This window comes from Uloborus diversus, chromosome 1, assembly GCF_026930045.1.
Source record: "Uloborus diversus isolate 005 chromosome 1, Udiv.v.3.1, whole genome shotgun sequence".
Taxonomy (NCBI): domain Eukaryota; kingdom Metazoa; phylum Arthropoda; class Arachnida; order Araneae; family Uloboridae; genus Uloborus; species Uloborus diversus.
The window spans coordinates 207854802-208143159 of NC_072731.1; the positions used below are offsets into that span (position 1 = coordinate 207854802).

The 288358-nt window shown below is 33.8% G+C and overlaps 1 protein-coding gene across 2 annotated transcripts; it reads left to right on the plus strand.

Annotated features, from left to right (window-relative positions):
- The first annotated feature begins 13838 nt into the window (after window positions 1-13838).
- LOC129234146 (syntaxin-binding protein 5-like) lies at window positions 13839-231628 on the plus strand. Of its 2 annotated transcripts, none has more exons than XM_054868044.1 (29): window positions 13839-14139; window positions 166142-166239; window positions 167809-167887; window positions 167972-168072; window positions 168445-168579; window positions 179261-179324; window positions 181054-181137; window positions 185637-185766; window positions 186473-186548; window positions 188354-188508; window positions 192208-192280; window positions 194079-194229; window positions 198077-198144; window positions 198230-198270; window positions 199383-199588; window positions 200907-201035; window positions 204762-204919; window positions 205040-205128; window positions 209273-209376; window positions 210593-210686; window positions 213244-213378; window positions 214745-214867; window positions 218136-218255; window positions 219230-219409; window positions 219551-219656; window positions 222939-223046; window positions 223934-224058; window positions 226851-226969; window positions 227149-231628. In XM_054868044.1, exons 1-29 carry the CDS (start codon window positions 13948-13950, stop codon window positions 227284-227286), a joined length of 3381 nt encoding a protein of 1126 aa, XP_054724019.1. In that variant the 5' UTR covers window positions 13839-13947; the 3' UTR covers window positions 227287-231628. The 2 variants fall into 2 exon arrangements, with proteins under 2 accessions (XP_054724019.1, XP_054724020.1); XM_054868045.1 differs by having other exon boundaries at window positions 210596-210686.
- The last annotated feature ends 56730 nt before the right edge of the window (window positions 231629-288358 follow it).

Genomic DNA, 288358 nt, shown 5'->3' on the forward strand with positions numbered 1-288358 from the left:
TAAGTGACAAAAACAAAAGATACCTCATATTTGGGGTTATTACCCCAACGATGTTTGAAGTTTGAAGCAGTAGGACATAAGCTTGGAGAAATTCCGCTTAACAAAACTGACCATTAAATTTACACCTAGGGGGGAAAAAACTTTTGTCGTGCAATTAATTTTATAAATTTTAAAAAACATTAGCTTTGAAATTATATTTTAAAATTTACTTTGAAACATTTATTGTTCTTATTAATGTAAAATTGTACTTATTCTTTTGAACAATTACTTACATTTTTCTTCCTGCCTACAACTGTCTGTAAGAATAAATATTTTCATACTACTGCCCTTTCACAGAAAAACATGAATTAGTTATACAAGCACCAGCCGCTTAGTCTAACGTTGTACGGTCTACTTGAAAATAAAAATTGTGTCAAGTGACACATGTTCAACAATCAGGCTAAAATAAATGAAAAAAAAAGTGCAAAAATATCCGTGAATGTGTACAAAAAATTCCGTTATTGTTATTAATAGGCGTAAACATTCCATTTCTCGAATTTTCTGACGAAAACCCCCACCCTATAATGGAGAGGAAATAGGAAAAAACATATCAAAAGACCTTTGCTAAATTTGGCAAAGATCCGGCGTTCAGTGTGGCTTTGCACAAGAAACACACACGCACAGCCATTTATATATATATATATGTATATATATATATATATTCGTTGAAGCACCGTAAATACGGGCTACTTGGGCTTGGAAATTTTTCCTTGTTTCCCTAATAATTATGTTACTATTCCTGTATCTGAGCTGCAGTAACCTTTTCTACGCATCTGAAGGGATATATTTATTTAGTTTTTGAATAGTTATCTTTTTTTTTTCAACGTATTATTACCGTTTTTAATTGTTTTTTATTTGGGTCTATGTTACCCTTGCGTTTCGGTTACTTTTAACCAAGATGATTTCCCCTGCTTAAAAGCAATGTACAACTAACTGGAATCAAACAAAAACATGCATTCATACGAAAGTCTATGTATTTAAAAGAAAAATCCTTTTTATATGAACTTTCAGTCACACATATTTGTTTTAAGGCAAGTTATTTTTTTTTTAATATGTGTGTAAGAGTAAGCCTAGTTATTGTCTCATAAATTGCAGACGGAGAACAATCTACTTTTCATCAAGTTTGTAGGTTGAATGATTTCGTTAATAGAATATCATTTTTAAAACAAAGTATCCTTAATTGTTGGCCACTTCCAAAACTTGCTGGTGAGTCCCACGGATTCAACAACAGCTCCTTCTCCTCTCACATCAACAGCTATCCCTGGAAACATGAGCCCATTTCATTCTACAACAGCAAAATTCCCTAAACTAACCAGCTAATTTTTTTTAAGTTTGTATGACGTTGATGCAACAGTGTCGACTTCTGGACAGCCTATACTTCTTCCAATTCCTCTTGATCAACCGTAGTAAAAACCATGTCTCCGTGGCAGGGGCGGACTGGATCCCACAAGAGGGCGTCAACCTTGGCCTCCAAAGGATGCAAAAAGAAAAAAAAAGTAATCAAAAAGAGGTGAAAAAAAAGAAAGAAAGAAAAGAAATTAAAAGAAAGAAATAAAAAGAAAAAAAACGATGGTATAATGGTTTACGAGTTTAAAAAAAAGAAAAAAAGGGAAGAGAAGTCGTACAGGTTTGTGAGCAAAAAAAAAAAAAAGGGAATTGCACCAATGTATTTAAAAAATAATAAATGAATTTAAAAAAAAAACTTTTTAAAATAAAAAAGGGGTTCAGGCTTGAGGGCGCATCGGGCCGACGGGCCGATGGGCCGTTGAGCCAGTCCTCCCCTGCTCTGTGGCCTGACAAATAGAGATTTTAATCACATTCTTTCTGTTGATGAGAATTACCAATTTTTTTTTATGTTTTTCCTGTTCAGAGTTGCACTTATAGCTTTTCTTCTTTTTTTTCCAAACTCCTCTAACGAATTTTTTCAAGTTTTTATGCTGGGCCAAAGTTGGTCGTAATTTTTAAGGTTGGAGATGTGTTGTTATTGTGAAATTTTTAAACAAAAACATTAACGGAAATTAGAAATACAACTACACTACAGCATAAAATATTAAACAATGTTCATAAATAGGTATTTAACAAACTTTAAGCAGATATAGAACTGTTCCTACATGGTAAAGTTTTTAAGAGGTTATCAAGACACGTGTTAACACAAAGTGAACAAAACCACTAATAATGCTTCCTGTGGAGAGCTATCAATCTGCTTCGCAAAAATTACTGCATGCTTGATGCGGATCCCTAGCGCAGAAGTTCCCAAACTGTGGTCCGAAGTTAAATGGGGTCCGCGAGCTCATGCCAGCAATGCTAGCCAGCTAAAACGTAAAAAAAATTGAGATTGAAGGACGAATAACGGTATTTTAATTCAAAAAGAAAGCACATTTATGAGAAAAAAAAAAGTACATGCAGGACGCAGCAGCCCCCCCCCCTCTCGGAACTCTCTGAAGTAAACACACTACACATTAACTAATTTCGTGTACATGATGAAGTCCATATTGTTACGAAACTATATTAAGTAAAATGAAAATACTTATGCACATTTTTACAGCTGAGATATTACTTTAAATAAAACTTTTGCTCCAAAATTTTCAAGATTAAATTTAATAGTTAACATCCAAAATTACAAGCAAAATCGGATACAGATCAAATGCTATAGATTGCAGTTGATTTTAATAATTACGGAGTACCACTGTTTTATAAATTTGATGCATAATATGCTTGCGTTTATTCAGCAAAATCATTTGAACAGAAAGTAAATGTTTGACGCTTGAGATTTTCATACAGTCACCAAATTTTGGGCAATCATCCTTTATGGCTGAATCGCCAAAGCCTAAAATATTTAGAGCACAGAATATATTGCTATTATTAGCATACTTCATACTATATTGAACCCTCAACTGCTGGACTCTGTTGACAGTGGCGCACTAGGTTTCGCAGGGCCCTGGACAAAGACTTTTGGCGGGACTCGCAATTAAAAAATATAAATGATTGTATTAATTACGGGGATGTCCATCGCAAGAGTGATGTCACCACTCCCCTCCCCCCACGAACGAGACCCCTCAAAAGAAAGGGGGGGAGGGACAATATCTCTAGAAACAGCCCTTTAAAAATTTCAATGACTCCGTTTTAGCCATTCCCCCCGCCTGGTGGGAGCACTCCTGTTAATTTATAAATAAAACGAATCTATATTAATACTATAACTTAATCCAAATTATATCTAATTAAGATTAACGAAACATTTTGTTCTCGATAATATCCCCGCACATATACGAGTACTTTTAGGATTGACCTTTTGGAGGGAGGGAAGCATAAAGAAAGTGATTCAAATGCGAGTTCCTTAAATACGAAATAAAATATCCTCAGTGTGAGAGGGTCCAGAGGTTTCTCCCCCGGGTAAAAATTTTGAAAAATAGATATAAATTCCTGCGTTTCGAGTCCTTTATGAAGCATATTTCGAAGTGGAAAAATGTCAGAAAAAAAATTGCAAACCAAACCTTTTTACAAGTTTCACTCTTTTACAAATTAAGAAAATACAAGCCAATTTTTCTTTGGTTCGACAAATCGTTCACATTGATCGACGGAGAGAGGGGAAAGGACAACGCATTGTCACTTGCTCACATCGGCTTTTGGTAGAGTTAATTTTTGATCGTCTCTCAAACTCAATGACAAACAAAATGATAACTTGTAAAAAATCCATAAATCTCTTAAAAGAAATAGTGCTAGAACAGTTAAACGTATGTAAATCACTTCATTTGCACTTTCCAGTCTCTGACATTTTAATACTTGATTGCAACGTTTTGCCGAATTGTTCTAAACTTATAAGAAACTTCTGTTTTAAGGGTTTTTTTTTTTTTTTTTTTCAAAGACTGATGTAGATTTTTCATTACAATATTTTTTCGCGTACAAGTAGTGTGTAAAACGAAATAGAATAGAGAAAGAGCAATATTTTGTTCCTGTGCTAAACAAATTATGTTGAAGTAAGATGAAAGCAAGCAATAACATAATAACTTCTAAAGTATTGAATTTGAGATTAAATAATTAACAAGGTATGAAACACTGTCATTTCTCTTTGCACGCGCCGCGGGGGGGGGGAGGTCCGCGAAGTTTGTAATTTTTCCCTAGAGGGTCCGCGGAGGTCTGAAGTTTGGGAACCTCTGCCCTAGCAGAATCAGTTTTAAAGGTTATCACAGAACGTTGTATTTGTTTTTTTTTTTTCTCAGTTTGGGCCAATGAAGGAGCCAAGAGTCAAAGTAGCCATCACGGAACAGAACAGTTTTTTAAGAAGTGTAGATCAAAATAAAAAATTTATTTGCAAAGCAGTATATGGGGCATTCCAAGGTATTTTTGACACTTATGTAAAGTCCGTAACGTGACCTTTTTTGCCATAACTTTTTAATTTACTGTTTGATTAGCATATTATTTTATTTTGATCTTTTCCTAAAAACACACTAGCTCAAATTAAAATAATTTGCAAATTAAACAGTAAATTAAAAAGTTATGGCAAAAAAAGGTCACGTTACGGACTCTACATAATGTCAAAAATACCTTGGAATGCCCCATATACAAATCAGATCTCACTGTTTTAATTTAAATTTACGTTTGCACCGTTTGTTCTCAAATACAGAGAAATAAGCTATTTATTTCGTCTTATTAATCTAAAAACCTTTTCTGATTCTCAAAATATTCCAATGTCTGCATGAGTTCGATTTATCAAAAAAAATTACAAGAATCAACAAAAAGGAAAAACAAAGTGAAATTATTGTTAAAAAGAGAGAGAAAAAAACATGCTTTGAATTAAAAAAATTTTTTAAAAAATCTACGATTGTTAATATTATGTTCAGCAGCGCTAACATATCTTACAAATAAGCATAACTTATTTTTTTTTCAGATTAAAATGTTAAAATTCAATCACTGACCAAACAATCAAGTTTAAGGTAAAGAGAAAAAAAAGAGTGGAGTGCTTAGCATCTATATATATTAATAGGCAAGCTGTTTCCTTTCAGTACCATTTTCTCCTTTGTCTGTGAACCGATTTTCTTCATTCTTTTTTGTTCAGTAGCTTTTGCCAAAGTTTAGTGTCATCAATGAAAACTTTTGAAATCAGACGCTAATTAACGGAGATATTAATTAAAAATGCATTTTTGTACTACAAGGGTCTTTCTACGCGAATGGATGGTCCAATTTTTCCGAATTTGATATGGTTGGTAAGGTCTTTAAAAAATACTCCGAACGAAGAAATTGTCTGAGCGCCCTAGGTCCAATAACCTAAATTCACTAGAAAAAAGCTATAAGCGTTTTTTGATTTGAGAAACTCATAATTTTAAAGTTTAACTCTTTTTCATTGTTGAAACTCATCGTTAGAAGCGTGAAACATTAAATTTTAATTGATTTTTTAAAACACTCTTTCTACACGAAAAATACATTTTAGTGCTTCGATCTTGGTATGGTTGGAAAGATCGTAAAAAGTACTTTGAAACACGTTTATCTTCGCTTTACGGTTAGAAAACGCGAATCCGCTAATTTGACTAGAAAAAACTAGAAGCAATTACGAGAAAACTAAAATTAATTTTATTTGCTTTTTCACGCGACATGGCATGAAGAAATTGCAGGATAATATTATGTGATGTCATTTCTCACTTGAGTGTTAAGAAATGAAATTTGTTTTTACAGAGGTTTTACGTATTAACTGAGTTTTGCGGTATCCTTTCATTCAGTAATACAAATACAAATACAAAATTAACGACCAGCAGCAGGCTCTGGGCCCAGCTAGACTAGTCCTAGTCAATTTACAATCCCCAGTGAAAATCAATGGCCCTCTTAAAACTATCTACTCCCGTGCTCATTACCACCTCTTCCGGTAAGCTGTTCCAAGGTTCCACTACCCTGCTAAAATAATAATTTTTCCTAATATCCGTGTTAGCCTGAGATTTAAATAGCTTAAAACAATGACCCCTTGTCCTGTTTTCAGAGCTAACTTCAGCCAGGTAACATCTTTCATTTTAATAAATTTAAACAACTGAATCATGTCCCCTCGATCTCTTCTTTGCTCAAGACTGTACATTTTTAGCCTTCTAAGCCTGGAATCATGGTCTAAATGAGAAAGCCCATTTATTACCCTTGTAGCCCGCCTTTGAACCCTTTCCAATACATTAATATCTTTCTTAAGATAAGGAGACCAAAACTGAACAGCATACACTGTTAAAACTACAGGATGCATTCGGCACCTTTCAGGGGAGAAACGCTTGTTCACCAGCGACACCCAATACGGAGCCGAAATCGCACCTCTAAATAGGGTGAAAAACAGGCACCTTTTAAAAAATAGACAGCCGGAGTGAAAAAAAGGAACCTTTGGAGAGAGAAATGGCACCCTTACTATAGATCCTCCTCCTCCTCCCCCCTCCCCCGTATTGTGTGCGTTTTTGAACACAGTTGTGGTTTTTTTTTTTTTTTAAGTTTCGTTTTGATTTATGATATTCTTCGTTTTGGACATTTTTCACATTGAACTCGATACTGGAAATGATTAAAACATGTAATTACAGCATTTGATCATATTTCAGAGTTTTCAACATAGTTAAGAAGTGCTCATTGCTCTAACTCAGTGTTTCTCAACCTCTTTTGACTCACGGGCGCGGTAAAAGCAAATGAAAAACTTTGCGAACCAGTGAAATCTTTATCATTTTCTTAAAAATTCATAAAATAAATAATATTAATAATAACTCTGGGGCCGTTAAAAACATGTGAAAAATTCAGAGTTCTGACGAGTTTTTTTTTTTTTTTTTTACAAAAAGTAATGTTAAGAATTAATAAAACAATAAATATCTACTCCTTTACTTGGTATCAAAGATGTGTCACAAATCGTTATAATTTAAAGACGAGTAATTATTTAAATAATGTGAGAAATTATACATTTACTAAAACCTTGACGCATTCCGAAAATGAAGCATAGCTGTACTTATGGATTATTTACATGAAGAGCCAAAAATATTCAGGGATATTACAGTTACGGAAAAACAAAATCGTTTCATAAACGTTAATCAAGAGTAACAAAATAAAATGCACATGAAGTTTTTCGATAGTTAAAAAACCAAAAGAAATTTATAACGTTATCCAGACATTAACCGCTAACAGGAAATGATTCTAACACTTGAATGAAAAAGCCAAAAAAAAAAAAAAAAGCTAGACTGAGAGATTTTTTTTTTTCGCTAGCTTTCTGTTATAATCTACGTAGCACAAGAATCATTTTTATTAAGATTCTCACTTGTTGATTATTGATATCTTATACCTTTTTTTTGGTGATTAATAAAAGCTGCTTATCGAGTACTCAAGAAAATAATGACAGATATTTTTAGTAGCGTTTTGAATGATCGAAATTTCCCGATAGTAACGGACACAGTAAAGACAGTAACGGTAACTGAAAAGCCATAAATGCACTTTTAACCACTTAACTATGTTTGAAAGCCCTAAAAGCTACAAAGTGATCAAAAGCTGTACTTACTTGTGATTTCGGATAATTAATCCAAGAAAAATTGTGTTTAAATCCAATAGTGTACTTCATTCAATGTGAAAGACACACAAACGCAATCATCATTTGCCCGCCATATTGAGGTGGTTGAATGTATGTCTAAGGCAAAAGCGCATGCGCAATGAGTCTTTTTTGTGATTGCATGCTGTTTCGGCTCCTCTGCTCTATTTTCTAGCGTGCATTGCACCTTCAGGCACTATGCTTTCACCTTAGAGGGAATATTTTCACTCGTCTGGAATCCCTGGTTATAACAGTGTACTCCAAATCAGGTCTTATCAAACTTCTATATAAGGGCAGAAGAACTTCTTTAGATTTGTTTGAAATAGATCTATTGATAAACCCAAGCATCTTATTGGCTTTGCTACTAGCTATGCTACATTGTTGGCTGAACTTTAAATCCTGACATATTAAGACGACCAGATCAGTAACTTTTTCTGCCTGACTAATGACTGAACCTTGCAAATAATAACTTGTACACTTATTTCCATGCCCTAAATGTAGCACTTGACATTTCCCAACATTAACAGCCATACCCCATTTATCAGCCCACTCCGTAATATGATAAGATTTCAATTTTTCTAGTAAATTGGCGATCTTTATCAACTGGCGTCAAATTTTTGGCAGCAATGCCAGCGCGACAATTGTTTTTCCTTTGCATACGTAAACAAATAGTAGAAATATCTATTTGCATAGGGTTATCACAAAGCAGCCTGTTGTCTAAGAATGAAGTCAAAGTATACAGTAGGGAGAATGTGACATCACGCTTTTTTAAAAAATAAAAATGGCATTTGTCACGCTGTTTTTCATAAACGAAGAGAGGGAGGGTATGGTGAAGCATAAAACTTTATGACAAAAGGAGAAGGGGGTCAAATATGTCGAAAAAAAGTATGACATCAAATATGCACTGCCCTTAACCATAAAATAACCACAAAGACAAAAATTTTAAAATTGTACTATTATTACAATGTCCAGTGTTTTCGAATGGGCAATACTTAATGCAGCAAGAAGGGTTGATTCATTTTACAGTTTAAAATTTTATACCTCTAATGTCAAAGATCAAGTTTATTGTCTTAATCAATAATAGTCGACTTTTTATAAAAAGTTTTTTTGTGCAGAAGTTTTAGGTATGAACTGAGTTTTGCGGTATCATTTCATTCGGGAAGATTTCGATAATTGGGAAATTGGCGATCTTTATCCATTGTCGTCAATTTTTTGGCATCAATGCCAGCGCAAGAAATGTTTTCCCTTTGTATTCGTAAAAAAAGAGTAGAGAAATATAAATTTGCATTGGGTTATCACAAGGGAACATGGTATCCAAAATGAAATTATTCACGCCAAGAATTTGACGACCACGCTAATTTCCCAATAATCGAAATATTCCCTTTCATTCATTTATTTTGAGATTAACATGCAAAAAGCTTTGTTTTATTGTTTCTTTGGCGCAAAACCGTGATTAATAGGCTATGCTACGTCAACGTCACATGCAGAAAGCAAAACTGGAATAAATTATTACTGTGTGGTATTGTGAGTACATGTAAAAATTATGCGTTCCCAGATGTACACTACACGGTATTGTAAGTACATGTAAAATTATATGTTCCCAGATTTACACTAAACGACTGTATAAGAGTAAGAATAAAAGTGTTAGAAACAGGAAAAATCGTGTAAGTTTTCTTAAATATTCAGCAATGAATATGATCAAATTTCGACCGCTGGGTGAACATTAGTTTCTATTAATAAGTTAAAATTTACTCAATTAAAAATGTAACTAAAGAGCAACCCACTCATTTTTTACTTTTTTTTTGTTTGCTCGATGATTTTGTTCAAGGTTTTTTAAAGTTAGTTATCATCTCGCATCAGCATTTTTTTTTTTTTTTTTGCTTTTATGTGGTCCGTATGACAATTTCGACGGCTTAGAACTGTTTTCGGAACATAAAACAATGAGCAATTCTTCCGTTTGTTGCAGTGAAAAGATGAAGTTACGTTTTGCATTCGATCATTTTAGAGTGCGAAAAACAGATATATCGACTAGAAAGTTAGCAAAAATAATTTTACGAAACATGGTTTTTTAATGGCCGTAAAAAAAATATTTTGACCGCAGTTGGTGTTGGAAAATCAAACTTTTCTCAATTACCCTTTCAGCAGTCTTTTTCTGAAGAGAACTTCTATTATATTACTTCTTTAAATTCAAGATATAAGAATTTAAAGATACCTGTAGTTCCTCTAGAAGTTTCTCTAGAAATTCTAAGTTTATGCAAAAAATTTGTCGTACTTAACTTTCCGCCACCGTTTTATATCCCTTATGCATCCTGGAAGACCGATCACTCAATGAGTGCCCTATTTTCTCATGTAAAATGTTTTCTTGGACTTAATGATCAACACTTTAGTCTAGCCAGCTAATGATCTATTTCGAGTTTTTTTTTTCTTCTTTTTTTTTTCGCATTTGTCTATTCTTGATGGAGGAAATGGTCCAGCTTCAAAGCATCTCTTCAGAAGTCGAAAAAAGTTCAATTTTCCAGTACCAACCACGGACAAAATATGTTTTACTGCCATGGATATGTGCATATTAAAAACGATTATCATTGCTGACCTTCTAGACATTGTATCCATTATTAGCACAGTTAAATTAACGAATGCAAAACGTATTTTCCTCTTGTCTCAGAAACCAACGGAAGAATTGTTCAACGAGCCCATCTAAACCAGCTCTAAGCAGTCAGTTGAAATCCTCATCCAGACAACATTGGCAGGCAGAATTGCTTCGTGGGACCTGCTGGAACTAACTGCAACCAACTTCAAAGACTGAAAAACAACTTTATTACAATTCAATTTGAAGAGTTTTGTACAAATGCATATTCTGCAGCCGTCTTAAAACTGGAAAACATTTAGTTGGGATTTTGCTAGAAATGAATGACCCACTAGCATAATTAATCGACTGCTGTTTATTTAATTCCAAGAAATCTCCAATTCTCTTTCCAAATAATTGGCGCATTTGTCCACTTCAAGAAAAAACAAACCTCACTTCAGACAAAAACAAACAAAAAAAAAAAGGAGGAACGAAGTCGAAAAGGAACGAATAAAAACAGACCGGTTGTGTGTGTAGTTGCGTGTCCTCTCTTTCTCTCTCCTCAGCCATTACACCGAGAGTGGACTGCGTATGTTCACCTCCCGGTATGGGGAAAAGCAAAACAAAACGCGGCACAAAGTCCATTTCTTTTCTCTGGCCGCCAGATCTGATTATGGCGAGCCAAAATCGGGTCAGTAGGTACGGGAATTCCGTCGCCAAAAAGGCAACCCAGAGAGCGTGACGTCTTTCTGCTGCAGCTCGCTGGTAGTTCGCTCTTGATGCAGGATTACTCTGGGCCGCCATTTTTATAACCGGATCGGAAAACGCATTGGCGAAGTTATCGCCTCGTTTCCGTGGTGTTAATATGCTCCCAGATCCGTCATTTCAAATTTTACCAGAGGGTCGAAGTGCAAATTGAATCGTAATACAACAAAAGCAACACATATGCATTGATTTCTGAAAGCTGGTGGGGGGGGGGGGGCGGGATCAGACCCGTCATAAAGGATGATAAAGAGAGGGTAATAGATCCCCCTCCTCATTTTTTGATAATGGTCGATTTTTATTTTAAACATAAAAGTTTTTTTAAGTAACTGTTCGGCTCAAGATTATGTATTTTGATCTAAATTTGACTATCCGGTATTCAGACAAAACATTTTCCGTTAAATCCATACATAAATAAATGGATACCTCTCTCGGATGCAATTGGTCTGTAATAGACCAAGAGCTGGCTACACAAAAAAAGTCATCATAAGGTACATTAAAAAATTTTGCTTGAAGAGAAAGTACATACATGGACAAACATTTTTCACCCGGTCTGCCAGGGCGGGCAGGGAACAGAGCGGGGTGGCGGGTGGTCAAAGAACGCAAATTTTCTGCACAAAACCTGCAGGTTTCAGCATTAAAACTGCACTTTTTTAAAAAGTAACCACCTCAAATCTTTAAAATATCTTCAGAACTCTTTAAGATTTCTGCAGATGTAATTCTGCAGATTTTTTGAAGAAAATTCGGCACATTTGTTTTTTTCTGATAAACATTAGGCTCTTTCGCAAGAAACAAAATGTGATGCTGATAAGATGACATTAGTTACATTGATGCATTCACATACATGCATTTTAATTACAATTGAGTCATGAGATAAATGTATTTCTACGTATATGGGTCTGTTTTTTCGTCTGTACATCACACCCACATAACAACATAACGCATAACACGTGTTACACCGTAACACATAACAACTACATAACACGTATGCAAAATAGGCCCATATACGTGTAAATACATTTATTTCATGACATAAACGTAATTAAAATACATCAATAAATACACCAATGTAACTAATGTAATCACAGAGTCACATTTTGTTTAGTGCGAAAAAAACCTAGTTTTAATCAGAAGAAAGCAAATGTGCCGAGTTTTCTTCAAAAAATCTGCATTTACATCTGAAGAAATCATAGAGAATTCTGAAGATATCTAAAGATTTGGGTGTAACTTTAAAAAAAAGTGCAGTTTTTATGCTGAAACCTGCAGTTTTTGTGCAGAAAATTCGCGTTCTTTGACCACCTGCCACACAGCCCGGTCCCTTACGCGACCTGGCAGGTCGGGCGATAAATGTTTGCTTATGTATGTAATTTCTCTTCATGCAAAAATTTTTAATGCACTTTATGATTGCTTTTTTTTTTGTCTAACCAGCTCTTGGTCTATAAATAGAGGGAGTCAATACGCAGCTCATTAAAAAACAAGCAATTTTCCAAATCAGCATTTGCCGTTTAATCATTACTAGCTGCTGATACAAATTTTCAATGAAATATAAAAATTATTCGATTCTTTTAAATGAAAAAAAAAGATAATTTTTGCTTATGAATTTAGACAGGAAAATGTATCTTAGTGTCAAAAACCTAATTAGTGATACTTCACTTTCGGTGAATATGTAAATTACTACTAGATACGAATGTGGTTGACTTGCAAATGATGAATAAAAACAGATAAGTGTCTAAACGTTTTTTTTTTTTCTTTTTTTCCTTTTTTTTCGAAAAAAATGCTGTTTAAGTGACAATACATAAATTTAAGATTTAATTTAAATTATTGGAAATGCAAAGATGTTAAAAAGTCTTCGCCTTTTACTCATAGAAGTAATATACTTCTTGCAATGATTTTGAAAAATAAATAAATATAACATTGCAAATCTAACTTCATGATTAGCGCTCACAAATCACAAGGAACAACAAGGTTTTAGTTATCCTTAAAATAATAATCTATTATATTATACATTGTTTTCTAATTTTAATGCTTATAACATTTTTGGTAACGATTCCCCTGTTTCATTACCTATTCCGGTTAGAAAGCAATCTTACCTATTGCATCAACAATCACACAATTTTCAACTAAAACCTCCACACAAAAACAACGTAAACATCCTCCACACAAAAAACTTCTAAGAGTTTAGCAGTTTCGTCAAATGAATTTTTGTTTTTTTACAGTTAGTTATTTGTCCATATTTAAAATTTTTCAAAATGAACTTTGGATATTTTTGTGCTCTGGGGAACACATGATAGAATTTTCGAAGGGAGGGAAATCTTGCCCCACTCTGAGTGGCAGTCATAATCTTACACAAGTCCTATAACTATCCTTTCGAATCTTTCTATAGGGGGTATACACAATTCAGTTGAAAGGAAAGAAAGAAAATACATGCAAAAATGCATTTTTACGTTCTGTTTCTAAAATCTAGGAGGGGGTGGGGGCGATGAACCCCACACCAGGCCCGTCATTTCAAAAATTTCCAGGGAAAGGGGAGGGGGGGAGGATTTCTATTCAACACATTTCATTGGGATAAAAGAACAAAACATATAAACAAATGCAGAAACACATTATGTTTCTAAAATCCAAGGGGAGGCAAATGCCCCCTCCCCCCTTGATCACCCAAATGACGGTCATGCCTACTACCCTGATTGCCTAAATGACGGGCATGCTTTGTAACAATTTTCAGGAGTGTAAATAAAGCACATACCCGTACGACGTCGGTCGACTTTTAAATGGTAGACGAGCGGCTCGTGCATTGCCGAGGAGCCTTACTCACAACGGAAGCGGGGGCGGCCGGGAAGGAAGGGGGGGGGGGGGCTGCACCTGTGGCGGGCGCTCGCTCGCGAGTCACGTGCCTCACCTCCTCTCCGCTTATTGATTGATCCGGGCCCTTCCCGGCATTCCCTCCTGCGAGCGAAGGGAGGCAGTGCGCTGCTGCTGCTGCTGTTGCGGTTGCGAGATATCCGAGCTCTGTTTTCTTGTCATTGCTCTCTCAGGGGCCGGACCCCCCGCGATGCGCGCCTGAGCCATGAAGAGGCTGAAAGGGGTCCTGGACGGCCTACGGCCCGGATCGTCCGGCTACCAGACTCCGAAGGATAAGTCGGACCACCACTCGACCCTCGACAATGCGGCAGAGTCGGGCTCAGCATCAGGCAACGCCGCTGCTGACATCGACACGGTACAGGAGCAGCTGCGGCCGGACCACTTCAAGCTCGCAAAGGTACGTGGACTCTCTCTCCCTATCTGTCCGTCTGTTGACGTTTACACGTTATCAGCTGCCCGATCCTCGAATGTCAAATGCATGCATCTGGTGCTACGACGAGACCCTGATAAGACACCACTAGTCCATGAACCAGGCCCCACTAGAGGCCATGTCAGCCTAGTCGGAAACTAAAGGTCCAGGCGGCTCGATTTGGAGTAGTATAAATTTCATAAGTTTTATGGTCGTAAAAACCCGGTGGTCAAACTGACAGGGGCCCGCCTTGGCTCTCGCCCCTGGCCCTGCCATGGACTAGAACCCCCCGTTTGTTTGGAGACTCACATGCATGACCCCTACAAGAGGGGAGACAGGGGATACGACGGTAATGGGGCCCGGGGGGGAAAATTAAAAATTATTTTCTACATTTTTATTTCAAACTTGGCAAAACTGGGAGAGGATTGCGGCATGATCTGTCAACAGAGGGGCCTATGATAAATCAGGAAGCCATGCACATATATCTTATGCTTTCAGGTAACTGATAGTACCTTTTTTGCTAGAATTGTAATGCTGATTGATGTCAATCCTTTAATCTTGTGCTACTTGTTTTGCGCTTGAAGAAGAAAAGCATCTTTCAGCACATTTGCAGTATTCATACCCAATATGACAGTAGCGTTGGAACGGCGAGGGGGACTGAGGGTCAACCATCCCATTCCAGAGCTCTTGATTTTAATCCATATTACCAATCCTAGCATGCTCCTACTATGTGTACAGTACATGTAAGAACTGGATGGTCAACCACTCCCTACATGAAAAAACGCTATCGAGTTGTGATCTAACTCCACTCTCCCCCAGAGAAAAATTCTCTCTTTACCTTAGTGTATTGTAAAAATCAACAAATCATGCAGCAATCTACTCACACTTGCTTTTTACTAGGCCCCACTTGTTCTCTTTCTATTTATGTATGCTTGAAATAGCATTTTGAACATGTAATACATAGAGAAGGATTGAGTAATTCTAATATTTTCCATTATCCAACCCCCAACTTTCATTTATGTGCAGTTTTTCACTTAATGCTAAATTACTAGGGCAATTAAACCCATTCAAAAAAGCAATCACTCTACTTATTTATAACTACATTTTCTGTGTAAGAGCTCAAATACAGCATTTCAATTTGATCCAAAAAAATTTGATCCTCTTTTTTGACTTATCGAGTAAGTGGCTGAAACTCCCTGGGAGACGAAGCAATTGTAAAAATATCCTTTTCTATTGTCTCATAGTTGTTGTTTTGATTAGACTTGAAACTTTTTAAAAAGTAAAATGTCTTTTGAAATAAAGTAATTAAATAATCATTGCAAAGCATGCGATTTATTTAGTCAGTTTTTTAGCAATAAAGATTGTAGACTGTAACAATGTTAATTAATACTAATTGCTCAAATCAAAAGCTGTGCTTCACTGAATTTTCTCGTGTACTTTTAAAACATGCTTACCTGATGAAGGGAGATTATGTAGTAGTTTCGATTAACGCTAAAATCTTTTATTTGTTTATCAACAAATTATTTAATTACAATTAATTTTCAGCATATGCTACAGTTGTTTAAAATACCAAAAACTTAACATTTTTCTTGTATTGTGTTTTATTTTCATTATGTGTAATCGGATTTTCTTAAAATTACGAAGACACACAAGTGACGTTTTCGTTGAAACTGATTTATCTCTATATTTAAGGTAAAGCTTCTAACTAGAAGACTATATCTGTCATAATACTAAAGGAAAAAAATTCTAGAAATTAAAAACTTTCATACATTTAAAGCGAAAAAAAAAAAATCCCATTGTGTACGATGGAATTTATGAATTCGATTTTTCAAAATTCTGTAGGATTCAAACGACCTTAGGGGAGGGGGAGGGGAACAAGGATTGCAGCGAATACTTTTAGTACTCAGCTTTTTCTTGGAAATACATGCAGTTATCATAAAATGCGCAATGATATTGAAAGAAATGATATATAAACTTCAGTTATCTGTGTTTCTCTATCAGTTTTTTTAATAGAAAGAGATTAGCTTTAATAACTTCATACCTCTTTTTAACTGTCGATGTTATCATATTTTTATCATTTGTTTATTGCTATTTCATCTTGTTCTTTTAAGAAAAGATGTTGGTGTTTATGTTGGATTTAAAAAAAAAAATCTTACATTGAATATTTTTCTTTAAACTTACACGGCATTAAAAGTGAAGATTTTCATTTCGTTGTACACTTTCGAGTACATTTAAGAACGAATTTTGAATAATTAAATGTTTTTGTGTTGTACGTTATAAAATGCATTAGCATATTTTCAAGAGAAAGAGCTTGATTTTAAGCGAAATTTGCCTTAAATAAACAACAGAAGTACTACTTTAAATAAAGCGAGTTTGATTATTGAAGGATTATTGAGATAAATATGTCATATGGTTGCATTTTCTGCAGTGTGTGTTTTGGATAATGCAGTGGGGGGAAGATAACAGCTGGTGTTTTACCTCGCCTACTTGACGCAAAAGCGTTCCATTTAAATCTAAACCATATGTTAGATTGTTTAAAGTCATTCTCAAATGTTTTTCAATCCCAGGTTGTTTACATTTAGTTGTTGCATTGTTATTATTGCGTGTCATTTCGATGAATGCGATATCTGAGTAAAAATTGAGTTGAAACTTCGACTAATATTGAAAAGAAAAATTCTTATGTAGGCAATCCCACAGAAAACGGCCATTTCGTCTCGCACGTGACAAATCATTTGATTAATAAAAAATAATAATTTAAAAGGGTAATGAACAAAATGTTGTTACTTAAGAAATTACAAACGTATTTGTGATTTCTAAAGCAAAAATTTCGTCATGACTTTTTTAAATGATTACTTTTTAATGATATATATGAACTGTCAAGAGCGGGACAAAATGGCTATTTTTTCGTGAAATATCACTATGCATAATTTTTTACAACGGTTTAAATTATCATTTTTTAACAAATGGGATATATTTCCTTTACATTAAAACCTTAGTTTTCAAATTTTTATTTGTTTCGTCATTGCTTTATTATAAGAGAAATTATATTAACTAATTCATACAGCAAATTACAAGAGTTTGATTTTCGATGTCCCGCACGTGACACAGGTAAAAAATTAAATTTAAGAAAATTATTCAGTAAAAATATAACAATGTCAAAAGTATCTCTGTGTCAAATATAAAGATTACAAAATTTGCGGACTCCATTTTAATAAAACTATAAAGATCTATAAAAAAAAAAGTGTTGGCGAAATTATTGAGTCTAACTGTCCCGCACGTGACGGTGGAATAGCCCATATAAGAATTCAAAATGTTCTTGTTTATTTCCTTTTAACTGTGTATGCTAAAGTATCACTTGCGTATATGTTGCTAATTTAACTTGTAAAATATCTAATGTACATTTCTTTTTCCATGATGCAGAACCAAAATCAACCTATTTATGTAAAAATGTTGCTTCAAAAGCATGAACTAATATAATATATAATTAAACAAAAGTACCGGAAAGTTTGCAGATTGATATTTTCATTACTAGATTGCGAGTTGAATCGCATTTTTGTGCACCACGTTTTTATTTTTTCAATTTCCCTGATCGCACTTTCCCTTTTGTGAAAGTTAATTTCGGTTGTAATTTCAAATGTTGTATTTGTTTAAATTATTCCAACCATCAATAGCAGTCTTACTTTAAGGTATTTTCTTTAAATATTTGTCTCAACTGTACTGAGTTTTGACAAAAAACTTTTTCTTGTTAGTAAGATAAATGACAATTTGTTGTCACAGGTATTGATTTGTTGCTATGTCTCGTTTTATACTTGGCAAGATAATGTTTAGAAATTATGTAATGCCCTGAAAATTTGCATGAAGGTTAAGCATAATCATTTGAAACATATTTTCAGATATTCACACCAAAAAAGGTTTAAAATTGCGCTTTTAGTTTTTCATTACGGAAAACTTCGGGGCAGAAAACCCTATCATCACGGTCTTCCCCATTGTCACCGAAAATAACTAAAAATAGCATCATTAAGACTTAAATTTTGAAATATTTCCGGAGAAAATCCACCTTCCTGCTACTACTCCCCTTATTTGCTTAAACAGTCTCAAATGACATTTTAAAGACTTCAAATTCGAAAATTTTAGAAAAGGGGGCTTTTACCCTCTGTTCCTCTTCTAAAGTCGCCAGAGATAGGTTTAAAATGGGTTTACAGGAATGAGAACTCCCGAATTTCTTACCAATTAATCAACCTAACATCACCAAAGATAGATTAAAAATGCATTTTAGCTTCTTAGTATCGGGACAATTCCAGAGAGAGCGCTGAAGCCCTTTTCTTTTCCATAACTAATCTAAAATGCATTTTTAGGCCTTCAAATTTCGGAAAATTTCCAAACAAGAGCACCCACTCTTTTCTTCTCATCTTGACACACTTTCTAAAATTGCGTTTTTAAAACTTCAGTATCAAAAATTTCAGCGGACTGCCCACGATCCCCGAGTTTTCTCCTAAAGCCACCAAACGTAACCGAAAAAGCATTTTTTTTTTTACACTTTATATAAGCAGAATTTGTGGGAGGGATCCCGAACCAACAACCTTTCTCTAACATTACTAGCAAAAGTAACCAGAAGTTGAGCTTGTAAGAATTAAGTTTTCAAAGTTGCCCAAGGGAGATCTTTGGCAACCTCCTCACTTTTTTTCTGTCTTCAACGATGGACAGAAATTGAGCATTTATAATTTTAATTTTGAAAGTTTTTTGATTCCTTTGCCCTTCTTTCTCCAAACCAGCCTACAGTTGTTTTCAAGTTCGAAACAAAAAAAAAAGTCTTCTTCCTTTGTACTCTATAGTTGGGAAACATTACTTCTAAAATTGCGTTTTAAAGAGTTTAGGGTCGAAACGTTTATAGAGCCAGCCTTAAAACTTCCTCATCCTTTTAACATCTCCAAAAAAAACCAGGAAGATGAAAAAGGGGAAAGTTTCAAGTCTTTGGAGCACTTTTTGGAAAAATTGAAGACCCGGGACTGCTTACTATTTCTATAATGCTTTTTTTTTCCGTTTTTATAAATTTTTACAAGATTCTTTTTTCGAAACGTTTTTTCTTTTCCCCCTTAATCTGAAAAGGCATTAAAAATTATTTATATTTTAAATCCCGGACGATTTAAAATACGAGTTGGCGGCTATTTTTTTTTCCAACAAGAATCGTTCAGAAGCCATGTTACACTAAGCTGTTCTATAAATACAAAGAAATATTTTGACTGGCGCACAGTGTGGAATAGTGGGCAAAAATCCACCGAACTCGCGGGTTTTGAGCTAGGATTTTCTATTATGGCTCAAAATGCGGCAAAATTCTTCGACTATTTCGTAGTGGTGCTACAATTTTGAATTTCTTAACCCCCTAAGCCCCGCAGAGCTCAGAATGGACCCAAGTCGCGATTTTGAAAACTAAAAAGTATGACCATATTTTTTCCCTGATATGTGGCTCAATGCTTAGTATAAATCGAGGAATTGGATGATAAAACACAACTTTTGATTGCTGCCGGGTGTTTAGAAATGCTTTTTTCCACCGTATAAGTCATTAAAAACATTATTTTTCAGGTTTTTCCGTTGAAAAAATGGGTTTTAACGGTCTTCACACATCTCCCGCGCAAGAACAAATATATATTTTAATTCTAATCTACAAGTTTTCAATCATTTTCCAAAGTTCAAAAGGCAAAAACCTCCCTAAAACACCGAAAAATTGCTCAAAGTCCGAATTTCAGCTCGAGATTCTACCATTGTCCACGGAAATACATCTGTGCAATAGCGGCAAACAGCTTATTTTATATGTATACATTTATATGTATACATTTTGAGAATAAATCGTCTGCGTTCGAATAAAGACCTTTACATTTAAAATTTCCGAATGCTTTTGATGTTTTTAAGAAAATTTAATGTATTAATGTAACAGTTGAGCAAATGTGTAGACGCAATATTAGTATGTTTGTCTATTTCCTTGGATTAATTGTAATATTCGAATTGTAACAGATATGTTCACTCTTTTACATAAGTATACAAAATAGAAAACTTTGTCCTCTGTTACATAAATAAGTATTTAAACAAATTATGTAAATTAATTTTTTTTAAAATTAGTTTCTGTGTGTAAGACCAACAAAACAATATAAATTTTAATATAAATTCAATAAAACTTTATAATAAAGTTAAAATAACATGTCTTTACTGTTTTTCATACAGAAAGTGAAAGCTAATGCATATATATTTGTGAATATTTGTTTTTTAAATTAAATAGAGTGAAGTAAAATCATATAAGTTCATTAATCCTTTCATCCCTACCTTAAATTTAGCTGTATTATAACCTATAAATGATGTTGTTAGGAACAAAACTGGGCTAAAAGGGTTCATCTGAGCATTAATTGTTTAGTTTAAAACACATTAAAATTTTAACATGTGTTTTTACATTTTAAGTAAGAATTCCAGCAAAAACACTTACGTAAAAGAATGAACATAGAGTTACAATTCAAATATTACGATTATTCCGAGGAAACAGACAAACATACTAATTTTGCGTCTACACATTTGCTCAAATGTTACTTTAATATATTAAATTTTCTTAAAAACATCAAAATCATTCGGAAATTTTAAATGTAAAGGTCTTTATTCGAACGCAGACGATTTATTCTCAAAATGTATACATATAAATGTATATATATAAAATAAGCTGTTTGCCGCTGTTGCACGGATTCATTCCCGTGGACAATGGTAGGATCTCGAGCTGAAATTCGGACTTTGGGCAATTTTTCGGTGTTTTAGGGAGGTTTTTGCCTTTTGAACTTTGGAAAATGATTGAAAACTTGTAGATTGGAATTAAAATATATTTGTTCTTGCGCGGGACATGTGTGAAGACTGTTAAAACCCATTTTTTCAACGGAAAAACCTGAAAAATAATGTTTTTAATGATTTATACGGTGTAAAAAAGCATTTCTAAACACCCGGCAGCGATCAAAAGTTTTGTTTTATCATCCGATTCCTCGATTTTTACTAAGCATTGAGCCACATATCAGGAAAAAAATATGGTCATACTTTTTAGTTTTCAAAATCGCGACTTGGGTCCATTCTGAGCTCTGCGGGGCTTAGGGGGTTAAGAAATTCAAAATTGTAGCACCACTACGAAATAGTCGAAGAATTTTGCCGCATTTTGAGCCATAATAGAAGATCCTAGCTCAAAACCCGCGAGTTCGGTGGATTTTTGCCCACTATGCCACACTGTGTGGCGCCTCAAATTTTTTCTTTTTCCTAAAATTTTACAATTTTTGTTGGTCTCTGTATTATATGTATGATATACCATTAAACGTTTTTAACGTATAAAAAAACCAAAGAGTATCATATGTTTGAAGTTAACTTTGTATCGTTGGAGTGATGTTATCTACCAGACTTCCGTGACCCAGATCAGTTTGATTGTTTGCTGTACTTAAGACAATTGTGCTTGGTGCAGAAATCAACTGCCGTAAAAATGTTCGTCATGATTAGGAGTTAAGGTCGCATTGCAAGCAATATGTCGTAACATCATTTCCTCCGATTATGCGTCGCGTTGTTGTGCACGACAGGAGGGCTTTTCTGTTTGGGAATTCTAAACGATAAATATTTGTAATGAATTTAGGCTTGTAAAGAAATTATGTCGAAATCCTTAGGTAGGGGAGACCGGGACAGGTTTTCGCGCTTTTTTAAAATTATTATTATTTTTTATTTATTTACCTAAGTTTGAAAAAATTGTACTACACCATTCAGAGAAACCTTGGCTACAACGTGGAATTACTTACGTCAATTAATTCAGCTTTGTTTTACAGAAAAATAGTTTTAAGTGTCGTTATGTCACGTGCGAAAATGTGCCCCGTGACCGGGGCAAGTTTTCGCATGCACTTATATCAATATAATTTAGGAAATCAAACAAAATATTTTCAAGGTAGGTTATTTATTGATTTTCAGTAAATATACATTTAAAAAAACTCATCACCAACTTGGCTACTTAATAATTTTAATACATGTAGGACTGTTAAAAACACTAAACGTCATCGTCACTGTCACAATTAATGCATACAAAGAACATAGGGTTTCCTTTGATGACTCGCAGGCCCCTCTTTTGCAACGAGTGCACTTGACCCATATCTCTTTAGCCTTAGATTTACTGTACAATTCTAAGCAGTAAAGCACAGTCTTCCTCCTCTTCATCACTTGATTCTTCATTTTCTTCGTGCTTGTTAGGTTTTACAATTCGTCTCTTAAATAAACTCTTTTTTTACATTTTTCTTATCTTTCTTTTGTCTTTTCATTCTCATTTTTCATATGTGTTCTCTGCTTAGCTTATTGCTGCTCTAGTCCAAGCTGCTCTTTGACCGTAGTGTCGGTCAAAATGGCAGACTTTCTCTTCTTTCTTCCTTTGCCGGTCTGTTTTCTTGGACTCGCTTTTTCCAGAGGTCTCACTCCTTCTGGGGTGAGACAACCTACGTTTGGCTGTGTTGGAACTTGAGTATTAGCCTCTTCGTGATGCCCTGTTATAGGCAAGAGCACAGAACTGTCGTGGAGTTTCAGTTACCTTTTCAGAGGTTAACTTTCTACAATAATTTGCCCAAGTCCTGTCGTACAATCCGAACTCTACCGCTACACTTTTCATACTTCTTCGTTCTTTTACTTTGTTGACAGCTTCTACCATAGTCTCTATGGTGTACTTGCCTCTTTCAGACTTCTTTTTGTAGTGTCGTACCATGACAAATCTGAAAACCCAACACACCGATCAACATCAAGTTATAATGATCAAGTCATTATGAGAATATATCAGTTTGATGCTATTTTTATAAACACTTATGCCTATTTTGTTTTAACATGTATCTCTCATGAATGATTCAGATTGTGACTTATTTTTTGTCTGCTTTTTTTTTTAAAAAAAGTTGTCAAATAAGAAACTTACATGTGTAAACTTTTCATGTGTATTTAAATATTTATGCTTCATTTAAGAGTAAATAATATAATAAACGTCGATAAATAGTAGCGATCGAAGGGGGCGGGGCATATTTTCGATGCGACGGGGCACGTTTTCGATGCGAAAATATGCCCCGCTTGGTGTTCGAAAACGTGCCCCGTCGCCATGTTTTTCCTTTAACTTCACGCAGACGTTCAAAAAAGAAAAATAATAATAATAATAAATAAATAAATCAAAAAACAATTTCAGGGACAAACTATCACATCACTGGTAACTCCTAAATGTGCTCTTTCGAAATATTACAACAGTAAAAACTTAACTTAAGACGTATATGTTTGTTTTTAGTTTAAATGAGGTCATCAAAATTTACTTACCTGTATAAAAACAAGTGAAACTGACGTTACGCAACGATGTGAACAGCCATCCAACTGAAACTCTCGTAGTTGTCGTCTAGTGGCGCTGCCTTTCAAATAATCTGGTCGGTGCTTCGCTCTACCGGCTAAGTAATGAGTTCAAGTCAAATCGAAAACGTGCCCCGCGCGAAAACTTGCCCCGGTCTCCCCTATTTAATTCATTCACCCTGTGTTTAACATCATACAGCACTCGTGCATCACTTTAATAAACCTTGTGAATGTAAAATCATGCCTGGAAACAAATACTGACACAATATTTTATGCGATTACTAAATACTTCATAAAATGGAATTTGTAATGTATTTAGCTCTAAAAAATAGTACTTAGTGTAAAAGAATGTGTTGAGCTCGAAAAGGATATATTACCGCTAGTTCTCTCTCTCTTGAGCTATATGAGTCTTGCTGTGGAACTGAAAGACAACTAAAAAAGACCTATCTGGAAGAAAAATAAAGTGCTAAAAATGCCATTTTATATGCAATCATTCAAGGTTACTTTGATCCGCAATTTCTCCATCCTTATATATTTAAATAGTGTCATTGCTATTGCATATATTGCCATAAAACTGAAGAAAAGAATTCTAAAATAATGTCTAGTTATCCGGGGCATAATAAATATAAAACACATTTAAAATAATTGTTACTTCAAAGCTATTTCGGGCAACTTTGAACTGAACCATGTAAAAAATATGAGGCAAAATAAATGATTTTAATGAAAGTAATAGCCCTGCAAGCTTAGGCCGAAAATAGGCTCGATGTACTACCAATTTATAATTAGCTGAATTTTTCAGGATAACCTCTTGAACATAGGAAATTAGTTGAGTTTTTAGAACTTCACTCTACATTCTATGAAGAATTATTTTTGAAAATATTTCTTAAATTACAAATTTGTGGTTCAAAAAAACCCTAAATTTCTTGTCCATAGTGCAACTTATTATTACTTCATTTGTTACAATCACTATAGTTTATGGGTTTAGGCATAACTGCGGCCCCTATATAGATACATATGTAGCGGCTCTAGGTGAAACTAACCTGGAAGCGTCGTACGTGTCGTCCAATCCTGGAACCTAACCCCTCATCTTAATTTAATTACGACCTCATTTAATTTATTTAATTGACGATTCACTATTAAAAATTAATAACAGAGTTAAACAATGAAATAGTTCCCTACTTGATTTAATTAAAATAAGTTGTTCTCATCACATCAATATGCCAAATAATTGTATATTGGAAAGATATCCCATGTACCTTAACCACTTTTGTTTAAGGGGGAAGGGGATTAATAAATCTTTCGAGATCTATATGATTAATTTTGATTTCATTCATGTATTCCAATGATTTTGTTACAATAGATCAATAGGTTATTTAAAGCTAATACAGAAGATTATGTATATGTTTACCTAGCAGTACCCTCACGGCGACGGTAGTCCGTCGAATACCCCCCCCCCCTCCCTCTGATGTGAAATGATCATTTTTCTTCAACTAAAATGTTTGCACACCTTTTCAAAAAACTCATTAAAGTCCCTTTGGAATTTAAAACTAGTCACCAAAACACATAAAAAGATTAACAGTACCTTTAAAACCCTAAATAATCCTTCAACTGTATAGTTCATCGGTTAAAACGCGCCAAGCAACCACGCTACCGTAACCCTGTCCTTTAACGAGTGAAGTGGGTTTTTTCTGCAATTTAAAATGTTTTGCCATATAAACAATACTATAATAAAAACTTTGTAAAGAACAATCACAATTGAACAATACGACAAATCAAATTATTTACTTTGAATAAGTAACTATCTTCAACTATAAGAACAAAAACGTTGAAGAAATAAGGAAATCAAAACCCAATAGAACTATCCTACAAAATCAAATTATGTTCCTGAATATCGAAAAAGAAAAAAAAAACACATTCAAAAATCTGTTCGCTGCTCACAACAGTCTCACAATAGCGTAGCCGATCACGCGTCTGGCCCGCGCGGCATGGTTCCCTCACAGCTATCGAAACTGTCGGCCAGAGCCCTCTCGTTGAGTTAACTTACCCCGCCATCTGTTATCAATTAAGGGAACTAAACTCACCCCTTCCATCTATTAGAAATTTCTAGAACTAAACATTTAGTTTCACATTTAATTTGCAATTACAAATATTTCGGTAAATCTGATTTTTAAAAAAAACCTATTGCCTTCCTTAATTCATAAACTATTCTACACAAAAAGAATTTTTCAATTTGAACCAGTAGTTCCTGAGATTAGTGCGTTCAAACAATCAAACTCTTCAGATTGTGGGGGAAAAATCTGAAGTGCACCCTTTATAAATAATCCATGTCTTTTCGCTAACTCAAAATAATATATGCGAGTTCTCATAAACGCGTATTCGAAATAATACTTCTTAATTTTATATTTTTTGACTATAATAAAAAAATATGTTAAATGTAGAGTTTGACCCTTTCAAATATGAGAATTTTGATATTTTTGTTATTGTCAGGATTTTAAATTCTGAAGGAGACCGCTGTATTATTTGAAATAACTAAGAAAAAAATGAACACCGGAGATACAGCACTTATTTTGTACAATTAATCAATAAAAAATTTAAAAATTTAATTTTTCAAGTAAAATTGGAAAAATGAATAAATCTTTACTAATAATAAACTGAAAGTTTGTCCTGGATTTCTGTCTGTCTGGATGTCTGTGACGCGCACAGCGCCTAGACCGTTCGACCAATTTTCATGAAAATTGGCACAAAGTTAGTTTGTAGCATGGGAGTGTGCACCTTGAAGCAATTTTTCGAAAATTTGTTCTTTTTCTATTCTAATTTTAACAAAATTTTACTGAGCAAATTATCACAACGTGAAAGAGTAAATTACGAAATTATCATAACGTGGAACCGTAACATTGGCGAACAAATGAACATATAGCAAATTGGCGAAAAATTTGTAAATATACAGGTGAACCAAATGATCTTTTAATTTTCAACTACGGGCAAAGTAGTGCGGGTACCACTACTAAATAAATAATATAGTAATAATAATTTTTCCAGAAATAAAAGTATGACAAAAAACATTTTTTGGAATGGTTTTTGTAAATTTTCAGAGATTATGTATTCCTACTTGTTGCGCATATAGCTAGGCTATTTGGAGGGGGGAGCAGTGAGATGAAGGTACTTTCATTCTGATGAAAAGAACATTTCTTGTTTATTCATTGTTTTTGCCTTCAAACTCATTTCATCGCTCGACCACATTGTTGAATGTGGACAGAAAGCTGCTCCCAAAGTTGGCAAGATCGACCCCCATTTTCTGCCTCATTGAGTAATGATATGCTGGAGACAATCCAGAAGATTTATATTTAGCAAGTGCACTCAAAATGACCTGCAACTCTCGTGTCCATTATGTTGCTATCACTGGAGTTGAAAATCGTGTCCTGCATTCAATAGGAGGCTTTAAGAGAAACTTCTCATTTGGTGGCAAGTTCGCTTTGCATTGTGTTATGGCATGTTTTTGCACTTTTTAACATTTTATTCGCAAGCAAGAAAAATATCTGTCAAGTCTCCGTTCTTTGTTTTTGTTGTACTTCGATACTGCATCTGTATAGGTTTATTTGTTCGTCTTTTGCTACCGAACATGTTGCTACACCTGAGTTTCTTCCAGCATTACAGTGCTGGCCAAATTATTAGACGAAGACCGTTTTCAAAACAAATTCTTTATTGATTACGTAACTATAGACACATTAACGAACAGTGAAATAATTATCTAATATTTAATATGCATTCCCTTGTTCTTATTAGCATTTTTTGTCTTTTTGGCATACTTATCACAAGGTTTACACCATTTCTTAACTTTTTAAAAACGGAGGTAAAAAAAAATTGTTTATACTCGCTATTATATATGCTCACATACTCACTAATTACCCAAAACTAACTTTGAATATAACAGAACACACTAACAAAAAGAACTAGTGAACTGTTTCAGCTGATTGAGGTTATGTTCCTGGTAGGCAGATAAGCAAAGAACATAAACAAAGCAGACAGTGTTGTCTCCTGCAAACATTAAATTATGCTAAAATAAAATCAGTGTACTATACAGTAAAATAAATAGTATTTTAGTGCAAATAGTGTACGAAAAACAAAAAAAAAAACTCTTTAGTCTAATAATTTGGCCAGCACTGTATATGGATGCCTCACTTACCAAATCGATTAACTCCATAAAACAAAAAGTCGAGAAAAGTGATGAAGAAGATAGTGTTATTCAATAGGAGTGAATGGGCCCTCGTGTTACATTTTCTGCCGTCACATGGTCAGAAATGTACTGAATTAAAACTTTAATATAAATTCACATGCTAAGCATCGATAAAGCACTATTAAAGCAGAAATGAGGATTTTTTTAAAAAGTGGTGTCAATCGAATTGGCAATTGAGGCATCCATATATCTCGTCGCCTCAGAGCAACAGTAAGATATCGAAGTGATATTTCTGGGATTAGATATCTTACTGTTGCTATGATCCCAGAAATAACACTACGATATCTTACTGTTGCTCTGAGGCGACGGTATGCTACCTCCTACTATGGGCATGTGTAGGAAAATTAGATATAATTTCCTAAATATTTGAAGGAATTTGTTTGTATCTTGGTCATTCCCTGCTTTAAAAAATGCACTAAAGCTTTGTAGTCTCAAGGTTGTTCAATGCAATCCTTTCTTTTTCCAAAAGAAACTTATTTTACAGACGTGATTTCCACAATCCTAAAAATTTTAATCAAATACGTTTTAAATATTTTAATGATTTTAATCCATCTTTGAAAGACTTGCTGGGGGACCCACCCCATCGCAATTTGAACTCCTTCCTCCAGGAGATTGGATTCTCCTTTTTAATTTAATGTTTGCCTCACCATTACGTGTTTTCGTCCTTTCCTTATTTTTCAAGATATTGTTTTATCCTTTTACCTTATTTGTTTTTAACTTTTATGTGTTTTTAACTTTTTTTTTACTTCAAAATATACTTACTTTTACTTATTGACTTATTCTTAAATGAAAAATAGATAGTAAATAATAAAAAATCGTTTGGCGCAGTATAACCCTCAAGGGCTCTTGCGCCAAAAAAAATCCAATAAACCGACCAACCAACCACAATCCTGAAATTCCTAGAAAAATCTAAATTTCTTAAGATTTCATATTTGATGAAGATGTGCTTTTGGTTTTCCCTTAATAATCGTCAAGTAAATTTCACTCTCTGCATCAAGTACTTTATCAGTTACCAGCTATAAGGTTATCTACCGTTTAGGCTAAAATTATTTTTGCATCGTTTGGACTAGTGTAAGAATTTTTTTTCTCTCCTTCGCTCTCATCTTTCGACCTCTCTGCCACCGAAGACACCTGCATAGATTAAGGCGTTATTTTTGTTCTGTTACCGTTTTACTTCTGTTTTATACTAACCTGTATTTTGCAATTTTAATTTAGACAAGTTCGTGCAGAAAGCGAAAAAAAAAAAAAAAACTTTCCAATTCAGAAACAGTCTGCGGACCTCTTCAAGAACCTGCAACGGGCTACTGGGACTGTATACACTTGAATGCCTAAACAATTATTTTTTTTTTTAAATGTAAATATCTTGTGTTAAAATAATGTTAATTAATTAGCATAATATAGTTCAACATCAAGAGCATTTAAAGACTTAATTTTGTAGCTCAATTTTCAATTACTTTCTAAAAATATAATACCATCCCGATTGATTCATGTAAAATTTAAACTAGTCAGATATGTTATTGATGTTGATAAGATTGTTTTTCCAAAAAGAGTTTTATTTATTGATTACTTATTTGCTTAGCTTATCTCTATGTTTACAGCATAACTTTTACACAACGAAGCTCATTATTGAAAACCCATTATTGAATTAATATGCAGCCTAATACTGTTTGTGAAACAAAACTAATTATTGAGAACAGACATTCACTTTTCGTTTTCTTATTGAAAATTTGAGGTGAATTGATGTTAATTAGTCATACCCATGAGTTAAAACTTCTAATACAATAAAACGTATCACCTAATAATGTAAACGTATTATCGCTTATAAGTAGTTTCTTTACGATCGTTAAAAGTAATTACGAATCCGAAAGTTCAAAGCATTTGCATTCACATTATTGCACCCTATTTTTTAATTTTACTCATAGCTTAAAAGATTGAAATTAACATAACACCACGTGAAAATCTTTAATCGAGTAAAATTCTCGAGTATAATTCTAAATAACTCAAGAAAGACATGCTTTTGTTTCAAAACAGGATTTTTGTTTTTATCATTCTAGCTGACCTATGAGAAGTTATGTCGTAATTTTTGCCTCATCAATCATTTAACATGTTCTACTATTGACGAACTACTGCTACTAACTAAAACGTCTTGATGAACTTTCTTCAAAATATAATACTTAGTGTAGTACATTTCATTTTACATTAATATTTGTTATTGATTTACTATTTATCGTCCACACTTATTTAGTGCTCTAATGTTACCTTTGATTACTTTTACTTTGCTGTCGCTACATTCCTCTTCTTCTGTGATGCATTTAATGCTTACGTAACTCTGCATGTAAATTGTCTATATGTTTTTGTTGCAAATAAATACTGCCATCGAAAGGTAAAGCGCAGTATCTACAATTTTTTTTTAGTTTTTTGTCATCAGTTGTAATTTAGCTGTGTTGTACAATAGTATGTTTCTCAGGACTGTCACACATTATCCCAAGAACTGTGACTGTACAAATATAAGATACCTAAAGTCACCACTTTGATTTTAATGGTTATTTAAATATAAAAATTAAATGTTAACAACTAATGTTCCAAATTCCTAATGTCATTAAGAATTTGGAATTCGTTTTATTGTTTATTGTCCTATTGCACTTCCATCCTATTTTCATTAAATCTTTTAAACTCTCGGCTGTGTTACCCGCCACCAGAAACTGCCCTTCTCTTCAAACCAGTGTGTCTGCATTTGTCCCTTTAAAAATCTCTTCGTATTCAAGGTAGGCGAACTGAGCAGCCAGCCATTCTGAACTCCTTTTTGGAGTTTTGCCAGTGTCCTATTAGGTAGTTGCACGAACTCTGACGCATTTAATATGTGCAATCCAGCTTGTTTATAGGCCAAGATGCATGTCCCATGCTTTCTTCTATACTCGAAAACTCCTGTATGTTGTACGCTTATATATATATATATATATATATATATATATATATATATATATATATATATATATATATATATATATATATATATATATATATATACATACATACATACATATACAGTCAATTCGCGATAACTGAAATATTACTATAACTCGAAGTTTTTATCAAGTTTCGACCCCTTTGTCTTTATTTCCATGCTAACTATTCTCAATATCTCGAAGTTGACTTCCTTTAACTCAAAGTTTTTCAAAGATGGCTCAAAATTTATTTCGAAAGAACGAAAAAAAAAAAGAAAGAACCAAGTGTCTATAAGAGAAAAATTAATTCATATTCACTTGCAATTCCTGCACAAAAGACCTCTAAAGCAAAAAGAGCACCTTTTGAGCCAAAGTGCGATAAAAGAGTTACACGTGCGGAAATGAGTTAGCTTGTTTTTGAACTGTACTGTTTACACTTTGACATGTTGCTGGACTAGGAATTTGCTTTAAAACTGTCAAGTAGACAAGTCCACTGATTGTACCTTTATTAAAAGGCTGATCTAAGTTAAGACGCGTTCCCCTTCATTCTTTTGTTCGATCATTTGCTGATAAGTTCCTGAAAGACATAGTGAGTTTTCTTTACTATTTATTAAAGATGTTAAAGCAAGTACTCTGTCAGTGATATTAAAATAAAAAGGGAAACTTCTAAAGCGATTGACTCCATGAATCCGAATTTGAAACGAATGAAGATGTGCACCTTTCCTGAAGTAGAATCAGCTCTATTCAAGTGTGGTTCCAGCAGTATCGAAATCAAAACTACGTTTTTGATTTTTTTCTCTCCATATTTTTGATTGAACTGTGCATATTGTGCTTAAAAACTTTTAAGTTCGGTAGTTTTGTCTGTTATATGTATATATTAATTAAAATATTAGATGATTTTTCTTTAAAAATATCGAAACTGGCGTTAAGTCGAACTTTCGATAAGTCGAAGTGTTTCGTCGGTCTTATTTGAGTTATTGCGAATTGACTATGTATGCATGCTTTCGTCGCAAATTATTCAAACTTCAATTCAGTGAAATTTTTGTAAGGAAAACGGGGTTGTGATATTTTCGCCATTTTTTATATTACCGTAATATTCGAACTGAGGTAAAACATTTAGTATCAAATCACTAGAATAAATCTTGAGCAGTATATTAATAAAACTACTATTGACATTATTAACATTTTTCAAATCATAAAATGCATTCTGAGTAAACTAAAAAAAGTGTCACACTTGCTCCATACGCAGCTAGCAGTGACATGCTTGAAGCACATTGTAACACATAAATAACACAGAAAAATGAGTTGTGATATGTACAAATTCTGTAAGAACGGCAATTAAATGAGATACTTAGAAATCAAGAATAAGAAATTTATTCATTTATAACATTCTGAAGACAATTAAAACTCTAATGTTTTTAATAACTCTGTAAATGAAATGAAACTAAAATAGTTAAATTACTAACGCTTGTAAACTCTTTTTAAGACCCTTTAAAAAAGCTGCATTAATCAGGGGAAAAAAATAAAACGTCGACCAACACTAATCTTTGGACATATTGATCTATGACTCGGTACAACGTATAGGCCCATATACTATAGGCCTACCTATTTTTATTATCACTCGTTATCAGAGGCGATGATTGGGACTGAAAAGTGGGGTCGGGGGGTGAACAAAAAAAAGGAACAACTAAAAGCTATAGGACTTTTCAAAAAAAAAAAAAAAAATGAACAAAAAAAAAAGAGAGAGAGAAAAAAAATACAAAATTTTGTTGCTAAGTCTGGTTTTCATCTTAACTGTTGTGAAAGCAGATGAGTGGTAATTGAGGTAAATCTAATAACTTAACTCATGTTTTTCTTAAGGTCTTGAAGAATTATGTACACAATAACTTTCTCCGAAGTAACACTCAGACATGAATAAGACTTACATTACTTACTCCAAAGTATTTTGAGATGTCACAAACACTTGGTAATATTTTCATTAAACAATTATGGCTTGTTTCAGTAAAACAATTGATTTACTAATATCTAAACAATGAATACATAAACTAAAAGTTACAGTTTGTGCCAAATAATGTTTCGTAAACAGATATACAAACTAAAACAAATATTGAAAAGTTTGACATTGCTGCTTTTTTTAGAATTTCTGGTTTTGGTTTCGGAATTGGAAAGATAAATAAATAAATGAACCATATAAACTGAGAGGGGCTGCCCTTCTCCCCCCCCCCCCCCGAATCGCCGCCACTGCTCGTTATCATCGGTTGCTTCGGCGTCTCTTGTGCAGTTAATATAAATGTAAAAAGATTATTTTTTGGTACATTTGACATGAACCTATTTTTTACATGCAATGCAATGAACGCAGTCTTCTCCGGGTCTAATTTCCATCATTTGATTCTTTTGCTTTTCCATTTTTTTTTTCAGTAACGTAAGTGTAACTTTTTTAAAGCAATGTTTAACCTCACCATACATTTTCTCTATTAGTTTTTCTTCTTCAGTTTGTTTCTGGAGATATCTTGGTTTTTTTCTGGCCGATTTTTTTCTTTACAGATGCGATTGCTAGAATGGAATATTTCAAACATTTACGAGCGGAGTGCTTGCACTTTCAAGGTCCTGCTTTAGCTCTTATCTCTGTAAGACTTACCGCTGATGCAGTGTTAATATCATCTGTCGTCTCTTTTAGTTTCGCACCATTTTTCACTGAAAATGAAGTTAACTTTGTCAATGTCATACTGTTGACATTATTAATGTCAAAAGTCATTGAATCATCTAATTCAATGGGATTCCTCACTTCTGAAGTCAGTCCTGGGAGGTCATTCCAAGCTCGTCAGCTTGCGAGATCGAGATTTTTGCTCATGTGATCGGTTGTGACGTAGAAATGTTGCAAAGTAGCATTTTAATCTACTCGAACTTAGCTTGCGGCTAGCTTGGAATGACCGCCCTGCAATCTTACCATCATTGACTTAATGTATTGTTGAACTGCTTGGTTTGTTAACAGCTTCATAATTATTATATTTTTCATTTTCATTCTGGTCATCAACGCTCTCATCTCTAACGGATAACAGTCGATGAGTTATATTGTAGATCGACACAATGCTTCTAGGATGCGTTTTAACCATCCACATAACCATCTCGTTGTAGAATTTTTGGAATTACACATCTACTGACACATCAAAGGGCGGTAACTGCAAAATTTTCATTTTTTGCACTTTTGTCATCTATTGTACGTTAGCTTTATTCAACAAGCTTGCCTATCTGACTTCCACTGGAAAAAACGTCTAATTCCAACATTTCTTTACTGTTGGTACTGAATCCAAAACGGGTTTCTTCAAATATATAGAAAACTAATTTCTGCAGACACTGCCGTTTAACTATTCAATATATATTTTATTCCTTATATTCGTGTCTTGCGTTCGTGCAAAACTGTTGCGCATTCTTACTAAAATTCAATTTTTTTTTTTCACCTGCTTGCCTCACAGTGGCATACGAGGTAAAGCAAGAAGTGAAGATCTTTTTGATATATTGACGTCTTGCTAAAAACCTTAGCCAAGGACGGAGATCTTTTAGATATATTGACTGCACTTCTATCAACCGTGTTCTGGTGATTCGGAGCCCCCTTTAAGATATCCATAAGAGCACCTAATGCTCAGTTTGTTTTGCTGGTATAAGAATTCCGTAAGATGGGTCTAGCTTCTAAGCTGCAACCGACGTATTAGCAATAGAGCTAGAGCCCCTGAGCGCCAGACCTACGTCACAGTATAAAGACCCAAAATTTTTCTACATAGTCACATCACAGCAGGTAAGAAAGGTTCGCTATCATTTAAGATGAATCGCGCTGGCTTTGGCAGGAAACAGGTAGCAAAAGGTGCGTCAAAACTGAGTCATTCCATGTCACCACCCGACCTTCTCCGATTTAAACGAAACTTTATAGAGTCGCAGACATGCCTTTGAAACTAATGTATGTAAATTTTCAGCTTCCTAGACCGAAATCCTGAGGATCTAAGATCAATAAAAAAAAGGGGGCTCCCAAATGGCGAATCAGTTTCGTGAAACGAATTGTCATGTTTAGCACAGTTCTGCCATTGGAGGCCATTTAGGAGCCCACTTTTTTTTTCTTTTTGAGTTATCCTAGATCCTCACGATTTGTGTTTTGGAAGCTGAAAACTTGCATAGGTTAATTTCAAAGGCATGTCTGCACCTCTCTAGAACGTCCTCCAAATAGGAGATGGTTGGATGGGGACCACCAGATCACTTGACATGGAATGAATCTACGATGTTTAGTTTTATGAGCAATTTTTTCGCACCTTTGCTACTCGTTTCCTGCGAAAGTCAATGCGACTCAGCTTAAATTATAGCGAACCTTTTTTTACCTGCTTTGATGTCCTTACGCAGCAAAATTGTGTGCCTTTATACTATGACGTAGGTCTGGCTCTCGTGGGCTCTTGTACTACAAGGAATGTAATACAAAAGCTGCGGAATCCTCATACATAAAATAGCCAATGATCGAGTGACGTTCTTGACGTCATCAACAATGAAACTCGAGCTACAGCATCTTTTGATAATATGTTTTGGTAATGTTTAAAATGCAGGGAAAGGCTTTATTTTGACAAGGCTGGTCTGGATCCGGTAACTGTTTTACTGGTAAGACTGTGTCATTTCAGGGGAATGAAAAAACCAAAGAATAGTCAACGATGAACGCTATCTACCGGAGTTTAGGGTTAATCAACTGGAGTGAAGGTTAAAATTTCAACTATAAAATATCATCAAACGGGCAATTGCTTCGTTCTAATGCAGAAGAAATTTTCACCCGTCATAACTTGACGGATGATTTTCTAGTATTTATATAATCTCATTCATAATAGGACCAAACAGTACGAATTCAAGTACTCTTCACAGGAGTCAAAAACAAATTAAAAGATAAGTAAACATTACTTCTATTCTGGGGCGATTTTGTTCTTTTGCTCCCTGCTTCATTTTTCTAGAGTTTGATTGTAAAGTTATTTTTCTGTCTCAAAAGCATTTAAATAACTTTTATCACAGGTAGGCGTAATATGGATGTGTTTCGGTCGTTGTAGATGTAAATAAATACTTTAAATTTCAATTCTGCTGAGTAGATTGAAATTCTACAACAATCAAATAACATTTTTTTTTCTAATATCAATGTAGTAAAAACAATACCTTTTGGGTGATATGGTTTTCATACATGGCAATAATTTTCTTTACAAGAAAGTAAACTGCATTCGATTTAGCATCCACGCAGAAAAAATTTCGTTTTACCGATGCTTGTCAAGACTCGATTGTATCTTTATTTTTGAGTTCCATAGTGCATAAAGCGGCTGGAATTTGTCCGTTAATGAGTTAATTTATACTTTGAGTTATTTCGAACGAAGTTGTTTCTAAATTTTCTTCTTCCAAAGAGAATCTATCGCTCCGCTGCTTCTAACTGCAACATACCATTCTAAGACGTCGACGACTTTACGTCCCAGAAATTCGTTTTCTGGCCACGCGCGAGAGATTATTTCTTGGGAGGCAAAATAAATATGCTCGGCATGAACATTTTGGGAGCACAAAAAAAGAGGGGGGGGGGAGAGAGATAGCGGAACATAAGGAACAAACGTAAAAATAAAAAAGGAATGTTTTGCCTTAAAATAATAGAGAGAAAACTATCAGCGTTATAAAAGTCTTGAGGCAAAACCAAAAAGGAGGGAGTAATTCATTATGCAAATGGCGTCTTCGCAGCTTCCAAAATTATCTGACCTTCATTAAAGGCGAAGTTGAGGGAAAAGTTCTACGGGGGGAAAAAAGAAAACGAAAAAGATTTCCAGTTTTCCGAGCGATTAGCCTTTTGCTTGGAATGGCCGTTCTTCATTAAAAATAAATTTGTAAAAAGGAAGTAATTAATACCGGGGAGTAATTTGCTTCCTCGACACCTTGGCGCATTATGTCGTTGGCCCTCTTCTCTTTTGCAGCTGCTCCGGCTCAGCGGTTTCTTAGAGAAAGTGGAACGTAATAAGCAGGATTGATGTCGTTGTGTGGCTTTATTTCGTTCGGTTGAGCTCGCCAGTGAGCAGCAATACCTGTGTGGTAATTTCCTCGACACGTTATTGTGGCTTGTTGAGCGAGGATAATAAACATTTTTGAATTTAATGATTAATTCGGTTCACACAGTTTGGTTAACGTAATCGTAGCTAGTTTTCATGGAGAAGTTTCGTACGCATTATTAAGACGAAGTAACGGAACTGCGTTTGTGGGCAAGAATTTTTCAAGTGAAGGCATGCCATTACATGTAGCAATTTTGTCAATAATGTCCTTCTGCATGATACACTTGTCCCGCCTCTCTCCATGTCTGGAAGGCGTGTTCGAACCCATGTTTTGATAGTGTTCGGGTGGGGTTTAATTTACATGGAAGCTCAGCTCTCTTTGTTGTTCTCGTATTCGAAGATACAGTGATCCTGTGTAAGTTTACCACCAGCGGTGTACTACTTTAGTAGTCAACTTAAAGAGATGGTCAACTTACAGAAGTTGATTTTTATGATAAGGGGTAATTCCGTGCCCGAAAAAAGCGGTCCACTTAGACAGGTGGTCAACTTACCAGGGTGGTCAACTTTACAGGTTTTACTGTAGTGTATGTTGGAGAGATATAAAGAATGATGGAAACGCAGTGCCTTTAATTTCTTCCGAAAATCTTGATTATTGTCTTCGCTAAACATGGTGCATTAAGAATGTACAGGGTCTCCCGTAAAATGTCTGTAATTGAAAGCAATCCTATTTTGATAATGTTTGCGGTAGCTGCTGGGCACTTATAAGATATGGTTGGGCGCAAGTTGGAATCCGGGCAATGTTTGTAATGTGCATACGATCTTTAGTTGTCCGGATGGATCTTCATGCCTCGATAATGATCTGTTCTAAGTCTGGCAATGGTTGATGAAATACTTCTAAGGCAATCATTTTCTGTTTATTTTTTATTTTATTCTTTTTAAGTTTGAGAAAATAACCTGTGTCTAGCCACTGCATTTGCATCTGCGAGTGTAGTAGTGGAATATTTCTGGTCAAGGTTTTCAGCTCCTGTTCTTCTCAATTTCATTTGAATTTTTACGTATAAGATGTAATTTTGGCTATTTACGTGTAAAAAATATGCTATAATTTTGTTACTTGAGCGCATCCGCTGATTTAAAAAAAACAGTGCCACTTGACTTAGACGTCAATGATAAATGCATTCATATTTTGATTAATGTTAGATAACAAATAAACTTGATTGATTTTAAATGATCAAGTAGGTGTGTGGACATAATGAAATTAACTTTTTTATCTAATTCCAACTGCCTTACCTTCAAAAATAAATCCACATACTCTGAACCTTGTTGCAATTTTTTTTAGTTTATGTGGATTGAATATTTTCAAAAAAAAAAAAAAATCCAATTAGTCAGCGGCTCACAACACGGGGACGTGACAGTTAAATCAGTGACGTTAACAGAAACTATATGACTAATTTTTTGCCTCTGTCGAATTTGTGTGAATTAGCCTTGCATTCAGTGTCATGCCGCTCTAATAATGGACTTAATGAAAATTTAGTTCAGTAAAACAATTCACCATTCACTCAAAGTTGAACGTTGATCAAAAAATAGAGCGTTCGCTTTTCACGGAACCACATGTTCTTGAGACTACAAAGCGTGGAAACCAGACGTCAACATGTCTCTACGTATAAAGATTGTTTATTTGTGCATCACATACATCATTAGATTGTTAATTTAGACCTTTAAAAATTGCAGAGATTTTTTCAAAGGTCTTAATATGAATTTAGTATAGAAAGTATAGTAGAAAAAAATAAATAAGATATTCATAAGCCCTAAATTAAAAAGCGAGTAAAGAGAGCCTTTGATTTTACATGATCGTCTGGTCTAGACAAAAGAGAAACTGAAATCTGAGATACATCGTAAAGTGATCTGGAATCAGACGATTTATAAAGATGGGATTATATGACGCCGAAAAATTTAACGCTTACAGCTCATTTCACAATCAGTTTTAAAGAGAAAATACAAGAAAACAACTATAGCAATTTAAAAAGAAGTTAAAGGCAAACAACTAAACCACTGTTGTCATAATTGCTCCATCAAAAGACGTTCAGATGTTAATTATAATTGCTTCAAGTGCTTGTAACTCTTTTCGTGTGATCAGAATTGACACAAAATTACATTTTTTTTGTCGAGTAATTATAAAATCTCTTTAAGACCGAAATAAATAAAAGATCAGTTTTTGTCTGTATTCAGAACAAGTCAACCCCCCCCCCCCCTTAAACCATTAAAAAAAATTTAAAGAGGCATAAAAAAATTCGAAAGAAAAAAGTCACAGGTGGTCAAGACTACCCCAACTGTTCTTAACTCACATTTCCCCCTTCGAGTCAGTGCATTAAAACGAAACAGAACACCACGTTTGATTTATTTTACAATTATTAAAACCGTGACTTAATAGCCGCTTGAAGAGTAAATGACATGAAAAAACAATTCGCAAATTTTATAAATAGTCGTTGTGAGTTCTTCCATCGTAATATTTCTATCACAAAAAATATAACTGGGCAATTTTCGTTGCACATCATCAAAAAAAGCTTAATATTTCCGGGAAATAATTATAACCTCAAATGTACTTCAAAAGTTAAAAATCATTATGATAATAACTTTCAAAACCTCTAAGTTATTGAAATCGTCTGTAGTTTCTGTGTCATTTAAAGTGGCTTAAAAAACATATTTAAGGGAGGAAAACTGCCCGAAAAAATGCTAATAAAAGCTTTCCCAATCATAAAAAAAACGAAAGCGTTCCTGTTATTTTAAAAGAAAGGTGGGTTTCGTAACGCAACGATCCTCCCCCGTTTCTTTTCTCTGCCGTCTTTTATCGAGTCTATTGTAATCCATGATTTATGGCTTTCAAAGTGGTTGAAACTAAAGATGGGGAATATTTGTTTTTATAACTCGGGAAAAAATGAAAAATAAATAAATAAAAATAATGAGGCAGTACAAAAGAAACTGTCTTGAACTTCTTATGAAAACAAAAATAAATGGCTAAGACTTTTTTCATTTCCTGTTATTGATCGAAAATAACGCCGTGCCTCTATATGCGGAAAAAATGTAGTTTTTTTATTATATGTTTATTACATCTATTTATTTGTCTATTGAAGAGGCGGGGGGTCTTTTTTTTTCGGGAGAGCTTTTTTTTTTCTTTTTCAAGTGAATGTGAGGGTGGACATCCGAAATTAAGATATGCTCCTGTATTCCAACAAATTTTGATAATTTTTGAATGCCTTTTTTTAGGCTTACAATGAGTGCTTTCGGACTTGATGAAAAAAGTTCCGAATTACACAGTTGCTTTTGTCAAAAAATAATGTACATATTCACTAATATGTCACCCATGAAGTTTTCTCAAGCAGCCCATACAATTTAAACAGACAAGGCCAAAACAATCATGTGCTTAAGAACTGATCTTCTGACCTTTCTGGAAATGTCAAATTAAAAATAGTTTATGTAATATGGGGGGGGGGGGCAATTTATTGTGTATATTATGTACTTACTACCTTATGGTGTCAAAACATATTTTTAACGCTTCTGATCTAGAGTATTAACAAGGGTGTTTTTGATGCACTAATACTTCATCTCTTGATGACGCGCTACGGAATAAGTGTTTGATTTTGTTAAGTATCTAACAAAATATTTTAAAAAGCATTTTTTGTGTAAAAACGTATTGTAGTCTGTAATGTATGTAGTTTTTGTTGTCTTGTGCCAGGCTAAGCTGGCAATGTGGGGGCACTGCTTCACTTTTTCCAACTGTATAGAGTAAGCAACCATTCATACAAAGAAAGGACAGAAAGTGCATTCATGCCAGAGCCGGGATTCGAACCCAGGAACGTCAGACTTCTTTGACCACTAGACAAGACGATCGGCAACGTATGTAGTGATTACACGAAATATCGGTGCTGCTTTTTGTACGAAAAACGGATTGCAACATAGTTTAGGAAGAAAGATGCAGAAATAGTTTGTAACACATTGAAAGTTTAAAAAAAAAAAACTGATTAATTGCCTTTCTAGATAAGCATTTAAATCGTAGTTTTAAGTATTTTTTTTAAATTTTGGCTTACAATGTCTGATTACGATATTTATCTGTTGAAAAGTTTATATAACGTCGTTTGTAAACTGCCTGTTGTTATAATTTATTTTCAAAGCTCTTGTGGACTCTATTCGCTTGATTTGTTATCGAGCTTTAAAAAAACGTATTTCGGGAAGTGGAACAAATATCGGGGATGGTTAATTTCTTCGTCTTCACAAACATATGGAAACTGCTGTAGAAGGTACGTTAAAGCTCCAGTGGAGGAGAAAATAGTAGCATATAATTGCTAAGCCCATTCTCAGAATTGCCTTCAAGAATGCGAAATATAATTCGGCTATCTTAAGCCCAATTTGGCTTTTTAGTAAAATGTTTTGGCTTGATTGAAATGCAATAAAAGCTCAGGAAATTTGTTTGGAATTACAAGAAGTTAATTTGCGGTAACGTAGTTCAATATGTTTCTGGAAACAAAGAATTGCACAAAAAATATTTTTAAGTATGCCCTCACAACATCTGGAGGTCGTCCACAAATGTGTCCCTCTTTGAGGGGGAAGGGGGGGGGGGTCTTCGAAATTGTGACAGCTTGCGACAAGGAGGATGGAGGGGTAAATAAGTGTGATATCACGCATCTTGGTCCAACTAAAAATAGTTAAGTGTCAGATTTAATATTTTTATTATTTTTTTTATATTTATATTTTTTGTCATCTTACATTTATTTTTAAAAGAAAAAAACGCTTTTTCTTCAGATGATTTTCTTATGTTCTGATTGCTTTTATTTCGTAGCGGAAAACATTGGTGCAAAGTAAGGCTTTACATAAAATATTCGTTACCGGTTTTAATTTTCAAAGATTGAATTTAACCTGTTTATTAGTATATTGTGTTCATGAAGTAATAAGTTTCAAAGCAGATTCTTTAAAATTCAAAAAGGATGTTGTTTTCCGTTGCTCTTTCATGCGGATATTAAATTACTATTGTATGCTAACTATGCTTTTTTGTTTGAGCCGTAATATTATTTCATACAAAACACATAAAACCATTGTTATCGGTTTGTTTATAGATATGTAAGGGGAGTTAAAACACACAAAGGTTTAAAATAAAATTCTGAATATGATCTGTAACATTGTGCTTTGTTTCTTAGCTGAAAGTAAATGTTTATGAAATGTAGCTTAACAGGTGACAGAGGCAAAGAAGGGAGTATGGTGAAATGTAGCTCTTTATGATAAAGATGACTCGAAGGATAAAGCCTATTGGGAAAAAGTGTGATACTATTTATGGATGAACCCATAATTTACTGAAATTAACTTTCTGCTTCTATTTGCACACGCTTCGTTGAGTAAATCTTTATACGTTTTTTATGCGCGCTTTACTTCGACATGAAAATATTCTAAATTGCTACCCCTATTCTTTTGCAATATAAATATACTAACTCAAAAAAGAAATGAAATATATGCAATAAAATATTCGTGTAGACAATCAAATTCAAATTTAGTAGAAGATAATTTTACAGGGTATAAATGTACATTTATTTTTAGTAAATCAAAGAATCTAAATATTCCCCATTTTTCATTACGGTTGAACTATTTTTTATGGTAGGTTTAAGGTTAAAAAAAAGTGCAACAACCCAGTGAATGAGCACAACCAACCAGTGGACAAAAGCAAAATTTTCTTTACATTTTCTTTTTCTTTTTTCCTTTTCCTTTTTTTTTTTTTTTTTTGAAGGAAGTTACTTTGCTAATCCTTATATATACACAGAAAAGCCAATGATCGAGTAACGCTCATGACACGCGCCACGGCATGATAATTTGTTAATATGTTTAGGTAATGTTTAACATGCCGGGGAAGGCTTTATTTGGACAAGGCTAAACTGGATCCGGTAACTCAACTGCTTTACTGGTAAGAGTGTGGCATTTCAGGCTAATGAAGAAACGAAAAAGTGGTCAACAATGAAAGCTACCTACTGGAGTTAAGGGTTAATCCAATGGAGTTAGGGTTAAAATGTCAACTATCAAAGTATCACCAAACAGGCAATTGCTTCTATCTAATCACCAAACAGGCAATTGCTTCTATCTAATGTAGAACTAACTTTCACCCGTCATATCTTGACGAGCGATTTTCTAGTTCAACGAAGAACAACTTTTTGAAGTATTATTTTGAATAACAAATTATTACAACATGATCATTCGCTCGGAGGTTGTTTATTTTCTGTTCAGACTACCCTATATATATAATTGGCTTTTCGCCTGGTTGGCATTGTTGCGTGATGCATCTAGTGCTTCCGAAAAAAAAAAGTGTGGCTGTCTCATATAAAAACTATCGTCTCTTTGAAGCAAACGACTCTGGGGAAAGGTTACCCCCTGGAACAATAAACGGCCGAACCACTTACTTCTACGACCATCATCAGGCGATCCGTTTTAATGCGAGGAAAAGATAAAGGCCTGTCATTAAAACCGCTTCATAAAAAGAACGTTAAGCTCAAATTATTCTGACGAAGGGAACCAAAGGATGAACAGGCCCCGATCGAATATTTGCTGCAGTCGTAACGAATCCCATTAAACGAACGAGCCCCCTTCATCAGAATTTAATTAGGACCCCAAAGCAGATCCCTAACTTCATTAAGCCCCCGTAAAAAAAATCCGGTCTCCTGCATGTTACCCGAAACAAATGAAAAGCCCGCAGTGGTTATGCTTTGTCTGGTTAAGGGATCGTTGGGAGGTCACGTGAGCGAGTTATTTGTTTAGTGCCCGAAGATGAAACGCATTTAATTGTTGGAAATGGAATTCCATTTCATTCGCTACTTTAGATATGTGGGACTAAGTAGATTAGATGTTTATCACAGTTTCGATTAACGGGAGAGTGCCTACGGGTGACGCGAAACTCGATTCGAAGTTCGAAGTGCTTTTCTCTTAAAATAAGAAATAAAGTTGAAAGAATGGCCTCGTGGTATTTCGTACATCCATTTTTCTCTCCCTCTACGCACCTACACACACACATATTTTTGGAAAGAAATAGTGAAGATGAGAGAGAGAGAAATATAAGTAGATATACAGAGATAAAAAGGCAAAAGGCCTGCAACATAAAAGTAGAGGATGCTTTATCTCTCAGCCCGAGAATAAAATACTAATTACAATTCTCGAATTGTTAGCAGTTTGCACTGAACTTCGTATTTAGTCACTTTTTAGATGTTGCCTTATTGAAGCTCATTTTTGTCATTCATTTTGTAATGCATTTTGAGGTTTTGTTTCATTACAAATTTTTCATAGTTGGTGGATAAAGCAGCATAGATAAAACTTCAGCTTTTAACAACTAGGAGAAGTTCTTCAGACAGAAGTAACAAAAAAAAAAAAAAAAGCGAAAGAAGGAAAATATGTATCACAGTTATTCAGTCTCACTTGTGTGACTATGAACTTCTACTTTTTGTTTTTGAAAATTTTGTATGCGGTTTGATATCCGAGAACTTATCAATTAAAAAATTTGAGTTGAATGTGATAGAGCAAAACTTCATTCTCCAAGCTGTTGTATGGGTACTTGACCCAATGCTCGACTTGTGTAAAAAATATATTTCATTAAATTCATTATCCAAAAAGTTGAGCAACGGTTTTCAACACATCATTTCAGTTACTAGTTTAAATTTAAACGAGCTGATGTGATCATCACATGACTTCCTTTTACACCAATTTAATGTTATTTCTCCCATTATTGCAATTTCAATGTGATTCAATAGTTTACTCTCTAAATATCACCAACAGTAGTTAAACTGAAACCTGATTTTAAAAAAAAATCTCCAAATTTGTCACCAAGTTGGCGACAAAACTTGGCGACCAAAAGACTGGCGATATAACGCCAAGTGTCCGCCGAACTATTACACCACTTGAGTTTGCATTGAAATTAACAATGATTTCCCCCAAAAAAGGTGCAAAAGACCCCTTTAGAAACACCCGAATGCAACCAAAAGGGGAGGTGCACAACTAGACCCCATTATGAGTCTACGTACAAAATTTCAACTTTCTAGGACATACCGTTCTTGAGTTACGCGACATGCATACGCACATGCGTACAAACGTACATACGTAAATTCGCACATACATACGTATATACAGACGTCATGAGAAAACTCGTTGTAATTAACTCGGAAAACGTCAAAATGGATATTTTGGGCGCCTATACGTTTTTAAGTATATGCACGTGTGGTCGGGTCGAAAAAAAAAATAAATAAAAATTAATTTGAATTTTGTCATCTTGAATTCAAATTAGTGTGTGTGTATGTATGCGTATGTGTAGGTGTGTGTATGTATGTATGCGTGTGTGTGTAGTCTATGGACGCAACATGGAGACGGTTTTCGCTATAGGAGCAGCATCGTGAGGATCCGGTCGACGGTGATGCTGCAGAAGGCGGCGATGACGGGGGGGGGGGGGGGGGGAATAAAATGATAGCACATCAAAACGGTCAAGTGAGAACAATAAGCGATCGTGATTGCTCAAAAAACATTCATTCGGGGGTGAGCAAAATGGAAATTAAGGTCGATTTTCGAGTGATTATTTTTTCGCGAATACAATACTTCCTTTTTTGTAAAAGAAAGTAAAAATACTTGAATTGAAACTTTAACTTAGTACTCCATGTGGTCCATGTGCAAAGTCGGATGCCTTGCCTTCAAGAACTCAAGAAAAGAGAGAACGAAAGAAAGAAAACGGGGAGGAGTAAAAAAAATATGGATTAAAATATCTGTGATTTTTTAGTACTCCAAGGTTACAAAAGTTGGCTCTTACAGTTTTCTCCCCCAAGTTAAAAGTTTACCATTCCAGTTAAGAGTGGGAAAAATAATTTTATATGACAGGAAGGAGTGGATTTGTTATAATTATTGCAAAAATAAAAGGGGAAAATACAAATAGGAAAAGTTATTTTTGAATCTGCAAATTAGTTCTGTATTGAACCATCGCGAGTTTTCAAATTTATCAAACGAAACCAAAATCATGTTGTTTAAATTTGTAAGGTACTGGTTTTGGAATATAATTTATTTTAATTTAGTTTGCATATTTTTTTTCTGCATAAAATGTTTGGAATTTAGCAAGAGTGCTTTACTGTAAGTACATGAAAAGTGGCTGTGAGTGGTCGATCAAGTGTTCAAGGCGAACAGCTTTTAGTTCAGAGTGAGTGAGATTCCTTTCTGAGATGGAAAAGTCTGGCTGAACTTGAAGTGTCTGGTGAAGCTACTGCGTGATCGTATACTGTAGATAGATATGAGATTGAGGTTCTTATACATATAGAATTAACAGTATTTCCCTTGTATGTGTTATCTTTAGTGAGTGTTATTTGAATATTGTTTCATTTAAATAATTTCTATAGTGTATTTATAGAATAAACACACAATTCACGAAGTAAGTTTCTTGATGGAATTTTTTTTAAAAAAAAGGAATCTTCACAAAAAAATCAAGTCAACAATTAATTTGAATTTTGACATTTTGAATTCAAATTATATGTTTCGCAATCACGAGTTGCGACAGGACCCTAAAATGTTTCTAGAAACGCCTTCTTCTCCCCCCTCCCCCCAAGCCTGCCCTTCCTTCTGGGCATTTATGTATGTAAGCTGTGTCTGTAGGCATGTGTAGGCGTGCGTAGGATTGTGTGTGTGTGTGTACATAGCCCTGTGTGTATGTGTGTAAAGGCGTGTGTGCGTAGGACATGGACGCCTTCGCCCAGTAGAAGCCGATTCTGGGAGCACCAGAGAAGCCGCACCTGCAGAGGCTCCCGGTCCAAGCTGAAAAAGGAACCACAACGCCACGAACAGTCAAATTAAAACAATTAGCAATCGTGATTGCTCAAAAAAAAAGCATTATTTCTCCTGAAACCTTCAGTCTTGCCTTGTTCTTTGTCTGAAAGCCTTGCACTTCAGGTTTTGCCTTGCTCATCATTAATAACGTAGTAATAAGGTTAAACGATCCTAAACTAGATTCAAAAGATTGGCAAATAAATTTTAGCAGTGCATTTCATATAGCTTGTTGAAATATCGTTTCACTGTAACCCAGCGGTACAGCTAACGGGAGGGAAGCTGTTGTTCTTTGGTTATCCGACTTATGTTTAAGTGATAAAACAACTTTTGTCGTCATATTATCAAAAATAAAAAATATTCCTTTCTACCGATTGTGTTCATCGATATTTGTACTCTTAAGTTGTAAATGCGTGTGGAAAACGTAGTGGATTATTTGATTATTGTTTTAAAGGAAAACATGCTCACTGTTTTATATGTGCAAGCTCAAACCTGCTAAGATTTTGTCGAATAATTCTCAAAAAAAGATTTAATTGACACCACGAAGATGGACGATAAGCATATTTTTGTTAAGGAACTAAAACTAATATAATTTACTGTTTTAAACATGTAGATTTAAACAATGATGTGGTTAAAGATACTCAAAACAAACAAGTATAAATTTTCGCTTTAAATTTTGATTAGAGATTACGCGATCTGAAAACAAAAATGCTAACTACTATTTTTTTATTTGGAAAAAAAAAAGATTACAAACATCATTATTCAAACTCTTTTTTTTTTTTTGTATTATGTATAAATATTTTTTCTGTGTTGTAAAATCTATATAAACAATGCATTTATTATCAACAGTAAAAAATGAGTCTTTTCACCTGCAGCACCTTAAATATTAATCCCTCTATTGTACAGCTGCGAGTAATATCTCGCTCGAGCAACGTAAGTTATGTCGTTAAAAATGTAACACTTCTTTGCCGGATAGCTCCTAGAATCACCTTATCCGAGCGAGAAATGTGAAGTGTTTAGCGAAATTTTTCACCACAGTGGTCTAGAGGTTAGGCTGAGGATTTATCATCGTTCTGCACCTGACATTATTTGAATATGATGCATGATAATAACCTCCATGTTGCACTTTCCCTTGAGAAAATGTAAGATTTATTCATAAACTAGAGCGCTAGAATCTTGTTGGAGCTTGTGGTTAGATATTATAGAGGATAAATAAACTGCATATAGTGTACGTGAATGTTAAATATATCACTCGATTAAATATTCCCTATTTTGGTTCTTGTTATTTTGGAGTTTGTGATTTCGCACATTTTCTAGTTTCATATTTAGTACTTATTGACTTTTCATCATTCAGTCAATGTGTTTCATTTAATGTATCATTGAATTCATTTGCACAAAACATGAAAGAATCAATTATATGTTCGTTGCAATCGAGTGTTTGCTGCACCGGTGTGATGTGGGATGCATGTTCAATAGATCATTCTAATTGTAATTATTAGCTATTGTGATACGGCGTAAATGATTCCGTTTGAATAATTACAATGTTCAAATGCATATTCAAAGATAATGCTGTTGGAATCATTGCGATGTTGTAAGGCCTATTTCAGACATGATTTCAATTGGAAGCAGTCGATATTTAGGCTGTGTAGCCGAAAATATCCGAACATTTTGAGAAATCAATATTTTTTCAAATTTCAAGAAAAATACCAGTGAATACGTAGTGTTTCTGAATTCATTTAAAAAGCATACTTGAGTTCACATTTTTTCTTGAAAAACAATGTACCAGGCATACCCATTATGATCTAAAAATAACAGAACTTTTTAGCTATAAAGTAAAATAAGCGTGGTTATATGTTTTAAAGCTAGTGCAATCGAAGTCACTTCTAACGAGCCCTGATTTAACGAGAACCCGGATTTAGTGAGGAAATCAGAAATACTTGGTTGGTACAATGAAGGTCCCGTTAAGTCCTATGGGAATATAACTCCCTTTAAAGGAGCAAACTCTGCTTAAAGCGAGCAATATTTTTGTGATTCGTAAAATTTCTATTGACTTCCAGCTCAGCTCATCCTTTTTTTGTAAATTTTCATTAACATTCCTGAGTCAACCTAAGTTAGTGATCAATCATAAATCCTGAGAACAAGCGATGACAGTACTTTTTTTAATTATTGGAGACATTGGAGTAAAAAAAAAACATTTAAAAATTATTTGTGTGTATGTGAATTACTCAAAAACAGTGGCACAGTGAAGGGGGGGGGGGGTTAAAGCACCCCCCACAGGCATTGGTTTTAGCATAAATGCGTATTTTAATACAGTAATTTAAACACATGAAAGGACTGTTTTGATCAAGAGATCCCCTTGAGAAGTTATTTTTGATCAGAAAACCCCCTCCCGAAGGTTTTCTGGCTACGCCAGTGCTTAAAAACAATGACTGAGAAAGAGGCATTCAGACAGTTCAAAGTCAAGTTACCAGCTTGTTTATAAGAGATTTTAAAGAAGATAAAAAGCAACTGTGGTGAATTTTTATGATTTTTTTCACGAACTCGCTTTTTACGAGCACTCGGTTATAACGAGCAAATATCGCGCTCCTTCTGCGCTCGTTATAAACGAGTTCGACTGTATTTCTTCAAAATAAAATTTATTGAACTGAATTCTACGTTTTGAACTGTCAATCAGTTTATCTATAGACTTTTTAAATTCGGTTTTGGAAATGTTCTGTAGCAACTGTGTCACGGCTGCTTTAACGGCTGGAATATCATCGTCAAAAGCTACTTTCATTGCAGTTTTCAGTTTCAGAAATAGAACACGGTAGCTACGGGGAATGACCGAGAGCACAAATTTATTTTCTGTTCCCTGAACTTTTAGGAACGTTTTATTTTCAAACGGACAGTTTTGGGGGTTTTGTCCCCATTCGAATTGGATTTTTCGGTAACTGTTGCCCTTTTTTCTGACAAAAGCTTTTAACGGAACCGTTGATTTTATTTATGAATCATTGTCCTCAATCTAATAGTGGTTTTTAGATGTTGTTGTTCTCACGCTAAGGAAGTTTTATTATTATTTTTTTACAGAACAAGTTTGGTTTAATAATGAGAATTTTGGGGGGTTCCCCTCATTGATAACTGTGGTCCTTCTTTTCAATAAAGCTTCGTAGGTTCTGTTGACGATATTTTACGACTGTTGTCTTTGTTTTAATGTCACAATTTTGGCTATATTTCTCCTTAATTATTCAGGAGAAAATTTTAGGCATGTTTCACCCGACCATAGTTCTTTTCTCCGTTAGGGAACGGTGTAACAATTGAAGTAGCCCTCGCAGCAAATTTTGATAGGGATTAGCGCAGACTTCCTTAAGAGGTTTTCCACCTCCAGCTCATTCACTTCCTATGCTGGGTTGTTGAGTGCTAATAAGCACGAAACTGCAGTCCTCGGCTGGAATTGACTGAGATGGTGGTGTATTTCATGTATTTGTGCCTTAGCCCTGGCTATAGGGCGGTAACTTACTGAATATACCACATTTATTGTTTTGTGGTTGTATGTATGTTAAAATTCAGAGTTAAAGTTTCTGTGGTCTTCTAACGGCCACTTTTTAGATCCTCTCTTCGATTAACTGAAGAGGCTGTGGTCCCAACCACTTTAATTAAGGTTCTCTTGCATTTGTAGTTAAAGTTTTCTGCAGGACATTGACCACAACAAGATAGTGTCGAATAACCAACTCACGAGGCAGGGAGAAGCACAGGAATGTAAGTGGTTTTTTCAATGTTTTTATTAAAACGCGTGCTAAGTCACTTACCAGGGCTATAGTGCGGCTGTGACAAGTTGAACTACGACTTTCTCAATGTTTACTTCTTTTTCGGGGAGGAGGAAAGGGTAATTGAAGCTGAGTTTAGTTTGGTGACTTTTGTAATAGTGTTGCAAAGATATTCGAACTCGATTCTTTTAACGTTTCTTTTTCATTTAACTCCCCAAAACCAAGTGAACATTTTCAAAGTCATAGCTTAATTAACCAGAGCTGCTCTCTCCACAGTGAAATTCCGTTATAATGAATAACAATACAACGAAATATCAGTTTCAACTAAACAAATTTTCAGTCTCAATTCCATTTCCATTACATTGCGTTAATTCCATTAGAACGAAGGTCCCGTGCCAACGAGCGAAATTTGCAGTCCCTTGAAGTTTATTGCAACGGAACTCATTGTTGTAGAACCATCTCTTGCCCCAAAACAGAGGAGAGAGTCTTCTACCTTTTATAATAGTTATATCCAAATTCTTAATTGCGCCACTTGCACTGCTGTTCTTCTAGCAACTTCATATAATCGATTAAAATATATCATTCTTAAGAATTCGAAAACACTCTATCCCTTCACTTCAGCACTCGTCGAGCCCTTTAAAAACATCTTTAAAATCTCGTCTTTCTTGTTAAGCAGGCGCTTGGAACTTCTTACAAAAAAAAAAAAAAAGATGTTATAATTTCCCCATAAATTGAGTAGAATTTCCAAGGCCTTTATCAAAGCAGTTAATTTCCGTTTTATGGCATGGTCCTGCGGTTAGAATCTCTCTCCACATTTCAATTCCCTCGTCATTTTTTCTCGGTAATTCAGAGATTAGGAAACGGCCGGTGGCATCACGCATAAATTTCGCACTTCATTATTGACATATGGCAACACTCACGCAATGATGCCACGCCGCCATATTAATTCACAAAGGGAACCGAGCCATAATTAAATTCAGTGGCGCGAAAAGTTCCCCGGGCATATAAATGCCCTTTAGCGGAGTAGTTTCGGAAAAAAGTAAATCGCTTCTTCCGTCGTTAAGGCTCGGCATTCCAAATTTATCCGAGGATGCTGTTAAATGTTTCTTGCAGTTGAAATCCGGGGAAAGATTTTGGATTTTATATGGCTACGGGATTCCACGCTTTTTCCAGTTATGGGTATTAAGGATTGAAAATTTGCGGTTTTATGTGCGTCTGTGGCTCACCATTTGTTTTTATCCATCGCCTCATGTTTATTGCTCGGGTTTATGTGCCGGGATGAATAGCTGTTTAAAATGCAGAAATTTTAAAATCTTTCGCAACCACCGTGACGTCGAGAGAAAGTCGTTTCCCATCGAAGTAGAAGCGTTGTTAATGAATTTATTTCGAAATCCGAAAGGGAACAATTTTAGCCCTTGCGCCAAGAAAATGACCAAGTTAGTACATTTCTTCTCATTTCTTTTTTGAAAATGGAAAGATCAGACATAAGAAGTTCCATCCAGAACTAAACAAACTTACTTTCCTTTTAGATACTTCGATTTTGTATTATTTGCTAACCTATTTTCTCAGCTATATTAGGATGCAAATTATTTTAAATAATTGTACCTTTCTTAGAGTTAAAAAAAATTTCTAAAAACGAAATAATACTGATTTTACATTAAAATAAATTTATTAGTTAATATTGAAGCAATATGGATTCTTTCTTTCAAACTGTTGGAATATTTAGTTATAGTTTACTTTAGTCCAAATACTTCAGTAGTAAGTTCTAGCCGATTGCTTTTTATTCTGATTGTTAAGTGCTCCCTAAATAAGTACGAATTTATCTCCAGAATTTATATCAGTATTTTACATAGATCTTAGTCTGAAAATTCTGTGCCTGAAGTTTAAAAGAAATCAGACATTGCTTTGCAATGTTCTAAAATACAAGTTTGAAGGTACGTCAATGCAAAACGAAAATAGAAACTGCATTACTAGCTGCTTCAGGTAAGTGCACGTTTTCTGCATCACCATAGAAAGAAGAGCGCTTTTTTAAACGAGGAAAAATGTCTCTTTAGAAGCGCCAATGTTACTGCAAAGAATTTTCATCAAAAATATTTAGTTTATTTCCGTGATGTTTGCAACAATGAGAACTTTTACGCTTAATGGGGTCGTTTCCAAAATTTTAAAAGTATTTTTTTCTGAAAGAGCATGATTAAAAACATAGGATCTGACCATTTTTTAAATAATTTATTTAAGTTTAATACTTTTAAAAAAAATTCTTAAATCGGAGCGCTTTCATTGTTTACACTTCTGTTGTGTGACATCACAAATGATGAAATGCCATTCAATGTTGCCATTCACAGACAAAATATTTAACTCGCATCTTTACTCACGTGTATTGGCAACGATATGGTTGATAGCAAGCGTAGAGCGCAATTTCAATTCGCTGCTTGATTATCATAACGTGGAAACGTAGTAGAAAGATGTGCCAAATTGCATCATTTGTGACGTCATAAAGACCACGCCTTGTTTGAAAAATCGGACATTTTAAAAAATTAATTAAAAAAAAACTGTTGGAAAAAGGAAAGTTTTCTGGGTTCATGTACTTTTTTTGCTCATTCCATCCATTTGAATGACTAAAAGTAGTACTTTTGACTGAAGGAAACCACCCCATGGGGTGGTTTCCTTCCCTGGTTGGTTCCGACGTCACACAATGCATTGTGTGACGTCGAATAGGAGGCTAAAAAAGGGAGACAAGAAGTGTAGCGAATCCTTTCAATAACGGACATTTGTATAAATCCACAGTAGATTCTCTCTATTCTGAATACTCATGGTACCAAACAAAAAAAGTTCAGATTCTAGGGGTTTTCATTATGGACTAAGACTGGATAATGCATAATTATTCACTGACATCTTCAAAATGTGTTCAGAATGTCGGGATGTTCACATTGGGGAGTTTTCAGATCGAGTCCACTGTGCAATTCTCCGCGTTTGATTGGCATTGGGGTGTTTAAAGAAGCGCTTTATTGCATGCAAAAAAAAAAAAAAAAATCTAATTACTTTTTAAATTTGCTATTTATCCTTACAGTGTGTACTAATATTGTATGCTTCTAGTGACATCAATAGAAATTTTATCGGAGGTATTTTTCCGTTGCAAACCAATGAAAACTCGTTTTAGAGGCAGGCATAGATTAAGGTGGGTTGATTGTATTAATTTGGATTTTAAAGCACTGAGAGAGATGAGATTTGGCAGACCCTGTAAAAGAAGAGCCATCGGTCACCAAGGGTTGTCGAACCAAAGAAGAAAAATGTTTTGCTTTTGATTCCAAATGACTTTCACATGAAATGTTGGCTTACACGCAATACATATTGCAGTAAACGTTTATATTTTTCATCTCAAATCTATGGAAATCAGAAAAGCCGCCCGCTCAGCAAACTCAAGTTCAAGATGTACCCCCTTGTTCAATATTTCATGATTAGATACGCATAAATATCGATTGAGTTTAAGATTCAAAAAGAGCCCTACGTTTTTACGTGAGAAATTTCATAATGCTTTATCAATATATTCTTGCGCAACGAGATATTTTCCAATGTGTGTCCTTTGTCATTCCACTTAGAGTTCATACCCAACTCCGCCATTCTGAAGAATTCCTTTGTTTCGATTTATTTCTTCCAACTGAGGTACGAAATATTGGTCTCGCGAACGCTGGAGGCAAGCATTCTACCACTTTTCGCAGAGGAACGTATCGAATTTTCGATCGAGCCCTTCAACAGAAAATCACACTGAAAACATTGCCGACCATAAGCTTAGCAGTTATTCCGAGAATTCTTTCGATTGCGAAATAATCAATTGATACTTCCGTTTGAGTTTTTTGCGATGGATTTTTGGTGGTTGTCATGCGTATCTGTTCGGTTTCCCTCTCGTTATATTTGTTTTTATTTGCCTCAGATAATCAATTTTGTTCCTGAAAATGAAATTAAATGCTTGTTTCTATCTAACCGTGCAGTTTTTTCAAAACATATATTTAATTAGATCGCTTTTAAAAACAAGTAAATTGCAATAAAAGAATTAATCGAAAAAATATCGATCCTCCCTTGCCTTTTTTTTAATTTGTTTTTTAAAGTACTCACCGAACGGTACTAAAGTTTCTATACAAGTTTGGAAGGTCTTTCTGGTTTTACCAACCTCTGTGTTGGCTTTCTATCGGAAAGAACAGCAACGAAACTCACATTACTCAGATTTGTTGCAGCAATGAAACTGCCAATATTCAGATTTGATGCAGGAATAGCGCCTCTAACACAAGCCTACGTTACATTGTAGAGGGTTTTGCGTGAAAGTTTTGAGAGAGAAAAATTGAAATTTCAAAACGCCAAATATTTTGCTTTAAAACATTTTCCTTTTTTAATGAGCCTGTTTGATAATGGTTACTATAAATATTTATCCAATCACAGACTAAATTTGTTTAAAATTTCTTTAACTAGCATGTAACAGACTTAATTATAAATGCACAAAAATAACTGAAGAATAAATTTTCAAACAGTTTAACACTAAAGCTTACTTTTAAAGTCTAAATTATTAAAGAGCATTGATATTTATGTCAATAAATTAATTACTAGATATTAGATTAATTACAAAGCATGTAAAAGCCTCCTCGGACCTGGACAAGACAAGATGTTAAAACCTCAAAAATAAAAAGTGTTCTCTTCACTGAATCAGTCAAACTTGTGTATAATCTGAATTAGAGTTTAAATATTCTTTTACAAATTAGTTGCTGCATTTGAATACTTTTGTACTAAATATTTTAATTGATGATTTTATTATTTTGTTTGAAAAATTATCAGAGATTTCCGATTCAACATTTTTTTAATTTCAATTCTCCCTCGCCCCCTTTAATGTATCAAAATGCCAAATTCGCCCCAATTCTCAAGGACTCTCCCGCCCTTAATGGCATAGAACTAGAAATCAAACTGGTCTTACATGTACACTGGTGGTAGAGTCCATACAAATGCGGAGTGTCTTAAACTACTGGATTAACTCTTCAAACTCTGGATTTTTGACACTAATGCGGTACTTATTAAAGAAGGGAATGATTAATAAGTAAATGTTTTTGATTTATAGTATTGCACACTGAACGCTCTAAAAAACGTAGAAGCAACATCATAAAATTATTTTCCATATCATGAATCGTGAATTCATTAAAAACCAAACAAATCTTACCGGTATACTGGTGGTAGAGAGCTTATAAAATGCAAAGTGTCTAGAAAATGTTCAAACTCTGGATTTTTGAAACTAATGTGGTACTGATTTTAAGAAGGTAATGTTTGTTAAGTAACTGCTATTGATTGATAGCATTGTACACTGAGCGTTCTAAAGAGAAGAGGAAGCAAAGTCATAAAATTATCAGTATGTATCAATAATTGAATGGGTCCCTAGAAAAAGGGCATACGTTAAAAATTAAAAATTTTACATCAAAAACTAAATATTAATGAAGATCAAGTGTAACATATGCCCTTCTTCTAGAGACCAATTCAACTATTGATACTGATAATTTTATGACATTGCTTCCTCTTTTCTTTAGAACGTTCAGGGTGCAATGCTATCAATCAATAACAGTTACCTTAACAAACATTACCTTCTTAAATCAGTACCACATTAGTTTCAAAAATCTAGAGTTTGAACATTTTTAAGACACTCCGCATTTTGTAAGCATTCTACCACCAGTATACACGTAAGATCAGTTTAATTTCTATTGAATTCAAGATTCATAAGCTAGAAGATAATTTTATGCCATTACGGGTGGGAGAGTAACAATGCCCAGTGTAACATCTGTACCTCAGAGCCAGAAGGACGTAAGTCACATTATGATAATTTTATAGGGGAAAGGAAAAACTTCTTTTTCTGGCCAATGCAAATGATGGGACAAGCGTTCTTTTAACTCTGGTAAAAAATTGAAAAGGATTCCTTTTACTTCCTTTTACGAAAAAGGAAGTATTGTATTCGCAAAAAAAAATGTCACCCAAAAATCGGCCTTAATTTCTATTTTACTCACCCCCGAATGAATGTTGGGGGTTTTTTTTTTCGACTTGACCGCACGTACACTGTAAAAAAAATTCGGAAACGTTTCTGAGTATATCGTGCAGCTGCGGTTCATGAAATTTTCGAAAACGTTTCTGAGTATTTCGGAATTCTCTTTCTGTAATGTCCGGAAACGTGTCTGAGTATTTCGGAATCCTCTTTCTGTAATGTCCAGAAACGTGTCTGAGTATTTCGGAATCCTCTTTCCGTAATTTTCAGAAACGTTTCTGAGTATTTCGGAATCCTCTTTCCGTAATTTCCAGAAATGTTTCTGAGTATTCTGTGCAGCTGTGGTTCATGAAAGTTTCGAAAACGTTTCCGAGTATTTCGGAATTCTTCAAACAATTTTCAAAAACGTTTCCGAGAGTTTCGGAATCCATTTTCCGTGATTTTTTCTAAAATATAATTCTTTATTATAGTATTGCATACCATATCAGTTTCAATTCTTTCATATCTAAGAGCAATAATACAAGCAATTTTAGAATCATTCGTGGATTTTTTATTTTTTTTTTTGGAATTTCTAATGACAAATAGCATGGTTAACAGCATAACATATGCACAGTTATAAATTTTTAAAAAATTATGAAATAATCTACTAGTTTCACTCCTAATCACAAAATCGTCGGGGAATTGGAGTGGGGGTACCTTCTGAAAAGTGGGGATTGTTTGTTAAACAATCTTAAACTTCAGTTTTTCTCTCAATATTTCCAAGACAAAACTATCAACATATTGTATTTTTAATGCAGAACTTAAAAACATATCTTGTATCAAACTTGATAGCTTTTATCTTCGGATAAAATTTGACAGGACTTACCTACCCTTCGCGTTCCGGAATTCGTTCACCTCAAGTCAATTTCTCTGACGAACAAAGTGTACCGAAAAGTACCAACAGAGAAATTGATGAATTTAAATATGACACCAAGTCCCCCTGCTGGAACCATTCGGGTTGATTCTTCTGTTCTTGCCCTTTTCCAGCTCATCACAAATATAAATACTTATTCAAAATAGGTTACAGATTTTATTTTTACAGTGTGCGCAAAATGCATTATATATTTTATTTATTAAAACATTGAACTCTATTACATGATTATTCCATTTCATATATACGAGAATACCCCCCCCCCCCACCATAAGAGTGATGGTGCACCCATAAAATGCTATGAAGCACCCCCCCCCCCCCTCGAAAAAGCAACATCATATACATTATAAATCAAAGTATCATATACATTATAAATCAAAGTATCATATGAATTATAAGTCAAATACTTTAATATGGTGTAAAAATACAAAATTATTTTATTAAGTCTTTTTTTTTTTTTTTTTTTTTTGCTTTTGGTAAAATTGAGGCTCGTAAAACGAAAAAAATGAAGACACTTTTAAATACATACATGTATTTATTTGTTAAATAAATTAATACACATTTAACTAATTTAAAGCGTTTCGCTAATGCAAATATTTAAAGAGATATCGTCATTTAGATAATACTGAAGCACTATGTTCCTAATTACAAGAGATAGTTTTTTTTTTACTTCATACAATCTAGCTACACTGTTTACAAGAGAATGAAAACATGCAACCTTAAAGACGAACTATCAAACCTGACAATTTGCATATAATAACATTTAATTCATAATGCTTGATACATAAATGTTCAGCCAAATATTAACTGAGATTGACACATAAAAACAAAGTACACAATAACACTTATTTAAATTTTTTTATATGAACTAAATCTCTTTAAAGTAATAGAGTTGCAAAGCGACTTACCTATTCGTCGGTGGTGGTCTTTTGCAGGCTTTGGTCACCAAAAAGGTGATTTTTATGACAGAATAAAATTCTGCCAACAAAAATTACCCATTTGGTAGAAAGAAGAAAAGTATCCAAGAAAAAAGTAAATTACCTACACAAGTTATGCGACGCAATGAATTTACATGGCGTCCTCTAGGCAGTTATTTGGTTTTTAATTTCAGTTTGTATTCCTTCCGCGAGCATGCGTCGAGAATTTGCACTTCGTACTTAAAAATAAGTGACATAGCTTCAAATTCAATCTCATGACGATACATAAGCAAGAAAATATAAGACTTTAAAATTATCTTCAGTGAATTCATGCGAGGAACAAAACTTCTACTAATCCCCTTGATGAGTGTTACTTCGCATACATGAGTCAGCACTTGTTTTCATTGCGTGCTTTCGAAAGTTTTAGTTTAGATTTGCTGCTGGACTATAAAATTGCCGTGTAATCTGCGCATGCGTCGACTCTTACTTTCTTGCTAAACGGGAAACGTTTCTGATTATAGCAGAAAACTGCGGAGGGCGTACGAATCTGTGTATTACGGAAAACTTTTTTGTATATTCAGAGAGTTTTCCGAGATTTTTTACAGTGTAGATATATGCCTAAGAACGTACAGACACCCGAAATATCCATTTTGACGATCCCCAAGCTAATTACAACGAGTTTTTTCGTGACGTCTGTATGTACGTATGTATGTGCGCATGTGTGTATGTATCTCACATAACTCAAAAACGGTATGTCCTAGAAAATTTAAATTTGGTTCGTGGACTCCTAGTGGAGTCTAGTTGTGTACCTTCCCTTTTGGTTGCATTCGGATGTTCCTAAGGGGATCTTTTGCCCCTTTTTGGGGGAAAATCATTGTTAATTTCGATGTAAACTCAAGTGGTGTTATAATTTGGCGGACACTTGGCGATATTTCGCCAGTCCTTTGATCGCCTAATGTCGTCAACGTGGCGACAAATTTGGCGATTTTTTTTTTTAAATCTTGTTTCAATTTGGCTATTGGATGTGATAGTTAGAGAGTAAACTATTGAATCACAATAAAATTGCCGGTAAGGGAAAAATGACATTAAATCGGAGTAAAAGGAAGTCATGTGAAGCACACATCAGCTCGTTTAAGAATTATGTCCACATGTTTCGATGCGGAATAGGTTTCTACATACATTGCACTAATAAACAGAAAACCGCAATTTTCGAACTTAGTCACTGTGGCTTTGAGACATGTGCCCTTCTTCTAGACACCCATTCAATTATGTAATCAGTACATAAATATTGAAATGTAGCAACTCCTTTGAGGTGGAGGGAGCATATGTTATCAAAACTTTCTGTTTTGCGCATAACGGGCAAACATTGAATTGAAAAAAAAGTTGAACATTCTATCCAGTGAAACAATCTGGAAAATTATTTGGGCAAGCTTTACTTAATTGCTTCTCCACTGCTGTCATTTTAAGTGTTACTCAAATGCATAATCTGTGATAAACATGTGAATCAAATTTTGATGCATATACTGTTCCTAATTTAAGCCGAATTAATTAACTCCTAAGCATAAATTTCCCCCTTTGTTTTAACTTTCATGAACTTTAGTTTCCCATGAATATAATGGCCGCACAGCTGAACATTACTTTGCTAGTTCATCGTTGCCAGACTCTCGATGCATGTCAGGTAATCCCATTGGAGATTGCGTCTTTCTGAAAGTAAAGAGAGGGTCTTTTTACAGCTGAAACGTTAACTGGTTTTAAAACAATCCGATTATGTGCCTGAAGTAGCGCTCTGAGCCTCGAGAGATTCATTTATCTTTTATTCTTAACAGCTTAGGGTGGGGGGGGGGGGCGCTCCAATGTTTTCTTGAGCGCTGATTGGATGAATCCCTGGAGGATGAGGCACGAAATTTGTTCCCATCTTCCATATTCATGTTGATATATGAAATGAAGGGTGTTCATATGAAGTAAGAGAGGTTTTAATTACTTTCAGGTTTTAATTAAAATGTCATCTTGGAATAATTTAAACGAGGCGTATTACTTTGAAGAATAATTCTATTTCAGGCCATTAAATGATAAAGTGGGGGTCTCGATTTTGTTCCGGAAATTGAGGAATATGAAGTGAAACTAATTTGTACTCAACAAATGCCCATCATGGAAGGAAATCATACTCTTTTATATTTAAAATTTATTTTGTCCCTCATGGTTATTTCCTGTTGCCAATCTTATCTCTAAGTTACTCTTTTAAAATGTCCAGATTTAAAGAAAATGATTTTTACGCTTTAAATAACTTGATGCGTGATTTTCAGAGCATTAAATGTAATTTTCATGCAATACGATGTTTGGTTGGTTAAATGGAATGAAGTCATTATTGTAATGAATAATGTTTTGAGCGTATGTGTTTGTAGTAAAACATTTACTCTTGATGTCACATTAAAATTTAAGTATAGAGTGAAGTAATCATCGCTCTTGTTAATTAAACTCACTTCGAAACTGACTGTGTAGATATAGAATTAGCTAATAGTTCAACTAGGTGTTGCTGTTAGTTAAATACTCTGGGTTAGAGAATTAAAATCTCTGGAAATTTTAAGATGGTTCGCTGTTTTTTTTTTTCCCCTGAGCAATCACGATTGCTTATTGTTCTCATTTGACTGTTTTTGATGTTACGCTGATTTTATTTTCCCGCCAGCACCCTCTGCAGCATCACCATCGACCGGGTCCTCACGATGCTGCTCCTCTAGCGAAAACAGTCTCCAGGTTGCGTCAATATCCTACACTTACAGGCATGCGTACACAACTACACACACGCACACAGACATACACCTACACACACATACACATACACAAACACATTCGCACACAAACACATACACACACGCATACATACAGACACCTACACATACACACACAAACTCATACACACAACTACCCACACATTCATGCCTGCACACAGACACAAACACATATGCCTACACACACATACACATACCCCGCCCCCACGCACACAACTACCAACACACCAAAACTCATGCCTGCACACAGACACAAACACACATGCCTACACACACATATACACCCTACACACAAACACACATACACCCCCACACACAAACACACACGCCTACATACACACACACTCGTGATTGCGAAAAACATAATTTAAAATCCAGACGACAGAATTCAAATTATTATTTTTTTTTTCTGTTAGAAATAGGAAAAACTGCTCTGGAAATGCCTAAGTCAATTAAACTAGGACGAAATTTATAAGTGCTTTAGTTCGAATTTCGAAGGCTTTCCTTAGTTCTAAGCTCTTCTATTTTTCTTCTTTCTTCTATTTTTATTTTATGATATATTAATTATTAATTTTTTTTCCAGCGTACGTTTTGTATCTTATTACTTTGTTTTTCTCACACATTATTTACTGGCGTTTCGTTTAAGTTAACCCAACGATATTTTATACTACTCCTTAATGATTTGATTTTTTACATTTTCGTATTTATTTTTTTACTTTGCATATTTTATTTAATACAACAATTGTGCTCCTACTTGTAGTTTTTTTACTTGAGAAATTAACTCAGGTTTCCGTTTTTAACGTATGAGCAGCCAAGAGCTCACCATAATCAAGTTATAGCGGAAATGAATAATTATATTTTACCATTTTGATCAAGGTATGAAACGCGATGCCTTGGGAAAAGTCACGTTTATAGTTTCGGTTTCTTTGAGTAATTGTGTCCTTCCGTCATATCCCAACTACTTAATATAAATAAAATGGCAGATTTCACCCCAGTCATATCATTCAGCTCAACACTTTTTTTTACTCGTGCGCGACCCAAAGGAGGGTAATGTATTTATGAATCTATCTATGTATGTATGTCTGTTCCTATGTGGCCCTATAAGGGCTAAACGCCTTGACCAATTTTGATGAATCTTAAGTCAATCGATTTGTCTTTACCCTGGGAGTGTCGCTAAACATATGGGAGTGATCAAAGTTCACCATATCAACAGCCAGTTGCCATATTGTCAGATCAGCACGCTACCTGCGTGCGACACATGCAGGTAGCGTTTTCACTGCCTCAATTTTTTGTGCTTGAATTTTTTGTTCACGTCTACTAATTCAATTTTCATCTCTAACATGCTGCATTTGTTTTTGTTGTGATTCAGGGGACTAAATTTCGCGACGTGTACTTTCTTGACGGGCTTTTTCAGTTTTGCGAGAAAGATCTGATAGACGACGTTTCCGAACTCTCGTCATCATGCGTTACCCAAGTTGTTTACATAGCTGTGGTTGACTTAAATTCGGCCATTTTTGCTAAAGATCAAGCATATGTATTTTAAAACCGAGTTAGGTGCTTAAGAGGGACTAATAATGAGTAGTTTATACCACCGTACGTTACTTCATAATCCTCACGATTCAAACTCTCTCAATAAAATGATAATATTGCGAAACTTACCGTCTTCTATTCATAACTAAGTCAATGAAAATTAACTAAAAAGTGCAAAATAAAAAATATTTATTAAATAAAAACAAAAAACACGACTGCGTAAAAACCAAAACAACTAAAAAAATATGTATATATATACTCCTGTTTGTGAAAATTGCAATACCGCGAAGGACTTACGCGAGTGAGCTCAGAATTGCAGGAAATGTAAAGTAGGGCATGATATGCAGACCGGTAGCGCATGCGTATGCTGAGCAGCGTCCTCAGAACGGCGGATCGAACCGAATATAAATAGACGGCTGTAGCGAGGCGTGTATGATTATCGGTGGTTATATGCTAGAGTAAACGTTAACTGAATCTTTACTATGACTCTTCGACGAAAGAAAGCGAAATTTGAGCAAATTTCGGAGTTTGAACGGGGCAGAATCGTCGGTCTTCGAGAAGCTGGATTGTCTTATTGCGCAGGAACGCTCGTGTGCAGCTTAACAGCAGCACACTCATGCGTGTTTGGAAGCAGTGGACGGATGAGGGTCGTACAGCTCGAAAATCCGGGAGTGGATCCCGAAATGTGACGTCAGCTCGCGATGACAGACACCTGGTGCGTATGGCGCTGACGAACCGCACGGCGTCTTCTAGACAGTTGGCAGCACAGTGGTCAACAGCTACAGGTGTTTTATTGTGTGCTTCATCAATTCGGAGACATCTGCTGCAGCGTGGACTGCGCGCAAGGATTCCTTTATACAGGATTCCTCTCACGCAAGACCATCGCCGCCTGCGGCTACAATGGGCCAATGTGCATAGGAGCTGGCGTGCTGATTGGCAGCAGGTCGTTTTTTCTGACGAATCCCGCTTCAATTTGTGGCACCATGATGGCCGAAATCGTGTCAGGCGCTATGCCGGTGATCGGCACATTCCGGAGTGCATTATCGAACACCACAGTGGACGAACACCCGGAGTTATGGTCTGGGGTGCCATAGCATATCATATGCGATCACAAGTGCTACGAATTGTGGGCAATTTGAACAGCACCCGATACATAAACGAAGTTTTACAGCCCCAAGCTATTCTTTTCCTGCAAGGATTGCCAGGGGCTGTATTCCAGCAGGATAATGCCCATCCACATGTCGCCAGGACTGTCAAATCCTACCTTGATTCGCAGCAGGTACAGCTTCTTCCTTGGCCTGCATATTCTCCGGATATGTCACCGATTGAACATGTGTGGGATTTCGTTGGGCGGCGTCTCGCTCGTGATCCTCGTCCTGTTGCTTCGATAGACGAATTTTGATTGCGCATACAAACAATATGGAATATTCTTCCGCATGAAGATATTCAAACTTTGTTTCACTCCATGCCATGTCGTGTAGCAGCTCTTATTGCGGCGTGTGGTGGCCACACAAAATACTGATTTCTATCTCTTTTTATTGTTTGTTTAGTTTGAAAATGCAATCATTTATTTGTACCATTACCACTCAACTGTGTATTAAATTTCATTTAACTATGATGCTTCCTTCATGGTGTTGCAATTTTCACAAACAGGAGTTTATAATCCTAGTAGTTTAGAATTTTATTACGTACTACTGAATAACTACACCATTGAAATACCACACACCATAGTACTTAATAACATTCTAAACTACTGCGCTTATATAATTTTCTTTTTATTTGTTTTGGTTTTTACGCAGTCGGGTTTTTTTGTTTTTGTTTAATTTTTTTTTCTTTGAATCAAACGATTTATGTTCCATTACCTTCTACTTTTGCAGTTGCCGTCATTAACCCCTTGATACCTAACCTAGTTTTCCTTTTTATTTTTCAAGAACCAGCGTTCATATATACTAGCGTATAGTGCACATTTTTATTTTCACATTTTGCTATAAAAGAACTGAGAATATTATTATGCGCCATTTATTTATTATTTATGTCTTAAAATACTGTTTATAATCTCGTTAGTTGTCTGTCTTTATACACCTAACCTCACAAACGCACGACTGGCCACACCTGTGCACGTGATCGAATTTGAGAGATGAAGGGTGTGTGAAAGGTCTAACGTTGCCAGTTGTCTCTTCGGAGCAGGGAGAACCTTTCTAGAAAATGAAAAGTAGCAGCTCATATACGGATAAAACAGGACTTGCACGTTGTATGTCTGGTTGCAGCCGTCTATGATAAAATCTGAACGTACGTGTCGTGTCAAAGGATTAAGTAACCACGGGGGAAATACTGCATACTTTTTTTTTACTCTATATGTTTTAATTGATCTATTTGTGATTCTGTTTTCTGTTAATTAGACCTAATTTTTCTTATGTTTATGAGATTTGATGTTGAAAAACTTTGCTTAAGTGTTAAAATTTTCCAGTTCATCGAAATCTCTATAATTGCAGCTTATACTTAAACTGAAATATGACGCAATTTGAATTTGGAGAGTTAATATGGTAGTTTTCGCAATACCTTTCCATATGAAGGGCCACGGAGAAGAATGATCATAGTCCACCATGCTCAAATTTTCCTCATTATGTTTGCGAGCTTGAAATCTCGATTCTTTTCCAAATTAGCCTCATTCTTCCCTGTTAAAACCCACTCACTATGATGATTCTTGCCTGAATAATATTTCTCTTGAATACTGTCTGTAATAATCTACGTGTTCCCAGAGGTTAACCAGAGTTTTTTAGAAAAATGGACTTTGGTCGTTTTTCCCGGTAGCCCTTCATATATTTTTAGCGCTCTGCAAGTGTATTTCATTTGTTGAAATGAAACGGATCTTCAAAATTTTGGAATGTGGGGAAAAGATTTTCAATATAAGTTAATGACTCTGACTATATTAACTTTTGTCAGTAGTGCAAACAACCTAAATGTAAAGCAGTCATATTGCACCGCTTGTCAACAAGAAAAATGGTATAGTAGTGAAGTACAATTTTGAAGTAGGATGCGACATTTTAGAGTCACGACGTCTCGTGCAGTACAGGGTCAAAAACAAATTGAGTTGATTTTGATATTAAACGTTTCATTTAAAGTAACTTTTCTTTGGCAACTATATCCAATTTTTCATGTCGAAATATTATTTATTACATAAATCAACTTCTGTTATGCAATGATTTTGTTTACTTGAATAAATGTTATCAATTTCTTTCCCTTAGAAAACCTGAAACTTGTTGTTGCTAGGTTTAAAATGAAGACTAAAAGTATTGATATAAAATCTATCGTCTTCGATTTTTAACTTTACTTTAGTCGTAAAATTCTTTTGCATTCAAAATAATTGAAACTTTCCTCCGGAAGGGCAAATACTGACCACTTAACAAAAGTTATAAACAAAATGATTCAACTTCAATACATGTTAACAAGACGTCATTCATAAAAAAACGTTCCGTCTTCTTCAACCACTTCCACATTTTTTTTTCAAATCGTCGGGCGATTTTCTCTCCTCCCTCACTCTGGAGGGCGGTCCCACCCCCTCCCCCCGAGTGCCATCCGCAACATCTGCTGCCCCGTCCGAAGTGATGAAGAGCTGCCTCGTTCCTTCGGCGGTTAACCATGCGACCCAGAAAAACCCTGCCAAGATGGCGAGTTGCATCGGTATGCCATCGAACAGCGATCGATTTTCAACTCTCTCGGAACGCGCACACGTCCTCTCCGATGTCGACGAACTGCCGTTCGGACATCTTTGTTTGGAATCTCTGGCTTGCACAACACGCGAGAAGTGGGGTAAGCAGTGCGTAGCTAAGGGGGGGGGGGGAGAGACTCCTCAGCAGCACTGCGCCAGTCAAAAACTTTCTTTTCAAAAAAGTACATTAACCGTCTACCTATTTATCTAGCATTTGTCTATCTATCTATCAATCTATTTGTATATCTTTTACTATCTATATGTTTATTGAATTTATATCGCAAGGGTACCCATACCCCCCCCCCGAGGGCAATGGCTCACCCCTCCCTCTAGATGTTACATAGACCCCCCAAGAACAAGAGCCTCCTTAAAAGTGAAAAAAAAATCCTTGAACCCCTCCCCCCTAAAAATTTCAATGGCGCAGTCTGCGCCATGACCCCTCCCCCCAGGGGGCACCTCAGTATATCTTTTATATTTTCCTTATCTATCGCCTGTCACTCCCGTTTAATAGAATAGCCAATTTACTGTGAAAAATTATTTTAATAAGCGAGACATTCCATCACCCGGGATATTCCAATGGTTTGGTGCATTGAAAATGCATTACACTAAATGAGATATTCTTTCAACTGTTACTTTGTACTTGGGGGTACCATTTTTCTTTTATGCACTGATGAAGGGGTTTGTTTTTATAACCTCGAAAGAGCTGTTTACAGAGTTTTTAAAATATTTTTAATTGATTTTATTTGTACATGCATATACGTTTTCGTATTTTTACTCAAATACCTATTGTACTTGAAGTCAAAAATATGTAACAAAATTTTATTGCACAAAATTACAGATTACTACATTCCCTTGTTTCGGCGTTGCAAGGAACTTTTTTTCAGTACAACAGAATTGAGTTTATGGATGAGAAGAAATTTGACAATATTGGCTTCGTTGGAAAAATTATTTTTTTAGTGGCTAAAATGTTATATTTTATTAGAAAACATAAAAAATGTTAAATGTAAAATATATATATATATGTATAATCCATATTATTTTTTCTTTGTACAGTAGACGCCGGTTAATTGAATCACTGGTTAGTTGAATTAATCGCTTTAATGGGGGGGGGGGGGAATCAAATCGTTAAAAATAGAACAAAATCCAGCTTGATTGAATTAGCTGCTTTATTGAATCAGCCGCATTATAGAATCTAAACTGCTTAGAACAAACGTGATTCATCTAAGCAGTGATCACTGTAACAGAAATATAACAGAGCAAAAGTAAACTTTTAACCAACGTATTAGGAAAATTAGCTGGTAGTTTTCAGTAGTTTTCTCTCTGTTCAAAATAACAAAACGTATCGAAATTATTCTAATCAACCTTCAACCTGTTTTATGAGAAACATAATTTTCAACGATGGAATAAGTAAAATGCAATGACAATGCTGGAAAGATTTATAGCGTGTTTTGATTACTTAAAAGTTTAAGAAGAATCGTCTTTTGTATCACCTGAACTTAACAAAAACTAGTATTAAATTAAACATTCGAAAACAGCGGGCTCAATTGACTGGTAGCTAAGAACACTCTCGATCGTCACCTGTCAAAAAAAAAAAAAACTGCAGCGAAATACCAACGTTAAACTTATTACCCACCTCCTTTTCGCTGCGTGGGATAATGAATCAATCTTACTGACTGTTGTCTCAAATTTAGCGTTAAAAATGTTTGCGTCAATCTGTTGGTGTAGCAGGTATTTTTTGTCCCGGTAGGTCGTCCGTTACAGGATATTGGATTTAAAGACAAAATCTAGCATAATGACTATCGCCAACTTAAGTTTGAAAATAATTTGAATGACAAACGACATTGTGGATTGTTTGTTGCAAATAATCAAAACACTATCCGTCTGATTCACCGACAACCCTGACGTGATGCCTGACAGCCCAAACCGTTGGTGGAAACCATCTTTAACTAATAAGAAGGCTTTCATCTACGGTTCAAATATCTGACCGAGAGTCAAATAGTAGGACGAACCAGGCCCTAAGTGAACATGAGTAAAAGGCATAAACCTGGACAGAAGCGTTAGTACTAATGTTTTTTATGATAAAGGGGGGGGGGATTACGTTCATCAAGTTCTATTGTGTGTATATATAGCTGTATTAAAACTGGAAATATAGCGCGATGTCTAGAATTCTGGTTTGGATTTACCCTAAGCACCTTACTGTCTTTAGCACCTGATTCATGCACTGAAAAATTATGAATGGTGCTCGAATGAATTGGAGAATAGTCCAAGCACTGTTCCTCCAAACTTACGATTCATTTTTATACTTTTTCTCTGATAGAATTTAACTTTAAAATTGATTTAATATTCATAAAAACGCTCTCATAAACCGTTGTTAGAGTAATATTTGCAAACTTTTCTACGAGTAATGGTTTTGACTGTCTCTAAACAAGTTTTCTAAATGCTTTTCATTTTATTACTTGTTTAACATTTAATAAAACTTTTAATTAATGATTGGTGACTATAAGATTGCAATTTTGCCCTTAAGTGGTATTAGTTTTAGTCTGATTTTAGTCTTTAAAATAAAAATTAGTTATGACTTAGCTCTATTACTATTGATTTGTCCTAATGTGCATGAAATTATTTATTTGCATTAGTTTAACCTTAGGATTATATTTTTTTTAAATAACACTTTAGCAAATCATGAACACTAGTGTGCAAAATTAGGAAAATTTTCACATTTGGTCAATTATCTCCAGAACTACAGGACCGATTTTAATGAAATTTGGTACAATACAAAACATCCAACAATTAAAATACACACGCACGATCATAAACAACTGCTGTTGGAGTGTGATGGTATGAAACAGCGGTTTAAAAAAAGAACAAAAAAAAAGGGTTGCCTCTACCAGGTATACCGACTTCGCAGCGTGATTCCTTACTTGAAATGAGGTAGTTTTTGTATTCTTGAGGCAATTTGGTCCCCCTCGCTCAACAACGCTATTCCCAGACCATGGATGGCCCTCGGAGGGAGGCTTCGAGTTAATGTTGCCCCGAGAGCGTCCCAGACTTGCTCTATAGGGTTGAAGTCGGGATATCTGCTTGGCCAATCCATCTGGCGAATATCCCCCTCCAAATTCTAAAAATTCGTCGACCAGAAGAGCTCTATGTGCCTCACATTATCGTCCATTAAATTTTATTCAGGGCAATAAGCAGTCTTGAAAAAGACAAACCTTGGGCTCCAAAACCTCTTCCCTATACCTCACAGCTGTGATAGAACCTCTTTCTGAGACATGGAGAGGTGTGCGGCCATCGAACATCATACCTGTTCAGACCATCAAATCTCCGCGCCATAATGGTTGATTTCGCATACATAGGAGGGTAGGTAGCGGGTTTCTGTTTCTCTCCATATGAACTTGTGACGATAATGGTTAAGCTTTACCGGGACTCGTCAGCGAAGAGAACGGTCGCCCTTTGGTCCCATACTCCAACCTCTATGCTGTATGCACCATTCTAAGAGGGCTCACCTGTGCGCAGCAGTGAGCGGGACGAAACCAGCAGGTCATCTTGCAAACAACCCTCTCTCATGAAGTCTTTTGGAAACAGTCGACATTGAAACTCGGTTTAACGTGGACGCATACAAATCACGAGAGAGATTGTTGCTTTGATTGCTTTTTATACCAGTCGGTAAACCGTGCCCGTGTAGCAATTGCTAATCGATTTCAGGCAGTGAGGAATAGCTTCCATTTTAACGAACACCAATTAGGTGACAGTCCGCATTGGCTCAGACTGCTCACCATAGATTGCAGCACTATCAATCGACATTTCGAGATTTAGAACCAAACCGGAAGCAGAAAAAATATTGGTCCAGTACTCCCCGTTTTATTGATTCACGTGGAGGGCAACCACGACACATTTAACGTGCCCCATTCAGGATCAGTGAACATAGAGGATTTTCCATCCGTCTGGCATCGAATCCGGAACTTTCCAATTACAAGCCCGGGGCCATACCGATTAGGCTACCACGGCATTTACGAGAGGGGTGAGAAGCTGTTACATCTCTGTTACACCTCGCTCTAATGGACAAATGGCGATTTCTCTGGCCGTCTGGCTTCTTGGGCGATCTTGCCCAGCCGTTCTCTCGATGGATTCTCTATCCTGAAAGTCTTCATAAGTTGCACACGACCCTGGGAGTTTAATTGAATTCTCTACCAATCTGGACTTGAGCTTGGTCTGTTCTAGCTTTCTCACATTCGCCTTTTTTTTTTCTTTCCATCATCCATTGCTATTAAAATCGAAGAATACTGATTTCTGGCCAAAAGAAATAAATAAATAAAACACCAAGAAACTCCCTGAAGTGTTCCAGCGAACAAGATGCACATTTTGTCGCAATCACTTATAAAGCTTGTTCTTCTACTGCCTCCGCCGACACACACGTGTGCACTTAGGTATTCGACGTGAAAACGAGATTTGCAATTTTTTTTTTCTCGAAGCAGTTGTTTTACTTTTCGTGCATTTCTTTACATGAGATTCAACAAAATATGCAAAATCTCTAAATTTTGAACACTAGTGTAGTAGCTCCTAAGTTTTTCACAAATATATGTGATATAACGATATTTAAGAGATTAGGGATGTGTCATTCATGAACATTTTATAGTTCTCTCTGTCTTTTATTTTATTTCCTAACTTAGTTTATTTTATTTTGGTCTTGAAATTACTTTCATTTTGCACACATTCAAAATGATTTTATATTTCATTTTCACCTACAAAATGTTTTATAAAATGGTATTCAATGATTTTTAATCCATGAATTTTGCAAATTATTTTGACGTCGCGTCAATTTATTAAATTTTTATTAAATACTAGTGGTACCCGCACGGCTTTGCCCGCAATAGAAAATTAAAAGGTCTTTTGGTTCGCCTGTATATTTACAAATAATGTATGGTGAATTTTCTCGCCAATTGGCTTGTGCCCATGTTACGGTTCCACGTTATGATAATTTCGTAATTTACTCGTCCATCTTATGATAATTTTGTTCTTGAAATTGGAATAGAAAAAGAACCACATCGAATTTTCGAAAAATCGCTTCAAGGTGCACATCCCCAAGCTACAAACCAACTTTGTACCAAATTTCATGAAAATCGGCCGAATGGTCTAGGCTCTATGCGCGTCCCAGAGATCCCGGCCGAGAGAGATCCTGACAGACAGAGAGACTTTAAGCTTTATTATTACTAAAGAAAATGTATTTATTTAATTTTGTACCACGCTGGGATTGAACCTACGACTTTTTTGGAAATGAACCACTCTTACCACTCGGTTACCGAAAAATAGCAGACAAAATGCATTATCACAAATTGTTTCTTGATCAAATTTTTCTTGAAATATTTTTTACTGTGGAGTAACTTTAGTTGATTTTTCTTAAAATGATATTTTTCAAACTAATGAGCCATTTTCACGTAAGAGAATAACCTTCAACATCTTTAAACGAACGAAGTCGTTTAAATGTCATGAGTTCAGTATATGGATAAAAAAAAGAACGATCCTCTGATGAACGGATCATTAAAAAGATGACATTGTTCATCTTTTCAGAGACATTGAATTTTTTTATCAGTTGTAATTTATTAAATTATTTGTTTGAATAAGATATTAACCCTGTATTTACCAAATTATGATAGAAGTGAAAGATCAGTTACATAGATTTTTTATTCTTTCTGAAAAGAATATATAATGGGGTCGTTTCCAAATTTTTAAAAGTATTTCTTTCTGAAAGAGCATGCTTAAAAACATAGGATCTGACTATTGTTTAAACAATTTGTTTAAGTTGAATATTTTTTAAAAAATTACTTAAATTGGTGCCCTTTCATTGTTTATGCTTCTGTCCGATGACATCACAAATGATGAAATGCCATTCAGTGTTGCCATCCACAGAGCAAAATATTTAATTCGCATCTTTACTCACGTGTATTGGCAACGATATGGTTGATGGCAAGGGTAGAGTGCAATTTTAATTCGCTTCTTGATTATCATAACGTGGAAAATGATAGAAAGATGCGCCAAAGAGCATCATTTGTGACGTCATCAAGACCACGCCTTGTTTGAAAAATCGGACATTATAAAAAATTAATTAAAAAATAACTGTTGGGAAAATGAAAGTATTTTCTGGGTCCATGTTATTATTATCATTTTTTTTTTTACTAATTCTATCAATTTCAGTGACAAAAAGTATTACTTTTGACTGAAGGAAACAATTCCATTGACATGAGTGATAAAAGTAATATGTTTTTCTGTATTATGCTATTTAAAAACATTTGTACGAGGTGGTACAATAAAGAACCGCTGATGAGAATTACACAACACTTGAGAGAAAAAACTAATTTTCAAAGAATAAAAAAATTAAGATAAAGAAAGCACGTACAAATACATTTTAAGATTCACTAATTCCAGCATTGACGTAGAATTGACAATTTTCTATCTCTTATGAGCCCTTTTACGTTGACCAAAACGGTAGCTAGTTCATTACAAGTACCTTAAAACCGCTATGAAAAACTCTTTGTGAAAGGTATAAAGAGCACATAATTGTATGTAGAATTTCAGACCTAATTTTTACCAGGGGAAAAGTAGGATAATTCGGAGGAGATATTGGTTGGATTGCAGGTTGCAATGTAAGCGGGTGCTTTCGTTTATTTCTACTCCTTAACCTTAAACTGGTTCATTTCATTTCGTTTGTAACCGCTCTCCAGTCGCGTTTCCATGAACCTTTTCAACCCCGGAAAAAACTTGCTTTTAATCATATTCTGGTTATTTGCCATGTAAATGCGGAACTTTCTTCCTCCTGCTATCGGCTGGAGTTAAAGCGGGGTTATTGCCTAGAATACACTTCGCAAAACAAGTTTGTTTACTAACAGGGTATAGCCGCGAAGGATCCTTGGTAAAACCGTTTTCTCGGATACAGGGTACAAGCTACTTTTGCGTGCGAACGGCTTATTTTCCATCCAGTTTTTTCCATAACTGGAGCGGGGAAATGAGAGGTACAAAAGTTTCATGTAAACGCAGCTTCTATGTCACTGTTATCTGATGGAATATTATCTAACAGGTGTAATGAACCTTTAGTGATAAATCCCTTCTTTTCTCGCTTGAGCAAAAACAGAGTTAGGATTACACACACAGACGCACACAGATTTCAATAGTATAGATGAATTGAGTATTTCGGTTACACCTCCTATTTCCCCTTTAAGAAATTCGAATGACGATCCTGTCTCTATAATTTAAATGTCAACAGCTTTGTGATTACAGTAAAAATCGAAACGAATCTGAAAGGAAACCCAAAATGGTGGTTACATGTGGTCTGCAAAGAGTGATGGCTGCTGCTCACTGCGCATTCTCCAACTGGGTCGCCAGCTTCTCAAAACATTTTCCTCCGCGTAAGAAAGTATCGTCCTTTTCTCCTTTAGAAGTTCGCCGGGAGTTTTCCTTCTTTTTGCTCCGTTTCGAAAATCTCCTCTTTTTCGTTTTGGACATGAGCGAATTTTCTTTTCGAAGTATCTTAGTAAACCACTCGTTTTCACCTTGTTTTCCTTACCGGTGTCTACTCGAGAATTAGTTCTTATTTTTTCTCGTTTTTTTTCATTTGTTGTGTTCAAAACATACATATATCTTTAAAACGTGACGTTGAGTCAAAATGGGCTTACCCTCGTTGTCTTTTTAAAGCTTGTAACTGCAGCATGTCATTATTTGAAACAAATTTATTATTTTCATTTTACTTCTCCGGAGTTGCTCGGTTTGGGGCGTTTTCCTCCCTTTTATTTACATTGGCAAATGCAAATTTAACAGGTATTTTTCGTATCTCAAAACCTGTCAATTTGTCGATAAACATCAATGGAGTAATATAACCATAAATCTTAAGATGCCATGCCGAATATTCAGGAGTTTTGAATTTTTTATTTGTTATTGTGTTTTTTGTGTCCGCCGATTTCCGGCAATAAACCAGTTCGCCTTTACATCTCCTCGGTGGCAAAACTACATTAGCTGATATAAAGAATCTTCTTCAAACCAAAACATAGATTTTTAGAAACCTTCTGTCCTAAAAAGTAGTTCTAATATTCTTTAGTTATGAACTACTCTCTAAAACCTTTAATCTAATAAAAAGTTTATGTGAGTGAAAATGTAAAATAAAGTCATGATACAGTGCCAGCAATAATAATTTCTTCATTTAGAAATATTTATTTTATTCAAATTAACTTTTCTGTGTTGGCATATTTTTGTAATTTTTTTAAACATATTTGAACAAAAAAGTAATAATAATAATTATTATAACATAATGTAGATTTGTTAGGTGGTATAAGGTAGAAAAGAATTTCGATTGCTTCAAATGACGCGTAAAAGTGTTTTATCATTGAAAAGAGTGTCTGTGCAGTGAAAACAACTCTTAGAGGGGTTGCACTTAGCCGGTGAGTAGTTTAAAAGCTTATTTACACAACAAGATTAAATATATCAATCGTAACTAATGAATGGTTATTATAACTTTGTCTTGCAATGAAACCGACATTTAATAATATTTTGATTAGATTTTTTGCCCTGAGAAAAATTAATTTTACGAAAGCATATCGGATCCTTATTACTGTCATCGCAAACTGTGTTTTTAGACTGTATCCAAACTTTAATGATATCTTCAACAGCGATGATTTTTTAATAGAAAAAAAAGGACGTTTTGGACGACACATGTCTTAGTTATGCATTTTTTGAAGGTGACCTAAGGTACCCCGATTGCTTAAGTTCCCGATTTATAAAACATAGTCCCATTAAAGACTTTATGTACATAATGAATTTCACTCAATAACTAACCGTATCTCTCCCTCTCTTGCGTACAACTTATGATACTCCCGCCCCCCCCCCCCAAACCACCGTATGACTATGTTTTTAAATTTTTAATGCGTGAGTAATATTAGGAGTTTTATTTATGTTTTTTTACTTATTTCTATGCTTAAAATTTTTAAGGACAGCATACAGCATCGATGTTGATATGAGGCAAATATTAAATAAATAAATACCTAAATTATTCAACCCCGTGATTGAAATAATATGCTCCAAAACCATACGCTTAATATTTACAAAAACAAACATGACAGAATTATTATGGTTCAAAACGATAAGCTCAATTTTGACGAAATCCTTAATAGCGTGCTTCGGAACCTCAAATGTTGTGTAAACAAACATGGTCGAATTATGTCTTAAATCTAATCAAAAGAATTATATCGCGAAAATGTTAACTATGGCATGTTATTATATGCCAGCAATACCATAGTTTCTTCGTTTATAAATATTTATTATTTTATTCAAATTGATTCTGTGGTCAGTTATATGTTATATTTTATACATATATATTTGTTTTTGACATACTTCAACAAAAAAATTAACAACAATAATTATTATTGTAACAGAATGTGGATTTGATAGGTGGTATGTGGTAGCAATTCTTTTCGGTTTGCTTTAAATGACGCGTAAAAGGGTTTTCTCGTTGGAGAGAGTGTCTGTGCAGTGAAAACAACTCTCAGAGATGTTGCGCTTAGGCGGCGAGTGACATTTTAAAAGCTTATTTACACAATCAAGATTAAATAATTCAGCCGTAACTAATAGTGGCTACTTAATTTAATCATAACGTTGTCTTGTAACAAAACCGAAATTTAATAATGTTTTGATCAGATTTTTTCGCAAAGAAAAAGAAAAGTTTTTGAAGGCATATCATAACCTCAGTGTTTTTGGACTGTGTCCTAACTTCTACAATAAAACTATAAACCATGTTGATTTTTTTTAAGCAAAAACAATTAAATAACGTTTTAAACGAGACAAATCTTAATAATTCTCTTTTTGAGGGGGACCTAATGTTTGTCTGACTGTTTGTTCAACCGATTGTTTAAGTGCCCTATTTATAAAACTTATCTTATTTAAACAGGCATGTGATTTTGCAGTATTTTTATTGAATTCAGTATTTTTTGAGAGAGCAAAATATTGTGTGTAGAAAAAAAAGAAGGGTAATTTGAAGCTAAATTCAACATGCTGCAGTTATTTTCATGAATCCAATAAAAATAGTCTGCTATATAGATATAAAAATGCATGGGAGAGCTTTCAGGTGCGGTGAACTATACTAACAGTGTTAGTTCACACAGCCATGCAATTTCAGTATTTTTCATCTTGTTTGGGTCACATGTCTGAAAAGCTTCATCTACGTAATAAATTTCACTCAATCACTGGCTCCAATTACGTACAACTTTAAATATTTTCTCCCCGTATGGCTATGCATTTGTAATTTTTTAATGCGTATATACTATTCGACGCCTTTTTTTTTTTTTTTTTTTTTGCATATTTCTATGTTTGAAATTATTAATGAAGAGCATACAGAATAGATGTTGATATGAGGCAAATATTAATTAATTAGTATCTAAATTACTCAACCCCGTAATCGAATTAGTATGCTTAAAAAACCGTAAGTTTAATACTTGAAAAAGCAAACGTTTGTTGTTTATTCAAGTATGTTTCAGTCCTTGGGCGAAGTTAACGATAAAATTTTGCGTTCGTATTAAATTTGGATTTTCAATTGGTTTTTGGCTGATGTTTTCGGCAGGAGAAATTAGTGACGAAAATAATTATTGAAGTATTTAGAAACGTTTTGTTTCAAAGTTTTTAAGCCTGATAAGTTTCGTGGTTTTATATCTACATTTTGCTTTCAAAAAAATCTCATTTCCAATCAAAATAGCGCTTTTACAAACAATTTGTCCCTTGCGTTCATTAGTCTGCCTCTTTCAATTGAAACTCAAATTTGCAGATTAATATTTTCATTTCCTTCGACTACAATTTTAGTTAATATTTATGATTTTGTGACTTCAATTTATGTTTAAGATAGCTGGATATGGAATGAAATAATGTCATTGACCTTTACCAAACAAAGTTATGTGATATTCAAAATAAATTTGTTCTTGAAAAAAGTAGTTATGATAACAATTGTTTGATGGATGTAATTCTGTACGATTAAAAAGTACAAATTAAATTTTCAACACAGTTCTTAGTTCAGAGTTTTTTTTTTATTTTATTTGAGTCATTGAATCATATACTCCAGTTTCGAGTTTGTATATATTACTAAAGAAAACTCCGTTTCAAAACCTTCTAAACGAATCCTTGAGAACTGTAATGAAAATAATTCCTAATGTCTTTTTTTTCCAGTCCCTCTTTTGTCTGTCCTCTTCGGCAACTTTCCAAGTAAAGTGTCCTCGTAATATTTCATCTGGTCTTTTTCAAACGTCGCTTGTTCTTAGCCTAAAATGAGATGACATATTGTGTAGCGGAACTCCTAATGGAGAATGGCAGAAGAAGGGATGGGGTAGAGACAATGTCCGCCTACACGAGGCAATGAAGAGTTGTTTCCTAAAAAGATCACGTCCATAGTTAAACTATTTTCGGTTAAAATAAAAAAAAAAGACTGTTTGTTGTCGAGATAATTCTGATACAAATACTTTTCTGAAATATTACGCTTTTTCTCACTTTTTTTTTTGGTAAAAAATGTGTTCTACCATTTTAAATTTTGTGATACTATGTTTGCGATAAAGACAAAATTTAAGGAAAGCGTCTCCTACTCCCAGGCCCGACGAGAGGACATGTCAACCTAGTCGGAAACTAGGGGCCCGGGCCTTGGGGGATGCGGCGACACTGACACAAGAAAAGAAAGAAAGAAAAGGGGGGGGGGGGGAGGACTCTGAATAAGAGAAAACGTAAAGCTTAAGTAAAATTTACTCTTTTGATATTTACTCTTATGGCACTTAAAGTAGAGTTAATTGTTTTCTAATAAGCAGCCTTGGCTGTCTGCGACCCTGCCTGCTCCTCTTTTTTCTATATTTCTTAGAATGTTTTTTGTATTTCAAATTACTAACACGCTAAACCAGGAATTTCTAAACTTTTCCAATTCGCGGAACCGTATGAAGAATTAGAACTTTCTCGCGATGTCCAAGTCTTTTTATTGTAAGAATATATCAATTTTCAATTTGCTTGAGTGAATGCATTCCAAATCGGTTTGTACCCTGATAGTATTCACCAAGAAGTATCAAATTTCTAGGAAAAAAAAAATTTAAGTTCATGGATTCAACTGACTTTGATATGAGGGTCAGTCAATAAATAACGAGGCAGAGGCTATAAAACACTCTATTTGACATTCTTCAAAAATACTGACCGATATTGTTTAAACACTTATCCTTTTGAAAAATTAGTCGCATAATTCCATGCCCATAAAAGTCTTTTGACTGCTGTTGGAACCAAGCACTCCTTTACTTTATCGGCCGAATGAAATCGTTGTCCTCGAAGTGCCTTCTTGAGTTTCTCAAAGATGTGGGATCATTTGGGGATAGATCTGGACTATAAAGGAGTTGGTTCAAGACTTCCGACTTAAATTTCCGCAAAAGTTCCTCAGTTGCATTCTCTGTCTGTGGTCTAGCGTTATCGTGCAACAGGATGACAGCACGTGAAAGTTTACCGGAACTACTCACAGCCAATGCAAAAAAAAAGGACTTTTGCAGAAATTTAAGTGGGAAAACTTGAACCACGCCCTTTACACATAAAGCTTACTTAACTTATTGCAAAACACTCCCTTTATAGTCCAAAAATATCCCCATATGATCCCACATATTTGCGGAACTCAAGAAGGCATTTCGGGGACAATTTCATTCGGACGATGTAGTAAAGGAAGGCGTGCGGAATTGGCTCCAACAGCAGCCAAAAGACTTTTATGAGCACGGAATTATGCGACTAATTTCCGAGAGGGATAAGTGTTTAAACAATTTCGGTCAGTATTTTTGATGAATGTCGAATAAAATCTGTTTTATAGCTTCTGCTTCGTTATTTATTGACTGACCCTAATCCTAAAAGCCTGAACTGAAATAGTAGGAATTCGGATAATCAATGACATAATCTGCTCTCAAACGGTCAGAGTCATCTTCGGTCAGAAATGTACCTGCCTAATAGCTTATTGGAAAAACTGAATGGATGAGAAAGTTTTATTCTAAGATGAGCATAAGAGGCTTCAACTTTCAAACGAAGCACTTTTCTTGTGATTGCTAGACTTCAAGTCGAGATATTCAGTTCGGTTCTCCTACGCTTCGAATTAACTTCCCTATAACTTTTCACTCGGCCAAGTGACGAATTTGATATCAAATTAGGAAATCGAATGCAATTGCGTCAGCGTGACTGATCGAAAATGATAGAGGGGTAGGGGGGAGTTCGAACTGTACGAAAATCGTCCTAGAATTCATTCTAATGAACCTACGTCATTGAAACTTGGTGTACATGTTGTATTGGCTAAGAAGTATGTATTAAAAAAATACTAGCTCATTTTTTTTATTTGAAGAAGTGCTTTGCTTCTTTATGAATTACAATTATTATTGCCAAGTTAATGCAGTTGGTTTAGAAACCTTTCGTACTTCTGTTCGACACTCTGCAACAAGCTTTGAACGTGTGATTAAAACAAATCAGTAAAACATTGAAAAAAAAAAAGATTTTTACTCTTAGATTGTTATTTCTTCTTCATGTGCTCCTCTCTCACCTGGAGGTTTAAATCTGAACTGATGTTTTCTTATTCAATTTTTTTTTCATGGTGTGTATAACGTGTTTATTACGTCCTATTAGACTATAGTAACTTTCAGTGACTTATGTCTAATAAGACGAGCTACAACAGGGTAGCTAATTATAACCATCCTGTAACCAGGGTCGCGTAGTCGGAGTCGGTAGTCAAAGTTTTAAAACTTGGAGTTGGAGTCGTTTGGAGAAAAGGAATCGAAGTCGTAGTCGAAGGCTTTTAAATTACCGGAGTCGGAGTCTCATTTTCCCTCCAACTTCTCCGCATGCATGTAACCACTGATAAGATAATGATAAGTTTTATTACATTTTAAACTTAAAACCTTCTTATGTTAACGCTACTATGTCGTGCAAGAAATACTGAATCAGTAAAAAAAGTAAGGCAATGAAAATTTCTTTTAATCGAATACAATAAAATTTCATTGCAGCGAATTATACCAATTCAACAAAACATTCGTTTCAGTCGAAATAAATGTCCAGTCACATTTTAACTGACCCTACATTGATTGAATTCCGTTATAACGAACAGAATTTGTGGTCCCTTGAAGTTTGACGCAACGGAATTTAACTACATTCACTTTTCGAAAGTTCATCTTGATTCATCAAGCTCACTATTCAGGATTACCAGGCTACAATATTAGATAGATGTTGAGTTTCTTGTAAGACGACAGTATTGAACTAGTTACCTGCTCTTTTTTTAAATAGTAAGTGCATTTGCTAGTTAGCAGTTCATACTTTTGAGCCAATAGTAATAAATATTTTCCCCTAAACAAAAATTTTGAATAAATGTGTCATATCTAGATACACTTAAGCTACCTAAACTAGTATATATTCTCTTCCCTAAGAATGAACTAAAGCTCTTCAAATAGAAGAATGTGTCAAATATCTTCGCCTGTTGCCATTTCCTTCCAAGAAATGAAGTGGAATGAGAGGAATTTTGATAGAATACCTCAATTATCTTCCTACCTTACGAGGAAAGCAATAGAATAAATGTACTTTCTGCTCGACACATTCGAAAGAGGTGGGGAGGCAAAGAGGTCCCGCATAAGTTCGAAATCGAGAGATAAATTTAGTGCCTTCTTCCTGTTCGGAGTGCACTTGAAACTTTTGTCGCTTTGAGGAAATTTCGTATTTCCGAAGCCGGATCATATTTTTTTTTCTGGTTTAAAAAAAAAAAATTCGCTTTTTGTTTTGGAAGAAAATGGCGTTGGGGAAGTAAGAAGAGAGGGACTTAATGCTTCTATTTATTCACTTTTCCCGCTGTATTTCTGTATTAGTTTTTTTTTCAACAGCCACCATGTTTGGTCAAGTAAATTTAAAAGTTTTGTATGATATACTTATCGCACTGTTTTGCAACAAATTGGGTTGAAGCGTAAAATTCTTGGAACTGATAAGCTGATGTTTTGGGTGTATTTCTCGGAAGTGTGGCAAATAAGTTTGGCAGTCATGAAAGTGCCTGCAAAATATTTTTGTAATTGTGAGACTTGAAATCATAGTCGTAGTAGAAAGCTTGTAATTCCACAATAATTATGCAACAGTCACTAAAACGTTTCCTAAAAAAAATTAAAAAATTGAATGAACCATCATTTGATTGTTTATTTATTTTAAACCGACTTCAAAAGGAGGCGGTCATCAGTTAATAGCGTATGTATGTTTTTTTGACCATTTACAGCGTCTCACCTGGTGAACGATTTCGATGATTCTTTTTTTAATAGATAGGAGATGGCTCAACTTAGGTCCAATTACTTTGTCTGACCATATTTGTTCTTTAGAAAACAAGTTATGGGCAAAAAACAGTAAATTTTATGCAATTTCCCTATTAAATGATTAAATATAAAACCCATTGTTACAAAAGTTTGGTGCCATACAACAGTAATATTAATAGCAATTGCAGCGATAATTTTGAATGAAGGCTTCTCTGTATCAAGTTTTTTTCAGTGTCATTGCTCTATAGTGGGGGTAGGTAAACCATTGTACCATAGGTATGGTAAACCATTGAGAAGGAATAGATGGAAAGAGTGCAACCCTACTATCCCGATACGGCAACAGTACCATGTGACCTGGTGAGCAATTTCGAGTTGACCGTAACCGCTGAAGATGTTTTCATTAGCTGAAGCCATGCATGATAACAACCTTTAACTGTAGAAGGGAAAAATTAGATTTATAGTAATAGTGCAGTATTCTGGCATTGTAAACTGTGAGGGAAAAGCCACACCAGTAGGTCCAGTAACTTTTCCCTAGCACGTACGAATGTTTTTTACTTCTAAATAAAGAAAAAATAACATTTATATGCATTCAACGAGTACATATTTCACAGTTGCCTATAATTTTTAAATTTTTGTACTTATTTTACCTATAAATATTGTATATCTTGTAATTGTATATCTTGAGTGCAAATAACATTTTAGTTCCATAAAAACACTTTTTACTGAACTAGTAATTATTTTAACGACTCTTAAGCATTTTGTGTACATTTGCTTTGTTGGCGAGTATCTTCTCGCAAAGCTCCTGTGAACAGCAGATGCGTAAGAATAAAGATTTGCCACTTTTGTGCTTCAATTTAAATACTAGTATGCTTGCGTATGAAATGATTTCAAAACATTGATTACAATACAAATGAATTCATAAATTTTCAGTCAACAACAGAACACTTTAAACTATTTGTACATGTCCGTCATTTTAGGGAATAAACATCAAAGTACACGAAAAATGCAATTACATTATATTTTAAATCCGGAATGAAGTGGGGAGAGGGAATTTGAATGATAGGCCTGTATTTGTGTCCGTTATTTATTTATTTATTTATTATTATGCGGTAAAGGAGTTGGAGCCAGAGTTGCTCTGATTTGTAGCCCCGACTTCATACGCCGCGCCGTCGCGTCATCTGAAAAATATTTAATGCCAAAAGAGCGATTGCGTGCCAAAACGCGACAACTTCCCAGCTAAACAAGTCATCTGACCTGGGAAACATTGGGTCCCAACCTTATTCCACTGAGACATTTGCTGTGGCTCCCTCCATTAGTATTCCTTCTCAATGGGGTAAACCTAACCTGGAAGTCAGATAATGCAGTGATTAAGATCTGTGTAGCCTTCACAACGCTACCAGTTCCGAGCTATTTTTTGTGGCATTTTTATCGTTATCGTCTATGCCAATAATAGATAATCGGGGTTAAGTAAGGAAATACAGGATTGCATCACAAGCAATCTGTATGCTGTGAAATGTAAATTAATTAGGGAAAACGTAACATTTAAATGGTTGAAATTAAATTGACACACAAGTGAGTTCCAAAGAGGAACAAAAATACATTTTTAGTGCCAATCGCTTAAAGATGAAAGCGTGTTTATAGTTTTTTCTTTCTTTTTTTTTTAGGTTGGAGCATTTTTATGAAAAAAATAAGCTGAAGTTTCGTGATTACATTTACACTAAAAAGAATGAAATAAAAAAAAAAAATTGAAAAAAAAAAAAAAAGAACCGACATCAAAATTGCTCTAAAAAGTGAAAAATAATTTTATTCTTCAAACGCCATCGATAATACTTTTAAATATAAATTTTGAAGTGGGCATAAAAACGATAGATAAAATCATTCACAGCCATATCTCAACTGCAACTATAAATTTAACCAGGCCCAATTTCTTCACTACCACATACATTATGCATTGATGACAACATATTTGATAAATAATGTATATATAATGTTTCGTTCCTAACTTTGAATGAATTTCTGAAAAAAAAAAAAAAAAAAAAAAAATATGAACGAAGCATGGTTACATTGGATTTTACTTTTTGTTTTTGCGCCAACTTCAAAAAATATGTTTAAAAGTGTTATCGATGGTGTTTAAAGAATAAAATTATTTTTCACTTTTTAGAGCAATTTTAAAATTGGTTTTTTTTTTTTTTTTTTGACACAAACATTTTAATAATAGCTCAATTCATATTGATTGAAGTTTTGCAATTAGAAAAGTTAAATAAAAAATAAGTTTTCACTATGCGACCTAATTTCTCATTTAACAAAAGATTTAGCTAGGCAAGGTAAATAATTTCAATTAAAGCGAATCAAATGTAATCTACCGAATTCGAGACGAAAGGAACGCCTTCCGTTTTTACAGGCACAGTACAGTACACACCATTGGACCTAATAGTACTCTGCAAACGGAACTTCGACTTCAACTCAGAGAACGGAAGAACCGTCTAAACATCAGGTTTCTTTGTGAGGCCATTTTAATAGAAACTGAAATTGTAGGATATTTTCGCAAAAATATTTTTATGACAACAATATGTATTTGTATGAGAATATTTCGTTGCTTTCTGAAAATGCGGGACTTCTTGATAAATTTATTTCGATAGTAATTGAATGAATGAAAGTTCTATACGTAAGTGTTTTGATATTAATAGGTGTCGTGAGACCTCATTGTAAAATTAAAATTATTGTAATGTCAGTTTTTTACACAAATAATTTAACAATTGCGGAGAATACCAGGTTTTTGTGAAAAGTTTGATTAGGAGTCAGATTTGTCTATTGCACTAGGCAAGTCAGAAAAGTTTACTGAAAATTATCAATGAATAAATTTTACAGCCTTATTAGGAACATTTATCTCAAATTTGATGAACATTTAACTTGGGACGCTCATATTTCGCATATCAGAATCTTCACTCAAAATTTTATGAAAAGTGGTCTAAAATGGCTGCCTATAAATTTGTCCAATTTTCCGTTCCTGAAATATATCTTAGAAACCATTTCAGTTTTCTCCTCCACACCGGCATACTTCGTGTGGAAGAATATTTCGTAGCTTATTTTTTTCTCGCCCTCTCCTCGATATACCTGGTCAGTGAAATGAAGACTGGGTGGAATGCTGAGTCGAGTTGAGTAGTTCTTTTCTGCTGGAAAAATGATGAACCATTTTGTAAACCTGATCACAAGGTCACGAGAAAGACGTCAAGGCATGAATTTGTTCCTTATGCAAAAGAAAGATGTATTGTATTGACGAATACATTTCTTTTCAAATTTTCCTCCATCCCGTAATGATTATATTTTGTTAGCGTTCGTACGAGCATATGAGCTTCCAAAAACTCCGTTTTGGCGATTTTTGAATTATTTTTTTTGGCGAATTTTGTCGTGGAGTCTGTATGAGTGTATGTGCGTATGTATGCATCTCGCATAGCTCAATATTGGTTTCTATGGAAGGTTGAATTTCGGATGTTCCATTGGGGCTCTATTCGTTGTTTGGAGGGAGGGAATAATTGATGTTAATTATAAAATTATTTTCAGCATATTTCCTCAAAGGCATCGCTCAATCCTACGTCATTTTTAAGATTTGGCGCGGTTCTGGGACAACAAAAGAAATTGTTGCCTAAGAAAATGTGCCACCAATGTAAATTCAAAACGCCATTTCATACGAGAACCTCTTAATTGCAATCATATAAATGAATAGCATTATCGCCAGCTAATGATCAGAAGCTTAATTGGTAATTCAATTACAGCTGTGTCACTGTGTTCAAATATTTAAACATGGTACAAACATAAATTCTTAACACATAATCGATCCTTTAATGTAAGTGTAATATCTTGAAAACATCATGTCATCATAATCGGATCTCCTTTAGTCGACAAATTAATCGGTATCGTTTTCCTCAGTTTGTTATCCGTCGGGCAGTAATGGATATCTTGTTATCGGTATTATTGAACCCAGAAGTCGGATGTTAAATCTTAAAGGTTTTTAATTATTTTGATCATTTTGCTGTGCTTAATTAGATAATGATGTTTGTTGGTGATGCAATAGACGGGGATATTTCTATAATTGGGAATCTGGCACGGTCGTCTCATTTTCGGCGTAAATTATTTTATTTTGGTAACCCCACTGATTTATAGCAACCGTATGTGAACAGATGTTTCCGTTCTCTTTGTTTAGATTTGCAACGAAAAATACCTCTCACGCAGGCGCTGGAGTCAAAAATTGACGCCAATGAAGAAAGATCGCCAGATTCTCAATTATCGAAAACTTCCGCAATAAACGTATTCATGAAGTAAATTAGTAGTCTATTTCGATGCAAAAATGTAAAACCGTATTCCTACTAAATACTTTGCTTTCGTGACAGATTTTTATTTTGCATACGAAGTAAAGGGAGTATCGAATTCAAAAAGCTTCCCACCCAAATTTCAACCTAAATTTCTATCGTAATTACCTTTGAGTTAAACTTGATTAGTTTTTCGAATGTTTATTTGGGAAAATATACGTATACTTCCGTATGCTCGTTCGAAATTTAAATTTTAACTATCCCCGTGTGCATTTTAACAAGGACTTTCGTGACTTGTTTATGTATAGGGTTTGTCCCAAAAGTAATGAAGATCTTTTTTTTTTTTTTTTTTGCCACGCGAATATACCGCGTATACCTTTATGACTGGTTTGGAAATGGTGGAGGGGACTCTAAGCTTTTCAGAGATGCCTAGTTCAGTCGCTTACGAACTCTCGGAGCGATGGGAGTGTGTTTCTAGTGAATCTCCGCGCAGAGCCTCGTCGGGATGTGTAGGATGAGGATAACTTAGGAGCAACGCTATAAAATAAAATTTTGCGTCAAACTCCAAAAAACGGGGATGGAAATGTTTGGTTTGTTCACTCAGACCTACAAGGATGATTGCTTTCCATACTAGCAGGTCAAAAAGCGGCACAAGTCGTTCAAAGAAGGCCGGGAGGAAGTAGCCGATGAGGCTCCTTCAGGGCGTCCATCATCATCACGAACGGACGATAATTTCACTCGTGTGCGAGATTTGCTGAACAAAGGCCGCCAATTGAGTGTTCGTTTGATTTCAGAACAATTAAATTTGTTGAAAATAGATGTTCATCGAATTGTTACGGAAGACTTGGCTATGCGTGACATTTGCTCGAAACTTGTACCAAAGTCTTGTCTGACCGCCTTCATTGTCAGCTCCTATCTGACCCGGATTGGTGTTTTAAGGGTGCCACAGGTTCCCTATAGCCCAGGTAGAATTCTTCTTGTTCCCAAGGGTGAAAAGGGACCTGAAATAAAAGCATCTGGAAACCTTGAACAACATTCATTAAACTACGACGAGTTCTCGGCGCGGAGGTTCACTAAAAACGACCTCCCACCGATTCTAGAGTTCGTAGGCGACTGAACCAGGTATCTCTGGAAAGCTTATAGAGTCTCGTCCATCATTTCCGATCGGTCACAAAGGTATGCGTGGTATATTCACGTAGCAAAAAAAAAAATGAGGCTCATTACTTTTGGGATAAACCCTGTATTTATTTATGTAAGGCAGGTGTCTCCAACCTTTTTCGCTAAAGGGCTACATTGTAAATTTTTAAATGCAAGGCGGGAATAATTCAACATTATTTCAGTTCAGATGGTTTAGCCTTTTTTTTTTTTTTTTTTGTCAAAAGAAAGGAACAGGTTAGCGACAATCTTCTAGAAATTTTTTGAAATTAAAGTCCCAAAATTGCAATTTTAAACTATCTTTAATGACTTTAGGGAGGAATTAAAATGTTTAGACTCTCTTCTAAGAAGAGACAGTTGCCCCTTTCTTCCTCCCACTCACTACGATCATGCTTAGTAGTGGTTTTTAAGATTTTCTTGCCTTAGTTTTCTTTTAAAATGCTTTAAAAGAAATATATCATTAAATTTAAAAAATGTGTTTCCAGTTTGTAAGCTGCTCGCTGGCCAGAAAAAATCTGCTCGCGGGACGGATTTGGTCCGCAGGCCGTAGTTTGGAGAGCCCTGATGTAAGGCACATATATAAGTATTTCGAGTTACTCAGAAACGATTAGAAGTGAAAAATTGAAATTCGTATATAGGATCTTGACAACTCCTATTCGTATACTTCCGTTTTTGTTTGTACTCGGATAATCCAAAAAATTCTCGAAGTCGCTTCTCACATAAAGAAATTTTTCAAAGGCATCACTCAATACATCCCTATTGTTTCGTGCCACTTTAGCTAGTATTGAAGACTCATGCTTCCCATTACCTATTTAATATTTTATTTTACGCTGATAAAAATGTTTTGTTATCGCAAAAAAAATCAATTTTAGATTTTAACTGTAACTATTTTTAGTAATACTTCTTTTGGTGCGATGAAGGTAAAGTTTCATCAAAGCAATGAACCGGTATGCAAGCAAACGTGACAACATAAATTGGCAACTGGTTGGCTATGCGTTTTAGCCAGGGTTGACTTTCTGCCGGCAGAAACTAGTTTTTGCCGAGCCAGTGGCAGAAACTGGTTATAACCGGTAAAAACCGGCAGAAACTGGCAAAAACTTAAAAATGTCTTAAATAACTCAAGTAATTAGTAAATGATATTTGTTTAAGTACACTAAAAAATTAAACATCATTTCATCATTTAAAAAAATAAAATCTCATGCTATAGCCCTTGATTTAGTTCAGAAAGGGAACTTTCCAATTGCAGAGATTCGTAGTATTTAGATTAATTTAACAACGGATAAAAAAAATCATATAGGGGTGCATAGGAAAGAGGAGTGATATACAGAATTAAACAGGCATTACTGATTGTAATTTGCTCACTTATATGCTTCCTCTAAATTGTTTGTGTTTGAAATTATTATGTCCTGTGCTTCAAGAAGGAAGTGCCAGAATTTTACTTGATAAATTTTGTACCTAATGTCACAACTTTGCAAAACAAATTGACCCCATTTCTCAAAACTTATTTTTCCAGTCAAATTTTTACCCAATCCCAGTTACTGCATGGTGGATCAGTTATACAATCGATGAAAGTTTCACGAACATTGCTTGCTCCTTGATGCATTGTCTGCTAGCTCTTCTGTTTTAAGAAAATTCTAAAACTTCTCATTTGTGCGTAGTAAATTGAGAACCTGTTTAGATTTTTAAAACCACCTTTTCTAAGAGGCAATTGCAGGGTTCAAACAATGTAACATTTGATTTTGAATTGTGATAATTTTGTAATAAAATTACTGTATTTTGGTTAAAAATTAATTATATTTTCCATGGATTTTCTGTTGTATATCAAGAAGTAATTTTTCATTTTGTGAGTTTTTGCCAGTTTTTGGCAGAAAGTGGTTTTTGTCATGCCAGTTTTAACCGGTTTCTACCAGTGGTTTTAACCGCCTCGGCAGAAACTTGCCAACCCTGGTTTTAGCATATTCGCACCAAAAGTTAATACCAATTCTTGGTCAATTTGGCGATAATGTCAAAATTCGACGACACTGATGCAACCTGAATTATCTTATGAAAGCATAACAAGTCAGAGTTTTTTACTGTGCGGAGATTTGGTCGTAATAGTTCTGGAATTTGTATCTGTAACTGTGCTAGCATTGGTAAAATGGTTCAAAACCAATGGTTCTAGGAAGAGGTTAACCCCTAGGATCATTTATTTTAAACCATTTACCAATACTGAATTTCACTGATTTTAAACCATGCTTAATTTTCAAACCGCTTTCTCTGCGCCCCTACGGTGATCCCCCTACCCCCTAGTGCCCTTCGGCGAGATTCCCATGGAATTTAGAACCTACTTTCAGCATTATCGATATTCGATTCTTCTTTCCTGAATCTCAATAAAACTCTTTCCTGCAACAGTTCGCAACAAACTCAGGGGTGTGTAAGTTTTTAAATGTTCTTTCAAAGTGTGCTGCTCACTTTTAAAACCTTTTTGCCCCATTTTTTCCCTATTTAAACATTCCACTGAACTATTCTTCAATTTCAGATCTCTGGCGCTAACAAAATATCAAATTTCGGAGTAGAAAAGTGTCTTATAAATTATAAAAGAATTGGCAAAATAAAAAAATCATCATTCATTTGAGAAATAAAACTTTCCTTTGAAAGTTTTCTTAGGGATTGTCCACAAACGACGTCACGCTTTGGAGGGGGGAGTCGTTAAATTGTGATACAGTAAACTCCCAATTATTCGCGGAATAGGGTGGTATGGAAACCGCGGATAAGCGAAAACCGCGGATAAACCGAATAATAGGTAAAAAACGATACTACTGTATACAATAGCAAAAAAATATGAATAACCCTCACACATACATTTAAATTATAGCTAAAAACATTGCTACACCCCATATATTAACATTCAATGTAAAAAATATACATATGTAAAAGCCAAAATCGAACAATAACACAATCATAAGTTCAAAAAAACATTTAATGACCGTTGAGAAAAATAGTGAAAAGACCCGCGGATAACCCGAATCGCGGATAAACCAACCGCCGATAATCGGGAGATTACTGTAGTTTCTGAGAAGGATAATAAGAAGTGTGACGTTGTGTATTTTTTATAAGAGTATGTTCTTGAAAAATAGCGTGATATGGAACAAGGAGAAGAGGGGGTTAAACTGAAGTGCGACACGTTGTGACAAAAGAGGGGGGCTGTCCAAAATAGTGAAAAAAAATTGACATCATTTTTGGACAGTCTCTTAATAGTAACAGTTACGTTCGTGTTCACTTTATTTTCTTTTTCTTGTTTAAATACTCAAGATCCCAACACAAAGTTTCAAAATAGACTTTGCAGTTCAAAATTATTCTAAAATTATTTTACAGCTTTACATGGTTCATCGACTTGCAACCCTCTAATCCAAAATTCTTTGAGCCTATGATTCAGGGTTCGTCGATCTAAATATAAGTTAGGGAACCTGGGGCCCGTATAAAAAGTTACTTCTTTTATTTTTGACTCGGTTTTATTTTTGCTTCAAACTTTCAATATCTTAACCCTGCATCTGATTTTGAACACTTTTGCATTTGGAAGTATGCATCTAGGACTAACAGTTGTGGAAATAGAGGCCTTGCCGGTTAAAACGGAAGAACACCCAGTATATTACGATATTTATGCGTTTTTTTTTTTTTTTTTTAAAATATGATATTTTGATATTTTCAATATTTATTTTTCTAACTGCGATATTTGCAACACAAAAATTATACCTATTAGTCATATTAATTTTTATTTATTATTAAAAAAATAACCAAAAAGTGAACAAAAAAATGTATAGGATATCAGGGTTCGCCGATATATATCAGTCGATATATATCATGATATATATATATCACTATATGTAACCGATAATTAATTTGAAAATATTATGATATTTTGATATTTTCGATATTTATTTTTTCGAGTACGGTATTTTTAATATAAAAAGTATATTAATCATAGTAATATTGTTCATTTATTAATAAACATAAACAAAAGGTTATTCTCTATATTTTTATGATGCATAAATATATCAATAATGTAACAAAGTAGTACAGTATTCCTTTTTTACTTGTATTTTATACTAGCTTTTACCCGCGGCTTCGCTCACGTTGATGTAGTTTTTTTCAATCGATTCAAGTTATCGGTCAACACAGGCAGAGGTCAAATAATTATCAAAAAATGGTTTGTCTCCAGTTTCGCTGACATTTCAAATTGCCCGCCCCTTTAAATGTATCAAAAGGTATGATTAAAACTGAAAATCAGGGAGAAAGGGGATAAATGAAATGTCGGCGAAACTGGGAAGACATCCAAAAAATCACACAAAATAAATCACGAAAACGTTCAGGAGTTTTAAAGAAGTTAGTTTGTGAAATTCTCAAAAAATCCTATTCGAGTGAGGTCAACTATTCTTAAATAAAGTGAAACAGTTTCCTTATAATCCCGATCAAATAATATCCAGCGCTACACCGGCTATATAAATTATTGTAGAATGTATAGCTTCTTACTGGAGATATCGTCTCAAAATAGGATCAACAATCACTACAAATCCTGATTCTAATAATGTCCCTTTAGAGTGAGAACATCAAACCTTTAAAATCCCCATTAGAAGGAAATCAACTTTCTAAATAACGTAAACGGTCCTGATTACAATACCAAAAAGTTCAGAGTGAAAATACCATTAAAATCAAAGTAAGGACAACAGTTTTTTTTTTTTTTTTTTTTTTTTAAGTTCCCGTTTAAATGAGGACAATAGTACCAAAAACTTCTCATTTCGCAAAGAGAAAAATCCCCAAAAGTCTCTATTAAAATAGTATCTATCAGCGTTTTCAAATAACATTTCCCTCTGATGATCTCAGTCATGGTTATTTCCAAAAATGCTCATCAGTACAGGTCCGATAGGATAAAAAAACAAAAACAAAATAAAAGAAAGACCAATATTCTCCATTGTCGCCATTAAAATAGGGACATTAATTCCACAAAATTCTAATTAGCATCATTAACCCTTAAAAATACAAATACAAAAAAAGAAAATGAAAAGTTTCACAAAAATTTTAAATAATTCGCCAATGCACTAACGTAGTCGCCTGGCAAAACTGGAGATAAAAAATGAATTTGGTGGATTAATTTACATTTTAATAGTAGTTTTAATGTTATTTAAGAGTGTTATTTCACTACTTTGGCGGATTAATTTTAACTTCAATACCTCATAGTACTTAATGATCTTTTTACCAAAATTAATTTGGCGGAATTTTTACATTTTAATGCAACTTTTGTAATGGCTATAGCACCAAAATTTTTGAATACTCGTCCCGAACACGTTATCATAACTCTTCCTATCAAATAAGTTTTTAAAATGTCATTTTGTTTAGTTTCATTTTATATTTTTGAAATTAAAAGCAGCGTTAAAATGTAAAATAATAAATCAAAATCCATTATTAATCGCCAAAGGATCACTGTACCATACATTCGCCAGAGACTTGCCAAGTTAATGAAACTGCGTAAAATGTTTTGTTAATCTATATTCATAAGATATGATTTTTAATTCCGAACAGAAGATGCTATAAAGAAAATGTTTGCATGTATTTGGCCGTTCCTGGCGAAAAATAAATCTTTGTTCGACGGTAACTGGGGCTAGGGGGGCAGACTCTATTTCATAACTTTATTTAGTTACTAGATTATTGTACGTAGCAAAAATACCCGGCGTTGCCTGGGTCTGTAATAATTATGAGAAACAATCGCTACTTTTATTCGTTCTCTGCTGTAACTGAAATAACTCAAAACAAACCGCTTTGACGTGATTAAAAATAGAGCTTCTTCCTAACCCATAAAAGTAAAATGACAATAAGTATGAAAAAAAAATAGTACTCTTTTAGAAACGAAAAAACAATACTTAAGCATATACAAATTTAAGGAATTTCCAAAATATGAAATTAAACTTCACTTGTTTAAAAAGATTTATCTTTTTTTTTCGAACATTGTCGAAAAACCTTCTCTCTATATTACTATTGAAGTACAAACTTTTAAAAAACGTAGCCGACCGTAATTCCTTACTGCGATTTAAAATGTTATTAAAGTTGCATTAATCGTATTGGGATACCTTAAATGAGGTTCCCCCTCCCTATTTTGTAAAACTGTGTGTTACTCATTTTAATCGAAGAGATAGTGTCGCCAAATACTGAGATACTTCTGGTGATTATAAAATGTTGCTACCCGAAATTTTTCCAATAAATAGTAAAAATTTGGCAATTGTTTGAAATTGTGCGCAAAGGGAAATTAATGGAAGTTTTTGAGCTGTTTATGGAATTGCTTGATTTAGTTGGAGAATAATTTTACGTGTTAACAAATTTAAAGAAGGAAATATTAAAGAAATGGCGATATTTGGTTACATGGTGAAAACCGAGAAACAGTATTGCGTTCTCTTTAGCTTCACAAATAGCGACAGTTGAAAAAATTGTCAAATGCCTTAGCTATTGAAATGATTCCACAAAAAAAAGTTTGGCTAGATTCCTGCTGATCGATTAAATACACAGTTAACACAAATAAATGAAAAAAAAAAAACGCATTAATTGCTCAAAGTTGCATTAAAATGGAAAATAATCAGCCAAATCCTTGTATTATTAAATCCTTGTATTATTTGCCAATATCAAAAATCTTACTTCGAGATTTGACTTGAGAAAAGCCTTGAACAGTCACGAAAAGCAAACATCCTAATCAACAATACAACAATTGTCGCTATCGACAGGGAGTTGAGATGATACACTAAATACTGTATTGAGTTGAGGAAAGCCTTCGAACATGGAACTAAAAAGCTCATAACTCGTTTTTTATTCTATTTAGAAATTTCGGACAGGTGCCATCTTCAGCAGAAAAATCAGAGCTTTCGATAGACATATAATGTAAATAAGTGCAAGTATTTTTTCATCCCCATATAAGAGAATTCATACGAAAATGGTGTTTTGTTGCCCCCCTAAGGGGGTTTTGCCCCCCATAACGGGACGAAAACTACCCTATGTGTTATTCTAATGCATAAGATATATTATTATAAAGTTTCATCAAAATCCGTTCAGTAGCTTTTGCGTGAAAGAGTAAAAAACATCCATACAGACAAACTTTTGCATATATAATAGTAGTAAGTCCATACAGACAAACTTTTGCATATATAATAGTAGTAAGATTCATAAAATTATTAGTAATGTAACAATTTTAATTCGTATTAGGTGCCTAATTAAATATTAAACATTGCCCAGAAAAAAAGTAAATGTCTTATGACTATGAACTGACTAATGCATATTATTTATTTCTGATGAAAATATCGGATATACAGGGTGATTATAATTAAAGTTCCACTTTCAAAACGCTGTAAAAATAAAACCACTGGTCAGAATGACCTCAAATTTGCACAGAATATTATCGAAGAAAGGGGAAAACGTATGGCAGAAGAAAAATAAATAGTTGGAATTTAATTCAAAACACCTGTCATGCGCACGACTCATTGAAGTTGTTATAAAAACGCCAAATACACATTTTTTTCCTCATTTCGTATCTGAGAAGTTCACTATGACTGTCTCAATGAAAGACTTGGCCGTCCCGATCACCTGATCTTAACCCGTGTGACTTCTGCATATGGGGCTATCTGAAAGCTGTTATGTTTAGTGCTCCAATTGCAAACTTTGCTAAGCTGAAGGCATGCATGGCGCAACACATTCTAAACGTGACCCGGAAACACTTCAATCAGTCATAGAACATGCTGTTTCTCGATTTCAACTTGTTACAGAAAACGAGGTACATCATACTGAACATCTTTTGCGGCAGTCTCACGAAAATTAAAGACTGATTTGATTTTTACTGATGCTTTTTATGCGGTTTTCGGCCTCAGGACAATTAAAAACCGATTTTTCCCATCCGATGTGATATGACCTTGCCGTGTTGGATGGGCTTACTTGAAATTGGTCTAGATCCGACGTAAACTGAATCTGTATAGGGAACATACACACATATAAATAAACATACCTACACATATATTCTTTGTTTTTTTATGCTGATTTAATTAGCTATTTAATTTCCGTTAGTAAGTCAGTATTTTTACTCGTGTATAACATCTTATTCATTATAAATTGATTTCAAAAAATGTAATTTCAGAACACTCAGAAAAAACTTGTGTAATGATTTCAACTGTCAATCCTGTCTAAAAGCAGTGGCATTTTGTTAGTTCTGTCATTTTCGGTACCTTAAAAGCTTACGAAAAGTGCCGGGGTTGAATAAAAAAAGCTTAAGTCCAATTACATTTTCGGGCACTATGTTATGAAAACATTTACGTGAAACTTATGACCGCTATGGTACCTCTTGAAAATTTATACATTGACGACTCGGCCTAATGCTAATTTGAAGTTTTAAGGCGTCTTATTTACCTGAATATTTAAAGTAATAATCGTAAAGAGTGATTTTTGCTCGGAGGAGCAATTTATCACCTCCGAGAAAACCTCAACACCCTCTGGCTTTACCGAAGGAAGTTCGCATGATTCCGAAATTGGTTCAACCCCTCTGCAGCCACGCAAACGAAAAGAATAAAAAGCTGAAGGAGGACTAAAAAAAAACTGCCTTCTTCTTTGCTTAATTATGCAGGCTTCTTCCCTAGAATTAAACCGAGTGTAGAAAAGTTATTAATGCGGCTACATTCTGGCAATTTCCGGAGCCATTCTCACTCTCGGGATTGGCCGAGAGCATTAATATCGCGCCAAAAAGTATTGACGTCATTCCCGCGTTCCCGGGAATGCCGCGGCCAATGAAGAGCCACGGTGAGAGAAACGTCCAGGACGAATTAAATTAATTACAGCATCGGGAGTTGGCTAGGAATGCCGGATTCCTAGCCGGTGATGAGTTCTTAGGATTGTGCACAAAAACATCTCAGTTAAACATCGTCTGTGACGAACGTTTGTACGGCATTTTAAAAAGACATCAAAAAATTCAGGATAGAGTTTTCATCTTAGTAACTAAATATTGTTTGTTATTACATTTCACGTATTATTAGTTATTGTAATACAATCCAAAAAATTGATTTAAACCTTTGAAATCAGAGACATGTTTTATAATGAAGTTCATCGGGTAATTGATATCTGTGCCTTTTTTCTAACTCTGGGGCTAAACTTTTTTACTCTATTCAGAGGTATAAAACACTAAGTCCAATTAGTAACTTACCTAATTCCTATTAGTAAACAAGACAGTTCGTAAAAAATTGCACTCTCTGACACATTTCACTCGCTGGTTTTCATGTAAGCGGACTTTAAACACACCTGATGAAAACTAATGTTCTTTTATCAGTGCCCTTTACCTCCCAAGTACAGATTTAAACAAAGTATCAAAAAGCACGTAAATATTAAAGTTTGTGTCAGAAAAAGATTCAAATCATTTAAATAATTGGGATAAATATTGACCATTGAATAAAAGCATACATGAACGACAGAGTACAAAAAAATTTAGTCCTCAGTTGATGTAAATCAGTGGTGTATGGCCTACGGCCCACGAAGCCGACTCGTTGTTTTGCTCAATGTCACAAATCCAAAGGCTCGATTAGTAACACAGACACAAATTGCAAATATTCAGAAATTGGTTTTTGGGAATCAGATGCTAACTCTGAATTAATAGAATAAGTACCAGTGGTTCTCGGGGAGATAAGGCTTAAGACAGAGGGACGGGCTTAGATTTTAATATCATGGAAGACTAACCGCTACTGCAGGTTGGTGTACAGTACATTGTCTTCAGCAGTGTACTTCTTGGCCTTCACTCTTCCTTGACGCCTACGGCGAGTTGGTGTACATCACCTCAGACTAATCCTTCGGAAGTTTCTCCCCTTCTTGTCACTGCACTTGGAATCGCGCGTCTCACTTAAATCACTTTCTATCTGACCTGGAATTATAGGCCCACGCAATCATCAGGTGTTTTCTCCCGAGTCTACTCTATCCACTTTCGCTCGAACCAGAGAAAGGAGCTATGAGCAAGCCTCCAGCTGTTTTCGGAATTTTCGGAGCGAGTTAGAAGTTACCTGGGGTTGACATTTTAACGAGTACCTAAGAAGCTAATTAAAATCGCACAAAAATGAGACGGAGCGTACGAGGTTCCTCGAAAAATTACGAATCTTTCGTTACCTGGACCGAGTCTCAACCCGCTTCTGTTCTCGAGTCGTTAAGGTTACAGACAAATAGACACACAGTCCCACACATTTTTAAAATAGTAAAAATGTTATCTTTGATGTACTACAAAATATTCGAGTTTGAGCATTGTATTTAAAAAAATAACTTGTGTAGTTATTTACTGTGATCTTCAGAGATAACCGATTTGTAACTGTACGTGTTTAATAACATAGCTGAAATATTTCGAGATAGTTTGCGCCGCAAATTGAGTAAAATATTTTGCTATTTCCCTTTGTCCTGCCATATCACGTTGCCCTACATTCCCTTCTAATTTTTACTTGTTCTTTTATTTATTTGTCTTTTCTTACTGAATTATACGTATTTTTTGTGCTTACAGTTATTTATTTGTATTTATTTTTAATTATTTTTTATTTGTTTATTTATTCATACATTTGTGTTTATTTATGTCTTCTTCTTCCACTCGATGAAATTTTGTGTTAATAATTGTCGGTTTTTCTAAAATAAAATGACTTTCTTATCTATCTATATTTAATTATTATCACTGAAATGATGCTTTTAAAGTTTTATAAAGAGATTTATATTTATTCTTTTTTCTTCCAGGTAAGGAGATTCTTTCAATGAACTAGTAATGATGGGTAAGACTTTTTTTCTTTACAGATATTGATTTCTGAACATCATTCATTCTTCTTGAATTTTTAGAAACATCTAGAATCCTTAACCTCTTAAAAGTACGATATTCATTTATTGACGTGTTTTGCTGTTCTTTGTCTTTTTTATGGCTGTTTCTTAACAGTATTAATGATCATCAATGTTACCAACTTTGGTGACAACTTTTTAGATTAGAACTTTGAAGTATAATCTTTCTGTGTTATACAATTATTGATTTAGAATGCTAATTAGGAGTAACCATTACTTACAACATTATTATAAAGTAGAACATCGCCCGTCAAGGTATGTCGCGTGAAAATTGCTTCTACATTTCAACGAAACCATTGCCTGTTGGGTGATATTTTGATAGTTGAAATTTTAACTCTAAACTCCAGTAGATAGCGTTAATTGTTAACCTCTTTTTCGTTTCTTCATTCTCCTAAAGTTACATTCTTACCAGTAAAACAGTTGAGTTACCGGATTTAGTTCAGCCTCGTCACAATAAAACCTTCCCCTGCATGTTAAACATTATCAAAAAATATTGTCAAATTATCCTGCTATAGCACGAGTTTCATTGTTGGTGATATCAGGAGCGTTACTCGATCAGTGAATTTGCTATTATATGCATGAGAATTGAATTTGGAAAAATTGGAAACATACTATATCATTTACGTAGAACGTTTCTCACTTATTAGTGCGCTGCTAACCTTGTTAGAAACGTTCTACATAACTCGTCCTAGGCCCATTCCATGTGACGGAATGGGACATTTGGTGTTGTTTTGTCAGTAGATTTTGTTACATTAATGCAAATAAAACAGGGTAGAAAACTTTATTTTTGGTAGAAAGAGTGAAAGATTAGTCATACGAATACAGAATGGGACTCATACGAGTCCCATTCGGTCGCAGGCATTTTTTTCCTTATCAATCAATCATTTTATTTTGAAACTAGCTGTACCCACACGGCTTTGCCCGTAATAGAAAAAATTAAAAGGTCATTTGGTTCGCCTGTATATTCACAAATAATGGGTGATGAATTTCTCGCCAATTTGCTATGTTCATTTGCTCGCCCATGTTACGGTTTCACGTTATGATAATTTGGTAATTTAATCGTCCACGTTGTGATAATTTGCTCGGTAAAATGTTCCTAAAACTGGAATAGAAACAGAACAAAATCGAATTTTCGAAAAATCGCTTCTAGGTGCATACCCCCATGCTACAGACTAATTTTGTGCTAAGTTTCATGAAAATCGGCTGAACGGTCTAGGCGCTATGCGCGTCACGGACATCCGGACATCTAGACATCCAGACATTGCGCTTTATTGTTAGTAAAGATAATAACTTTTAATGTTCTGGGTAATTCTTATGTCAAATCTTTACTCTTGCTATTAAAAATAAAACTTTCTAGCCTGTTTCATTTGTATTAATGAAACAAAATCTACTGACAAAACTGCTCCAAATGTACGGTTTCGTCACATGGAATGTGGACTCCCAAGAAGCAATGCTCATAAACCAAGTTTTATGTTAAAGCATTACTCTAACTTGAAACAATAGTAACTTAAAGAAAAAATGACTTGGAACTATTGCGACTTACAAAAAAAAAAAAAAAAAAAACATAGAAAATTAGGCTATTGCAACATTTTCCACGAATATTGGTTCATTCATAAAAATTTCATGTATACCTTCTAAATTCAGATTTCCAAATTTCATTCTAAAATTTCTGCTTTGAAATTTTTCGATTTAGTTAAAAGTTGAGTAAGAATAAATATTCGTTTCATTACGAAAGACATGTCTTTACAGAAAACTGACAACCGCGAACACGGATTTCTATTGAATATTCTTCCAACAGAAACCCATGTTCATACTTCCTTCCGTGAATTTTTACATAACTTGATGTTTGAAAAATGTTCCACCATGACATTTCCGATTCTTTTTTTCAAGGAGAAAAAATGGTCTTTTCCCGGTAAAACTACAGCTGCGCCATTTTACAAACCATTTGCATTTCACTCTTTGCCTTGATAATTGAATGTCGTTTCTTTGCACAGAGTTTCTTGAAGAAAACAGACGACTTTTTTTCTTTTCCTTTTAGTTCGGAATGGATGTTTCGTTTCACCTTATTCAAATGTCAGCGTATCGTGTTATTTAATTCACTTTACTTTCGTATTCCAGTTGTCGTTTTATTTTTGAACTGTAAGCCAGTTAATATTAAAAGTGACCGAACATTTGGACCATAAAATGCTGAAGTGCAAGGCAGAAATCAATATCGCAAATAGCAAAACGTGAAACATATGCTATTAAGATCAAGCAAAAAGAAAATTTGCTGACTCCCCCTCCCCTAACTTGATTACGTCTTGATTAGTAAGTTTATAAATTTCTATCGTCTTCAATTGTAGTCGTTTTCTTCTTTTCCTTGATTGTTTTTATAAAAAACATGGTTCCCTATTCAAGCCGCATACAATACAAGTAGCCTTTTGATTTTCGGTTCCTCTTTTCTTCCGTTATTTTAACCTTGTCGACTTTCCATAAAATGATTTATTGGTGCATTTCTTTCTTTCGAACATTCCTAGCGTGAGAGTGTACCTATCTCACTCAAGTGCACGTGTGAAGCGGCTTGCGCACTTTTCACGTAAATGTTATATCGAAGTTATATAGTGCAGCTCTGGTTAGTTAAGCTGTGACCTTGACCATGTTTACTTGTTTTAGGGGAGTTTAGTGAAAAATAGACGCGTTATTGGCTCGGATTTTAGCTGGAATGTTTTCGAAAAACTACTAAGAAAATTTCTGAACTCAACTTGGCGCCAATTACCCCCCTCCCTATGTACTCAACTTCTCAGAACCTCAGAATACTTGATGACGCTTTTTTTTTTTTTTTCAAATACCTCATCTATTATATAAAACTAGCAAAAATACCCGGCGTTGCCTGGGTCAGTAATAATTATTAGAAAAAATCGTTACTTGCTTTTGTTTTCTGTTTTAAGTGAAAGAATTTAAAACACATCTTTTTGACGTGATTAAAAATCGAGTTTCTTCCTTACCCATAAAACTAAAATAGCAATAAGTATAAAGAACAAAGTAGTATTGATTTAGAAACGAAAGCACTATATTTAAGCATATACAAATTTAAAAAACATGAAATTAATCTTCTCATGTTTAAAAAGATTAATCTGTTGACACTTTTTTTTTTAACATGGAGTCTAAAACCTTCTCTGTATGGCTAATGAAGTACGAAGTGATTAAAAAAAAGTAGCTGCGCTCGTAATCCCCTTATACTTGCTTAAGTTATTTCGGGAAATTTCAATCTTTGTGGCTCTTGGTGCGATTTTACCGAATTTGCGAAAGTCGTTTCGAGGTACCTTCGATGATGCTCCCCCATTCTTTCCTTACTTTGTAAAACGATATGATATTAATTTTCGTTACAGAGATATCGTCGCCAGATGCTGAGATATTTTTGGTCACCATAAAATGGTGCTAAACAGTTTCATCCGAAATGTTACCAAAATAAGTAATAAAATTTGGTGATTGTTTGAAATTGTGCAAAAAGGAAAATTAATGGAAGTTTTTGTGCTGTTTATGGATTTTCCTAATTTAGTTGCTGGATTATTTAACACAGTAAAAAAAGTCTTTTGAAAATTCTTTGATTGGCGATACTTTGTTTACATGGTGAAAGCTGAGAAACATTATGACGTAGTCTTCGGCTTCAAAAACAGCAACGTGAAAAAACTGCCAAATGCATCAGCTACGGAAATCTTTCTGCAAAAATTTTGGCGATCTGCTGGTTGTTTGGATAATGAGTAAGTGTTCAATCAGCATAAATAATAATAAAAACCATTAATTACATTAAAGTTCCGTTTAAATGGAAAATCATCAGCCAAATCATGTATTATTTGCCAATCTTGTGCAAAAATCTTACTTCAAGATTTGACTTGAGAAAAGCCTTGAACAATCACGAAAAGCAAAGAAAGTCAACAATACAACAATTGTCGCTATCGACAGGGAGTTGAGATGATACACTAAATACTGTATTGAGTTGAGGAAAGCCTTCGAACATGGAACTAAAAAGCTCATAACTCGTTTTTTATTCTACTTAGAAATTTCGAACAGGTGCCATCTTCAGCAGAAAAATCAGAGCTTTCGATGGATGATATAGTGTAAATATGTGCAAGTATTTTTTCATCCCAATATTAGAGAATTTATACAAAAATTGTGTTTTATTGCCCCCCTAAGGGGGTTTTGCCCCCCATAACGGGACGAAAACTACCCTATGTGTTATTCTGATGCATAAGCTATATTATTGTAAAGTTTCATCAAAATCCGTTAAGTAGTTTTTGCGTGAAAGAGTAACAAACATCCATACATCCATACATCCATACAGACAAACTTTCGCATATATAATATTAGTAAGATATAAATGTTATCACAAAAAAATTCACTTAAAACTTCGCTTTATTTCTTTACTAAATCCTTCTACCAAAAAAAAAAAATCCAGAACTTTTTTCAGTTGTGTTCTCCCCCCCCCCTAGATCTCTGTTCCACAATCCTTAACTGGTGAAGTGGGGTGTCTTACACCGCAGGCAAATTGAACTTATGCATTCAAACCTTTTGAGTTGTTTACATTTATGGCTTGAGACCAGTGGCGGCGATTTGGGGAGGGGGCGATGGTTCATTTATTTATTTTATTTTTCAATTTAGAAGCCAAAACTATAAATTATTTTTAAAAAAATTAGAAATATCAAAATTTTAGATCATAATTACTAGTATTTGTTTTATTTTGTGTATCTATAAACGAAACATTATTTAGCACGAGCAGTAACTTTTAGTTTTTGTATTCATTGTTTAGATTTTAGTAAGTCAATTGTTTTACTTAAACAAGCCATACTTGCTTAATGAAATTATTACCAAGTGTTTGTGACATCTCAAAATACTTTGGAGTAAATGATGTAAATCTAATTCATGTCTAAACGTTTCATCGGGGAAAGTTATTGTGTACATAATTCATCAAAATTTTAAGAAAACGTAAGTTAAGCAAGCTGTTAGATTTGCAGCAATTACCACTCATATGCTTTCAAAACCAGCCTTAGCGAAAAAAAAATTTTTTTTTTTTTTTGATTTCCTATCCTATGGATTTTTGTCACCAAATAAGAATTAAATATGCAAGGTTCTGAAAAGTCCTTGACATCTTTTAAAAAATCATAGAAAGCAGCAAATTGTCGTATCAATGTGCGGATTGAGCCATGACACATGACAGGTCCAAGATTTTTTTATGACATCGTGAAAAAAAGGAAAACAAAGAAAAAAGAAATTAAGTAATGTACATTGACGGCTGTATGTGTGTATCGTTACAGTAAGAAAAAACAGATTCGTAGTGTAAGAATACAGCCGTGAATTTAATTCTATATAAATAAAACAGAGAATATATGAGCACATACACCATATGACAAAAAGTATTAGGACTCTTTCAAAAATTCACATTTTTAGATTTCTTGAGAAATAAGAGAACTAGTTGCTGTGTAAATTTTTTTCACGTAAAAGGTATACTCAAGCTGTCATTTTCCATAAAAGTTAAGTCTAATTTTCATTTAGGGGACCAGCACCAAATTGAGAAAACTAAAAAAAGGGTTTTTATCATCCTTCATTGTAAATAGTTGGAAATAAGGTATGAATTTCAGAAATAAGTTAACGAACTATGTAGAATTTATTTTTATATTTTCGTGAAAGTAGCTTTTATACCCACGGAGAAAAAAGCATTTCTTTCGAAAATACAAATTTTATTTGAAGGTTTTCGATTCATAACACGCAGAGCTTTCCGTCAAACGTTACTAAACTTTCAGAATATTTGACTTCAGAATATTTGATTGATTGAAGAAACAAAATAAATTTGAAGTTTAAATATAGAAAATTTGATGAAATATGAACGAATGAAGCAACAGAGTTTTCACTGCACGTGCGTAAATGATAGTAATTTATAACCTTCATAATACAAAGCCCAGATATATCCTACACCTCGTAAAAAAATTCCACCTTGATATCTTTAAAATCGAAAAAGTTACCAGCAATTTAATGAGCCGAATTTTAATAATTCTTGGCTAGACGACGAATCGTGAGGGATTGTTCGCAAATAATCCGTTCTTATCACGAATCACTCTGCAACAATATCAGGAATGTGTTGCTGGTTTGCGAACGACCCTTTACAATACCTCGCCTATCCAAGAATTATTGAAGTTCGGCTCATTAGATCGTTGATAGCTTTTTAAACTTTAAAGATATCAAGCTAGAATTTTATTATGAGTTGCAGGATCTGCTAACGCTTTGGATATATATGTATGTATGTTCCATATACAAATCCAGTTTGTGTCGTATCTCGACCAAGGTCTCGACTCTGTGAGGTACTTTGACACCCGAGAAGAAACGTAGGGGGTTTTCGAACGCCCTAAAAAGTACAAACCGTTCGAACTTTAATTTTAGGACCCGAAAATGCCTATTTTCTAATAACTATGAGGGGAAAAAAACTCGCAAAAATTAGAATAAAATATCCATAGAAACACCTGATTTTTCTGCATCAGATAAAATTTGTTAAAATGATCCAAGGTTATTAGAACATGAATTATAAATCTTTTCAACTAATTTCATGCTAAAATGTAGGTAAGCCTTCAATTAGAAATTCATTGTTGGTCACGGTCATTGTTGAACAATGCCTTTATTAAAATTTGTTGCTTGAAGAAATTCATGAAGAAGAAAGATCTGTTGCCATTTTTTTCTCGAATATCAGCAAATGAAATTCTTGCTTTCGTTTTAGGGCTTTTCCTGTAATCGGGGGATTTAAAACATTTTCCTTTTTTTTTTTTTTGGTTCAAGCCTGATTGTTAAGCACGTGCACTTGACGTAACTTCTATGTTCGAGGTAGACCGTGCAATGTCGGGCGAAGCAGCTTGTTACTTATAATTGAAATATTTTCTTTTCTCTTATTCTTTTCTTTGTCCTTTTTTTACGATGTCACTAAAAATTTTTGAATTTATGAATTATTATGGCGCAAGCCGCATATTGATACGATAATTTGTTGCTTTTCTGTGAATTTTTAAAATATGTCAAGAACTTTTTGAACACCCTGTATAGTTCCTTAAATCATCTATTTAAATTTGAGATCAACTTGACTATAGACAGTACTTAATGAAAGATTACAGAAAAAAGTGCTACATATTCGAAAACGACATATAACTAAAAAATACGGTACTTTCGCAATATTTTTAACTCAAGAGACTCTAACTTTTGCAGTCATTCGACTGTTGCCAGTTCCTAAAACCACTTCGCTTCCCCGGAATGCCATCTCCAAAATCTCTTTGGCGTAATCAGAGACGAAATGAGAAGAGGTCTAATTAAAAGCCTCGTCTTAATAAAATCTTCCCTCCGCTTCTTAATCGCGTCATCCAATCAGACTGCGCCTCTTAACGCCGGGGCTTATTTAAAAGCGGTGTAACGAGAGGGTGGGTTGGCTCGTTAAAAATTCAGCAATCGCTGAAAAGCCGTCGTTATCATAACGGAGGAGTGGCAGATTGAAAAGTTCGCATTTGAAATCAAGAAAGAAATGTGGAGGTTCCGTCTCTCTCTCTCTGGAGCATGCATAAATTACGCAGATCCACATTTTTCGCCAACTGATGCATTCACATTTTTTAACTAAGTTTATTCATGTGTTCGAGTTTTGCATATTTAGTTCTGACTATCAAGTGGACAAATTTTTATTATGTTTCACCTATCTAAATAAGTATTTACTTAATGTAAGAACCCATGCCAACTTTTAACTGAAGCCTTCTTTTCTTTTCTTTAAAGTTGCGTATTGAAAAGGCCCACTATCTCGCCAGAATTTAAGTCCTGGTGGGGAACGGGGGGGGGGGGGGCATGACAGTTCTATATGCAGATGAAATGCTATTTTAGGACTGGCAAAATGTGTTAGAACCAAGAGTTCCTAGCGGTTGATCCCCCCCCCCCCCCCAATACTCCCTTTGCTGCTCGGGACCATATTACACATGGGACTCACTCGATATTCATTGGGGATACTTTTGATCCTTTGGACCCTTTTTCCATCGGGGGCCGTGCCGGTTAACTTGGCTTCTTTTCATCTTTTTAGTATACTTTTTAACACATTTTGGAGACCCAGTGCTGCAAAAAGTGATGAAATAAGTTTTTTGCTCTTTATTTCGCAAAGGAAAAAATGGCAGTATGGGCACGTAACTAAATGCATCAGTCAGTAATTCTGAAGTTACTGATTGGAAGCTATTTTTGAAGTTGTTGAAAGTATTCTTACTACATTCTATGAAATGAATTAAATGCTTGATATTTTTTGCTGTGTGTTGTGAAGTACAAACGGGGGGTGGGGGTAGTGTATTTCAATGCTTTAAAGTTGCACTACTTTTACTAAAATAATTTATTGTGTATCCTATTTCTAACGTGGAACAAAGTTACCCTGAATTTGGATAGCTTTAAATTGGGCTAATAATCTATTTTAATCGATTTAATAAATAATATTTCTCAATTTTGGATAACTATAAGCTACTTAAGGGTTTTTTCCTCTGTTTTATACCAACGAAACAATGCCACTATTAATATATGAGTGAAGTAGTTTGAAATTGTGACCCAATCTGAACGATAGTACGTTTTCCGCTTGTTCGGGTTAAATTTCAACTATTTTTCTGATATTTTGGCAAAGTTCGAACAAAATTCCTGTGAAAGCACTGCCGTTTAGTCGTGACAAATTCGAGAATTCTCACGAGTAATGGTGTTACCGCAACCATTCTGGTTGTTTAGTAGGTAACCCCGTGCAGTTTTTTCAAGAAAGTCTGAACGCTCCTTCCAACATCAATTTGGCAATGTACAGCGATCAAAGGATAGTTGCTTCAACGAAAGTAATCAAAACGTTTTTACCTGTTAGATTTAAAATGTTTATGGGTATGGGTCAGTCTCCAAAATGAGTAACTTTTGAACAAAAATATTTCGAAATATCAAAACCTTTCGTTTCTTTCTTTTTTCATTCTTACGTGAAACTGTTACTAGAAGTATCCATAAAAAATGACCCAACTGAATTCCAACTGTATAATCTAGGAATCTTTTGGTAGAATGTCTAAAATTGATTTATTACTACTCCATTATTTATTCTCACCTTCGTGACAATGACATTGACAAGGGCTATCACAGAGGTGAGATTCACCGATAATTAATTAAATCACGAATTAAAAGTTTTGACTTTGATTTTTCCGCACGTTACACTTGTAAATATATTTAATTAACGAAATTATTTAATAAAATTATAACCATTTGTCTGCCCTCTCGGTTGCTTTGGAATTGGCTAACATCCAGTTAAGACGGGTCTATCTGAATGAGGGGGAAAAGTAAAAATTTGATGCGCGTGCGTTAATTCCAATATGGCTAGCTCTGCTTAATTAAAAGGTTAACACACATTTGTAAAAGCTGGCATCCCTGAAAACTAAAAGATGCGTCAATTTCCTCCTGTGAATCGGATGTTAGTCTTTCCGTGGTCGGATTGTGTTTTGTATCAAATGTCAAAATTAAAAAATGTGTTTATCCCCGTCTAACTAAAATATTCAGATTTATGACAAAATATTGGTGAAATTATAGAGTCTGATTCTCCCGCACGTGACGGTAGAATGGCCCAACTCTAGACTTATTTAAATGATGGATTTTTTTTTCCGTAAAATAAAGAGTAGAAAACTGATTTTATAACTTGCTAAGAGAGTGTAGCACTGGACCTTCTTGTGTTCTTAACAGTAAAACATAGCTGAATGTGGGGCAAAAATGGATACATTTAATGTGACTTACTTTTTTCAAAATGAACGAATTGGGAATTTGCTCTGAAAATTACGATAAACAAAGAAAGAACAACATATTTTATAACAAATCTTGCATTGAAACAATATTTTTTCATTTTTTGCCTCGAAAAAAGTTGGAAATTTTGGTTCTTTTATTTTCATGGAGCAAAGTGAAAAATAAAATATTTTTCTAATAAAATATTTTCTATTCGATTATTAAAGACGTTTTTATCGAATAAATGAGTAAATAAAATAATGAGTGAATAAATGAAAACGAAATAAACAATAAACAAATACATAAGTACATAAATAGTTAATACATGAGAAAAAATAATGGTATAAACTGAGTTGATAAAACAGTGAATGAATAAGAAAATAAGTGAATGAATGAATAAATAAGGGAATTATTAAATGAAGACTTATCTCTATACTAATAATATAAAGCTGAAGAGTTTGTTTGTTTGAACGCGCTAGTGTCAGGAACTACTGGTTTGAACTGAAAAAATCTTTTTGGGATAAATAGTCCATTTATTGAGGAAGGCTATAGGCCATTTAATATCACGCTATGACTAATAGGAGTGGATCAACAATACAAAAATGTTATGAAAACGGGAACAATTACATCATAATATAAAATGCTCGGAACGGCGATTAAATGTATCTACGGTGGCTCCACCTGAAAGTGCGGGCTTGGCGATCCAGTGGGTGTATGTTCGAGACAGCGATGAGGTAAATCTCTTGGTTCCTTAAAATCGAGCTAAACTTTGCCTGATTGTTATAGAAAATCCCAAACGATGCTAAAAATGATTTGTAAAAAAAAATTACGTATCATTGTCTTAATTTTCTGATTAGTTATTAATTAACTAACAATATAAAGCTGAAGAGTTTGTTTGAACTCGCTGATCTCAGGAACCATTTAGTTGCCCTTACAAATAATGTAAATAAACTACTAAATAAGTGTTCAACTGTATAAAAGATGCTGTTTTAAAATAATACATTTATTACGTTTCTGTTAGAATTTTCTTATTGCATTCGACTGTTGCTGATTTAAAAGTGAGTAATCCTTGTATGTGATGCAAACTGCTAAGCTTTTTCTTCTTTTCTAAACTGCCTCCAATTCCACGTTATCTTCTTTGAAATCCTAAAGGCCGAATTCAGGAGGCGAGAGAGACCGTTTCGACTGCATTGATAAAATGAAACTTGAGAAGACGGACCATTTAAAATTATTATTATTATTTTTTTAATGTTGAATAGTCTATTTATTGAGGAAGGCTGTAGACTATATAACATCACGCTATGACTAATAGAAGTGGAACAGCAATAAAAAATGTTATAAAAACGGGAAAATTTTTATCTATACTAATAAGAAAGGCGCACCAACTGGTCGCCGCAGTAGGCTATCTTTTTATGTGTTTTGGCGAATAGTTTCAAATTCCAAAGAGAACTTTAATAGGTTTTTGAAAAGGTGTGTACGCATTTTAGTTGAACAAAAATGACCATTTCACATCAGAAGGGGGGGGGGGATGGCGTGGATTTTTTTTTTTATTCAGCGAACTTCCTTTAAATTATTTGCACGAACATCGCCGTGCGGGTACTGCTAGTGGTTTGATAAAAGATTGAATTCGTAAATGAAATGAACTGTTTCATTTCGCCCCATCCTCTTTGCCCCGCGTGCACTTTACTAGCTGTAATATCCATTTAAAATACAAATAAGCTTAATATTAAACAAATAAATACTACACCGGATATTAATAGGGCTCAATTCATATTTAAAATGTTAATAACAAGAACTTTATCATTTGATAATTACAAAATGATTTTTGATTTACAATAAAATATTACAATATGAGTATCAATTTTTGAAAATGACTTGTATTATCATATTCTTTGATTTTCAGAGGAAACTTTTCCTTGACTGGAAGAGACTTCAAGTGTTATTAGATAGTTAAAATATTACTAGATAGGTGGTACTAAAAGCAGGATAACTACTTCACCATTTCACTTTACACCACATTCCCCTACGACAAAATTTTAAATGGCCTGCAGTTGAGCGATGTGGTTCTGAGTTGCCCTTACAAATAATGTAAATAAACTACTAAATAAGTGTTCAACTGTATAAAAGATGCTGTCTTAAAATAATACATTTATTACGTTTCTGTTAGAATTTTCTTATTGCATTCGACTGTTGCTGATTTAAAAGTGAGTAATCCTTGTATGTGATGCAAACTGCTAAGCTTTTTCTTCTTTTCTAAACTGCCTCCAATTCCACGTTATCTTCTTTGAAATCCTAAAGGCCGAATTCAGGAGGCGAGAGAGACCGTTTCGACTGCATTGATAAAATGAAACTTGAGAAGATGGACCATTTAAAATTATACCTAAAGCGAGCGAAGCCATTTTACATCTCTAGCATTTATTCTGAACGTTCGGCCATTTAATTAGACTCGAGGAAAACGGACTCGCCGAAAGCATTTCCTTCCAAGATTCCTCGAAATTAAGTGGTGCGGTCACGTTTTATATCACCCGGCCCTCTCCAGCATATGGCTCTTTCTTTCTAAGAGCTTTAAGAAAAGGTAAAAGTAATGGCAACAAGAAGCGATTTCGAGAAAGCAAGAGAAGTAATGGCGTGTGAACGCTGGCCAAACAGAAAGCGCTGAGGCTGGATTTAAGTTTTTTTTTTTCTCCTTTCCAACTTTTCTCTTTTATTGTATTTTCTCTGCTCTGGTTAATACTATTTCGAAGCTGCTGGTGGAAGTTCACGTGAATTCCGAAGAAAATAGTTCTGTGTGATTTAGACATACGATCGTTTAAATGGTTTTTAACAAAAGAGCCCATGGTAGAATAAGGTTTTAGAAAGTATAAAGTTTTCATTCTGTAGTGATACAAATTTTATTTGTATTCTATGTTTAGGGTTGTTATTGAAACAATGTATACAAACGTTGAACATGATAAATGCAAAACTTTTATCCCTGTTCTCTACATCAATGCTATATTAAGTTAATCTACGCATTTTTAAGGTTTTTTTTTTCTTTATAATTTTTCTGTTCTCAGTGCTTTTAATCCTGAATAAGTAGATTTTTTAGTTTAAACATTAAGTAAACTTCTTTGATTTATTAATTAATACCGCTTCACATCTTTTCCCAAAACTTAAAATCTGGACATTTTTCTATACGCATAATTTTTTTATGCAATTGATGCCAAACATAAACATTGAAAATAATATTTAAACAAATGTTTAAATTGATCTTTGAAAGTTCTGTTTTCTTATGAAAAACCAAATACCTTATACCATAATTTCTAACTCTTTAATTTCTTCCATGAAAACTTAAAAAGAAAAGTTGGGTATCCTGCTTTTCTTTGTTAAAGATAATGAGAATAATATTTTTTAAATTTTTTCTATGACTTGAAAAACTTTCAAGTGTATTTATTAAATTTTAAAATGAAAATTTTTAATTTCTAGTCACATGAAGTGCTTAATTGTGGTGTCATTTCTATTTAAAGCTCTTGTTTATTAAATTACATGTCACTCTTTTGAAATGACGCGTTTTTGTTTGATTTCAAAATATAACACTCTGAAGATCACATTGTTTTAGAATCATATTAAATCTTAAATAAAGTATTTATTTATTGCTTTAAACTTCACCAACCGCCACTGTTTCTTCTCAAACGATCGATTCCTATTCCGGGTACTTTAGAGTCTTCGACTCCGACTCGTGACAACCAAAATCGATACGACAGAGAATCTGATTCCGCAACCCTGGCAAAGTTGTGGACTTGAAGAGAAAATGACAGACTCCGAAGCTTGGGATTTTAAACCCCTCAGCTTCCGACTCCGCACCGCTGTACACAAAATTGTACCTTTTGGATACAGCAATTTTGCAATACTGCCGTGGTAAGCACAAAAGTGGTATCTGCACTTTTGTCAAAATTGAGTTATTGTCACCAAATGGTTCTTTGTCACATATTTTATCCAAATACAATGTTTTATGGTCATTTGTCGATGGGAAGTATTTTTTAAAAAATTCTAAAAAAAAATTTCATCTGAATCAAATATATGGGGCCACACAACTTCAAACGGGAATTTCTCATTTTGAACTCAGCTGCAGATACCACTTTTGCGCTTAGCACGGCAGAATACATGTAGAAACATTAATTTAAAAAAAAAAATAATAAACAGCAAGTAAAATAATGAATAACTTTAGTGAATACTAAAACTTCAGTTTTTAGATTTAATTTCGATTTTATAATGTTAATTATAGTGGCAAACCTAGCCTGGCAGCATTGTAAGGGCTACGTAGATCCTAATCACAGCATTACGACGCAGGTAGGTTAGGTTTGCCCCAACTATAGGCGTTTTCATCTAAGCTGTTTTGCGAAGTTTCCTCTGAATCAGTGCCTTTTATACATAAAATGTGCGCTTAAGGTAAACGACAAGGTTAAAAAGGTGATTTTTGACCAGAATTCACATTTTTTTTAAAAATAGTCTCATTGCAAAGCCCCATTTTACAATATTATTAAACTTTTTGGATTTTAATTAAAACTCAAGTTATTAGCATTTGACTAATAAGTATCTGCAGTATAACACATTAAACCTAATCTTCATTTACGTATTTTGAAGCAATGAATTTTTCGCATGTTACTGACTACGAAAAACATGATTTTGCAAAATTCTATTCAGTATTTAAACATGAAATTTGGCATGCATGTCTTGTAAGAGCTTGTGAGTGAATAGACTGTTGGTTATGTAAATGATAAACTATTTTTTGATTTATAGCCTTTCTGCGAAGAAAAGGTGAATAATTTTAAAGAAATTTTTGGGATGAATTCACTTAATTTGTCAAATCTTATAATTCTTGAAATATTTCTAAACATGCTGTCTATTATATTTGTAACATTTATGCATGTAAAAAATCCAAGCAAATTGTACATACAGTTAACTCCCGATCATCCGCAGAATAAGATGGCATGGTAACCGCGGATAAGCAATTCCCTCGGATAATCTACAAAATATGTTTAAAAAAAAGAGAGAGAGATGGTAGTGCATGCAGACTTTAGGTAAAAACAATAATAGCGTATGAAAAAAAAATGTTTGTAAAAGCTAAACAAAGATCGCTCAGTATTGCAAAGTGATTATGCACATGCGCGAGCAAATCGTGCAAAGAGATTATCTGAAACAGATTTAACTAGGTTATACCAAAAAGATACAGGAAAACGATGCGGAATTTTTTTCGATCGGATCTGGTCCGGTCACTGGTTTTGCACGAAAGTAGTGTGTATCTAAAAATTCAGTGGAAATAGTGTAGATTTAAAGCAGTAAGTACTGAATATGGTACATCTAACAAATAAGTTTCAACTTGTCAATTTTCGGTGACCTGTAAAGTTTTATGTCATTAGAAAGGGGGGAAGGGAGAGAGAGGAATGTCTAAAAATAGTTTTTTCACTTCCTAAATTCCTATGGATGCATTTATCTACATTCGGTCAATCAGTACCTTTTTTTTATTTTGAAAGTAGGAAAGACTGCGGATAATCGAGAGTTTACTGCAACTCGTTATTTTTTTTTTTATTTATAGCGTTTCTCCTAACTAGTAACTTTAAATCATTCTTTCAAAAAAAATCATCAATTAAAAAAAATTTTATCGATTTTTTGGTTTATTTTGAAGTAAAATACATGTTTGCAGGTCCTTCTGTTTCTTAAAAAATATAAATATTTTTTCATAATGAGGTTTAAAAAAAACGATTCAATCTTCAGATACCTTAATTTTAAAAAAATGAAAAGATTAATAATTGATCTCTATAAACGAATAAACAATTGATGGCTATATATACATATTATATTACAAACTCCTGAACATATATACTGGGGGATATTTGGATTTCATATGCCTATCTTTTAAAAATATCTAATGGATGTATAGATACTTTCTTTGCAAAAATAATTAAGCTGGAGCGGAACTTTTTTTTTTTTTTTTTTGAAAATTAGAATTTAATGATTAAGCTTAAACAAAACCGTTTGATAAACCCTTTTTTTTTCATCTGTAACATACATGTAATTTAACAATTTTCTTACTGAAATTGATGTATTTATTTTTTAATGTTCAAGCGACGGCAATAGCGATGCCAAAATATATCTAAAATAAGCTCTTCTAAATTACTGCATATCCTTCTTAGCATAAAGCTTTTCAAATATTCTGTCCCTCTCTCGTCCTCTAAAGATATCTCATCATTTCCTCCCCCCGGCCTTCCGAGGACGCCTCATAATCAGCCTCTAAATGAATGACAGCCTTTTGAGACGTTGCTTTCGTGAATTCATTTCGGTGGGAGGTTCACTTTTTGCAGTCTTTTTCGAGAAAATGAGCGTCGGGTGAAGAAACTTGCGTTTCTTTTCCTGCTTCATGAAAAGAATCGATTTGTCACCACGTCTTTAAATAAAGGTTAGCTCGCGAACGTGAGCCGATTAATAAAATGGTGCTGATAGTCTGACCTGCCGGAAAAAGAGGATGTCGTGTGTGTAAATGTCAGAACAATCAGCATGATTCCGTACGCTTCGGATTAAATTTCGCTATTGTTTTCGACTCGTTCACGTGACGAGTTTGACTTCTGATTAGTGAATTGGATGCGATTTCGTCCACGTGACTGGTCGAAACGGCGTCGAAAGAAGTTTTTGGATTGGTACGAATCCGTTCATTTGGTTTAGGTTATAGTATGTCCGACCAGGTTTCTCGAGGAAAGTTGGCAACCTGAAATAAGTGGAGAAACCTATTGAATCAGCCTAGGAGGAAGAAATGGTGTTCTTAGTTCATGCAATGTACTTAGTTTGGTAAATAGTGAACATTGTTAATTTAGAAATTATGTAATTTTTTCTTAGTTTTTTGAACAATTACTTATCCGAATAATCGCATATCCAAATCGGACTGAAACTGCAAAAACGCAACATTCGCAGGGCTGCCTTTTAGTTTGTATTAAACTAAATTTAATATTTTATCTGCAAGTGTAGTTAACTTAGACTATTGACTACATCAATACTATTGACTATGACGAGCCTGCTTGGCTTTTAATATAAGTCTGAACTTATAAGTTAAAATATACCGTTGCAGTAATCGGAAAGTACTTAGATTTAATATATTTCTCTTCGTTTAACGCGTGTAACATATCGTTATTCTCAAAATTCTTTTTTCCTCTATACGTAAGGTTCATTTGTGAAAATATTTCCATATTCATAGCTAAGTAACAGTTAGGAAAACAACGTTATAAATGCACAAATTTGCAACAAGTTTACATATTTCGGGGTTTTAGGAAAAGTCTTTTCCAATCCAAAAAGAAAAGTTAACTTATGGATGTAAGGGACCAATTATTAATTACGTAAGGGTCCCAAAGAGGAGTGAGGTCGAAAAATCTCTTCATACCCTTACTTTAAGGGGGGAGGAGGGTCCAAACCCATTATTCCGTACTATTTTCCAATTCGATATTTTACAGGGTGGTTATAAAATAACGTGAAGTGTTTAGAGCCCTATTAGGCTGTGGGACGAAGGCATAAAAGATGCTTAAAAACATGGTTTCGTTTGCCAACTTCGGAAACTACAAAAAGTGATATTTTTCTGAATCCTTAGTGTCTACAGATGAAAAAAACCCAATGTTCACAAAAAAATAGTGTCTCATTATTTTTTTACAGACCATTAGAAATACAAGACAAAATGAGTAAAAATGAAAAAAGGCGAGAAAATTTTAAATACATCAAAAATATTATGCAACTACAATAAAAATACTATGCTTGTACAACATTAAATTTTTTTTTTCAAGAACCAAACATTTCCTTCATCAGGGGTGTCAACCTAGGGACCTAGGGGAGGGGTCATGGCGCAGACTGCGCCATTGAAATTTTTAGGAGGCGGGTTGTTTTAAGGGGTATTTTTCTCCTTGGGGGGGGGGGGCTCTTGCTCTTCGGGGGTCTTTGTGAAACTTAAGGGGAGGGGTTATGCCCCTGCTTTTAGGGTGGGCACCCCTGCCCTCGTCCTTAGTAAAAATTTAATTTTTTACAATTTCTTTTAGAACATACAGAAGGAGAGCAACAAACCAATAGTTCAGCAAGTTGGCCAAAAAAAGGCATATATTTTATAATTTAAATCTACTTTTTATACATACTAGATTTATCAAAAACTAATTCTAAATGGATTATCATATCTAGAAAATTTCGTCCTTTATTCTGGAGTATCATCGTCAGAATCACTTATTTCATCCATCCAATCTTCATGCATAGAACTGATTTCTTCTTGGGAGTTAACACAGCTGCTGTCACAAGAGCAAAACTCTGTGCATGAAAAATTTTTCATTTTGCATGTACATCTCTTCGAGGAGCACTTTGTTTTCTGGCATGCGCAGGAGATTTGTTTTTGTATAATATCTGGTGCAATTGGAATAGTGTTCCATTGTATTTCGATGTTGCCAGCATTTACACTCCAACCATGTTCTGATGAACTAGGAGCATTAATTAAATTTTGCAAGCATCGGCGATGAATATTTGCTTGATAGTTACTTCTCTTGATGTGTAACAGAAGAGAATCAAAATTTGGAGGTAATGATACATATAGTCTAAATTTTAACTTAAATATCAGGTAACGAACTTCATCAATGTGCTTCAAATGAGGATATCCGTACAGTGCACAAACAAATGCTTGAAGATCTTTAACCAACGACTCATTCACTTCCCATGAAGAACCCAGTTCTTGAAACATTTTTAGGCTATTCAGTTTAGACTGCATTAAGGAAAAAGGTTTGCTTTTGCCTTTGCCTTTGAAAGCACTACATGTGTCGCAGCCAGTAAATATATGTAACCCGATCAATGCTCTGCAAAGATCGTTACCTAACATCTTAGCAATGACGAGATGTTCTTTAATTTTAAACTGCATGAAGTGCCCATTAGTAAATAGGTATCAGTTGCAAAATACTGATTCATTGCTAAGGAAAGAATGAAAACATCTGTGTCTGAACTCTTTGTCAAAACAGTAGCAGCAGAGCTTTTCGATGCATAAAAAGCGTGGAAAAGAAGTCTGCTGTCAGCCTCTTCATGGTCAGACCTTAATTCTGTAACTCCTCTCACATCTAGTTTGCTCTCTGTAGGAGTTAGACGGTGACATTCCTGTCCATGTGAAAGAAAAATGGACACGCCTTTAAGGACAGCAGAATCGTAGGATGTCCATTGGTTGAAAAGGAAATTCACTAGGGCTTCTTTGTTATGACCATGTGCAAGGAACTTCTTAAACTATTTCGATGTTTTTTGATTAGGGTTTCTGATGTTAATAAAAATTTCGCTACCAAAATTTCTTCTTTCTCTTTCACTTGCTTTAATACTAATCGGAGGGTATGTATCTGTTACAAAATGTGCAGCTGTACAATTATATTTTATGCTTATATTGACGACATATTCGATAAGAGTGACTGCTAATTCTCCCATTGTATTTGGTATATCTTTCATTTGCTGCAGCACTGCCATCCCATCCAATATTATTACTCCATTTCTTGGAATTTGACTTAGGTCGGCATTACTGTCAGCCAGATCCAGTACCGTTTGGATCAAGGATGCCTTGTTTGTTTTAACAAGGCATTGTCCCATTACAATTATGCGAGCTAAAGATCTGTGGAACTTTTAAGAAACTTCTTCTCAGACTGCTCTTTTAATGTATGGTTTTTTTTTTTCGAATCTGAAAATGTCAGCAGCTTTTGCAGCTTGATTGGAGAGTATATGACTGAATCACGTTCTTCAAAAACACGTTCTTTGCAGTATTTTTCATAAGCTTATTTTCCTATAAGCTTTGCGTTAGTGAGATCAGATTGTACAGAGTTAGATGCATATGCTCCACTTGAAATATTCACTAATGCTTCTTCGCTCCACGTAAAGGGATTTATCATCGAAGTTATAGTATTCATAGCACTATTTACCATCGCCTCATGTTTTCGAATTTGTGCGGGTTGCAAATCTTTTTTCATGAACTCCTTTATTGTTCTCCCAGCGAGTTGCTCACAAGATGAAGAGACATGAGCCCTCAAATGGTGTGATAGCATCCAACGATGCACAGCAGCTAGATTTCTGGTAAATCCTGTCAACCCACTTTTTGTTTTTGAGTCTCGGTTAGCTGTTTGCTCTATTACGTGATCCATGACTATGCCACAAAATCCATAGCTTGTTTGTCTTTGAGCCACAAATTTACCAGCACTTAGCTCATTGTGTGCACATGGATGTGTGTCAGGCAAATTCAGCATCTCATGTAAATAAACAGGTAAATAACGAGCATAGTTGATATGATCATAACTGAAAAACCAAGGTATTAATTCTTCAACAGTAACAAGATGTAAATCCCAGTCGGCGTTTCTTGTTGCTCGTAAAAATCTCAACAGACAGCCAACCATCTCCAAGTATGATATCCAAAATGCAAATGTCATGTTGTTTTCACAGTTTTCAGCAACAAACTCATTAAACTTCTTCATAGTCAGAAGGAAATCTTCAGGAAACTGGTTTTCTTTTAAAATTTTCAGTTTAAAACTTTGATAGAGATGAAAAGATATCTTCAAACAATCAAGTTGCTCTTTGACTGATAATGAATTTAGAAATTCAGACCTCAGAAGTCTACTTAATGCTTCAAAGATTATTTTGTGGCAGCGTATGCTACGATTATAGTGCTTACCACTCAGAACACCATTTGTTGATCCTTCAGCAATGATTCCAGACTCAATCATAATATTGCAAAGTCCTCCATTCTTGAAGCGTTTGCCTATCACAGAGAGAAAGGACAGGGAAGTATGAAATTCACCAAGACGTATTACTAAATGGTTGAACTTTCCCTCCTTCCAACGTATTTGTTGTGCCTTAGAATAAATTGCCTGATCAAATACTAGAACAATTTCTTGTAATTCCAGTTTTTGGCACAAATACGCTCTTTTTTCCAGAATTGCATTAACTGTAGAAAATTCTGTTGGGTTTGCTTCTAACATAGGGAGATATCGTATTGTTGATTGAGAAGGTATATTTTCTTTATTCAATGTGCAATTGTAACCAGTCCAAGACGGGAAAATTTCTTTATCTTTCATAGAGAGTTTCGAAAAAATGTAGGCAGCATCTGCAAGTCTTGCATTATCTAATTTTACTCTTTTATAGTTGCATGAGAGGGTTTGAGAGATTTGAGGAGAACAACGTTGTCCAATGGAATAGTTAGATATATGTATTACTGGTGGATCAATTTTCCTTTTCTTCGATTTTTTCCCAGTTTTAATATACATTTGTGGACTTTGGGAGGAATCTTGTGCTTCTGTTTGTACAATTATACCATTAGTGCTATGAGTAGTGCCGTGTCCAGTTACTGTTTCTTCGTAAAAGTCAATATTATCCCAAACCAGAGTTGCAAACATTTTTGGAACAATACCTATGGGAAGACTATTTGTTGTGTTTAACTGCATTTCTGCTAGTTGAGTATCATACTCAAGTACAGCTGAATGTGAAATGCAGTGGCTCAACCCATTTAAAATGTTGACTACACGTGCTGATCCAGTTATATGCCTCATTGCCATTGCCAGTGATATGTGCTTCGGAGTCTGTTTTCTTCCTGCTGATGTAACATATATCAAATCTTGAGAAATAGAAAAAAAGTTTACGTTTAACCTTTTTTGATGCACTAATAAATTCGACAATTTCCAAATCTTCGCTTTCACCAACGCACCATGCTAAGAAATTAAATAACACTGGATGAATCATGCGTTCAACAGAAGCTTCATTTAAATCTTCGGCAGTAGGAGGCCATGTGCATTGAAGAGCCGGTGAGTTCTTTATTATATTATGTAGAATTAATGCTGCTTTATACAGAATATTAATTTCTGTACTGTTACCATTTGTTAAATCATTTGATGGTTCAATTATATCTTCATCGGTATCTGTTGAGTCATTGGAGAATGAACTTTTTTCAATTAGTACAGGTTGCTCATATTTATTGCACAAAACTAATTCTGGAAGATTTCGTTGCTTTGGCTTCACAAACACTAGCTGAGGAAAATCCCTCTGTAACCATCTTTTCAGCTGCCTGTTACTTATATTTTGCTCTTCTGTATTTAAACTTTCTGCAGTGCTTAAATATATCTGTGATAGTTTGTTCATAGAAAGAATTTCAGAATTTCTTACGATTCTTTTCTCTACTATGTCACAGAAAGCAGAATATGCTGCTGGCTGGTCAATTTTAGAAGTGGTCTGAACGCTCACATTAGTGTAAGATCTATAGCAACTCTTATGATATTTTGCTCCTTTTGCAAATAGATCAGTATCTTGAATTTGAATAAGAAGTCGTTGATCATTTTTCTTCAAAGAATTTTCCAGTAAAGACTTACTTGCAATGAATGTCTGGCACACACTTAGTTTTTCCTTGCATTTTTTCCCAGAACATTTCTCAGAGAAATATTGTTCTTTACTGCAGATCAGGCACAGATCGGGGAAAATGTCTCTTCGGTCAGCAGTCTTAACTCTTAGCCGTTTTGGACGATCCGGTATTTTTGGTGGCTGAGCTTCACCTTCACAGGTTTTCTTTTCGAATCTTTTTATTCTAGTTTTATCTATAAATCGCATGTAACATTTTCGGTGGTAAGAGTAGCGATTTTCATAACATTTTTCATAGCATGCGTCTCCACGAAATCTTTCCAACTCCTTCAACTGCTCTGCTGCATCTTTCTCTTTGCATTCACTTAGACCTATCCATTTCTGCATGTACTCTCTTATTTTCTCAAAACTTTTTTTGAAATAAGAATCATACCTTCATTTGTGTCTTCCGTGACATGAATACAACAAAATAAAGGTAATTCATCAGCCATGATTGTAATCCAATGAAACAAAAAGCTCAAATCCAACCAAAAATGGTGTAAACTAAAACCATTGAATTGTATTTGGTGTTAATGTCAAATAGAATTGTATGCGAACTTGTAAAACAGTCATAAAAATGAACTTGAAATATCGTCTGTTGCTAAAAAGCAATATTGTTAGAAAAGAAAGGTATAAAACCATAGACTAATAATAAGAATAGACCGAGCTATGGCAACCCTTTTGCTGCTCATAAACCAAATCATGTGACTAGTGGATATCCTAGCAACAGCGGGCGTTGATCGTAGCAGACGATCTAAATAAAATAAATAAAAATTGATGGAACACGGAAGAATGATCTTTTATGGAGTCCGATTTGTAAATTTGTTATTCTAAGTTGTAAATATTTTGTTAATATAGTGACTTTTTCGTTTAGAAAGTATTGTGCATTTTCTTTAGTCAATTTCAATAACTCTCTAAGCAATTAAATATTCAAGCGCCCAAAAAGAATCAGCAAACGGTAAGATTTTTACCTACAATTTCAATTTAAGATATCGATTAGTACATTTTTGCGTTAACGCAAAACGTTTACGCCATTACGTTTACGCCAACTCTGACGTAGTAGTTCCAAATGAAATAAAAGTTACTGAAAACTGTGACCAAAAACTATTACTAGTGTCAAAATAATGCATAACTAAAAAAAAAAAAACTGTTCAATCTCTGCACTTGGAAAATTTTTTTAAATGAAAACACATTGTCTTAAAATACATGTCGAGTGTCAAACTATAGATAATGCTGCCATCTAGCAACCATGCTGCCAAAGTCTTCGCCAAGCCCTTCCACTAGTCACATGATACATCTATGAACCAATTTTCTTCATCAGCAAGAATGAAAAAGCTCGGTCTACTCTTATTATTAGTCTATGTATAAAACAAATTGATAAGAAAATGAAATATGCTTTTTAATTTTTAATTTTATCGTCTGCTAATGTTTAATTTTATATTTCCTAAACATGTCTTGGCATCGATTAGAGTTGTTGTTTATATTCTAAAGATTTTGTACGTCGGTTTCTGCTATTCGGCGATCTACAAATATGTTTTTTGTGCAGTAACGTTTTTGTACTTTGCAATGTTTTTCTATGCTTGCGTTAGAGTAATAACCGAAACCCCCGAGATGAAGAGCACGCAGACTTGCGGATGGATACAATTTTCGGTTTCCTTTTTGTATTTAATCACAAAACAAATATAGTAAATTATTTAAAACGTATTAATATATTTTGCAACAAAAAAAAAACAAGTAAAAAAGTAAATATAAGGTTGAAAAACAGTTTAATTAATTTTTTGATTATAAATATTGCGTCTAATAGCGCCATCTGGAGACAAATTTATTTGTGTAAGTGCTAACAGTCCACGGAACATAGTTCCTATTTCAATTGCATATTAAAACTTAATGAGACAGTTCCAGCTTGTGAACATTGCATTTTTCTATTGTGTTCATCATTTATAATAGATTTCAAGCAAGTTCACGTAGTTCCTAAGATTGGTAAACGAACCTGAACGATATTTGCTCTCGGCCCATAGACTATATAATGAGAAAAGTATTGGACGAAACATTGCCAAATTTATTGGGTGCACACAGTAGATCATCGGATTTCAATTTCTGAAATAAAAATATATAGTACCAAAATCGCCACCAGGGGGTAATTTTCGGCGTTGAATATGTGTGTTACTGTAAATATTGAAGGATTAAATGGTAACTGACAAAATATATGCATCTATTTTATTCACAAAATGTGATTTTTACTTACAAATAAGGTTCAGTATGACTAACACCGAGATTTTTCAGGTACTACATGTAATGCACAATATTTTTCACACATCCAGGGGAAGGAGAGGGTTAATTTCTCTTACCTGTAACGTTATTAAAGTTTTCAAAATTGAGATATCGGGAACATGTCGTAGATACACAACACCGTTAAGTAATCCCCATGGCCAAACGTTACATGGTGAAAGATTGGGCGACCGTGGTCACCATACCGTAGGAAATGAATGACTAATAAAACTGCGATAAAAGAAGTGTTGCCGCTATACACTTAGTACATAAAGCACAACGTGAGGTGGTGCACCATCTTACTTGAATATTATCCACAAAAGACATCCTTGCTGAGGAGCTGAAATTTCTTCGTGACGACTTTTGGTATTGTTCTTCTCTTGTTACAAATTGAAATCTCTTTTTGGTTTCATTGAACCTCATTTGTAAGCAATAAAAAATTATAGTAAAAAATCTTGATTACCAGCTGCATTTTTTGGCATTTAATTCATTAGTTTTTCCAAATAATGCACTTTTACAGCGACAACATTCCTCCTGGTAGTGATTTTTGGTACTATTTTTTTTTATTGTAGAAATCGAAATCCCATTGTCTGGCAATTGCCGCCCATAAAATTTAGCAATGTTTCGTCCAATGCTTCATTTGCTAGAGGGCTCTGAACACCTCACGCTATTTTATAACCACCCTGTATATTAGAAATCATGCGGACAAGTGGTTTGGCTAGGATCATATTTCACTTACGTCTGGAAGGGAAAAACTGCATTAGGATAAGCTGTTTTTCACTTGTTTTACAAAGAATGAATTGTGTAAAATATAATAAAAGAATCGCACCATGTATGGCATGTTTTATTTTTAATTAATATCGCATCAATGTAGTCGCTATTTATTACAAAATAAATAAATAAAAACTATACACACACACCATTTGAGGATTGAACGAAAACATTCAAAAAGTGGTTTAGATTAATAAATTGGTTCATTTGAACATGGAATATTACCGAGAACTATTTATTCATTCGTTCCTTTACTGAGCCAATATGTCTTTCAAAACACCTTTTCACGATTTTTACGAATATTCGCTGCAAGAAAGGATTTAAAATTTGAAAGAGTTCAACCTTCAAATTTTTAATCCTTTCCTAACAATTGGTATTTAATTCCAGAAACGTAATTCAGCTACTTGAAAAAATTTTGAAAAAAAAAAAAAATAGAACCGACTTCAAAATTGCTCTAAAAAGTGAAAAATAATTTTATTCTTTAAACACCATCGATCATACTTTTAAACATAATTTTTGAAGTTGGCGCAAAAACGATCGATAAAATCATTCACAGCCATAACTCAACTACAAGTATAAATTTAACCAGGTCCAGTTTCTTCACTACCACATGCATTATGCATTGATGACAGCATATTTGAGTAACGATATAAATGTTTCGTTCCTAACTTTGGATGATTTTTTGATAAAAATATGAACGAAGCATGGTTACGATGGATTTTACTTTTTGTTTTTGCGCCAACTTCAAAAATTATGTTTAAAAGTATTATCGATGGTGTTTAAAGAAGAAAATTATTTTTCACTTTTTAGAGCAATTTTGAAGTCGGTTCTATTTTTTTTTTTTTCAAAATTTTTTTATTTTATTCTTTTTAGTGTAAATGTAGATATTTCAGTAAAAGTAAGAAGATACCTTGTAAGTTCGGCTCTATATCACTGTATTGCTTTAGAAAAGCCTTTATTCAAAATTATCATTACAATTAATGTTACTGTTATATGGCACCGAACTTTTATAACGATGAGTTTCATCTTGTCGCGTAGATGAAGATAGCGAAGACAATGTGAAAGCCAAATGAAGCGAATACTCGTTAGTCTCAACTCGAGATCTTTATTCAGAACCACGAATGAACGTTACACCCCCTTATATACAACTTGAGAAAGTGCTGGAAAGATACAGAAATTAATAGAACATTCGAGAAAATACGGGAAACAGTAGAAACGAAATTTCAGTAAAATTCACAGTGTCCTAGTCGGGATTTGAACCCGGGTCGCTCGTGTGGGAGACGAGAACTCTACCACTGGGCCACCGTTATCCTTGGATGAAAAGTGCGAACTTCGCTACAATATCATTTTAATCATTCAATAGGGAAATTGCATAAAATTTACTTTTTTTTGCCAATAACTTTTTTTCTAAAGAACAAATACGGTCAAACAAAGTAATGGGACCTAAGTTGAGCCATCCCCTATCCATTAAAAAAAGAATCATCAAAATCGGTTCACTAGGTGAGACGCTATGAGTGGACAAACAAAAAAAAAACGTACATACGGTATGAACTGATAACCGCCTCCTTTTTGAAGTCGGTTAAAAATGTAAATAGATGCAGTAATAATTTCATTTAAATTTTACATAGACATACATATATATTTTAAATTGAGTCAGATGAAAAAAAAACATCTTTTAGACAAAAAAGAAACTTTCATTTTTATTGTAAGGGTTAATTTTATAGGAACTTTATACTTTGTAAGAACAAATTAATTAATTTTGAGCATCGAGCTAGGGGTCCGGACCTGGTAAACTGAAATAAAATCTTTTACAACTTTACCAAATAACCTCAAAAACTAACCATTTTTTATTATTGACTTTTATTGCGTTAATATATCAACACTTAATCAGTAAAAAAAGAAAAAATAAGGAAATAGGAAAAATATCCCAAATTGTATTAGTACTTATTTATAATCAAATATTTAAAAAAAAAAAAAAAAATCCGAAATGTGAAAATTTACTTTAATGTGCAATTTAAAACTACAGTGGACTCACGCTACAACTCGATTCGATTTTGCAAAAGGGCTATATGGCGAGTTTTTCTCGAGTAACGAATTTTGAAGCTAACGCGAATTCCTCGAACCCGAAAAATAAATAGCTTTATCTCATTGTACCCCACGCCTCACTGTGCCCCACCCTCCCCTATTTAAAAACTTGCTTTTAACTACTGAAAAATGATATTCCAAACACTAGAGATTTATCTAATAATATAATGGTAATATGTAATTGACAGCAATAAAATTATTTAACTTATCTGTTGAAAAATAAAAATCTTTGGTTTACGTTAAAAAGGGAGCTTTAGTGTAACTGATCCTTTTCTAACGATTTTTTTAATTTTGAAAAACGAAATGGAATCTTACGTAAGAATAGAGGGAGGCGTTTGAAAAATCTCTCGCACCTTTAAATGGGGGTAGGGAGTCAAAAAATGCCAAAACTATTCTTATGTAATTAATGAATAGCCCCTAACGTCATTCGGCAAAAAAGAGTCGCTTGAAAACCCAAAGCAAGCGTCTTCACTTTGTTGCAAATGTTTACATTTTTTAACTTTTACCTGTTTTTCTTCTTGTTACATGGTAGCCCTTCTTTTTTTATTATTATTATTTGTAGCTGTTAAAGTTTTGCTTTATAAAAAAAAATCGTCCCGTTTATTTAAGTAACATTTTTCTTGCTCAGGGAAATTGCAGTTATCCAATATTCGTAATAATTGAAATGCTTCGATGCTCAATACTAAAGATCGTATGAATTTGTTGGTTCCTCCGCAATAAAATCAAATCGTAAAAACCGCAGATTATGTGCACTTTCTTTATTTCACTGACACAAATTTATTTTCTTTGTGTCCAACGTGACTCAACTATTCTCTGCGAAGAAAAAGATTTCTTTTCGAGTACAAATGAGCTCTTTCTTTTCTGAACGCGGAAGATTGACAAAGGCTTACAAATGGCCGTGACGGTTGGAAATCGATCCGTCTTGTCTTGCGAGTTCGAAATGACTGTAGATAAAAAACGATGTTCCAGTTTTATTTTCAATATTTCTGATCAAATAAATCTCGTAATGGTTAGGAAAGGTCTCAATCAAAACGCTGAGGTTATAAATGTGTTATCACCGCTTGTGCAATTTACATTAAGTTTAGAAGTCGTTTTTATTGATTGGAACACTTCCCAACTCTTTGTTTGAATTCTTCCACGGCTTCTTCTAAAAAGCTGAAAGACATTTTTGCATAAAACTACACTAATTGAATAAAATATTGGAAAATTTGTTTAAACCGCAAAGACAACTTCACTAATCAAATATAGCTAAACTAACCAAATAAATGAAAATGAATTATATGGTGAAAACCCCTTTTAAAAATGCTTTTAAACTGATGCCTCAGTTTCAGATGCCCGTAAGTCTTCAATGTTATCAAAAATTCATTTCATAATTCACTGGTTATTCATTTTTGTTTTTCTCAACGTTTAAAAAGCTTGTCCCTCCAACTAACGACCGAGTACGTATCATAAAAACTAATAAAAAAAGGCAAACTGAAAGGATGCAGTGTGTAATGGGGGTGATTCCTTTAGTCAAAAGTACGAATTTTTGTCACTGAAATCGATAGAATAAGCAAAATAAATGAAGCCAATAACATGAAGCCAGAAAATATTTTTATTTTCCCGGCATTTAATTTTTAATTATTTTTTTTAGACGTCAGATTTCCACAACAAAATATTTCGTCGTGTGACGTCACAAATGAAGACAGCCATCTTGAATCGTAGCGCATGGTTGTCTTTTCTGGCCAGATATCGCCTTTTGGTGATTTTTCACTGCGAGTAATAATTAGCGGAACGAGAACTGTTAGTTGAATAAAATATTCATTTGACTAAGTTTGGCAATGTCTTGAAACTTTGCTCTGGTAACCTAGCGACTTGTTCACTTGTGACGTCAGTAACGAAAAGGAAAACAGCGATTGAATGTCTTTTATGATTTTTTTTAAGAGAGAAAAATAAGTCAAAATTATGAAAACAAAAATAACTCACCCACGTTTTCTTTCATGCTCTTTCAGGAAAAAAAAAACTATTTTTTGAAAAACGAGAAACAACCTGTTTTTATGCTCTTTTATTTGTTTAGGTTAACATCAAGAATTTTTGATAAATGAGAAACAACCCAATTTTATGCTCTTTTAGCTGTTTAGGTTAATATCAAGCGTTTCAATAAAATGTGCCTAGCTTACGAGCATTGTGGAATTATCTTAGCTTTAAAATGTGAACACCTTGTCTATGAATATTTAGTGAACATTTCTCGCTTGCTTGAACAATTTTATTGATAATACAAAATTTTTGTGAGCAGTAGAATTTTTCATGCATTGAAATTTTTCTAAAAGTCTGTAAGATATGTTCGATGCTCTTCTTTTAACATCTATACTTAATACTCACTAATAAGTGGGCTATAGTTTTCTTTAAATGTATTTAAATTTTTTGAAACATTTAATCAGTTCTTAATTTATTTAGTTTCATTTATTTATTTATTTCAAAAATCAAATGTGCTTGTAATTTTTTGTTTCCAATAAAGTATGGGAAACCGGGGATAGTATGCAAAGGGGTAAGTGTGCGAATGTTAAATAATTTTCTCGTTTTTGATTTGACAGCTCTGAGTGAGCTGTCACGTAACCACCTACTGTCAAGTGTTTTCAGTGAAATCAGCCAAACCAAACGTGTTGCTCAAGAGAATGTTGTTTTTTCGCAGTGTTAAGTAGTTTTTTTCATCCTTAGTTATTTTCTTATAAAACATATATTAGTAGAGTAATTTACCAAAACTTATTAATATTGAATAGCCCATGCTTCTACGCAACAAATGACGGCTTATTTGAATTATTTTATGAAACAATTTTTAAACCAGTGTAACTTGATTTCGATACGGCGAGTTCGGGCTAGTAAGCGAACTTTTTTCGGGGTAAGTGTGCGAATTTGCAAATTTAAATTCTGTAAATTGTCAATTTAATGAAATAATTGCATTAGTTACACTATTCTTGAGCTTATCATTTGTTATACACATGCTTATTCAATTGCCAACATACATGCTCTTCTTCCCGAAACTGAGAAAATACAAGAGAAAAAACAAGAAGTTCTGTCTAGAACTAGACGAGCCTACTTTCCCGTATACCCATACTACTTTCTAGTACCTGATCAATATTCTCAAAAATAGCTAAAATCACAAATTTTTTCAAACATATTTTTAAAATACTTTAAGCTGATTTCTAGTAAAAAATAGCAGCAACTTTTAAACAAAGCAGCTAATACACTTTTTTCCATTAAAAAAATCTTTAACAGCTTTCAAAACGAAAAAATAATAATTAAAATTAATAAGCTCATTGAAATAAATACATCAAAAAAAATCGTTTCTTTTTCCCCTGTTGCCAAAAACAATGTTTTTAATGAATTAATGCACTTACCAAAATAAATAAAAACAATAAAATGTCAACTTAAAGAAATAATTTTCATTGTCCAAAAAAAAAAAAATCGTCTGCGCATATCTTTATGTAGAAACATAAATGACTTCGAGTTTATTCGCCGAAAACTGAATACCTAAATTAAAACTTTAGCGTAAAAATAAAAACAAGTCAGATCAACAATAATTATTTCACAATCAAAACCATAGCTGCGGAGTCGGAGTCAATCTCATTTTGGGGTAAAGGAGTCGGAGTCGAATATCTAAGAATCGGAGTCAGTCATTTGTCCTCCGTGTATAAATTTTTGCCAAAGCTACGAAGTCAGAGTCTAAGTCGGGGAGTCGGAGTCCAATTAATTGTCGGGCATAGGAGTCGGAGTCAAGTGCCCCTAAATTCTCGGAGTCGAAGTCTGTAGTATGGCGTCAAGAGCTATTTCCAACAAAATTTGTTTGAAAAAAATCCGCCTTCAAGTACAGAATCTACATTGACTTTCAGTTTCCCCGTAGGCTCTAATGTTAAGGGATTTGAACTGTTCAAAATTGAACGGAAAATTGTTCAAATCAAAGAGATATTTTATATACAAGTTTTTCATCAAATGCTTTTTCCTACAAAGTTTGTTTGAAGCAAATTCGCCTCACAGTTCGGAATTGCCTTGAATTTCCCCGTAGGCGCTAATGTTAAGTTTTTTTGAACTGTTCAAAATTGAACAAAAAATAGTTCAAATCAAAAAGTGAAATATGGGAATGAGGTGTCCTCGCCGAGATCTTTCGAACAAAAAAACGTTTGTTCGAAACGAACTATTCATTCAAAAGTTATTAGGGGGGACAGACAGACCGACAGACATTTTTCCCCATCTCAATACCCTACTTTCAAATTTTTAATTTTTCAATCCTTATATATTATTTCTGTAACCTGTTTTTGGTTTCTACGCCAAATTTCCCTCAATTCTTGATCGATTTCTTTGATTTACGGCTAATTTTATAGCTTATGGTGCTGGCTACTGACGAAAAATAGACCCAAGGTCTAAAAATTGTTTTTTTTTAGCCGAAAAACCTGTTTTAAAGAACCAGAATAAGGTTTTCGGTCAAACTTATAACTTTAATTTGCGCTATGACCGACAGAGCTGAATAGCTTGATCGGCAGAGCGTTCTCTTCGTAACCAGGAGAATGCGTGTTCGGGCCCACGTCCGGACAATCTGCAACAAAAAATTAGAGAAATATCGCGCATTACATGAACACTGAATTAAATGAATATCAACTATGAGGGAATAGAATAAATGAGAAGGAAATGCTCCTTGCTGATATGAAAACATTCAGTGGTTTTGTGCTAAACTAGCTGCGTGCCCGGCGTTGCACGGGCTACCTAAAAAATGTAAGAGCAGTCCAGTTGATGCTTTTGTAGTACACTGGCACTAGTTTCTAACGCGTTAAGGAATAAATAAATGCGCGTAAAGCAAGGTTTAACTAAGGTTAGGTAACTAAAAATAAACTGCATGTAAATCACTCATTTACTTTACGACGTGCACGGTCCTCCTCGAAAATGAAAGTTATGTCATGTGACGCGTATTTAACAATCAGGCTTGAACAAAAAAAAAAAAACAGCAAAATTTTGCTGCAGATTACGGCAAAATAATCGAAAAGTAAACAACTTAAACACCCTGATTACAGGAAAAAGCCTTAAAACAAAAGCCTAATTTTATTTCTTTATATTCGAGAAAAAAAATTGCAACAGATGTTTCTTTTCAATGATTTTCTTCACGCTGTAAATTTTAATAAAAGCGTTCATCCGGAAAGTTGAGTTGAAGCAATGAATAATAATTTGCATGGAGGAAAGCCTTCGAAAAATAGTGATTTGATTTTGAAATCTAAGAGTCATAATTAAAAGTTTTTAATTGATATCTCCGCTAATTATTATCGGAGAATTATGTTAAATAGCCAAACATGAAGACGGGAGGATTACGAATCCATCGATACCTGGTTCGATGGTCAGTTCACTGTCGTTCGGGAGAAGAAGCTTGGACATAGATAGATAGATAGATACTCAGATTTTATATGTATAAGATTACTTCGAAATTGAAGCTTTTTTTGAAGCTTTGGCTCTGGAAAGAAAATTAAAGCATAATGTAAGCGAAAATATAAGTAACAGGTTTAAGATTTCAGACTACAATAGAATTGTTTTTTGTTCAGAAAAAAAATAATAAATCGTATATTGAAATATATATTCTTCTAATGAGTTTTTGACTCTTTGTACAAATAAATAAAATACTACCTCAATTTGAAGGGTAAAATATATATTTTTTCTTCTTTTTGCTAAAAAACAAATAGCTTATCACATTTTTACTACATTCGAAAAGCTACGCTTAAAAAAGAGCATAGTTCAATTTATTTTGTATTTTAACCGTGCTGTTAAATGATGAACACGTGCTGCCATCTAAGTCATAACGGTTCAAGCAGCCTGCGGTAACAAATTGTAAAAATTTTCAAGAATAAAAAATGTTTCTTCAATATCTTATCTTATATATTATTCCCTTCTCATTTTAAAACTTATCAGGCTGGCCAATGACGAAAAAAAGACTTACGGTCGAAAATTCAAGTTTTCGAAATCGCCTCTTGCTGTTTCAAAACCTTGATGCTGCCTGTAGTTCTTATGCATTTTTTAAAGCAAAGTTCTAATGCAGTTTTCCATTTTTTACGTCGCTTTCGGCAAAAAAAAAGCCTGTGTGTGTGTTCATATTTCAATAAAGCTTAACAGCACTGGACTTGGTTGTTCGGTTTAATTGATAAGTTTTTTTCGGTAGAGCATTCGGCTATAAACTATCTGAACTTCGGGCAAGCTTGGGCTGTCCGACATAATATCAAATTTATATTAGTATTACGCATTACATGTGCTCATAACATACACACCTAATAAAACAAATCCAGTGGGAATGCTACTTGGTGTTTCGACTCCTTTATGCAGGCTACAGTTATCATTCGGATAAGTTGATTGTTAATCGAACTGTGTTCTTTGACTACATCCAGACCACTCAACATAATGTAAGCATAAAAAAGTATTAGATTTACCTAAAGAAATCCTTTTTGTGCAGAAAAACATTTTTATTGTATGCTAAAATGTAGATGTTTCTAATAGCAGTGTTCGACCTTTTGTACAAATGAAAAAATACTACGCCCGATTAAAACTACGAGTTTCACTCAATAAACCTTTAATTTTTTATTCGCGCGAATACGATATAAAGCATTAAAAGTATTATCAACTTCATTAGCAAGAAATTATTTTCTACTCCTCTGCTTTCTGCTGAAAAAAAAATACATTTTGTCTACGTTCGAAAAATTACACTTAAGAACGGACTCAGTTCAACTGGTTTTGGTTTTGAATTTTAAGTGTTCGATTAAAAGAGAAACATGTGCGGGCATTTAAGCCGTAACGGTTAAAGCAACCTTCTATGTGAAATAGTTCAGTATTCAAAGATAAAAACACTTATTTTCAATCAAATTTATTACTTCTCTAGAATGTTTGTTTCAATCGCTACGTGAGATCTTCGTCATTCTTTAATCAAATTCCATGCTTTGCGAATAATTTTAAATCGTATCATGCTGGTTAATGACAAAACACAGATGCATGATCTTATTATTATTATTATTTTTTTTTTTTTTTTTGGCAAAAAGCTTTTTTGCTGTTTTTTACTACGCAGCATTCCTTCAATGAATAGCTTTCGAAAAGGAAGGCGCAATTGCTAGGTTTGTTGGGGTGTCGGGCTGTTAGTTAGAATGGCGCCAACTCGAATACGTGCCAATAAATATCTCTTTAATGTTTCTTTTTTTTCCCGTCAGATGCTGACATGTGCAGGACTGTATTTGCCACAACCTGTTTTTTTCACATGCACAATTATTGCTTTTTCACGAGTCACCACTCAGCCACACTTTTAATGACATTTATGTTTGCATTGAAAATATGTACGATTAAAAGGGGAGCTATGATCAAATTATCACAACGTTGTATTTAACGAGGTTTTGTTACTGATGTCTTTAAATTGCATGCCTTCTCTTCTGCGCTTACTTTTTTTTCGGTTCTTCTTCATAATGTTCTTCCTTTGAAATTCTTAAAGAGCGAAATGCCTTATGAAACGATTTGAAGCACAGTGCGGAGTTCCGCACGAGTCGACTAGTATTTATTTAATTATTTTATTTATTTTTGACTTTTTTTTTTTGTTTTTTGCGATATTTTTAAGATGCATTAAGCCTTCTTTCATGTTTTTCTTCTTTTTCTGACTTTTACTGGGAAAGTAGGCTAACAACAACGGGAAAATCGCACCAGATGTAATGCTACATGTATGGTGCATTCCCTAATGTGTAGATGACAGCTGAAATGTTTCCAGATTTCTTAAAGGATTTTGCTAAAACACTAAATGTTCAAAGAAAAACCTCTGATCCCCTTACTGGACATTTAAGACTCCCACGTCAATAGAAGGGCTTTATTTTTGTAAGGAAACTACTCCACTACTAAAAACAATAATAACACTGTTTTCTTTTGCACCACATTGTAGTCGTAAGCTGCTGCCTCTTGATAAGAGTCTACATGGCAAGTTGAAAAATTATGTTAATTCCGCCTATGATTCTTGAATGATGAATAATCCAGGAAAGCCAGTGACGATTTACGACGTAATAACGGTGGTAACAATTGCTTTTTCACAAGAAGCAAGCCCCAGAAATATTATGAATGATTTCAAAAGAACTGATGTTTCCCTTTAATTCAGACATTTTGCAGGACTGAGACTTTATGCCAAGTTATATCACTGTTCGGTCAGACTCCTAATCTCTTGGATCTATGAGTGAATCTGTTTGTCGCAGCAGAGCAATCATGTTGGAAGAAGGTAATAAAAATGGATATACCTGTCCTAGAGCTGATTCAGTTGCTACTTCCTTCAATAATTTGGATTTAGAGTTTCTTATTGAAGATAGCTCTATGTCTCAGCTAAATCCACATTCGTCTCTAAGCATTACTCCAGATCATATAGGACCTCATCCTAAAGCTAGAGAGGGTCAGATCAAAAAGGATGTAAACGAAACAGGTCTACAGCAATACTCTTTAATACTCCAGTCAAAAAGGCTTTTCAGGACAAAAGAATCTTAGCAGAAAAACGCAAATCAACACAAAAAGTCCCCAAAACATACAAGAAATCTCTGAATCCAAGAAAAAAGGAATGTAAACCCAAAAGACACATAAAAAAGAAGAACGGTGGCAAAAATAAATAGTTCATTTCAAATTATGCTTGCATTTTTCAGCATTTACTTCGAAATCAGTTAAACTTTTTACTTGGCATAACATACCTAATTTTAAAGCAATTACAATACTAATTTCGTTTTTTTCATTCATTGGTGAGTTTTACTTGCTTATTTAAAGCATCATTGAGGCTTCATGTGAAAATTTCTATGTTTACTATGAGTTTTTCTCAATTCGCTAACTTACACCATACGGCTCGCCAACTTACCCCGTGACGAGGCAAGTGTGCGAACTCTGCGAAGGTTTACAAAAAATTATGTAAAAAATAGATAGAGCATAGTACTGTCAGAACAAAAATACGACTTTATTGCTGATACGATATAGAATATCAAAGCAGTAAAAGAAAACTTTTCTACTTTATTTACAAGTTTTAAAAAAATAAAGTTTAAAAAGTTCGCCGACTATCCCCGATCTCCCCTACTATCCTAGATCTGGTTCGTTCCTTTATGTTTTCAAATACTCTTACCATTTTGTGATCATAAATTGCTGCAGACTCAAAGTTAATACATAAAGCTTAATAATAAATTGTAATTTTAGTATCGTAAAAAATGGAATACTTCGTACAAGAGAATGTCATTTCTTTTACTAATAATGGCGAAAACTTAAAAGAAAAACTTATTTAAAGTATCACACGTATTTATGGAACTATGTACTGTGCATTCTAACTGTGCTTGAATTATTTTGTTTTGCTAATCAATTATTCTGCAATTTGAACCCTGTGTTCAATCTCTATCTCTCATCAAACAAGGTTTTGTCTGCAGCCCCTGTAATGTTGTTTGTCACTGGGGTGTGCTTGTGGAAATGAAGCATGTACAGAGTTATGTTAAGTTGTTATTCGTTTCTGCAGAGTGGCATGTAAAGTTAAACAAGAATGTTGACAACTTGATGAATTTATTTGCACTTATCTCTAATTTCCTTGCAAAATTTCTTACAATTGAAGCCAAAAATTATCATTGTAATTACTGAAGAAGGTTGATTCCGTGCATTTTCATTGCTTTCAGCAAAACTTTTCTCGTTTCATCATCTTCGTCTTTTGGTTTAATATTCATTTCCAAGAAACCTAACTTACTGATAACGAGAAAAATGATAGTTTTAAAAGTGAATTAGTAATATTTTGATAAGAAAAATTGTGATTTTTTTAAAAAAATAGTTTCTATGTTAATGATTAAGTACCTTTGCAAAATACATTTTTATTCAAAAATTCTGAAACAAGTTTTGACTTATAAGTAATTAAAATATTTGGATTTTGAATTAAGTTTTAAATAGACACTTGAAACGACTCCACTTTTTGAAAATTTCATGTTTCAATTGCGAAAGTACAGTACGGACAATAATATGTGAATCTAGCAGAACATTTTTATGAGCACATTTCTGGACACGCAAGGTAGAAATTTTTACAGTAAGAAACCTGATTATCTCCGTCTAAATATCTCTTTTTTGCTTGTGGGCCATTCCACAAAAACGGTGCTTTTATCCCGCACGTAACGCTTCATGCATTTCATTTAAAATAATAATTTTAAAAGGTAATGAGCAAATTTTTGTTGTGATTACGAAATTACAACCGTATGTGTGCCTCGTTAAGCGAAAAAGTCGTCACAATCTTTAAAAATTATTTCTTATTTATGAAATATAGTAATCGTCACGTGCGAGACAAAATGACCGTTTTCAGAGGAATGGCCATATACATAATTGTCTTCAACGGCTTAAATTATTATTTCTTAACTAATAAGATATGTTTCTTTAACGTTAGAACCTTAGCTTTCAAAACATACAATTTGTTTCGTCATTGCTATACGAGTATTAATAGAGCAAAAATATTAAGTAATGCATATAACAAACTACAAGAGGTTGACTTTTGATGTCCCGCACGTAACAGATGCAAATCAATTAAATTTTATGCAACAAAGCTACTTATTAAAAATGATACTGTGTCAGGAGTATTTCTTTTTCATCAAATTTAAAGATAAAAAAAATGTGCTTACTCCGGTTTAATTAAGATCTATAACAAAATGTTGGTGAAATTCTCGAGTCAGATTGTCCCGCACGCGACGGTGGAATGGCCTTTGTTTGTTTTTTTAATTTACGATTTTTTATTCTACTTAGTATATTGTTATTCGTAAGGCCTTTTTGTAAATGTAATTTCTATACCTTTAAAGATTTTTTTCTGGGAGAAATCTCTAAATTTTCTGCCCTGAGTTTTCTATTGTTCAATTTTTAGAAACACCTATATTTTTCACCTAATTGCGATGATATTAGTAAATGAAGTGCTGAACTTTGAATTAAAATATTTTTTTCATTATATTTTTTTAATTATAATGACAGCAATAAAATGTCATTAATTGCTTCATTTTTAATATAAAAGCTTCTAAAATGTGTGTTCATATTCTTGCATATAATAAGCTAAATATAAACAGTACATGGAAATCATTTTAAATGAATATGGTTCTGTCATCTACTTTATTGCACGAATTATTTTTCTGTCTCTTTTGGTTTTATTTCTACGTGTGTCGATACGTAGGTCCACAGAAACTGTTTTTCGAAAATTGTTTCATTGTCAAATATTGATTTTTTACGTGCTGTATCCGAAAACGGTATCCCCCCCCCCCCCCCCCCCAAAGGATTTGTATGTTTTGAAACAGCTAACTGAAGTCATTAAATTTTGACCTTCACTATTAATTCGATGAATGTGTTTCGAAATTTCGAAAACATTAAGGTGAAAGCGGGACTTGCTTGCTTAAACATCCAAAACATTTCTTTAAAAATTGTAGCCTTATAGCATTTTGTATTGATTTTTCCTCACTATACCGTGTAGTCAAATTATCTTTAACTTCGGGTGAAATATACTTTCAATGTTATTCACTTTTTTTACGGCATGAATGATGTCTGCGACGGCTGCTTAAATAAATTTGACTCTTGTATAAAAATGTACATCTATTTATTTTAACTGTCTAATCTATGTCTCAAAATTGATCTAATATATATATATATATATATATATATATATATATATATATATATATATATATATATATATATATATATATATATATATATATATATATATATATATATATATAACTGTCATCTGCTCATCTATCTGTATCTATCGATATGAATATTAAGAGTATTAATTTCGAGAAGAGATTTCAAATATCTCTGTAACCATCAATCTATGTATATATATATATATATATATATATATATATATATATATATATATCTGTCTTTTTCTCTCTCTCTATCTGTATTTGTCTACCCATCTAATACTTCTATATTTATCTCTCTGTATTTATTAATCTACAGCAAGAAATGCTTTGCAAAATTTAAATATCCCCTCGTGTTTATCGAAATTTCTCTACGTTTATTAGTCTATATCCATTCTATACAAAAAATCCACACTTCTGTACCAGATTCTAATCGTATTTCTATACCACCATCGTATTCATAGCTCACAACTATGTAACTTGAAGTGATGTGTAAGGGGAAATTTCATTGTAATAACAATGAAATTTCCCTCAACCAGCTTTTTAATTGTTAAGAATCAGTCCAATGCATTCTTCACATTTAAAAAGCTAGTTACGTGCATGTATAGATGAATTTCTTTGGAGATGACTGGACAAGTATAAACAATGTCTGGCCTGAAAGAGAGTTTCAACAATGTTTGAGCTATTTCCATCCTCTGGTAGCAATAATGCATTTGGGTAGGAATTGTTCATGCAAGAAATAACTCTTTTCATGTTGTAGCACATCGTTTCCTTGGCGATAGTGGAAGTACTCTTAGTGTTTTGTGTATAGCTTCGCTGAAATACTGTTTTGAACGGTATGGAGGTGTTGCGGGAGAATCTGAGTTACTTGTAGACTGGTGTAATGATGCTGAAGCAAAACATCACTTTTTTTGCATACTGAAGTCTCATCCTTACACGCTAGTGTGGCCCTTGTTTTTTTTTTCCTTTTTGCCATTAGTCTGGCAGTCGTTATTCTTTCGTTTTTCTTTATCGATCTTTTTTGTTTGCAGCTTTCTGAAAATTTGCATTTTCTAATGCTGGGTACGAGTTTCAGATAAATTTTGTGAAGTACTTAGTATACTTAAACAGATGCACAAAAAATATTGTTCATTTATCTTGTAAAACTTCACAGGAAATTACAAAATAGTATGAGGTATAGCTTATTTTCAGATTTTCTGAGTACATGTAACGCTTCATTTAAAATTTTATTTAAAAAAAATTCAGAATTATATTATGAAAAAAACTGCTACTTTATAATTCTTACATATCTTCTGTTACTCCAACAGAAACTAATTAAGAAACATTTTTAAACTATCATATTGGTTTTCATTGTTCTTTGCAAAGAACTGGTGTTAAAAAGTCTCTGGAATGGCCCATATGTGCTTCCCAGGGCCGTTAAAATGTGTTCAGAATTTCAGGATGTTCACATTACAGAGTGTTCAGATAAAGAGAGTCTACTGTATTAAAATCGGAATTATTTTAATGCGTAGGGGAGTATTCTGTAATGAAGTTATGAAACTTAAAAATAAACAAATAAACTTTTCTAACATGTAACTGAATATGATTGATACAGTAAGGAATTGGTTGAATAATGAATTGATTCTGTATAATCTAGGTAAAAAGCATTCTTTCATAAAAATAAAAAAATATACAATAAGCAACTTTATTTGTTTATCTTCTATGTGTAAACCGTCATTTGTGATGAACATACGAAACAGAATTTTTTCATTAGTTTTTCCCCTTATTTTCCCCATCCAAAAACTAAAAAAACGCTTTGCTCTATGGAGAATTTTTTCCTCGTTAATCTGACTTTTCTGTACTAGTTTTCACTATCTATGTCACTAAAAGCTCAAATTTGTTTTAGTTATTTATTGTTCCATCAATTAAACTACTTTTTTTTTCTAATGCTATTTTGTTATTCATTATAAGGACTTGTCATTTCTACCTCTATTTACTCCTGCAATTGACTACTTTATTTCTGGGATATTTTCCTTGCTCTGCTTCCTAAAACTAACTTTCTTTCACAAATGTTTTCACAACGTAATTAACTTCCTTAAAATTACTGATGTTTTGTGTTATGAATCTTTTTTTTTTTCTTCTTTTCTTTTTGCTTTACTTTTGCTGTCATGGTGACAATATTTTAATCGTCTTCGTAAATATATCTCAAAATTATCTGATCTTTACTTGATGCTTGCTGTGTCCTAGACCTGTAAATATAGAACCGGAATCCTCATATAAATAATAGCCAATAATCGAGTAACCCGCGAGTTTCAACAATGAAACTCACGCCACGGCATGATACTTTGATAACATGTTTTGGTACTGTTTAACATCCAGGGAAAGGCTTTATTGTGACAAGGCTGAACTCTATCCGGTAACTTAACTGTTTACAGTCATTTTAGGGAATGAAGAATCAAAAAAGTGGTTGAAAATTAACGCCATTATTATGCTAAGGGAGGCAAAGCACTCAGATTGTGGTCCTCATCAAACTAAACCTGTGCAATTAAGCACCGAAAGAAAGAAATTAACGCCATCTACGTGTGTTTAGGGTTAATCCACTGGAGTTAAAATTTCAAGTATCAAAATATCTTCAAACAGGCAATTACTTCGTTCAAATGTAGAGGAGTAGAAGCAATTTTCACCCTTCATACTTTGACGGGCGACTTTCTAGTTTTCCAATAAATGACTGTCTAGTTGTGAATGCGTCCGAACCTGACTGAAAAGAATCGAGAAGTTTCAACTTCCTCTCATAATTTTTAAGTCCCAAAAAATGACTGAAAATGCTTGATAAGAGATTCCAGTTTATGTCTAAAAATTCATTTAGAGTAAAACCATTAGACATGTTCAAAAAAAATGTAAAAAAAGTTTTAGAAGAATTTTAAAAAGAAAGACGAATTGGATTTTTATTTATTTATTTCTGAAATGAGTTCCAAAGAGCTCTGTTTTCAACTGTGGAATTTCTTTTAATGCCCAATTTTTTTTAAATACATTTCTATAACGTTTAATCTTTTTTGTGAAGCGAGAAATCTGAGTCTCTTCCCCCTCCCCCAACCATGGAATTTCAGGGCAACCATATACGCATAAAATTTCTTTATGTCATGTGGGAGAAAAGGAACTTGAATCTGAATTCCGCCGAGTCACTTTTTTGAAATGATATTTTTAGCACTAGTGAGCTGTGTTCCAAGGTGTATAGAACTTATAACAAAATCTCAAACCAAAATAGGGGGACTCAAAATGAAACTGCTCTTTCAGAGGTTGATTCTGCCGTGGACAGGAAAACGGCAGTATCTGCAGGAATGATTTTTCGAGATATTTGAAGAATCGCGTTTTGGATTCTATACTAACAATAGGGAAATGTTGGAATTAGACTTTTTTTTTTTTTTTTTTTTTTGTCCTTTTTTTCCAACGGAAATCAAATAAGCAAGCTTGTACACTAAAACTAACGTACAATAGATGACAAAAATGCTAAAATATGAAAAGTGAAAAATCTGCATTTACTGCCCTCGACAGAACTGATCCTTGAATGTAGTTACCATCAAACTCCGTTATTGACCCCATTTTCTTGTGACGCCTAATGAAGATTTTTAACCTAGGAATACAGCATAGTTTTTAACCGACTTCAAAAAGGAGGCGGTTATCAGTTCATACTGTATGTTTTTTTTTTTTTTTAATTTTTTGATGGATAGAGGATGGTTCAACTTAGGCCCCATTACTTTGTTTGACAATATTTGTTTGTTAGAAAAATAGTTATGGGTAAAAAAACAGGTAATATCGTGATTTTTTTTTTTTTTTTGGTTGTCCACTTACAGCGTCTTACCTAGTGAACCGATTTTAATGAATTTTTTTTAATGGATAGAGGATGGTTCAACTTAGGACCAATTACTTTGTTTGACAATATTTGTTCAATAGAAAAAAAGTTATGGGTAAAATACAGTCAATTTCATGCAATTTTGCTATTAAAAAATGATTAAATATAAACTGGAGGATCCAGACTATGGATTTGGAAGGGGAACATTTATAGAATTTATGTTCATCGAGGGTGTACGAAATGTATTATGTTTTTGAAATTGCCGTAGGATCTCGTTTATCCGGCCCTCGTTCGTCCGGATCAAATTTTCTAAAAACTTTTTATTGTTATATAAATAACAGTTTTAAATTACGCTTAGCAATGACATAGCTATAATACGCCAAACATTCGCTTTTTCTTTCGTTAAATGAAAAGTTTCTGTACAGGTTTTACAATAAGTTAAAGTGGTATAAAAAAAGAGACGGTCTTTGAGAAAACTCAAAACTACCTTAAAAAATCGCATTTTAGGGTTTTTTTTTTTTTTTTTTGCTAACGTATGTGGAAGACAGCGAGCAGTGATTTTCTGTCGAAATGTTTCTGAAAATTGAAGTCGCTGGTGACGTTATGAAATCGGGGGCCAAGTTGGGAGAAGGAGCGCAGAGAAGTGACTGTCTTCTGGAAATATTTTAGAAACGCATTCTGTATTAAAAATTAATTTTAAAAGTTATTCGTGGCGATATTAAGAAAGGGTGTGGGAATCGGGGGTTTTCTCTCAGAACTTTGGAGGACAAAAGAACGAAATATGAAATTTTAAGCTTTCTTTGTCTGTTGAGGAGGTCGTGACACCCTTTTGGTTCCACACTTGGACCCTTATCGATACACTTGAATTTGCCACCCGAAGCAATGATCCTGACTGGCTTACCCCAGCTCCGGCAGTGGCAGAATCGTGGTGTTTTGGAATATTTTTGTATAAAGATTTCCCCGGCACTGATAATGCACATTTTTGGTCATTTACTGAACCGTCTTTGATAGGGTAGTTTAGTTGTGACATCAATTACAGTCATCTGAGACAAAACCTTCAGAATCATCAAGGATTGATTTTGGAAAGGGAATGTTCTCTCAGTTTCCCCTTCGTGGATTCGTCCCCCCCCCCCCCCCCATAATATCAAACCCATTGTTACAAAAGTTTGTTGCCATATAACATTAATAGTAATTAATAGTATGTTATGAGAATGTTGAATGAGAGAAGGCTTCTCTGAAGCATGCGTCAAGTTTATTCCCCGTCATTGCGCTATGATGGAGGCAAACTTAACCTGGAAGCGAGGAGAATCACCTATGCCAATAATAGATATTGAGGCTAAGTAAGGAGATATGGGATTGCGTCACAAGCAACTTTTATGTTTTGAACTATAAATTAGTTTGGGAAACCATTTATATTTAAATGGTTATAATTAAATTAGCATGCAAATGAATGTCAGAGAGGAGCAAGGACAAATTTTAGTGCCCTTCGCTGGAAGTTTAAGGCTAGTTTATAGTTTTTTTTTTTTTTTTAGTATGGAGCATTTTTATGAAAAAATAAGGTGAAGTTTCGTGATGGTAACTTCGTACTATTTCTGAAATACATTTACACTAAAAAGAATGAAATAAAATAATTTTGGAAAAAAATAAAACAGACTTCAAAATTGCTCTAAAAAGTAAAAAATCATTTTATTCTTTGAATACCATCAATAGTACTTTTAAACGTAATTTTTGAAGTTGGTGCAAAAACGACAGATAAAATCATTAGTAGCCATAATTCAATTAGTACAAGTATAAATTTAACCGGGGCAGTTTCTTCAATACCACTCGCATATATTGAGCATTAATGAAAGCATATTTCAGTAACGGTATAATAGGCGTGTTTTCATGCAAAAATAAGCTGAAGTTTCATGATGGTAATATCTTACTCTTTCTGAAGTACATTTACGTAAACTAAAAAGAATGAAATAAAAAAAATTGAAAAAAAAATAAATAAATAAGAACCGACTTCAAAATTGCTCTAAAAAGTGAAAAATAATTTTATTCTTTAAATACCATCAATAATACTTTTAAATATAAATTTTCAAGTTGGCGCGAAAACGATAGATAAAATCATTCACGGCCATAACTCAACTGCAACTATAAATTTAACTGGGCCCAGTTTCTTCACTACCACAAACATTATGCATTGGTGACAGCATATTTGAGTAACGATATAAATGTTTCGTTCCTAACTTAGGATGATTTTCTTAAGAACTATGAACGAAATATGGCTACACATGATTTTACTTTTTGTTTTTGCGCCAACTTCAAAAATTACGTTTCAAAGTATTATCGATGGTGTTCAACGAATAAAATTATTATTCACATTTTAGAGCAATTTTTGAAGTCTGTTCTTTTTTTTTTTTTTTTTTTTCAAAATTATTTTTTAACACTGTTGAACAAGTGATCTTAAACCTGCAAACTGCTGTTGGCGGGCAGCATTTATTTTCTGTTGCTCTTAACGAAAACTGATGCAGAATAGCAACGGTTTCTTGTTTAAACTTACGGCAAACGTGTTCTTTGTAAACCACATTGCTTTGAGTGGTTTTAAAAATTAAAAAAATTCATTTTGAATTTTTACAACCACCCAAAGCGCTGATGCTATTTTGAGGTGAAAAATACAGAACACGGGGAACCACCGGAAACTTAAAACGCCAGCGAATTGCAAGGATTGCAGAATGAGGTGACACTCAAGCGCAGCACCAACCTGCGGATCAATTAAACGTGTCACGAGAAGCCGTCTCATTATGTTTGAAAGCCATGGGGAAATGAGTTCCACAAGCTGAATAAAAAACAACAGGAAAACCGAAAAACCATTTGCGAAATGCTGCTCGCCAGGTACAAAGGAAAGTCATTTCTGCGTCGGATTGTGACTGGCGATGAAAAGTGGATGAGCACTGCTTTACGTCTCACAAAAATGTACAAAATTTGTTCGGTGACTGTTTTGCGTGAATAGAGAAATAACTTTATTTGGAATGGCATCCACAGTTTTTCTAAGATGAGTAAAATATATGACTAGCGTTAGACAATACTTCTTTTTTTTTTTTTTTTTCTTGTTACTTTCATAAAATAAACGTGTATTATGTACACAAAAAAGCCCTAATCCGTATTTATAGTGTTGTTGTTGTCTTCTTTGCCAAAAATTGGAGAGGTTTTTTTTCGCCATTTTGCCAAGTTCTGTTTAAGTGAGCAGTGAAATAGTCTGTCGTCAAAAAATACGAAAAGTCAAAATTAAATGTAAAGTTCTTATTTGCGAATATTAAATCTTGGAAAAGTTTTCTATTGCTGTAAACTTGCCATTTTAGTGAGCCTGAAATAGTGTGTCGTCAAAAAATACGAAAAGTCAAAATTGAATGTGAAGTTCTTAATTGCGAATATTAAGTCTTTGAACAGTTTTCTATTGCTGTAAGTATTTATCTTCACTAATAATAAAGCTGAAAGTCTCTCTGTCTGGATGTCTTTGTCTGGAAGTCTGGATCTCTGTGACACGCATAGCGCCTAGATCGTTCGACCGATTTTCATGAAATTTGACATAAAGTTAGTTTGTAGCATGGGGTGTGCACCTCGAATCGATTTTTCGAAAATTCAATTTTGTTCTTTTTCTGTTCCAATTTTAAGGACATTTTCTCGAGCCAAATTATCATATGATGGACGAATAAATTACAAAGTCATCACAACGTGGAACCGTAACATGGGCAAGCCAATTGGCGAGAAATTCATACATTATTTTTAAATAAACAGGCGAACCAAAAGACCTTTTAATTTTCTACTACGAGCAAAGCCGTTCGGGTACCACTAGTTTATTAAAGCAGAAGTGCTCTTGTTTTGAGTCTAAGAAATATGTCTTTTAACGACAACTTAAAGAAAATGTAAACTAATATTGCTTTAACAAGATATAAATAAAAACCCGTTCCTTCAGCGGAAGATTCAAAAATATGTAATAAGAAATTGGAGGGGAGTTTCTTTTCTGCTTAAAAAATTGAATTTTAATCCTTTTTCTATATACAATTACATGAAGTAGTGTCTCAATAACATAGTATTGACGAACTGCATTTTAGAACAGAAAATTTTAGGTTATTTTACTATTGGGCCACATAGTGATAACACGCTCAAAAACTTTTAATGGGGTCGTATCCGAAATTTTAAAAGTATATTTTTGTGAAAGAGCATGCCTAACCATTTTTTAAATAATTTGACAAAGTTTAATATTTTTTAACAATTATTTTAAACGACGTAATTTCATCGTTAAGCGTTTTTCATCACAAATGATGAAATGCCACTAATGCCATTAGCAGAGAGCAGTTTTTAATGCACATATTTACTCACGTGTACTGGCAACAATTTGGTTGATAGCAAGCGTATTTAATTCGCTTCTTGATTACCATAACGTGGAGACGCTGTGGACAGATGCGCTGAAGTACATCACTTGTGACGTCATAAAGACTACGCTTTGTTTTCAAAATCGGACTTTTTAAAAAAATAATTAAAAATTAAGCGTTGGGAAAATAAAAGTTTTATCTCGCTCTGTGTTTTTTTTTTTTTTTTTTTTTTTTTTTTTTTTTTTTTTTGCTCATTCTATCAATTTCAGGGACTAAAATTGATAGAATAAGCAAAAAAAAAAAAAAGGCTTTCCTTCAATCAAAAGTATTACCCCAGAGGACCCAGGGGGCCTCTGGGGTAATACTTTTGATTGAAGGAAACAACCCTTTGGAATCTAACGGAACACAACGGAGAAGAAAAAAAAGTCATTAACAGTGAATGGATCACGATCTTTGCTATGCGCCATTTCAAAAGTTAAAATTCAAGTCTCTTGGAACAAGTATTTTGAAACCGAACGATTTATTAATGCTAGTAAAATTTGTAACCGACATTAACCGTTGTTTATACTTTAACTCCATTCTTGACTTAAAAGTTCATTTTAAATTTGTTTACGGAAAGTAGCCACAAAATAAATAGCGAATATTAAATTAACCATTATTTATAAGTGAATAGATCAGTTGGATTGCGCCTTTTCCTCTTTTTCTGCCGAGCAACGTTTTATCTACTTATTTACTCTTCATTGTCTTTTTAGGTATTTTCCAACGGGTTGTTTAATTTCGTTTGATTTATTGCATTCGCAAAGGTTCTGGGTACTTTTCTTTTTCTTCTAGTGCAATTATTTTTATGTTGGTCTTCTAGAACAGCCTTACGAACTTCCTACACACAACGAGACGTACCATGCTCTCGATGGGGAAGATTTATCTTCAAGCTAGCGTAAATTATTCTTTACTGTGTACAAGAAAAAAAAAAGAATGTACTCGCATTTTCCCGTATCGTACGAAATCTTAAATTTAGTTGTATGTAGAAGCCTTTTTACAACGTTGGTCGTATCATCTCATTATGCTTAGATGAGCTCTGCTTGAAGTTAAACATTATTAGTTTTTAATGGCGCAAGAGCTTTGATAAGCTATTCTAAGCCCAACGATATTTTTAAAGCAGAAAAAAAGATATTGGAAATACAAAATTATTTAAAATATAACGGCCTCAAAACTTTTTGAATTTTGAAAGAAAATTCCGGAATACACACAAAAGAAGCTTTAAATTTTGAATGAGTAATAGAAAGGTTTTTTTCGAATGGGCCACTGGAAAAAAACCTATCTCGGTGAAGTGATTTTTTTCAGAACTTACTGCATCTTGAAAACATTTACTTCTGAAACAAACTAAATCTTCTTTTCTAAACAATTTATTAAGTTTTTGAGATTGAAGCTACATATGGATTTCCCATTTTAAAACAAAGATTAGAAGCGAATAATAAGCAGAGTTAATAAGCAGTAACTTTTTTTTTTTTTGCATTGTTGGAATAAATGCTTTGCTAAACTGTAACGGGGAATCTAGTATTTTAACAGCAGTTTAATGCAGGATTTCCAAGTGAAAAATTTTAGTTACAATAATAACATGAAATTAGCCAAATCTAGCCATCTCGTATGATGGCTGCGCTCTACTATATTCCTTAAAGTGTAACCATGACAGACTGTTGACAACATGTTCCCACCTGTGATCCTCAAACACTTGCCTCGTAACTCTGCTGTGCCATGAGATTACTATTTACTATTCTGAGAAATCTATGAGAAATTGTCACAGTACGTACAAAAAAGAAGATAGGTTTTGGGATTTACAATAATCCGGAAGAAGCATGTCAGCGAGTGGTGAAAATTGAATCTCAAGTTTACAAGAAACAGCCATATACTTTTTAAAAATGTGCAACAGAAACCAAAAACTTTATTATTTAACAAATAAAGGCAAAAATGTCTTTTTCTAAATTTCTTTTGTGACTTTCATAGGTTTGAATTAGTAACAAGCAATGTCATGATAAAAAATATTAACTAGATTTATTGCAAGAAAGAGATGCTTCAAATTTGTTTAAATAAAAAATACTTTTCAACATTTTAAGTGTATGTGTCTACAAATGTTGCTTTTAAATTTTTTTTTACTTTAAAAGTAGTAGTTCGAGGAGCTATTAAATGTTTCAGATAAATGCTCATAATATTTTCTCTAAGTAATTGAAGACTAAATTTTGAAGGGCAGCATTTAAGTTATTAGTCTTTACTTCGAGCGTAATATTTTCCATGCTCAGTACCTCACGTTAACTAGTGTTTCAATTTTTAACACAAATAACGTGTTATGTAAACAGTAAATATATACATAATTAATAATGTATTTGTTTACTGCTTACGTACATTCTCAGTATAGTGTGGCTCTGATAAGTTGAATCTTAACCTGTTAACCTAATGTTTACTGGGAAGGTGGGTTTGTTTACTGTCACGTTTGACAACATTTCATAACTCCCCTTGGAAGGTTTTCAAAATTGAACTTCTAAACATTTCAGTTTAGGAGTTTGTTAAAATAGTTAGTTTTTTCGAAAGTTAGGTTTTTCGAAGATTTTCCAGTTCAAATCCGGAGCCCCCTTTTTCCCCTTGTTACTGAATGATTTTTTTTCTGAAACTTTCATGCAGTGCCCGAAATTTTTTGCAGGACAACCTTAAAAGATCATGCAGAGGGCACCCTCTCAGTTTTGTCATGATTAGGAACTCAGTACACATAAAAATAAATTTTACTCTCTTTTTTTCATCCCTGGCCCCAATACTGTTGCACACACTTAGCCTACCCACTAGTCTATTGTCGGGGCCACGCCTTTATGACAAATTTAGAAGGATGTTGTAACTACTAACTCTCCACTTCACGGTCTTGCTTCGCTGTCCTGCTACAGAGTCTTGAGCAAAAACGAATACCTATATTAATATTGCGTATGAATCTGACTTTCTGAATAAATAATTACAACATGTAAATATGTGTACAAAATGTGACAATGTCACTGTTTTGAATTAGCAAATCTGAAGTTGTGCATACCAGCAATACATTAAAATAACAGCGAGATATCTGCTCCACCTGCAGCACTTTATAGACTTCAACTTAATGAATTTTAGAAGGAGTCTTAAACAACCAAGTGCAATTCGGCGCTCTCACTTTTAACACCTTTAAATATAATGGAGCATTGTTGTGGCTTTGACTATTTGCACTTTGTTGTTCCCCTGAGGAGCCATCGTAACTCCAGCATAACGTTCAGATATCCCCCCTGAGGCGACATTAAAGTTTATTGGTGATTTCGGGTATTAAACTTATTCCAGCTAAAACTTTTGAGTAAAAATAATGAAACACCAATGACAAAGTTAGTGAAGACGCTTAAAGATCAGTTGATAGGTGATTTTGACAGCGAATGACCCCTTTCAGAGAGTAAAAGGTTACGAGTTTGAAATTAATAATTTTCGACTCGTTTCCATGTATTATGTAGAGCAATGAATGAAGGCGTTTAACAAATACAGAGCCGCCCGCCCTGACTAGTGGTCAGAGGAGTCTGCCGGTGATGGGGAGGCCCCGCGTTCGAATCCCGGCTCGGGCATGAATATACTTTCTTTCTCCCGTCCTTGTCCTTTCTTTGTGTGAATGTGTTGTTATGCTATGAATGGTTGCCTACCTTACAAACGGGTCCTTATGGCATGTGTGCTCTGTGGAAGTCTTATTTCACACAAAATTACGGTACAGTTGGAAAAGTGAAGCAGCGCACCCCAAATTTCCAGCCTAACTGGCACACGACAACAACAAATACAGAAGTAATTGCTTCATGTAGAAAGATAATTTAATCAAAATGTGCATACATTCGGTTAAAAAAATAATCTGCAAAGCGCAGGTTTTTGCTTTTTTTCCCTTACACATTTGATTTACTTTGGAAATCCACGCAATTACGATTCATGAGTAAAAAAAATTAATGTTTTTATCTATCTGTCTATATGTATATCTATCTTTCTCCTTCTATCTCCTTATGAACGTCTGGAGGTCTTGGGTACTAATGGATTAAGAAAACTCTTGGGAAGCCATTCTGCTCTGTCTCATTGCTATGGGGCTTTGATAGTCAAAGGTTAAAAAAAAAGATACAAAAAACCCTTTTTTTTATTTTGTAGTTTATTTTTAGCTGTCAAAGTCAAGTCTAAGGATATTATAAATGTAAAGAATGATAAACTAAATTAATGGAGGTGAAATGGCTGAAAGGCTTTTCCCTATACTGGTTATAAAAACATAGCCTGCTTTATTCATATTTCAAAATCCAGTGTTTTCCCCCTGATCTTGATTTTTTAACGCTCTTATAGTGATTAATAAAGAAATTATTATAGGGATGTTGATCCAGAGTCGGAGTTTCCAAGAGTCGGAGTCAGTCATTTTTCCTCCGTGCATAAATTTTTGCAAAGCTACGAAGTTAGAATCAAAATCGTGGTGTCAGAGTCCGACTAATTTTCGGAAACAGGAGTCGGAGTGAGTTGCCCCAAAACTCACGGAGTCATTGTCGGGAGTTGTTCGTCAAGAGTTATTTCCGACAAAAGTTGTTTGAAATAAACCCTCCTTTAAGTTCCCTCAAGTTCGGGATTGCCTTGAATTTCCCCGTAGGCGCTAATGTTAAGTTTTCTTGAGCTGTTCAAAATTGAACGAAAAATTGTTCAAACCAAAAAGTGAAATGCAGGAATGAGGTGTCCTCGCGAAGATCTTTCGAACAAAAAAAAAAAAATCTTTGAATAATCTATTCACTCAAACGTTATTAGAGGGGAGTGGAGCAGACCAGACAGACATTTTTCCCCATCTCAATACCCTACTATAACAATTTTTAATTTTTCGATATGTATTTGTTTATTTTATTTATTTTTGACATTTTTTTCGCGATATTCTTAAGATGCATTAAGCTTTCTTTCATGCTTTTTTCTTCTTTCTCTGACTTTTACTGGGAAAGTAGGCTAAAAAAGATCCTACTTTCATAATTCAATTTTGCAAGGGTTACCTAAAGCTGAGCAGAAAGTAATCTGTTTGTACATATAAAGTGATAAATTCATGGAGGCGGAGAAAAAAAATGTCTTTTACTCTACACCTGGTTGTATACCAGCTTCTTTTTAATTTTTTTTTTTTTTTACTTTATTTTACTTTTTTTGCAATGTTGTTGCAACTTGAAATGATCGATAAAGGTGCTGTGTTATTTTGACTTTCAAAGAATTGTTGGCCATATCCCAAAAAGGTTTTAAAGGACAGCTCCCATAAAATTGGAAGTCGTCCTAACTTTAATAATTATTCTTATTTTAATTGTAATTTTTAAAATACATTTTTTGCTATTGCGGAACTGTTATACCAATAAGAATTTTTAAGGATTGTTAGCATTACTGTATAGATGATTTTAAGTTACTTCTGACTTTATTTAGCAACTGTTGCTGTTAATCTAATTAGGATTTTCAGAAATTGTTGACGATACAGGAATTAATAAAATACACCGCCAGCTCAGTTACAGATTTACAAAATTTCAGATCAATTTTACAAAAAAAAGATACAGGAATTGTTGACTTTATTCCAAGATGCAGATTTAAGGAACTGCTGTCCTTAATGTAATGGGCACCATCAGAACTGTTATCTTTATTCTAAAGGGGATGTTCAAGGACTGCTATTACTGAAATGGAGATTTTTGACTAAATGTCTCTCAATTTAGGAGAAAAACTTACTCGTTTGTCATCTGACCTCACTTTTTTCTCCGCCAGGAAAGAAGGCACGATTCTAAATAGCGTTGTGTGCACTTACTTTGCAATAAATACTCAGTTAAAGCTGTAATATAATTTTTAAGCATTTAGCTTACTTGCAAAGAAACTTTTTGAAGCGAATATTTGATGTATAATGAGTAAAAATGTTTTGTATGGAAAAATTATAATATAAATAATAACGATGCTCTTCACCAATTTTTAAAAAAACTGGAGCTTAACATTTTAAAACGATTTTTTTTTTTTTTTTTAGTTTATATAGTCAGGGATATTAGTATTTCCAAGAGGAAATGAAAAAAAACTGAAAAAACTAAGAAAGTCAGCTAAAAAAAACCTACAACGATAGTATAAATTAAATAAAGGAAGATTTTCCTCCACAGAATTATATATAGCACAAAAAGTAGTGATGTTATAGGACGAAGTCAATCAGTTCACTATGATCCTTTCTTATCTGTCAAAACAAAACCAGAGAAGTTGAACGTTTTAGTGCTTTCTCTGGCATAAAATGAGGATCATATGCTAAAAAGTTATTTGTTTCTCAAGTTTTGGCACTAAAAAGCTTTCATCCCGCTATAAACTCTTTTCTTCTCTGCAAAACTCAAAATGTTTCACTTCAAATTAGCATCATAAAGTGCGATTTATGATTGTTAAGGGATATAGCTTACAAATTGTAGTAGGATGGCATGATTTGTCAAAAATTCACCAGAAAAAGCCGACATTGTTAGAGCCACATAGTATAGAAACTTCAAATATTGGATTAATGGTGATAAAGGAGCAGTGTTTGACTAAAAGATAAATAGGAGTGGATAGATGGAGGCAAGAAATAAGACGTTTAAAAATAGTAATACAGGAGTGACGAAACTCAAATTATTCAGAATATGCATACAAATCAGTCTTGCAGTGATAAAGTACCCAACACAAATACTTTTAATTTCAGCACATCTCTACTAAAAGACAGGTCAGATGGTTTATATTAATTTCGAAAAAAGTGCCAGTTTATGAAAAACTTTGAAGTGTAATTATGGATAGAGGAAATTTAGAATCGAATCTTTTATCATTTCGTTATACGTAGAAGTATATAACACTTTGCTCAATAACCCTTACTAGGGCCGCCGAGAGGCAAGGTGGGATCCTTGTTAGTTAGGGCGTGACATGGCTTTTTGTCGGCCCTGGCCCAATGCAAAATAGAATTATCGATGATCAATTGCCACTGCATGATTTGTATGTAGGATAAATTGGAGCAGTCAGAGTCGATTTGCAGCTGGTTTTCAAATTGGCTTGCTGACAACAAACTAGTGATATGGTTACTAGTACAAACATTTTGACCATCATGACACTAGTTTTTGAAATTTAGATAGAATTTAGAGCACCAAAGTACAAGCTACAATCCAAGCATAATTACAGCCGAGCTAACTGAACGAATAGAATCTATTGTGAGTGGATGACAAATTTTGGGTTGAGACAAGTTGTTGGAATTATTCAAAACATGGTTTTATGATGTTTAGCACCTGCATTTTATTTTATTTTCTGGTGTTGGATTAACAAAATCAATTGCTCCCCAACCCCCTCTCTTTAAAATAAATGTATTTACTCATAAATGGGCGGTGTTTTTGGTTTTACGATAAAATTTGCATTAAAATCTACCCCTTTCCCCCCCCCCCCTTCCCCGAAAAGTTCAAAATGACAGGTTTGGCTACCTTGTGAAAATAGCCTCTTTTCATCAAAGCCTTCTTCGAGCTTTTCTGGCTTCAATTTGTTTCAAATTGAGACACTCTTCGCTCAATTAATTTCCAGCCCAAGAATTCGCAGAGCAACTCTAACCTCGAGGAAAGTTGGACAGACTCATCCCAGTGTGGCCTCTGTGACCACTCTGTCCATTGATCGGGCCAAATTTGATAGATGACATCAGGATAGGGCCTCCGTGTTATAAGGTGTCTGCTATCTGTGCTGCAGATTGATCTAAAGTGGCCCGTCTTCGTGCTGCCCTCCTTCCTCCCGCTAGAGCCAATCGATAATGACGTTGTTTCTCTGAGGTCACACATGCTTGCGATTGTTTCTTCATGAGCTGTTGTTGTCAGAGTTCGAGTTACCGGACATTTTGGGCCCCGTTGTGTTTCTTGCCCTAAAATAATAATAGGAAGAGTAAAAATTATAAAGAGCTCAAAAGAGAGAAAATCTGAAACTGAAATGTTAATAATTGCGATGAGATCAAGTTATAGCTTCAATTTCGTCGTTCTCGGTTTTGCAGTTTCATAAATGTTTAGTAATAAAATTGATTGTTAAAATTGGCCTATCGTATTCACGTTAACTTTATCCCAACAAAACATAAATGTGAAAAAGAAGCCAAATGTTGAAATGAGGTGCGGGAAAGACGGTGTCACCGACAAAAAAGTTCAGATCTAAACAGTTACCAAGTTCCATAGCAGTTCCTCATAGAAGTTGAATTTTCCCATGTTCTTCAATTCATTTAGAAAGCAATTTTTTACTTGCTTTGATAATGAATTTTAAACTTGCGGCAAGTTTTAGTCATCTTTTTTTTTTTTTTTTTTCAAACTCGCCAAGTTTTATATCCAATATCAAAGAAAGTCAAAAATTGTTTTCTAAATGAATTGAAGAACATGGGAAAATCCAACTTCTATGAGGAACTGCTATGGAACTTGGTAACTGTTTAGATCTGAACTTCTTTTGTCGGTGACACCGTCTTTCCCGCACCTCATTTCAACTGAACTTGGCTTTTTTTTCACATTTATGTTTTGTTGGGATATCATTACTTTTTGAAAAGCTAAATCAAAGTTTATGTTCTAATTTACAAGGAGAGGTTACGGTCTCGGAAATTCAGATCGGGATGAGATTTGGCATATTAGTAGTATCCCTTAAGGGTACTCTCAGGGTAAAGTAATAAAGCGCACTAGCCATAAAATTCCGAGAAAACAGCCTTTAAAGATTTACGCGCAACTTATTAACTAGTAGAGATTGTTCGTAAACAAGCGCCCGGTGGTCATGTGGGCAGCGCGCTGGGGTTCCATGCGGTCAATCCGGGTTCAAATCCACTGCGAGTTGCTTCATTTTTGTTCATATAAAGTGACTATTACCGCTTTTTGCAGTTTGCAAAACTCTCACAAACAAGTGATTACACATTTTTAGATATTATAAACTTTGACGAAGTAAATGATTTTTGCAATAAAAACATAATCAGTTTCTTTGTGGTTTGTGGATGACTAAGAATGTTGTTTTATTGCATATAAGCAGGTAGTCAAATTTTAAAAAAACCTAACCGTACTTATCGAGCAATGGTTTTGCTCCTTGATTCTGTTATTTGTAAATTTATCGTCTGCTGTATTTTTCATTGAATATTCAACTCTTTATTTTCCATCTATTATTGTTTTCAATGTTCATATTTGTTTTCATCATTAAATTTATTTATCGTCTGTACTGTATATTAGACTGGAACATTCTATACCGTGAAAAAGGATTTCAGTTTTTAAAATATTGTGAATCGAAATGGTCGGTTATTGAAGTAATCCTGAAACAAATAAAATCTGTTGGCAAAATGGATCAAAATTCATTGCACAAGGAATTGTTGAAGCAGAGATTAAAAGATGCGGTCGTTTATTACGAGAGCTTGCTTACTGAAAACCATTTGATTGCAGCAGAATCATCAAGTTCAATTTCTCATGAAGCAGTGTTAATGGGCGAAGAAATTTATGAACGTACTATGGATATGCTGGTTGAAAAAATATTTGTAACTGATGACGAACTTGCTCATGAAAATGAAAACTGTGAGGAGGAACCTTTTGAGCAAGTCGAAATTCAAAGCTCATCAGCTGAATACGAACCAAAAGAGAAAAAAAGAAGAGAGGTAGAGCATCTTCCTTTGGATTACAAAATTAAAGTTGTGAACATAGCAACGGCTCACCCCTCATGGAATCTACAAACCTTACAAAAAAAAGGTTAAAAAAAATGAATATTTATCGCAATGGGAGAAAGAAATAAAAAATGGAGGAAATCTATTAGATCAATACGATGTAATCAATTCTTGGACATATCATCGTTTTCTAGAAGCTCGAGAGAATTATCAACAAGTTACTACTCGGAACTTGCAACAGTGGGCTTTAGCAGCAGCACGACAGTTTACAGATTTTGAATTTAAAACATCTGACAGTTGGGTAAAAAAAATTTCAAAAGGAAGCATGCCATTCGTCAGCGAAAAGTCACAAAATTTGTTTCAAAAAGAGAAACTGCGACGATCGAAGAAACTTTGGCTTCTGCAGACACTTTTGTAATCCAGACGTTAAAGTTGATACCGAATTTCAAAAACGATTATGTTATCAATGCTGACCAAACTGGTAAGTAATTAAAAACTTATTTTACAATCTTCAGACCAAGGGCGGATCCAGCTTCTGGTTTAGGAGGAGGTCATTTTCGGAAAGGGAGGGGTAAAAGGGTAATTTTTGTGCAAAATGGGAAATTTTTTTTCAAAATATGTCCCAAAAATGCAATTTTATTCTATATTTGGTCATTTAAAAGATGGGTCATGACCCCCCCCCCACAACCCTCTCTCTGGATCCGCCCCTGATTTTGACAAAATATTTTAATTCCCATTTCCTTTTTCCAGGATGTCAGTATCAGTCGGCGTACAACAGGACTTTGGCTCGAAAAAGAAGTAAAACTATTTTCGTCAAAAGGCACGACATGAATAGAGTAATGCATTCATATACAGCTCAATATTCTTTTACCCTGTCTGGAAAAGTTCTGCCCTTTGTATTTGTTTTTTTACAAAAAGCAATTGGTATTTTTGGCCAATTGATAAATACTAACAAAAATATAAAAATGTCATAATAACATCTTCGAAATCAGGAAAGGTAACGACAAGACTATACATCGAATTTTTAAACCGTTTGCTTGAAGTTTTATGTGGGAAAGGAAGAATTTCTATTGATTATCAACTCTTCGGGAGGACAAACAAAACCTGAACTATACGACCAAATTTTCCAGGATGATGAAAAATCTCCAACTTTTCAGTTAAAGGGATTCCACCAAAATGTACTCCACTTGTTCAACCTTGCGACGTCTATTTTTATAGACAGGTAAAGAATTTAATAAAAAATATACATAATTGCGCGTTTCTCGTTGAAAATAATAGAGAAATAAATGCCCGTGAAGACTGCATAAAAATACAATCAATTGTCCATCAACTGTCATCGCCAATTTTTGATAAAATGATTCGATATACCTGGTATACTTCTAAACATTCTGACAAAAGAGAAATTTTCCTGAATGTAAATGAAGTATGTTTTCCAACGACTCTTTCACAAAAAAGTTGGTCCTGTAAGCAATCTTCCTTTATAAATTGTGCGAGATATCAAAACAGTTTTTGTTTTCCATGTTTTTATGATAAATATCATTCTGGTGTATGTATATAAATAACAACTATATTGTTAAAAATCATCTATAAATTAAACTCCACAGTAATTTTGTAGCCGTTGTAATTCAAATTTTAACTTGTATCGATTTAATTTATCTCCATTTTCTCTATTCAAGTGCTTTACGTGTTTAAAAATTTTGCATTATCTTCAATTCAAATTGTACAAAGCTGTAACAGTTACTTTATAAATTAACAAAAAAAAAAAAAAAAACACTCGCAGTGGATTTGAACCCGGATCGACAGCATGGAAGCCCAGCGCGCTGCCCACATGACTGCCGGGCGCTTGTTTACGGACAATCTCTACTAGTTAATAAGTTGCGCGTAAATCTTTAAAGGCTGTTTTCTCGGAATTTTATGGCTAGTGCGCTTTATTACTTTACCCTGAGAGTACCCTTAAGGGATACTACTAATCTGCCAAATCTCATCCCGATCTGAATTTCCGAGACCGTAACCTCTCCTTGTTAGACAGTTATAGATGCAAAGCGTATATTGCAAATACATAATTTCTTTTTTATTTCCCTGCTGTTACGGTGCACTGGTCTGCGGTTTCTTTTTATTAGAAGTAATGAAGATATTTCCATAACTGGGGACTTGGCGCGATCGCCAATTTTGGGCAATAATCATCTGTTTTCCCATTTATCAGCAAGACCAACGTACATTAGCTCTTAGTCTTTGGCTTCCTCAAATTTTCGACAATTGGGAAAATTGCAAAGACTCATCTCAAAATCTGTCTGGAGTTTCTTTATTGTTCGGGGGGATTATCATAACGTAGATCGTAAAATATGCAGAATTGGCGAAAATATTTCTCAATTGTTGAAATTATTGCTGCCGTTTCTGCTCCTCCTGTAAAGTTTTACATTTAACTGAGATATAAAGTTTTATAAAATTTTAAAGCCGGTTTTTTGATTTTAAAGACTTAGCTCTAGATTTGCAATTTTAATTATTTGCTGGATCATTTTTCATTTTAGCGGAACTTAAAGTATTGTTTCAAGCCCCATTTCGGATAGAAATTAAAGTGTTAATTAAAACTTCAACAACCATGTTTTGGCAACGTTTGACGAGCCCATTTGTTTTGATTTATTTGGCGAAATATTTTGCAATCGCGCGGTGAAGTGATTACGCCGTGATGCTCATAAAAAATAGCGTAGTTTTTTGCTATTTTAATGTAGTTTTTTGACTTTTTAGATTTTTCCCTTTACATATGCATGAAAATCTACCTTAATGCCAAATTTCAATTATGTGAGACACTTGGAAGTTCGTAAACATTTTGATGAGTGAGTGAGTGAGTGAAACAGTGTAAAAAGTGACACTTTTCAGATAGCAATAATTCCATATCTATAAGAGGTACATTCATGAAATTTAGGATTGTAGGTCTGCTACGCAGCTCTATTAGCCTTATAAAATTTCAAGAACGTAGATTTAATAGTTTTTGAGAAATGAGGGAGTCAAAAGTAGCTTGAAATGGTTCGTGTAAGATACACACTGGCAGATGTGTCGCCTGATTTCCGAACTTGGCTGACACACTGCCGTGTGTCTAAATCATATCAAATTTGATGAAATGATATAAAATATGTAACTGTATGTATGTAGATTTGTGTGTTTATTAATAGCGTAAACCTCCAGTGATCTAAAGAAATACGTGTTTAAAAAGCACGTTCTGCTCGGCCTGTTTAGCTAAAAACTAGTATGTTGTGGCCATCACGAAACTTTCTTCTATATATATATATATATGTATTTTTTTTTCTGATCCCTCCCCATGCTTGATGAGGAAGCAATATTCCCAACAAAAACAAAATTACACATGCAAAAACTTGACGAGAATCCAAATGTCTGAATTATTGCAAAAGCAAAGCAAAGAGCGAAAATTGAAAGTTATTTTTAAAGCCTTGCTTGAATTAATTACAAATATTTTATTTGTTAACAAACATAAGATGGCAACAGTTAAAAACTTTAAATCATTGAGATAATATTTCCGATCATTTCCATACAATTCGGAACTCCAGCGCTCGAATACGCTACCTTGCGGTGATTTACAAAACTGCAAATGAAACTAAAACATTGCCACGTTGCGTTCCACGTGTGTCTGTTGACGTAAACACAGGCAGTTTGTTCTGAGTATTTATTAACGCAATCGATGTGTCTTAGTTTGCTTTCAGCTGCAGAAATTAATTCGTCCCTTTGTAGTATTCTCGAACTTCTCAAAATAATGTTAGTTTTCATTATTTCCTTAATAATTGGCGAAAGCGAAAATTTTGTATTAACAAACTTGGATAACGTTATACAAGGTAAAAAAATTGGAACTACTTTGATATACCCCCCCAAATCGGAAATTTGGCGACTTTTTTTTCTCGCCAAGGGAAATACCTGTTTTTGGCGCCTTTTTTTCACAAAACTTTTTTTTAAAAACTCAAAAAATGATACAAAATACAAGAAAATACTAAATTTGGCAACAGCAAAAACCTAAAATCTGAAAAAAAACTTAAATTCGCAAAACCAAAATAAGAAACAGCAACACTAAAAAGTCCGTAGTAGTGCCATATTTGGCGCATAATTTTTGGGGGGGTATATCAAAGTTATACCAAAAAATTTATTGTTTTGTATGAATTTGTAAGAATATGGGGGTTTTTTTAATCTTAAATTAATTAAACTTACCATATTTTACAGCAGCATTTAGTTGGAATGGACAGTATGCAAAATATTTTCTTGAATATATTATCGTAGAACAAAATGAATAACCGAGAAAGAATTTACTTTATTCCTTTTATTCTCAGCTGAAAGGTTTCGCCAAATTTGTTTAGGGTTATAGTTTTAGTATAGTGCGAGCAAAGTAGCCTTGGCGAGATTTCGCGTTTTTAGTTAAACCATTTTTACTTTCTTCTATATCTAATATACAGGGTGAGTTCGATCGAATCTGCCATACGAAAGGGGGTGATAGAAGAGCCCAAGCGGAGCATAGAACCACCCATTATCGTGTCCAATCCTAACCGTAACCGAGTTTTGGTAAATTTAAGGAAAATGAGTAAAAAAACAAAATTCTCAGAAAACGACTGATTTCTGAAATTCCTGTAGGACCTACAAAGAAAATAAGTACATATTTGGAAAGAGCAGACTAAATCCTACAAAATGATACCTTTCGCGTTAAGATAGTCGCATTTTACTGAGAGCTACAAGCTTTGAAACATTGGACACACTCAGAATTAAAATGGTGCCAACGTTTTTAATCGACATTTTCAAAAACAACCGTAAGAGCTACAATCGGGCAAATCTACCAAAAACTGGCCCATTTTATTGGCTTTCAGATGATACAACAACAAATCATATTGGGCTTCAAGTTCAGCTGAAAGTCAGGCTTTTGTTTGAAACAGTGTAAAAATCTGCATTCGTTAAAAAAGGAAAACCAGCAAAGAGTCGCACTTTTCTGTTTTGAATTTTCTGTTTCACGATAGCATGTTGCTTTCTTTGTTTAAGAAAATGATATTTTTATATAAAAATAATAGTTTTAACATTTAATTTAGAGAAAAAACACATGAGATAACGATTCGTAGAAATAAAAGAAGCATTACTTTCCCGTGCTTTTCACAAAGGGAAAATCAATAACAAAAAAATGTTACACCAACATCGATTGGTACATTTAATAAACCTGCAAAATTTACAATAGCTGCTGAAATTGGTCGCCGCCACATCTGATACACGCTCTTGCCCTTTTGCGAACGGAAACAACCGTTGCTCTTAGAGAAATTTCATTCCTTAGTTTCCCTACTGCTTCAACAAGCCGTTCGCTCAATTCTTTCAAACTTGCTACTTCTGTTTTGTAAACTTCTTGTTTTAAGAATCCCTAAACAAAGAAGTCCACTGGCGTCAGGTCTGGGGATCTAGGGGGCCAAGGGATGGGGCCCATACGACCAATCCATTGGGGATACTGTTCAGTTAGAAATTCCCGAACGGCATTTGAAGAATGTGCAGGGGCTCCATCGTGTTGGAAAATGATTTCTGCCCTCTCCTGAACAGGAATAGCATCAAGAAGGTCAGGCAAATGATGTTCAATGAACTCTAAATATGTGTTTCCTTTTAGGTTACCTCGAAACACATACGGACCAATTAAATGATCTCCTATTACGCCAATCCAAACATTTATGCTGAATCGAGTTTGGAATGATGAGTTTTGGGTTAAGAAAGGATTATGTTCAGTATAATGATGCCAGTTATGCAAATATATGATGCCCCCTCTAGTGAACAACGACTCATCTGTCCACAATATCTTTCTTAGAAAATGGTGATCTTCCGTGTCTCGGGCTAGTAGCCATCTGCAAAATGTTACCCGCTTTTCTAAATCTGAATTGCGCAGTTCTTGTACTAGAGTAAAATGATACGGGTGATACTTGTTTTGGTGCAATGTTTTCATCACTTTACGTTGTGATAGTCCACCTTCTGCAGCAATCGAGCGTGAACTCACACTTTGGTTTTCCACTACTCGGTCCAGCACATACTCCTCAACATTGGCAGAACGGTGATCCTGGCCCCTCTCGAACAACGTACCAAATGAACCTGTCTCTCTGAGCTTTCGATGTATAGAGGCAAACACATCTATTAGATGCAGAACGATTTGGGTAACGGAGCCGGTATTCTTTCTCGGCTCTGCGAGCATTACCATCACAAAATCCGTACACGAAATGCATATCAGCATACTCTTCGTTAAAAAATCAAGACATACCCAAAAATCGAGAAAAGAATATAGCAACTTATCTTTAGAAACTTTAACGAAAACTTTCAAAAACTAAAAACACACTCTCTACTGACTTACTGTAAAAAGAATCATAATTCTAGCAACTTTCAAAACACATTTACAAAATATCAGAAAGAAGCAAACGATACATAAAATATTATGACAAATGAATAATTCTGTTTAGTTTTTATCATTAATTGTTTTGTTAAACAAATGCTTTTTATTTTCAGACGATATTTTTCACAATCATAAATCGTAATCGAAAGTCTTTTGATGGGTCTGTATACGTTTTAAGGTCTTATAATGCAGGAAGCTCATTTTTAGAGTTCATTGAACATCATTTGCCTGACCTTCTTGATACTATTCCTGTTCAGGAGAGAGCGGAAATCATTTTCCAACACGATGGAGCCCTTGCACATTCTTCAAATGCCGTTCGGGAATTTCTAACTGAACAGTATCCCCAATGGATTGGTTGTATGGGCCCCATCCCTTGCCCCCCTAGATCTCCAGACCTGACGCCAGTGGACTTCTTTGTTTGGGGATTCTTAAAACAAGAAGTTTACAAAACAGTAGCAAGTTTGCAAGGATTGAGCGACCGGCTTGCTGAAGCAGTAGGGAAACTAAGGAATGAAATTTCTTTAAGAGCAACCGTTGTTTCCGTTCGCAAAAGGGCAAGAGCGTGTATCAGGTGTGGCGGTGACCAATTTCAGCAGCTATTGCAAATTTTGAAGGTTTATTAAATGTACTAATTGAAGTTGGTGTAACATTTTTTGTTCTTGATTTTCCCTTTGTGAAAAGCACGGGAAAGTAATGCTTATTTTATTTCTACGAATCGTTATCTCGTGTGCTTTTTCTTTTTATTAAACTGTTAAAACTATTATTTTTATATAAAAATATCATTTTCTTAAACAAAGAAAGCAACATGCTATCGTGATGTTTCACGATAGCATGTTATATAACTATAGGGGGTCTAATGGCGGACTTAAAAACTAAAACAAACGCACATGGTAACGAAGAAAATGCTAAAAGTGTTGTGATTTTTGTTCGTACGTATGATTTTTTCGCTTTATTCTTTTTAAATTAACTTTCAAAGTCTTGTCTATATTCTGGCCAACGTAGAAAGAAATGAGAATTCAAGAAGCATTACTAAACGTCAAAGATTAATGCAAACTACGTAGTTCGTAGTTCTAAGCAGCTATTTCCACGATGTTGAATTCGATATTTATCAATTCTTGATAAAACTAAATAATAATTGTGGCCTGACAAGAATAACAATTAATGCTAGAAAATTCAATATGACATTACAAATTGTTATCGAAAGAAGATGATACTTTTTTGCCTTGCTTGGCTAGCGCTTATTGTTTTCCATTTGTAGCTGAGTTATTTCTCTCGAATTCCCGAATCGGTTAATTTAAAAATTTTCTGTTTCGATTTTTCTAATTTCTGAGTTACGATTTAATTGTGTCATGTTATGCAAATCATCAACAAAATTCTCACGGATATATGGTGGTAGTTTTCTTTTCAGTTGATTGACCATTATTTCTTTTCACTTATCGAATTCTGTAATCTTACTACCATTTTATTCCACTCATGATAAAAATTAAAAATGGTTTAACTAAAAACGCGAAATCTCGCCAAGGCTACTTTGCTCGCACTATACTAAAACTATAACCCTAAACAAATTTGGCGAAGCCTTTCAGCTGAGAATAAAAGGAATAAAGTAAATTCTTTCTCGGTTATTCATTTTGTTCTACGATAATATATTCAAGAAAATATTTTGCATACTGTCCATTCCAACTAAATGCTGCTGTAAAATATGGTAAGTTTAATTAATTTAAGATTTAAAAAAACCCCATATTCTTACAAATTCATACAAAACAATCAATTTTTTTACCTTGTATAACGTTATCCAAGTTTGTTAATACAGAATTTTCGCTTTCGCCAATTATTAAGGAAATAATGAAAACTAACATTATTTTGAGAAGTTCGAGAATACTACAAAGGGACGAATTAATTTCTGTAGCTGAAAGCAAACTAAGACACATCGATTGCGTTAATAAATACTCAGAACAAACTGCCTGTGTTTACGTCAACAGACACACGTGGAACGCAACGTGGCAATGTTTTAGTTTCATTTGCAGTTTTGTAAATCACCGCAAGGTAGCGTATTCGAGCGCTGGAGTTCCGAATTACGATTTATCTTTCTTATTGTTGCATTAATAAAGCTATTTTTATTCGCAAAAAAAAATCAACACCTCTTGGAGCGATTGGCGTCAAAATTGAACCGAAGCCTGTTTACATATGGATTCACGTATATTCCAAATTTCAACCAGAACGTAGCATTACTTTTTGAGATAGGGCACTCACAATGGAAAAAAAGAACGAGTTTAATTGCGCTATCCCCTTTTTAGCTGTTGACACCAAAATAAAATCAGCTCTTATACCCACTAAGGGCTACTTGCCGATAAATTTTTCTTTTATTCCGTTCATTATTTCTTGAGATACAGCTGTCACAATTGACGACAAAAACCGTTCTATAGCTCAACCCCCGTTTGAGTTATTGACACCAAAATTGAATCAGCACATGTTCCTGTTAATGGCAACATATGGACCAAATTTTGTTTGATTCCGCCAGTTACTTCCTGAGGAATAGCAAGCAAGCGCAACTCAAAAAACGTCCCATTGCTCCACCCCCCTTGGAGGAATTCTCGCCAATAACCAATGGGCACAAGTTCACATAGGGGCACATATATGTACCAAATTTCGTTCGATTTCATCCAGTAGTTTTTGCTGTAGAGCGGCCACAAAAAACTGGTCACACACAGACGTGACACACATACACACAGACAGATAGACATTTTCCAAAAATAGTTGAAATGGACTCAGTACACCTCAAAACGTTCGAATCCGTCGAAATTCGAAAATTTGCACGAATCCAATACTTTTTTCTATATATTAGATATAGAAGAAAGTAATAAGTTATCAAGATTGTCGATAATTATGTTAGGAACAAAGTTTCAAGATAATGTTGAAATACAATGAATAATTGATGCTACATTTTCATCTCTGGAAAAAAAATAAACAATCATCAATCAAATAGTCTTTTTACAATTACTACTCAGAACTTCAAGATACAATACAGGGGATACTAAACCTTTGATTATTACCAGAATCTCAACACGATCTAACTTTCTGATTTGCTGAAGAAAAGATTTTAATAGTCTCTTGACAATCAATAATTCGAAATTATTTTACTATTACTTATTTAGCGAAATTAAGGATGCGTTTAAATTATATTATTGTGTGACACAAAAGAGTACGAATCGAAAAGCAATTATAACTAAATGTTCATTCCAAAGTTAATGTGAAATTCATGTAGTCTTGATAGAAAGGTTTTAGTTTTACCATTGCAAAAAAAAAATAGTTCATTAAAAAAATATCTTGTAAAAATGATGATCGAAGGAAACAGCAGTTCACTTCAAAACGAAGAAAAAGTATATTTTATCAGGAAAAGCTAAACTGGTAAAGAAACAAACGTGAAAATAAATGGAAGAGAAACTATTTTGACCACCAGATCGTATGAAAAAGAAAAAAATCTTTACACTAGCAAGTTTTTTGCTGCAAGACTCACACTGATATCCGCACAATGTTTTACTCTACTGTGCATGTTTTTTTTTTTTTTTTTTTTTTTTTTTTTTTTTTTTTTTTTTTTTTTTTTGTGTGTGTGTGTTCTTTAGAGATAAATTTTTTAATGCTTGTACACTACTACTCCCATTTAAACTAAGAAAATTACATTCAAATCTATGCACTTAGGTAATCACTTTCTTATTTCAAGTCACTCAAAAACGTTGATGTTATATTTAGCTTCAAATTGAATTACTAGAGAATTAATAAAAAAAATTTCCCCACCATCAAACATAACAATGCCAAATTCACAACCATTCTACATCGTTGCCGAACGCTTACTTCTGTGAGAAACAAAATGGCTTATTTGGTAAACTTAGTTTTAGAGAAGGAAGATCTTGCTGTTTTGCTTTGACGTGATTGTCGCTTTGTTTCCAGAAATGCATTGAATTTTTAATCTAATCACCAGCAGTGAGTTGAATGCGAAATACTTCATTTTCCTCATTATACTGGGAGTATTCATGAGGCTTGAAGTAGAATATTTATCTAAAACCTTAAGTAATTCGGAATGGCGGTGAAATATTTAAGAATGCGTTCTTTTTGTGCTGCCTGCCAGAATACATTCTTGGCTTAGCTACTGTTCCCAATTTTGTACTTTCGCAATATATTTTATTGTATACGTAATATTCATATGTGCAGATTGACTGTATAAACTTTTTTTTTTTTATGAAACAAAACTATTCAACAATTCAACCCTTCCCTTTTTACTAAAAGCATCAGTTTAGATCACTACTTATTGTTAGCATGAAAAATTCGATTTTCTCAAATAACTGACACAAATATAAAATTTATCTAAAGTATGTAAAGTACCAAGGCATATGTGTACAACGATGAATACCAACTACCGTTTTGGAAGGGGGGAGTCATGCGGATGAATCTAGTGGATACGTAAAAATTCTGAAACTGCTGCTTAGGTGTCAATAAAAAGCACCAAACTGGCCAGGAATAAGGCACCTAATAGTGTATAAATTCTTCTAATCAATTTCATAAGCAAGGAAAGGATGTGGTATTTAGACTATTTACTTTTAAACATAATTAATGAATGTAAAATATTACTGCAATCGTTTACATTTTACTCATTACAGTATTTTAAAACAATGTGAATAGATAATATTGTCGGTGACAGAGGGTCATGACCCCTGTGACCCTCCCCTTTTACCCTTTCTGTATATGTATTTGTTTAGTGCTTCTATTTCATTTAATTCTAAAATTTTCTAAGCGTTAACTAAGTTGTTTAAGTTCCAACAACAACGAGAACACAATGTTTTTCTGACATTCTTTTAGGGCCCTGTATAATAATAGCTGTGTTTTCAGTACCTAACCTAAGAGATAAACTTTGATAACAACTAATATTCTTTGACTTCAATCACGATTAAATACACTTTTATCAGATTTAAAATTACAAGTTTTAAAAGACATAATGTGCTTGCCGATTTCAATGAAAATTAAGATATTTTCTTATATTACATTTAATATTTTTTGGAATAAAGACGTTCGTCAAATATCTTCCAATCCATAAGCTCACACCTTTTACATTGAAAAGGAATTTTTACAACCCAAAACTGGTGCCTACTTTTTTTTTTTTTTTAATTTGTTCTATTGAACGTCGATAATTATTATTATTATTTTTTTTTTTTAGTTTTTAACACAAAGGTTCTTTTCTTTCCCCTGATCTTTTTGTTTTCTGTGTTACAGACTGTTCTTCACGGCTTCCCCTATCACCCGACTGCAGTGGCCTTCGATCCTATCCAACGACTCCTGGCCATCGGAACACACTCCGGATCTCTACGGATGTATCCTTTTCTAGTACAAATAACGTGATGCCTATCTTATACCACAGATGTTACCTTAAAAGTCATGGTGAAGAACAGGCTGAGCAATGTACTCTATTCAGCGAAGTAAATAAAGAGGTTAGTTAAGAGGTAAGTTAAAGAGGTGACAGCAACTAAGATGAAACAGAAGATGACTCACATCTGCTGCGTAGTGCCGTACTTATGCTCTACTGTTGGAGGTTTTAAAGGTCTCTTGAGAGTGCAAAGTAAAAGAAAAGTCGGAGAAGTTACCCCAACCTTTTGCAGAGGCTGAGATGTAGGGGAACCAATCAGCGTTCCTCCCTGCTATGATGAATTAAATGCACATAAATACTGATACAACGATCAACGTAAATGGAAAAAAAAAGGAACTCCCAATGCAAATTAAGAGGGATATAGCTGTGTATTGCAATACACAAATCAATGGATATTATATATCATTCGAAACCTGCAGTCCTTGAGCAATGTCCAAGCATGGTCTTCATAGGAAGCAAATCTCTTTTAGAGAGTAGTGGAGTTCGTGCGGGGATCTTTGGTTAAGTGGTCACATTTTTTTAACCTCAGTTCAACAATTGCCGTGGAGCCAGAGCATGTGCTTTTATGAAACACCTTGTTATTTTGCACAAAAATTTATTTTCGTATAAACGATGGTTCGTTAAATGTATTGGATTTGTTGAGGATAGTTTTCCATAACAAATGATAGTTACTTATTTAGAAGGTGACTCTGTAGTATTCAACTATTTGTGTACAATTGTGAAAAATTAATTCAAATTTCAAACGAAAAATTTTCAAACTGGTTAACGAAAGTGCAGCTAACACCATTTCACATTATTTGCATAACTCGGTGAGCTGATCTTAGCATATTCTTCTGCCTATTTCATCCTAGTACGACGATGTATGAAACACAGTTGTTCTATAAAATTTTTTAGACATTCTATGGAATGCCAACCTTTTTTTAAAAGCTTGGTTAATTGGATTTAATAACTGTAAAAACAGATAAAATGTGAAAACATAGTGTTTGGATAAAAAAGGACAGGAAATTAAATATATTACTATTGTTCGAGTTTTAGAATTCAAGGCATTTCAGGAACAATTTTTAGTAACTTTTCGTTTTCTTTTTTGGTATAAAAAAGTTACATACACGCGTCTTTCGTTGGTAGTAACAATGACAGATTTTTAATAAGTCACTAAAAAAGTACTACTGACTAAAAGAAATCTCTCTTTATAATCCCCCCCCCCTCCTCCTTTTCCTCCACCAAAATTACTGAAAATCAGAGCCAAAATATTATTTTATTTTAACTCAAATATGAACGTGCGTTTATACTTTTTAAAAGTATTTTTTGACTGCTCAGAAATCAGGTTAAATGGGGAAAAAACGACGCAGAAAATATTAACTAATTTTCCAAAGGAAAAACATTTGATATAAAAACATTTAATAAAACTGTGTTATATATTTTTAAATTTTCTCAACTAGAGAAAAGAATGTTAAAATATAATAAAATGCTGCACGCATTACGACTGCGTATTTATTTGTTTCTTAACCAAAAATAGATTCGGACGACCAGGTGTCGAATGTTTTATGGAACACAGCGAATTTCCCATTCTTCAACTTTTGTTCTTAATAAACGAGGTAAGGATTACTCAATATTGCCAGCAACGCTCAGCGCTCAATTTAATTATGAAGATATATAACGTTTATTTCTTTTTATTGCAGGGGGCCTTGGTAACTGTAACCGGTGATGACTATTTACATATGTGTAATATAAGGCAAAAGAATCCTGAAATTGCGCAATCATTAAAATTCCAAAAAGAAAGGTAACCCAATATTTTATTATTTCTTGTTTATGAGTATTTCATACATATGAAAATCGTTGAAAGTAAATCAGCAATTCCATTTCAGATCAATCACCTTCTTGACCTCACCATTTCTAATTTTAATAAAAGTTAACACATTTGACACATATGACCCTGCCAATTTTAGATTCCCTCTATGAAAATTCTTCAAATTACAGTTTAATGTGCGAAAACAAATGAAAAATGTGCACTTACAAATGACTGCAACTTCTCTACTAATTATAGTAGAATAAAAATTCAAAAAACAATGAAAAGCTAAAGCATAGATCTTTCTGTTGATATTATGTGATATGATTTTCTTTCATAATGAGTTTAATTTTAATCTCCTTCCAGGTTAACCCACTGCCATTTGCCTTTTCAAAGCAAGTGGCTCTATGCCGGTACAGACAAAGGCAACGTTCATTTAGTTAATGTCGAATCTTTCACACTCTCAGGCTATATCATTTACTGGAATAAAGCGGTTGAGCTGTAAGTATGAATATTTTCTTTATTGATCTTCTTTTAAGACCTTATTTCACTAACAAATCAGGAAGGTCGCTAACTATTCTCAAGGAATGGCTCAAGTTTTCCAATGTAAACGTTTTTGATTGTGTGTCTTTGATGTTGGTATTCTCTTTGATTTCGTCCTCCTTTGTCACTGCTAAAAGCTCTTCTTTCAGTGAGTTCTTTATTGTGTGAGTTTAATAACTTTACTTCTGGGGAGAACTCTGGAACCAATCGCGCAAAATATCTGCATGGCCCAAGTTCTTTATTACCAAAATCCAGTTTATTGCGTGTAATCTGCAATATCAGGAGTTAGGGTTTTGAAACAGGGGACATTTGTATCTGTTTGCATTGTCACATCCGCATAAAGTCGAAACTCATCCGCTTAAAATAAAATAAAAGTGTCAATTCTTAAACCGCGTAAAATCAAAACGGCGTAAAATAAACCCGAGTAAAACGAGGGTCTACTGTACTTCCTTTCTAACGTAGATAAGAAAATAATTTATTCGTAATGATCTTTAGGACTAAAGCGTTTTCTTTTTGAATAGAGTATTATTGATAAGTAACAGTTTTTTTAATTGGTTCATTTTGTGCTTTAAAAACATTGTTTTTGTCATGTTTGTTAATTTTTGTTTGAACATTTCTTCTGAGGAAAAATTTTGAAACACGTTTTTGTTTATTTATCAGAAACGTATGTGGTAGTGAACATCGGAGTATCCATACTAAGGATATTTGGGTGGCGTAGATTCTTAGATATTTACTCTTTTTAATCTACATTCGTAATTGAGGACACGGAGTATAATCTCGATTGAATCCTCTCCGAGAATTGTCGACTGTTGGTGAACCGCAGCGGTTAGTCCCAATACTCTTCCGAGTAATTTCTTATTCTTTCCATAGCAGACAACATGTCCAAAAATTTAAAGTATACAATTTGAATTAAGAGAATTAGAAGGGAAAGCAAAACTATGAGGAACCATATGGGGTTCTAGATCTCGAATCCTGAAGAACACATACTGCTGTATCATCAGACCCGTACTCGAGTATGCTACTCCAATCTGGGCCCCGGCTTCAACCATTACGAAACAACAAATAGATTCTATGCAACATAGGAGCCTCAAAAATAAAATTATAATAGGTGCCGTCTCTTCAACTAACAATGAAAAGGCGGAACAAGAGAGTGGTCTACCACCATTGGAAAGCAGACGCAATCTTGCTACTGTCAAATTCACAAATAAAGACTCCGCAGCAACAACAACCATCATATTTCTACCAGAGTCTTTAATAACTGGAATACTTCGACAAGGCTCAAAAGATCATCTACTCCTCGCAAATTGTTTTAAACATATTTTTAAATATTTCAAGCTGATTTCCAGGTATAAAATATTCCTCATTCCGTCATCGAACGTTTTCGGTTGATCACCGGTTACTTGCACAGACATGGCGGAGACGAATAACACGCAGGTGGAAAATACTTGTAATAGGGAAGTTTTCGATTTTTCGATTTTATTTTTATATGATAGAGTATCATGTATGAACATCATAGGTGAAAAAATTTTTGCGATACGATAAGTAGTTTTTTTTAAATTGATTTTTAAAGTTCAAGCCCTTGTGACGTCAAATGGCATAGGAAGTGACGTCATGCGCTCTTCCGATAGGAGAGAAACGCTAGCAAACCGGTTCCCATGTCATGGGAGAAACCGAAGAACGTGCTTTCGACTTCGAAGACGAAACGTAAAAGGCTTATCTCCTCGCATTTAACTCCTCGCGTTTCTGGAACATTAAACCTCTCATCCTCTCGTAAATATTCGAATATCATCATTGATATTACTTGAGGAAGATTATTTAGATTGTGCTTTAACGAATCCGACCTCCGTAGTGTGTTCAAAAGGATTATTGACTTTCTAAAAAATAAAAATAGCAGCGCGCTCAAAATGTCCCTAGCGAAAACAAAGGATCTTCGGGGGAAGGCTGCCCATTCGCGCCCCGTGACGTAGGCTCGTGACGTTTCAGAAGCGCGCACTTTTGCGCGTGGATTTTTAAATTTTTTTTAAAAATCCAATTATGAATCCGTGGTTGATTAAAAATCAACCACGGTGTTTTAAAATTCGGCAATGGTGAATTTTTTAGTTTTGAGGGTCCATTAACAATATCCAATAGCCAAAATATGAACATTTAATAGGTTGCAATATTCGGAACTCCAGCGCTCGAATACGCTACCTTGCGGTGATTTACAAAACTGCCGATGAAACTAAAACATTGCCACGTTGCGTTCCACGTGTGTCTGTTGACGTAAACACAGGCAGTTTGTTCTGAGTATTTATTAACGCAATCGATGAGTCTTAGTTTGCTTTCAGCTACAGAAATTAATTCGTCCCTTAGTAGTATTCTCGAGCTTCTCAAAATAATGTTAGTTTTCCTTATTTCCTTCTAAAATATGAGTTGATTGAAAATGGTGAAAGCGAAAACTGGATTAACAAACTTGGATAACGTTATACAAGGTAAAAAAATTTATTGTTTTGTATGAATTTGTAAGAATATGAGTTTTTTTTAATCTTAAATTAATTTAACTAACCATCTTTTACAGCAGCATTTAGTTGGGATGGACGGTATGCAAAATATATTCTTGAATATATTATCGTAGAACAAAATGAAAAATGTTTCACCGAGAAAGAATTTACTTTATTCCTTTTATTCTCAGCTGAAAGGTTTCGCCAAATTTGTTTAGGGTTATAGTTTTAGTGCGAGTAAAGTAGCCTTGGCGAGATTTCGCGTTTTTAGTTAAACCATTTTTAATTTTTATCATGAGTGGAATAAAATGGTAGTAAGATTACAGAATTCGATAAGTGAAAAGAAATAATGGTCAATCAACTGAAAAGAAAACTACCACCATATATCCGTAAGAATTCTGTAGATGATTTGCATAACTTGACATAATTAAATCGTAACTCTGAAATTAGAAAAATCGAAACAGAAAAATTTTAAATTAACCGATTCGGGAATTCGAGAGAAATAACTCAGCAACAAATGCAAAATAATAAGCGCTAGCCAAGCAAGGCAAAGAAGTATCTTCTTTCGATAATAATTTGTAATGTCATATTGAATTTTCTAGCATTAATTGTTGTTCTTGTCAGGCCACAATTATTATTTAGTTTTATCAAGAATTGATAAATATCGAATTCAACATCGTGAAAATAGCTGCTTAGAACTACGAACTACGTAGTTTGCATTAATCTTTGACGTTTAGTCAAATATTAATGCAAAATGCAATTCTTGAATTCTCATTTCTTCCTACGTGGGCCAGAATATCCACAAGACTTTGAAAATTAATTTAAAAAGAATAAAGCGAAAAATATCGTACATACGAACAAAAATCACAGCACTTTTAGCATTTTCTTCGTTACCACATGCGTTTGTTTTAGTTTTTAAGTCGGCTATTAAACAGTGACTGCAGTGCCCCCTATAGTTCGTTCGAGTTGCGAATTCAGTCAGCGAACGCAACTTTAGAACGCGCCTGTTTATCCACGGTTGACCGGGTACTCTGTGCGAACATCCCTGTAGTTTGCCAACAAGCTGAGTCAAGATTTTATGATTTTCTTCTTTGGCAACGATCTTAACTGTAGCAACCGTTGCAGTTGTATTGTAAACAATAATATCGAATTGTAGAACTGGTTTCGTTTAGTGCAATTTGCTCTAATGGAAATGGTTTGCAAGAAGTCTAATTGTTCCTTATTCTTTCAATTCGTTGAAAAATGGAACAAATATAGAAAGTTATTACTTAAGAAATATAATTTACCCGTGGCACATTGGAGGAATTACTTAAGATAAAATACATGTTTTTTACCTAAGTCTTTAATAAATGTAACTTAGCTCTAAGAAAAAAGGATCAAGTATTAGCAGTACTGTTATTATTGAATATCTAAGCATTAGCAGTTATAGTTGAATGTCTAAAAATATGTAATTGTTTTATTTGGTATGTATAATCTATTTTGTTTCTGCAAACATTTATGTTTAACACTAAATTTATCATTGTTCAGGAGTAGGAGTTGTCTTAAAAATCCTAAAGAATTCAACCTGTGTCCTAAAATTTTCATTATTTTATTCCCTTCTTGTGCAGAAAAATTAATTCATCCTAAAAATGAAACTTTTCATGATAATATGCCTATAGGATAAAATACTTCATAGAACCTAAAATTTTCTCTAAAAAAAGAGAAAAACCTATGCTGCTGCTTTTTCTGGAGAAGGGGAGGTTGCAGTCAACCTCTTTTGCAGTTATTCTTCTTCTGCAAAAAAAAAAAAAAATGTAAAAACTAAAATCATAAAGAAAATAAAGCAGCTGTGTAGCAAATGTTGCAGAAAAAGAGTTAGAAGAAAGGAGTAGGATTGATATTTTTAATTTTTTTCCCTTTGAAAAGAAATGAAAAATATATAGAAAATCAGGGAGGAGGGGAGTACTTCCTCCATCTCTCAAATTACAGTTGTGTGGTAGAGGGAGGGGGGAGGTGAAAGGTATCATAGCTTCTTTACTAATAATAAAGCTGAAAGTCTGTATGGATCTCTGTCTGTCTAGATCTCTGTGACGCGCACAGCTCCTAGACCGTTCAGCCGATTTTCATGAAATTCGGTACAAAGTTAGTTTGTAGCTTGGGAGTGTGCACCTCGAAGCGATTTTTAAAAAATGTAATTTTGTTCTTTTCCTACTCCAATTTTAAGAAAATTTTACCTAGCAAATTATCACAACGTGGAAGAGTAAATTACGAAATTATCATAACATGGAACCGTAACATTGGTGAGCAAAAGAACAAAGCAAATTGGTGAGAAATTTGCCATCCATTATTTGTAAATACACAGACGAACCAAATGACCTTTTAGTTTTCTACTACGGGCAAAGCCGTGCGGGTACCACTAGTATTGAAATAAAATAAATACAATGTGTTGAGTTAGAACCCAAATATAATACACACTTGATTCAAAAAATATATTTAAGCAAAATTTAAATGGGTTGTCCCCAGATGAGAAGTAATATTTATTTTAATAGTGCTTATCTTGTGTTGTGGTCTGGGCATTTAGCTTGTTCTTCCAGGCTTTAGAGTCTCTGTTGCTTTGATTTTCTGTTCAGCAAAGTTGAATTATTTCTTGCATATGTAATTTTTAAATTTAGTCATTTACTTTAACTTTAAAAATTTAAATTATAAATTGTTTTGTTATAGCCATTCATTAACTACTTAAGGGTCTCCAGGAGGAGGGGGGTTACAAAAATCTTTACATACTCTTACTTTGGGGGGATGGAGGGGTCAAACCCATTATTACGTAATATTTTCCAAGTCGGTATTTTATATCAAAAGTCGCCCAGTCAAGTGGTTTGGAAGATATATTATTTCATAAGCTTCTGGAAGGTAATAAACATATTAGGATAAGCTGTTTTTACTTTTTTTTACAAAAAATGAATATTGTAAAATATAATTAAAGAATCGCACTATTCATTGCATGTTTTATATTTAATTAGTATGGCATCATATAGTATATTAAAAAATGAAAATCTTTGATTTACGGCAAACTGGGAGTTTTAGTGTAACTGATCCTTTTCTAAAAATATTTTATTATTTTAAAAACAAAATAGAATCTTACATAAGGATAGGGGGGAGGTCTTTGAAAAACCTTACAGACCCTTGCATTGGAGGAGGGGGGTCAAATATTGCTAAAATCATCCTTACATAATTAATAAATGGCCCCCTAATGCCACGAAAAACAAAATTCTCTTTCTTTGTGGTTGAAAAAAACAGACAGAAATGGATGCAAAATCAGTACATGGTGCCGTGCAGAAATGGATGAATTTAAAGCATTTTTTTATGTTTTACATTATCTTTCTATTTTATAATGTGTCCCTATGTTGAAGAATAAAAGGTTAAATGCTTTCTATTGCAGTTTTCAAGAGAGCAATTCACAGTATTTAGTTCAAAAGTAGGGTCTGCAACATGACACTTTTTTGCCATAACTATTTAATGTTTGATTAGCACATGCTTTTATTTTGAGTTTATGTGTTGGTAGGATTAACCGGAATGAAATTTTGTGCTAATCAAATCGTAAATTAAATAGTTATGGGAAAAGTGTCAATTTGCGAACTCGACATTTGAACAAAATATATTATGAAATGGCCAAAGATTGAATTTTTAATGTTTTATTATCGGCTTCAACAATCAAACTTATAAATAATATTTAAGTTCAAAAAAAAACAATGTTTGTTGTCCTAAAGTTTTATCAAAATTGTATCCTAAAACTTTTGAAATCCCCACTGAATCCCCTGATTGCAACAAAATCTTCCATTTTTCGATTTTTTTTTTTTTGCTATTTCTATTCCCTTCAACAAAGAGTTATATTCATCGGTTATGCTTCAAATTATGAAAAAAATAATACAACTTTTCTACAAAAATGCAGACATTCCAATTTGTTTTGTGCCCCTTGTTAGTTCTAGAATATTTTTAAAGTAAGTTTTAAGCATGAAAGAGGTTTTTTTTTTTGGGGGGGGGGGGTGAGGATGTTTTTTTTATTCCACATATCAAGTGAAATATGCACTCTTCTTGCATCCTTCGCTGGAACTGGATTTTTTACTTTCAAAGCGATTTACGATTGTCTACATAGGGCAAAGCAACAGTTTTTTATATTTGAATTTAATTTTTCATATAAGGCACGAAATTAAAAAAGTAGAACTAACGCTAATATTCTTTTTAAAATCATCTTGTTAGCACCTGTGAGTATATCCTCAAAAGAAGCCTACAGCTTCCTGTGACAAGGCTTTGCAGACAGTTCAGTGAAACGCTTAGATACACTATACAAAATAATAAACTGACAGTTACACCCTATATTACTCAATGTTAATCACCATAAGCTTATTTATTCATAGTGCAACTTAAATTTATATTTAGTTGTCAGAAAATTATTGGATTATTTATTTTACCATCTTGCAAAAGCATTATATGGGTGGAACGGCTCGACCAATGACAATTTTTGGCCGATGCTGATTTTGTTGGCCGACAGTTCAAAAAAGGCCAATGGCCGATTATTTTTTGTTTAAAACGGCCCATGCCGATCGCCGATGGAAACACCCAACTAAAGACTGCCGAAATGTAGGTTTCAAACAGTTTTTAAGGAAAAAAAGTATTCAGTACGTTGTAAAATCCGGTGGCAAGTCATTATATTAAAAAAATGGAGAGATAAATAAATATAATAGTCAGGCAACTGAGATATTTATATTTATTTTTTCAATAAAAATATTATGTTCAAAATCACAGCGAAGTAGAGAAAAAAGTTTTTAAGTGGAAAAAAGATAACAGAGAAAGATGGATTTAAAGGATTGCAATGAAAAGTCAAACCATTACGTTAGTAGTTAAATGTTCAAGGGTAAAAACAGAAGCAAAACAAAACTTTAACTAGACATTTATAGTATTTTGACAGATAAAAATTATAAGAATAGAAATCTAAAATATTACTTTCAAAAAATATAACTTTTAAATGTAATTGGAAAAACATGAAGTTTTTCCACAAAATTTTTTTATTAAAAATTGATAAAAATAAGGAAGTAGAGAGCCAAGAAGGGCAAAGAGAAGCGGTCCTTGAACTCAATCATTTCCTTAGTGGTCCCAATTGTGACCTGAAATTACAGATTCGGAACTTCATCTTTCCCTCTGAAGTTACCAAGGATGACCTAGAATCACGTTTTCAAAACTACAATTTCGAAAAAATTTCGTGGGCTCGAAAAAACGCAATTATATCTAATTTTCGGAAGTGTAGCGTACATAACCCTATGTATGCCACACTTCCGAAAATTGGATATAATTGCGTTTTTGGAGCTTCAATTTCTAAAAAGTGGCATGGGAGACTCTCTGATGTAATGCCTACCAAAAGATGGCCTACAATCGGGTTTATAAGCCTTCAGTTAAAAAGAAGAAGAAAAATCCGAGGAACGTTCCCAAATTCCCCCTCTCAACATCATTAAAGTTTTTCTAAAATTATTTAGGAGTTCAATGTTTAAACATTACTGCCCCCCCCCCTCCCTCCCTTCACCAGCACATCATTGGATATTGTCTAAAATTGTGTTTTGAAGCTTCCATTTTGAAATACTGCTACAGGAGAGAGGTTGAATCCAAACCCTTCCTGTAACATTGCCAAAATAGCTTGCAATCGTGTTTTAAAACTTCTATTTTGAAAGACTTCCTTTGGAGAGCAAGCCCTCCTACTAACATCATCGAAGATCTTCAAAAACTTCAATTTCCCAAAATTGCTCCGCTCGAGTCCCTAAAGCCCACCCCTCCCTCTGCTTTCGCTACCAAAGCTGGTTCCTACAATTGCATTTTTAAGACTTCAACTTCGAAGGCTTTGCGGGGGAGGGGCATCCCCTGAGCCCTTTTTGCCAACATCACCACTGAAGTTCTTCTTAAACTTCTTTTTAGGACTTCAATGTTTTTAAATTTCTGTTGAAGGTTTTCTTAACTCCCCCCCCCCTAACATGAAATATCGCCTGAAATTGCACATTTTAAATGTTATTATCGAAAAATTGCAGTAGAAAAGTGCCGAAATCCTATCCTTCCCTAACGTTTCGAAAGATGGTTTGCAATCATGTTTTAAAGCAAAACGGAAATTAAATGATAATAATAACAGCAATAAATTAAAAGTACAAATAAAACTTTCATTTATGAATACTTCTATAACTAATATTCATCATAGCACAAAAACCAGTTCTATGTATACACTATAACAACAGCTATTACACCAAACGCAGAGCTTTTTCACGCAGTACACTGAATGTGAATATCCTTAATGAGTAGGCTACATATTATTAAACATCATTAATAATGGCTAATTATCTTTTGGTTAAATGAATTAGAGTTATCTGAAAAATACAATGGGTTTGAAAAAATAAAAGCGTTTATATTAGTGTTTTAAAAAAATTTTAACTTTCAATAATGTTAGAACTCCCAAAATTAAATTTCTCTTTCTTTAATCGCTCACTTTAATAACTGTGGAGAAATGAATTTCTTAATTCATTAGTTCATATCATTATAATGAGGGGGAAAGCTGAAAAAACAATTTCAGGAAATATATTTTTTTTCCTTCAGTTTTCATTCCTAAAGAAAAATTAAAAAACGAAAAACTACTGTGAAAGTAAAATTACAACATGCAACCATTTTTTTAGGTGATGAGTTATAAAATTATAAATAAGTATTTCAGAAAAAAAACTAGCCTTAAGTGTTTATTTGTTTAGTGTTAAATGAAAAAAGGTAAGCTAAAATCGGGAAACTATTGAGGATCTCAATTTCTGTTCAAGAAAAAAATTTCTGAGATTTGTCCCACAACATTGGTTGATCCCCTAAATTTGAGCCTCGTTTTTTGAACTTAATTGCTTGTTTAGCATGCAAAAACAGACTCAGTTTTAGAGCATTAAATTCTCAAAACTCTCATCAAAGTGAGTGCTTGATTAGTGTCTGCCATGTTGTGAAAATATCGGTAGTGATCCGAAGCTCAACATATTTCCAAAGTTCAAAACTTGTGTTGGTCACGATATTGCCTGATTTCAGGCCCTATGCTGTTTTTACTTTTAATCATGCAGAAGAAAATAGATAAAAAAGAGGTTTTTCCCCCGAAAAACATCGGCAATCCATTGGCGTTTAGATGCTTTTCAGGGCCGATGGGCCAATGATTTCTCTAAGTTAACATTGGCGGCCGATGGCAAAATTTTTGAACCACCGGTGCCATATTGGTAGTGATCCGGCGGTCGATCACTGTCTGCTGAGACCTAATGGGTGTGCAGTTCTCAAAAGGGTGGACCAAACACAGACCTAAACTTTGAAATGTTTAGCACTAAATAAACAGTTATGCCCTTCCCCTAACAGCAAGGACACATCCCCTCCTAAATAACGCAAAGACCCCCCCTCCCCAAAGCAAGAGCCCCCTTCCAAAAATGATAAAAAACCCTCAACCACCCTCCCCCCCCCCTCCCAAAAAAATTGCAATGTCACAGACTGCACCTGCGCCATTCTCTCCCCCCCCCCCCCCCCCCCGGTTAGCACCCCTGAAATAATTTTTATTTCAATTCACTCAAATATTTTTGAGCAAAATTATAATACTGTTTTGAGACAGGACTTGACAAACTGCCGAAAAAATATTCTTCAAATACCATTTTAAAATGTTTTCTTTACTAAAAGACACAATTTTGTACATTCAAGACGTTAACTGAGCAAATATACCATCAAAAATATTTTTTTTAATTATTTCTAAATGTTTCGGATAATTTAAGGGTAAGAATCTTGAACTGAATAATTTTGTGATAACATTTTCCACCAATGACAAAAGTAAAGATATTTTATTTATTTTATAACCGATTTAAGATAAAAAGTAAATAGGAAGTTTGATGTGTCCAAATATAACGATCTGGATAATGCTATTATTTAAGAACTAAGAATATGATGTTTTAAAGGCATATCTACCATTAAATAAAGTTATTTATATACTCATGCTTAGATGCTTGCCATTATTTTTTGAAGAATATTATAACTGTGGGTTTTAATTAATGCTGAGTTCTTTTGGTTAACAATGCTTATAATATTAATTTTTAAAATAGATTAATTTTTTAACGTTTTCATTATGTTTTATTAACTTGAAATTAATATTTCAGTACGTGTAAAATACATCCTGGAGCTGTAGTTCATTTGAGTGAAAATCCTTTAGATGCAAACAAGGTGAGCATTGTATTGGCTGTTACTCATTCTTTTTTCTTTCTGTTTTTTTTTTTTTTTTTTGCTTTTCATAAAATATCCAAGCATCTTGATTGTATGATTTAAAATAGGCGTTCCTTATGCCTAGTGTGGTTGCATTCATATCAACAACTTTATTGACTATTCAAAACTTTCATTTGATCCAGCTTAAGAAATAAGTGGTATTGCATGTCATTTTGCGATTCAAAATGTATAAAACACAATACAATATCATAAATTGCGTCAAAAGTTTGGCGATGCAAAAAAACTTTTTTTTTTAATTTTAACCACACATTTGCATCAGTTCTTCTATTTTGTAAGTTTTGTAACAGAACGTTCCAAACTTTTTAAATACAAACATTAAATATTACATTACTTACAAAGTTTGCTTTTTTGTTGAAAGTGTGATTTGGAAAATGTCCTAAAACTGCTCCTCAGTTTTACAGAATTGTTCATCCATATCAGAATTTGAGGCGCAGCACTCCTCTTCAAAGTCAGATACTTATTCCCCATGCTGATTTGATCTCCCGGCATTCAATAAACTCGTATAACACATAGATATATTTTTTAAAGTTCACCATCATAATTCAAAAGATTGCATTACAAATACTGTAAACAAGTGAGCAATCTCAAAATATATATTTTTTAAGATTAGAATCTAACTTTTTGATGGTATCTTTACTAATATTATTAATGAAAAAATGCGTTTGTTTGTATATTTGTTTATTTGTAATTCTTTCACCCCTTAACTCCTCAACCACTCCATGAAATTTTTTATGCTCATCGTCGCTGTCAGGGATGCAGAATAGAACGAAGACTACCTTTCATCCAAAAGAAGAAGAGCATTCCAAGTTTTTTATTCCAATTTTATAGAAAATCATTAATTTGCAAGTGTCTCATCGTAAAAAGGCATATTTGAGGTTTGCAGCATTTTAAAATCTTTAAAATAACTGCACAGTATGAACTTTACTCAAAGTTTGAGGGATAACTAGAACACACCTTAATGCTTAATTTTAAGTTGATTTAATATTCTAAAGTGAGGATTATCTTCATTTTTAAAGTATCATCCACGGTTTCTGGTCACGGTATTAATAGCCAGTTATTTGTGGAAGAATGAGTGAAAACTACACACGCACACACACCTACACACACAAACACGCCTACATTCGCACACACTTGTGATTGCGATAAACGTAATTTGAATTCCAGATGTCAAAATTCAATTTTTTTTTTCATTTTAATTCTTTGAAACTCTTTCTCTACACTCGTACTTTCTATCTCTTTTACTTTCACCTTAATTATTTAATTTTATGTATGTATACATATAGTTAATTTAGTTAGTCTTTTTGTGTGTATGTTGTGTTGTTTCGTGTTGTCACATGACAAAGATAAAAAATTCACAGAAAGACTTATAATTAGACTGACATTTTATTTTACATGATATTTTTTCATGTAAAATAAAATGCCAGTTTAAAAATTCAAAAGGAAAATAAATAATTTGAATATCTCAGGTTTTGTTATGGTACCTCATTCATTCAGAAAAAATATATGGTGTTTAAAAATTCTGTATTTTCCTAAAAATTTATTTTGTTTACATATTAAGGTGACTGCTTCTTTTTTCAAAATTAAATATTTGTACAAACTTTGTTGGATTACTTATTTAAAGGAAAAAAAACTGAGTTGTTTTTTGAAGAAAATGTATTTTTGTTTGCAGTTACTCATTGGCTTTGAAAGGGGTCTCGTAGTTCTATGGGATCTCAGAAATAAAGCTGCTGATGCAAGGTTTAACAGTAGTGAGGTTTGAGATTTCTTTACCTATACTTTTACTTAGCTATGTTTTTAAGGCACCTTAACATTTACTAAAAACCCTGCCAATTGTAGATACTGATGTTCATTTTTCACAGAAGTTTTATATGAAGAAAAGTTTAATCAAATTTCAATTTTGTGTATAATTAAACCCTTTTTTTCTGTTAAAAAATCTAACTCAGGCTTGTAACATTCAGCCTATAAGACTTTATTTAAGACCCTAGCTAGATAATATCGAGTCTATATTATAGCCGCATGCCTTGTGCGGATACATTTGATGCCGTGCAATACATTTACTACAGATACGTGCATTGGCTGAAAATTGTTAATAATATCCCTATTAAATACTGAATATCTTTAAAATTTGAAGATAAATTAATGAAAAATGTTCATTATTGCTTTCACAAATGCATGATTAACGGTAAAAGGCATTTTCTTTCTAAAAATTTTAAATACCCACTGCATGTTGATTTTTCATTCTGCAGATAGTTTTGATCTATGTGTGCAGATACTTTATATTGTTATCTTACTTTGTTTAAGACATGTTTGTGTGTCTCAAAATATTTATTGTAGATAACTCTTCTTTATTAAGTAAATATTTTTATCGGCCCATTTATTTTTATTATGGTGATGCTTGATTGCATAACAGTTGGGAATAAATAGTCTGAATGGTTGGTACTATGTATCTCTGCTTTAAAGTAGAAACACCTGTGAAATCTGCGGTTTTTCCTTTTTTTTTTTTTTTTTTTTTTAATTGTACCATGTTTCAAAAAAAAGTGTAGTTGTGAAAAAAGTTAGGCTGAAACAACATAATTGGGTATGCTGATGTGATTTGATGAGTTTTGTAAATTGATAATATTTTAGCACTGGGTACCAATCTGTACTTGTAATAATGTTCATTGATACTCAGGGGCTTGGGGTCACACAAACGTAAGTACACCCACCGTAAATTTTCAATGACACAAAGTCGTATCAGCCGTTACAATTATGCTTTTGTAAACAAGATAAACATTGTACGTAGATATGCATGCACAAATCAGAACTCCAGCCAGGTGGACATATGCTCTTGTGACCCTTAAATGTGTTGAAGTCTGATATACCTCTACACAAAAGTAACAGAAATTTAAAAAAAAGTGTAGTTATGCATGTGTGACCCCAAGCCCCCAAATTGTGAAAGCATTTAAAAGAACTTGTCAGTCCCAAAATTGAAATTCTTGTAGAGAGAGAATGAAAAAATAAAGGCTTGATACATTTACGATGATATCACTTGCCTACTCCAGGCTCAGGCCTTAATGCAAATGAAGGCAGTTGCCACTTAGCTGCTAAAATATAAAATGTCATCTGGAGTGGGTGTTGATCTGGTTCAAGCTCAATATCCTATATTTGGAATGTTGAGATCTCTAGCTATAATTTATACTTTTCTCTCAATTCTGAAGTCCTCCGAAAGAATGTGAGGGAGCCAAGTCTGTAATTTTTACTGTGTGGCGCACTGTCATAACATTTGGTAAGACAGTCAGTTACAGTTGTACATGCTGAAGATGTTTAGACAGCTTGCTGGTGAGTTGATGACATTTTGCAGTTAGTGGTACTGCCTATGTTCAATAGGGTGGTTCAAAATTTCGAAGGTGAAAATTTTTTGAGTCCTACCCTCCCATTTTGTTCCAATGTATTAAAAAATAAATCAAACAAAATTTGAAAACATTTCGATAATATTTAGAGGTAGCTCAACGCAGATAAAGTTTTCATCATTGCTGAATAGAACTCGTACGACACACAACCATTGACCTCACTAAGGTAAAATACAATTGCTATTTTTATTAACAAGAAAACAATTGCTTTATAAAATTGCTATTTTATATAGAGACTTAACAATAGCCATTTATGAAAATAATTTTGTAAATACAAGTAAATACATAAAATCTATTCCTTTAACAGTCATGATCGAATAAATTTTCAACTTGTTGCTTATGTTTGTATTGTTAATTGTTTTGGTTTTGTTTTCACTACTGTTGGAATGACAGTTTGCACTTATTTTTGAAATGCATATGTCTCTTTACTTTAAAATAACTGAGCATGGCAAATACATCAATTAGATCGAAATCAGAGGTTTATCTTCTTAGTTCAACCATATGTAAGCTGACGGGTTGTAAACTACCTTCAATTCGTATGGCATTGGGGTATGTTTCTTCATAACCATTAAAGAAAACCGTCAGAGAATCTTCAAGAAATACAATTGAAGAAATAACAAAATTTTGGCAGAAAGCCATAATACCCGTACAGAGACCCCAAAACTGTCAGCCCGAGTTAGAAAACTTTATTAACAATTAAAGTTATTGAAAAAAAAAACAGAAGAACAATGACACAAAAAAAAAAAATAAGGTGAGCTTTGCAGGACTGGGGCCTAACTGACAAAGTTCCTGCAATGTGCTTTGACACAACGAGTGTCAATAACGCGGAAAGCAAGGGTACTACATTGTGGAATTAATTATTGGTGCGGTGTTTAATAAATGTTTGGGTTTTTCTTCCGCACCAGACTTTTTAAAACAATTCCAGGCCTACTGGGAATTCACAGACAAAGACAAATACATCATAGGCATCAACAATAAGGACATTATAGCACAAGTGACAGATGTAAAGGATGATACAATAGTACTTGCTGAACGATTACTACATGACACGCAGGCGAGAGATGATTATAGAGAATGTCTTGAACTATGCTTAAAATACTTCTCGGTAATGCTCCTCCACATGGTATCAAATTTGTAGCACCTGGGGCTATGGCATTATGCTAGATTGATGTCCAAAATTTTGTATTGTTTCAAAATATGGATGTTTAGCTGTCAATTTACCATCACGTCAATAGAAGAAAAGGGATTGCAAAAAATATGCATATTTGTTGTACATGTGTATTTAAAGGTTTGGATGACTGTTTCTATGCCTTAAAATGCACCATATAACGATTTTAATGAAATCTTTATTGAAGTATAAAAAGATTGATGAAGACATAAGCAAACCTGCAGCGCAGAAATTTACCAATCACCTGCAGTATTTGTCAGAAGAGCTTGTGGCATTAGCCCTTTTTGCCAATAAAGTGCCACACTGCATTAAAAGACAGATGGTGAAGGCAATGAATGAAGTAAACGGGAAAAAATAATGTGGTGAAGCGCCCTAAGATTTTGCTAAAACATTTTATGGGTATGAAATTTGAAGAACTTGTGACAAAGGTGTCAATTTCATTTTTTCAAAGCATGGGTTTACCTGATACCTTCATTCACGTAGATCCAGAAATCTGGGATTAGGAGGATTTTAAGAAAGCAAAACGAATTATTCAAGGAATTTCAGTGGTTAATGACAATGCTGAAAGGGGTATAGCCCTTATAAAAGAGTGATATGGGAAAAATGACACGCAATGAAGAACAATTCCAATTCTTGTTGCAAGTTGTCTCAGAACATTGACGAGCTTATCCCAGATGTAAAAAGCAGAGTTTGTAATGTGTACTAAGGAAAGTCATATACATAACTGTTGAAATATTATTATTACGTAACTATTTTTAACTTAAAAAATGCTGGCAAATTCAATTAAATTAATTATATACTTTTCCTAGCGTCAATTTTATTTCTATCTGCATTTATGGCATAAAATGGTGAATCGCGAAACTTTGAGGCTGTTGAGCTACCTCTAAATGTTAAAATTATGAGCCCAAACTTCACAATAATTATTTTTTACTCAGATAGAACCAAATGAGGGGGTAAGACCAATAAAAATCAGGAATTTTTAAAAAAGGGCCTTTTTTGGACCACCCTAATGTTCAAGTGTTTAAAGTGTCATTTATCCAGGGATGCCAAGAGCCAAAGCAAGCCCCATGTCAATTTTATCACCTGCTCACCTCCCCCTCAGCTTTAACCGTTTACAGTCGCACCATTCCAATTCCAAGCCGGGACCCTATTGTTCAACTTGGCCAACAGCCCTATATTCATAAACAACCTTCAGCCACATACTGTGTATTTCTTTCATCAAGGTCTTCAAAGCTATATTGTCCATCCATGGCCTGCTGGATTTTTTTGCTCCTGTAAAGCATATTTTGAACATTTTGTAGTTCAACTTCAGCTGGATCAAAATATCAACGAATGATTATTCGTTAGATTCTTGTCACACTCTATCACAGAGGAAGATTTAATTCAATAGCCTTGATGCCTTTCAAGCATTAGCTTGGTTTTGCAATCGTAGTGAACTTACGAACTATTGTGATTATCTCTTTTTCTATCAGTAAGGCTTTTTTATTCTGAATTTGTGATTATTTGCTCATATATAGAAACCTTTTGCACATTTTAAATTCCATGTCCAACTCCCAAATTTTTCCATGTGCTTATTTTCTGTTTCTTGCAGAAGAATGTTGTTTTAGAATTGTATAATCGTGAAACATGTTTACTTTTTCTTTGAAATCCTTCGTATTAAAATCTGATGTTTATTGAGATTTATTACATTTTCAGTCCACTAGTTTAAAGTCAGTAACATGGCAACTAGAAGGTAGACAATTTCTCTGTAGTCAAGGTGAAGGTAGCCTTACGACGTGGAATGTTAAAGTTGCAAACAAACCTGTCTCAGTTGTTTATCCACATGGTAAGTCAAGTCTAAATGTTTTCTATCAATTTGAAGAAATTATTATAGTTAGAATATTATTGGCATTGTTGTATTACTGCTACTGTATTGTAATTGTTATATTATCAATATTACTGTCATTATTTTATTTTGATTTGATTTGAAGGAAAATATTTATTCTTTAAAAAGTAGTAGCATTAAAAACAAAAGTTGCTTTAGATGTATTGCAAAAGCCTATGACATTATTTGTACTTTAATGACAAACAAATAAAAATTCAAGGCATATAAATGTTTACACTTAAAAATTTTAATTAATTTCATAGATCTTTTTATTTAGAATAAAATTTTGTGTAAGTTTTTATGTAAAGCTTATATTGTACTCTATTGTTGCAATATCGCTTTTAGTCACTTGAAAGGCTCGAAAAATGAAGCAAAATGGTACAAAATGCAAAATAGATACTATCATGGATGTACATTTTTCATTAATGTATGTGTAAGCTAAAGAGAAATTATCATAGTTTAGTATGGAAAATATACTTTAGTGCTATGAAAAAAACATTAATAATAAGAGAATTTGTTTTCAAAAAAATTCCTGAAAAAGAAGATTGATAATTAAACTCATCACATCATAATTGCAATTACAAGTTGCTGTAAAAAATTTGTTATTAAGCCGAACTTTTTGCTATGTTAAAAATGTGTAGTTGAATTGATTTTTGTAAACTTTCAGCCAAATCTTTAATTGATGGCAAACCAGAACCATGCAATGGAATTTACAAAGTGGAGTCCAAAGTAAACAGGGCAGGGTAAGTTTGTTGCTGTATCTAGTTTTAAGAAATAGACTTTTATCAATATGTAAAGTTGCTTTTAAAGATTGAATAGTTGAAGTTGTGCTAGAAAAAATAAGTTAGAAATGAATTGTTATTTGATCTCTATATCCTATCTTCTGCAACTGCATTCATGAAATACCCTGCGCAAACACATTAGGGGAGCAAGCAAAAAGGAAAAGAAACCGTTGTGCAATACTGCCATGGGAAGGTAACCACAGTAACTGCAAATTTTTCATTTTTTGCATCTATTGTTTGTACTTTTGCTTTATTATACCAGCTTGCTTATTTAGTTTCTGCTGAAAATAAGCAAAGAAACCCCTGTCAAATTCCAACCTTTCCCTATTGTTAGTACCCGGAATCCAAAATGCCTTTCTTCAAATGTCTCAAAATCTTAGTTTCACAAGATGCAATACAAAAAAAAAAAAGCAAAAAACAATTGTATGGGAACTTCAATTCTTTGGAACGGTAAAAAGAACATGAAATGATGTTGCATGACAACAATGTGGTAACATGGGGGGGGGGGGGGGTAATAACAAATGCATTGGTTGGAAATGGTACTGGATATTTAATATGCTATGTGTAAACTGCAAAGATTTCCACACTTCTCTGTTGTATAGATGCAACGAACCTGTTGATAAGATCTTGGGCAATACTGTTTTGTTCTAACTGAAGTGCAGTATCAAAGACTGGGAGGGTAAAAGGAGGCCTTGATCTCGCAGTAATATATTGTCGGAGTATGTCTTAAAACATGCTCGATCAGATTTAAAGACAAAGAACATGCTGTCCACTCCATATGCTAGATTGTTCCAGCTTCAAGAAATTTTTCCACACTACTGTGGGATGCATGAGACCTACATTATCAGAAAGGATTCGCCAATTTCTGCATTGTGTGGTGTGACATAGGGTCTCAAAATCTCGCCTGCATAACTTTGGTAAATCAAATTGCCATTCTGAACGCATATGTCTGAACTTACTTTAAGTGAAGAATTTAACCTATTTCCTTTAAAATTGTTATATTTTCCATTATACTTATGTATGATTTTAAACATATGTGTATGTTGTTTTCAGAGCATATGTGTTTTGCCTTTATTTATGTGCATATATGCTTCCAATAAACAACTGTGAATTGTTTCCTTTTTACCCATGTATAAAACTACTATTCATGCAATGTATAGCTACTATTTTTTCCAAACCGCTATTTTAGCAGTGTCACTTAATAGATGCTGTGTAAAATACATCCTTCATCCATATTTCGCATCGTAAATTTGTTTAGTATATTTGGTGCTTAACACTGAGAGAAACTGCCTTCTTAGAATACTTCTACTAAGAGAAAATTAGAAAACTTCCCATCAAGTAGCTCTTTGAGGATTTTCAGCACAATGTCTACTTCATCTTCTACTTTTTAAAACCTTTGACTGCAATTTTTCCATTGACTGAACCCAGACCCCATTGTAAGTAAGGTTCAACAGTGCTTTTTTTACTTAAATTCAGCGCAGAGAAAAAAAGTGAGCCATGTACTAAACTTTTGGTAAATATGTTCAATCATGAACAAAATCCTAGAACATTTCATGATTGAACGCAGTTACCAAATTGAGCCGAGAGTTTTGTCATCTTTTTGCTGACCATGACCTGAAGAAAACTTATTCTTAAGTTCCCTGTGAAAAGCCCCTGGATTCAGAATTCATGTTCATTATCAGTAAATAAATCAAAAATTTAACTTTTCAGTTCATATTTTTTGTTATTTTTTTCTGTTTAATTTTAATTTTAATAATTTATCAAAGGGAGGTATTTACTGTCTTCTCTGGTGGTTTGCCCTACGAAGAGCAAGGGAAAACATCTAGCTTAACCATTCAACAAGGAAGGTCCACAACAGTTTTAGAAATGGATTACAGTATTGTCGACTTTGTGATGCTCTGTGAAGCGCCTTGGAATACAGGTGAGCTGTCCACATCGTTTTCTGTTTGGGTAATCTAGCTGTAAAATGTTAAATATCAAGTACTTTTTTTCTTGAACTTATTTACTCCATCAAAAAAATCTTGTTTCATTTGCATAAATAAAAATTTGCATAATAAAAGCATTCTGGCATCATTCACAATTTTGTTTCCTAATTATTGCTTTAACCCCTTGAAGATCAGCGTGCAAAAAATCTAAGTGCAGCTGTGTGAACGAACGTTCCAAAATAGAACCTTGTCACCGGCCCAAGCATTTTCAGCAGTTAAGCCTAACTTTTAAAAAAATTCATAAAATCAGTATTCCAATATAATGACTCCAAATTCTCAAGTTGTGCAAAAAATATTCCACTAATTGACATTTATTAATAGGGGAGGCTGGGATAATAAGAGACAAAAGGGTAATAAGAGATAAAAAAAATGAATAAAATTTATACTAATATTCTAAATAACTTGAAACAAATTCCTCATATTAACTGAATTAAATGAACTCTTCTTGATTTTTTAGGTGATTATTTAACCTAAATATTTTGTTTAAAAGAATGTTTAAAAAATTTCAATAAATTTGTCTCTAATACCCCATGTGGGCTAATAAGAGACGAAGGCTGCAACTCTCCATATATAGCGAGGTAAAATCATGTGAAGTGTTGAGAGACATCTGCAAACAATTCTAAATCTGCCAATATGTTTTAATTTTCGATATTTTCCTCCATAAAAAAAAATATTTTTTCTCAAAAATTAATGTTTACAAATGTGTTTGTAAAATTCCTTTCTTATAATACTAGGTCCTAAATAATATAATATTAGGCTTAATAATAGTTCTAAATAATGTACATAAGATAGGAAAAGACTAAAAACATCAATATAATTTTTAAAGTGGGCAGAAAATATTTTACATGTTCTCTAAAGTATAGTCAGAAACGTGTCTTTAAAAAGTACAAGTGTTATTAGGGATTTTTTTCTAGTCCCTGAGTATAAATGAACTTAAGCTATTTATTATCTAATGAAGTAGTAGTGACTTATTAGTAACTTACAGACAGTCTATGCATAAAATCAATTTTTATAACATCTAAATATGGTCTACTCTGATGACTATAGATGATTTTAGATTTAGGCTACATTGAAAAAAAATTATTCTATGAACTTGCTAAACTTAGACTAAGCATCAAACTCATTGTATTTTACCTAAAACAAACAAATTTGTCAGTATGGGATAGTAAGAGACTGTCCCACAACCTGTAAATAAAGAAGACTTTCAAGATTTCAGAAAATAGTACATCAATAGTCATAGTCTTGGTCAGAAGTTTACACATTAATAACTCCCAAACACCTCACCTACAAAACAAAAAAATAAATAAAAAGGTCACGAACTTTTAAGGTAAGTTCAACGTGAATGTTTTTTTCAGTGTATAAAAAAATTCAAAACATGTTATAATCTTTTAAATAATTGTATTGTAGTAAAGTATATGTATGGTATTTTATATTGCATATTTTTAAAGTTGTCTAAGTATGTTTTTTGTGATTTTTTGACTAGCATCTTTTTTTACCCTGGCCTCCCCTATTAAGAATATGACGTTATTATAGGGAAGTAAAATAAGTAAACCACTAAAATTGAAGCTACAAACACAAAAACAAATGATGCACACACAGAAACAAATTTGCAAGTATCATGCGTACAGATTTTTTTTTTTTTTTTTTTTGAAAAGGAAGTGAAGCAATAATATGTAATCTGTATATAATGTAATTTAATTAAAAACCTAAGCCAAAGAATGTAAGCTATGTATAATCCTACAGGACAAGCCTCAAAATTTTTCATTCTTACTCCCTGCAGTTACTTTCTTATTGCAGTTTCCCCGTCTACAAATGAAAAACAAAACTAAAAAAGAATGATGATTAAGAAAAAGTAATTATCTTGTTTCTAACTCTTCATAATTTCAAACACTAGAGGTGCTGTTGAAAAAAATTCTATCACCAAGAGATATCTTTAAAACTGACTGACATAACTTGCTTACAAAAATGTTGCTTCAAAAGGGATTAAAACGCAATAATCTGCCAATTCATTAAAACGTGGAGAACGTTGGTGATATAAAATTTTAACTCGACTCTTTGCAATTTATTGCAATGAAACCAATCTATAAGAATAGTTAAAAGCATTTTTGTTTTTTTAGATGACAAATAAGCTTCTGGATCTTATTGAAAATATTTTCTTTTATACCAAACTTTTTGTAATGTATTTTCTCACTTGTCCTTAGCTCTTGATTATTTCATATGCTTCTTCTAAGAAGTGAAATAAATTTCAAAGCATAAGACTTTTTTTAAAAGAATTTTTAATATCTATTAGAAAATATATTGACTATACTTTCTCAGTTTTTAGGAATCAGATTAGAAATGTATATATCCAGTAAAAAAATAGCTGTGATTTTATCTTCTGCATAGCAACAACAAACTGAAAAGCTTACATTTTGAAATACTCAGTGAAATTTAGTTTTATAAGAAGAATTCTAACTCAGTTCTATAATTTACTTTAAATTACAAAACTATCCATGTTAAAATAAAATAATTTAAATATCTGTTTGGACCTGCCCTAATCGGAAAGGAAGATATTTGTCTTGAGAATAGTGCATAGTTTTGGAACATATAACTCAAGAAAGCTTTCAAAGTGAAAAACTCTTACAAAAAGAGATATAATTTCAATAACCCCGGGTGTCAAGGCATTGCCCATTCTAAATGTTAAAAATTATAACAAGCACCAAGTATCAATCTTTCAATTGGTGTCTTACTTTTTTTGAAAGAATTTTTGATCATTAATTTTTCTGAGCTACTCATGAGTCTTCAAATGTGTTTTTTTTTAAGCTAAATATTAAAATAAAACGTCATCCATACAATTGTTAAAAACTCTTAAATATACTTTACTATTTCTTGAGCGTTGTTTGCTTTGATCCATATTTTTTCAAATATGTATTAACCATTTTTGATCCTATTAACTCTCCCATTGATGGCGTTGTCAAGAGCTTTCTCAAGCTTTGAGCAATATGTTTTGTTAACTTGAGTAAATTTAACTAAAAGTTGAACCTTTTAGAATATTTTTTGTAATTTGCTAGTTAATTTTAAGAAGAAATGACAGAAACAGCCAAATTTGTATGTTGGAAATAAGCATGGAGTTTTATTTGAAGTAGTATGTCCAGAGAACCGTTTGAAAACGGAAACAATTGCATTGTATGATTAACCTCGGTCAACAGCCACTGCTCGGAGAAACTATTTCTTTCATTTTAAAAGTTTTATTTTTTCTATCACATTCTTTCACATTATTAATCCTATTTGACTTTAAACACTAAAAATAAATTTTATAATCTTAATTTGAACTATTTTCCTTCTTAATTTGAAATACTTTTATGTTTATGAAGGGAAAGATTTTTACAGGCTTTTTTTTTTTTTTTTTTGTGAACTTTGATTATCTGAAACTTTTGTAATATTTTTTTCCAGATTTCCTTTTTAATAATTAAACAGTCAGAGGTCATGTGTACAAATATTTTGCATGCTTTCTGTTGGACAAAAATTACTATATTTTGTTGTACTTTTTCCTCACTTTGTGCATGTGGCAAATGTCTTTAGATGTATACAGTAACCATACTAAAATATTGCATGTAATTATCAGACTAACAGCATGTGCTTGTATTTGGTGACAGAATATCAAGAACCTTATGCTATTGTTGTGCTTCTGGAGCGAGATCTTGTTCTTGTCGATCTTACGAGTCCTGGGTATGTGTTGTTGATCAGTTATAACTTTTTTTTTTGTGTTAAATTCAGTTTTACGTTTTGATAATTTATTGAATTAAAAATTTAAATTAGACAATGTCAGTGCATTTATTATTATTATTATTAAAGAAAAACTTGTACAAAATATAATACAGCGGGAAGAGATATTTTTAATGCATCTACAAGTATGTTTCACACTTTGGGAATCAAAATTGCCCATCACAAATTTAGTCAAGTGTATTTTGATATTTTGTGTATCAAATAAACTCTTTGAATCATGGAAAATAAAAAAAAAGAAAAGTGGAGTGTTAATTGTGTTATTTTTTTAAATAGAAAGTATCAAAGGTAAAGGAAAGAATAGTATGCATCTATTCTTTCCTAGCTGTCTTCTATTTCAATCATAGGAGGTTTTTTTTTAGGACTTTGGTCTGTGTTTTAGTCTATATTGCTTTCATGTATTTCCCTCATCTAAAATGAATTTCACTCCTCTAAAAAATGTCAAGAAGTATTTCTTTTAAAGAAAACTTTAAGTATATCTCTGGTGGCAGGATAATAAATTTTAATCATTTTAATAAAACTTAAAAATTATGTGGCAAGTACAAGGAGTATCTGTCGGGATGTTTTTTTTTTTTTTTTTTTGTATGTGCAGTGTGTGGCGTAGCTAAGGGGAGGCGGAGAGGGCAGCACTTTTTGGGGGGACGACAATTTCACTTTTGATGCGAAAATTTAACCCGTTTTCCCATTAAGGAAATCATGCTTTTGATCTATTACTGGAGGCAAAAAAGGAAAAAAAGGTCTTCGAATTGTAAGGTTTTAGTACGACTATGATAATAAAATTACTCTAATACAAAACATGTGTTTTTCTTGTGGACTTCTCAGCACTATTGTTTGTTTTTTCTCATACTTCATTTGAAGCTACAGACTGAGGGAGGTGGTTGTGTAAAGTCAGGGGACCATGTTTTTTTTGCTGTTAAGGTTAACTATTATGGTTGAAACAATAAATTTTATAACCTTTTGTTATATGATGAAGCTATCATTTGATTTTAAGTAAGTTCCTAGGAAACCCCTGCATTAAAAAAAAAAATTTAAAAAAAAACACTTTTTTTAAAGGAAAGTGACAACAGGAGTAAAAGGCGAGAGACGTCAAATGGTGGGCGATTTCTTGCTCATTTTCAGGATAGCATTATCTGTTTCAGCAATTTCTTTTGACTAGTCATTGACTACAAAATTTTCATTTAGACAAAATGAATTTTTTGTTGATTTTATTTAAAAAAAACACAACTTGAATAATAATTGCTTGTACTACTGTATTATATCAACTAATTGCTTTATAAAATGAGTTTCACATTTAGTCATTGATTTTACGGAAAGGTTTTTATAATTAGCAAAATGATCTCTAGGCAGAGCCTTTTACATTTTGACCTTTATTAGTGAAAGAGAGAATCATTCAAATTTGGTAATGGGTCATTCTTCAAAAAGTGTAACTTTTCTGTCACACGCCTTTTACACAGTAAAAATGTTAAAGAACAATTCATTTAACAATGATTTTTAATTTCATCAAAAATATATCTATTTAAATCTGCCAACAGTTTTTTAATAATAATTTTTACTTTAGTATATTTTTGGTTCACAACATGTGAATTCTCACCGCCGTGGCCCTGCTTTTGCTTAATATGATGAAGACAAAGGACAAGATTTTTTAAAACTCTTATTGATTCATTAATTCAAAAGGCAAAAATGAGTTATTTAGCATCAATATTTGCATATGCTATTTGCTGTTAATGTGTATTTTGTTCTACAGTTTTCCTTGCTTCCAAAATCCATATCCTATGGACTTCCACAAATCACCTGTCACCTATTGTGCCTATTATGCAGACTGCCCTAATGACCTGATACCAGCCTTCTATTCTGTCGGATCCATGGGCACCAAACAATGTGGTTGTTCAGATAAGGTGAGGATTTTTCTACTAGAATATTTTTCCGAATCACTTACTATTAAATACCTGTCTCCAATATTCAGTGTTGAGAAAATCTTGAAATATTTAGATTATCAGATGTTAGTGATAGAGCTGTTATTCTTGTTCAGGTATTTAAGAACTTCGTTGTTATTGTTAATTATCCATGCACTGTCGTTATTTGTTAAAAAGTACACTAGAGGTTCAATTGTCCGAGGTGATATAAGTCAAGAGTATCTCGTATAGTCCAAAACTCTTTTAACACACTCAAAATCAAGAGGGAAATGTGGATAAACTGGTGAAATTAATAAAAACATTGTCAAATGCATGGAAAAAAGCATTTGCTGTACATATTACAAAACGAAAAAAATAATGTACATACATGTAAGAATGTAATTGTATATACATACATAGAGTACATGTTATTTCTTGACTTATGACTTTTTGTACAGCACAGGAAGGATAAGATTAGACACATTTTAAAAAGCCTGGGGCTTAACAGATTTCCCTCTGATCAATAACTTTACAATCCCTGCTAGCATTAGAGCAAGCTATGTGTGTAGCCGTATCTTTTGACCTTTTAAAACTAAGACTTGTTTTTCAGGCCCAGATTTATAAATTTTGCCTCCCCCCCCCCTGCAAAAAAAAAACTCTGTGGGATCCCTCCCCAGAGGCCAACAATGTATATTTGTAATGTTAATAAGTTTAAAGCTAGTTTTGCAATTTTTCAATTTATTGGATTGTTGGGTCCCTTAAGAAAGTGAGCTCCCCGCACTGCGGGGTCTGCTGGTACGCAGATACGGGGCTGCTGTTTTCCCTTAACCTGTCTACCATGTGTCCTGTCTTCATTGTCAAGAAATATTGCAAACAAGTATAGCTAAATGGAAAAGCAACTGAAGGTAGTCACGGTAGCTGAATGATCCTTAGGACTGGCCCCTCCCACACTCCAGCCCCAGCCATTCCCAGGGCATTTCTACAACTGTGATGATTTGATTTGCCACCATTGAAAAAATTTTTTATTTTAAGGACTAATGTGCCCTATTTATTTAAAGCATTATTGTTATTGAAGACAGTTTTTTTTTTAATCGAAAAAGGAGACGTTGTTACTAAAAGGTTTATCTACTGGAGAAATAGTTGAGAGTCAAAATGGTTGTTTTTTAACTAGTATGTTGCATATTTGATAATGAGTCTGAAAACCAGTAATCTCCTGTGTTTTACCAAAAGAGTTGACTGATTTTCAAACTAGGTTAATCATTCTTATGTGTATATATGGGTAATTTATAATTGTATGTGTCTATGGGCATTTTACGAAAGTAGACAGCACAAAAACCGAAATAACACTAGAATGTATCATTAAAATGCCAAACCTTAAATCCTGCAGGGTAAAGGAAGGGGTAAATAGGAAGGACAAGATTAAGGGGGGGGGGGGATTTTTAGCGAGTGGTTGTTAATGTCTGGACAATACATTCAGCCAATGCTACTTTCTCTTACCATCCACAGCTGAACAAGCTTTGCAACCTACTTAAGTGGTTCAACTTTTTCGGAGAACTGATCTGCCAATCCATACAAAAATACAAGGTGCTGTGTTTCAGGTAACAAGAAGCAATTTCCAAGAACTCATCCAAACATGTTAAAGCTGGCGATGGTGCAAGGACGGATACAAGGGAGGGGGCGATGGGGATGATCGCCCTTCCGTTGAGGGACATCGAATTATAAATTAGCTTTATCACTGAGTTATCTAAATTATCTGAATATCTCTGAATTATCTGAAGTCTTAAAATGCAAGTGTAGGCCCTCTTTGATGACGTTAAGAAAAGGAATAGAGTTCAAATCTCCCTTCAGGAAGCTTTTCGAAATTGAAGTTTCAGAAAGGCAATTTTAGACGATCTTTGGCAAGCTGAGAGAAGAAGTTTGAAAGACTTCCCCTTTATTTCGTACAATTTAAGTCTTAAAGGAATTATTACGAAACTGAAGTTCTAAAACGCAATTTTAGAATACCTCTTTCAACGGAATTGAATAATTTCGGGGACTTGGGTAAATCTCTATATTTTAGTTGTTGTAGATTGAAATGCTGTGGAAAACTTTCTGTATCCGTCCTTGCAATGGTGGTTGAGGTTGGGAGGTTATAGTCTTCAGTTCATCAAGTTTGGATTTTGGGTCATTTCTAAGCTATTATTCTGATTTGTTTTTGTATTTGCTACCTTCTCTTAATGTTTGTTCACACAATTTTAAACACCTGTTTACATCTTTTATTAGTATAAAAGCTTTAGTGGGTCATTCTTCAAAAAGTAACTTTTCTGTCACGCGCCTTTTACTGTAAAAACTTTAAGGAACAATTCATTTAACAATGATTTTTAATTTCATCAAAAATATATCTATTTAAACCTGCCAGCAATTTCTTAATAATAATTTTTATTTTAATATATTTTTGGTTCACAATGTGAATTATCACCTCCGTGGCATGTCAAACACCTTGTGTGACTGTTGTTTACTAACTTGTTTATTAAAAGTATATACTTATTTATTTATTACTCCTTTCGCAGGTGTCTCAAATACTAATTGTTTAAGTATATTTATGTTTTTGATATTGTGTTTTAGTTCGTTTTAGTAGGACAAGGAGTCATGTCACGCAATAAATTTTCACCTCCATTACCTAACCACAAAATGCCATTCCTCATTAACACGTGGCAGTAATGACATCAAATTTTATTTTCCATGATACAAGGGAGCCTCCTTGTTTATTTTCAACCATAGTTGAAGTTGTGGGATTTTTGTCGAAGAACAAGAAGATAGATTTTGCTTTCAAAACTTAGTATGGCTATGCTGACTTCTCACCTCCGTGAACTTGAGTTTCAGGGATATAAATTAATAAAAAAGAAGTGAACATGTTTTCATTTGCTTAACATGTGTAGATTGTAGCAACAAAGAAAAAAAAATTCCCTGAAAAATGAATCTATTAGGCCAATATTGATGAAAACTTCCTCACCTCCGTGACAGACCTTATCAATGTCACTATTTCTCTGGTGAAAAAAAAAAGGATGAAGGGGAAATACATCAATAGGCATTCTACCAAAATTATAAATTGCCACTATATCCTCAAATTTACAAAGTACTATTTTTTAACATACATTTGAAACTACTAACTAAGCCGTACTTGAATTAAGAGAGCTTGATATCATTATCCCACTAATCATTAAAATAGCTGATTGTTTGTATCAATGAACAAAATTACTACTTTGATATTAAATTGACCTCAAGTTTTAAATATTATAAGTTTACTTTATTTATTTATTTATTTCCATGAACAAGGCATTTTTTAATTTTTTTTTATTTATGAGTAAAATAATTGGAACTTAGCTGGGCCATTGTTTATGGTTATTTCTAGTATGTAACACTTTTATGTAATTATGGAAAAAAAAGAAAACGAAAGGTTTCAAAATTGAAAAATACTTGCGTTCAAAAGTTACGTTTTTTGGAAAATGACCCTAATATTGTCAAATTGCAGTTTTAATAGAGAGATGTAATAGTTGGTGCAGTTGCCCTCCTTTTGCTTTGTACGTTCGCAAATATTTATGAACGAAAATGTGTATGTATTTTGTTTTTCATAAAATGCATATTAAATGTATGCCCTTTAGCATGCCCTCTCCCCCCCCCCTGAAATATTTGAAATGACTGGATTGGTTGGCAGTGTAAAAATCTGATCTGTTTTAATCAGTAGATTTGTTAAATGTTTCAAAAGTACAGCTAAAAAAATTATAAAATCTTTAATATTTTGGATTTTTATTCTCTAAATAATGTCTGAAATGTAAATATTTTGTGTACTATGAAAATTTCTTATTCATAGGACTGGCCTTTAGATGGTGGTGAGTGGGGCACTGCAACTCTTAGCTATCCTGAAATCGTGATAACAGGGTAATTGTGTATTTCATCTTATGAATAATTTACGACTGGTTAACTTCCTTTCACCTTTTCTTAAAATATCTCTCTTTCATTTCAGTCACGCAGATGGATCTTTGCAATTTTGGGATGCTTCATCAGGTGAGCTCTCTTGAATTATTATTTCTAAATGCTTTGATTTAATAAATTGTCACTGAAAACTTTTTAAAAGTTATACTTAAATTGAATAATTATTTATTTTTCAATTTAACATTTAAATCCTAACCCTGTTTTACCAAATGTCAGAAAACATTTTAAAAAGGTTTATAAAACTAAGTATGCTGTTTAAAATATTTCATATTGATTTTTATCAACAAATAAAGTTTTTTTATATAAATATGTTTCCACATAATGGGGAAGTAGTTTGATTTTATGATGAAATTCTAACAGTATCATCAATATGTTTTTGAATCTGAAAATTGAGTATTTTGTAGTTTGGATTGAAAGAAAATTTGCTCATTTTGAAATTTCATATTTCAACAAGTTTGTTTTATCTAGTTGTGTTGTTGCAGGAACTATTTATATACTGCTGTTCTGAAAAGAAAATGTTTTAAAATTACTTTTTTAATTACTTTATATAATGACCTTAAGGATACCATTTATCATAATAAACTTTTAAAAAAAACAAAAAGGTTGGTTTATTTTTTTTTATTTCTTAGGTATTGAAAATTTTATATAATATATTGCTGATTAAAGTTAATATGATTTATGCATCTTTTTTATAAGAAAGGTTGTTTCAAAACAATCACTAAATAAAACTATGTGTCACATTCATATTCAATAACTCTCCAATTAAATAGCACTTTCACTACTAAAATTATCTGCATTGTTCAAAAAGTTTACTAATGGATTTGAAAAAAAAAAAAGAAAAAGAAACACTAGTAATAGAAATACATGGCTAATTTGGTGCTTGGAGTTAGAATATGTCTCTGCTGACCTTGGAGATTTATTTAATGAATTAAAATTTAAAAAAACAAATGAAAATTAAAGAAACTACATTAGTTTGACAAGGGTCCAATTAAAAATGTTTCATATAATTAAGGTTCTACTATTCTTATTCAAATTTTATTTTAGCTTTCATATGGTAGAAGTACAACTGTAAATTTGTTTTGATTATGGAATTGTATACTAGAATGTATCCTAAAAACACATTTAAAACCTGCTGTTCTCTGCTTTAAAATCTTCCTCTTTTTTTTTTTTTTTTTGGTCTTTAGTTTCTTTCCAAGTGTTGTACAAATTAAAAACGACCAAAGTGTTCGAGAGACCAAAGCCGAGGAGCATAGACGAGCTTGATGAAGATCCTTTCGCCATCGACAATGTTGCATTTTGTCTGAACACCCGCCTGCTGGCAGTTGCGGGCTCCAGTGGGCACGTTGTGGTGTATAATTTCAAGAAGAATGATGCATCCATCGATCTCAATGTAAGGTTTGACACACTGCTGTTGTTCTAAGAGCATGTGACATTTTATTTCTTTTTACAACTTAAATCTGTATTTCAAAAAAGAATCGCTATTATTTATTATTGCAAACATATACATATTGGAATCCTGTGGTATGTCTATAGAGGAGGATTATTTGCTGAAATATCTTCCTCGAAACTGAGAAATTTTCCTTTTTTGACCATAAAAGTGGATTATAACTAACTATTTCTCTCTCCCTCTAAATTTAACAGTATCCCTCTGCAAAAGATTTCTCAAGCTGTATCACTGTTAACAATTTATCTTGGTTAGAAGAACTCAACTTCCTTCTTAATATTTAACAGCGTTGGGGAAAATATTCTTTAATTTAGTTGTTTTTCGGCCTATTAAATTTCAGTATTAACCTATGGGAATGAAACTCCTAGTGTCATTTGTGCATAAAGCGACATTTTCTGGCTGTATCACATAAAATTATATTTAAATGATAATCCACAGGAGAGGATAGATTTCTCTACAAGCAGAATTAAATGCATGTAGATAACCAAGTGAACTTCAATTTCTGTGCAAAAAATTCAACACATGCTTATCGATACCTGTTTGACTTTCTACAACCACACAAAATGGTGAATAATTTCTTTTCAAAAACAGATACAGGATTCAATTGTGAAAATAAATTGTTCAGAGAAAAGATCAGAACTTTTTCTTTGTTTTAGCCAAAACTTTCATTTTAATGCACCTATTAAGCCTGGGATTTTCCGTATCATTTAGTAGCAATTTAAATTTAACCAATAAATAGTTTACTTGAAGCTATGACTTTGTATTTTCCATGGTAGTATTTAATGAGTTCCACTATTCTTAATGTACATGAATGTTTATAGCAAGAATCAATGTATTATTTGTGATTAGACTTAATTTTGGGGTACCCTATGGTGACCATTGAAAAACTGCCAAAATACAATAAATGCTGATACTTTTCAATATACTTAAAGTAGAATTTATATTTAATTATGATACAGATATTAAATTTTGGAACAGTTTTGTTATTTTAGAAGAGCTAAAGTAAGTGATTGTTAAGAATTTAGGTAGAACAGTGGGGGGAGGGGGGCAACAACAAGATATTGTAAGCTAACTTGTAGAATGTAAAAAAAAAAAAAACAGAAAAAGTTGAAATTATAAAAAATTATTGCTGTGTTTTTTTCCCTTATAAAATCTTGGACCCTTGGTCCTTCCTCTTCTGAAAATTCTTTCCTCTTTTATTCTTGTGTGCTTTTTTGTTTTTTAACACAGTTCCAAATTTAAAACCAAAGCTGTGTTTTTCTAGGTTCTTGAAATATCCATAAAGGGTGATGTAGAAACAAATTCTGGAGCATCAGAAGAAAACGATCCACTGAATCGGGCATTTTCATTCTCTGCATCTAACAGGTCCAACTCAGAAGATAGTGGAAAACAAGTAATGTCTTTATAATTTTCTATTTGTACTTTATATTATCTCTTAAGTCTTAAGGACTTAGTGTCAATCACAGGCAATGACTGGTGTCATTATCATTTTTAACTTGTGTATAGTTCCTTCTTTTGATTATTTTTCCCCCTTCAATGAGGCATAGGTATCAGCACTGGCAGATGACATCATTTTCCCTTGTTCTTCAATTTTGTTTTCATAAGAGTATATCATTAGATGTTTTAGCCAAAGAAGTCACATAATTGAAAATATATGCAAGCCAATGTTCTCCATACACATAAAGTATTTATGAGAAAAGATATGTACTAACGGCAGGACCTGATTACCCAAAAGGCTTGGGAAGCTTGAGCTTCCCCTCAGAATTTTTAGGGGACTCAAATATCACTAAAACTGCTTAGAAATTAAAGTGTCGGCTTTTAACTGCATTTTTTAGAGTGATTGTAAACGATAAAACTTGCTAAGTAAAAATGTTTGAAATAATTACAGAAATGCCTTTGTTAAAATAAAGCGACAAGCTGGATTTTCAAATGTGGGATTTGATTCAATTGTATTTCAATGTACTTTTATGACATTTAATTTCCCATACTACCCATATTTCTTGAATTCAAGCTCAACATAAATGAAAAAAAAAAATCTGTCAGTCAGTTAAGTGGAATTAACTTAAATTATGAATGCTGCTGGGCCACTTAGCATTAGTCAGTGTTGCATCAGTGTGCATAAGAATATTTTTAAAAAAAATCCCCAAAAGTGGGAAGCCTCAAAATGAGACCAAGCTTCCCCTAATTTTAGAGGTTAATTGGGCCCTGACTAACAGTAAGATAGATGACTGATAAAGATAAATGACTTGTTACGAGCTAGGTGAAGGGTTTTATAAATTTGGATTTTTTTGTTTAACTGTGATGATGCAGTTCTATTTCATGGAAGAAGACTAATTCTCACTGTTTTAAAACTCAGAAGTTTCACTTGTATAGCTGAGAAGCTTATTTATATTTTTTTGAGATAACTTGGAATATAGTGGTTTGACCAGTTTAGGTCACACTCGTTTCTTTATGGGCATACTGAAAAGTAGTTATATCCATGCTGGCTGGAAACAGTTTCTTTCAGGGAGTACAGTTGAGTCCTGACTTAAGCAAGGGATGCGTTCCGAGGTTCCTCGCGTAAGTTGAAATTTCGCGTTGTAGAAAAATGTATGTAAACAATTTTTTAGAAGCATACCAAATTCTTTTAGATACTTACAAACACCTCTAAAATTGCTTTAAAGCGTTTCTCTACTATACATTAGAGTTTCTTACATAAATAACTAAACTTTTACTGTATTTAAAAAATAAGAGAAAGCTGTTTTATCCAACACTTGTGGTACCTGCACGGCTTTGCCCATAGTAGAAAATTAAAAAGTCATTTGATTCGCCTGTATATTTGCAAATAATGGATGGGGAATTTCCAGCCAATTTGCTTGCCCCTGTTACGGTTCCACGTTATGATAATTTGCTCGGTAAAATGTTCTAAAATTGGAATTAAAAAAATAAAATCGAATTTTCGAAAAATCGCTTCGAGGTGCACACTCCCATGCTACACTAATTTTGTGTCAAATTTCATGAAAATTGGCCGAAACGTCTAGGCACTATGCGCATCACCGAGATCCTGACAGACAGAGGGACTTTCAGCTTTATTATTAGTAAAGATAAAATACTTTAAAATGCACAAAATGAATGATCAATATGAGACAGTCAGTATGTAGTAATAATAAATTGCTGCACCATAATAGTACTGTATAGTCAGTACAGTAATTATATTTATGAGTTTTAAAAAATGAAGATAATGATGATTTAAGCTCCAAAATCACATTGTTATTCTTATCTAATATATTTTTAAATATGGTTGCTTCGCCTTTTCTTTTATAACGTTCCCATTTTAGGCAAAGGCCCCTCTTCCTTATCTCCTTAATCCACAATGCAAGAGAAGCTTCCATTTTCATAATATTTACTTTGCTTAGACATTACTCTGGAAAGCTTCAATATTGAAACTAAGTTCTTAACTTTTATGGATATCTTTTTGTTTTGTCTCTTAATTATATGCATGGGAGATTCACTCATACTTTTTGTCGTTCTACCGTCCACATTTTGTTGTTGTTCATGTATATCGAGAATCTTAACCTATTTTTTCTCTTCCCATTTTCATAAACTGTAGATGAAACAGCGGACTAAGCTGCTATTATGTTTCATCAACTTTAATATTAGGAATGAAAAAATAAATGAATGAAAGATGCTGAGTGGTTATTTGATTCACTAACAACACAAGGCATAGACTAGTTTCTTGGATGAATTTTTGCTGGCAGTGATGCTTAAAAGGATGTAATAACATTCCTGAAATCAATATTTAGTCGCTAATAACGAAGTCGATACCTCCTTTGAAAAGAATTTGTGTTGTGGTCGAGGAATTCTCGTTAGTTCTAAAATTCGTTACTCGTGAAAAATTTGGGTTATAGCCATTTTGCGCAAGTCAAATCGCATTGTAGTGGGAGTTGACTGAACACAAAAAAAGTATTGAACTATATTAAATTTTGTTATTTTTCTTACAATATGATTTGAAGTATCTTGACTTACCAATTTGAGCACAATTAAAATATAGGTAACTGACAAAGCACTTTTGAAATGTTTAACTGAACTGTAAAAAATAAATAAATTAGTAAAATCAATAAAAATACTCTGCTTTGGGAAGGTAAAGGGCAGTACCTGCAGAAATAAGTTTCTGAGATTTTTAAAAAATCACATTTTGGGTTTTGTACTAACAGAAAACTGTTGGAATTTGATTTGGGGGGGGGGGCTTTATTTTCAGTGGAAACAAAACGTGCATGTTTGTGCAATGAAGCAAAAGTAGAATAGTTGACAAAATGCAAAAAAAAAACAGTTACATGAAAAATGTAGGTACTGCCCTTTACTTTCCCATGGCTGTATTCTACTGCTGTATTTTTTATTTATCTTTTGCCAATTTTAGCTGATGTTTTATCATGAATCCTAAATAGTTTTGAGTAAGAATGGGCAAAAAATTAATTATGTTCATATGTGCCCATGACTAAAATACATTCTTTTAATTGAGTAGTTATGGGCTTATTGGCTTAAGAGAATCTTAAAAATTAATGGTAAAAATAATCCAATATAATAGAAAAGAAGTTAAGCAAGAGTACAGACCAATAAAACTGCAATTTTTTTTTTTTTTTTTAATGTAATGTCAAGTCCTTAAGAAAGAAGCTCTTCTAAAAGTTAGATGCAAAGAAAAAGAAAATCACTGTTAGTGACTGAGAAGCAGTAAAAACACTAATCATATTGTAGATAAAAACTTATACATGGAAAAATGTTGTGGGGGTGTTTTTGAAGGATGCTAATTTGAATCTACTAATGGTGTTCATGGAATATTGATTAAAAACTTGATATTTACAAACCTACTCATTACTGGTTGGGTGCCAAAAACTAGTCATTTACCATATCGTCGCCTCAGAGCAACAGTAAGATATTTTAGTGTTATTTCTGGGATTAGGTATCTTACTGTTGCTCTGAGGCAACAATATCTACTTTCATGAAGTTATCACTGATTTTTGAAATTCAGTTTGCCATTCATAGTGTCAAAATAGTAGCAACATAATCAATGCCATGTTTTGGTGCATCTGACAAATACTAGTGTTGGAGGAAAATTCATTTTCAGGGTTCTTTCTTCTTCTAGGGCTCTCAGTCCGAGAACTACTTCCCGCTGCGAGTTCGCAGTGGGCCAGTGCGGATGGCAGCCGGATTTCACGCTCACCTCGTGTGCCTCACTACTGGCGTGGAGGGAGAACCTCAGCCAAAAATCACTGCCCTTGCCATGCAATCCAGTTATGGACTGTAAGAGTTTATTTTTCTTTCTTTCCTTTTCTTTAAGTTTATTTTCAGTTGTTGACTTAAAAACCTGCTAAGGCTTAAAGAATTTTGTTCAAATGATTTTATTGCCTTCCTCTTTAATAGCATGGCATATGGCAATGAACGTGGACTTGCCATTGTTGATGTCCTACAAAAGACATGTCTCCTAAACATGGCAACTGCAGATCTTTACGGTAAATATATTTAAATGTCTGTTCGTTGTTGCAGCATGTGCGACAATTTTAAATTTCAGTTAGATAATGTACTTTAATTTGTATTTTAGCCCATGGTTGTTTGGTTTAAACCGTTGTTGTTGTTGTTTTTTTTGTTTTTTTTCCAAAAATTTTTTTTTTTTTTTTTGAAAAACTTCATCGTTTTCCCCCAAATATTTTCATAAACTTCGCATGTTATTGCAGAGAATAAAATCTAATTAATGCAAAGTAACTAGCAAAGCTTTATAGATAAATTATAGATTTAATAAATTTAGAAACCTATATTGTTTAAGGTAATTCAAGTTTGCTAACTAATTTTTCTTTTGTTTTTTTTCTTTTTTTTTAAATCAATGCAGCTTTCCTATAAGGTACATAAATATACAAGGGAGACCAACTAAGTTTTTCTAAAATTACATGGCAAAAAATCTAAGTAGCTCTTATTTTGTTTATTCAATTATCATTATTTTTCAGTCTTTGGTTTTTCAAAATAGTCCAAAAAGCATATTTCAACCAAAACTTCATTTACTAGCTAATTTGTTTGAATACTTAAGATTTATTGAGATAGATTATGTACCATTGTAGCGATGCATAGTGTGTATGAAATTTAACGCTAGAATATTTAAATGACAAGAGAAAAAAAAATAACTAAAGAAGTCCAAGAACACTTACAGTAGGCATAAAATTATGCTTATACCTGCACACCTTTTGAATCCCCGATAGATGATGCAGTTGGAGCAAGAAAAGAAAATATATAAAATTATGAAAAAAAATATTCATGTAACTCGGTGCTCTTATTTAATAATAATAATAATAATAATGCCAAATTTTTACCTTTCAAATGATTTTTATGACAATCTTCATTGTTGAAATATGTTAACAAGAAGTTCTGTCTAGAACTAGACGAGCCTACTTTCCCGTATACCCATACTACTTTCTAGTACCTGATCAATGTTCTCAAAATAGCTAAAATCGCAAATTGTTTCAAACATATTTTTCCAATATTTTAAGCTACTTTCTAGGAATAAAATATTCCTCACTCATCTAAAAAAATTAGATGCGTAAAAAAAAGAAAAAAAAAACAAAACGAACAAATAAAATAGCAGCAACTTTTAAACAAAGCAGCTAATACACTTTTTTCCATTTAAAAAAAATTCTTCAACAGCTTTCAAAACGAAAAAAAAAATAATAAAAATTAATAAGCTCATTAAAATAAATACATCCTATCAAAAAAAAAAATCGTTTCTTTTTCCCCTGTTGCCAAAAATAATTTTTTAAATGAATTAATGCACTTATCAAGATAAATAAAAACAATAAAATGTCAACGTAAAGAAATACTTTTTATTGTCAAAAAAAAAAAAAATCGTCTGCGCGTATCTTTATGTAGAAACATAAATGACTTCGAGTTTATTCACCGAAAACTGAATACCTAAATAAAAATTTTAGCGTTAAAATAAAAACAAATCACATCAACAATAATTATTTCACAGTTAAAACCATAGCGTCGGAGTCGGAGTCAATCTAATTTTGGGATGAAGGAGTCGGAGTCTAATATCCAATAATCGGAGTCAGTCATTTGTCCGTGTATAAATTTTTGCCAAAGCTAGGAAGTCATAGTCGAAGTCGGGGAGTCGGAGTCCGATTAATTGTCGGGCACAGGAGTCGGATTCGGATTCAGGTGCCCCTAAATTCTCGGAGTCGGAGTCTGGAGTTCGGCGTCAAGAGCTATTTCCAACAAAATTTGTTTGAAGTAAATCCGCCTTCAATTACGGAATCTACATTGACTTTCAGTTTCCCCGTAGGCGCTAATGTTAAGGAATTTGAACTGTTCAAAATTGAACAGAAAATTGTTCAAATCAAAAAGATATTTTATATACAAGTTTTTCATCAAAAGCTTTTTCCTACAAAGTTTGTTTGAAGCAAATTCACCTCACAGTTCGGAATTGCCTTGAATTTCCCCGTAGGAGCTAATGTTAAGTTTTTTTGAACTGTTCAAAATTGAACAAAAAAAAGTTCAAACCAAAAAGCGAAATATGGGAATGAGGTGTCCTTGCCGAGATCTTTCGAACAAAAAAAAGTTTGTTCGAATCGGACTATTCATTCAAAAGTTATTAGGGGGGGACAGACAGACAGACCGACAGACATTTTTCCCCATCTCAATACCCTACTTTCCAATTTTTAATTTTTCGATATTTATTTAATTATTTTATTTATTTTTGACTTTTTTTTGTTTTTCGGGATATTTTTAAGATGCATTAAGCGTTCTTTCATGCTTTTTTCTTCTTTTTCTTGACTTTTACTGGGAAAGTAGGCTAAAAAAGTATTTTCAGACTGAAGCTTTTATTTTATTTTTTTTTCTTTTAAAAAAATGTATTCCTAAATGCATTAAACCAGGATAAAATATGTTAACAATGGAAAACATAATGATTTTTTTAAAGCCAACTTGTCCGGTTCCTATAATTGTTGTCAGTGATGCATTAGGTAAATAAATTACATGATTTGTAATTTTTAAATCTTAAAACAAAATATGCGTTAATCTTTTGATTTTTAAAGTTCTGTAATGTACATCAGACTTGTGATTCATTCGTAGACACTGCAAAATACTTTCCATGTTTAAGAATGCGTGATTTTAACTTTACTTTTATTTTTTTATTTTTCGTAGATAGCTATGATTATGATGAAATTAATTTACAAGAATTTATTATTGGTTATTTGCTGTTAATAATGTCTGAATGATCACAGTAAATTATTTCTTTAATTATTTACACCAATGCTCATTTTTGTATTGTATTTTTTAAATAGTTAAAGATTTTCAAACAATATTCTTCTATAGAAATCTATGTATGAGGAAGTGAAATTACAAGATTTTACTCTTAATTATTTAATTACAGAGAAATTAGGTACAAATTTGAATATTAAACATTCTTTAACAATTAATTGATATAATCTTAATGATTTTCCAGAAATAAAATTGTTTTTTCTCACAAATAGTGTTTAAACCAAATAAACCCGGTTTAAACCGAAAAAAAAGGTTTAAGCCCTTTTTTTTTTTTTTTTTTTTTTTTTTTTTTTTTTTTTTTTTTTTTTTTTTTTTTTTTGAAAAAAACCGTTTTTTTTTTACCAACCCTGTTTTAGCCATTTAAAATTAGTACCAATTAGTTAAGAATATTTCAAGATAGTTTGGAGACAATTAGTTACTCTATATTTAAAAAACACTTCAGAGGCTCAAAATTCAGATCAGAATCAAGTACAATGCAGAAAATAATTCAGTAAATAATTTAAAAGTTATAATGATTTAAAGCTTGGTTTTTTTTTTAACAAAGCTAGTATTCACATTTGTTTTAAAAACTACTCAGAGGCATGCCAGAGTTAACAGAGTTCACTTCCCTAGATTCACATTTTTATATTGCTGCTGGGATAGAGACAAGTTCAAGGCAAAAAATAAAGCTGAAGTTCTGTTAGTTGATTCTTATTAAGATGTAAAATTTGAATAAATTACAACTCATAACATATTTTAATAGAAAATTAGAAAAAAAAATTAAAATTATACAAGTTCTGCAAAGCGAATTTTAAATGTCCTTCCTATAATAAAACTAATTGCAGTCACAAAACTCGATTTTATTTCTTTTTTAAAGTATTGAGCCCATGTAAAGAATTGCTTTTGTATCAACTGTTAAGTAAAAAGTACCTCACATAACATAACATAGCATTTTGCCATGAAAATTACATACCCCTATGATCAGTTCTCTCATGTAGCTTGATTTCCTTTTACTGAAGAAGTTCCTTTTAACTATAATAAGTATACTCAATTTTCTCTGCAAACTCCTACTATGAAACATTTTTGTGTCTGGTTGGAAAAATTGTCACTTCTGGCCCTTGTTTTGAAGCATTCGTAAAATTTTAAAATAAAGAGGGAAAAAGATCAAAATCTACTGAAATATTTCATATTTGATCCATGCAACGTTAACGACAGAAGATAATATTAAATCTAAATAACATGCAATGCTTCAAAATCTATTAAAATAAGTGGCTTTTCAAGCTACTATTAACTTTTTTGCAAATGTTCTGCTACATAAATGACCATGTTTAGAACCAACTTTGTAGTTTGATAGTGTTTTGTTGAACGCAGGCTCCGCCGACCCTTATCAGAGGCCGCCGAAATCTCCAAGGAGGACGAGCGGGTGCGTCAATTCAAGCTGTGATCAAGATCAGGGACATTCCCCCTGCGAGGAGGTACTTTCCTGATTTTGCTTGCCTATGTATACTGTCCAACCACGGATTGCATGGAATTTTCAAGCATCCAGATAAGACAAACTATGAATAAGGGGGAAAAGTAAAAATTTGATGAGAGTGTTCTGCTCATTTGAATGAGACTCTGCTTCTGCAAAAGCTGACATTGCTAAAAAATAATAGATTCATCCATTTCCGGCTGTAAAACCCGGCTGTCTTTCCATACAATCCGTGGTCAGACAATATCATCTTACTTAGTTCAAGAACACTAATGATTCAAATGTTTTTGAAGTTCATACAGCTGATGTCATCACTGAAGAATTTTCAAATTTGCTGAAAGATGATGTTCCCTTCATGGGGCTATTCTTTTCTTTATACATAACAATTAAAATTCCTTGAATTATTGTAAATATTTTTACTGATAGCTTTTGATTCTGTTGAAATGCACTTAAATTATGAGATTAAAAAATCTGAAGCGGATGTAGTCCCCCTTGTGACGGCTGTATGGTTGCACAACTGGCACTTACCTAGCGCTATCACTGGGTGGATTTATTTCAAACAGTATTAGAATAGGGAATATCCAATGTTTTGTAGCACAAAGATACAAACTTCTGAATACACATGTTTTGGAGTTTCCAGGAACCCCTGTTTCAATTCAAAGTTGTGAGCTTTTGAAAGTAAAGACAATTCAAAAGCTCACAACTTTGAATTTAAAAAGGTATTCCTGGAAACCCCAAAACATGTGTATTCAGTAATCTGTATATTTTTGCAAGAAAACATTGTATAGTCTCTGTTACTTCTAGGCACAAAAGTATTTATTTATTTCAGTATTAGAAAGAGTTCATGATGTAAAGGACGCATAAAAAAAGATTTACTAATTTGGTGTTTTAAGGATATTCCTCGAATTATTCAAAAATTTTAAACATTGGCAGTGCTTCTGGGAGAAATTCAGATCTTTTTATTTCAAAATAAAAACTATAACATGAAGAAACACTTTTGTATCGCTGAAAAATAGAGCGATTACTTCGAGTTCTCAATCTATTTTTATTCTTTCAAAAAAATTGAAGTAAAAAGAAAAGACGCATTCATTTTGAATTGTTTTTGAGTTTTATAGTGAACTTCTTAGTCTTATTTGTTTATTACTTGAAATTTAATATGTGAATGTCAATCAGAAATCATGTCTTTGTTTCCTTCTGATGGTGGATCATTTTCTTTTAAGCAGTCCGATGGCTCCTGTCTGAGTCCGACAAGTCGTTCACATCCCCACAGGAGGTCCCTGCATTCTCACGAGATGCGCCACGCACGTTCCCAAGGTGAGTTGTCATTCTTTTTTTTCAAATCATAACTTTATTCCCAACTTAAAACCATACTTCAGTTTCAGTACTTTAAAATGCTGAATTTCAAGTATGGGTTTTAAGTTTAATCTTGTTATAGATTTAGACCAGCGGTTGTTAACCCGGCGGGGGAGGGGGGCCTAGAGGAATTTCAAGGGAGGTGTGAATGTAGAAAACAAATTAAGAAAAAAAAAGTCAAGTTTACTATTATTTACTCAATATTGTATTCAGATGTAAATATTTTCTACATTATGGCCTTTTATAAGATTTCTAGTGTACTTTTCATCCACATTTCTCTATGAATCTGTATTTCCAGCATGTACATATGTTAGGTTAAAATAAAAGTAGAAAATTGGACATTGATGATGTGAAAGTGATTGGTAGTACATTTAACAACTTCTCTTAATGATTTCAAACTAGTTTGTGTTTAGATTTTTATTCCCCAGTTCATGCATTCTAATAATGCGCTTGAAATAAAGTGAAGTGCAATGCCTTATATTAAGTTTTGTGTATGAAATATATGAGCATCTATATTTTCATTCCTAACCAATTTTCGTTTCCATATTTTATTGCACTACATCTATTGATCACATATTTTGGAAAGGGTGTGGTCCTTCCGTCATTGTTCCCAGAGGGACACAGAGTCTGAAAGAATGAAAACCGCTGATTTAGACCAAAGCATAAACGACACATTATGGCACTGAGGTCCCTATTACATTAACATTATTTTCATTTTCTACACTCAATGTACATAAGAAGGTATTGGTTCATGAAGTTTTTAAAATTTTCTACTTATTTACATACTTTAAGAACTGCTTATAACCATTTCCAGAAAATCTGTCTTTATTTGGGAATTAACACTTTTTTGTGGTCACTCCAACTCAAAAAATAATGCAAGGAGTGAAGATATAATGCCTGTACATAAAAATTGATATTACGTATGTACCCCAATGAGCGTTAATACAGTTGGCTCACTGTTTAACGATGTTCTACTAAACAAATTTCTCTATTTAAAGCCGGCTTTTCGTGATCCCAGATGGTCCACTATAGTTTTAAAAGCATTCTATTTGAGGATGCTTTCTACTTAAGGATGATTTTTTGTGGTCCCTTGAAAGTCGTTAAACAGAGAACCAACTCTACTATTCAAATTTTGGCTTTAGTCTCTCCAAGAGGGTGGTAAAATTGAAAACTTTCCTCTTTATGTGTCTGCTACATCTCAAAAAGTACTGCACAAACATGAATCAACATGGCATTAAAACGTAAATTCATATCAAATTTTTCCTTTAATAAATGATCCTTTTGCTTTAATTTTGTATTTACTTTCTTATAATAATGTTGTCCTTGAATACATAGAATTTAGTTCCGTTCTGACAACTCTTCCAAGGTGCCCAATTTTTTATGGCAAAAAGTGTATTTTCAACATTTCAGTGATAATAACGAACAAAATTTGAGGGAAAAACTAAACAACCATCTTTGGCATGTTTTCTCAGGTATCACAGGCAAGCGTTTGATGATTGCAATAAATGTGCCTCTAATCATCCCATTCAGTATTTTCTTCCTCTTTTTCTTTTTTTATTACTCCTACATTCTTTGTCTAGTAGCATTAGCACTATTTTGCATGCTGGGAGAAAAAAACTTAAATTCCCCATGCACTGTGCCGCTTAAAAGAGAAAATGATGACTCGATATAATTGTTGTGGAAATCTCTACTGAAATCTGATCAGAGTAGAAAATGTAATTTGCATGCTATTCTAGGACATGTTCTTTTTATGAAAATACAGTGAAATCCCATTACAGCGAATACCAATCCAACGAAATTTCCATTTCAACGAAATAAGTTTTCAGTCCCAATTTAATTCCCAATACATTATTTGAATTCCATTGCATTGAAGTTCCTGATGCAAAGAATAACATTTGCAGTTCCTTGAAATTTGTTGTGAAGGGATTTCACTGCATATCTTTGTAATGTTGCATCATCTTTGAAAAGCTGAAAACATAGTCACCAGTTAAAATATATTAGTCTCTAATGATGAACAGGCTGCTTTATTTCACAAGAACTGATCTTGGCCACAAAATACTAGTTAAATGATGGAATGAAAAAATAAATAAAAAGCAATTCAATTATTAAAAACATGGAAGCGTTTTAATTTATTTTATGGTAATTGTTGAAGTATTGTTTGCTTTTAAAATTAACTGATGCAAAACATACATTTTCATATTAAAAAATGACTTCAACAGATTAATTTCATTTCAAAGTTATGAGTTTTTTTCATGTGAGAGTTGTTCCCTCTCCACGTTTTCAAAATTATTTTCACGAAAATCATTTGGGCAGATTTTTCTATTCTTTTGTTATAGATATTTTTACCATTAATGTGCAAAATCGCGGTTAGAATTGAAAGTTCTTGTACTGTTATTTTTCTTTTGAATCCATAAATGGCAGACTTGTTATTCATTTACTGAAATTCATTTGTGTAATTTGATTAATGCTCAGCCGTGTTGCACCCTTTCTTTAAAATTGTTACCTTTTAATATTTCAGAAAAATTTGAGAACAACTTCTCGCGATCTCGCAGTTCCAGTACATCCAGTATCAAAGATGTAAATCCTGATGAAGCTAATAATTCAGAGTTTGTAGTTTTTCTTAGATTCTGTGAATCGTATGGTGGAAAAACTGGTGAGTTATTTAGCTTAAGCATTTTTTTTCTTTTTTTTTTTTTTGAAGTTTATGCCATCACATTTCATTTATTTCACACATTTTTAAAATAAAACTTTCACATTTTACAGAAGTCATTGTTTTTGCATATAAACATAATTTTAGGTATGAAGTGGCAATTGACTATTTAAGGAAAACACTTTAAAGTACTAATGAAGTAATATTTAAAGTTATTGAACACTAACAATAAAATATGAATTTGATAATTTTATCAATTGAATTAAGAGCCATTGTAAATGAAAAAAAAAAGAAACTATTATCTTGACTGGAAGAAAATAGTCATTTGGAAAAAGATAGGGTGATAAGAATAAATGTTTAATAACATTATATACCAGGAAATTCCTTTCCATCAAAACTTGATTGTTTTGAAAGGTAGAATAGGGAGAATGTTGACTGTGATGCTAGATATACTTTTTTTCATAGCTCTACTGATGGCAATTTATTTGTTCAACTCGAGCAATTTATTTGTTTAAAAAAGAAAAAAATTATGAAATTCATTTCAAACTTTTGTCTTGTATGCTATTCTCTGTAAAATTGGAGTTTTATACACTGGAAAGTATTTTAGAAAGTGTAACTACAGGGTCCATTATGAAAGTAATGAGCATAATGTTATTGTGACGCGGCAATAGATGGCAGCACGGTAAAACCGGCTGGGAAATATGGTGCGGGATATGCCCTTTCAATGCAGCCAGTCGTCAGTTGCTTTCGAGCAGTGTGAGCGGAGATAAGTGCCTCCGCTTGAAGTATGTTTTCAACTTTTGTAACATAACGCAATGGAGCGTTCGCTTGAACAATGATACGCCATAAAGTTTTGAGTGAGGTTTGGAAAAAATGCAACCGAAACATTCCAGATGCTGCAAGAAGCCTTCAAGGACGATTGCATTTCAAGATCACAGTCTGGGAAGTGGCACAAGGCATTCAAAGAGAGCCAGGAGGAGGTGGCCGACGAACCCCGTTATGGATGTCCCCCCCCCCCGGTGATCCCTCACCACCTTACAGTCCCTACTTAGCTTCATGTGACTTCTTTTTGTTTCCGCAACTCGAGAGAGAGAGAGAGAGAGAGAAGAAAGGAAAACATTGGGGAACCTTGGGAAACATCCAACACCATGTTACAACGTTCCTGAGAGGCATTCCCTTGGAAGAGTTTCAGGGTGCCTTTCAGGCGTAGCAAACACGTCTCCGCAAGTGTATTGATGCAGGAGGAATGTATTTTGAAGAATATTGAACATTTGTACAAATTACGATCAATAAATATATTTTGGCAGTAAATGCTCATTACTTTCATAATGGACCCTGTATAACAGTGTGTATCCCTTTCTATTTTCAGATTCCTGTCCCAGTCCTAGCCTGTGGGTGGGCACGAGCTTAGGATCTGTTCTTGTCTTCCTGCTCATTCTCCCTCCCCCTGGTGATACCAGGCTACTGCAGCCAGTCATCATATCACCCAGTGGTATGTCCAAAATTTGTAGTTTCTTCTATTCCAAAAATGTTACAGAAATAATTCAAAGATGCCTTTTATACTTTCTTGGCTCAAATGTGTCCTGGTTGTTTCTGAAAAGAGAAGAACTTTTAGTATAAAACCATCATGTATTAGCCTTGAATATGTTACTGAGTTTTCTAGAGTTTGATTATAATCTTTTTGGGAATTAGCTTTTGCAATGGATATGCAGTGAACATAATACATCCAAATCTACTTTCATGTTTTGGTTTTGGTGTAATCATAGCCTTAAATGTGTATTTGTACCAATTGTTCAAGAAGAAAGAAAGCATTATTACTTTAAATTTTTGTATTATGAAACTTAGGTTCAAATTTCAATTTTAGTGTTTAATTCAATGAGGTTTGACATCTATTTTCACAATATTTCTCCACAACTTGTCCAACATTTAGTTTCAAGTAGCTGTTTTAGAGGCACAGTTCTCTGCATAAATATATATATTTTTTTAATTTAGTGAAGGAAAAGAGGCTGAACCGAATCAAGCACTGCAACCAGAAGCCTATTGTACTGGTCCCCAAACAGAAGTATTAAAACAGACCAGTAGTTAAAACAAAATTCAGTAAACACCTTATAGAAATCACATGCAATATACCAGACAACCCGGTTATCACATACAGAGACTACAGTTTCGTTCTTATTAGAACTCCTCAGTCTGGATTAGTGAATAACCAAACCGGAGGCAGATGTCATCTCATTGAAGCTGAGAGCGCCAACAAACTGGTTGATAAAATTAATTTATCTCATCAGCGAGGGTCTGCAGCAAATTTGTTTTTATATAGGAGTTTTTTTTTTTTAACTGGACTGCTGCTATTTATTTCTGTGGAAATGAGATATTTCCGGAAACATCACAGCTTTCAACCAAATGACTAAATAAAGAGCACTGAATTTGCAAAATCAGTTGATCATGAAAACAAAAAAAAAACTTTAACAAGGTGTAAAACCTAAACTGATTGAGAGTCCCAAAAAATAGTTTATATGCTTTCTAAAATGCATAGAAAGAGCAAAGATACAAAATGTTATAAAAATCCAAACCTAGGTGTCAAACCACATTTTTTGGTTAATTTTCCATGGCATGAACGAGCCATTGAAATAATGTTACTAAATAAATAAATTACTAAAATAATGAATAAAATGAGTCCAGTTTGGGTTACATATAATAAAACACTTCAAAACTTTCTAAATAATTGAAATATTTTCTTGATGCAAAGGGGATTGAAATCTCAAACAAGACAAGCAATTTCTGGCGATGGACGTGTTTCAATGTTGGCATGTTTCCAAAACATACGTGTATGGCCGAAATTGCTGTGGATGAAGATTGATTGTGAAAGTCCTACAAATTACTCATCAAATTAAACATTGTAAGCTTTCTGCCAAATTATCGTAATTCACGAGAATTTTTCTTTTGTTCTAATTTTAAAAAATTCGCAGAATTTCGGTTCAAGTCTATCTTGAGTTGGAAGATATTTGTAAAAAATCTGCAGTTTCTACAGATTTTCTGCACCGCAGTTTCTGCAGAGTTTTGGCACCGCAGTTTCTGCAGATTTTCGGCACCGCAGTTTCTGCAGATTTTCGGCACTGCTGTTTCTGCAGATTTTCGACACCACTGTTTCTGCAGATTTTTGCCACCACAGTTTCTGCAGATTTTTGCCACCGCAGTTTCTGCAGATATTCCGCACCGCAGTTTCTGCAGATTTTCTGCAGAAAATTTGTCAGTTTTCCTCTCGCATTTGAACAGAATTGTTCTGCAGTTCTGGCATTTTGCTCTGCAACCTACGTCCCAAATTTTGTAGTATTCTGCTTTGGGGGTTGCAAGTTGGATCATTATTGACACCCATTGTAGCAAGGTACCTCTTTAAGATGCAGTGACCAGTAAGAAAACTAATATCCTTCCTAATATAATTTCTATTAAGACTTAAGAGTTCTTTTACCATAATACTAGGACCGCCCCTGTTAATCTCCTTGGTCTGATGTTGCCCATCCAAGTTACACCAGCCAGGATACTGTTTTCGCCTAAAAATATCAAAAACCTAGACTAAAACTATGAGACTAAAACTTGTTAAGCATCTTTTCATCCATAAGCTCTCTTCTTTTGCACTGAAAAAGGCATTCCTTGAAATGCCAAAACATGTGTCTGCAGTTATATGCAAGTTTTGTGCAATAAAACAGTTGTTCTTAATTTTACTTTTAAGTTATTTATTCATTTTGTTATTTGGAACTGTTTTATTCAATAACCAATTATGTAAAAATCAGAAATGTGCTATTTTGGTTGGTGGTAGTTCATGGCCATCTGTCTGAAAGTATAAGAAAAAATTGTCTACCTTCAGCATAATTTCTTTTATTAAATTGGCAAACCAGTGGGTTTCTTTACCAATAATTAAACTGAAAGTCTCTCTGTCTGGATGTCTGTGACGCGCATAGCGCCTAGACCGTTCGGCCGATTTTCATGAAATTTGGCACAAAGTTATTTTGTAGCATGGGGGGTGTGCACCTTGAAGCAATTTTTCAAAAATTCGATTTTGTTCTATTTCAATTTTAAGAACATTTTCCAGAGCAAAATTATCATAAGATGGACAAGTAAATTATGAAATTATCATGACGTGGAACCGTAACATGAGAGAGCGAATGAACATAGCCAATTGGCGAGAAATTCATCATCCATTATTTGTAAATATACAGGCGAACCAAATGACCTTTTAATTTTCTACTACGGGCATAGCCATGCTGGTACTACTAGTTTCCAATAAAGTAACGTAAAGGTTGAACAGAGTCCTCCTAAGCTTTCCCAAAAAAGGTGAAAAAGTTAGTTTAATGTGCTATTTACATGAAACTGGTGTAATGGTTCGTTCTAACTCATTACAGTTTTCATGTATGAATTTCTTTAAACTACCTAATTTTCAAAGCCATTTTCACATACCCAAAAGTTAAAAGGAAAAACTTTCTTTTTTAATGAAGGACTTTTCTCCATCTAAACTCGGGTGCCAGGTCTCCCATGTGGTGGCAATTGTTTCAGAACAAGAATCTTTCAGAAGCCATGTTAAATTGAATTTTCCTGTAAACCCTGAGAAAGTTGTTTGCAGCCTAAAAATTTTCCCTGGTGCTGAGATTGAACTTTCTTTCTTATTCTCTGCTTATCAGTTATGGCTTTTGCATTTATGTTTATTTATTTATTTATTTTTTAATCTTGTTTTTAAATTTTCTTTTTCTGTTTCATTTACATTTCAGGTACAATATATCGTCTTAAAGGTGGAATTATCAATGTTTCTTTCCTTGACTCTTCTGGTAATGTGATTGGTGATTCTAATGATCCTTCAAAGGAGAAAGATAAAGAAGAAAAAAAAATAAGTAATTTTTTTAATTGTCGTTATTATTTTTTCCTCTTTTAATTATGTCCTTCAAATAATAAAAAAGAAAGATTAGCTATTTGCTCTTTTGAGCATATGAAATCTTGTAGTCCAATACAAAGTGAAGTATCTCCAGAATTGGAGATCATCTTGAAAGACAAATTGTTTAAAGCAGTAAAATGCTTCATAAAAGTAGACTGCAAAATAAAATACGAAGGCTTTGATAGATTTGACATTATCTGGGGTGCACAGTGGAGGAGAATTACGCTGAATGTATGGTTTTCTACCACTAACTCTTGTTCTATGTTTTGCTCAACTAACTTTTATGGTTCTAACTTGTTTGAGTTACCATGTTTTAAAACCAGCCTATGCATAATGACTCCTAACAGTTTCATTTATCTGTGTTTTAAAAGGTAATTTTATTCTTTTTTTTTTTTCAGATTCATATAAAACCGTCAGCTATGAGGCACATAAAAATTATTTAGGGTAATGATTATGCAAGAGACATTCTCTTTGATTCCCTCATAATTTGAAATTTTCCCCAAAAAAGTCATTTAAATTTGTGTTCCATCGAGCTATATGTGACTGTTGTGAAGAAGTTAAGAAAATATAGGTAGTGCGAAAACTTTTTATTTGTGATTGAATTTTGCTGAAACAACAAGACAATGCTTTCCCAACTCTTCCGTTATCAGTACTATTTCTAACCAAGGGACGAAAAAGCACTGAAAATCTGCTAGAGAACCAGAAATCTTAAAGAATATTTTGATTGCAAAAAAATTTTTGCAATTTCGAAATGGATGAGGAATGGTTATGATATAAATTGTGTGTATTTTTCATATGAATAACTGTTTTCAGAAAAATTCATTAGTAATATTCTAAATGTTAAAACATTTATAATGAATCTATGCATCTAAATAAAGTACAAACTCATTTATCCAGTAGTGTTTATGTAGTTCACTTTTTGATGTCTTTCAGAACTAACGAGTCGGCCTTCATCGTCTTCCCTGGACCGGAGAGAAAAGCAGTTTGCTGTCTTGACCTCAGAGAGGCGGTCTCATGTTGTCCTGCTCCCCTCTCAAACAGGCGTCTACCGGAACATCATCTCAGATACCTCCTATGCCGTCAAAGCGGATGTCACCTCCCTCAAAGATCTAGGTAATTTTAACGCATGGGATAGTTATATTGCCCGAATCATTTTATTTGTCAGATTTTCTTTTAATGTTGGAAAGATATTTTAATATTTGATTATGAGTGATGAAATTCTGTGGTTAAGCTAATTTCGTATATCTTTTACAGGATCTAGTTTAATATGCTACATTGCAACTGGTCATGTGAATATATATAGTTTACCTAGCTTAAGACAGTTGCATCATGTAGATTTTTTACCTGCGTTGAATATGAGGTAAGCATTTATTTTTAATTTTACTTATCTGGTTATGTTGCTCCGTGTGGATTTACACATTGGGGGCTATTTGCTTGTCAGTCTTAAAGTAATAGTTTCTGAGAAACATGCATTGGGTTATGTTGAAAGTTTTTTACCACTTTTAAAATATTTAAGTTTTAGAATACATTTTTAAAATTATATAGGTGCCACCTGTTCTACAATGGTTTTAAAATAGTTTTAAAGACTTTTAAAGACAATATGCTTTTGTAGCAATATGAACTAAAAAAGTAAAAAACGATTTTTGAATTTAAGGTAAGATAAAATTATTGACCAAGCAATTAACTTTAACATAAAAAAAAACTGTGGGATGCTGTCTATTTACATTTTTGTAAGTAAATAGAAGGAATTTAGGACAATTGATATGCAGGTCCTTCACCTTTTTTTTTTTTTTAGGTCACTTATTTTATCTTACCTCACATTCAAAGTTTACTTTTTACTTTTTTAGTTCATCCTGCTACTAAAGCATGTTATTTAAAGCTATTTTATTTTTCGTTTTTTAGTCTTACTTGTTTCATGAAAGAATATGTATTTAAACAGAACTCAAGATGATCTAATTCATAAAATTACATATCGCTCATTTGGAAGAAGAGTGCCACAATTCGAAGAAATAAAAATTTACAGGAGGAGCATTTGAAATTAAACTCTTCAGGCAATTTGCATTAAGAAAAGTAAGTTTGCTGTGCTCTCCAGTGGTTAGTATTAGAGCAAAAAATCTGTCATTTTCCAAATGAGATAACGTCATTTGAAGCCCTTTAAGCAAAAAATAAGAGAAAATTAAAAATTTTGTATTGTGGCACTCTTTTTCCAAACGAGCAATATGTACAACAGAGTGAATCTTGAAGTCAGGGGGAATACAACTGTCTTTGCTTGACTTCTTTAAATGTCAGGCCTGATAAGCAATATATATTTTTTTAAGTTTATATATTATTTCATACTTCTTAAATGTGTGAAAATCACATTATAATGCTTTAAAAAAAAATTTGATTAATTTTAATGAAGGTATTGTTTAACAATGGCCTCTGTTTCTAATTGAAGGCTCATCTACATTTTAGCTTTAAATTAGCTTAAAACAGTTGTAATTGATGTTTTAGTTACCTTAGAAAATTGGAACAAATACCCTCTTATGCAGAAAATTCAGGGTTCTCTACCGATATATAATGCTAACTAGCAGTATGGGCAGGTAATGCTAAGAATTTAAAGGAAGCCTATTGAATAAAAAAAAAATCCAGGCCCCCTCCTCCCTCCCTTCTGATCTTTTTAATTTTTCTCTAGTTTTTAATTTTAGTGTTGCTCAGCATTCATGACCGTCGGTGAAAGAATTTGAAACATCGAATAAGTAGAAAATGGGGTAGGCAGTACATGCGATAAAGAAATCCAGACTACCACAGTGTGTTCCTTAAACAGAAGTTTGGCACAAGTTTTCTTTTGAAATTTATTTCTCACTAGCAGTACCCGCACAGCAATGCCCATGCTAAGATTTTAAAGGAAGTCCATTGAATAATAGAAATCGACTCCCCCTCCCCCTTCTGATGTGAAATGATCATTTTTCTTCAACTAAAACGCGTACGCATCTTTTCAAAAAAAGCCTATTGAAATCTCTTTGGAATTTAAAACTATTTGCCAAAATACATAAAAAGATTAACAGTAGCTTTAAAACTAGAAATAATCCTTCTACTATATAGTTCATCGCTTAACGCGCCAAGCAACCACGCTACCGTAACCCTGCCCTTTAGCGAGTGAAGTGGGTTTTTTCTGCATTTAAAGTGTTTTGCCAAATAAACAATACCATAATAAAAACATTATAAAGAACAATCACAATTGAATAATATGACAAATAAAATTATTTACTTAGATAAGTAACTATCTTCAACTATAAGAACAGAAACAAACATTGAAGAAATAAGGAAAACAAAACCCATTAGAAAAATCCTACAAAATAAAATTATGTACCTGACTATCGAAGAAAAACTCATTCAAAATTCAGTTTGCTGACCCACAATAGCATGGCTGACCACATGTCTGATCGGCTCAGCAGGGTTCCTCGCAGCTATTGACACTGGGCCAGCTCCCTCTCAATGAGTTAACTTACCCTGGCATCTATTAGGAATTCATAGAACTGAACAGTTAATTAAACACAAAAAGAATTTTTCAATTCAAACCATTAGTTCTTGAGATTAGAGCATTCAAACTCTTCAGCTTTATATTTATTAGAAGAGATATATTTCAGAATTTTTTTCGCCCTCATGTTTTAGAGGATTCATGCAAAAATGTTACTTGAAATTAGAATAAGCAAAAACTAAATTGTTAATTAATTTGATTATAGAATATTGTATTGTCATCAAGACTGAGCTCGCATACCAAAGTTCAAAGGAATCTAATCACAGGAAGTGGGTGAATATTGAATTGCAAGATTCTGACACATACATGGATAGATAAATACATACATACAAAGATACAGGTGATGCTAATAAAAGCATTTTTTAAAGGTTGAGAACCACTTGGGTTGACCATCTCAACCAAGTTTCAGCAACTTTTAATGTTTTATCAACGGCACATATATCCATAAACTGTCCTGACCATTCTCTTGATTTCTCTAATAAATTTTCATGAAAACAGAAACGTTCCTTTTATTTTTTCCTTTGCATTTATTTGTACTATTCTTGTAGGTAATTTATATTTGACTACCTGTGGTGGCAGTTTTAGAGAAGAACTTCTTAACTAGTTATGATTTGTTTCACTTTGTCAAGACAAGATGCTTTATTATTAGTAAAGACTGCTTCATTTTTGTGAAGATAATTTAACTATTTGACTTGGGACCTTTGAATAGGAGACTCATACTGGTATCTAGAAATACTGATATAGAATGATAGAATGTTTCTGATGTGTATGCTGTTTTCTTTCATTCCAACACATTAAGCACAGAGTAACAATGTTTTTTTTTTACTTAGTTAAAACAGTTGTATAAAATAAAGTTTTTAAACCACTGTTTGAAATCACGTTATTTAGTTCATATGTAACATTGAAAGTAGGTATACATTTTACGAGGTGACACCATCTTTTGCTATGTAGACTAGTACTGGGAGTGCCACTACTCAAGTGATAATCTTTTGTTATTTCTGCGACATTTCATTATTACAAGAAATAGAAACATTGTGTTCTTAGGCATTATAAATTGTCCTTTCAACCAGATTTTACTGTGTTTGATTGAATTTCTAAATTAATTTCTTATTTTGCTTATAGGAATTTTTCAAGAATGGCTCGAACATTTTGCATTAGTGTGAATGGTCATGGTTTATATCTTTCTTCTCCATCAGAGGTTCAGAAGTTCAACCTTGCTGCATCATTTGGGTACTTTGTTTTTTGTTTTAGGTTTTTTTCCCTTTATTTTTCCAATATGCTTATTCAATTAGTGACACGGAAAACAAAAAGAACAATCAGAGATTTGATCTAAATGCTTAAAAGTGATTATATTCTAAAAATGAGTTCATGTTAAGCCTTAGAATATATTAGTTTTTTTCTTTTCGAAATGAAACATTTTATTCCATAATTTTTTTTAAATGAGTTCAAAACTTGATTTTCTTTCTTCGATATGGAATAGCACCTGCATGATGAAATTTTGATGTTATTGCTACCAGTTTTCCTCCAAAATAGTTCTTGTTTATGAGTACAATTTTTATTTATATTTCTAATTTTTGAATTAACCAGTTTGATTTAACTTGTTTCTTTTGCCGCACAAGAAATGTGTTCTATGACAAGAAAGATAAATATAAAAACTGTATCACATTTAAATAATAAGAAATTAATTAAAATGAAACTCATGCTATAATGAAACCCTAAAAGCACCAAGTGTTCTGGTTAAATTTGTCTGAAAATTTTAATTTATCTCTCTCTCTCTTTTCTTTTTCTTTTACAGCTGTAATTAAAGTATTGCCTGAAAATATTTTCAATGTTTGTTTTTTTTAATTTTAGTTACTATTATTATTAAGTGAAAAGGGTAGCACTGTATTTTGCCTTTCCAAAAAAAATTGTCTAAAATCATTCATATTTGATGTTTAAAAGTATGAATAATTACTGTACTTTGTATACCAAGCTTAGTTTTGTTGCATGCATTTATGTGTCATAGTATTTTGAAACCTCATGTTTTCTTAACATGTTAAAATTCCTGTTTTAATGTGAGATTTGCTAAAAAAAGTCTCACACACACAAGTATGATTTTTAAAAAAAATTTCCCCCAGAAACTTGCTCCAGGACATGATGGGCACTTTGTTTCTCACGAAAGAAATGCCAGAACCTCCAAAGCAAGGATTTTTCAAAGGTCTTTTTGGAGGAGGACCAAGTATATTGGACAAAGAAGAACTATGTAATTGTTTTTTATATATATTTTACTTATACATCAGCTTTTCCTCTTTTTTCCCCTTTTCAAAATATTTAGATATTAAGAATCATTCTACAAATAACAATGTTGGTTTTTACCCTGAGGAAAAATAACCAAAGGTCAAGGATTAACCTTACTATATAAATTTCCAATTGATAATATTGTTGCTCTTCTCATTCAAAGTTTTATTTTTTATACATTTGAATAAAAATTGTTGATTTTAAAAATTAAGTAAAAACATATTGAATCTGCAACTATCAGATGTGTTATTTTAACATGAGGCCATTTTTAAATTTTGTAAGCTTTGTCTGATTGAAAAAAGTAGAAATTTTTTTTAAGTTGATTATAATATATACACTAAAGCGACAAAAGTCATTGGACAGTGAAAAAAGTAGAAATTATTTTAAAGTTGATTATAATGTATACACTAAAGCGACAAAAGTCATTGGACAGCAGAAAGCAAATATAAAGCTACTAATAGCATAACACAGAAAATGCATAAATGAGTAGCTCATTGGTAGGATTTTCATTCGTACTCGAGTGGTTCATTTAAAAAGGTTTCTAACCTGATTATGACATTACGCCAGGACTCTACAGACTTCGAGCTTAAAATGATAGTTGGAGTTAGGGGTGCAAAAAATTACTGTTTAAAACTGTTTGAAGCATTCAACATTCTAAGATTCTCAACGTCAAAAGAGTGTTAAAAATACCTAATTTCAGTCATAGCTGACAGGGCTGTCACTGCCGACTAAAAAAGCGACTATTTTGAAGAGTTGCAGACTATGACGACTATTTTTGCCTAAAATATGACAAAAGCAACTATTTTGTAAAAAAAAACTTCTGCTATTTCAGCCGAAAAGCGACTAAAATGTAAAAAATATGACATGTAAAAAAATGGAAATTAAAAAAAAAAGAAGTTTCAGCTTCAAGTATCATCTGCTGAACTTGTTGAACTTCAAACTTACTCTGGTCTGCCAAATTAAGGGAAATGTCGCTAATTAATTACCATTACAATTATATGGATGCTAATTAGGGACTCAAATACCAATTAATCGGCTGTTGATAATCGACCGAATGATCCTAATGATTATTTTTAATACTTCCAATTCCTCCATCATATTTTTCTCTAACAATTTCGACTTCAGAAATAGTTAATAGTTTATTTCTAAGAAACTGTTTATTTTTCTCCAGTTTCCCAAAATAACTTTAAAATTTCATCCAATTTCTTTGAGAGACTTTTCATATTGTTCACTAAACTACATTACGTTAATGAGACATGAAAATTAAAAAATATTAGGGTAATGATAACAATTATGTATGTACTCATTTGTTACTTTAATCAAATAATATTTAATAATAATTAGTTTTTTGTTGAATCGAAAATTAATAATTTAGAACAGTGTTTCATTCAGTTTTACGCACTTTGTTTTTTCTCTGTACACTTTCATAATACATGGTATAGTGATGTTTCCAGAACATTAGGTATTTATTGTCAACAAATGTATTAATCATAGTTTCTTGTTGAAGATATGCTTAAAAAGTATTTTGGAAAATATTTTTTCATTTGACGGAAATTGGCCGATTATAAATAATCAGCAAAGTGGCCGATTATGGCTGATTAATAGCACATCCCTAATTAATACGATTTAAAAATAATAGGATACTATTTAAGATACTATTTTCCTTGTTTGGCGACTATTTTGCAGACTATTTTTCATTTAAGACGCTACTAAAACGACTATTTTGAGGACCGTAGCTCAGTGACAGCCCTGAGCTGACTGCCTGCACTTAATGACTGTTACACATGGCATGTGCGTAGAATTGTCAGGGTTCACAGACAAGGAACATTACATGAAATAACCACAGAAATCAATGTGGGACATACAACGGATGTGTCCGCTGGAACAGAGTAGCAAAATTTGACTCTATTGACCTATGGCAGTAGAAGTGTGACTCAAGTGCCTTCACAACCAGAAAGACATCTCTTGTAGCACCTCTGTTGGGCTTGTAACTAATCATTGGAACTGAGATGACTGGAAACCTTGGCTTGATCAGTTGAGTCACGTTCTTAGCTCATAAAATCTTACGGTAGCGTTTGAGAGTGGTACAGAATCCATGAAGCTATGAACTCAAATTGACAACAAGGCACTGTGCAACCAGGTGTTGATTCTATAAGTGTGTGGGCTGTTTTGCAAGTCATAGACTTAGTCCTTTTAGTGCCATGTCAACCTGCCCCAAATAATCTCAATTTACTGGGAAAACATTTTGGACAGTCCCAGCAAATCATTTAGCCCCCTGGATCACCCATCATGAATTCCATCAATTATTTATGAATCATAACCGACACTTCAGCTTATGCACAAAGTCCTTCAACAGCAACATTTTCACAATTATGGATGTCTAATTCTCTATAGTGGTAACTTGGTGCAATATTTTTGTAAAGGACTTCCAACAACTGGTTGAGTCATTGCCACATCGAGTTCTTGTGTTTCGCCGAGCAAAAAGAGGTCTGGCACAATATTAGGAGGTATCCCATGACTTTTGTCACCTCAGAGTAAGTTAAAAGTTGGGGTATGGAATTAGGGCTTACAAAAGGAAATAAAAAGCTTGATGTTTTGCACTTAGCTTCATAGAAGTTGTAAAGTTTTTAAAATTTATGCACCTCTTCAATTCAAAAGATCTCATACTAATAACTCTTTGTGTCCCTGAATCTTATCAAAATGCAATAAAAGATATAATGTTTTTGGGATTTTTGACTCATAACATTGTGGTTTTAGTTGGAGAGGCCAGCGGTAAAAGCTCAAAAACTGTTGCACGCCATTATCCTGGGGGAACTGTGGAGCAGGTCAAGGCTCAAAGCTCCTCTTTAGCTGGTGATGTCCTTAGGGCAAGACAGGTAATTATGATCCTATTTGTTCTCCTTCTCCCCCCCCCTTAACAGTTTGAAGTGAGTCTTCAATTTTCTAAGTTTACTGATACATTATTCATTGAAATTCACCAGTTCTGTGCTCTTAATATTGCAAGAATTATTTCTAAAATTTCTTCGGTATTTTGAGGATTTTATCTGTGTTCCAGGCACTCAACGAGAGGGGTGAACAACTAGGCAAACTGGAGGACACAACAGTCCACATGATGACCGAAGCCGAGATCCTTTCCGACAAGTCCCAGCAACTCTTGCTCAAGTACAGAGACAAAAAGTGGTACCAGCTCTGACTCTTCCTCGCCTCCGGTAGGGATCGCTAGACGAGGCGTTTTTGGAGATGTTTTTTAAAAAAATGCTGCGACTCTCTAGTTGTGATTGTGTGGCCATGCAGAGAGATATATCATGCACCTAAAATATTAATGTTGGTGAAATATGTTCTATACATAAATATAGGGAAAGCAGTGACTCTGTTTAAACTATGTGTCGAAACAGGTAAATTTGTCGTCTTTCATATTTTCCCGGTTCGATTGGAAATCGAGTCCGACGGCTCAGAAAATTAAAATTCGCGTCGGAATTTAGCATCCGTTGAGCACTTGTTATATCATTAACACACACCACATATAAATATATACATACATATATATATATATTATATATATATACTGTTATTTTTTATTTATTTGAAGAAAAAAAAGGCACTTATCTGGAAGCACCTCTAGCACTTTTGTTTGTTGTCGTCTACTTTGTATTATACTGAAGTTATTTGTGTTTCTTTTAGAGGTGCTCAGGGAAAAAGTGTAGTCTATTACCATGTTTTGTGTCTGTCGTCAAAAGCCTTCGAATACTGCACATGTGTAACAGGCATGTAGTCTGAATTTGGATGAAACAATCCACAAGGAAAATTGCATCTGATCTTTGATTTTAAAAGAATATTTTCTGCATCGTATAATTGTGATGAATGTTTAACAATGAAAAGAAAATGCTATGCATGATGCATGCAAGTTTCAGAATTTGTTAATTTCCTTCAATGATTTGTGTCTCCATTTTTTATTTCAAGTACATACTTTCAAATACATATATATTTTGTAAATTTAGCTATGACCAAAAAATAAGTTAAGGAATTAATAAACATTTCCAAAATATGAAAATTGTCTTTTCTTTTTTTTATCATGTATTTATGTTATTAAAATACCAAAGACTTTGGTATTTTAATGACATAATTGTATGACATCTGCCCTTCATTGTCTCCACTGAAATTTTGAATCTCTGTACAGACTGCTTTGTAGTTGCATTGCCATCTGGATTAAAATATACTAATTAATGATTTATGTGGCAATTGCAATTTGATTTACCTGGAATTCAGAATGTATTTTTCTTCTGAAATTTTGATTAACAGATGTGTTTAAATTGCCTTTGATGTTACGTTATGGCTTAATCTGAAATGCATTTTCATTCCTGTCTTTATGATTGCATATCCATAAAATTATATTTTATTCTATTTAATTACATTAACAATTTAAATTAATTGCATATTTAGGTTTCCTTGACTGCCAATCTCGCATCACCTATTAAAATTTTCAATGTTTTATCGTTAGTTTGAAATGGCTAGCTTCTTTGGCTGTAGCACACTGTAGACTTTTGCAGAAATACTATGTTCAATGTTTTACTAGCTGTTCAGAAGCTTTCCTCCTCGATATATATCATTAAAAAGAATTATTGATTGGTATTTTGTTTTGAAAAACATAAGTTGAAGCAAACAAGAAATATATGTATGCATGCCTTTCTGGCTACACTTTTGAATTATTCCAAGATTTGCTCATGTTACAGTGTTATTTTTGGCAAATCTCTGCTTAGCATATTGTTTCAGTAGTTTGGAAATCATTTTTCTAGTACAATATGTTAGTGTTTCACAATTTTTGTGCATTCTGCTTTGGACTGATCACTTTTATAAAAATTTCCCTGTATTATTCTAATACTTTTGTCATTAATGTTTTTTTTTTCTTTTTTTGTTCTTCTGTGTCTGTATTAGTCTTTTAAAAAGGTTTTCTTAACTATATGTTTGCTGTACACATCTAGATGCAATTGAAGCTCATATGTTACAAAACGGGCTGTCCAATCCCTCATGACCATGAGTTATTTGTGTTTATAAATATAATATTGATTTCCAACTGTTTAGGGTAACAAAACACAAGTCTTTGTTAAATAGGGTTCTTAATGATGTAGTAATTAACTCAACCTTATTAACTCCTACAAGGGAAATATCAATCGAAGAACATCTAAAACCATGGGAAAGTGTTATCTGTTATTAATTTGAGAGTTCAAGCATCTAGCTATAGCCCGGCTATGACATCAGTAGTTGTAGCGAAGCTGCTCTTATACACTTGTGGTTCTACCTTAGTCCCAGCTTAGGACAGTAACTATCAGCTTAAACTAAGAGTGTTAAATTCAGTGGTGATCATTTTTTCTCAAAGTAATGCGTATGACAAACAGTAAATCTTTTGTTGACCACAAAATTCAGAAAAAAAAATATATATATATATATATAAGCATTCAAGATTGATTTTACTTTAGCATGCCTTTCATTCACCTTGTGATTGCTAGATAGCTTATTTTACATAATTAGGGAAAACATAGAGAATGTCTGAAACCAAAAGATCCACTGTCAGAAGATCCATAGCCAGTAGGTCAGACGGACATAGGATTTGAAACCAAAAGGTCCGAAAGACAGTATTCATGAACATAAGACCAGTGGTGTTGTCAAAGGAGGATGCAGTGAGGTGGCACCCCTCCCGCCTCCCCTATGTTTAACACTGCTGCCTTTATAATTTTAACACATCTTATGTTCGTGTCTGCTATTGCCCCTCCACATTTTTCTCAAAGACTGCACCACTTTTGAACTGACAGGAGATATTTAAATAGAATGAGAAAACTTCAGTTAGTCAAGCTTTCCTTCCAAAAGTGATTCAATTTTTTCGCTACAGATGTTTTTCACTTGGTTCAAAATTGAGTGTTTTTTTTTTTTTTTTGGTCAAAGTCATTTATTATTTAAAGTTATCCACTTTCCCATTATTTTATATGTATAATCTAAATTTTTGTTACATTGGGGCTTAAACCAATAATTTAAATTATTTTAGCTCTTAGTTGTACTTCTGTCATTAACCTAATTTAACCAATCATCCAACCAGATAGCAATTCTGCTAGGAGTTTGGACGTCCGTTAATGTTATTAGGGATTCATGATACATTAACAGCATACTATTCTGCCAATAATGTTCCCTAACTGCATTTACAAAATGATGTAAGGAGCATCAAAAATACAAATTTAATTTAAATCTAAGATATAAAGCACCACTGCCAGGAATTTTCCTGTAGGGATTACTGACAGAGCTTCATGTATATACAAGTATATTGGCGTACTCGAATTGTCAATATGGCTTCAGTCCAAGTGTGGTGCACCTCTAGTATGAAAATCTGCTTATATGATAGCTTAATATTTTTTTGCATTGGTTTAAAAAATTTGCTGCATCATCCATTGAGTAAAATAATGTTTGGATATTTAAATTAATCTTTAGTGTTAACTTAACTGTTAATTATTTATGAAAAGGATCTCGGGGAAATGAGAATTGCTACAAAAGGGGAAAATGTTCATTATTGCTATTCTTTTTCAAAAAAAAAAAAAAAAACCCTCAAACATGTCAGGGGTTTTTTTTTTTTTTTTTTTTGGGGGGGGGGACTTGAATTTGGTAAAAAATGGTTTTGACCAAAAAAAAACGAAAATATTTGCTGATTGAAATGCTATCACTACGAAAATAAATTTAAGGATTAGAGTATTCACAAGTTTGGTAGTCCATTGCACTACATTTTTGGGAGCCCTCTTTGTTTATCATAGAACTATGTAAAATATTTATCATGTGCATTTTCGGATTCCTTTGGAAACTCTTATGATGGAGGGGTGGCTGTAACAATTCAAAAAGATGGTCAATAAACCATTGGAATAGGGGACATTTATCATACTCTACAGTATCTTATTAATAATTGCTAAACAATTTTGGTTATTTGGTTTATCTAATTAAATACCTTAATCAAGTTTTTAGATGCCCAATAAAGTATTTTTATAATGAATTTTATGAAATGAGATTAAAAAGCTGAAATACTTCCATTTCGTGCGATAGACCACATAATTTGTGTTATGTAGCTGTGATACAAACTATCCAGACTGTGTAACTCATGGTCAGTAAGTTGGACATCCCCATTTTAGAGTATATCATTAAAAAGGTGAAGTGTATCATAAAGTTGTTAAATTACTTCAGAAGTTGTCACTCAGAATTCTACCACATGGATGCTGTGTTTGAGCACTCACACAGAAAGGATTATATATAATCTGTATATATACATATAAGAATTATATCACCCGATGGAATTCCTAAATCTTTTTATTCGGGTGTTCTTCGTTCGACACATTTCGCTCTGATCACGTTCGGAGAAAAAGGGGAAATTCAAAACGATTCTATTTAAAAACTGCTGCAGAATTGAACAAACTGTGACAAGAAAAGTGACATTGTAGGAGAGCTGTCTGTTATTGATGTTTTTATTGATGAACCAAAGCTTAAGAATAAAATCTAATGTTTTCATATTTGTTGAGACTCATTTATGTTTTTCAGTCAGTTCAAGCGTGATCTTTTGGAATTGTAACATCCATCTTACGAGAGAAAGTATAATGACCCTTGAAACAAGAAATAATGTGTAATTGCGCAAATGTTGAAGATTACTGCAAACACTTATTTCGGGTTTACAAGAAACACCTTTTTCGGCAGGGCCAAATTTAGCTCCAAGCCGCCTTTGGCAGATTTGAAATCTGCCCCCCCCCCCCCTAATAGAAGCAAAAACTCAAAAACATGCAAAAAATGTTTCAAAAATTTAAACTCAAGCTTATGAAGAAATGATGATGTTTCGCATTCAGGGGTGCCCGTGTGAGAGGTCACAGTGATCTCTCTAAAAATTCCTTATTCGAAAAACTTTGCTGACGATTCGAAAAATTTGGAGATGATATTGCAACATACTATGTTTTTTTAATTTAAAAATTGTTTTTTAATGATACCTAACGTTCTTTCTCATTAATTATGTACGTATGCATGATATGCATGTAAGCAGGGGCGGCAAATAGGGGAGTCAAGAGGAGGCGGTCGCACCCCCAAATTTTTTGAGAGGAGTGATAAAAAATGAGCAAGTTCAATTTATGTAAATCGCAAAACAATGTTCATGAAAATAGAATCTTGCTGGTTCTCCGTTATTATTTATGAAACTTGACCCATTTCCAAACATGAGCAAGTGTTTTCTGTTTTTTTTTTTTTTTTTTTGAATGATTTATTAGAAATTCATCAATCCTTTACTGACCTTTTCAGAACAGAAAAAAACTGATGAAGAATCATGGCTAATTTTAACTAAAGACGTAATTTCCTCACATAGGCCAAGTATTTCATTCTTGTGTGCTCTGTGTAATTATGATTATGAGGCCCGTGCAGCGGTGTGGCTGCATGATTTTTGCAAGAAAATGCCTTGGTATTTTACATTCATTGTTATGCTCATATTTTAAGTGTGTCTAATGAGTGTTCACCACCATTTTCTTTTTTCAGAAACACATTTCAGCTACTCAATGCATAGTATGAGTTCATATTATACTTCTTAAAAATACATACTATTGTTGAAAAAAGTATCTCACATCAACAAATATCTTTCCTGCGGGCTCTTTAACTATGCAATCTCGAAGTGACACAAGAGGGTCTTCAAGAGACAACACAAGGTGGTCTTTTAAACCATAAAGACCCTCCTTGATAATTTCAAAGCAGTGATTTTGGAAAACGAGTCTTTCAATAGTGAAAAAGCTACTGAGCTTTAACGCGTCTTTGTTTGAATGCTTATTCGCTTTGTTTGTATTGTGGAGAGTTTTTGAACAATGCCTTACTCTATCAAAACATCTTCAATCAACTAAAATTAATTTTTGGAATGTTCAAGCTTCAGTTAAAGCTACAACTGAAACTATTAATAAATTTCACGCAGATGTATATTTCAACCAAGCGTGGATCATTTCAAAAAAATTCTTACTCCAAAATAATTTTTTAAAAACTCAAAGAATATTCAAATGACTTAAGAAGAGATGACCAAAATGCATATTGATTTAACATATTGTACAAAATAATAGAATCAGTTTCTAAAAAATTTAGCACAAGAATTTGATGATAAATATTTTCCTGTATTGTAAGGTCTCTGTTATCTGGATTTGATATTGATGTCAAAAAATTAAATGTTTCAATTTTGAGTAAAATTTATGGCATGTGTCAAGAAGAATTGTTTAGAGACTAGACTAGACTGGACTGTTCAATGATGAAAAATGAAGACCATAAAATTTTTTAAAGTTACCAGGGTGATTTTGACGAGCAAGATGTGAAACGTATGTTTTCATACGTAACTTCGTTACTTCAATTATTTTTCAACTATTTCAATCAGTTCAGCTAGTAGAAAAAATCGTTTTTGTGTCTAAGGAAAATAGAGAATCATTTTCGAGGGACAAAAAAAAAACTTACTGAAAAAAAAAAGCATGACACTTGGCATTGCTGGATTAATAACCAGATTTCCTGTTCTTCGGTATTTTAAAGATCAAGCATCAAAACTTTATTAAAAGATGAAAACAATGATGCAAGATGCTTTGTATGATAACATGTTATAAAATAAATTATAAATTTTGTCACAAAAATTTAAATTGCGTTTGAACACTATTTTTTATTAATTCTAAACCCATATCATGATTACTTGCTGTTAGCCAATATTTGTTTTGATCCGTACTGAGGTAATTCATATTTAAGAAACTCGACCTCCCAAATGAAATGCTCCCCCTGCGTGTAAGCTCTTGTTTTATCTTCTGGTAAAATTAGAATGTTCCTCCTTTCAAAAATTTTAAATTTGATGAGCCTCTGTAATTTTGTACATTGTTCATGGCTGAAGTAAGGCTGTTGGGCAGGTTGTTTCTTCTTTGTTGTTTCATTTGTTATCGTTTGCTCAAAAAGACATTTCGATTTTAGAAAAAAAAAATAGATTACATTCTGAATTGTTTCAGTTATTTTTGTTTACAAGTTATCTATTAGGGCTCTCTTTTAATCAAAACTGTGGTTTGAAATCGAAACTAGCTCAGTTATTTAATGTCTATATAGCTGAATCTTTGATGAGCTCTGAATTTTAATGTCCTGTGCGTTAACCATTTTATCAGTTGTCATCTTTATTTATAACAGCATCTTTATCCTGTTTTTTAATCTGCGAATCAACGATTTGAATAATTTCCTCTGTTATTGCGTTCACTCACTTGTGTTCTTACCATTGAACAGTGAGGAGTGGTATTTCAATAGTAAATTGTAACTGGGTTACTTTGCAAAGAGTCCAAAGTTTCCGCTGTTGAAAACTGCCCATATAAATAATATATATCACGTTAAAAAAAAAGTTGAAGAGTTATGGGTTTTTTGGTTTTTAATTTAGAGCATGTTTCCTTTATTTAAAATCATTCAGCCTTTTTCACTCATCACTCATTTTCATTTGCCTCCGAAACTTATTAAAAGAAAACAATTTTGAAATATTAAGAAAGAAAATAAATGTCAATCATTCAAGAAACCAGTGCGGAAGAAACTTTAGTATAGCACTAAAAGTCTTAGTCAAACTCCAATCTTGTTGCGACTTCTGTATAAACGCAATGACACTTTCTGAAATCGACACCTGCTTTTCGTCTTCACTTACTATTTTACGCTGATCAAATTACAATGATTAAAAAACATTTGATTTTCAGAAGATGTATGAGAGTAATTGAATTACAAGAAAAAATTGTCTCTTCAAAAAATGAAAGAATGCTAATATTTTACTTTCAAGAATAAAAAAATTATTTAAAAAATGTGTGGTTAAAGCAAAATTTTGCCGCCCTAGGCAGCTGCCTATTGGGAAATTGGGCCTTATTTTTCGGTGCAAAATAAGTGAGCTTATGAATGAAAAGGCATCAGACAAAAGTTCGGCTTTTAGCCTTGGAAATTAGGAACAAACATTCCTTTGTTATGTCCAACAAGTCTTGTCTAGAATTTTGTGAATCATACTTTCAGAATATGCCTTCTCGCCAAACATTTTATGCACCAAAAAGATTTGTACTACAACTTGACAGGAATGTAGTCTGGTAAGAGATATGCAAATGATTTAAATTTTGTCGCAAGGGAAAGCCCTCTAAGAGCATTTGAGATGCGCAGCTAGGGGAGATTGAAAGTGTGATTCAACGAAACTATCGACTTGTATGGATGCTATTGTGACTAGGACGACCTTTGAGATGTAACCATTGCCAATGCGAACAGCTGTTGGACTTTGAGAAGGAGCGTACAGTCGATCTCGGAGAAGGAGATTGGTTGTACAGGCGTATCATCGGCCGCCACTTTGAAAGGAACGATATGGTAGTGGTTCGGTATTAGCTACAGTAGATCTTGCAAAGGGTTTTACAGGAACACAAATAAGAGCGAGTTTCGCCTTTCGCGCAATCATTAGTGCGGCCACTTCCAAGGACGGACTGGGAAGAAAATTCGGATCAATTTTGGAGTTTTAGAAAAGTAAGCCAGGAGCCCCCCAGAGCACTACATTCGACAAAAGTGCTGTAGAGTTGAAACCACACCCCTTTGTTCTTATTGTATAAGCTGCAGGCTAGGGTACATATAGCAAAAAATAGCTGCTTTAATAATATAACAATATTCTGGGTTGTTGTGCCATGGTCTGAGTAACTCCAAACGTTTCGACCGTATCTGTGTCGGTCATCTTCAGTGGCAGCGTGGACACAGCTTCTCAGGAAGCGATTTCTTGCAACTGGCACAAGCAGACATTGAATATTCACGAGGCCAGGGCGAAGCCCATTTACCTCACGTAGTGTAGGGGGGGGAGAGTAGTTACTGGTCACCAGACCGAAATCTCTGGATGGAATTTCCACGTGGGGGCGAGACCCGGGACGACGCACTGATGCAATTATCGAAGTGTTGTCGGTATTTATGAGGGAAGAGCAAGTGCCCCTTGGTTCTGGTCCGGAATTGAGTGATGAATGTCTATCTCCGTTTCACGTTGGCTGGAACGAGCTCTCTTCGTTTTGGTCGGGGATTGGCTGCTGCTCTTACCATGCCGTATTTTGGCTGGTATAGCTGCCAAAGGAGGCTATACTCCAAAATTTTAAGAGTATTTTTTTTTTCTGAAAGAGCATGCTTAAAAACATAGGATCTGACCATTTTTTAAATAATTTATTTAAGTTTAATATTTAAAAAAAAAATACTTAAATTAGTGCGCTTTCATTGTTTACACTTCTGTCGTGATACATCACAAATGATGAAATGCCCTTCAATATATTGACATTCACAGAACAAAATATTTAATCAAAATATTTTATCGCATCTTTACTCACGTGTATTGGCAACGATATAGTTGATAGCAAGCGTAGAGCGCAATTTTAATTCGCTGCTTGATTATCATAACGTGGAAACGTAGTAGAAACATGCGCCATATTGCATCCTTTGTGACGTCATAAAGACCACGCCTTGTTTGAAAAATCGGACATTTTAAAAAAACTGTTGGGGAAAATCAAAGTATTTCCTGTGTCCATGTAATTTTTTTTGCTCATTCTATTCATTTCAATAACTAAAAGTAGTACTTTTGACTGAAGGAAACCACCCCATACGTTCATGATTCGAATCAACAGCCCTCACTAATGGTCGATTGATCTGACGTTGCTATCTGAGCCCGTTACGTGTTTTTGGCGTGGCGGAACACCAGGTTTTCAACAAGTTTCACCAAAAACGAGAAACATATTGTAACAAAATTGGAAATATTCTTAGTTTTGAAGTTTGTTCAGACGAGGGGTAACTTGGGCCTCAAAATTCTAGTGGTAATGTCATCCACCGATAGTGGTGCCTTTCCTCATGAAGGAATGGGCGTTATGTCGGGGATCACTCCAGATTTGCACGAGGTTAAGCCTTATACAGGGTGTTCCGTTTTAACCTGCAAGACCTTTATTTTCGCAACCGTTAGTCCTAGATGCATACTTCCAATTGCAAAAATGTTAAAAATCAGATGCAGAGTTCAGATTTTAAAAATTTGAAGTGAAAATAAAAATGCAAAAAAAAAAAAAAAAATTTAATTTTTTATACGGTCCCCAAGTCCCCTAACTTATATTTAGGGAAATAATCTCTATTAAAAAACAATTTCAACACAAAAAGTTTGAAATTAGTACGACCAATATCACTGGGGAACAGCAATTTCGTTGTCTTAAATCTGTGACTTGATTTCAACTAACTTTTGGCCTCTGGGTCCAAAAATATTCGCAGTTTTTTGTCTATCACGTCATGTTTTCAACCTACAGGATACCTTCAAAAGTCATACAAATTGTGCATATAAAGGAAAATAAAAGTAAAAACTTGTCAAATGCACTGTTTACAATCAACAATTTTATTCATACAAAGGCTATAATAGTTACCGCAAGTAAAATTGTGTATTTATACATATTAAGGTAAAAATTTTCGCTTATAGCTTTTTCTGGAGTGTTTAATCTGTGGACATTCTCGCTTGATGCTCCAACAATAGTCAGCCATCATATGTACATCCCATCTACCTTGATATCGTGTCTCCATGACCTTCAAATCTTGGTGGAATCGCTCGCCCTGTTCATCACTGACTGCACCAAGATTTTTCGGGAAGTTAGCAAGATGGCTATGTAAAAAATGCAATTTGATGCTCATGTGGCAACCAAGCATTTTGAAGCTCTCCAAGAGTTGCTGGACAATTTCGGCGTAATTCTGGGCTCGTGTATTTCCAAGAAAGTTTTTAACAATGTTTTTGAATGCCAACCAAGCATTCTTTTGAATTTCTGACATTGTTCCTATGAACGTTTCATCTTTCACAAGCTGCCGAATCTGTGGACCATCAAAAACACCGGCCTTTATCTTTTCAAATGACAGGCTAGGAAATGCTGAAATGAGATATTTGAAACAGTCTCCTTCAATTGGTAAAGCTTTTACGAATTGCTTCATGAGACCCAATTTTATATGCAGAGGTGGAAATATAATTTTCTTTCTGTCGACAAGTGGATGATGTAGAATGTTTGGATCACCAGGTTTCAGGTCAGATCTTGGCGGCCAGTTCGTCTGCATCCAATGTTTCTCACGAGCTCTGCTGTCCCACATACACAAAAAGCAGGGATACTTAGTATATCCGCGTTGCTGGCCAAGAAGAAAGCAGACCATTTTAAGGTCAACGCAAATGATCCATTGGTGCATTTGATATTGCAACAAATCAATGACTCTCTTTATGTCTTCATATTCTTCCCTCAAATGAACTGAATGGCCTATCGGGACTGAACCAAATAAATTTCCATTGTGAAGAAGAACACACTTCAAGCTCCGCTTTGAACTATCGATAAACAGTCGCCATTCAGTTGCGTTATAGGCTGAAATTCCCAACTCTTCCATTAAACCATGTACGTTATCGCAATACACAAATCCATCATCACTTCGAAAGTACTGCAGAAACGCGCTTTCTCTTGATCGAAAATATGATACCTTAGCTCCCTTTTCAAGCAAGTTTTTCTCATGCAGTCTTGATGCTAAGAGCTCTGAAGCTTTTTTGGATAATCCCAAATCTCGTACCAAATCATTCAACTCATGTTGCTCAAATCCCTTACGAACGGAATCACATTCAATTTCAAAATCTTTATCGTTGGGGTCACTTCGATCTTCATCAGACTCGTATTCCTGTATTTCCAAACAGGGTAATTCATTGAAAACTGGCACTGGGATTTCAGCTGAATGAGGCACTGGGCGTATAGCTGATGGTAAACTAGGATACTCTATTTTACATTTGTTTTTCTTATTATATCCTGACGTTTTCACTATACAAAAGTAACAATCACTTGAATGATCTCTGGGCTCTCGCCAAATCATAGGGATACCAAATGGAAATTTACCACGTGTTCCCTTTGTCCACATCCGTAAACTCTCAACACACTGCTTACACACTTTGTGTGGAGCCCATGATTTGTCTTGATCTCCAATTTTCACTTTAAAATAGGCATAATAGACTTGCCTGACAAATGTACTGATGTTTGTCCTTTGACTGGGAATGGTAAAACTGCCACATATATAACAAAACGAATCGGGGCTGTTTAAGCACTTACGACGTGAGCTAGCCATAAGGAAAAGTTTCAGTTGATGTATAAATGAAAACTAAACGCTCAAAAACAAGAACAAGAACAGTATATAAACAAGAACTCAAACTCCACGTTGGAATGTGATTCACTATTTCAGAGTAACATACAACCTCTCACTACAGTATCTCAGGCGTAATTGAACAACCCCAGACCAGTATAAACCTGTCGCTGTGACGCTGTGCTCCCATGCGTCATTTACCCGGCGCCAATCGGAGAAGGTTAGTGCCAGCCAGCCAATGATTCATGCTCGATTCCGCGGGGAGTAGTCACATTCTCATAAGGTGTAGAGAAAAAACTTGACGTGGTAGAATAAAACTAACTACAGTTTTAAAACCAGCATCCCTAATTAACTATAAAACAGCTCAAAAACCTAACTCAACAGAAATTGTTTTACAAATTGTTCCCCAGTGTATTCACCGAGATATAAAACGTAGCGTTTATATCTCTTTAAATGAGCTTTTAAATAGCAATGAAAAATACCTTGTTTTTTTTTTCTTTGGCAACCTGTCATTCTTCTGAAAGGGCGATAAGTTCCCACCTTATCTTCTGTATGGTTCCTTAAAACTTTGAACTGGAATTTCCCCTTGAGTTTTGCTCGCACAAATGTCAAATTTTTTGTGCCAGTAATACACTGATGGTGGAAAATTGCTAAAGACGAATTCCAATGAGCTATGTAGCGAGTAAATGAGTAAGTGTAATTCGATGCCATGTGAAATAAACTAATGCCAGAACTCTAGAACATTGCAATGACGAAAATTTTTGCGCTCTGAAATCCAGAAGGCGTTGGAAAGTGTTCAAAAGACAAAACGGTCATTTTGGGCTGAATACGTAAAATTGACTAAATGTAATTACCGCCCCCAGGCGTTCATTCGTAAGGTGTCAATTTGGGATATGGCTACCATGGAGAGCGATGCAAGCTTCCAGACGTCATGTGATGCTTTACACAACATTATCCAGCAGCTGTTGGGGGTAATTTATCCCATTCTTCTGTCAGTCACGGATAAGGATGTACTTGCTTATTTGAGAGGGTTGTCGACTAGCAAGATTGCTCCCTAAAGCATCCCAAACATTTTCAATATGATTCAGATCTATAGAACGTGCTGGCCATCCGATGGGTTGAATATTTTGAGTGAGCTAGATACTTCTGGACGGCGATTGTCAATGACATGTTACGTTGTCATCCATGAAAACGAATTTATCGCCCACAGCATCACAGAACACGTGATTATGAGGCAGTAGCCGTCATAGTCTTGTTTCGAAGCACACAAGCGGCGTACGGCCTCATTCATAATCTTAATTATACCATGGACACAACTTTTAGGACACTAGTCCTTTTCTTTTATGTTTACCGGCTTGTACGTTGTACCACTCTCATGCCAGGTTAGTTGTCGTCCGCAATTATACGACAAACTGAACCTGCTTTTATCTGAGAATAGTACACAAGACCAGTCGACTTCTCTCAAGCCCCGTCGAAATGCGAAGCTGAAGACATCATTACAAACGAGCAAAACACTGAAGTGTAGAGAATGGGATGTACAAAACAAGCTGACGGGCATACAGTCTTACTGCATTCAAACGTCTGGCTACAGCCTTTTCGGGATATTTGCTTGCTAGTTGCAGCAGGAAACTGCTTTACAACCTCATTTGCACTGGTTCCTTTTCGTTGCCAGCACTAAGTACCTTCTACTGACGTCGTATTGCGTACACGACCTCCCTCGTGACATTTGCTACACATTCCATTTGTTTAAAAATTATTTTCAAACTCTAGAAACAACCCTGTGGTTGACGTCGAACTACCTGGCAACCTCTAAAATTTTTCTGCACTTCTTCGATGTTGGCAACCACACGGCCCGCCCATAAAATCGTCTAATTGATGTTCGGAAGTCATACCGAAAAATGCAAGTTCGTCAATTGATTCTTTCCCGTCAAACTTTGCTTTTGAACAACAATGGTCGTCACGCGCCCAATCCTTTTCTATCGCTTATCAGCGCTATCACTTGGCCAGCAACGTCGTGAGTCTAAAATTTGCATATTCACAACACGTCTTACTGTGCCCCGAACGTATGCTAATTTGCATATTTCCTTGCCTTTCATTTTGTGGTTGCTAACGATGCTATTGCCATCCGTCCTTAGCAATTGTCCACCAGTGTAGTTTTCAATAGAGATTTTTTCTTTAAATATAAGTTAAGGAACTTAAGACTCGTATAAAAAACTTAAATTTTGTATTTTTTGGCTACTTTTTATTTTAGCTTTAAACTTTCAGTATCTTAACTACGCATCTGATTTTGAGCATTTTTGCAATTGGAAGTATGAAACTATGACTAATGGTTGCGAAAGTAGAGGTTTTTTGCAGGTTAAAACTGAATAACCTGTATACTGCGGTGCTAAGCGCAAAAGTCGTATCTGCATCCGAGTTCAAATTGAGACATTGCCTTTTAAAGGTTTGCGTCTCCATGTATTTGATTCAGTTGCAACTTTAGGCGGCAATTTCTCCTTTTGAACGCAGGCGCAGTTGCGATTTTTGCGCTTAGCACGTCGGTATAGTTCTACCTCATAAAAAAGAAAGAAGTTTTGCAGTTAGCTGTTAAATCCAACTCAAAGTTTTCTGCGTTTGGTTCGTTTTATAAATGTAATGAAATATTAAATGTCATATCAGCAGTAATTTCAATGAAAGGGACTTTAAATGAAGTTGGCTCGGAGAGAAATCGTTTGGTTAAAATCAAAGTTACATTTTTTTTCCTTTCTATTTATTTATTTATTTTTTTTTTCTATGAGAAAAATAAACACTTGACCCTCAAGAATGTTTAAAAAGTTTTAAATAACTTAAATCAACTTCCCCAGGTAATCTGTGCTGATTTCCGAGAACGGCATACACATTTATTATCTTCTTCCTCCCCTAACGGCAAACAACACCTTTAATTTCACTTGATTACAGCAGATTAATATCACTTGATTCTCTACAAGGTCCTTTATAGGCATATTATCAATATAAATATTTAAGTTCATTAATTGAAGCTTAAATGTTAATAGTCTTACAATACCTAATAAATGGTATTCCAGTTCAATTACCACTGACACGATATTTGTTTCTCATAATAGATGAGTACTCCTGGATGCAAATCGCACACCCTTTCTATTAACCGAACGTGTGTTCTTGTTCCATCTAGTGTGGTGGAAACATCACGTGACGAATAGTTTCCTTTTCATTATGGGAAGACAGCGCCATTGTGCACCGTAATCTGCATTTTTCGAAGCGCCCTTTTTCTCTGATGTCTGAATCATACACCAACACGCACATTGAATAACTAGCAGGAAATTAAACTGCAGGAAACACCAGCCAACATTTACTCCATTTTTAGATGCGTGCTTTCATCAAGTGATGCGTGTCGAGTGAATATGACATTAGTAGTTTGGCCGTTCATGTGGGAGAGATATATTAGCCCGAAGTTTCAAATTATTCGGAGAGAAATAATCCTGGGCAGTTTACACATACATATGTACCCTAACATATATATTTATTGCTATGTGTGCGCAGGGCTTAATTTGTATGCGAGCTCACAGAGGCTGAGTTCAGCTTCTGCACTTCTTTTCAAATGCATGACGAATTTTTTTCACATTTGACGGGAATTCAGACTCTTTTATCCAATGATTCTTCCAGGGCTGTGTAGTCGGAGTCGAAGAGTCGGAGTCGAACAGATTTTGGGTTAAAGGAGTCGGAGTTGTTAGAAATCATGCCGACTCCGACTCCGGGCTTCTTTTTTTCTTTCCTTTTCACTGTCTCTTCTTGCATGCATTTTTTAAAAACTGACTACCAATTGGTTCGATTACATGTATAAGAAGATACTAATGAGAAAATAACTGCCATTATGATGGCAATCAGCTAGTCGAACTTTTTGTAGTCGTCCCTCAGTTTGCTTGCTTTTTAACTTAACTAATAGCAACTGTCAGCAAACGGTTTTGTTGCCTAACATTTTCAAGTAATCACTTTCAAATAAAAATAGAAATATAGTGTTTTGTTCGATCTCAATTAAAAAATAGTAAAAGAAACGTAACAAAATAGTAAGTCAAAGCCCGTAGCTAAGGTTGAAATTTTTAAGAGTGATCGGCAAATTCAAAGAAGTTCTGGAGCGAAAGCACGAATCCAAAAGATCCGATGAAATAATTTTTTTCTTTATTAAGGCTATTTCTATAAGCTTGGTTTCTCACTAAAAAGTATGGAACAATATTAGTGTAAATGATTTCTTGATTACAACACACAATAATTGCAGTTAATCTTAAAATCTTCATATTAAGGTTAATTCTAAAGTAGCCAATAAAATTTAAATTAAAAATTTATCGAAGAAGAAATATAGGTATAGTAAAAGCTATTCGTACAAATTTGTATACCGCCGCATTTTGTGTAAAATTAGCTCCTGATGTATATGAACCCTATTTTCGTTGAAATTTTATTGATGAAATATAATTTAAAATATATTCGCAAAAATTTTCAGAATTAAAATATTTATATTTTTTATAAACTCTGAAATTAACTTTGGGTGTCATCTACCAGATGGGTGTCACCCGGGCAAACCAACCCCTCTCAAGAACTTGGATTTAGAAAAAAAAAGCTTTTTTTTTTCTCTCAAGTTACAGCTTTAAAAAATTGAAAGCATACGATTTGATTATTATGAGACATTAAGGGGGGGGGGGAGGGGGCAAATTACAGGTAATCCTTTTCAATTTTTTTAAAAGGGATTTTTAAGTCATCTCACTTTTTAACTCGTAACTATTGAAAAATTTGATTTTTAAATTGAATTTCTAACGTTTTATGCGTCTTGGGTTTACAATAAAAAACAAAATGCGAAATTTTCATAAAAAGGAATTAATATTTCAATCTCTGTTTAGAGGTTTTCCCCCTTCCCCTGAAGGGAGAGAGGGAGTTGAAAAAATACAATTAAAAAAATTAAAAAAAGTCCGGAGTCGGAATCGGGCGTTTCAAAATCCAGGAATCGGAGTCGGGGTCGGAGTCGGCCATTTTCCTTCCGACTCCGCAGCCCTGGATTCTTCTCTAAACTTTTTATTTCAATCTTCCAATTGCCTGTTCCTTACGAAACCAAAGAGCAGCAATATTTTTTGCATCTTTTAAGCTGGAATAACAAACGTTTCACTATATGTAGTTACAGAAGCAATAAAAAAAGTCCTCTACGAGCATTTGTTTTTTATTATTTATATTGTAAGTTTTACATGTTTATTTGGCGAGTTTAATCTGATGAAAGCTAGCGATCCAAATTTTTCGGAAAATATCTTACCCTATCATATGTATCATAGCATTTTAAAATAAGTCCTCCCTCATTTTCGAAATTTTTGGTTTCTGATTGAGAATAAGAACATTTCTTTTTATCAGAAATAATTCAAAGACTTTCGTAACGGCTATTTTAAAAGCAATAATTCCGAACAAAACAATTAATTTTTCTCTTATACAGATTTTCCAATTTGCTGGCGGTTCAGAAGGATAGATCCACCTTTAAAGCTTCTTGAGTCAAATAGTTTATTTGAGCTAGATTTTCATAAATATTACAGTTTAACTAGAATTTACGCTGACCGATAAAACGTGCTTTCAAACAAACGAAATTGGTTGTTGTTGCAGACTTGTGTTGTTTGAGCAGTGAAAAGTGTGAAACGTTTTTAAAATTAAGGCGTAAGCTGGTAAATCAATAATGGGAGACTGGGGCTTGTGTGCGAAGGAATAAGTAAGCAAATCAGCGATGATTTTCCTGTTTCTGATTTGGCAACCTGTCATATGACCATGTGGATGCTACGCTATTTGAGTGTTTTCAGTGAGATCAGCACCAGGCTGTGAGGCTAAGCATTTGTTCCTTCGCAGTCTAATAAGTAAATTTTGTGTCCGTAGTTTTTTTTTCTTCAATCTGTAATAGTGGAGTGAATTCCCAAAACTTAGTAATTTTGAAAAGCCCATACGTCTTCGCAACAAATGACGCCTTATTCGGCTCATTTTATGAAGCCGTTCAAAAACTTTTGTTCACAATAATTGCTTTCTGAATGGTTTTTCAACATATTCTGGTGCTGAAAATATGTCGATTTCTATTTCTCAATCAAAAGCCAAAAACGAAGGTGTATCTGTAACTATCATTTCGAAACGCAGTGTTAAGTACCCCTCTTGAGACTATTTTACAAAACTGAAGAAGAATTTGGGCTTAGGAATTTTTTTCTTCAAACGGTATATTATCTATTTTGAGTATCTGGTTTTACATCTCAAAATCTCTTCAACATAAGGAATTCGCAATCTGACCTGCTTATGAAAGAGCATACTTGACATATTCCTCGGGTTCAGTTCGTTATAGCAAGAATTCACGTTCCATTCTTTATCTAACCCCCTTTTCCTCTGACGAGAGCGAGTCCGACCTTGCGCAAGTGTCGCTCACTGGAATAAATATCGAGACAGCACCTCGTTCGATGAACCAGATTAAAGAAATATTCTGCACGAAAGCTCCTTTTTTATCTAAAGTCCGAATGCGATGGAATGTTATCTCTGGTGGATGGACTTGACCAGAATCCTAATTTCTTTCATGTGCAACAAAAGATGGAACGTAGTTTTCTATTTAGAAACGAAAATGCTGGGTTTGTTATAAAATTGAGATTTGCAATGCAGTGACCATCGTTTAATGAGCACCGATTGAAAATCCACGAGTTATTGTTATCAGAAATTCAAGAAGAGTACGATGTGTAAAAATTCACTGAAATTAGCAATTTCCAATGCTTGGATCTGATGCGATATAGCAAACTAATGTTATACTTTTGTATCGCTATATTGTGTTTTAAAAAATGCAAAACACCAGTGTACTATGCTCTATTGATACATTGTCCCAGGATTAACAACTGAAAAACGTTTCAATACAATTTAAACCACTGCTGCCTTGTACCAGGCCCTCTATCCGTTTCAATATAATTTAAACCACAAAGCACCTTGTACCAGTGGCCCAATCTTCTAGTGGAAGAAGTGAGTGTTAAGATGTTATGTGCTGGTTTTTTTTTTTTTTTTTGGACTAAGTCAGGGAACTCGCGTGACATTAATCAAAAAAAAAAAAAAAAACTTTTGGAAACTCTTTAAAGAACAGCTTGATTGAAAGAGGGAGGAGGGAGCTGATTACTACTTCAATCAATGTTTGCAGCTCATAGAATATTTTAAGGAAATCTATCAATATATTTTTTTCAGTCTACTTCAAGCCATGTAAAACTGTTAGTCAAGATGAAGTATGGTGAAACGAAATAGTTCATACCATTTCTTCCTCCTTCTTATTACCATCCAGATCAAATAGCACCAACTACTCCGAACACTAGAAAGCAGAAGTTCGGTTCCAGACCCGATAAATGATAGCACCCCTATCTCTACATCCGCATTTTAGGTTTAGAACTGAAGAGGAGAGCAAGTCTCCAGTATCCTTCTCCTTTGTTAATTGCTAGCAAACGATTTCAGGACTTTCACACTTACGGATGTAACAAGTACATACCGCATCATTGAGCTATAATATTTGAGCTATAGTAGCAGGGGCGGATCTAGAGGGGGACTATGGGGGCCATAGCCCCTCCCAAAGCCTTGTGATTGTAGGATTTTTTTTAAGGAAAAAAAAAAGAAAAAAATATTTTGAGAAGATAACAAAATTTAACACAAGTGTTTTACTGAAAAAGATGTATAGGCCTTAATAGGGAGATAAATTATATCCCTATCCTCAAAACAAACTTTTATTTCCAAAATTTTTCTCCATCTTCTCTACATCATTTCTTGATTCCAACTACAGACACTTGGACGATCTCTAAATGCTGCTGTTCTCAGAGTATACCTATTGTTCAAAAGACCAAAGAGAGCCTAAATATTCGTTTTTATAGCTTTAATTTTGAAACTAGGGACAGAACCTCCTTTTCCCATGCCCTTTCACAAATGCCTTGATAGGTAACAAAAAATTGCATTTCAAGTCTTTTATTTGGAAAAAAATTTCAACGGAAACTAGCTTATCCAGCCCTTATTACTTAACTTGCTTAAAAGCAACTTAAATGAAATTTTTTGGGACTTCAATTACAAACGATTTTTGATAGGACTCCCTCCCTCCCTAGTTTATATCGTGATGATAGCTTTAAAAGGAAGTTTTTGGAGGAGCTCACGAATCTACCATCCCATTCTAAAATATATATAAATATAATTAAAAATCGAATTTTTAGAGCCTCAAAGGCAAAATATTTCCAGGGAGGAAGGATTCTAAGCACCTTCACACTTCCTTTAATGTAAGCAAACATTACCTAAAGGTGCATTTTTTAGGCTGGACAGCTGAAGAGCTAGAAGAGCTTCTAACTTCTCAATGTATAATGACAGAATATTTTTGTTTCTAAGCTTTATTTTCAAAAAGTATTTTGGGGCCAGCGCATAAAACCTGACCTTTCTCCGTACCATCAAAAATAGACAAAATGCGTTTTTAGTTTCCTAATTTTCAAAAATTACAAGAAGTTTAAATTTTGAAACATTTTCGAGGGAGATTCCTAAATCTACCCCCTCACCTAATGGTTCGATACCCCGAAAATTGAGTTCTTAAAACTCCATTTTAATAAAATTTCTGGGAAGTTTTCAGGGCCAAATTTCCCAATAGGCAGAGTAGGCAGCTGCCTAGGGCGACAAACTTTTCAGGGACGGCAAATTTGCTATTATAAAACACATTTTTTGAATTAAATTGTTATTCTTGAAAGTAAAATATTAGCATTCTTTCATTTTCCACAGAGAAAATTTCTTCTTGTAATTTAATAATGATTACTTTCACACATCTTATGAAAGTTAAATGTTTTTCAATCATGGTATTTGCCGAGTAAAAAAATTTTTGGGAGATCAATGTGATCATTTCATCGGGGCGCCTCAGAATGTGAAACACCATCATTTCTTCATAAATTTGACAGTTTGAATCTGGGGAACACTTTTTGCGTTTTTTTGAGTAAAGGAAATTTTGCTTCTTTTAGAGGGGGGAGGGGGCGTCAGATTTCAGATTTGCCTAGGGGTGGCATGGAGCTAAATTCGGCACTGTGGAGTTTGGAAAAATTTCGGATGGCCCCTCCCGAAACAATCGGCTCTCTCCGCCACTAACGAGGAGAGAGAACTTCACGGTCCGATTTCTGCTCCAACCAGAATGGCAAAACAAGGACTGTTTTCACATTTAAACGCATGTTTTATTTTCTCTTACGTACAAGTATTACAGCTCGATGCTTCGCATGTACTCGATTTTAGATACTATTATAGGATCAAAAGAATCTATGTTGTAGTAAATTCATAAAACTTCATAGAAATTTGCTTTTGATCCTGTTAATTTTCAAAGGTTGTCTACAGAGAGCGACAAAAACTGAAATAGAGTCGGGAGACATTTTTAGGCGGCAGACAACTTATTACTTATGGTTTATGTGAAAATTCACTGCAACTTGGCTTATGAAAGATTCTTGTTCTGAAAAAACTAATTGCCAAGATGCCCCTTCCCCCCAAGGACGTAGCCAAGGGGGAGGTCCATGGGGTCCGGACCCCCCCCCCTTCCCGAAGGACCCCTGTCCTTTTTTCTCAGCTGTTGCACCTCGAATCAACAAAATTTTTCCAAAAGAGAAAATATTTAGAAAATCCGGTATTTTCCTCTTAAATATTCCCATTAATCGTCAATTTTCCCAGCGTCCGAATCAATTCAGAATACGAGAACCTCGTGCAACAACTGCAGGTTCCTAATTTCCGTTTCGTCTTTCAAACCAGCTGGGTGTGTGACCTTGAAATTCAGCCCCTCTCCTTTGGTCCATCAGATTGCCATCGGCAAAATGAAGTTTACCCAAACTAGGTAAGTTGCAGTGCTTGCTCCCTTTAAAGTTTTCTTAACAATACGAGTAATTTTATGTGTAAATGTGTTTTCCCATTTAAAAACTAATTTTACATTCTAAGACAGCAGTGAAAAAAGAAATTCTACACATTTCGTGTGTTTGAGGATAAAAATAATTATTAATTACTATTTTATTATTTTTACTCTTTATATTTTTGGCATGATTCATTTCAGATTCATTTTATAATTATATTCATTTTGATTAATAATTTTATTTGAACTTTTATTTTATTTTTAACAATAATGGATTACTTATGTCCCCCCAGAAGCTTACAACTTTTGAACTGATAAAACGGCTTTCTATAATCCTGATAGGTGCCGGTTTTTTTTTTTTTTTTTTGAAATTTGTGCTTTACATTGTTGGATACTAAAGGTTTTATTTTTAGCTAACATTGAGATACTTCTCTCTCCTTTCTGAGTAACAAACTACGTAGTTTTTTTTTTTTTTTTGCGGATGTTTTTCCCCCGATATTTAAGTATGATCATGGAACATATTAAATTCCCAAAAAGAATTCGTGTTTGAAGGTAAAATAAATAAAATAAGTGACTAAATAAAACTTGTGTGTGACGTTAAAGTAACGAACTGCTGTGTATCAAAACTATATAGAAAAACGAAATTGAAAATTACTCTAGTATTTTACTGTGATCAGTTTATGAAATGGCAAGTTCGGCCATATTAACGCATCTAATAAGTAACTTATTAGAAAGTATTATTTTTAAATCTTGCTGAATTGTGATTCTATGGTGCCAATAGAAAAACAGTTAATCAGTTTTATTTGACGAAAAAAATTTCTTATTCTATGTGTCTATGTTGTTTCGTAAAACATACTTGTATTTGCATCATTCGAACACATTTTCTGTTTGCAGTGAAGAGTTATTTAAGTAGCATCTATGCATTCATCATCAGTAAATTGTGAAGATACTACTAAACGTAACAAAAAGAGGCATGTGCATTTAACTATAAATTACTAGGTGAAAATTTCCGCTATTTTCTGCGTTTCAAGCAAAGAATCAAAAAAAGGTGAATGCGAGGTATAAACTTCTTTGTGTTTTTCACTTCTATATTGTTTTTGTTTTTTTAATTTTAAACTCTTATTTTCTTCAAGTTAAAATTATTTGCCATTTCTTGCAGTAGAGTATGTTTTACTAACATCACATGAAAAAAAATCATTACCTGCGTTGTAAAATATGATATGTATTGTTGTTAAAAATAAACAAAATGTTGTTAAAATAAAAATACACTGATGCTTAATTTAATTCATTAGGTATAACATTCCATTGCTCAGCATGTAAAATATCCCTTAGGTTGTTTGGCTGTGAAGGCTTTTGAAAAAAATTAAATTCCTAGTGCAGTTTCGCATGGAAGAGAGCTCAGGTGTCTTCATCTGGTGAAAACTGGGCATCAAATTTTCCTGTGACATACACATCTGCGCCTTAATGGTGGCATATGAAAGACTGGATGCCATATCGTTGGTTCGCACTTGTTCCGCAAAAGGCTAAAGCCTCTTACGCTGCCCCACTAGAAAGAAAAAAATAATGATAAAAAACGGAAATACGTCTTTTTTTTCAGCTAACTGAAATCACTGTGTCAGTTGGCTGAAGAAAAAAATTATATTAAAAAATGGTGGCATCAAAGGAAGCCTCCGTCCCTCAAAGAGTTAATAGTTTGTTCAAGCTTTTAATTTATAAATAAGAATGATAATTAGAAAATGGATAAGATTAGAAATTTCATTCTATTTCGTATTTATCAAAAGAACGTAATAAATACAAATTAATGCAAGCTTTTTAAATGAAACCTTGGTAATATTTTCGTCAAGAGAGTAGTGGGATTTTGCCTGAAATGCTGTTCAAATCGGACAGGGTTACGTTATATAGCATTCATATAGTTATACATTCGACTCCATAGATATAGATTTATTTATTTTCAAATAAAATGGCATAAGTATAAATGTACATACTTTGTTGAAATATATTACAAAACTTTAATATTTTATTAAAATTTCGCATGCATTTTCCAAGTAATTCCTAGAACAGTTTTCGTTTTCCGATTTTCTTTTATTGTGCACTTTTTATTAATAGGAATTATATCACTCATTTTCAAAACATCAAAACAGAGGACGCTTTTGTGATGGAATTTTTTTTTACCCATATTTGGAAACTTTGTATGGGATAACTTTCAGTTTAATGTTAATTTTGCAAACTGACAATAATTAATTTACCACTTAATATAAAACTTTTGTTAACTAATTTTAACTAATGGCCCCATTAATTTCAATTATTTAATTGATTTTAGTTAATTATCATATTTTATAATCAGTTTTAATTGGATTTATCTCATCTTGTGCAATTATCAGCTACTAATTCTGCTTTAGCATACCTCCTCTTTTGAAGTTCGTGCAACCTTGGAAACCCCCCCTTAACAAAGTTCTAGCTACGTGCCTGCCCCCCCCCCATTTTTTTAGTCGCTGGGCAACCCGGCATTTTTCAGACCCTGTCTGTATTCGTCCATAAAGATGGAGCTGATTTTTCTGTTTGACAAGACAACATAGCTCTAGACCGGTTCCTTTAAAAAATCTGTAGGATGTTGACTTTTTTACTTTTTATTGAAACAGGAGATGAGGAAGCAAGAGTCCACCAACCACTTAGGATTCGGTTATATTAACTAGCAAATTATTCCATTTTCATTTTCCAACTGCATTGTATGCAATTCCGATCTTCGTAAGCAAATCCCAAAAATTTATGACTAAATCCAAATTCTGCTATAAACAACTATACGTGTACCACTTGCATCCGGAGAGATCGGATACAGAACACCTTGTATAGCTTCGTAAATAGCTTTGAATGCGACGAAATGACGGAGACTCCTCATGATGCTCAAAGGCATGGGCCATTATCAGCATTCAGCGTATGATGTTGCAAATAAACGAAAAGAGAAGATTCAAGAAAATGATCCTGCATCCATCACAGATAACCATCTCCAAACGTCATGTACAAGACGAATTGAAATGTAGGACGATGTCAGATAAGAATATATCCTACGTGTCGACCAATGCTGGTAATAGTGTCGTCCAATGCTGGTAATAGTGTCGTGAAACGAAAGCAACCTTTGGTTGACTGGTTTCGGTTGGAACTCAATAATGTTGCGGCTAGTGTCGAAACTTTTGCAGATCAGGGCCCGACTAACGAAAAATGAGATCCTAGGCGCCTAACCCACAATAATAGGAGGCTCCCTGAAGACTCTTAAGCGGAATGCAGGATTGGTCTACAGGTTTGGGGCCCGTCGGAATGCATTTCTTTTAGGAGCCTTTTTTATCTGTCACAGAACTATAAATCACTTATCTTGTGCAGTTATGAATTTCCTTCGGGGTCTCTCATTGTGTCATGGTAAATTCTCCACTGGCAAGATTTTAAGGATGTCTTTTTCCAATTAAAGAGTTTCTTTTTTTTGTTATTTTAAAAATACTTCTCTTTTTCGTATAGTTGTAATGCTATGCATAATTCTTTAAGTAATTTGGGGCCCCTTAGGAAGATGGGGCCCAGGCCTAGGTCTAGTCAGCCTGCGTGGTAATCAAGCCCTGTGCAGAATGATATGTGAAATAAATCATGTTCAATTTATTCCTGAAAAAAATTTTTAACACTTTGAGAATGTGTCGCAGTCAAGCAAGGAAAGTGACACATCTCAAAGAAACAACATTGGAGAAAATCAAGGTTTTACGCAATAGTAAATTAAAGCGATTTAGTCTCAACTTTTACAATACGCGCAACATATTTATAATGTGATGTTGACTGGTTAGTTTTTGTTGTCTAAATTAATAATGCATATACTTAAAGTTCGAAAAATTTTGTTCTAAATTATGAAATTTTTATAATGTATTAGTATTGGTTCTATAGTTTTTACGACACCAAGCACCAGTTATGTAAAGTAACTTTAAGCGAGTTTTGTGGCATGAAAAAGCATTAAATTTAGATTTTGAATCAGTAAGTAGTACGTTTTTCCTAAATTTTGAGTAGTGTCACTTTCCTTGCCGCGGTGCGATATGGAGAGAATATGATACATATTATCTTTTACTAATAATTAAGCTGAAAGTATCTCTGTCTGGATATCCGGAGGATGTCTGGATGTCTGTGACGCGCATAGCGCCTGGACCGTTTGGCCGATTTTTTATGAAATTTGGCACAAAGTTAGTTTGTAGCATGAGGGTGTGCACCTCGAAGCGATTTTTCAAAAATTCGATGTGGTTCTTTTTCTATTCCAATTTTAAGAACAAAATTATCATAAGATGGACGAGTAAATTACGAAAGTATCATAACGTGGAACCGTAACCGTAACATGGGCACAAGCCAATTGGCGAGATACGAAATTATCATAACGTGGAACTGTACCATCGGTACAAGATAATTGGCGAGAAAATTCACCATACATTATTTATAAATATACAGGCAAAAAAAAGACCTTTTAATATTTCTATTACGGGCAAAGCCGTGCGGGTACCACTAGTAGAATATAAAAGTTTACGGGTTTAAAAAAAAGGGAAAAAAGAAAAATTACAGTATATTTTTTAGGTTTTTGCTAGGGAGAGGGGGGAGGGCTATTATTAAAATTCTGAGGCCTAAATAGTGTGAAAAATTATTTGTACTCGATACTTTATTAAATAAATTTTGAGTTAATGGGAACACTTACCCCATAATAATCCTCGAAAGATAAAAGATGTAAGACGTCATTCATGAGTAATTACAAGCAATTAAGTGTAAAATCTAGCTTTACAGCGAAGAAAGACTTACAGATTTTTATTGGATGTTGCTATCGTTATATTCTTACATTTATTGTTTAATGACGTATTTAGAATGTTCATTAAACTGTATTAATATTCCAGCAGAACGAAGAAGCGACCTGTTTAGTTCTGATTCTTATTATAACGGACTTTTAGCAAAATTTCCAATCGAAGAAAAAAAGAGAAGTCTTAGCAATAAAAATCGCTTTTGTAACAAAATAACTCTTAGCAAAACTTCACAATTACAAACACGTAGCTTTCGAACTTAAAACATAAAATATGACGCTACTATTCAAAGGAATGGATTCCACAAAATTAGTCATTTTCGCAAGTTGAATCACCTTCTCGAAAAATATTAAATGAAACATTCGTAGAAATAAGAGCATGTCCAAAAATTACCGTGAGACTCTTGCAGAGGATATCAAAGATACAACTAATTACGTATTTATTTAATCATGAGCTCTCTGCAAAAGGCTTATTTGTTTTTACTTTTTGCACGCTTAGTCTCAGTAAAATGCAAATTACAAATCATAAAATCTACATTCCATTCACTTTCAAATGATTTAAAACTAAAATGTCACCTTGAGCAATGTTTGATGTTCCTAATTTTTTTTTTTTTTTTAAATCGATTTCGTTCTGTTCCTTCTTTAATATTTCAAAAACGTTTTAACCAAAACTTGATAAGATGGAGTAGAACGGAAGTTTTTGCGCAGCTTAAACTTTTACGCCTTTATAATACATAATAATAGTAATATTTTTTTATTTGCATCTTATTTTTTGTGTTGTTTAACTTTTTTGTGTTAATTAGAGATAAAATAACAACAATAAGAAAAGGAGAAGAACGGGATTTTTTTATAATATATTTTTCTCAATAAATTATTCATTTGTAATTAGGATTTTATAAATTTAATTGAGAGATAGTGCTGTAAATATTTATAAAATGTTTATAAGCTTTTACTTTTAGGCAAATCCTATTCTAGTTTACACCTTTTTGCTGTTTGCTGAGGATTTTCAATTTATACTTTTTACTTCGCTTTCATACGAGAAGGGGGGGGGGGGGGGTAGTTCTTTTTGTTTTTGTTTTATAATAAAAAATAAAAAAATAAAAAAAAAATTAATTTGAATTTTGACATCTTGAATTCAAATTATGTTTATCGCAATCACGAGTGTGTGTATGTAGGCGTGTGTGTTTATGCGTGTGTGTGGGGGGGGTATGCGTGTTTGAGTGTAGGGGATATGTGTATGTGTGTAGGCATGTGTGTCTGTGTTTGCGTGCAGGTATGAGTGTGTGGGTAGTTGTGTGCATGAGTGTTTGTATGTGGGGGGGGGGGGGAATGTGTATGTGTGATTAGGCATATGTGTTTGTGTCTGTGTGCAGGCATGAATGTGTTGGTAGTTGTGTGTAGGTGTGTGTGTACGTGTAGGTGTCTGTTTGTATGCGTGTGTGTGTGTATGTGTTTGAGTGTGTGTGTAGGTGTATGTATGTGTGTGTATGTGTGTGTGTGTACGTGCGTGTGTGTATGCATGCGTGTAAGTGTGGGATATTGACGCAACCTGGAGTCCATTTTCGCTAGAGGAGCAGCAACGTGAGGTGCGACACCCGGTCGACGGTGGTGCTGTAGAGGGTGCTGGTGGGAAAATAAAATGATAGCACTTCAAAACAGTCAAATGATAGCAATAAGCAATCGTGATTGCTCAAAAAAAACTTTAAATATTTTTGAACCATCTTTCAACAGTTCTCAATTTTTGCATCGAAAAATGCGCACGAATCCTAAACAGGAAAAGCAAAGTTTTATATGTTTTGAATGATATTGAGCTTTTACATACAGAGTAGCTAATTAACCAGCTCGAGATCTGTTGCGTTATTACTGCGGGGGGCAAACGAAAATTGAGGAAGGGGAAAAAAAACTAGTCTGGTAATGATCTCTACCACTCATTAAAGTTACTTTTGTCTCGCGTGCTATCCATCCACCGTGGTACGTTTCCTAGGTTCCTTGGAGGGTCAAAGGTGACTTGATCTCTTGGCGAGGCAACTAGAGTATCACTAAAGGGCACCTAACCAAGGATGGGTACTGAAACAATCAGCCAACTGATGGATCCACCATTTTTGTGCTCATGTACTTGTTTTTGGATTAGAGGAACTTGTTTCAGAGTGATTAATTGAATTTTAATTCCAATCTGGAGCATTCCCTCAAAGAAATATTAGAGTACTGCGTACTTATACGCCTTTCCTCTGTCCTACGACGTTTTGAAAATTTTTATTGACAGAAAAGACAACAATAGTATGTAAAAGAGAAAATCACACCCAATACACCGGGGGGGGGGGAATCGAACGCACTGCCTCCTGTACTACAGCACGACCACTCGGCCACAAAGACTCCTGAAAAAGTACTTAAAGCATTGATTTGCAAACCATTTAAGCAATATTATGTGTGACGGATCTTTGAACTTCATAGAATGTTACAGACCGAAATAAATCCTTTCTATACTTATCACGAATTAAAATCAGCAGTTTAGAATTCCGGGCGATTGCCAAATTGGATATTAAAATTCCTCAGAAAATGCAGACAGTAATGTAAAAATACAATTAAGCTCTGGGTATTTCGCTTCGTTTATCTTGATTTCCCACTTATCTCGAAGACTTTCGACAGTTTCAAACAGACGCAAACGTAATTGAATAATTTATTTGCTACCTCAACATTTCAACCGACTTTTTCAACGTTTTCACGAAGTCTCACACTGATTTTAATTTAGTCCACTGAAGAAAAACTTCTTTCCTAAGCTGGGAAACACAATTCTATTATTCCTTTACACGTGAATTGTTATTTGTTTCTCTTTCTGATGCCAAAACCTTCCATACATGACGGAAGCGAACCAAGGGAAACGTTTGTTGGAAATACATAACTTCTAAATTTTTTACGATATTATCTTCCATTTTTTTCCCTTCCCATAGTTCGCAACAGCTATAAGCAATTGAGACTTTTCTTTTTTTAAGTTTTTTTTTAATGAGGAATATTGGGCAAATACTTTGAAGTAACAGCAAAATTCTTTCGATTAATAGGTGTAGAAAACAACTTGTTCTGCTTTTTCATCAATTGAATTTCTTCTTTACAGACTGATGAATCGGTTTTCGCAGGGGGTTCCCAAAATGGGTGCCGTAGGGACATGCGAGGGGTACCACGAAATGTCCACAATATGAAATCTTTTTCATTAATTAAATAAAAAAGAGTAATGATTACTTATCAAAGTTTCACCCAGTTTCATATATTTTACTTTAATTAAAACATAACACAAAAATGCTATTTCTAACCTTAAATAATTTTGTTAAACCAACATAAGTGCTAACCGTATTTCTACGTAATTTTTGGTCTTTTCCGTAAAGTCATGCAAATATATAAACGTAATATTTAACTATCGATCTTTACAATTAGTGTATAAAGTTCTATTTATACACAAATAACTAAGCAAATATATACATATGTATGGATAGATAAATATATATACATATACATAACAGAGATTTAAAAAAAAATAACTGAAGTACCAAGAGAAAATTTTAACACTCTGGTTTTACACCGCAAAATAAGTTAAAAATTGAAAAAAAAAATATCAAGAAAAAATATATTTGATGATTTTTTAAATATTTTAGGAAGGAATACCCGATACCCCCATTAGCTTCTCAGCTTGCTACAAATGTACAGGATTTTCAACTTTTCACCCCTAGCTCTTCAGAAGAACGTTAACGGTTAATATATTACTCCCTTCTTCTCCAAATAAAAACAATGGCTATCAATCAGTCGAAAACTGAAAAAAAAATGGGGGGGGGGGGAGCGCCATCTCAAAAAAAAAAAAGGTAGGTGCTGGGGGGGGGGGGGACGATGGTCATATGAGGCAGTGAGAAGAAAAGAGATGTTTGTGGACATTTTCAAATTTCGAGTAAAACGCGTTTAAAGATAATATCTACGTAGGCTTTCATTGATTTTTTTTTTTAATCATGCAGTCCGGCAGCACCTACCAGGACTACTAGTTCTATCTCTTGCCACAAGAAAAAGGAGAGGTTCTCTTACTATTTGTACTGGTTATCTCCAAATTTTTAATTTTGCCACGTACAACCCTTTGCTTCTCATTGCCTCATATTTAGATTCAGAAAGTCATTTTACATTAAAATCAGCAAGAAGGGTGTCAGAAGCTTTTTTTTTTTTTTTTTTTTTGACGCGCAGTGTATTTTACTTCAGTTTTTCCCTCTAGGCCTCATGTCATTTTTAGTCTTTCTGATGAGTAGGTTCGTAATTTTGAAAGAAAAAAAAACGACTTTACTGTCTAAATTGTAAATTCTGAAAATATAGAACGAACTGGAACGCAACTGAGTTTTACTGATCATCTTGATGCATTGATCATGCTGATTAGCTTCTACTCATCACATTTGTATCCAAGATGGCGGCGTAGGTCAGCCTAGTATTTCGCAGGGAACTGCTTCTAACGAGGCTTTCCGACTCACGGCGTTTCCGCGTGGGGTGGCCGCGCTCTCGCGTGACGGACGGGGCTAATTTATTGGGATGTTTTTCTTTCATAATGCCCCCTCCGAACAAGATCGTGATTTGAGGAGCGAAGAAAGAGAAATGCGCATTTCGAACACTTTTCGAATGCGTCACGTCACTTTGGAACATCCCTTTCAGTCAATTTGCGACGAATTGGGAAGTTGTCAACTTAGTGCTTGTCTTCATTTTATAAAATCTCATCTCACAATAGATTGATTAGTTGCTTTGGGGAGTATTAAAAAAAAAACTTAGAAATTTTTTTCAAGTTTTTTCCCAATCAAGAAAATATCACTTGTTACTCGTTGCGTATGGATCATTTCATCACTTATTGTTACAATGATGCAGATACTTGGCGTTGTGATGAAATATAGAGAATTTCACTGTGTCATTTAATTAGCTCCTTGAGATAAAATGTAGTTGATGCATGAGAGGAGGGGGGGTGCCTGGGGGTACTACAGATGTGGGATCCTGACAAAGGACTAATTTGGGGCCCGAGATGGGAAAAATGATTGAAATCCAAATAATTTTTTGTGTACCCATCGACGAAAATGGAAGAAGCTCGTGGCCTGATGTGACAAAAGACCCCGTAATAAATGTGAAGAATTCTCTGTAATGCACTATTACGTATTTAAGTGCTGATCCTCAAAGGATGACAGTCACGCCCATACTATTAAAACCTGAGCGCGTCTGTCTGAGTGTGTGTTTGACTGTTTCTAACCCTATCTTCTCCGGCCTGGCATGTCTATCAGGTCAATACTGGTAGCGCGGAATACAGGACATCCAGGTGTAGCTATTGCGCTCTGTCTCACGCCTGTGATTCTAAAGGGGCCTGACATCCAATCCTGAAGATATCACGAGGACTTCCAGGGATGTCCTGACACGCTGAAAAGCATTAAAATCAATATCGTTAATTGTCACTAGCTACAGGCGGCACTAAGCCACCGCAGGTGGTGAGTGGAAAAAGAGGGTTGGCGCGCGAAACGAGCAAGGACGGAGGCACCTAGTTAATATTTAAATGTATGTAACTAACTCTAAGAAACTGCAGCTTGTTTGTCTATTATCTAGCTACCTGTAGCAGGTTATTATTCAACTTCTTTTGACAAAATAAAGTTATCTGCAATGTGTTAGTAGTTATCAAATGTTTCGCAATTCGAAGTAGCAAACTGTAACATTATACAATGAACGACGTATAGTTAAATGTTCCGTGTCGAATTTAATCTCTTGTGTTTTTCCCCTTGAGTTCGATACATAATGTACTGAAAGATTTTTTTTTCCTTCTATACATCTTCATGTTTTATGGAAGTTAAGTAAACAAACGCGTTAGTTCAAAAATGATAATGGAGATGCACTTTAAGAAAGCATTTCTTCAATGATCAATAGTTCAAATCAGAGGTTTTCAAAGGGGGATATGGAAGCAATTACGTTCCAAGCAGTTGGACGAATTTTATGCCTCAAATAATTATGTGTGCTTGATATAATTTATATAAATGAAAAAAAAAAAAAAAAAAACAGAAATTAAAGCAATTTTTTATTGATTTAATTTAAGCCTTAGTTACAATACTTGAATGGGTTTTAGTGGCTGAAAATTGATTTATTGCCTCCTTCCAGGTGCCTTCATATTACTCTTGTTCCTAAATGTAACCAGAGATATATTTTTAACGCTTCTCGTCTACAGGCGTAGGGAAAACCCTCAGTAATTGGCAGGTCGCCAGTGATTGGCATTTCCAACAAAATGTCCTAAAATAAGATTTATATCCAATCTTTTAAAAGTATAGAAGGCTATATACCAACTGAATGTACATTTATTTAAAGATTATAACTTCAATTCATGTTATTACTCGTAAATGGTAGCAGTGCATAGGAAAGAGAAACAATAGTGGCTTGTGTCAAATCAGACATTTTTGTTGCAAATGCTTCTTATCTGGTTTGAGGGAAGCATGCACATCAATCCATTAAAATCTGAATTGAAAAATATGTTTTAAATTTTGGTTGTCAAAAGTTTTGTTTAGTTGAAAAGTGCTACTTGTAAGTGGGTAGAAGTATTTTTTTTTAAATCAATTTTTAGATTTCTGAAGTTATGATGAATGCCATTTAGTGTTGCTTCAGTGTTGCTAGTCCCCAGTAATTGGCACATGTGCCAACAGTCATTATTATTGTGTTGTCTCTAGTTTGATTTCTGATGCTTTTGCTGCAACAATATTATATAGGTTGCACTATTGATTTGAAATTTGAATCCTACAGAATCTGCTGTTAAATTTTTGAGAGAAACAATAAAAAACCGTCACAGTCAGATATTGCAACTGTAGAGAATTGTTTCATTTTTTATGTTATTTTAGAATCATCGGGTAGTGTTCCTGTGGAAACATCTATAATTTGTAAAATCAAAACTGCCTACTGACTGATGAAACAGCAATGATCTCGATATTTTTTCCATGTAACACTCCAAATTTATTTTTATTTCTCTAAAATACTTTTTCAACATCAAGATGTGAGATTTAACATTAATTTATGTAAAATTACCTACTTAAAATTAACATTAATTATGTTTCTTATGATGATAAAATTTGTATGTAATCTAAGAATAAAAAATAAAGTGATTTTCCAGTTCTATAAATATGTGCCAATCACTGGATCACAAGCTGTTATAGACTGGTGTATCAGATTAAAATTACTGGTGATTTTGGTAACTTTATGTGTATATATATATATATATATATATATATATATATATATATATATATTTATAAAAATATCAATTCAAATATTTTTGCTTTTAGTGAACTAAATAGATGTACCGATGTTCATTCTTTGATACGAAAAAAATATGCAAGCGAGTTTTTTTTTTTTTTTTTTCTATGTTATGAAAACAAAGGTAAGTTTAAGGTCAAACTCTTAAAGTGCCAATTACTGGGCTCGTTACCCTATTTGACGCAGTGAAAATTGGAAACACGCCTCAAAACTTTACGCATGCGTATTTTTGCGCTTTATGTTTTAAACAAAAATTTATGCGCTTTATGTTTTAAACACAAATTAAACATCGTGGAAAAGGGGGGGGGGGGGAATGGGAATTTTTCAAACATGACATTTGAATGTTTTGAAACATTTTTAAAATCTGAAATGAGAGAAATTCTAAGCGTTGAAAATCAAAATTACACACATCTCTTCCTTAGGAATACCCATTTTATCATTAGAAAGTCAGTTTTTATGAAATTAATCATTATCTTGGACTTCGCTGTCTGCCTATAATTCACTCCACCGAAATATATTTCACGCCTGTAAAAATGCTCTAAGGAGTATTTTCAAGCCTAAAATGTCTAATCTCTGAATGGAACAATAACAATATTCATGTAAAAACTACGAAGTTGGAGAAAAGAACGTTTTGAAGTTTTTGTTTTTTTTTTCTAGGAAAGATAATAGCCAAAAGAAAACAAAAGTAGAAAATACATAATAACAAAATGCAGACATAAAGCATGATTTTTTAACGTTGCTCAAATTTTAAAATTATAGGCAAATCTTTATACATAAATGGCTACTTCTGTGTGTATGTATGTCCGGGGTAATCTTCAAAACTACTGGCTCGATTTCAACCATTTTTTCACAATAGATAGCTACATTATCAGGGAGCAACTTAGGCTATAATTTATTCCTAAAAAAAACTTAGTTTAAAAACTGTATGATGGAAAACAGTAAATGTCATGTGATTTCCACATTGAATGATTAAATATAAATCCCATTGTTACGAAAATTCGTTGCCTTACAACAGCAATATTAAAAGTAATCATAATGAAAATTTTTAATCAAGGCTTCTCCGGAGCAAACATAAGTTTAAAGTCATTTAAACATTTGGAAAATCTACTTTTTGCATACTTAGAGAAACATAGCAGAGAGCTTTTTTTTTTCTTTTTTTTTTTTTGTGTGTGTGTACTATTTAATTAAATAAAGCACGGTTTTTTTAGTGATCTTTGTTTTTGTTAGTTCATATTTTGGAAATTCTTCAAATTTTTATATGCTTCAATTCGTGCTTTCGTTTCTAAATGAATATTCGTTCGTTGTTTATACTTATTGCTATTTTACTTTTATGGGTAAGGAGGAAGCTCGATTTTTAATCACGTCAAAGCGGTGTGTTTTGAGTTCTTTCAGTTAAAACAGAAAATGAAAGAAAGTAGCGATCGTTTCTCACTATTATTACTGACCCAGGCAACGCCGGGTATTTTTGCTAGTATACAATAATTCGAAATAAAAGTTTCAGAAGAGACCGTAAGAATTCTCTTCCCTCCTGAAACAAATCTCCCACCGTCCCTAGCATGAATGTCCCGAGCAAAAAGTCGCGACCTCCCACGAACTTCGCGAACACCCTCTTCGCGCGCCATATGGCGTTCCTCCGCCCTCCTCCCTCCCCTGCAGACGACCATCCCATTGGAGACAGGCCTCGTTGAAGAGCGCACCCATACGTAGAGCGGCGTGCCTACCATTCCTTAAAACTTTTTTTCCCCCTTTGAAATCGAGGTGCAAATGTCCTCCTCACCCGACAGTCCCAAGTCAGTATGATCTGGTATGGAATTTATGTTGGGGGGAGGAGGGGGGAACATTTCCATGATTCACCCAAGCGAATCATGGAAGTATTTGACGGAAAAATCCGAATTTTGGAAGAGACAGGTATAGGAGTAAGGTGTTTGGTTGTATAACTTCACTTTCACGCAAACACACACACACACACACACACACACACATACACACACACACATACATACACACACACACATACATACACACACACACACACGCACTCACACACACACACACACACACACACACTTGAACCAACCATAAAGTCCAACCGCAGTTTTTATCTGATTTTGACACGATATAAATAAAGTTTTTCCACATCGGGTTTTGTTGATTATAATTATTTTTGCAAATATAGTGCACATACTGCAACGAACATCAAACATATTATCAGTAATAGGCATAAAAACTATTGCAACATAGCCGGAGCTTTTTAAGCTTGTTACAGCATCCAGAGACTGCAGTTTCAACTTTTTTAGGTGAATTAGTCTGAAGTAACAGTGACAGGGATAGTAATTGCGCAGATGATAGTAAAATTGTCATAGAAGCTGATACTAACTTTACACTAGTAGGTAAAATTTAGCCCCCAGTGAGAGCTCCGCCAACATAGTGCGGTTATGGCTTATAACGTGAAGGTAGATGCTGTTTTATGAAGTTGAGCCACATCATGTTTGCGAACCCGTCTCTAGAGTGCTAAATTTAAATTTAGCTACCTGTCTGAAGGTAATCTCAGCTTCCATGAAACGTCGACTACCTTCAGCTGTGTTATGGCTATTCCGGACTGATGATCAGTAACGAAGGTGAAACTACAGTCTTTGGTTAGTTGCCATTTCGAGCTGTTTGGTATCTTCATATATATAATAGCCCATGATCGAGTAACGCGTGTGTTTCAACAATGAAACTCGGGTCACGGCATGGTAATTCGATAATATGTTATGGTAATGTTTAACATGCAGGGATAAAGGCTTAATCGTGACAAGGCTGAACTATATCCAGTAACTCAACTGCTTACAATCATTTTAGGGGAATGAAGAATAAAAAAAGTGGTTGAAAATTAACGCCATCTACTGGAGTTTAGGGTTAATCCACTGAAGTTTGGGTTAAAATTTCAAGTACTGTTTTACTGGTAAGACTGCGTCATTTCAGGGGCATGAAGAAACGAAAAGATTGTCAACAATGAACGCTACCTACTGGAGTTTAGGATAGGGTAAATCCACTGGAGTTAGTTATCTCTTCAACTATCAAAATACCACCAAACAGGCAATGGCTTCGTTCAAATGTAGAATCAATTTTCACCCGTCATACCTTGACGGACGATTTTCTAGTTTGCATATAAAAATTCTTATTTATCAACCTGCTCCCATAGTAATGCGGGTAGAGGTCTCACATTCCTTAAGGACAACCCAGGCTAAAAATCCCGGAGGTGAATTTCTGCGCTGATGTGAAGTGTTATTAGTAATGAACTATTTTTATCTAAAAACAAAATTTGTAAGGAATATTAAAGACAACTACTCATAAGATGTTTTCTCAGGTCATGCTTAGGTATCATGTTCAAAAACTTATCAGAACAATGATTTTTAATATGCTTGTTTCGTCTGGAACAAACTTTTTAATTAATTCAAGAAAAAAAAAAGAATAGCAATTACTATAAAGTTAACTGTCAGTAAAGTTAAAAAATAAATTACAAGGCTGAACTTTAGCAAGCCTACCTATCAAACCTACCTAGGTTTGGGTTCAGACAAAATTTGGAGCCCTTATCACTAAAATATGCACATTTTCAAAGTAATAGTTTCCACAAAAAAAAAAAAAAAAAAAAAAAAACACTTCCCCTAATTAACTCTAGTTTGAATTCCGAAACTTTGAATTCGAATTATGTTTTCGCAATCACGAGTTGCGACAAGACCCTACTGATTAGAGTTATTGTTTCTAGAAATGGCTCCCCCCCCCCCAAGCATGTCCCTCCTCCTGGGTGGTTACATGTGTATAGTTGTGTGTGTAGGCTTACGTGTGTGCACGTAGGCGTGTGTATGTGTGTAAAGGCGTGCGCGCGCAGGGGAGTGTGTATGAGCATGCGTGTGTAGGACATGGACGCCACCGCCCAGCAAAATGGATTCCGGTGGACAGTGCTCAGGACCAGTCGCGCCGCCGCCGGTGGACGGTGGTGCTGCAGCCCTGGTTCCAGCTGAAAAAGGAACCACAACGTCAAGGACTGTCAAATGAGAACAATAAGCAATCGTGATTGCTCAAAAAAAGGGAAGAAAAAAAAAAGAAATTTACACTATTTCGTTGCCGCTAAAATTATGCCTGTAACTTTCCTGATTTCAAGTAAACATTTAAAGTATTTTTAAAAGCTTTTTTATTTCTTCCTATACATTTGTTTTAGATTGTATTAAAAGTTTTGGTATGAAAACAAAGCTTGAAATTAAGAAAAACCTGATTCGTTTTACAGCATTTTAAAATAGTGTGTTACTGAATCAAAATGTGAAAGGATACATTAAGAACATGTGTAGAAAGAATTTTTTAATGGCCGACGATCGATTTACTCACTGATCCCTCCGCCCTGTTCGATTTAATCATTCGAAGCGTCAGAGCTCGAAACACATGCATCCCAGCAGTCAAACTCGTGCCATCCAACAGGTAAGTGTTGTCAAAAAGACCTTTGGACAAGAAGTCACAACAAAAGGAAAGATCTTGGTCTTTTAAGCTGAGGCCAAGGCCGAACCCAAAGGTCAAGGAGAAATAAAGGCCATCCTCCGCCATAACTCTCTCCCCGTTGCTTTTTTTTTTTTTTTACCTCCCCAGTGTCGTTATCAAACTTTTTTATTTATCTTTTGACGAATTTCAATTCATTTCTTGAGCTATGAATTAATGAGTCTGGAAAAGAAGGAGTAAAAAATGTGGAAAAAGAGAATAACTGGAAGTTCACTTGCGCATGCATTGTTAGGTAATTCGGAGCTTTTTGATGTTGATGGTTGGTTAAATTCGCGGAATTCGAAGTCATTTTTCTCGGGGTTATTTTGCCTGTCGGTTGTCGGAAAATTCGTTTGAAGGGTTAGTAAAAATGACGCAGGCGGATGTTAGTTCTGTAGTGACAGCAACAAGTTTGAATTCGATGCAAAGGAAAACGTGAAAAATCATTCTCACTTGAAACAGGTTGCAACTTCTGTATTAATTGTCGCAACAGATCTTATTTTATTATTGGTATTGTTGTAATTTTTATTTCAAGATGCTGCATTCTTTTCAGTTTTAGTGGGAAAAGCTTCATTGGCGCTTTGGAAGCAATGAACTTCCTCCACATTTCACAGAGAAAGTTTGTTTCGAATGATATTTTCTCTATTGCAGAACACAGCAAATTACTTCTGCCTTTTCGGTTGTTCCGCAATAAAAATTGTGATTCACAAAAAATTAACAACCACTTTTAGAAGTTCTCCAGAACTCTTAAAAGTGGTTTTCTCGCACCTTCGTACTGTTTAGGGAAAAATTAGTGTAAACTCTCAACGGGCCATTCTGCGAAGGTGTCACGCAGAGCCGTGTCCAAGGGGAGGGTTTTAGGGGTTAAACCCCTCCCATTGAAAAAAAAATCAATGAATCATTAAACGATTTTCCAAAACGTATTTTAAGTTTTAATTAATTTTAGAGTTAAACTCTGATACAGTATTCACCCTCTTTAATCTTTCCCCAACTTTAACAATTAACATTTTCCTCAATTGTAGGATTCTCAAGCACCTTCGTTTCTAAGTGCTTGAAAAAATGGAATGGTTGGAGAGTCCGGCAATGTTGTATGCATGCAGGGGAAAATTATTTAAAAGAATATTAGACAATGACGTAGCCCCCCCCCCTTCAAAAAAAAAAAACTTAGGGGCAGGGAAAATGGTTACTTTGCCTTTTGTTTTTTTATGGTACGCCTTTAGTGTTGGATGAATTAGTCGTTTCACACAGTAGAAAAATGTTTCTATGCGAAACAGCATTTTTTTAAATAAAATTTTTATTTTCATTCAATTCCTGTTCAATGTTATTTGATGGAAAAACAAAAGAAAAAAAAAGAAGGAAAATGAGGTGGCATAAAAGAAATATGTGTGCTTTTACAAAATGTTCAACTGTACAAATAAGATTTCATTTAAAAAAAAAACGCAAAACGTATAAAAAAAAAAGCCTAGTTATCGAACTAAAATGAACTATTCAACACGCGTAGTTAGTTTTCCTTCGACAACGGAAGTTAGTAAGGGAAAAGGTTTCAACCCCTCCCTTTATGAAATCCTGGACACGGGCCTGGTGTCACGGACAACCATTTCAGTTCTTCGCCTCTCAAAACAGCAACGAAGGAGTCAAAACCTGGATCATTTATTCTAAAACCAATGAAGAATTGAGACTGATCCTTAGAATGCTAACGGAAACGTTACCGTTATCCCACGAGTAGCTTCATAACCATCTCTGACAAAATGTTCTTTTCAATGAAAGACGCAACAGGATTTCTTCATTTTAAAACTGTTTTAATCATAAAATAAGAAGATTCCTGGCTGTTTTTGCGATGATCCGAGTGCAATAACTTCAAACGTTTCGACAACATCTGTGACGTTCATCTTCAGTGGCGGCATGCTCGAAGCTGTCAGAGAAGCGACTTCTCGTATACGAATCGGGAGAGAGCATTGCGCCAGAACAAAGTTCTTTTACGCTGTATGAGAGAGAGAAAAGATCAGTATTCGAGCTGGCGTGAAGGGGGCAGTATGAGGGAGGGACGGAAAATTATAAACAACTGATGCCTGTATTTATAAGGGAAGCGCTAGCGCCCTCTTTGTTGTAGTCGAGGATTCGCTGATAGACGTCCTCGTTTCTGGTTGGTTTTAGGTTTTTCTCGCAGGAGAAAACTTCAACCAACCAGAAATGAAGACAGACATCCATCAGCCAATCCCCGACCAGGACAAAGAGGGCGCTAGTGCTTCCTCTATAACTATAGGCAACACTTCGACATCTGCTTCAATTGCCGACAAGTCTCTCCCTGGAAGCTTCGTAAAAGTTGCCACTGAAGACGACCACCGCTGATGATGGCGCATGTTTGGGGTTGTTACACTCGTGGCCACGGCACAACTGCCCGGAATCTTTAATTTTATTGACACCGGAAGTAAAAGCATTCATTATTACATTGTTTTACTCACCCTTTCTCTTTGATGTTTGATCACGTAAGAAGGAACTTCGCAACTTGCAACTCGACACATCACTGAGGACAGCCTTAGTGCAAGCCCCGGGCTTCAGTGACCAAGTGGTCTCAGCAATTGCTTTCCACCCTTGAGGCGGTGGGTTCGACTCCCACCGTCGCTCCGGATACACTTTTCCTTCTTTGTACTGTGAATTCTTTCATTCTTGAGTTTTGTTTAACTCTGAATACCATTGACAAAGTTAAAATTCCTAGTGCAGTTTCGCATCGGAAAAAGCCTAGGCATCTTTTTTTGGTGGGAAACTGGGCGTCAAAATTCCCTATGCCATTGACATCCACGCCTTAGCGGTGGCACATAAAAGGCTGGATGCCATATCGGACTAGGTTCTGCAAATAGAGATCCTCTAATGAGGCCCCATTAGAAAGAAAAAAAATCCCCCCCCCCCTCCGAGTTTGATCAAATATTATATACAGCTGTTTTTTTTTTTTTTTTTTGAAAGATGTATTACATTACGCTACAACTAATCGGCGGAAAAGAGCTTGCAAACTATAATTATAGACTTGCCGTTTTACTTACTACGACAACTAAATATGGAAAAGTATTGGGTTAATCGTGAATGTAATTACCTTCGAGAAAAATTATAAAAACTATATTTTTTACTTCAGTATTTTTCTTTGAGAGTGGCGTGTCGCTATAAATGAAAGAGGCAGTTTTTACTTCATAACTTTCACTCTCTGCCAGAGGTGCGACGAATTGAGCGAACAGGGGTTGGGGGGGGGGAGGACAAACTAAACGGTTTGTAACTATTTTTGAACTGTATCAATGCGCAGTGAGGGAGGAGTTTTGTGGATTCATTCCTTCCCCCCAACGCTCTTTAACGTTTTAACACATATTGCCAATCCTAATATGGTAGCAGGCGCGAATACAAGGGAGGTTCATGACCCCCCCCCCCCGCTTCCCCTAAACTGTCGGCACTGTTATACATCCATATTGTGTTCAAACAATTGATGAATGAAATATAACCAATTGCAGTAATCTTTTAAATTCATTAAAATTTTTAAAAGTAAACATTTGAAATACTACTTCTTTCCATTGCTTATGAAATTAATTAGTAACCTTTCTACCCCATGTAATGAATTATTCCTGGCCGCTGTTCGGTTTTTTATCAACACCTAAGCAGTTTCAGAATTGTTTCGCAACCAAAACCGTAGGTTCGTTTGTAGGTTCATTCCTCTGCATGACCGTCCCCCTAAAATGATAGTCTGTATTAACCCCTGTATGTTAGTTTCTTAATATGTCAGCAATGTTACGTACCCTTTCCCCAGAGCTTCTCCCCCCCCCCCAGAGCTAAATTCTTTTTTGTTATTTCCTCCTGTCTAGCCGCAGGCTCGACCAGGTCCATGAGCCCAAGAGTCTTCAAGAAATCGTACACCAGGATAGGACTGGAATTGATGTACTCTCTGTCAGGTCCTGCACAGTGTAAAAGATGATCCGGAGATGCCTGCACTAATTTACATATAGTACAAGTCTCATAAATTTTCTGAAATAGCGTAAATTCTGTCTGCGATAGTGTACTCACAATACTTCATAATTTATCGTCAATATTGTTTTATAAATCAATACCATGTTTGTTTATTTTTCTTTCTTTAGTTTAGAGACAACTAACGAAATGATGTAGTTAATGATGGGTTCGTTTAATTTTTTAAAAAAGTTTCTGAATTCCGGTAAACTCACTGGAAAAACCATCCACTTCGATGCCTCGGTATGCGGGAATCAGTTCTTCAACAATGTCTTGTCGAGAGTTCGCGCTTCACTGAATTATAAATAGCTTTTATTTTCAAGAGCTGTTTCAAAAATCCAAAGGATGGCTCTAAGTTACTTAATAAGCAGCAGGTTTTCCCAAAAAAGACAACCAAATTTAAAAACTTATCGAGAAAAATATGGAAATAATCTTAAAACATCTAATGTTCCACCCGATTTAACGGCAGAAATTTCTATGTTTGGAACGACCCACGGCGAAGGGGTACCTGAGGCAAAAAATACGCGGAGGATTTTTCATTACATGACAAGTGAAAGTAAACGAACCTTTGTCGAATTCCATTCTTCAAACGATTAGCATTCGAAACGTGAAAACCGTTTTAAAGACACTGAAGAGTTAGTTGTCTGCATTTATTATGTAGTAGATGCCGTTTTTAGATTATATATTTTTCCTCTGTTTTCCTATCAAGGAAATACATTAAAAAAGTCAGTGTAGTAAACATCTGAAAATTTTTTTTTTCGTCATTTTTATTACATGTAAATAAAAGCGATTATATATGCGTAGTAAACTTAGAGTGCTTTTAGAAAAAATTAGCAGAATTCTTGTGAAGTCGTTCTTCCAAAGCATCGAATTATTGCAATTTTTGCTCTGAAACATTATCTACTTCAATAAGATCTCTCTCTAGAGCAGTGCCTCTTAAAGTGGTTCACACGAGAATTCGCGAGGATCTCTTCAGACTTTCAAGGGGTCTATGTTGTCAGAAGTAAAAACAGGGAGGTGGGGAGATGTATGAGGTTTAACTAGGGATTCACTAAACTGAATCCTTTATCCGAACACTTTCGCAGCCCTTTTTTAGAAAAACTGTTTAGAAGCATTGTAATTACATTTTCTGATGAAGTTTCGATCAAAATTATTATGGGTCCAAATGTGCTAGTTTGGCTCTAGAAATGCAATGGAATTTGATTTGGAATTTACCTTCTTTTCCCCTACATTGCAGTATGTGCTAACTGCTTTTGAATTTGAACAAATTAGGTTGAATACTAATTCGTTCGTGCATATAAGCTTATTGCTGCTTTTAGTTCAGGTTTGAAAACACTTGCAACTTTTAACGGCAATTCAATGACCAAAAAGCCCTTGCAGAAATTTTCTAAATAGAAAATTATCTTTCATTTAAAACATTTATTCCAAATACAATAAAAGTTGGTCGTTTAAAATATAGTGCAAGTCAACACTAAAAAGAAATTCCGCAGGAAGAACTCTGAAGAGGACGAGAAAAGTTTTGGATTAAAACATTTCAAGCGGTGAACATGAAGGAGACGTAGAAAAATGATTTACTTAAAAACTTAAATTCATTTTTAACGTTGACTGAATGTCCCTATTTTATCCGCCGTCCCCGTTTTAGACAACACTCTCCCACTTCAAATTTTTATTTCTACTAGCGTTCGCCCAGTGGTCGAAATTCGACCATATTCATGAATGAATATTTGAGAAAACTTTTATGAATTTAACTATTTGCAACATTTTTTTTTCTACTCTTACTCATGTTTACTGCACATGTGAAAACATACAGTTTTTATATGTACACACAATACCAAACAGTAATAATTTATTCCAAGTTTGCTCTTTGTCTGTTAATCTCAAAATAAATGGATGAAAGAAGATATTTCGGTAATAGGGTATTTTCCAAAATTTTAAAAGTATTTTTTTCTGAAAGAGCAAGGTTAGAACATGGTTAACCACTTTTAAAATAATTTGATAAATATTAATATTTTTTATCACTTATTTTAATCGGTGCGCAGATTGAAATTCATTTTTTACGCTTCTGCGCCTGGCATCAAAAGCGATGAAATGTCATTCACTTATGCCATTAGCGCACAGCGCAAATTATCATAATCTGGAAACGAGGTTGACAGCAAAGCCTAAGCATTTAGCGCGGCAATGGAGCGCGCCAAAGTACATCACTTGTAGCGTCATAAAGACCACGCCTTATTTCCAAAATCGGACATCTAACAAATTTAATAAAAAATAACTGTTGGGAAAACAAAAGTCTTTTCTGGCTCCACTTTATTTATTAATTTTTTGCTTATTCCATCAATTTCAGTGACTAAAAGTAGTATTTTTGACTGAAGGAAACAACCCTATTGAAAAATTGGTGTGGTCGTCAAATTCTTCGCTTGAATAATTTTATTTTGGGTACCATGTTACTTTGTGTTAACCCTATGCAAATAGATATTTCCCTACTCATTGTTTACGTATGCAAAGGAAAAACATTTTTCGCGTTGACATTGGAAACAAAAAAATTCACGCCAATGGATAAAAATCACCAATTATCCAATTTTCGAAATCTTCCCGTATGAAATGATCCCGCATCAAAACTCAGTTTATACGCAAAACTTCTGTGTGAACAATATTACTTATAAAACGTCTACTATTGTTGAGTAAGTTGCTTCTTCGTCATCCGAAATATAAATTTCCAAGCAACAAATGAACGAACTCTACTCGTGGCAACATATAACTGTCCATTCGAAAGCACTGGACGTCGCAATAACACTACAATTTTTTAAAAAAAAGTCGTCTTTGTGATTTGTTTTTGGTTCAGGGCGGGGCATAACTGATGTCACACTTTTCAACAATTTCGACCCTCTCCCACTTTGTCAAGAAGTTTCGCACTTCACCATACCCCCTCTTCCCTTTGCCACATGTCAAGCTGTTTTTCATAAACGTTCCTACTGAAAAAAGGCTTATTGTCACATTCTCCCCATTGTATATCCTTCTTGTCATTTCTTTACTCTCCCTTGTCACAAACTGATACTATTTCGTAAACCCCATCTTTAAGAGGGGCTTCATTCGTGGAGAGCCCCTTTTTTATGTTAACCGTATGCAATATATATTTTCCTACTCTTTGTTCATGTATGCAGAGAAAAAATATTTCTCTCGCTGCAATTGGTGCCAAACATTTGGCGCCAATAGATGAAGAGCGCCATTTTCCCAATTGTCGAAATCTTCCCGAATGAAATGATGCTGCAAAACTCAGATTATACGTAAAACTTCGGCATGAACACATTTCTTTTAAAAAGTTTAATATTATTGAGTAAGTCACATTTGACCTCTGCCATTAGAAATATAAAACTTCAAACAGTCAAATGAACGAATCCTACTTGCTACATTAAAAATTGTCCATTCAAAAACACTGGACGTTGCAATAACAGTGCAATTTTATGTATAGAAAAAACCAGCTTTGTGATTTGTTTACTGTTTAGGGGATAGCTGGCTAATGCACTTTTCAAAAATTTTGATCTCTCTCCCCTATGTCACAAAGTATCACACTTCACCATACCCCCTCTTCCCTTTGCCACATGTCACACTGTTTTTCATAAACGTTCTTATCAAAAAAATGCTTGATGTCACATTCTCCGTATTGTATGTCTCTCTTGTCATTTATTTCCTCCCCTTGTCACGAATGGTTACAATTTAATAAACCCCACCTTAAAGAGGGACTTCAGTCGCAGTCAGCTCCTTGCAAAGAGACATTTCTCTCCTCTTTTTTCACTAATGCAAAAGAAAAATATTTCTCGCGCTGGCATTGGTGCCAAAAATTTGACACCAATGGACAAAGTTTCGCAAATTTCACTATTATAGAAGTCTTCCTGAATGAAATGATCTCGCAAAACTTATTTAATACGTAAAACTTCTGCACAAAAATTATTCTTTGTGAAAGTAGGCATGACCTTTGCCGTTAGAAATATAAAATTTTCAACAGTCAAATGAACGAACTCTACTCGCTGCAAAATATAACTGTCCATGCGAAAGCACTGGACGCCGTAATAATACGCCAATTTTATCATTTTTTAGTTTCACCTTGACATCTGTTTGTAGTGATAGTAAATGCAGGTATTATTGGGAGCTGTGTTTTTTTTTTTTTTTTTTTAATTTTTTTTTTATTATTTTTTTTTTTTTTGTGAAGGTGATTTTATTGAAACTGAAAGTCCTTCCTCGCTCCGGAAAATGATTTACTTTAATATTAAAATCGCGAAAACATAGTCAAAATGAAAATATTTTATTTGCTCGTAGTTACTCAAAAAGTCTCAATAATAAAAACAAATGCAATAATTTAATTTCTTTACCCTCCAGCGAGAAATAGCAACACATAATATTATGCAGCAATTTCTTCACGTTAACTAAATCGCGGGAAAAATCATATGAAAATGAATTTTCGCTAACTTATAATTCCTTCTAGCTCTTTTTCTAGTCATCGTAGCGAATTTCAGTTTTTGAGCCTTAAACGGGGGGGGGGGGGGGGTAGACGTTTTCAGAAGTATTTTTTACGATCTTTCCAACCATATCAAACTCAAAGCACTAAAATGCATTTTTCGTGTAGAAAAAGCGGTTTAAAAAATGAATTAAAACTTAATGTTTCACACTTCCAACAATGAGCTTCAACAATGGAAAAGAGATGAAATTAAAATTTTTGAGTTTCGCTAACTAAAAAACGCTTATAACTTTTTTTCTAGTGGATTTAGGTTATTGGACCTTGGGCGCCCTGACAATTTCTTCGTTAGGAGTATTTTTTTAAAGACCTTTCAAACCATATCAAATTCGAAAGAATTGGTTCGCGTAGAAACGAATTTAGGACGAAAATGCGTTTTTTATTAATATCTCCGTTAATTGGCGTTCGATTTCAAAAAATTTTATTGATGACACAAAAACTCTGCAATAGCTACTAAATAAAAAAAGAATGAAGGAAATCGGTTCACAAACAGTGGAGGAATCAGTACCGACAGAAAACGGCTTGCCTATTAATATATAAAGATTGACAGCTCATTTCGATTACAATCCTTAAAGCACGAGGTTTTTTTTATTATTATTTATTTTTATTCCAAAAAGGATATAAGTGAGGTGACCATACGTTCCGTTTTGAACAGGACAGTCCCACTTTCAGGTATTATTTCCAGTTGTCCCCGCGCGTACTGATTGTCCCGCTTTCTAAAATGACAGAACGAAACACGGAATGCTTTAACTAAAATTAATTGGATGGAGCTGCTTAAGCCTTTCCCAGTAATAAATTAAATCATGTATAACTATTTAATGTGTGTTCGAGATTAATGCATTCATAAAAAGAACGTTTTTGCTTATGAAAAATTTGTGGACAAGCGAAAAATCACAATTCTTACGCTATTGTTGAATTTAAGAGTAAATTGTATGAAATCTTTCCTAAAACTTCATTCCTATTTCAAATCAACACCAGAAAGTACCCGAGAAAACTCGTACACTAAAATTAAACCTTTTTTTTTCTCTTTTAAGAGTTCATTTCTGTTTTAGTCTGTCACATAAACTTTAAAAAAATATTTTCATGTGAAAAATGAACAAAATTGGTAAGTGTTCTGCTTAGGCGAAAAAGATAAGTGGTCACCTTAGGCATAAGTCACCACATTTTTGCAAAAATGAGTTCGCAGTGGTTTTGTCATATTTTCATGCAGAAAGATCGATTCGTGTAGTAGAAAAGTGTGTCCTTTCATAACGAAGCATTTTTTTAGGGGTCACAATGAGGTCATTTCCAAAATTTTAAAAGTTTTTTTTTCTGAAAGAGCATGCTTAAAAACATAGAAGCTGACCATCTTTTAAATAATTTGTTTTTTAAGTTTAATATTTTTAAAAAATAACTTAAATCGGCGCGATTTCAATGTTTATGCTTCTGTCCGATGACATCATAAATGATGAAATGCCATTCTGTGTTGCCATTCACAGAGTAAAATACTTAATTCGTATCTTTACTCAAGTGTATTGGCAACGATATGGTTGGTAGCAAGCGTAGAGAGCAATTTTAATTCGGTTCTTGATGATCATAACGTGGAAACGAAGTGGAAAGATGCGGCAAAGTGCATCATTTGTGACGTCATCAAGATCACGCCTTGTTTCAAAAATCAGACATTTTAAAAAATTGATTAAAAAATAACTGTTGGGAAAATGAAAGAAATTTCTGGGTCCATGTTATTTTTTTTCTTATTCTATCACTTTTAGTGACAAAAAGTACTACTTTTGACTGAAGGAAACAACCCCATTCTGTACCTCAGAGCCCAGAAGGACGTAAATCACATTAGGATAATTTTACAGGAGAGGGGGGGGGGGGAGGGGGGAGGGACTTTTTTTAAAGGAATGTTTTATTAGTTGAGTAAAGTAATTAGTTTAATAGTAGTCATTTCATTTTTCGAAAACTGCGGAGTGTTTTATGGTGTGTGAGTAGCCCAAAGGCTTATGTAAATTCATAAACAGATAACAGCCTTTAATCTGAGAATGAATAAAAAATCTGATGAGGTAAACTGAAACTTATTTAGAATTATAACTTTTAGAAATACGGAGGAGTAGCTGCAACAACTCTCGATCACGAAAATTTTATTTTGTCAGAAATGAATTCAAGTTTTTCTTTTTATCAAGATTAATTTTAAATAGTTCTATTTTGTTTTATTTGCATTTTTATTACTCTTTACCAAATTATTGACTACGAAAAGGACATGAGTCTCAATCCTTTTTTTTTTTTAAATTAATTTCAATAACGAAACAAACCACGCTTTGAGACCACATTATGATCATACTTATGGCTGGAGAAGTACTTAGGTGATTCTCTCCAAATAGGGCCAAATTCAAGTCCTAAGTCTATATCTCAATAGTTTATCGTTATTTTTAAAATAAATTTTACAAGCATGCATAATGTAATGCTGAAAGTTATTTGGTTGTCTTTATAATCCACATATCTATAAATTAATACTGTAATACAAATTAATCATTTGTCACTCTCTCATACTGTCCCCACGCTAGATTTCAACTTATAAAACTAATTTTTGCAATATTGAAGTAAGCGTACCAAGGGGTTGGCAGGAGTGGCTCCCGACAGGGTTGCAGCAGCTAGGAGGACGGCATTTCGACTGATTTATTATTATTTTTTTAATTTAAAAAAATGATCATAAGGGTAGTAAAATGCTTTTATTAATAAAAATTAAAAAAAAAATGTCTCGCAAGAAAAGGAGCTGGAGGAGAAAATAAAACACTCCTTAATTCTCAAAAAAAAAAAAGAGGGGGGATTTTACCCGTGGCGTGAAATTCTATTCATTCACTTATTAATAATTAGATTTTATGTTCAAATTAGCATTTCCGTACCCGGTATTGCTCGGGTAATGGAATTAGCAGGTGCTTGGTGCACCTAGTTTCGAAAATCCCCTATAACAATTACTTATTACCTATAACTTTTTCTAATTTGGGGAGGATCCCGGGGCCCCTGGACTTCTTACATATATGTCCTTAACCGATCTTTAACTGTTATTAACTATCCTTTTAAAGTATTGATTATCTTTGCAAACACAGGCCATCCACATTTTATTGATATACCTACGTTTAAGAAAAAACTTCTTTGTATACAACATTTTTAGTTTTTTTTTCTGGTGCTAAAATTATTAAGCTGCTTGATGAACTGACTTTGGAGCAAGTTACATAACATTGGCCGTGTGAAAAAAAGTCTTCTCTTAAATCGATCCCTGCTACTTTTAATGTCTCTCCTTGTGACTTATTAATGGTTATTGCAAAGCAAACTTTAACAGGAAACTGCACTCTTCTAAATTCAAAAAGATAGTCCGCCTGTGATGATGTTCTTAAAAACTTCGTTTCTAGTTTTGAAAAAATGAAAGCAAAAGACAGAAACATTATTATTTGACTTGAGAAAAGCCTCGAAGAATCACGTGAGAAATAAAAACAATATCAAATTCAAAATTCGCAACTCCAGAGCTCGAATACGCTACCTTACGGTGATTAATAATACTAAAGAAAAAGGTAAAACATTCCATTCCACGTGTTTTCTTTATGGGAAATTACAGGCTTTAGACAGTTTGTGATGTAATGTAATTTCAGAAGAATAGAAAAGAAAGCTTCCCACAAACACGATGAAAAATTACTGTCATTCACTAAGCGTCAAAGCAAGTTATAAGTTATACGGCGTGCGTTTGTTTTACCTTTTTCATCCGCCATTAGACAGTGGCTGCAGCGCCTCTTTAGTTTATTGGAATTGCGAATTCGCTATCGACCAAAAGGTGAGATGAAGTACTGAATAAAGATTTGAATGGAGGAAAGCCTCCAAAAATAAGGGATTTAAATTTCAATGACAGGTTTTAATTTCACAGAAATTAAGGGGTTTTAATTAATTTCTCCTGAACTAATTGATATTTCGAAAAATCCTTTCTTAGTGGATACTTTCGTAATCATGTGGACATGCCTGCCAAATTTCAAGTCTGAGACTTCAGCGGTATTGGCTGTGCGTTGATATATATATATATATATATATATATATATATATATATATATATATATATATATATATATATATATATATATATATATATATATATATATATATGTGTGTGTGTGTGTGTGTGTGTGTGTTATCTTAGGACATTGATTTTTATATATTAAGATAGGGACCATAATATGACATTCTCTTAATTTATCATTTAAAAGATTAACTTAAATATCCTTCTTGAATGTTTTCCCCACTTTCTTCTGTCACTTCTTCACTAACCTATCAAAGTTCCTCTAACTGCTATTAGAAGGCATTTAAAGCTGTAGTAGCGTTACCAAGGGGTTGGCAGGAGTGGCTCCCGCCAGGGTTGCAGCAGCTAGGGGGGCGGCATTTCGACTGATTTATTTATTTATTTTTTAATAAATAAAAAAGGATCATAAGGGTAGAAAAATGCTTTTATTAGTAAAAATTTAAAAAAAGTCTCGCTAGAAAAGGAGCTAGAGGAGAAAATAAAACACTCCTTAATTCTCAAAAAAAAAAAAAAGAGGGGGAGGGAGATTTACCCGTGGCGTGAAATTTTATTCCGATTCATTAAGTTGCCTAAAGACTTATACTCACAATTTGCATACCAGGTAGCGGTAATGAAAGGCGTTCTGTGTCGGATGTTTCCTTTTTTTTCGGGGTGGGGACGACATTTTGTCGTGTATTGTTTGAAATGTACAGTTTTTCTTTGGCTAAGTATTTATTCTCATTATAATGAATCTTAATATATAAAAATCTTTTGTGCTGACGTTTGTCACCATAAGGCTTTTAAACGGCAGAACCGATTTTTATCAAATTTTTTGTGTGTAATGAAGTTGTGGCAAGTATGGTTTCGAAGCGCGATGGATCGAATCGGAAACGTTTTTGTTAGTTAGTTAATTAATTTAAACATTGGATGGTTATATCTCCCAAATGATTAACATTTATTTTAACCTTGTTGAGCGCACTGTAACAAATTTCGGAAACGTTTCTGGATATATCGGAAACGTTTCCGAAATAGTAGGAATCCTTCATCCAATAGCGAACTCCTCAATATTCAGAAAGCTTTTTGTTATTTCAAGATATCTAGAAGCGGAAGTGATGACGCAACGCTTCGAAACCTATTTCATCCTTCCAACACAGGCGCCAATGAGTCGGAAATAACGAGAACTTCTTTTTTTCTTATCTATGGTTGCTGCAGTCAGCAACTGTGTAGCATTGAAATGCTTGTTATTTCATGTCTAGAGAGTAGTAAAATGTGTCGAAACTAATTTTACGCTTTTGCATTTTGGACTGCCCTTGATTTTTTAGACGATGTACGCAGCTATTAAGTTAGTTAATAACCATTTGCTTCTTTACAATTTCCAATGCGACCATAATTAGATATATATTGTGTGTTCAAGCGTGAATAGTTTTAACACCCGTGTTTATACTTAATGAAACGAAACCCTTTGGATTACTTATTCAGTTGTAATGGAGGTACTTAGATTTTCTTCCGCTCATGTTCACTTGTAAGTATTAATGAATATTTTAAAACATGTTGTTATATACATTTATATTTTTGTTGATTTGCATTTGATGAGGCTCCAATTGTAACTGTTTTTGGGTTTATCGAATTAATTTAAAGTTATCCTACATACCTATGTGCGCGGTGTACTATTTGTTGTAACTAACTGAAACTGATTAATTACGCAAAAGAAGTAAGATTTATATTTGAGAAGCAATCACAGAAAAGTTATTTCGAAATACTTGGATGTACATACATTTTGGTTCAAAAAGAAAAAAAAATCAATTGTTAAATTCATTAGAAATATGGTAATGCAAATATTTTCTAGTATTGTAATATGCTTCACAAAAAATGTGCCGGTATAATTTATCTTTTTTTATTATAATTTATTCATTCATTTAAAAATATTTATACCATTAGAAAATGACCATGTTATTTATTAGTAAGAACATAGTTATGAAATTAATTCATCTGCTTATTCATTTTGTTAAATGTGGTTAACAATTAAAAAATTCCTTGACATTAGTTCCGAAAATAACATTTCCTTCGTGGATATACTAGTTTAATGTAGGACAGTCAGGAGGAATGAGTCAGTGGCAAAAATGGAACAGCTGCATTTACATGCTGAAATAAAAAGTAATAATATTTCATGTCATCGTTTTAAAAGTGATCAGTTTTTAAATACTATGTTATTAATATGCAATGCACATATGGTGAGAAGACGAGGGGCGTTCACCACGCAGACTGTGCCATTGACATTTTCAAGAGGTTGCTTTTTTTTTAAGGTGGGGGGCGCTTTATATCATTTTATGGGTGCACCATCACTCTTATGGTGTGGGGGGGGGAACTCTCGTATATATGAAATGGAATAATCATGTAATAGAGTTCAATGTTTTAATAAATAAAATATATAATGCATTTTGCGCACACTCTAAATCAGTAACCTATTTTGATTAAGTATCTATATTTGTGATAAACTGGAAAAGGGCAAGAACAGAGGAATAAACCCGAATGGTTCCAGCAGGGGGACTTTGGTGTCATATTTAAATTCATCAATTTCTCTGTTGGTACTTTTCGGTACACTTTGTTCGTCAAAGAAATTGACTTGACGTGAACGAATTTCGGAACGCAAAGTGTAGGTAAGTTCTGTCAAATTTTATCCGAAAATAAAAGCTATCAAGTTTGATACAAGATATGTTTTTAAGTTCTGCATTAAAAATACAATATGTTGATAAATTTGTCTTGAAAATATTGAGAGAAAAACTGAAGTTTAATATTGTTTAACAAACAATCCCACTTCCGAGAAAGTACTCCCCATCCCTCCCCCGACGATTTTGTGATTATGAATGAAACTACTATATTATTTCATAAATTTTCAAAAATTTATAACTGTGCATATGTTATGCTGTTAACCATGCTATTTGTCATTAGAAATTCAGAAAAAAAAAATCCACGAATGATTCTAAAATTGCTTGTTTCATTGCTCTTAGATATGAAAGAATTGAAACTGATATGGCATGCAATACTATTAAAAAAGAATTATTTTTTAGAAAAAATCACGGAAAAAGGATTCCGAAATTCTCGGAAACGTTTTTGAAAATTGTTTGGAGAATTCCGAAATACTCGGAAACGTTTTCGAAACTTTCATGAACCACAGCTGCACAGAATACTCAGAAACATTTCTGGAAATTACGGAAAGAGGATTCCGAAATACTCAGAAACATTTCTGAAAATTACAGAAAGAGGATTCCAAAATACTCAGAAACATTTCTGGAAATTATAGAAAGAGGATTCCGAAATACTCAGACACGTTTCTGGACATGACAGAAAGAGGATTCCGAAATACTCAGACACGTTTCCGGACATTACAGAAAGAGAATTCCGAAATACTCAGAAACGTTTTTGAAAATTTCATGAACCGCAGCTGCACGATATACTCAGAAACGTTTCCGAATTTTTTTTACAGTGCGAGAACTGAAATAAATATTTAACCCGCTGCCAAAGGACAATAAGAAAGTCAGCTCTGCTTTTTGTAATGAAATTTCCTACTGTGATATATCAATTGATAATAGATGAGACGTAGAGACAGAGAGTGGAGCCTTCATTTCTTTAAAGCAACGATTTTTAGGTCCCGTTTATTTTAAAGTAAAGTTCACGCAAAGCTTGTGTTCTGTCGTCGTAGTTGAACCATGTGACCGAATTGGTGCTTTAGGTTATTACAGGAAAAGATGATGAAATTTAAAGACGCAAAAAATTTCATTTTTGTCTAGATAAATTACGACAGAGTAGTTCTGTACACAATAAATCAGTGCAGTGAAAGATCTTTATCTTTGGCGGAAAAAAACAAATTAGGCAATATATGAAGTTTTAAAAGTATTCGTTTAAACAAAACGTACCACTTATCGGTCGGAGTTGGCTTCGCTCACCGATCGGCTGGATTACAGTAACGTGGTGGCATGGCGACGTTGGCTATAACTAATAGAGTTGCGCGATCATTTGTTTACATTTTAAAGCTACTGTTAATGTAATTTATTGTATTTTTTGTTTGTTTGGCGAAATATTTCAAATTGCAAAGAATGGTTTTTCGTTTTGAAAGAGTTGTAAGTCATTTTAGTTGAAGAGTTTTCGTTGTTTATTTTACATGGGGAGGGGGCTTCGGTTATTCAAAGAACTATTTTTACCTTTATCGTTTTTTTTTTAAACGATATGCTTTCGATTGTTTTGTCCTTTTTCATATGGCGTACGTTTCAGCGGGATTTCCCGTTTGTTCTAGATGGGTAGTTAGTTTTTCACACTTAATATCTGAGAACGCTTTTTATCCTTTACGTATAGCTGAAGGAACAAACCATCAAGTACGGGAGAAAAAATGGTTAATTAAACTGCCCAGTGCGCATTAGATAAATCAAGTTGTAATAAATACTAGATGCATTCTGACACCAAGCAGCTTAAAACATTTTCTTTTAACTTATTTTTTTCAGCAAAACGGTTCAAATACTTGATAGTTTATTGACACTTTTTAACTTTTCAATTTACAAAGTTTGAACAGGACAACGTTTGTCGGGTCCTCTAGTAATACTATAAGTATAAAAAGTCTTATTTGAACAAAATATTGGGAAGCCTTAGTTAGTGAATATGTAGTACTTTTATTTTGCCTGCCTGTAAATGGCCGTTTTTTTAGTCAATTTCAGATTAGCAATGTTTTTTATATTTGCTTTGCTTTCCTAATTATAATAGAATATTTTAAATGCTCTGATTTTTATTTAAAAATATTTTTAAGGTTTCTTTTTTTCTTTTAGTAAATGTGTAAATTTTGTTTATTGTATATTCTGTTAGAGGTTTGAAACAAATTCTGTTAAAAGTTGAAGCTGTTTAAAAATAAATAAATGTATTGCTATAAAGGGAACTGAGAAATGCCTATTCTCATTTGGTTCAAGAACGTACTTTATTTAATTTTATTAACGAATTGCAAATATTATTGGTTTTATTGAATTTAAGTAAAATAGGGGGGGGGGAGAAAAATAATAATAAAACAAACAAAAAAACAAACAAACAGGAGATGTCCCAGAAGGCAAAATATAAAGTTGTAGTAAAGTGTTGTGCTTAAATTGCTAAAGAGTCGAAAACGGTACCAAAGAGCAACGATTGGGACCCTTTAAACTTTGTAACCTCAAATGGCACAGAGGAAAATAAATGCTATCACTTGTGAACTACCAATTTAAAACAGGAAGAAATGTATAATTACCATCCATAAGTTTCCTACTTTTATGAATGTACCTAAAAAAGTCTGGCTTAAAACTTTTTCTGGCTAATTCTACAGCAGAGCAGGTTACTTGGTTCTACGGAATAAGGATACTAAATTTTCTCGACTCATTTCACATAGAAATTATAATCATTTCATGGAGCAATTTCTAGTTTAGAACACTTGAACCCTCCTAGCGCCAAGGCACAGAAGAACTGCGATTATCCTAACCTGCCGGGACCGGCTCTATTTCGCATAAGCAAAAAAAAGTTCGCGTAATTGGACAAGAAACTTCAGGGATACGTGAAAAATGATCAAATAAGCTTTGTGCTACAATATGATTAAAGTGAAAAAAACAATGTAAATAAATTACACATTCTCAAGAAAATTTCAGCATGTAGCTATTTTAACTCCTTAAGACCGAGGCCGGCCGTATACGGCTTTGTAACTTAGATCCGAGTCCGCCCGTACCCGGCCGAGTTCTGCGAATTCAGGGGTGGTGGGTAGAAGACACCCTACTGCGAGACCTCCCCGAAGAAGACCCTTTCTTCTAGCCGATAGCTATTTAGCAAGTGATAGCGACAACTGCATGAATGGGGAGCTGCTAATGACTTGATGTCGCTTGGCTTCCTCAAAAAATGAGAAAAGATGAATGCTTGTACGATTTCGTTTCAATTTCCTCCACTTCTATTCCTCACTTTTTTGTACCACTTTTTTAAAAATAAATTATATTCTAGGATTTATAAATTAATGTTTTGTATAATTTTTATGATAATTCGTACAACATTAAAGCACAAACTTTGCAAATAACTGCATATACATGCTACAGGTTTACAAGGAACCTCGAAACACGGGTGTGCAATTACTACTTGCAATATTTCGCCATCTATTAATCTTTTCTATTTTCATTATTTTTATTTTCAACCCAAATGTAATTATTTCTTTCCAGTTTTAGAAACTTAAAAGTATTACTCAGCAAATCAGAGTTTGGAAGACATCTAAACAAAACAAATCTGCCCAGAGCTTTAAATTGCTCGTGAAAATATACTGCACCCCACCACACAACTGTTACCCAAACAGTAGCGCCCCACAAAAAGTGAGATAGGAGGTCATAATTCCATAAGGACTTAAAACACACATAACATGTAAAAATGTATGCATGGGTCAACCAACTCCAGTATTCAGGTCGCACGGGTGACTAAAGAAGATGCCTTAGAAACTAGTTCTCTCAGAATGGTCAAAAGAAAAGAATTTTGTTACGATATTATACAATTTACAAACTACCGTATTATCCACTTTACCTTTAGAGTTCAAAATTTTGAGTAAAGTGATACTTGCTAGCAATATAATATATATTTGCACTTATAAAAATTTAATCACAAAATAGCATTTTCTAGTTTTCTTCTGAACAACATGTTATTCATTAATTTGGGAAATTCAGTCAGTTTGTCAACATGTAAATTCAGAACCATGATTTACAAAAAAAAAAAAAAAAGGTGAAAAATGACAATCTGCTTAAATCTTCAAAAACAGTTGTCTCTGAAGTGAGATAAACAGAAATTTCTAATGGCGCTAAGTCACATTGTAATATTCCTTTAACGATTGTAGTGTAACAAACACCAAAAAATCGGATTTAATTCTTTCCTAAATTCATTTAATCAATTTAAAAAGACATTATCTCTTGCTTTCAGTAGCACATCCCACAACTTTGTTTCCTTGAAAATATAAATTAATTGTTAAATTCTTCAAACAAATTAAAGTACATATTTACTTCTGTATAAATGGCATTATTCAGGAAAACATCATCAGAATAAATTTTAGGGAATATTTTTTTTAAATCATGTCATACAGCATTTTACTTACTGATAAATATAAAGAAAATCTAAATCTGTGCTTCTACATCTGTTGCATTTACACTTTTAGCACTAATTTAGAATTAATTAATTTTTTAAGAGAAAACAAATGTCACCTCCTTCCCCCAATATGAAATTGTTGTCAATAATAATTAAGCGATTTCAGAGTTGCATGAAAACAAGAAAACTTTCGTTCAGTACAGATTTATCTATCTTGCATTTCTATGTTAAAAAGTTGTATGCTCTCATCTTTATCATATTCGATTAGCTAGTTATATACGATAACCATGGCAACTTGTGTGTTTGTGGGTTGGAGGGGCGGGGGGCAATTTTACCTTACTTTCAAAAGTAAAGGGGCCTTGCCCTCTCACTTTTCAGAGTTAAAAATTAACAATCGACTGAAAAATTATTTCTACTCGGATTGATTTTACGTATTAATTTATTTTGCGGGAATAAAACCAAAAAACTCCAAAAAAAAAAAAACCTGATTTTTTCTTATGTTATTTCATTGGAATGAAGATTATAATTGGAAGAGTTCATGGCCGGATTTGGAAGTGTGGAGGCCCCGGGGCAAACGAAGGAGTGGAGGCCCCTAATCAGGGTTCGAAAAGATCATCATATTTTCGAAAATATCCGATACTTTGATATACAGTAGAAGACCATTATAACGCCGACCTATATAACGCAATTCTCTATAAACCGTTCAACTTTCCAGAAGTAAACAATTTGTTTTGAAGTTAAAAAAATACCTCTGTTTTGTTATGCAAACATAAAAATTGTTATTTTGAAACAGTTTTTCATCTTTCCATCTTAATAAAAAGCTTTTAAATGGAAATTAGTACCCCCCTTACAGTAAACAGAAAATACCAGATGGCTCTTGCAAATGCAGCTGTTATGCAAACCAAGAAGCTAGCAGAAGTGCAGGATAATGCACTTTCGTTTGATTGTGAAACATATTTATTTGTGAATAACTAATTGTAATGTTGGTGCTTTAATACTCATTGCAGATAAAACTCATTCTGAAGTGCTAATATAGAGACATATTCTGAACTTTAGTTTCAAAATTTGTGAAATGACCTATATAACGCAAAAACCTGTATAACGCAAAAGCTCTGGTCCCAAGGTGTGCGTTATAATGGTCTTCTACTGTATATCCGAATATTTTGATATATATGTACATATCCGATATTTTCGACCCGTGAAAGCTAGGATATTTTGTAAAAAATTTATTGTGGAGGCCCCGGTGCAGTAGCCCTGCCTGCCCTCCACTAAATCCGGCTCTGGAAAAGTTAGTCTACGATGGCTATTCATCCCAAATTTTGACGCCAAACTCCATTTTTATTTGTCATTTAATAAGTAATGTCAAAATCCAATTACATAGACTAGTTTTATTTTAAAAAAGAAAAAAAGGGGGGAAATAAATAAGATTTCGTGGCTTCCCCACTAAGCATTCTCTTAACCCCCGTTTTTTGAGGAAAATATTTTTTTTTTTTTTTTTTTCATTATTACTCTTGAAAAATTATCTTTCTATTATTTTCTTTTAACTTTCCTTTTTTTTTTCTCCTGACTGGGATAGCTTTTATTACTTGTCCGTAGTATACTCAGAAATGGAAAAGAGATAGGGGTGCAATTTCTTCCAAATGTTTGAAATTAGTTTCAAAAACATTCTTTCAGTAATTATTCTCATCAGTTTGTGCAAATGGAATTGATTGAAATTGGAAAATTTAAATTATTGAATAATAAATCTTAAGCTTGTGCTTGAACTGTAATGTTCTTATTTATGATTAATATCATCTACGCGTTGAAGGCGGCTAATATATGTGTATAAGATGTATTAAGATTTACAATCAATATGCGAAAGTTAAGGGATTTGGGAATCAACCCGGCAAACCTTCTCTCGCCATGCCCCTGTTACATATATTTTTTCTGATTTTCTGTAATTCTAAAATATGTCTCTTAAAAATCTAAAAAATATTTATATTTCTGAAAAAAGAATGTTTTATAATTTTATTATAGCCTTTTTCAATAACTTTATAAAAAAGGGAAACATGTATTAAAAAGAACTATATGTTTTATAATTTATTATTCTGCAGAAGAATAAAAGTTATTGGCTGTGCTCAAACTTTTTTAATCAATCGAAATCGGGAGAAATGTTTCCAAAAACTAAAGCTGCTTGAAAGGTTAGGCATTTTGCGCTGTAGGCTGAACATGATATCCAAAAAAAAAAAAAAAAACCGAACTTATTAGCAATATGGTTAGGAACTGATGGAAAGTCACGCTGTGAGACCACCTCAAAGATCCTTTCTTCCGACCGAAGTATTTTCAACTGATGGGACAAGTGACAGTGATGTACAATTCCCAATGACAATACAACTACAAGGATTGATAGCTAATAACTTGTGAAGATGCCCGCATTTCGGGAGGAAGGGGGAAATGAAGAAACTTTTATATTCATTCTTTTTCATTCACGCGACTTGTTCTATTTTTTCCCTTTGAAATTCTTCATTCCAAAGTTGCTTTTGATTTTTGAATATTTTTTTTTGCAATTCAGATGTTTTATTCCTAATTTTAAAACATCCCATGTGTCTATAGATCGCAGACAGCTGAACCAACATACGCGATAAACACTAGCCTAGGGAAATAGCGAAAAAGGCTGCACGCCTGAAGCGCGACAGCGATTAAGGTGACAGCTTACCACGCCTCCTGTAATTAGTGCACACAAGAACTGACGAGATGCTGCCGAAGGGGGTCTCAGAGTGGACGATTCCATTTCCAAAATAGCTTGATCGAAAAAGTCAGGACCTAACTGTAGTAAAAAATTCCCCCCTTCCCGGTCTTAAAGAGTTAAGGCTATAATAGAGCCTCTTCATCGATACAAAAAAGTGCTTGGGTCAGCGTGCTGACTGACGACTTATTTGGTGCAAAAACCGATGTTCATGACGTTCAGCTCTCTCATGACTTTCTTGTTGAGTGGTGAGTTTTTTGCTCTAATGAAGTGGCTCCATTGCGTAGTATAGCTATTTGCTGTACTTTC

Excerpts from the sequence above, each read along its gene's own strand:
- LOC129234146 (XM_054868044.1), top strand. The coding sequence starts at position 13,948 with ATGAAGAGGCTGAAAGGGGTCCTGGACGGCCTACGGCCCGGATCGTCC. Across the intron at positions 223,047-223,933 it reads AACCTTGCTGCATCATTTGG|AAACTTGCTCCAGGACATGA; the intron begins GTACTTTGTTTT and ends AATTTCCCCCAG. Across the intron at positions 226,970-227,148 it reads ATGTCCTTAGGGCAAGACAG|GCACTCAACGAGAGGGGTGA; the intron begins GTAATTATGATC and ends TCTGTGTTCCAG.